Here is a 288358-nt window from a genome sequence, read left to right on the forward strand (position 1 = left end):
GGATCCAGTCTAGTGCGCATGACGATCTGTTGTCACAGAAAGCTGATTTACTACAATCAGGTACTCACAACCTAGTCCACACAAGGCTTGGTCTCTCAGCTCTGGTGTAGGACCCCACAGCAACGGGTCCCTGTAGCCCTTGTTCCAGCACCACACAAGCCCTTTCAATGACTCCCCAGGCTCTTAGTTGTGGACACAGAAAACCTAGTGACAGGCTCTGTCTCTTCTGGTGTAGTGCACAGACCCCAGAAGCAAGTCTGCACTCTGTGGTTTCCGCAATAGACTCCCAGACTTCTAGTGACTTGCCCAGGAAAAGTCTTGTCCTCTCCTCCTCTGTGTGCAGGAAATGTAGGTATTGAAGTCCACAGCTCCATAGCCTCCACTGCACAGCACTCCTTTAAAGACCACATGACTTCCAGCCTCCTGCTGATTGGTCCACAGCCACTGCTATGAGGAGGGGGGGGGATGTTACCCAGAGCCTATATATTTTGTTTACTTTTAAACATATTTGAATGTGATAAATAAGTGCTAATACTCCTCCTTAACCACTTCAGCCCCGGAAGGATTTACCCCTTTCCTGACCAGAGGACTTTTTACAATTTGTCACTGCGCTGCTTTAACTGGTAATTGCGCTGTCATACAATGCTGTGCCCAAACAAAATTTGCGTCCTTTTTTCCCCACAAACAGAGCTTTCTTTTGGTGGTATTTGATCACCTCTGCGGGTTTTATTTTTTGCAATATAAACAAAAAAAGACTGAAAATTTAGGGAAAAAAAATGCTATTTCTTACTTTTTACTATAAAAAAAATTACAATAATCTCAATTATACTCAAACATTTAGGCCAAAAAGCATTCAGCCACATGTCTCGGGTAAAAAAAATAAAATAAAATAAGCGTATATTTATTGGTTTGCGCAAAAGTTATAGCGTCTACAAACTAGGGTGCATTTTCTGGAATTTACGCAGCTTTTAGTTTATGACTACCTAATTTCTTGAGGTGCTAAAAAGGCAGGGCAATACAACGCCCCCCCCCCCCCCCCCCCCCCATCACCCCATTTTGAAAAGTAGAATTTGCTGAGAGGCTTGTTGAGCACATTGAATATATTCTTTTTTTGTCACTTTTTCAAGACTGACAAGTGGGACTTTTTGGCAGTCTAGCCGCATACAGGACCCTGAAAACCAAGCACCGCCGGCTTTAATCTAATGCCACATACACACGAGTGGACTTTTTGACCGGACTGGTCCGACGGACCGAATTCGGCGGACAATCCGACCATGTGTGGGCTCCTTCGGACCTGCAGCGGACTTTTTCGGTTGAAAATCTGACGGACTTTAGATTTGGAACATGTTTCAAATTTGTCCAATGGACTCGAGTCTGGTCGAAAAATCCGCTCGTCTGTATGCTAGTCCGACGGACGAAAACCGTTGCTAGGGCAGCTATTGGCTACTGGCTATCAACTTCCTTATTTTAGTACCGTCGTACATCATCACGTACGAATCCATCGGACTTTGGTGTGATCGTGTGTAGGCAAGTCCATTCGTTAGAAAATCCGTCGGAAGTCCGTCAAAAGTCTGTCATAAAGACTGTCGGACCTTTGTTGCCGAAAAGTCCGCCCATGTGTACAGGGCATAAGGGTGTAAATTCTTGATTTCACTCCTCACTACCTATCACAGTTTTGGAGGCCATGAAATGCCCACATAGCACAACCCCCCCCACTCCAAATGACCCCATTTTGGAAAGTAGACACCCCAAGCTATTTGCTGAGAGGCGTGTTGAGTTCATGGAATATTTGATATTTTGCCACATGTTTTGGGAAAATTACAATACATTTTTTTTTCCACAAAGTTACATACATAATTACATAGTTAATCAGGTTGAAAAAAGACATCTAGTTCAACCATAAAAATAAATAAATAAATAATAATATCATACAATCCCATATATACAATCCTATACCCACAGTTGATCCAGAGGAAGGCGAAAAACCCCAGCAAAGCATGATCTAATTTGCAGGGGAAAAAATTCCTTCCTGATCCCAGAGAGGCAATTGGATTTTCCCTGGATCAACTTTACCTATAAATGTTAGTGCCCAGTTATATTATGTACATTTAGTAAAGAATCCAGGCCTTTCTTAAAGCAATCTACTGAGCTGGCCAGAACCACCTCTGAAGGGAGCCTATTCCACATTTTCACAGCTCTTACTGTGAAGAGACCTTTCCGTATTTGGAGATGAAATCTCTTTTCCTCTAGGCCTAAAGAGTGCCCCCTTGTCCTCTGTGTTGACCGTAAAGTGAATAACTCAACACCAAGTTCACTATATGGACCACTTGTATATTTGTACATGTTGATCATATCCTCCTCTTCTCAAGAGAGAATAAATTTAGTTCCTCTAATATTTCCTCACAGCTGAGCTCCTCCATGCCTCTTATCAGTTTGGTTACCCTTCTCTGCACTTTCTCCAGTTCCCCGAAATCTGGTGCCCAAAACTGAACTGCATATTACAGATGAGTTCTTACTGATGATTTGTACAAGGGCAAAATGATATCTCTCTCTCTGGAGTCCATACCTCTCTTAATACAAGAAAGGACTTTACTCCCTTTGTAAACTGCAGCTTGGCATTGCATGTTATTATTAAACTTATGATCTACCAAAACCCCTAGATCCTTCTCCACTATGGATTCCCCCAGTTGTACTCCCCCTAGTATGTATGATGCATGCATATTCTTAGCCCCCAAGTGCATAACTTTACATGTATCAACATTAAACCTCATCTGCCACATAGTCGCCCAATTAGACAGTGCATTGAGGTCGACTTGTAAATTGGAGACATCTGCATAGCTTAGTGTCATCTGCAAAGACTGACATGGTACATTTAATCCCAGACCCTATATCCAGGGCAGCCATCAGAAATTTTGGGGCCCTTATAAAGCTTTAGGACTGGGCCCCCCCGGGCCTGACCACCAACATTCCCCAGGGTCCACCCACTGGTCGTCCCGCCAAATCCGCTGTGAATGGAGAAGAATACAATTTACAGCTTACCAATACTTAGATGTGGTTGTTGCAGTAGTTTTTTTTTTTGGCTTTTTATTTTCTGTTTTCCCCTGGTGATCTGGTCAGTAATACAACTCCTGTATTAGAGTGCCCCCCACTCTGGATGAAGGAGCAACAGAGACACCTTTGGGCAGCAGTCTGAGGGGCAGGGAGTTGGGGGGTGTTAGATGTACTAGCAGATTTAGGTAACCTAAACAAATTGTAGCCATTCTCCAGCTCACACGTTATAATCCGTTACAGCAAATATTTTTTCCTTTTGGGATAAATGGAAACTGATCATTGTAAGCATGTCTGCCAGTGTTAAATGGTTTGTCTCCAAGACAGCTCAGTCTATTGAAAAACAACGACTTACTAGCAGGATCACCAGGTGAAAATAAAAGAAAGAAAACCTAAAAAAGATAATGAATGCAGCCACTGCATTTAATATTTGGTAAGCTGCAATATAATAAATGTTTGCTTTCGGGTTTAATACCACTTTAAGTGGATTAAGTTATTAAAGTAATTCTGATATACATCACATCTATGGGTAGATGATGGGAGTTAAACAGACTGGAGTAAAGCTATTTCCAGTGCTGGCAGGGAGGGGGGGGGGGCAGGGAGAGAGAGGGGAGCAGGGAGAGGGGGTTCAGGGAGAGAGCGAAGGGAGAGAGAAGGAGGGGGGAGAGGAGGGGGGAGAGAAGGAGGGGGAGGGAGAGAAGGAGGGGGAGAGAGCAAGGGGGAGAGAGCGAGGGGGGAGAGGAGGGGGAGGGAGAGAGCAAGGGGGGGAGGGGGCTGAGAGAAGTAGGGGAGAGAGAGGAAGGGGGAGAGAGAAAGGGGGGAGAGAGGAAGGGGGAGAGCGAACGAAGAAGGGGGGAGAGAGAAGAAGGGGGGGAAGAAGGGGGGAAAGGGGTCAGGGAGAGAGCGAGGGGGGGAGAAGGAGGGGGGAGGGAGAGAACGAGGGGGGATAGAAGGAGGGTCTGGTCACAGTGCTCACTTACTTGAATGGTCCCTGGGGGCTCCCAGTGACTTCTCTCAATGGCTGTCGGGCTGTCGGCTCCTCAATCTTCCCATCCCCACATCCCCTTCACCGACACAGCAGCACACAGACAGGGAGAGAGGGGCAAGAGAAGGGATGTGTGTGAAGCTCAGGCATGCTGGAGGGGACGGAGAAATGTGGGGATCCTCTCCTTCCAGGACAACCACACCTCTTGTCTCTGCACACTGAGCCCAGGGATCGTCAGGAGGACGGAGAGGCTCGGCAGCAATCAAAGGAGGGGGAGGAGAGGAGCAAGTGGATTGAACCATGGGTTCACTTTTTCTGGGGGGGGGTTTGAACTAATTTCTGCGCCCCCTCAAGTGCACCAAGTTAGGAGCCAGTGCAGCGGGCGGCACCAACGAGAGTCAGGACTAGTGTAGGGGGAGGAAAAGAGCAAAGGGGAGGTGCCAACTTGGAGCCCAACGTCCTGAAGGACCGGGCCCCTCAGGACGCTCGGGCCCCTTACACTTGTATGGGCTGTACCCCCCTGATGGTGGCCCTGCCTACATCATTTATAAAGGTATTAAAAAGTAAGGTTCCCACTCCCAGTACTGAACCTTGGGGTACACCTTAGACCATTCAGAATCATTAACCACTACTCTCTGAATTAGGTTTTTTAGCCAGTTTTCTATCCATTTACAAACTGATATTTCCAAGCCTGTTCACTTTACCTTACACATTAGCCGTGTGTGGGGAACTGTATCGAACACTTGCAAAATCCAAGTATATCATGTCCACAGCCACCCCTCTGTCCAAGGTTTTACTTACCTCCTCATAAAAAGAAATCAGATTTGTTTCACAACTTCTGTCTTTCATGAATGCATGCTGTCTGTTGCTTAAAATATTTTTTTCCAGCAAGAACTCATCTATGTGGTCTTTTATTAAACTCTCCAGTAACTTCCCGACTATAGAAGTTAAACTAACAGGTCTATAGTTACTTGGTAAAGACTTTGTTCCCTTTTTAAATATAGGTACCACATTGACCCTATGCCAATCCAGTGGTACTATTCCTGTCATTGAGTCCCTAAAAATGAGATACAATGGCTTTGAAATGACAGAACTCAATTCTTTTAGGATCCGTGGGTGGATGCCACCTGGTCCAGGTGCTTTATCCACCTTTATTCTGTCTAAATATTTCTGGACCATATCACTTTTGAGCCATTGTGAATCATTTGGGTCTGTGTCACTACCACCCCCATTATGGACATGAGCTCCCCCATGCTCCTTTGTATACACAAAACTGAAGAATGTATTTAATAAATTTGCCTTCTCTTTGTCCCCAGTCACCCACTCTAGATTATTTTGTAAAGGACCTACATGCTCAGACCTGACCTTTTTACTATTAATATATTTGAAGAATTTTTTGGTGTTTGTCTTACTATCTTTAGCAACCTGTCGTTCGTTTTGAATTTTTGCGTCCTTAATTTCCTTTTTACATATTTTGTTATATTCTTTGTAACATTTAAACGACAATAGTGTTCCTTCATTTTTATATTTTTTAAAAGCTCTTTTCTTGTTTGTAGCTTTTTTAACTTTGGCAGTGAGCCACATAGGTTTTGTTTTTAGCCTTTTAAACTTATTGCCCATGGGAATATACTTTGCAGTGAGTACAGTCTTTTTCGAAGAATTCCCAATTCTGTTCTGTGTCCATTGATGCCAATATTCCCTCCCAGTCTAAGAACTGGAGAGCAGCCCTCATCCTTGGAGAATCTGCTCTCCTAAAGTTAAGTGTTTTTATTTCCTGTATATGTTTTTTGCTTACAGCTAACATCAAATGTTATGGTCACTGCTACCCAGATGTTCCTTTATATGAACATTAGTAATAAGCTCTGGATGGTTTGAGATTACCAGGTCCAACAGAGCATCATTCCTAGTTGGGGCCTCTATAAACTGGACCATAAAATTGTCCTGTTTATAAAGGTTTATAAATGTTTGCCCTTTAACTGTTCCAGCAGTGCCATTACTCCAGTTAATTTCCAGGTAGTTAAAATCCCCCATTATTATCAGCGTCCCAGCCCTTGCAGCCCTTTCCATCTGTGCAAGGAGCTGAGTCTCCACCTCCTCATTAACATTGGGTGGTCTATAACAAACTCCAATGATTAACTTTGAACTACGCACATCTATATGCAGTTCCACCTATAAAGCTTCAGCCACATCATACTCTCCGTCACTAAATGATATATTGCTCAAACATGCCATGGGAATATGTGAAATTGCACCCCAAAATACATTCTGCTGCTTCTCCCGAGTACAGGGATACTACATGTGTGTGACTTTTTGGCAGTCTAGCTGCATACAGGACCCCGAAAACCAAGCACCGCCTTCTGGCTTTCTAATGGGGCGTACACACGGTCGGACTTCTCGACCGGACTTGTCCGACAGACGACTTTTGAAGGACTTCCGACTGACTTCCGACTGACTTTTTATCGAACGGACTTGCCTACACACGAGTCTGACAGATTCGTACGTGATGATGTACTCCGGACTAAAATAAGGAAGTTGATAGCCAGTAGCCAATAGCTGACCTAGCGTCAGTTTTTGTCCGTCAGACTAGCATACAGACGAGCGGATTTCTGGGTCCGGCGGAGTTACGACGTAAAGATTTGAAGCATGTTCCAAATCTAAAGTCCATCAGATTTGCATCTGGAAAAGTCCGCTGGAGGTCCGGTGAAGCCCACACACAATCGGATTGTCCGCCGGATTGGGTCCGTCGGCATCCGTCAAACAAGTCCGGTCGAAAAGTCAGACCGTGTGTACGCTGCAAAAGGGCGTAAATTCTTGATTTCACTCCTCACTACCTATCACAGTTTCGGAGGCCATGAAATGCCCAGATAGCACAACCCCCCCGCCCAAATGAGCCCATTTTGGAAAGTAGATACCCCAAGCTATTTGCTGAGAGGCATGTTGAGTATTTTGCAGATCTTGCGTTTTGTCACAAAGTTTTGAAAATTGAAAAAAATATATATATATTTTCCTTTTCTTTCTTCATTTTCCAAAACAAATGAGAGCTGCAAAATACTCACCATGTCTCTCAGCAAATAGCTTGGGGTGTCTACTTTCCAAAATGGAAAAAGTCTTTTGGGGGGGGGAATTATGCTATCTATGCATTTCATGGCCTCCAAAACTGTGATAGGTAGTGAGGAGTGAAACCAAAAATTTACCCCATTAGAAAGCCTGAAGGCAGTGCTTGGTTTTCGGGGTCCTGTACCCAGCTAGACTGCCAAAAAGTCTGGATTTACAGAGGAGGTCTACTGCTAAAATGACTGCCCTTGATCTGACATTCGCGGTGATACCTCACATGCATGGTGCAATTGCTGTTTACATACGGCGCGAGACCGACTCTTGCGTTCGCCTTTGCGCGCAAGCCCGGGGGGGGACAGGGATGCCTCTTTTTTTTTCATTATTATTTATTTTGCTTTTTTATTTTATTTTTACACTGTTCCTTTCATTTTTTTTTTTAAATCATTTTTATTGTTATCACAGAGAATGTAAATATCCCTTATGATAGCAATAGGTAGTGACAGGTACTCTTTTTAAAAAAAAATTGGGGTCTTTTAGACTCTAGATCTCCCTTCTGCCCTCAAAGCATCTGACCATACCAAGATCAGTGTGATAAGATGCTTTCCCAATTTTCCAATGGCGCTGTTTATATCCCGCGAAACCGAAGTCGTAGCTTTTCTTAGGCCATAGAGATGATTAGAGCAGTTCTGATATTCGATCAGCTCTAAAGTCAGCTGGCGGAAACACCAGCTGCATTATCAGGTTCAAGACGACAGAGGGTGTGGGGGGGGGGGGGGCGTTCCCTCCCACTGCTTGTAAATGCAGTCTAGTGGCTAGCCAATAGGATTGCTTTTACATGAAAAGAATGATACCAAGATGATACCTAAACCTGCAGGCATCATTCTGGTATAACCACTCAAAGTCCAGCAACATACCAGTATGTTGCTGGTCCTTGTTGGGCATATATTGTAATGTTCTTTTTTTTCATGCAGCCTGTTGGCTGAACGAAAAAAAGATATTGATCGGTGGGTATTCCCACCATTAGAATACCACCCTGTATCCACCCACTTCTAATGATGGGCATACATGCACCGGTTTTTTTTTTATTAACTGTGGTGGTGAAATCACTTCCTACAGCGCTGGAGTCACTTATTTACATATCGTGAGAGCAAACGCTGTTGCTGTCAAGATTAATAAATCAGTGCTGCAACTGAATGGCATACCTGACAAAAAAATGGTTAACAATAAAACACAGTAAACAGTAAAGTATAAAAGAATTACATACCTGAAAAGCAAACATAATAAAACATAGTAATAAAACATTGCAGTTAAGCATAAAATACAGTAAAAAAAGAGCAGAACTAAAGAGAGTCACACTAGAGAGAGAGAGAACAAAAAAACAACAACTATTTTTGGCTTTTTTATTTTATATATATATATTTTTTTTTGTGGAGGGGGGGGGGTTTATACTTTTATTTGTAACTGTGACTGTTCAGTTCCATGTTTGGGTCTCTTAAAATGCGATGGCATCTTTGGAGACCCTGTGAAAGTGTGTCCTAGTCTGTGCAGTGCTGTACTCTACACTAATACTCCACTAGTGTGTGTTAGCGCTCAAAACATTCACCGATGCAAAGAGAAGGTTGGCCAGGACAGGAGGGACAATAATAGTGCGTTTCACACCTATATCCGCATTTCCTATGACATTTTCTTTAGGGTGATCGTTGGGTAGGGGTACCAGGGAGGACATACGGAAAATGCCTCTCATGCAGCAGGCTTACTGCATTTGCGTTGGGAAGGTTGGGGACAGCACCATCTGGAAACAGAAGGGCTGTGACAATCTCTTCTTGGAATTTAAGGAAGGCTCCAGTTCGTGCTGACGCTTTATATAGCGCATAAGCGTTCAGCAGAGCCAATTGGAATAAGTATACAGACACTTTTTTGTACCAGCGTCTAAGCCTTATGGGCAATTAAGTACGGCGCCATCAACTGGTCATTGAGATCCACCCCTCCCATATTAAGGTTGTATTTGTGGACACAGAGGGGTTTCTCCACAACACCAATCTCCATTTGAATTTGGACCGTCCTGTCTGCGTGAAGGGAAAGACAGAACAAAAACATTCCGATTATCCCTCCACTTCACTGTGAGCAAATTATTACTTCTCAAGCAGGCTCTCTCCCCCAGCCTAAGATGGGAATCTACAAGCCACTGGGGTAAGCACCGGTGATTAGATCGCACAGTGCCACATGCGCCAATTCAATGATCAAACAAGTGACTAAAAAAGTGGAACGCTCGTGTAATAATTGTCCACGTACAAGTGGTACCCTTTTCCAAATAAGGGTGACACCAAGTCCCACACAATGTTACCAGCGCTCCCTATGTAGTCTGGGCAGTTCTCCGGCTCCTCGTGACTATCTTTTCCCTCGTAAACAATAAAACTATATGTATAGCCTGTGGCCCTGTCACGGAGCTTATACATCTTGAACCCATATCTGGCACGCTTGCTGGGAAGATACTGTTTGAAAGACAAGCGGCCAGAAAATGTAATCAGGGACTCATCGATGCAGACAACTTGATCAGGAGGAAACAAGTCTGCAAACTGTTGGTTGGTGGTTTACGAGGGGACAAATTTTGTGGAGCCAATCGTATTCAGGGCCACCCTGAGGACGACAGAGTTCATTGTCATTAAAATGCATGAACCGCAAAATCTGTTCGTATCTAGCCCTGGCAATGGAGGCAGAGAACACGAGCATATGATGAATTGGGTCAGTGGACCAATATGACCGCAACTCACTCTTTTTAGTTATGCCCATGAGAAGGAATAGGCCCAGGAAGGTCTTAAATTCGGAAACCGTAATAGGTTTCCAATCTCTGGCAAGGGTCAAATGGGTATGCGGCGATGAATTGACCAGCATACAAATTGCTTTGGTCCACAATAGATCTATAGAGATCTTCCGTCAAAAACAGCAAATAAAAATCAACTGACGTAAAATTAACTGTTTCCACCTGAATTCCGAGTTGGCCAGTGAATGGGGGAAGTACAGGTGCTGCAGAAGTAGTGGTCTCCCAATTAGGATTGGCAAATGCAGCAGGAAGGGTACTATGGGCTCGATGGGCCTGTGTTTGTCTTCTTAGTGGCTGCGGGACTCTACTTGTGCTAGCCACTGCACCATCTTGAACTGCACTTATGGGACTCGCCACGTAATCACGTGATACTGCGGTGCTGGTTTGACTAAGGCCAGGGTGTACTAGGCCGCTGGTGCTTGCCAGTTCACCAGAAGGCCGAGCGGCACTAGTACTGGCTTTCTGCTCCATACGAGAGCCCTGCGGTTCTGGCACCTCACAACAACAGCAGAAGAAGGGGGTCGGGTATGCCTGACCTTGGCAGGGACCACTACTCTGTCATCAGAGCTCTCTGTCAGGGTGCCGCTGCTGTCTACGGGTTTGAATACTGAGCCTGAATCTGACAGATGGGTGACTTCCTCTTCACTCTCATCTGTCATGCTCAGAAACACATAGGCCACTTCACTAGTGTACCTTCGATTGGACATTGTGGCCTCTAAATTTACTGGTACAACTAGTGAGAATCACAGGCAAAAAAAGCACCTGACTGTCAGAGCCTGCTTCAACCGCTACCAAAAAAACTGTTAGCGCTGGCAGGGATCAGGCCTGACTCTGGGAATGCTGCAGTTATGTGTGTTGTGTTTTGTAAGTGACAGTGATCAATTGATACTGCACTTGGGTGGGCTGGGCTGGTCAGAGGGGCTAAACGCAGGTGCTAGCAGGTATCTGGGCTGATCCCGCTAACGCTGCAATTTTGGGAGTCCTAAACTACTGGGGATGCTAGTATAGATCTGATCAGATCAAAGAAATTGATCCGTTCAGACACTATACTACTAAGGGAGGTGTATGGTGCGTGCATGGGTGTTAGCGCTACTGGCACTAATCTGAGGCTGCCTGGGGCTGATCCTAACTGATGTTAAAACCTAACTGATGTCACCCGCTGGGCAATCAGGGGTTAAACCTTTATTGGGTAATATACGACGGGTGCCCTGACGCTATAAAAAACAAAACTAACTAACCAGCGTCGCCCTAACACTAATACGGTGATCACTGGTGACATGGGGTGAAAGGGTTAATTAGGGGGCAATCAGGGGGTTAAAACCTTTATTAGATAGTATATGGGGGTACCTGACGTTATAAAAACCTGACGGTGAAACAAATCAACAAACTGGCTAACTAGCGTCACCCGTGACACCAATATGGCAATCAGAAAAAAGATCTATTAGTGACACTGGTGACAGGGGGCGAAAGGTTTAACTGGGGGGCAATCAAGGGGTTAAACCTTTATTAGGGGGGTACCCTAGACCTACTACTAATTGTCCTGACACTGATTAGATTTACAAAGGATACCAATGCAGTGATCAGTGAAAAATCTGACAACTGCAATTGGTGACACTGGGACAGGGAGTGAAGGGGTTAACGGGGGGGGGGGGCGATCGGGGGGTGACTAGTGTACCTACGTGTACTGGTGTCAACAAACATTTAGATGTCCTCTCTCCTCTCTCGAACCAAAAGGAATTCCAGAGAGGGAGATGACATCATTTGCCCTGCCTGTGTTTACACTTACAGGCAGAGGAAGCATTTTTATTCGCCAAAACCAATCAGCAGGTCCAGGCCAGAAATCATTGGCCTGGACCTGAGGACTGATCGGTTCTGTAACTAATCCGACCGCCACAGGCACGGAGCTAGGGATGTACGGGTACCTCCATTTGCGCGCCTATGCCATTCTGCCGACGTATATCGGCGTGCGGCAGTGGCAAGTGGTTAAAGTTTATGTAGCAAGTTGTAACACAGCACAATATACTATACTACTTTTATTGTCTTGGTACTGTGTTTCTTTCCCTGGGGTGCCATTTGGGTTTCCCTGGGGTTCCACGTCCATGAGACCCAGTTTGCCCTTGATCAGCGCTGGATGAGACAACTATATGATCCAGGGGGACTCTGTGGTGATGGGGGACTCTGACTCTGTAATAGGGGGAGCTTGTTGTGGTGGGGGAACTCTGATGTGCAGAGAGAACTTTGATGTTAGGGGGACTCTGGCATGTAAGGATACCTCTGATGTAATGACGGGATTATTATACTGGTGGGGGCTTTTGATGTGAAGGGGCACTGATTTGAAGGTGGTCTTCTGATGTAAATTTAACTTCATCAAGATGGTTGTATGCATCGTCCCAGGCACAGGTTTACCACTTATAAATAAAACTGAAGTTTTTTACATTTCCCACTGTTCTTTCTTGGGATTTTGCATGATTTGAAAGTATGCTGTAACTGAAAAAAAGGTTGAAAGGCATTGGGGGAGATTTACTAAAACTGGAGCATGCAAAATCTGGTGCAGCTCTGCATAGAAACCAATTAGCTTCCAGGTTTTATTGTCAAAGCTGAATTGAACAAGCTGAATTTAGAAGCCAATTGGCTACCATGCACAGCTGCACCAGATTCTGAGTGCTCCAGTTTTAGTAAACCCCCCTCCCTCATTGTCTTAGTACATAGCTGCTACACAAGCTACAGTGTAAAAAGTTAGCAGACAATTTTAGCAAAAAAGCAAACTGATGACAGTGTCTGTCATAAAAGAGCAAAAGAAACACTTTGTTCACTTAATTTGCTATCCTGCATCACATCCAATTAGATTGACTTGTATGTGTTTTATCAAATAAATAAAATTATGGATTAGTGCTAGGCAGTTAGCCACATATGTGGTAATACAGGTGAAAAGAATGTGACAGATTTGATCAGAGCAGCATACTACGGCTGAAAATAGGATATCTAAATTAGAAGCGTAGTCTGGGTGATGCAGAACAGCCTGAATACAATGTGGAATGAGGCATGCCTCTCTACTCTTCCATTTTTAGATTCCATATTCACAGATTCAATTGCTCAAAAGAATGACGCTGTGAGCAAAGAAAACACAGTTGATTGTTTTATGTCAGTTCTTTTTAAACGCAGGAGATAACAGTGCAATGATAATAGATGTTTTAGACACAACTTTAGCTAGTAATTACAGGAAGCCCATCTTGTAACTAAGCAGATGAGAATGGTTTAATTCGACTTTTAAATATCCTAGTAACCAATGACTGCATCTGCTCTACCTGTTTTTTTTTTTTTTTTACCCTCTCTCTCTCCTGCATGCAGTGCAGTCATTGTACAATTTAAAAAAAGTTAATATTCAAATTTATTGAGCTGTGAATTAGGTTTGTGGTGTCATTAATTATAGGCTACATTCTTTGAAAGCTTCCACAGAATGCACTCAGTGACCTTTTTGTCTGGACAGTTTGAGAAGCTATTGAGGATTTTATTATGATTGTTTTACCTCCTTCAGACAGGTTAGTATATCTACTGCAACCATGTCTTTTAAAATTGAAAGAACAAAATATATAAGGAAAAATATAATGACGATACTTCTTAAATTATCATAAATATTTATTACTGATGACTCAGCAACCTGTTTGGCTACATGCTCCCTCCCCATTAGGTATAATTGTGGGAACTCATCGGAAAGATCACGTTAGGTGTGCTGACCCAGGAACTCAAGCACAGAGATTTTCCAAATGGTATAAAAAACTATTCAGCATCTACTAAGTAATGAGATACTAGTATTGAGTTGGGCTGACCATTTAAAGTAAATTTTCCTTGTCAAAAGAAGTTTATTGAGTATACAATGTTATAAAGATACATAAATATACATAAAGTAAGTTTACAAGGATCTATAAAGTAAGCTCATTGTTTTACAGTAGGGTTTATATAGGTAAATATCATGAAATTTCAAATATTTAACATTGGGTTCACGTAAACCTAAATTAAAGATATATATCATTTCCTTAGTTACTTTTGTAGGTATTTAAATGATTTATACCTACTATACATATTGTTTACAAGTAGAGTGTATATAGGTCAAATAAGTTCTGATAATGAGCTTTAATCGTAAGGTGGAGAAAAGGAAAGAGAAAGAAGAAAAAGGGTTGAAAGGTAGAGGTATGGTCCACAAGGTTGTCCCGCTCGTCAGTTTATTATTCTTTTTAGTTCTCTTTGAAGCCTTAGAATGGGTGTCTCTGTAAGTCATTTAATCTGTTACCATGGCAACAGGACAGAGTCATTGAAATTTGACAGGAACTGTTGTTTTACCCAAGGATGCCAAAGTTTTTCAAATTTTGGAATTTGATTTTGATCGATGGCTACCATCTTAGCATGGGACATTGTATTATTCATTCTGTGAATTGTTTCTGCTAGTACCAATGTAGGAGATTTCCATGCCTTGGCCACTGTTTGTTTTGCAGCCGTTATTAGTTGGATCATAAGTTTGAATTGAGAGAGTGTTAACCATTCCGGTTTTAGATTAAGTAAAGTTAAATATGGATCTGGTTGTATTATTTTTTTAAATATTTTAGATGCAATCACGAAGACTTCCTTCCAGAAGGTTTGGATTACTGGGCACGTCCACCATATGTGTAAATATGTGCCTATTTCTGGGCATCCTCGAAAACAAAGAGTTGAGGTATTAGGTGAATATTTTGCCACTCTAGCGGGTACAAGGTACCAGCGAGTTAGGACTTTATAATTTGTCTCTAGTGCCAAGATGTTGGGTGAAGATGACTTAGATGTGAGCCATATATTAGACCAGTCCGTGTCTTCTAAAGTTCGTCCCAGGTCCTCCTCCCACCTCTGAACGTAAGAGGGTCTATTAAGATTTGCTACTCCATATAATTGATTATAAAGTGATGAAATTGTACCTTTAGCAAATGGATCTTTTGTACAGATTGATTCAAAAATGGATAATTGGGATAATGGTGTATCCCCCTTTAGGAATGGTGTATAGAAATTTTTGATTTGGAGATATCTAAATATCTCAGAGTTTGGTAGATCATATTTTTCTCTAAGCGATGGGAATGAAAGGAATGATTTAGATGCTATGAAGTCATTTAGTGTCTGAATGCCTGATGTTGTCCAAGCTTTAAAAGAATTTGGGTAGATCCATGCCGGATAAAAGGCCGGATTTCTGATAAAAGAAAGGAGAGGATTGTGTGGAGATTGTAACTGATATTTGGTTTTTAGTTTATCCCAGAGAGATAAGAAGTGTTTAGTTATGGGATTATGAATTTTAAAGCGGTCTTTAGGATCAAGCCATAATAAATTTGATATTAATAGAGGGTCATTTTCTGAAGCCTCTATAAATACCCATAATGGGATTTCCTGTTTTGCATGGTATTTGGACAGACTGGCCAAATGTGCTGCTCTGTAGTAGTTAGTAAAATTAGGGTATCCCAGGCCTCCTTTATTTTTGGGAAGATGTAGTGTGTGTATAGGTATACGTGGTTTAGAAGACCCCCATATAAACGAAGTTGCTCTTTTTTGTACTATTCTCAAAAAATAGGAAGGAATTGGAATAGGGAGGACTCTGAATAGATAAAGCAATTTGGGTAGAATAGTCATTTTGATTGCATTAATCTTCCCTATCCAGGATAAAGGAAGTTGCGACCATTGTTTTATTAGATTTGTGATCTGTCTTAATACAGGAGGATAATTGGTTGAGAATAAGTCAGAATGAGATGCTGTTAAATGAATTCCAAGATATGGGATTGATTTTTCTGCCCATGTGAATGGGAGTGCAGCCCTAGCCGGGATCAATTCCATGTTTGTGAGTGAAATACTAAGCACTAGGCATTTCTTAGGATTAATCATAAGGCCGGATAGGGCTGCAAATCCATCAAGAGCTGGTATTAAGTTAGGACCAGAGACCTGTGGTGATGATAGAAAAAGTAATATATCGTCTGCAAATATACATAATTTGTGTGTAATACCTCCTACTTCAATGCCAGTTATAGTTTGGTTTGTTCTGATGTATTGGGCCATGGGTTCGAGTATAAGGGCAAATAATAAGGGAGATAATGGGCAACCCTGTCGGGTACCTCTTTCGATATTAAAGGCTTCAGATTTGTATCCAGCATATTTTATATAGGCTTTGGGTTTATTATATAATGCTTTGATCCATGTTAAAAAGTGGGGTCCAAAACCCCATTTTTGTAATGAATATTGCATATATTGCCAGGATACTGTGTCAAATGCCCTCTTAATATCGAGAGATAGAAAACATAAAGGGATTTTCCGTTTTTTAGCAATATGTGCCAATAACACTGCCCTGCGTATATTATCGCCTGCCTGTCTATTTGGCATGAAGCCTACTTGATCTCTATGTATTAATTTTCCTATAATGCTATTGAGGCGTTTTGCTATTATTTTTGCTAATAATTTAATATCGAGGTTTAACAGAGAGATAGGCCGATAATTCACACAGGAAGTATCATCAGAAAGGGGTTTTGGGATCATACAAACAATTGCCATTAGTGTTTCTTGCCGAAAAGAATGTCCATCTAGAAGTTTGTTAAAAGTTTCAGTGAGAATGGGAGAGAGTATTTCTGAGAATGTTTTATAGTATAAAGCCGAGTAGCCGTCTGGGCCTGGTCTTTTGTTAAGTTTTAGGTCTTTTATGGCGTTAGCAACTTCATCTATAGTTATAGGCTCATCCAAACTGCTTTTTTGATTCTGAGATAACTCAGGTAAGGTTATTTTTGAGAAGAAGGATTCAGCTTCTGTAGGATTAAATTCATTGTTTGTCTTGTATAAAGTTGCGAGATGTGAGTGAAATTTATGGACTATTTTAACTGGATTACAAGTGTAAACATTTTTTGATAATTTCAAACGTATTGGTTTGAAAGATTTGTTAGTTGAATTTAATGCCCGAGCCAAATATGTACCTGGTTTGTTTGTATTCATGTAGAAATTGTGTTTGGAGCGTTTGAGGGATTTATCAACTGACTCAGTGAGAAATAGATCGTATTCCAATCTAGATTTTTCCAGATGAGATTTTGTACTCTGAGATGGATTATCTTGAAATGATATGTAGGCTGCATTAAAATTGAGTTCTAGTTTTTTTGCTAGATTTTTGCGTTCCCGTTTAAATAGTGCCATTTGTCTTTGTATTGTACCACGCAAGACAGGCTTATGAGCTTCCCACAGTGTTATTGGGGAGATGTCTGTTGTATTATTAATTGATATGTATTCCTTTAAAGCTTGTTCAATGGCCATCTGATGTAGTGGGTGTTTGAGCATTATGTCCGGTAAATACCACGTTGGGTCATGCGCTTTTGGTATGGCTGAGGCTATAGTAGTGTATACTGCATTATGGTCAGACCACGGAATCGGAATTATATCTGATGCAATAATTTCTGGTATCATTCCTATTGTTAGAAAAATATGATCTATTCTGGTGAAGGTTTGATGAGGGTGCGAGAAATAAGTGAATTTCTTTTTCATTGGGTTACTTTCTCTCCATGAATCTACTAGATTGTATTTGGAAAGAAGTTGAGAAAAAGGTAATCTAGAGGTTATTTTGGATGGTGTAAAAGGTGATTTATCTAGAAATGGGAGGAGGACCTGGTTTGAATCCCCACACATTATCACTGTTCCTATTTTGTGTGTATTAATCACTTGTAATATATGTGAGAGGAATGGTGTAGGTTGTTTGTTAGGAGCGTAGTAGGAAATCACCGTGATTGCTGTATCCATTATATAACCCATGAGTATCAGGTATCTACCTTCTGGGTCTTTAATTTCTGATGATAAGGTGAATGGTGTGGATCGGTGAAATGCAATTAGAGTTCCCCTTTGCTTGGTACAGGCAGAAGCCGTGTAAATTTGTTGATAAAAAGGAGAAATATATTTTGGAGTAGAATCTTTGGTGAAGTGTGTTTCTTGGAGGCATACTATGTGAGCCTTCTTGTTATGGAAAGTACGGAAGGCTTTGGTCCTTTTTTGAGGGACATTTATTCCCTGAACATTCAGGGAAAGTATATTCAGTGGTGCCATGGCAATAGATCAAATAGTTTTGACTTACTTTTTGTTATGCAGAGCTGACTGCGCAGATCAACCTGTGTGGACTGAAGAGATGAATAGATAGAAAAGAAACCAGTGAATTCTGGAGTAAAGAGTAAACAAAAAACATATGAGATTAGATGATACATTGTATAAATTATTTTTTGCAAGTAATCACAATTTACCCGTGAAAGAGAATAAATATCTCTCTCAGGGGAATAAGTGCCTTCATCACACTCCCACATAATATGGTTGGGAGAATGAGGAGGGCTAATGGGGGTACACGGATCTTCCGCTTACAGGAGAGAAGTGCTATGTCAAAAGACATCAAAATGATGTTTCATTAATTGGAGTGCAGAATATAGTTTTTGTTGAAATGATTTATTCCAGGGTGGTTGTATATGGTTAGTCTTGCCCTAGGCTAAATAATTCAGTTAGAAAGGTACTGTTAATAACTTTGGTATTGATGAAGATAGTTTGAATTATTTTGGGATTTTAACCCTTTTAGAGTAAACAATTACATATTTTATTCATATGTAACTGTTTAGATATGTTAACTCATAAAATTGAGGTTGTATTGCTTCAGATTAGAATAAACAAAAACATAATTCTAGGAACTAGTTAGGTAATAATATATTTGTTTTAAGAAAAGAAAGAAAAAGCTTCCATTACTTCTGGATTATTGAACATATTTGTCCTAAAAAGTAATAAATCTATTGTTATTACCTGATAATATATAACTGAACAAGAATTTCCTTATTTCACTTATATATTCTAAGGCTATATGAATCAGAAGTAATAAGAAATATAACTGGAATGTAACATGATCCCACACAGTGTGTGACTATCAGTTACATTCAGTTATAAATATAGGTTTTTTATAGAGAACCATCTCTTAGTATAATAAATGAAGAGATATCAGGAATTAGGATGTCAGTCCATTGAATCTTCTTGGTCCATGGATGATGTGGCATAACGGCCTCTTTTGTGAGAATGATGATTCCCATTTTGTTCTGAAATTTTCTGGGTGCTGCCTGAAGGTGAAGATGACGCCATTCTTCTGCATGTGGGAGTGTTGCTGCTTGTGGGTTCTGTCAGATTTAATTTTAAAAGGGTTTGTTGTAGTTCATCTGCTGATCTGCTTCTGTAAATTGTACCTTGGTAGTTAAATCTGACTGAAAAGGGGAAGCCCCATTGATACGTAATGTTGTGGCGTTGCAGTTCCATTAGTTGGGGTTTCATGGATCGTCTTTTAGTAATAGTAAGTTGGGATAGGTCAGCAAAAATTTGATAATTGTGTCCTTGAAAATTAAGTTCTTTTTTTTCTCTTGCAGCAATTAGTATTTGTTCTTTCGTTCTGTAATAATGAAATTTTGTGATTATATCACGTGGGGGTCCATCTTTCTTTTTGGCTGTGAGGGCTCTGTGTACTCTGTCCAGTTCTAAACGTTCAATAGGGATATCTGGCTTTAGTTCTTGTAATAGAGCAGTAATAGTAGATTGCAGGTCTGTCACAGTTTCAGGTATTCCCCTTATGCGCAAGTTTGAACGTCTGGCTCTATTTTCGTAATCTTCGAGCTTAGTTTGAAGTATTAAATTCTCTTTTTTTAATTGTTCCAATTCTGTTATATTTTCTTGGGTTGTAATTTCAATTTCATCCATTTTTATTTCTAAGGCTGCGGTGCGGTTTCCCAGCTCTCTTATTTCTTTGGTTAGGCTTTTTGTTATTTGGTCTGAGGTTTGTTTTAAAGCCTTATGAAGCATCTTTTCAAATTGTAATAATATTACTGGGGATACTGAGGAGGCTTGTGGAGAAGTTTGTGAGAGGATTTGTTCTGTATCTGACTCAAATGGAGAGTCTTGCTGTGACATTTTTTGTCTGTGAGAGCGCCCTGATGCTGTATATTGTGAGGTGACTGGAGCTGCTTCAGCTGCAGTGAGTGCCTGTGAGCTCTTTGTGAGGTGATTTTTATTTCTGCCACGGTTTCCTCCCAGTACCATATTTCCTGCCCAAACTTTCACAGTTTGTTCCCTGGGGCAAAAATGTTCAAATGGATACCTTTTGAGCCTGCAGGCTCCGCTTTGTCATTCTCTTCTCTCCTCAGCGGTGTGGAGCTCTAACAATGCATGTCTGCTCTGCTAGGCTCCGCCTCCTGCCCCTCCATTTAAAGTAAATTTAATTAAAAGTACTTTTTTTTATTTAGATCAGAGTAGGGGATAGTTAAACCCCCCTGACAATTAGTTTCTTAATCTCTGTCTCTTTTAGGGATTTCTCTCCAATAACAGGAAGTGAGAAGAAATGTCTCCATAGTGACGGAAATCCCTTCTTAGAAAGTTTTCAGCAGAACACGTGTCCTCATTGGATGATTTCCCTCTTTTTCTTTTCTGGAGACAGCTCAACAAATTTGTAATTTTCCTCCACTTTTACTCACCGAGACAAATAAAGATGGTTAATCTCTAGCCCAACCCTTTATCCAAAACTAAGAAATTTTGGGTTTACGTAGATGCACTTTAATAGCTGATGGGTATGAATAAAAGTTATAAGTAAATTGTTCAAATGTACAAGCTTAGATTATAATTATACCTACTTAAAGTAGAACTAAAACCGTCTATCCTTTACAACTGAAAATCAGTCATTAGATGGCTTGACGGTTGGGTTGACAGCTCACATAAGCACACTAGTAACTGTGACAGTTATTATTCAAGACGTGCCTTCAATGTAACTGTTTTGGAAATGGTGAAATCAATGGGTTTAGTTCCACTTTAAGTGGTGTGTAATAGTGAGTATACATCCTGGTGGAAATCTCTAACATTTTACAAAGATCTTGTTATCTCAGTGATAAAAAAAAAATGTTATGTTGCTTTTCCTGCTTTGTGTTTTAGACTAGTTAAAAATTTAATGATGAAATTCATAGTGCACCATATTTGACAATAGCTGTACTCTAATTATTGCATTTGCACAAATTTATGTGGGTTCATTATTTACTGGTTCGTGTCAAATAGACTTGTCAGCAGGGTAATTACACCTTGAAGACCAAGAGGCACAAAGCAATACATATCCATCAACAGTATTAGTCTATTTTACTATTTTAAAATACACCTTATTGCTATGTAAACATGGAAGTATAAAACAAAGTTATCCATTTAGTTAAACGTACCATGAGTCTACCGTTTGTCATAAAGACTGAGAAAGTGTGCGCTCAAAACATTTGTTGTTACAGCAAAGACACCATAAGAGTATCTTATAAGGGTAGAAAACAAGCATAATAAGGAGGCGCATCAGCCTAGTGCATGACTGTAGGACTCTTTAATAATACAATAAAAATACACAAATATGCTATGTAACAACTCTCATCACTCTACCAGATGCGTGTCCATCAGCTAGGGCACAGCTTACACGTTTCAAGGGCTATGCCCTCTTCCTCAGAGCTAACAAAAGCCCCAATACTGCAATCAACATATAGAAAACAACAAAACAGTCTATAAGGCTGTATAGATAAAATCTGGTCAAATATTCACAGTGCACAAAGATCTTCAAACAATTGGGTTCCCCCAGAAGCTTGGCTGAAAAATTACCAATTAGCAACCCACACATGCTGGCTTGTTTCTAGGATGCAAAACTGCTGTTTTTCACTCCTGCAATGCAACGTGGGGGTTGCCAAATGGGAATTTTTCAGGTAAGCATCTGGGGGGACCCAAATGCCTCATTCATATGGGCAATGATGATGTGACATCATCAGCCCACCTCTCTAACAAGCCAACCAGAGGAAGCTTTGTATTCATTGATAGAATACATGCCCCGAGTGACTGAGCGACGCTGCTGTAGACTCTTCTGTATTCCAGGTACGAGACAGGAGCAGCTACATATAGTTTATACTGCACATCCAGGGGCTTCACAGGTTAGTGTGGGACATAGTTCCATAGAACGTTGTAAAGTGTGTGGAAATATGAAGTTTTTCTTTAAGAATAGGAAATAAAATAATTTGAAATGAGACTGTACTGTAAAAAAAGCATTAAAAAGTGTTATAGAACCTAATAGCAAGGAAAAACTCTTTCTAAACAATTGGTCAGTGCAGGGGCGTAACTAGAAATAACAGGGCCCCATAGCAAAATGCTGTATGGGGCCCCCCTGCAAACAGCCCCCCCCCCACAGCTGCCCTAGTGTCAATGCAGCCTGACCTGTGCCCCATACAGCGTGACCTGTGCCCCATACAGCGTGACCTGTGCCCAATGCAGCGTGACCTGTGCCCAATGCAGCATGACCTGTGCCCAATGCAGCGTGACCTGTGCCCCATACAATGTGACCTGTGCCCCATACAGCGTGACCTGTGCCCCATACAGCCTAACCTGTGCCCTATACAGCGTGACTTGTGCCCCATACAGCGTGACCTGTGCCCAATGCAGCATGACCTGTGCCAAGTGCAGCGTGACCTGTGCCCAATGCAGCGTGACCTGTGCCCCATACAGCGTGACCTGTGCCCAATGCAGCATGACCTGTGCCCAGTGCAGCGTGACCTGTGCCCAATGCAGCGTGACCTGTGCCCCATACAGCGTGACCTGTGCCCCATACAGCGTGACCTGTGCCCAATGCAGCATGACCTGTGCCCCATACAACGTGACCTGTGCCCAATGCAGCGTGACCTGTGCCCAATGCAGCGTGACATGTGCCCAATGCAGCGTGACCTGTGCCCCATACAGCGTGACCTGTGCCCAATGCCGTGTGACCTCTGCCCAATGCAGCATGACCTGTGCCCAATACAGCGTTGCCTGTGCCCAATACAGCCTGGTCTGCCTGTGCCCCATACAGCCTCACCTGTGCAGAGGAAGAGGCAAGCCACCCGAATCAGCAGAGAGCGGGATTGCCCACTGTAATAGCTTTCATTTGAATTTCAGTCTTCCCGGGGCTTATCGTCACATAGCCCCACCTCTTGGCCTGACGCCTTTGATGACGTCACACGTCCCGCATTGGATTGGCGTTCTGTCTATCAAAGGCGCCGGGCCAAGAGGTAGAGCTATGTGACGTGAGCCCCGGGAACACTGGAAGTTCTAATGAAAGCTATTACATTGGGCAATTCAGCTCTCAGCTGATCCGGTTGGCTTGTCTCTTCCTCTGCACAGGTGAGGCTGTATGGGGCACAGGCAGACCAGGTTGTATTGGGCACAGGTCACGCTGCATTGGGCACAGGTCACAGCTTGCCTCTTCCTCTCCTCTCTCTTCCCCTGGCTGGGAGACTGTGCCAGCGGTGCTCTCATCCTCACTGGGCCCCACTTGGCTGCAGGCCCCATAGCACTCGCATGGGTCGCTATGGTGGTAGTTACGCCCCTGGGTCAGTGGATTCTAAACACAGCTGGCACTGGGGCCCTGTATCTTTAATTGGAGTGCGCACTCCCAACTGGAAATATTTACAGTCCCAAAGGTTAACCAGGTAAAATTGGGCCTCTTACCACTCCAAATGACACAGCAGCGCCCCTGACAACAGCCCTTCACTTATTGAGTTTACTCTGCAGTTACACCACACTGTTCCCTCTAACTCAGTCGCTGGGAGGCACAATGTGACACTTCGAAAAACTTCTGCAACTGGTACCCATTTTAACAACAACAGTTTAACACATATATTCTCATATATGTATAGCACAGTAACTTTTGTACTCACAGCTACCAACAGCACAGCCTTGAGGCAGAACTCATGGAACAGCAGATCTCTGAAATAGCAGGTCTCTAGAACAGGAGATCTCTGGAGCAACAAGTCTTTGAAATAGCATATCTATACAACAGTAGAGTACAGTCCTTGCCGCCAGCACTGTACAGCAACACCTCTCAATATCTGAGGTAGCCCTGCACACACTGTCCATCTGTACAAATTAGAAAGCAAAAGTCATCCATGTGCTCTCCCCTTAGCATGGGTTCCCTCTCCCTCCTGCCCAAGCCCCAGGCCTACATCCAACAACAGTCCTCTTCAATGCTTGGTCTCCTGCACAATGGGAACCTCTCCCCATGTAATGTTATCTAGAAATATAACCTAGTTTGTGACATATTTTCTAGCAAACATGGTAGCCTAAGGAAATACCTACCAAGGTGTGTTGGGAGACTGGTGCCATGATGGGCAGTAATTGTACATCTGAGGACCTATGCACTGTAGGAATGATCTTTTCTAAATTGTTGCCCTGGGAGTCATAGGTCAGTCTCTCAGGGGGACAGATTTGTTTTTTGTGTGTCTCACTTCTCTAGGCTCATGTGTACTCCTATCCAAGGGTTCTTTGTCAGATTCAAGGGTTGGATGAGAGATTTCTTTCTCCCCTTAATTAGTCAGACAGACGTCTCCTCCTGCTCTAAAGAGCAGCTAACCACCAATGTTATGTGGTGTCTAGCTTGGCAGTGATAAGTACCTATGTGAATGGCTTATCCGTTTCTGTTTTTAATGGATCCATTCTTCTTCTGAACCACCACAATATTAGAAACATCAAGACTTCTAGACTCCTGGTTGATCCCAGTCCTCTTCCGCTCTGCCAGCTGTTTCTTCAGGTCCTCAAAGTTTCCTAATGTAATCTGCGGGGGGGCTCTCTCTAAATGGTTTATCCTCTTGCAAGTGGAAACAACGTTGGATGCTTTTGGCACACCTAACATCATAATCATTCATAAAGAACAGTTGTTGCCACTTCAGGAGTAAGGCTTAGAGCCTGTATTTCCATTCAGGCAAGATCTGAGTATTTGTTGTTGGGTAGAACTGTTCTGCCAGAATCTCACTTTCAGCTACACCCACCAAAACAGATATTAAGATGGAGTTGGTTTGAGTTACCTGGGCCTGTAACATCACAAAGGAGTCAGTGATATTGCGGTGACTGTCTGAGATTCTCCTTCAACCTGTTGTAATGCTCTAGTTGAGACTACTTCAGGAATAATTTCTACTCCAGAGTCCTTCTCTCCCTTCTGATCAGCTTCAAGGACGATTTAGGGGCCTAGCTGTTCCCAGCTCAAATTGACTAAAGCCTAGAGACAAGTCCCCTCTCCCAATTGCAGTACATTTTCAATTATGTCTAGCCTATGCAGCCTTCCCACTCCCTCTGCTGGGGCCTTCTGCTCTCAAACCCAGCATTTGTACACTGACATCAGCATGGGGTGCACATCTTCCGGTGCAGAGTCACTCCCTGAGATGGGGCTTAGGAGTTGCCTCAGCATGTCTGTATTTGTTCCCATGATTCAGGAACTCTTTTTGAACCCAGTAGGGTTGATGACACACAATAGCATGCATATTGAAGATCCCTGGTTGTCCAAGGATTGAGGGATCAAATTCTAGCTTAACTGGAAGATACCTGTCACATGGGAACTTATCAGCTCCAATGCCTCAATCTCTAGATCAGGTGTTTATCATAAAAATTCAAGTTAGACTTACCGGTAACTTGTTTTCCAAGAGTCTCTCAGGACAGCACCTGAGAGAGTGGCTCCAACCACTAGGAAACAGGAAACACCAACTCCACCGAATTTTAAAAAGGAGGCTTCTCCCCACAGCTCATCAGTTGTAGCAGAGTACCTCCGGCCCAAGCTAGAACACATAATCAGAATATGATTAGTCACACCATAAACAATAAAAGGGCGGGTCGTTGCTGTTCTGACCCTTGGAAAACAAGTTATCGGTAAGTCTAACTTGAATTTTCCCTAAACGTCTTTCAGGACAGCACCTGAGAGGATAATCGAGACTTACCAACTAGGGACGGACAACAGCCTGCAGGACCTTTCTGCCAAATGCCTGATCACCGGCTGACAGAAGCTCCAGTCTGTAATGACGGACAAACGTTAGGTAACTTAACCAGGTGGCCTCCTTACAAATTTGATCTGGGGTGGCACCAGCTTTTTCTGCCCATGTAGTGGAAGGATTTGAACAAAAAGTTGGCAGGATGATTTCCTGCTACCTGTTATGAATTGATGCTACTTTTGGCAAAAGCCCTGGATCTGTTTTAAGTACAATCCTGTCTGGGTGAATTAACAAAAAAGGTTCCTTTACTGATAGAGCGTGTAGTTCACTGATTCTTCTTGCGGACATAACCGCAACTAAGAATACTGTTTTGAGAGTTAAATTCCTTAACAAGATTGTCTGTAACGGTTCAAAAGGATCTTTTGTGAAGGCTTGCAAAACTACTGACAGGTCCCATTTAGGAAAATGTTTAATAGGAGCTGGTCTGGACCTAGTAATTCCCTAAAGAATCTTGTAACCAAAGGAACTGAAGAAATTGGCCTTTCTAGGTATACTCCCAGGGCAGCCACATGTCCAATTTAGGAACTTTGTTCCAAAGCGCCTCTGGGTCTTCATTGAATGGGAAGCGTCTTTTATACGCTCTTGGGAAAAAAGTTTTTTCTCTGGATCTGCCCATTCCTTTCTGATGGCTTCAGAAATTTCTCAATGCACAGGGAAAGTGCGACTTTTTGTTTCACTAAGCCCTGTGTACATTCGGTCATGCAGCGATAATTCTTTTTCTTCACCTAAGCCCAATGTTGCATAGACTGCTTTCAACAGACTGTCTACTTCTTAACTGAGGCGATTAAATCGCTGCATGCAGAAGCTTCTTCCTTAACTAAGGAGTCAATGCAAATTTGACACAGAGTCTTCTTCCAACCCTCAGGTAACTTTGTTTTACACGAGGAACATCTCTTTTTGATCGTTGGAACAGAGCTCTTAGCCTGACAAAAAATGACAAAAAAGAACACCAGAGCATCCCAGTGAGTCAAACCTGCCTCCAAATGGCTCACCAGAAGTGAACAGGTAGTACAACAGCCAATTCCCTGTGCCCAAACAGGCCCCAGCCACCAGGGGGAAAAAACAGAAAGAGAGAGAGGTGCCACAGTATACAGGGCAGACCCTCCATACCCTCTTACTTGGACCTTGCTGGTGCATGTGCCACAAGCCACTGCCACTGCTTCCATCATGGTGATGTGTTTGTTGTGGCTTAGAACACCCGTTCCGGAGTCCATCAGCGCCGCTGCGCCGGACCAGAACATAGGCACCAGGACCACTGCTCCCCTCTCCCCCTGTGCAATTTCCAATGGAAATGATGCTGTGCCTGCTCCCTTGTGATGCCCCTTGCCGGATACCTCACTTCCAGCCAGCCGAGTCTCTGTGGAATCTCGTGAACAGCTGCCACTGCCTAGGAGCGGCCCCAGAAACAGTTGAGCTCTCTCTGGGCTAAAGAGGAAGAAGGAGCCCACTTACCAGCTAGCCTTGTTTCGGCGTGGGAGGGGCGGATTCTCTGGAGGCAAAAAAAGGTATGGTGGGGTAGGCAGTCTGGCCTCTCAGGACAGAGGTGTTCCCTTGCCGGAGGAAACACAAAAACTGACAAGCTGTGGGGAGAAGCCTCCTTTTAAAATTTGGTGGAGTTGGTGTTTCCTGTTTCTTCTAGGTGGAGCCACTCTCTCGGGTGCTGTCCTGAAAGACGTTTAGAGAAAGTCTCTTTATATTAAAGTCACTTTTATACTCTAGAGAGCTTTTATATAGATGCTTTAACCTGGACAGGAGTCAATGGAAAGGGCCTACCAGCTTATTGATAAGCTTGCTTGAAGAAGCTGAGGTTACTGATCTAGTGGTCTAGGTTTGAACCCCCAATTTAGTTTGATGTTACATTTGATGACATCCCAACTGGTGTATAAATATAGTCAGTTAGTATGTATTGCTCCCCCATGACAGAAAACCCAAGGCTGAGTGACATAATATTGATACACTAGGTAGGACCCTAAGAAATTATTTAGCCCCCCCACTGGTTTCTTGTAGTTGTAGCAGATTACAGTACCCATCAACTTCTCAGCAGGGAAGTTGTTGCAGGCTTAGCTGGGGTGGTAGGACCCATGTTGTCAGCAAAATCATCATCTCCATTATTTGAGATACTTGAGCTTTCAGGGGATCTTTCTCAGAGTTTAAATCAGCTGCACTAGTCACTCGAACTCCAGTAGTTACACCTGGCACCAGACTCTTCCATTTGTCCTCCAACATGGCTTGCTCTTTCAGCACAATATTATCATCTCAGGGTACCTCAGGCTCCAACTGCCTTTTTAAGTCTTTACCTGGAGCATAATGGGGGCTGAGCACCATTCAAGACATGCTGCCCCCAAACTTTGTCAAGCCCTTCTTTAGTAGAAGCTTGGACAATATCCTTATAGGGTGTCTCATGTAGTCAGACAACTTCTTCCCTTTCCTCTGATAAGTATGTTCAAACTGGTACATAATGTCTGAAAGCCTTTTCTGTCTGCCCAAACAAGTCCTGCAAAATATTTAGGTAGTCATAGTTGGTGCAGTGTTGCTATTTGAGCTTTAAATTCCGTATGGCCTCTAAAGTGGGTTCCCTTAAAGCGGAGCTTCACCCAAAAGGGGAAGTTCCGCTTGTTTGCACCCTCCCCCTTTCCACTGCCACATTTGGCAGTTTTTTGGGGGAAGGGGGAGCAGGTACCTGGTTTTGACAGGTACCTACTCCCACTTTCTGCTCAGATCGCCCCATGAACTAAAGTAAGTTTGGTTCCCCTACTTCCCCCGCAGTCTTCTGGGACACATCCCAGGTCTCAGAAGACTACGGGACTATTCACAAGGTGTATGCACAGTAGGAAACAGGCTGTGAAGCCGCAAGGCTTCACTTTCTGTTTCCATTACTAGAGATGCCGGTGCCTGCACCTGAAGCCAATTGAAGAATCAGCTAGGGTGAGGACACCACAGGATTCCTGGACAGGTAAGTGTACTTTTGTTAAAAGTCAGCAGCTACAGTAGTTGTAATTGCTGACTTTTAATTTTTTTCCTGACGGTGCCTAGAACTCATATGTAATCTTTCTGTAATCTTTGCTTGTTCTGGGTCTCAGGGACCTCCACCTATCCAATTTCTGCATAGTAGACACAGGCTGATTTCCTTAAAAGATTCTCATACTCTGGTAACCACAACCAGTTTAGGAAGGGCTGTTTTTATGGCATTTAGCCACAAAGTTGCCCAGGGCTGTTGCCCAGGGCTGAGATGAACTTAGGCCTATCTGTCAATGTTGTGTATCTCCTCAGGGTTGCTAATTAGAATTCTCAGTTGGACTAGACGGGCTTGAATGTCACTGGTCAACTGTAAGCTAGATACTTGGAAACATGGTTGGAAGCCTCTCCTCCACTCCAAAAGGTGTAAATTCAGGGGGTAGTCTAATCCACTCGGTTATCAGGTGCCAGGACCACCACTGCCTGATGGATTTGTTCTTTCTCCCTGAACACTCGGTTATCAGGTGCCAGGACCACCACTGCCTGATGGATTTGTTCTTTCTCCCTGGAGGAATGTCCATGACTAAAATCAACTGCAAGTGTCCACATTGCTCATTTGGTGGTGGTGACAGTCCATGTTGGTTTCCTAGCTTGTTGATGCTGTCATCATTTTGCTTATGAATCAGAAGATATTGGGAACAAATCCCCACTTGTTAAGCTACCCTTAACCTGGTTGATTTGGTTCTTCTGCTTCCAGAGGCCCCTATGTCCTTATGGGGCAGTACCTGAACTCACTGACAATATATTGTATTATAAATTGTGTTAAACACAGAATTGTAATGAACACAACTCACAAATGCAACCGTACTGTAAAAAAGCACAATTTTTAAGACCAGTAGCACTGCTGAGGGATCCTAACTTATATCAGAGAGTCCAGCACTGGCACCTGGTATCCATGGTTGGAGTACTTCTTGTCCTGGAGACACAACTCTAAAATGAAAAGAAATGTTCCCAAAGTAAGGTGAATTAAAACAGTTGTCATTGGAATATTTGTATCCATTTGGTCATTTATCCTCACCTCCAGCTTTAGTGACAAAAAACTCTGAAATGTTGGGTTCCTCCTGACTTTATGTCTGACAATCTTGCCGGCTGGGACAGTGGATCTAACCCTTCCTTATTGCATTCAAAATAAAAAAAGTCTTGCCTTTAAATACACTTTCATTCTAGCTATATACTGTACATACACAGAATAACTTAAATGAGTCCCCTCTGTTGAGGGGATGATTTACAGTGGGAAAAATAATTATTTGATCCCCTGCTGATTTTGTAAGTTTGCCCACTTACAAAGAAATGAACGGTTTATAATTGTTATCATAGGTGTATTTTGAATGATAGAGACAGAATTTCAACCACAAATCCAGAAAAAAACACACGATACAAATGTTATAAATTGAGTTGCAGCTCACTGAGTAAAATAAGTATCTGTCCACAGAATCTCTTTCTTCCATTAAAACTCACCATTATGGGCAAGACCAAAGAGCTGTCAAAGGACGTCAGGGACAACCTCGTAGACCCGCACAAGGCTCGAATGAGCTACAAGACCATCAGCAAGAAGCTTGGTGAGAAGGAGACAACTATTGGAGTGATTATTTGCAAATGGAAGAAATACAAAAATAACCATCAATCGCCCTCGGTCTGGAGCTCCATGCAAGATTTTGTGATTTTTGCCTCATGGGGTAAGGATGATGAGAAAAGTTAGTGATCAGCCCGAAACTACAAGGGGGAACTTGTGAATGATTTTAAGGCAGTTGGGGAGGGGGGAGTGGGGGGGGAGAGGGGGAGGGAGCTAGGTGGGGCTTTATATGAAACGTATAGTTCTCTTTTGTTTCTAGTTTCTACTCAAGGCAGTTGGGACCACAGTAACCAAACAAGCCATTGGTAACGCAATATGCCGCCATGGATTGAAATCCTGCAGCATCCGCAAGGTCCCCCTCCTCAAGAAGGCACATGTAATGACCCGTCTGAAGTTTGCCAATGAACATCTAAAGGATTAAGAGAAGGATTGGGAGAAGGTGCTGTGGTCAGATGAGACCAAAATTGAGCTCATTGGCATTAAATCTATTCGCCATGTTTGGAGGAAGAAAAATACTGACTATGACCCTAAGAACACCATCTCTACAGTCAGGCACAGAGGTGGAAACATTATGCGTACAGGCCGACTTTACCGCATTGAGAGGCCTTGTATTGTAAAATCTTGGATGAGAACCTTCTTCTCTCAGCCAGAACACTGAAGATGGATCGTGGATAGATCTTCCAGCATGACAATGACCCAAAACATTCTGCCAAGGCAACAAAGGAGTGGCTTAAGAAGAAGCACATTAAGGTCATGGAGTGGCCTAACCAGTCTCCAGACACTAATCCTATAGAAATTTAATGGAGGGAGCTGAAACTTCAAGTTGTCAAGCAACAGCCAAGAAACCTCAAGGATTTAGAAAAGATCTGTAAAGAAGAGTAGACCAAAATCTCTCCTGAGATGTGTGCAAACCTGGTCACCAACTCCAAAAAATGTCTTACCTCTGTGCTTGCCACCAAGTACTAAGTCATGTTTTGCTTGAGGATCAAATACTTATTTTACTCACTGAACTGCAACTCAATTTATAACATTTCAGACAGGTCTGTACATGTGCCTTCTTGAGGAGGGGGACCTTGCGGGTGCTGCAGTATTTCAATCCATGGAGGCATAATGTTACCAATGGCTTGTTTGGTCACTGTGGTCCCAGCTGCCTTGAGATCATTCACAAATTCCTCCTGTGTAGTTCTGGGCTGATCCCTAACTTTTCTTGTGATCATCCTTACCCCATGAGGCGAAATGTTGCATGGAGTTCCAGACCGAGGGTGATTGATGGTTTTTTGTATTTCTTCCATTTGCAAATAATCGCTCCAACAGTTGTCTCCTTCTCACCAAGCTTCTTGCTGATGGTCTTGTAGCCCATTCTCGCCTTGTGTTTTTCCTGGACTCTTGGTTGATTTTCTGTCGCTATCATTTAAAATACACCTACAATAAAAATTATAGACCCTTCATTTTTTTGTAAGTGGGAAAACTTACAAAATCTACAAAGGATCAAATAATTATTTTCCCCACTGTATTTAGCAAATCAGCATTTTCTTCAGCCCCTCCAAGCATACAATTACAATTCATCCATGTACATTGCTTTAAATTTAGTTTGTCAGTTCATACTTATTCATTTTTCAGCTACAGTACTACAGGCAATTTTTTTTTAACAAGAAAACTACTGGCCATTTTTACATGACTGACTGACTTGTTCACTGTGTATCTACTTGGCACGACAAGTGTTTAGCGGTGTACCACATCAGCGATCATTTAAAAAAAAATGCAGAGTAATAATAGCAATCAGACTCCAGCTATCATTTGATTAGTGAAGATTAGATATTGAAACCCATTGCTCTACCATCAGAATTACAGAGGTATAAAATTATGTAAGTTTGTGAATACACAGTTCAATATATTTAGTCTTCTCTTTACCATCTTAGCTTATCATTTCATGGCAATGACAGATGATGACACTCCTGAGAATCGACATTTAATCTGGAAATTAACTGGCAACTAGTTCTAGAGAATGAATGAAGTGTCTTAGTCATAATAGCTGTTCTATTGTATGAATGGCTCGTGAGTGTATATAAGGGTCTGCAAAGAATTCCACATTCACTAACTGGCCAGAGGATTATCTCTCTGTCTGCGAAGCAGTTTCTAAATCTTCACTCACAAGACCCTGGTACCCCACTTTCTTGTAAGTACTGACTTTTATTTATGCAATGCCTGCTTAACAATAGTTGATAAAACAAAAACATGATAGAAGCATTGTGTTGTATACACAAAAATCAATAATACATTATGCATTGACAAAGGCAGTTTAAAGAAGGCATGGGGATTGTTACAAATACAAATATTAGGACATTGATTTACAGTCCACATACCTGGCATATGGATGGTCCAATGAGATAGCAGACAGCCATAGGGTACCCTACAGAATAATATAGCCATAGAATGAAAATAGACATCAAATAGGACTGCATGAAATTATGATTCTAAAGTTATCTACTTAGTGAAATAGTTATATAGTGAAAATGTGTTTGAAAAAAAAAAAAAAATATATATATCTGTAATATCAATTAGTATATCTTTTACCTTTTAGGAAACAGAACAGTAACCCTTAGGATAGTAATAATTACAAAGATACAATTATTTAGATTTTAAAAGCAATACCACCTTTAGCTATTTTCCAAAATGCAGCTGCAGTAAAGATGTTTCTAATTAACAATTGTTAAAAAAGGAGAAAGAAAAAAAATTAATATTGTCTTAATATTGAATATTAAGGATGATCATGGAGGAGGGATCTTCACTGTTTCCTATTACTGCTGTTTATGTTTTGCTATACAACTGTATGTACTTTCCCTTAGAATCGGTTTATGTTTGTGATTGAATTATTTTAGGATAATTTTTACTGTTATCGCAAATTATATTATAAAAGTCTTTAATAACAATTTTCAACAATTTCATGAAGCGTTTCAGTAACGATAGAAATTCCATGTGGGCATTTTCTTCCTGTGGTTTTATGTGGATATCCCTTACAAATGTGCAGATAGAATAAAACAAAACATGATAATGTTCTAAAATACTTGGAACAGATGTCAGAAGGAGCAATGGGAAAGCTCATGCTGTTAAAGAGGAACTCCAGGCAAACAGATAAATATATTGGTGAGCTTCACATTTTGTGGTTTTATTTGCCAAAAGATTTGACATTTTGTTCAACCAGTCTTATAATTTACACAACTGTATCCCGCTGCACAAACAGAAAGGATCACTTACCACTACCTGAAACAGCTTTCTGGATCACCTTTATGCTCTACAGAATTACAAACTCTTTGGCAGCTAAAACTGTAAATATTAGTTTATTTCAGCTGTGTATTAACCATTTGCCTGGAGTCCTGCACTGAATATATGAATTGTTAGGCACAGGTAAGTTTTACTATAGCATTCTTTTTTGTAGTTATACAGTCATGCATGTTTACACAAAATATACCTAAACATGTCAGGATCGAATAATGGAGACTGCCATTGGTACCTTATTTTTAAAGTACGGTATATCTAAACCCATTATAACATTGTAATATACTGCAGCTTATCAGTCCTTAGATGTGGTGTCTATAACTGTTTTATTTTTCAAGGAAAAGAATACTTTAAGCACATACAGAAAATATTTGTTGAACTTGCCAGAAATACAGTGTTCTTGTCACTTCCAGTGAACTGAAAGCACCAACGATGTTTTCTTTCTTCTGTAAACAACTACTCCCCCCAAATCCCATGTAATAGAGATGTGTAGAGGAAGACATGTTTAAAGTCCATCCGGGGTGAGAATCATGGCTTTGTACAATGAGCGAGCATCGCTACCCAGAGACAGTAGGTAGGTTTCTCACAGAATTACTGAGTGAAAAATCCTAATAAATTAAATTTTTACCTTTTGTTTAAGAGCTGCCCAGCTGTCATCCTCATTTTCCCTTCACTACATAGCGAGTAACCGACCGAGAAGCAGAATGCAGCCAGTGAAGTTATAACTGTAGTACTTTCCATTAAATTAATGAACTGATCCTAGGTACTCTTGGGTTAAAGTTAAACTATGGCCAGAAAGTTTAAGGTAGCTTTAGGAATTACATGTTTTACCTTCAACAAATACGGTCTTCTTTTATAATACATATAATACAATGCTGAAGCCACTGCGTAATAAGGGCTCAGTGTTCCTTATTTTCTGTCTGTAAGACCAGTGGATGTTGTGCCCGCTCTTTCCATAGGCCACTGGTTGCATAGCATCCCCTGCTAAGTACCTGTATGAGGAGCCAAAGAGGATGAGGTGGCCTCTTGCACATTCCCCATCCAAACAAATGTAGGAGTTAAGACACATCCTGCAAGGGTGATGGGAGGGCACAAGTGTCTGGGTGCCAGAACTGGTGAGTGGAGCTGAAGGCGCTGGTATCAGATGTGCAGGAATACAGCTGGTATTGCACAAAGGAAACACCAAGTTCAAATTTAAGGGAAGTCAGGTCACAGGTCACGGTTGGTAGCAGATGAACAGTAAAACACACAATTTTAGGCAGAAACAATAACAGGAACAAGTAGAAGTTGGCAATGTGCAGGCAGTGTAGTACCAAGTTAATAGGCAGAATTGTGGTCAGGCCGAGGTGCGTAATTGAAGCCAACAGCAATCATAAGCAGACAGAGGATATCCAAATGTAGGTAAGGTGAAAGATGGGTCAGCAACAAAGGTCTGGCACAAGTTCATAATCAGGAATCACAGAGGTATACAGACAAAGACCATTAAGCATTTAGCCTATAAAGAACTTTTAAAAGTTTTAATAGCCTGCTTGGCACCAATGTCTGTGGTAGACATGCACACATGCTGCTGCACAATCTGTGATGCACATGTGATAATTAGGCACAGAATGCACAGAAACATGTATGCTTATGCATTTGTGCACAAGTCTGATGGCTGGCACAATATTCTTGACATCCCTCTGTAGAAGAATCTGGTCTGTCATACTTTATTCACACCCATAATTCCACCCACAATAGAGTTAATTGACAGCTACAATTCTCATTTCATGTTGGAAATTGTAGTTTGTTCCAATGGCATCATGTATTCATGTCAATTTTTTTTAAAGAAAGGGATTTATTTGTATTAAAAATACATTCAAACCAAAAGAAAACAGCTCAAATATGTTACTGCAAATGCAGCAAAAAACATAGGGGGACACTTACTAAAAATGGAGCACACAGATTCTGGTACAGCTGTCCATAGAAACCAATCAATTCTTCTAGGTTTTATTGTCAAAGCTTAATTGAACAATTTGAAGTTGGAGGATGATTGGTTAACATGCACAGCCATGCACAGCTGCACCAGATTCTGCTTGCTCCCATTTTAGTAAATCCCCTCTATAATGCACTATACTACTGATTTTAAGCTTCTAAAAACTGGCATTTTTTTTCAAATGTTTGCAACATATAGTGTTTAAATAAAATGCTTATTGCCATTATTTAATTGACCAAGATGCCTTTTCCACACTTGATATTTTGGAGCAAAAATAACCAACTCAAAAATTGTATTACCCCCTAACCCTACTCCTTACTCCTTATTGCTTATAAAGCAAAGAGAGAACCAGATTAAAATCCTAGTCATATGGGAACAGACGGGGGGGAGCTATATGGGGGTTCCCCTGTACAAAGTTCTCGAACAAGGAGTGAAAAGCCAATAGTTTCTGAAAACAAAACAGAAACTTTACTCTAGATGGTATTGAAAGCTAAAACACAGGCCCAGGCCCAACTGAAATATGCTTTTCCCTTCCAATGATAGACTTAGTAGCCTTCCTAACCTAAAGCATTGTAGGAATCACAGATTCAGAGATGACCATCTATATATAAACCTAGGCTTTAACAGTTAGTGACTGGTTAGGAGAGCTACCATGAAAAAGGATGGTAGATCAGGCCTTGAGACACAGGATTCTGACAATGTACTAGAGCCCATATAGAATTCACCAAGAGTCTTATCAGGTTGGTATACAACAGGCCGGGGGTATGAGGATCACTGCATTGGCCTCCATCTTAACAAGGAAGAAGTTACAAAGAAGGAAAATGGGTGTGTTGATCCTATGGAATCACTTGAATCACATCTGCTAAATGATCCCTGTACCTGAGACATACCTGTCTATTAGGTAGAATGGCCTCCAGGTGTAACGACTTTCTTGCCACAGTGACATTTCTAGTTCCCCCCTGATGGATGGCATATGCCACTTCCATATTGTTGTCTGACTAAATTCAGATCAGATGACCTTCCAGCTGGATAGCCCCAAATTCAGAGACAGCTGAATTACCCAAAAGTACTACAATGTTGATCAGGAGATAATACTCCTGAAATCACCAATTCCCTTACACAGACAGGGACCCAAGGGCTGTCCCTCAGCCTGATAAGCTGTCATCTATTATAAGAATCTTTCAAAAGATGGGAATGCTGGACTTCTGATTCCAAGGCCAGATTCCACCTGGTCCTTTATGCCAAAGAAATGTATACATTTGTGATATTCTGATAATGTGCAAGTGAAACTAGGCATTAGTTCACTGTCCATGTTTAGTAGTGATGTATGACCAATGTACCAAGTTTATAAGGCACTGTGCTTTTATTGACCCTTACTAACCCATTACACATTTTGTTGCTATGAAGCCTGGAGGACAGATCTTTCTTTCTCCCTGCCTGCAGGAGATTGCCATGTGCGGGATTGCCACCAGTCTCCCTCCCTTGACGATGCTCTAAGCAACAATGGATGTGAACATCATAGGTCAGGTTATAGTTATGTTTGTCTCTCATAGGAACAAACAATTTTCCCTGGGAGCTCCATGTACAATCAGGGTATGACACCCTGATTGTACATGGAGCTCCCAGGGAAAGGTTATGTTTGTCCCTGTGAGATGCCACCAGTGTGTGCGCTGCAGGGAGATCCTGGGACATGGCGAAAGACACGGCATTGGTGGGACAGAGACCATGTTGTGGGACTGGTCAGGCAAATCCTGGGCAATTGGCACCTATAGAATCTACCAGTACTGAGCTGACTGGAGAGACTTCAAGGATTTAAATAATCCAGCTTGGATCTACAAGCAGCTGTTGATAGCAGAAAAATCTTCCAAGCGAATAGAGAACAAAAGTAGAGCTGAAGAAAATATGTCCACTTAGCAGAAAACACTAGAAAAAAAGCTGAGGAATGGTGGTTGTGGACTGGGTTATCTTGTGCTGACCCATGGCTTTTTTGTTGCCAGTGTCCATTTTTCCTATAGGTGTCAGTATAATCCTAACAGTCTAAGAATTCCTGTGTCCCTGAGTGGAGGAGAAAGAAAAATACCTACCTTACTCCCAGGCTTTCAATGGGCTTGCTGAGACGAGGTGACATCAGTGGGTCTTCTTGCACAATTCTGGAAAAACGATGACTCAAATACTGCTGGAGCATGATCCTGCACAGTGCAGTAGCATCCTCCCCTGAGAATTGAGGTCCTGAGTTTTCCCAAGATTCTTCTGTGAGGCCCAGTGATGATATTATTTCAATGTTTTTTTTTTTTTCATAATGCAGTATTTAGTTTTTTTTTTCATTATGCAGTATTTAGTGGACAGGTTGTGGGGACAGCCTTAAATGTGGTCTTCGTTAATAATAATAGAATATATATATATATATATATATATATATATATATATATATATATATATATATATTGTAATCTGGGGTACTTCTGGAATGACCGCCAGCCAGTTTGGTGAAAGCAATACAGTTAATTTATTTGAATCATGGTTAAACAAAAAGACAGCTTAATTCTGCCAAAGTCAATAAACAGTCCAAATCCTCATATCCCAAACTAAACTGTAGGCTTACCACTAGGGATGAGCTTCGAGTCGAACCCATGTTCGACTCGAACATCTCCTGTTCGACCGTTCGTCGAATTGCGAACGATATGGGCCGTTCGTGACAAATTCGAGTGACGCGCCACGGCCCATAATTCACTGCGGCATCGCAGTGCATTGCTGGCTGATGATTGGCCAAGCATGCACTATGACCCGCATGATTGGCCAATCACAGCGGCGTGTGTACAGAGAGCCATAATTGGCCAAAGCCAGGGTGTCTTTGTCCAATTAAGGCTCAGGGGGATTAGTACACACCCAAAACTATATAAGTCTGCCTGCGTGGCGGCCTTGTGTAGTGTGTTGCGGCGGCGGAGAGAGATAGATAGACAGAGAGACAGTGTCATTTGATTTAAGTTAGATAGAGTAGGCAGGTCGGGTCAGTTAGCTGCACTTACAGTCTATTGTGTATATATATGCATCCCAGGTGTTGTATATATATATATATATATATATATATATATATATATATATATACACACTGTATTGAGTTTAGCTAGATCCTGTTCTTCTCTTCCTAATATACTGACAGGCAGGCAGGTGTTTTTACAGTATTTCCAGTTAGTATACTGTGTACCCTACACAGTTGCACCTACAGTATAGCTACCTGAAGCCATGTGCTTGTGTAGGCTCTTGACGTATTTCCAGTTACTGTACTGTGTACCCTGCACAGTTGCACCTACAGTATAGCTACCTGAAACTAGGTTCTTGTGTAGGCTCTTGAAGTATTTCCACATACTGTACTGTGTACATTGCACAGTTGCACCTACAGTATAGCTATCTGAAGCTAGGTGCTTGTGTAGGCTCTTGACGTATTTCCAGTTACTGTACTGTGTACCCTGCACAGTAGCACCTACGGTATAGCTACCTGAAGCCAGGTGCTTGTGTAGGCTCTTGACATATTTCCAGTTACTGTACTGTGTACCCTGCACAGTTGCACCTACAGTATAGCTACCTGAAGCCAGGTGCTTGTGTAGGCTCTTGATGTATTTCCAGTTACTGTACTGTGTACCCTGCACAGTTGCACCTACAGTATAGCTACCTGAAGCCAGGTGCTTGTTTAGGCTCTTGACGTATTTCCAGTTACTGTACTGTGTACCCTGCACAGTTGGACCTACAGTATAGCTACCTGAAGCCAGGTGCTTGTGTAGGCTCTTGACGTATTTCCAGTTACTGTACTGTGTAACATGCACAGTTGCACCTACAGTATAGCTACCTAAAGCCAGGTGCTTGTGTAGGCTCTTGACATATTTCCAGTTACTGTACTGTGTACCCTGCACAGTTGCACCTACAGTATAGATACCTGAAGCCAGGTGCTTGTGTAGGCTCTTGAAGTATTTCCAGTTACTGTACTGTGTACCCTGCACAGTTGCACCTACAGTATAGCTACCTAAAGCCAGGTGCTTATGTAGGCTCTTGACGTATTTCCAGTTACTGTACTGTGTATCTTGCACAGTTGCACCTACAGTATAGCTACCTGAAGCCAGGTGCTTGTGTAGGCCCTAGAAGTATTTCTAGTTACTGTACTGTGTAACCTGCACAGTTGCACCTACAGTATAGCTACCTGAAGCCAGGTGCACGTGTAGGCTCTTGACGTATTTCCAGTTACTATACTGTGTACCCTGCACAGTTGCACCTACAGTATAGCTACCTAAAGCCAGGTGCTTGTGTAGGCTCTTGACATATTTCCAGTTACTGTACTGTGTACCCTGCACAGTTGCACCTACAATATAGCTACCTGAAGCCAGGTGCTTGTGTAGGCTCTTGAAGTATTTCCAGTTACTGTACTGTGTACCCTGCACAGTTGCACCTACAGTATAGCTACCTAAAGCCAGGTGCTTATGTAGGCTCTTGACGTATTTCCAGTTACTGTACTGTGTACCTTGCACAGTTGCACCTACAGTATAGCTACCTGAAGCCAGGTGCTTGTGTAGGCCCTAGAAGTATTTCCAGTTACTGTACTGTGTAACCTGCACAGTTGCACCTACAGTATAGCTACCTGAAGCCAGGTGCTTGTGTAGGCTCTTGACGTATTTCCAGTTACTGTACTGTGTACCCTGCACAGTTGCACCTGCAGTATAGCTGCCTGAAGCCAGGTGCTTGTGTAGGCTCTTGACGTATTTCCAGTTACTGTACTGTGTACCCTGCACAGTTGCACCTACAGTATAGCTACCTGAAGCCAGGTGCTTGTGTAGGCTCTTGATGTATTTCCAGTTACTGTACTGTGTACCCTGCACAGTTGCACCTGCAGTATAGCTGCCTGAAGCCAGGTGCTTGTGTAGGCTCTTGACATATTTCCAGTTACTGTACTGTGTACCCTGCACAGTTGCACCTACAGTATAGCTACCTGAAGCCAGGTGCTTGTGTAGGCTCTTGACGTATTTCCAGTTACTGTACTGTGTACCCTGTACAGTTGCACCTACAGTATAGCTACCTGAAGCCAGGTGCTTGTGTAGGCTCTTGACGTATTTCCAGTTTCTGTACTGTGTACCCTGCACAGTTGCACCTACAGTATAGCTACCTGAAGCCAGGTGCTTGTGTAGGCTCTTGACGTATTTCCAGTTACTGTACTGTGTACCCTGCACAGTTGCACCTACAGTATAGCTACCTGAAGCCAGGTGCTTGTGTAGGCTCTTGACGTATTTCCAGTTACTGTACTGTGTACCCTGCACAGTTGCACCTGCAGTATAGCTACCTGAAGCCAGGTGCTTGTGTAGGCTCTTGACATATTTCCAGTTACTGTACTGTGTACCCTGCACAGTTGCACCTACAGTATAGCTACCTGAAGCCAGGTGCTTGTGTAGGCTCTTGACGTATTTCCAGTTACTGTACTGTGTAACCTGCACAGTTGCACCTACAGTATAGCTACCTGAAGCCAGGTGCTTATGTAGGCTCTTGACATATTTCCAGTTACTGTACTGTGTACCCTGCACAATTGCACCTACAGTATAGCTACCTGAAGCCAGGTGCTTGTGTAGGCTCTTGAAGTATTTCCAGTTACTGTACTGTGTACCTTGCACAGTTGCACCTACAGTATAGCTACCTGAAGCCAGGTGCTTGTGTAGGCTCTTGAAGTAATTCCACCTAAGGCCACAATTTCTGCAGAGTATATAGGGCAGGCCCCTACTTTCAAACATCCAACTTACAAACGACTCCTACTTGCAAACGGAAAGAGACAACAGGAAGTGAGATGAAATCTACCCCTAGGAAGGGAAATTCTCTCCTGTAAGAGTTAATATGGGAAAAACGTTTCTCCTTTCCACTGATGCTTTATCACCAATCCTTTTTTCATTAAAAACCCCAAATTTTCTAAAAACATTTGTCATTGTGACAGAAAGTGAGGTGAAATCTTTTGAAGAGGAGCACAGACAGCAAAACAAATGTCACAGAGGTGATAACCCTTCCCTATGTTTTCCAAAAAGTTTAAAAACAGATTCTACTTAACAACAAATCTACAGTCCCTGTCTTGTTTGCACCGCCTGTATACTGCTGTTCAGAGTATATAGGGCCTGGGGGCCCCACGCCTTTCCTTTTTTTTATTTGGGTGCGGGGTTCCCCTTAATATCCATACAAAATCCAAAGGGCCTGGTAATGGACTGGGGGGGGTACCCATGCCGTTTGTCTCACTGATTTTCATCTATATTGTCGGGACCCGACATTACATTAAAGCCGCAAGCAGTTTTAAATGACTTTTATTCCTTTAAAAATGTCATTTTGTGCAGGGACTGTTCTAAGCACGGGAAACACGCGCCACTTTACACCCCCCAGGTACGATATTTAAAGGAATATTTCACTTTTTTTTTTCACTTTAAGCATCATTAAAATCACTGCTCCCGAAAAAACGGCCGTTTTTTTTGCATTGATACATGTCCCCTGGGGTCCCCAAACCCTTTTTAAGACAATACCATGTAAATTAGCCTTTAAAATTAGCACTTTTGATTTTGAACGTTCGAGTCCCATAGACTTCAATGGGGTTCTAACGTTCGTGCAAATTTTTGGTGCGTTCGCAGGTTCTGGTGCGAACCGAACCGGGGGGTGTTCAGCTCATCCCTAGTCTGGAGACATGCTTGGCCAGTATATCACCTTTACCCTCAGTTTCTTTAGCAAGGCAGTGGTCATCTTGGAGGTGTGTTTGGGGTCATTATCATGTTGGAATACTGCCCTGTGGCCCAGACTGCGAAGTGGGGGGGAATCATGCTCTGCTTCAGTATGTCACATTACATGTGGTATTCATGGTTCCCTCAATGAACTGTAGATTCCCAGTGCCGGCAGCACTCATGCAGACCCAGACCATGACACTCCCACCACCATGCTTGCCTGTAGGCAAGACACACTTGTCTTTGTACTCCTCACCTGGTTGCCGCCACACACGCTTGACACCATCTAAACCAAATAAGTTTATCTTGGTCTCATCAGACCACAGAGCATGGTTCCAGTAATCCAAGTCCTTAGTCTGCTTGTCTACTGCAAACTGTTTGCGGGCTTTCCTGTGCATCATCTTTAGAAGAGGCTTCCTTCTGGGATGACAGCCATGCATACTAATTTGATGCGGTGTGTGGCGTATGGTCTGAGCACTGATAGGCTGACCCCTCACCCCTTCAACCTCTGCACCAATGCTGGCAGGACTCATACGTCTATTTCCCAAAGACAATCTCTGGATATGACGCTGAGCATGTGCACTCAGCTTCTTGGGTCGACCATGGCGAGGCCTGTTCTGAGTGGAACCTGTCCTGTTAAACGGCTGTATGGTCTTGGCCGCCGTGCTGCAGCTCAGTTTCAGGGTCTTGGCAATCTTCCTATAGCCTAAGCAATCTTTATGTAGAGCAACAATTCTTTTTTTCAGATCCTCAGAGAGTTCTTTGCCATGAGGTGCCATGTTGAACTTCCAGTGACCAGTATGAGTGAGAGTGGTAACACCAAATTTAACACACCTGATCCCCATTCATACTTGAGACCTTGTAACACTAACGAGTCACATGACACCGGGGGAGGGAAAATTACTAATTGGGCCCAATTTGGATATTTTCACTTAGGGGTCTACTCACTTTTGTTGCCAGCGGTTTAAACATTAATGGCTGTGTGTTGAGTTATTTTGAGGGGACAGCAAATTTACACTGTTATACAAGCTGTACACTCACTATTTTACATTGTACCAAAGTGTCATTTCACATTGTCATTGTCACATGAAAAGATAGAATAAAATATTTACAAAAATGTGAGGGGTGTACTCACTTTGGTGAGATACTGTATATACAGTAAATGTAAAAAGAAAAACAAATAGCAAATCATGGTACAAACGCGGTTACAAAAACGCAAAAGGCACACCAAAAAGCACTGCAGAAATGCTCAAAAGCAACATGCATAGATTTGAATCGAGCCAAAGATAGTTTCTGACTCTGCAAGACTTTTTTGTAGAGCAGAGGCCAGGGACACAGTAAGGCCTGGTTCACATCTATGCAGGATACAGGTTGCAGCTTGTATATTGCAGGTGCATTTTGCGCTTTTCAATACACATCTTTAAACCATTGAAGTCTATGGAACCAAAAAACAGAAAAAAAAAACCTGGTCGTGACCCCTAGGAAACCATGTTAAATGGACTGTAGTGTGTTTCTGCAAAACTGAAAAAGCACTAAAAAATGCATAGGTGTTAATCCAGCCTAAAGGAATACTGAGGAACTGTAAGGCCTGGTTCACACCTATACATTTTTTTTGTGCATTTTCAGTTTTGCAGAAACACACTACAGTCCATTTAACATGGTTTCCTAGGGGTCACGTTCACATCTGTGCATTTTATGGAAAGGGCCAGGGACTTTTTCCTGTTTTTTGGTTCCATAGACTTTAACCACTTCCCGCCCGTCCTATGGCGGATTGACGTCCGGGAAGTGGTTCTTTTATCCTGACTGGACGCCATATGACGTCCAGCAGGATAACATGCCGCAGCGCGCCCCCGGGGGCGCGCATCGCGGCGATCGGTGGAGCGGTGTGTCAGTCTTACACACCACTACCCCGATCTTGGTAAAGAGCCTCCGGCGGAGGCTCTTTACCACGTGATCAGCCGTGTCCAATCACGCTGTCAATAGGAAGAGCCGTTGATCGGCTCTTCCTCACTCGCGTCTGACAGACGCGAGTAGAGGAGAGCCGATCGGCGGCTCTCCTGGCAGGGGGGGTCTGCGCTGATTGTTTATCAGCGCAGCCCCCCCGCAGATCACCACACTGGACCACCAGGGATCGCCACTAGGACCACCAGGGAAGGAGCAACATGTGGATGGCCAGGTATGTACCCCATGGCCATCCACATGTGCCCAGTGTGCCAAATCTGTGCCAATCAGTGCCCACAAATGGGCACTGATTGGCACCATTATGTTGCAGTGATGCCCAGCAATGCCACCTGTAGTGATTTTGTATATTAATATTATATTGGGTTATTATATTGGGTATAAATTGGCCAACATATTACAACACCACCCTTAGGGGCATCACTGCAAACAAGCAGTGCCATCAGTGCCACCCATCAGTGTCCATTCATGCCACCTGTCAGTGCCCATCCGTGCCCATCAGTGCCCATCTATCAGTGCCCATCCGTGCCCATCTGTACCAACTATCAGTGCCACCCATAAGTAACCATCAATGCCACCTACGAGTGCCCATCAATGCCACCTATGAGTGCCCATCAGTGCCGCCTATAAGTGCCCATCCGTGCCACCTATGAGTGCCCATCAGTGCCGCATACCAGTGCCACCTATCAGTGCCCATCAGTGCCACCTATCAGTGCCCATCAGTGCCGCCTATCAGTGCCCATCATCAGTGCACGTCAGTGCCACCTCATCAGTGCCACCTCATTGGTGCCACCTCATCGGTGCCCATCAGTGCCGCCGTACCAGTGCCCGTCAGTGCAGCCATATCAGTGCCCGTCATTGAAGAAGAAAACGTACTTATTTACAAAAAGTTTTAACAGAAACAAAGAAAAACTAGTTTTTTTTTCAAAATTTTCGGTCTTTTTTTATTTGTTGCGCAGAAAATAAAAACCGCAGAGGTGATCAAATACCACCAAAAGAAAGCTCTATTTGTGGGAACAAAATGATAAAAAATTTGTTTGGGTACAGTGTAGTACGACCGCGCAATTGTCATTCAAATTGCGACAGCGCTGAAAGCTGAAAATTGGCCTGGGCGGGAAGGTGTCTAAGTGCCTGGTATTGAAGTGGTTAATGGATCAAAATTGTGTATTGAAAAATGCAAAATGCACCTGGAATATGTAAACTGCAACCTGTTTAGGTGTGAACCGGGCCTTACACAGTATGTTGGCAAAATACACTCCTTCCTACAGGCTTTAGAAGATTCAGAGGGAATGGGAGGAACTAGAAGGATTGTAGATATAGATTTTTTTATATATACTGTATATATATATATATATCATAGTTGCCAATAGTCCCGATTTTCCCAGGACAATCCCGATTTTGGGACCCTCGTCCCGATCGGAGGCCATCCCAATTCGGGATTTTGCCTTTTTTGCCAAGGGAAATCGGGAATGTTTGCTTTTGCACTACACAATGGTGGGCCTACACAATGCCCACAGCTGGGGCGGTGATAACAGCGGGTAGTTCAGTGTTACAATATATGTTAACCCCTTCACTACAGTACAGGGCAAACATCCGCCCATTTCACAAATCCACCCCCTCGAGCATCGGGAGCGTGTGACAGAATGTAATATTCATTGTACAGGCGCCATGTGTAAACCTCATGATCAGCTGTTCTTCTTCATAGACTTTCGGCGTCTTCTTTGTCCTCCGTATTGTGCAAGCACTGTGCCTGCGCAGTACGGGGCGGACACTATCCGATGGGGGGACACTTGTCATCAGAACACCGGCCGCTCGTGGAGTTCCTTCTGCTCTTGTTCCTGTCTCTCACCAGGCAGCAATCTAACTTTAATGTACAGGAAAGGGGTTAACTATATACAGAAGGGGGCTTAATTATATACAGGAAGGGGGGTTAACTATATACAGGAGGGGGGTTAACAATATACAGGAGGGGGGCTTAATTATATACAGGAAGGGGGGTTAACTATATACAGGAGGGGGGGTTAACTATATACAGGAGGGGGGTTAACGATTTACAGGAGGGGGGGTTAACTATATATATAGGAGGGGGGAGTTAACTATATACAGGAGGGGGGGTTAATTATATACAGGGGAGGGTTAAATATTTACAGGAGGGGGGGTTAACTATATACAGGAGGGGGGGTTAATTATATACAGGAGGGGGGAGTTAACTATTTACAGGAGGGGGGTTAACTATATACAGGAGGGGGGTTAACTATATACAGGAGGAGGGGTTAACTATTTACAGGAGGGGGGAGTTAACTATATACAGGAGGGGGGGTTAACTATATACAGGAGGGGGGTTAACTATACACAGGAGGGGGGGTTAACTATTTATAGGAGGGGGTTAACTATTTACAGGAGGGGGATTAACTATGTACAGGAGGGGGGTTAACTATGTACAGGAGGGGGGGTTAACTATGTACAGGAGGGGGGTTAACTATGTACAGGAGGGAGGGGTTAACTATGTACAGGAGGGGGGTTAACTATGTACAGGGGGGTTAGTATGTACAGAGGGGGACTATGTACAGGGGGGGTAACAATGCACGGGGGTAACTATGCACAGGGGGGTAACTATGTACAGGGGGGTAACTAGGGGGAGAGGGGTAACTATGTACAGGGGGAGGGGGTAACTATGTACAGGGGGGTGACTATGGCTCTGCCTGGGACACTGATGTAAGCACTGAGGCTGGGAACACTGGTGTAAGGACTGACTCTGCTGGGGGTTCCTGATGCAAGGATGGACTCTGCTGGGGGCACCTGATGCATAGGACAGACTCTGCTGGGGACACTTTATGCAAGGACGGACTCTGCTGGGGACACGTGATGCAAGGACCGACTCTGCTGGTGGCAGGCGACGTGGCAGGTGACACGCTCAGGGAAGCCACTGATTCTGCATTATGGTGAGTTGAATGATTTAATTTTATATTACAATGTAATAATAGGAATCAGGGCTTTTTTTCAGGGGGAACTTGGTGGAACTCAGTTCCACCACCTCTGGCTCGGACCCTTTGGTGCCTGCTCATCACAATCACTTGTAAACACAGAAGTCTGGTTTCTGTATTTAGAAAGTGACAGATCTACACTCTGTATGCAATGCAGTCCTGGTATTTAATGGCCCTTTAAGACCCTCCTACTGTTTTCATGAAATTTGACTGAACACACCCACTATTTGATGTGATTTGGAGGGTGTGTGTGTAGGGGGAGGGGTTTTGTGGGGCCGAGGTTAAGTTCCAGCACCTATTGTTTGAGGAAAAAAGCCCTTATAGGAATAACGCACTTCAATCATCCTGACACCATAACAACCATGGTGCCGGGATGATTAAAGCACTAACACCAGGTGCTTGGAGTATCTTTATCTTCTGATTGTTAAACTTTCTAGAATACACATATTTCTATTGTTGTGTAGGATTTGGGGCTGCTGTCCCTCCATCCCCCTCTCCCTTTTTCCCCTCTCCATCCCTCATACATCTCAGACTCTAACCACACCCCCTTTGAGCAATGCCCATTTAAGCCACGCCCACTATTTTGCATAAACCATGCCCACTTTTTACCGCGGTGCAGTTCGCGCGCCGCATTTTTTGTTTTTCCCTATGCCATGCCTGCTGGCAACTATGATATATACACATACACACACACAGGTTTCTCACCTACACATGGTAAGCGACTCCAGGTTTAAAACAAAGTACCTTGTACACCGGCATATACGGCGACTGGGCGTATCAGACGACCCCCTAGTTTTCAAGGTAAAACATAGTTTTTAAGCTATACTCGCCGCATAAGACTACCCCCCTTCTTAATGCACACTTACTGCTTGGCATACTCTTTAATGCATCTTCATTTGCTTTCCAGTCTTGGACCATCTTTTCTTTTACTTCATATTGTCTTGCAGCAGCACAGTTATGTTCCTTGGCAAAGTTTATAACTTTCAGCTTGAAACTTGCTTCATATTTCTTTCTTCTTCCTGGTGGAGCCATGGTGGTGTCTTGTCTAGCAGCTGTTTTGTTTACACCCACTAATCTGTCAGCCCGCTGGATGTGCAGTAATACTGTATGTAGCTTCGGCTACATACAGTATACTGCGCTGAGCAAATCACGGCGAGCGATGTATTCTATTAATGAATATAAAGCCTGCTCGGATTGGCTGTGTCAGAGGTTGCAACATCATCAGCCCGCCTCTCTAAATCAGCCAATCCGAGCAGGCCTGTGTTGCGGCGCTGCCGAATCGCTTTGCAGGCGCTTTGGCAGCGCTGCAGAAGATCCATGCTGAGGGGGAGGCCACTTATTCGTGGCCACCCCCTCGCGATCGCTCCCAACGAATGACAATCTTCCTCTGCCTCTGTAATGTAAACAGCGGCAGAGGAAGTGATGTCATCTCTCCTCGCATCGGTCTTTTCGTTCCGGCGCCAAGGAGAGAAGACATCCAAGTAAGTGCACCAACACTACACTAACAGTAGAACACTCTAGGCACACATTTCACCCCCCAGTCACCCCCCGATCACCCCCCTGTACACCCTGTCACAGTGACACCAATAGCAGTTTTTTTTTTTCTGATTATTGCATTGGTGTCATTTGTGACAGTTATAAGTGGTAGGGCAGTTAGTGGTAGGCTCCTTTAGGTCTAGGGTACCCCCCTAACCCCCCCTAATAAAGTTTTAGTCCCTTGAGCACCCCCGTTGCCAGTGTCACTAAGCGATCGTTTTTCTGATCGCTGTATTAGTGTCACAGGTGACGCTAGTTAGGGAGGTAAGTATTTAGGTTCGCTGTCAGCATTTTATAGCGTCAGGGACCCCCATATACTACCTAATAAAAGGTTTTAACCCCTTGATTGCCCCCTAGTTTACCCTTTCACCAGTGATTACCGTATAACTGTTACGGGCGACGCTGGTTAGTTAGTTTGTTTTTTATAGTTTCAGGGCACCCGCTGTTTATTACCTAATAAAGGTTTAGCCCCCTGATTGCCCGGCGGTGATATAAGTTATGTTTTAGGGTCAGATAGGGTCTGTGTCGCCCCAGGCAGCGTCAGGTTAGTGCCAGTACTACTAACACCCACGCACACAGCATACACCTCCCTTAGTGGTATAGTATCTGAACGGATCAATATCTGATCCAATCAGATCTATACTAGCGTCCCCAGCAGTTTAGGATTCCCATAAACACAGTGTTAGCGGGATCAGCCCAGATACCTGCTAGCACCTCAGTTTTGCCCCTCCACCCAGCCCAGCCCAGCCCAGCCCACCCAAGTGCAGTATCGATCGATCACCGTCACTTACAAAACACTAAACACATAACTGCAGCGTTCGCAGAGTCAGGCCTGATCCCTGCGATCGCTAACAGTTTTTTTGGTAGCGTTTTGATACAGTAGCTAACAGTCAGGAGCTTTTTTACCTGTGAGTCTCACTAGTGTACCACTAAATTTAGAGCCCAAAATGGCAAATCAAAGGTACACTAGTGAAGAGGCCTACACGTTTCTGAGCATGACAGATAGTGAAGAGGAAGTCACTCATCTGTCAGATTCAGGCTCAGAATACGATCCTGTAGAGGACAGCGGCTTCACGACAGATAGCTCTGACGATGGAGTTGTGGTCCCTGCCAAGGTCAGGTGTACCAGACCCCAATCTTCTTCTGTCATTGATATGCAAGAACCGCAGGTCCCTGGTATGGAGTAGAGCAATACTAGCGCCGCTATTCCTTCTGGTGAACTGGCAAGCACCAGTGGCCTAGTACACCCTGGTCGTAGTCAATCCAGCACTGCAGTATCACGTGGTGACGTGGCGAGTCCCATAAGTGCAGTTCAAGCTGGTGAGGTGGCAAGCACAAGTAGTGTCCCGCTGCCACCAAGAAGACGAACACAGGCCCATCGTGCCCATAGTGCCCTTCCTGCTGCATTCGCCAATCCTAATTGGGAACCCACCACTTCTGCAGCACCTGTACTTCCCCCATTCACTGACCAACCCGGCATTCAGGTGGAAACAGCTGATTTTACGTCACTTGATTTTTATTCGCTGTTTTTCACCGAAGATCTCTATAGCTCTATTGTGGACCAAAGCAATTTGTATGCTGGTCAACACATCGCCACTATTCCCCAGTCCTCCCTTGCCAGAGATTGGAGACCAATTACGGTTTCTGAATTTAAGCTCTTTCTGGGCCTTTCCCTCAACATGGGCATAACTAAAAAGAGTGAGTTGCGGTCATATTGGTCCACTGACCCAATTCACCATATGCCCTTGTTCTCTGCCTCCATGACCAGGGCATGATACGAGCAGATCTTGTGGTTCATGCACTTCCATGACAATTAACTCTGTCGTTCTCGTGGAGACCCTGGATACAATCGGCTCTACAAAATTCAGCCCCTCGTAAACCACTTCAACCAATGTTCTGCAGACTTGTTTACTCCCCATCAAGTTGTCTGCGTTGATGAGTCCCTTATTAAGTTTTCTGGCCGCTTGTCATTCAAGCAGTACCTTCCCAGCAAGCATGGCAGGTATGGGATCAAGATGTGTAAGCTCTGTGACAGGGCCAGAGGCTATATGTAGTTTTATGGTTTACGAGGGAAAAGATAGCCACGTAGAGCCGACAAACTGCCCTGACTACATAGGAAGCGCTGGCAAGATTGTGTGGGACTTGGTGTCACCCTTATTCAGAAAGGGGTACCACTTGTACGTGGACAATTATTACACGAGTGTGCCACTTTTTAGTCACTTGTTTGATCAGCAGATTGGAGCATGTGGCACCTTGCGACCTAATCGCCGGGGCTTTCCCCAGCGGCTTGTAGATTCCCGTCTTAGGCTGGGGGAGAGAGCCTGGTTGCAGTGTAATAACTTGCTCGCTATGAAGTGGAGGGATAATAAGAATGTTTTTGTTCTTACCTCCCTTCATGCAGACACGACGGTCCAAATTACTACGGCGACTGGTGTTGTGGAGAAACCCCTCTGTGTCCACGAATATAACCAAAATATGGGAGGGGTGGACCTCAACGACCAGTTGTTGGTACCGTACCTAATTGCCCGTAAGGCCAGACGCTGGTACAAGAAAGTGTCTGTTTATTTATTTCAATTGGCTTTGCTGAACGCTCATGTGCTATACAGAGCTTCAGGATGGACTGGATCCTTCCTTAAATTCCAGGAAGAGATCGTCAGAGCCCTTCTGTAAGCCGACTGCATGAGAGGCATTTTCTTTATGTCCTCCCGAGTACCCCTACCCAACAAGCCCCCCAAAAAAGATGTTGTGTCTGCAGCAAACGCGGATATAGGCATGACACCCGCTATTATTGTCCCTCCTGTCCTGCCAATCCTGGTCTTTGCATTGGTGATTGTTTTGAACACTATGAACACTACCATACACTAGTTGAGTATTAGCGTAGGGTACAGCACTGCACAGACTAGGCACTTTTCTCCCAAGATGCCATCACATTTTACAAAAAAAAAGTGTAAAAAAAAAAACCACAAAAAAATATATAAAATAAAAAAAACAAAAATAGTTGTCGTTTTAGTGTTCTCTCTCTATTCTCTCTCTATTGTTCTGCTCTTTTTTTACTGTATTCTATTCTGCAATGTTTTATTGTTATTATGGTTTATCATGTTTGCTTTATAGGTATGCAATTTTTTTATACTTTACTGTTTACTGTGTTTTATTGTTAACCATTTTTTTGTTTTCAGGTACGCCATTCAGCTGCAGAGTGGATTTATTTATCTTGACAGCAACAGCGTTTGCTCCCACGATACATAAAGTCACGACTCCAGCGCTGTCGAAGGTGATTTCACCACCACAGTTAAAAAAAGAGCATATATGCTGAAGCATGGGGCAGCAGGGGCGGAGGAGCGATTTGCTCCTACCTTTTGCGGGTGGATGCCCCCATGCTTCGGCATATATATATTTTAGGCACAGGTTGCGTTAAAAAATGTTTTATTTTTTACTACGTTTTTTTTTTATTTGCTTTGCAGGTATGGTAAGTCTTACTGTTATACTGCAATGTTACTTTGTTTTATTGTTACCATCATTTGCTTAGCAGGTACGCCATTCAGTTGCCGAAGCATGGGGGCAGCAGGGGCGGAGGAGCGATTTGCTCCTACCTTTTGGGGCGGATGCCACCATGCTTCGGCATATATAAACGGTGTATGTATGCCCATCATTAGAAGTGGGTGGATGAAGGGAGGTATTCTAATGGTGGGCATACCCACCGATCAATCTCTTTTTTTCGTTCAGCCCACAGGCTGCACAATATATGCCCAACAAGGACCAGCAACGTACTGGTATGTTGCTGGACTTTGAATGGTTATACCAAAATGATGCCTGCAGGTTTAGGTATCATCTTGGTATCATTCTTTTTAGCCAGTCGGCTTTCATGTAAAAGCAATCCTAGCGGCTAATTAGCCTCTAGACTGCTTTTGCAAGCAGTGGGAGGGAATGCCCCCCCCCACCGTCTTGGTTGTTTTTCTCTGGCTCTCCTGTCACAACAGGGAACCTGAGAATGCAGCAGGTGATTCGGCCAGCTGACCATAGAGCTGATCAGAGACCAGAATGGCTCCAAACATCTCTATGGCCTAAGAAACCGGAAGCTAGGAGCATTTTATGACTTAGATTTCGCCGAATGTAAACAGCGCCATTGGGAAATTGGAATGGAATGCATTTTATCACACCGATCTTGGTGTGGTCAGATGCTTTGAGGGCAGAGGAGAGATCTAGGGTCTAATAGACTCATTTTTTTTCAAAAAAGAGTACCTGTCACTACTTATTGCTATCATAGGGGATATTTACATTCCCTGAGATAACAATAAAAATGATAAAAAAATAAATAAAAGGAACAGTTTAAAAATAAGATAATAAAGCAAAAAAAAAAAAGCACCCCTGTCCCACCACCCCCGCTCTCGCGCAAAGGTGAATGCAAGCGTCGGTCTGGCATCAAATGTAAGCAGCAATTGCACCATGCATGTGAGGTATCGCCGTGAAGGTCAGATCGAGGGCAGTAATTTTAGCAGTAGACCACCTCTGTATATCTAAAATGGTAGCCAGTAAAGGCTTTTAAAGGCTTTTAAAAATGTATTTAGCTTCTCGCCACTGCACGTTTGTGCGCAATTTTAAAGCATGTCATGTTTGGTATCCATGTACTCGGCAAAGATCATATCTTTTATTTCATCAAACATTTGGGCAATATAGTGTGTTTTAGTGCATTAAAATTTAAAGAAGTGTGTTTTTTCTCCCAAAAATGCATTTGAAAAATCGCTGCGCAAATACTGTGTGAAAAAAACAATGAAACACCCACCATTTTAATCTGTAGGGCATTTGCTTAAAAAAAATATATAATGTTTGGGGGTTCAAAGTAATTTTCTTACAAAAAAAAATCATTTTTTCATGTACCGTAAACAAAAAGTGTCAGAAAGGGCTTTGTCTTAGAAGAGTGGGTGATGTGTGACATAAGCTTCTAAATGTTGTGCATAAAATGCCAGGACAGTTCAACCCCCCCCCCCCATGACCCCATTTTGGAAAGTAGATACCCCAAGCTATTTGCTGAGAGGCATGTCGAGTCCATGGAATATTTTTTATTGCTCAAACATTCCAATGGGAATATGTGAAATTACACCCCAAAATACATTCTGTTGCTCCTCATGAGTACGGGGATACCACGTGTGTGAGACTTTTTGGGAGCCTAGTCGCGTACGGGACCCCGAAAACCAAGCACCGCCTTCAGGCTTTCTAAGGGTGTAAATTGTTGATTTCACTCTTCACTGCCTATCACAGTTTCAGACGCCATGGAATGCCCAGGTGGCACAAAACCCCCCCAAGTGACCCCATTTTGGAAAGTAGACACCCCAAGCTATTTGCTGAGAGGTATAGTGAGTATTTTGCAGACCTCACTTTTTGTCACAAAGTTTTGAAAATTGAAAAAAGAAAAAAAAATACATTTTTCTTGCCTTTCTTCATTTTCAAAAACAATTGAGAGCTGCAAAATACTCACCATGCCTCTCAGCAAATAGCTTGGGGTGTCTACTTTTCAAAATGGGGTCATTTGGGGGGGGGGGGGGGGGTTTGTGCTATCTTGGCATTTTATGGCCTTCGAAACTGTGATAGGTAGTGAGGAGTGAAATAAAAAATGTACGCCCTTAGAAATCCTGAAGGCGGTGATTGGTTTCCGGGGCCCCGTATGCAGCTAGGCTCACAAAAAGTCTCACACATGTGGTATCCCCATACTCAGGAGAAGCAGCAGAATGTATTTTGGGGTGTAATTTCACATATGCCCATGGCATGTTTGAGCAATATATCATTTAGTAACATCTTTGTGCAAAAAAAAAAAAAAAGTGTCACTTTCCCGCAACTTGTGTCAAAATATAAAATATTCAATGGACTCAACATGCCTCTCAGCAAATAACTTGGGGTGTCTACTTTCCAAAACGGGGTAATTTGGGGGGTTTTGTGCCATCTTGGCATTTTATGGCCTTCAAAACTGTGATAGGTAGTGAGGAGTGAAATCAAATATGTACGCCCTTAGAAATACTGAAGGCGGTGCTTGGTTTTCGGGGCCCTGTACGCGGCTAGGCTCCCAAAAAGTCCCACACATGTGGTATCCCCATACTCAGGAGAAGTAGCTAAATGTATTTTGGGGCACAATTTCACATATAACCATGGCATGGGTGAGCAATATATCATTTAGTGACAACTTTTTGTAAATTTTTTTTTATATCATTATTCAATCACTTAATTAATATTTAATGGGCTCAACATGCCTCTCAGAATGCGCTTCAGCTGGGATGCCGACGTGAGGCGTCAGAGCCAGGGGAGGGGCCTGATCGCTGCACCGATGTGAGTGGTGCAGGTGGCTGGGGGACCATCAGCGGCAGGAGAGCGGGGTGAGAGCCCGCAGACGCTCCGAAGGAAAAACAGCCCCCAAACCAAACTAATCTCTATCAGAGTCGGGGAGAGGTACCGGAGTTAAAGCCTGCAGGTGGCGAGTATAAGCAGCAAAGACACAGAGCCGGCTAAAGAAACGGAGCAGACACTATGTTGCTTGCAGGAACCGGATAGATCATCTCAGAGCAAAGCATCGCTCCCTCTGTTGCCTCTCTCCCCTACTCCCCTCTTCACTGAGACACGCCGAGTTGACCTGGATCGCAAAGAGGCAGTGCAAGTGAGCGGCTCTCATTTGCGGATTGCAGACAAGGAACAGATTGGGACATCAAAGAGCCAAACAAGGGATCTGTACGGTGCATATATCAGCTGGAGCAAATGCACTTGGAGCCATAAAGAAGTGTAGACTCCGGAAAGCAGCCCTCTCCAGGTATGCTATTTGCTCCATAATAACAAGAATATAATTGTTATAAGTGTTACAGAACCTTGCAAACTGGACTAAAGATCACATCCTTACATACCCTTACACTTAACAAAGCTACAAGTAAAGCAAAGTAGGAGGGGTGTGATAAATGGTATGGAGAGAGAATGCCCACGTTCAGCGAGCATAAGAGACCTTTAAAAGTAGGTTTAAAAGCTGGGCTCTTCTTTTTTAACCAGGGACGTTTCTGCCGCTGGTGATTGCAACCCCCCTGGTGGGTGAATCCTGCAGTTCCTGTCTGATAAACACTGATAAACACAGCTGGTCTGGTTAAATTAAGTGGAGCAGAGCTGAGCAGCTAAGTCAAGCAATTTAAGCATACCTCTCTATGATGACAATATAGGTCGTTTATAGGATATATGTAAGCCCCTGAGACGCTACGGAGTAGCCACAGTAGACACACCGGCATCACTCAACGGGCTATTATAAACCCTATAGTCTGGAAGAGCACATAACCTAGGGAAATGTTCCATACTTCTCTTGACCTGGAAAAGCAGAGAGGACTTTGAACAGATTAAATGAGACTTTACAGTCAATTAAAATGTCAAACCAGAAACGGGACTGATTATACTATCACTTTAACATATACAGCTGTGGGGAATACTATCCCGCTATAAGAGATTTGAATCTTGAGATTATATTCGTTTTTGACGGTAAAGACAAGCTGTGTCGAGCTCTCACTTAGGGGCGGAGCTTCCTGAACCCCTGTTTGGAACCGCTTGCAACCCTGAGAAACCAACAGAATCAGAATTAAAATTACAAATGAGGAAAATGCAAAGGGACCATCAGGACATGCTATTCAAGCTGGAAGAACAGGAAAATCAAAGCCGACGCCAAGACCTGAGGATTAGATCCCTACTGGAGCAACAGAGAGAAGACCTGGTGTTAAAAATGAAAAAAATCTTCAATCCAATTTTGGACAGAAGGGAAGATGAGGTCCTAAAGATTGGCCGAGTGCATAGGATAAGAAAACCTCCAAACCTGAGACAGGAAATTCCTAGGGACGTAATTATTAAATTTCATTCGCATGAATTCCCCTACAAAGAGACACAAAATCCTAAAAGAACTCCACGGTTACCGTGCAGATGTGGTTTTCTTGCAGGAGACCCACCTAGCGATAGAGTCAAATATTAAACTATACTCGAGAAATTTCCCGACCTGAGTCTACAGTGACTCCCCTATAAAAAGGGCTAAAGGAGTCGCAATAGGGTTTGCAAAGACAATGTAATTTCTCTGTGTTAGACAGAATGACAGACCCAGAGGGATGATTTCTTTTTTTAAAGGGTAACATAGGAGGTAAATTGCTTACTCTTGCAAATGTATACTGCCCTAATAAAAACCTGATTGGTTATTTAAATCAAGTTTTGAACAGGTTGATGAAGTTCAAAACGGAGAAGTAGTACTGGCAGGGGATTTTAATTTCTGCCTGAATCCAGCCCTGGATGAATGAATGAATGAATGATTTGTATAGCGCTTCAAATGCGAACTGAATCGCCTCAAGGCGCTAGATCTGTCCTGTGTTGTCCAGCTTCTTAGAAGAGGAAGGTCTTGAGTTTCTTCCTGCAGGCCTGATGGTTTTCTTCCATACGAATGTGAGTAGGTAGAGCGTTCCATATACGTGGTCCTTGGACTGCGATTGGGTGTGTAGCGCTTTATTTTCTTGCATAGGTATTGAGGAGCGTTTCCTTGTATACATTTGTGGGTGAGGCAGAGGGTCTTGAAAGTGATTCGGTTCTTTACGGTTAGCCAATGTAGCCTCCTCAGGGAAGGGGAGATGGATTCCCAGGGTTTTTTTCCTGTTAACAGTCTTGCCACTGTGTTTTGGATGCGTTGCAAGCGCGCAAGCTGATATTGGGGTAGTCCTATGTAAAGGGAGTTTGCGTAGTCGAGTCTGGAATTGTTGATTGTTCCAACCACTGCTGCTTTGTCCTCTTCTGGGACGAAGGGGATGAGTCTATGTAGCAGGCGGAGGAGATGGTGAGATCCTCTGACTACTGATCCAATTTGTGCATTCATTGACATTTCTGAGTCAAAAATGACTCTGAGACTCTTGGCTTTGGTGCTTGGAGAGATGGTCTGTCCAAAGATGGTGGGCGGTGTCCATGGGGTCTTAGTTTTGGAGTTTTGGTTTGCGTGTAGGAGAAGAAGCTCTGTTTTTGATCCGTTGAGTTTAAGAGAGCTAGTGGTCATCCAGTCGTCTATCAAAGTGAGGCATTTTTCTAGTTGCTGATGATGGTCTTTTTCTCCGGTGATGCGAAGGTAGATTTGGGTATCATCAGCGTATGAGTGGAAGCAGAGGTCTGATTTTCTGATGATTTTGAGGAGTGGGCGGATGTAGATGTTGAAGAGCACTGGTGACAAGGGTGAACCTTGAGGGACTCCACAAGAGATTGCGTGGGTTTCAGAGGTGAAAGCTCCTAGTTTCACTGTCTGAGAGCGATTTCCTAAGAAGTATGCAAACCATTGTAGATCTGAAACTGTGACTCCTGCTACTTCTGTGAGGCGGATGAGTAGAGTATTGTGGTCCACTGTATCGAACACTGCACTGAGGTCCAACAGTACCAGGAGACATGATTCTCCATCATCAGCTGCTTCGAGGGTGTCGTCCCAAATTTTGAGAAGTGCTGTTTCTGTGCCATGGCCTGGGCGGAAGTCTGATTGCAGAGGGTCCAGGAGTTTGTGTGTGTCCAGGTGGTGTTGAAGCTGTTGTACTACTGCTTTCTCGATAATCTTGGAGATGGTGTTGAGGCTTGTTATCGGTCTGCGATAGTTAGGGTCCTTAGGGTCGAGTTTTGGGTTTCTTTAGGAGGGGTTTGACGGTGCCATATTTGAGGGCGATTAGGACAGTCCTTTCTTTGAACGACTGGTTGATGAGGTGTGTTATAGTGGGAGCCAAGATGTCGGAACATTCTTTCAGGAGTTTTGTGGGAATTATGTCGTTTGGTGATGTACTGTCTCTGTGTCATGAACAGGTGTGACCAGATTGTGTGGACTGCAAAGAGGAAACCAAAACGCATGTAAAGTGAAATAAGAATAATGTTTATTTAAGATAAGTGATATAAATAAACAAACACCCCAAATACAAATAGTGCTCAATCAACCAACAGAAACCCACAGACAACAGATAATATATACAGCCAAAGGGAAGTACCGAAATCAAACACGTAAGCCAGGCCAGGGTCATACACAGGGGATCAGCAACTGAACAAGGGCAGGATAGGATAGGGAGATAATGGATGGGATATGGATACAAGGGGATAGGAACACAGGAGGGACAGGATCAGGATTGGATCAGATACAGGCTCAGGAGCAGGCTCAGGTTCAGATACAGATACAGGTTTACAGATACAGGTTACAGGTCAGGACGCAAGGAAGAAAGATACCAAGGCAAGCATGTGAGGGCTTGCCGGGTATTTATAAGGCTGCAGTAATTGACCTCATGTTACACCTGAGCGCAGAGGGTGCTGTCTGCTCCACACTGCCGAAGTACACCCACTGGTGGACACCGGTACTACAGCCCAAGGATGAAACAGTGCCACCAGCAGGTGAATCCTCTTACTACAGGTCAGGATGTTGGAAGACACCCGCTGGTGGACACTGGTACTGCGATCCAAGAGACCGACAGTGACACCAACGGGTGAACCATTTCATGACACTCTGAGGTTTCTGATGATGTTTTTGGTGGTGTCAGTGGTGATTGGGATCAGTGAAAAATTCGGTGATTGTGTGATGATCGTATTGACTTTTTTCTTTTTTGCTTTGGTTGAATGAGATTGGTTGTTTTTTTCTGTTGAATTGTTTTCCAGATGTTGTCGATTTTATCGATAAAAAAATCCGATAATTCATTGCAGAATTCTTGGGTTTCATTTCCTGGGGGCTCTAGGCAGGTAGGGTTCATAGTCTTGGTGACTATTTTGAAGGCTGTTGAGATAGCGTTTGCGAAATGTTCCTTTTTTGCTTTGAAGATTGCTTTGTGATATTTCTCCGTGAGTGCTTTGTAGTTTGTGTGGTTTTCCTTTGTGGAGTTTCTTCCCCAGGCTCTTTCAGCTAGTCTGCGTTCCTGCTTTAATAAAGTAAGAGTGCCATTAAACCATCCAGAGGTTGTTTTGTGGATGTGTGTTCTACGTTTTGGAGCCACTGAGTCCGCTGTTTGTAGTAATGCCTTGTTTAAGGAGTTCAGTGTTTGTTCCGTTGAGTGGTTTAAGTTTAGCATTGCTATTTTGTTTGATAATGTGGTTTTGAAGAGTTCGGAGTGTAGTTTCCTCTGAGATCTTGTCCAGTGTGTTGTGGTTGCCTGTTTCCGTTTTTAGAGGGTGGTGTTGGTAGCAATATTAAATTTGATAGCGTGGTGATCCGTCCATGGTAGCGGTAGATTGTCGAATATGTTGACGTCCATATTTTGTTTGAAGATGAGGTCCAGAATGTGTCCTGAACCATGTGTGGGAGCATTTATCAGTTGCTGAAGACCTAATTCTTTCAGTTGGTTAATGCAGGCGGTGGCGATAGGGTCTTGGGTGGAGTTTGCCCAGAGGTTGAAATCTCCAAGTGCTAAAAAGTTTTTGGTTTTCAGGGTGTGAGTTGACATGAATTCTGTGAAGGCTGTCAGGAGGTTGGTCTTCGGTCCTGGTGGTCTGTAACATAGAAGTATGTGGATAGCGTCTTGGGGTGTTGTTTGTAGATGTAGGGTGAGTGTCTCCATGAAAGGCACTGAGTTCTGTACAGTTGGTTTGGTGAGTGCGAGGTGAGATTTCAAGTTCACTGCTAGGCCTCCTCCTTTTTTTCCTGTTCTGTGCTCCGTTAGGATCCTGTAGTTCTCAGGTACTAATTCGGTTAGGATGGCGTTGCAGTCGGGTGTTAGCCAGCTTTCGGTAATGAAGAGGCAATCTATGTTGTTTTGGGTGATGAAGTCGTGTACTTCCAGTCTGTGCTTGACTGCAGATCTGGCGTTGATCAGAGCGCATGCTAATTGTTGTGGTTGAATTGTTGTCTTCCTATATTTGATGGTTGATTGTAGGTTGGTCCTTAGTAGTTGTTCTTTCTGTAGTATTTTATGAACGGAAGTTGTTAATGTTGAGGTGGTATTTCTTAGCCTGTGGAGAGCTTCCGCTGAGTACTTGAAGTTGCACATGGCGAGAAAATTACTGAAGGTAGGATGATGCGGTGATGATACTGATGTATCGATGGTGAAGTTGCTAAGTAGATGGTGGTCCTGAAGGGTGCCGTTGCTTCTGTTGTTGAGAAGATGATGGTCTGAAGAAGCCGCTGCTTTAGGTGGCGTTGATGACGGTGCAATGGGACTTGGGTGGTGGTGGTGGGGGGGCCACGCAGGCCAACCGCCCTCCTGTTGATCCAGAGGAAGGCGAAAACCCCTAGCTGAGCTGTCCAATTGCTACAGCAGAGGAAAAAATTCCTTCCTGACCCCAGAGGCGATTGGACTGAGTCCCTGGATCAACTGCTAGAGGGCGGGCCCCCTGTACTTACCTGACCCCGGTTGGTCGGTGATGAGTAGAGGGGTAGGGGTCAGACCAAGGAGAGGGCACTAAGGTTGACCTAGGCTACTACTTACTGGTACTGAGCCGCGTCTGGAGGGATCAAGATGAATGCCGCTGCAAGGCCTGAGCCGAGGATTGTCCTGCTCTCAGTATTGCCCTGTGCCCTTGTGGTGAGACGGCGGTGGTATTCGGGGGTGGAAGGGCAACTGCCCGCGGAGAGAGAGGGGTGAGCTGAAGAGGTGGGCTGGAGCTAGGCCGCAGCCACGGTCTGTCCCCCGAGTCTAGCGGCTAGGGACGAGATGACCAGACTGCGGCTGTGGAGGGCGGGGGGCTGGTGGGTCCCTGTAGAGTACTGCTGTGAGGCCTGGGATGGGCTCCGGATGGTCTGTAGGGAGCTACGGCCACAACTGGGAGTACCAAGATGGCTGCCAGACTGGCCCGAGCCGCTGTATGATAGAGTGCTGTGGAGGAGCACTGGAGGGCAGGGGTCTGGGCAGGTAGGGGGACCGGGGTCCCAGTAGGACCCACTGTGGAGTCCAAGGGTGCGCTCCGGGAGGCTGGGAGAGTGCTGCTGCCGCGTCTGGGTGTCCCAAGATGGCCGCCGGACTAGGCCCGAGCCACGGTCTGTCCTAGGTAAGGATCCCTGTTGAGACTACGATCGCGTAGTGGGAGGGGTGAGGGGGTGCGGGTCTGCTGATCAGGTGAAGAGGCGGGAGGAGCGGCAGGCCGGGTCGGTCTGGGGCAGAGTGCTGGCCGGAGCGGTGTGTCCTGGGAGACACTGCGGGCTGGACTGGGCGTCCGGAGGCTGGATACGGTGCGATGAGACTGGGGCCGATACCCGCGTCCGTTCCTTGATGTTGCTGGAGGGTGCTGGGGGACCTGGTCAGTCCCCTGGATCCACTGGGGAGCCTTGGGGGGATCCTGGATCGCCGAATGGCCGGATGGCTGGTGCTTCTCGCACACACGAGTGTACGTCTGCTCTGCTCTGACAACACTAATAGTACGTCCCGGGCACAGGGGATGAGTAAAGTTTTATTAAAAACGATTGGTCGTAAATTGCACCAATGCCAAATTATGGATGTATGGAGAGTACAACCCGTTAAAACGCGGGACTATACTTTCTTCTCCCCTGTGCACGGGATGTACTCAAGAATCGACTATATGATGGCGGACCATAGTCTGTTGAACCTGGTAAGGGAGGCGAACATTGAAATTACCACACTGTCCGATCACGCCCCTATTTCGATGCGGATGAGGATTCCGGGGATCCAAAAACATCCATACACATGGAGATTAAATGAAAACTTATTAAGAGATGAGGTAGTAGTTGGAAAAATACAGGAAGAATTAGACTTCTTTTATAGGATGAATGACAATGGGGAGACATGGTATGTCACTCAATGGGAGGCCCATAAGGCCTACATTAGAGGGGTCCTGCTGTCAATCGGTTCAGGAAAAAAAAAGAGAGAATAAAAAAAAAGGAAAAGCTCATCGAAGAAATACACAAACTCAAACAAAAACACAAACAAAATAGGGGAGAGGATCAGAAATGTATTTTCACCAACTGACGGTAAAGAGAGAGGAACTTAAAGACAGTATGGAACAAGATACTAATAGATCTATGAATGTAGTTACGAGAAATAGGTATTTCTGGGGCAATAAGTCTAGTAAGCAGCCAGGATGTTGAAAAAAAGAAGAGAAGTGAACTTTAGGGTTGTCCCGATACCGATACTAGTATCGGTATCGGCACCGATACCGAGCATTTGCCCAAGTACTTGTACTCGGGCAAATGCTCCCGATGCCTCCCCCGATACCTTGACTGTCAGCTGTGATCGGCGCGTGGAGGAGTTACAAGATTCTCCCCCAGCGGCTTTCACCAGCTTTAGTGACAGACAGCGGTGATCACTCACCGCTGTATGTCACTGCATCCTCCTCCATGCCCCCTCCTTTCCTCTGTCCCTCTCAGCTGTCCCCTCCGTTCTGCTCTTATCTGTCCCTCTCAGCTGTCCCCTCGTTCTGCTCTTATCTGTCCCTCTCAGCTGTCCCCTCCATTCTGCTCTTATCTGTCCCCTCCGTTCTCCCCCTCAGTTCCTCCGTCCTCCCCCTCCTCCTTCCTTTGTGTATGGATAGAGTCAGCTGACTCTGTCCATTCACATAACTGAAACATTGTAATCTTCTGTGATTACGATGTGTCAGTTTATGAATGGAGAGAAGCTGCGGTCTTCTCTCCATTCATTGTCAGTGCAGCTGACGCTGCAGAGAAAGGGACTGGGGAATCTCTATCCTCTGTCTCTTTCTCTGTCTCAAGGGGGAGATATCAGAGGTCTGTTAAGACCCCTGATATCTCACCAAAGCCCCCCAAAAGGGCTGATTAAAAAAAAAAAAAAAAACAATAAAGAATAAAAGAAATATTATTGTAAAAAATAAAAATTGTAAAAAAAAAAAAATAACACACACATCCAACGTTCACCCCCTCCCCCCCCCCCCCAAAAAAAAGCAAGCACTGTTAAAAAAAAAAAAAAAAAAATGAAAAAAAAAACACTGTCACGTGACATTAAAAAAAAAGTATCGGTAATCGGTATCGGCGAGTACTTGAAAAAAAGTATCGGTACTTGTACTCGGTCCTAAAAAAGTGGTATCGGGACAACCCTAGTGAACTTTATTGATAAAATCCAAAACAAAAGGGGGGAATTAATTTATACAGACAAGGGAATAGCGGAAGAGTTTAGGCAGTACTATAAAGCCCTTTACGCAGTGGGAAAGAATGTGCAACAAACTCAAGGACAGGACAGGAAGATAGAAGAATTCTTAGATAAAGCAGGTCTACCCTGTCTGACAGAAACTGATAGAGAAGAAATGGATAGGCCTATATCCGAAGAGGAAATCTATTCTGCATTAAAAGATTCTGCCTTAGGAAAAAGCCCGGGTCCAGACAAAATTCAAAGAGTTCTTAGTTCCAAAACTTTGTCAGTACTGGAATGGCCTAGGCACTAAATGGGATATGGGACGTGAAGCATTGTCGGCATCATTAACATTGTTACTAAAAGAGGGTAAGAACAGAACGCTCTGCTCCAGTTATAGGCCTATTGCCTTACTGAACGCAGACACTAAGTTGTATGCCAAAGTCTTAGCAAAGAGGCTGAAAGATAAAATGACTACTTTGGTCCACCCGGATCAAGTGGGGTTCGTTCCGGGGATGGGAGGGGAGGGACAACAGAGTCAGGGCATTGCTCCTAATGGAATCTATAATTTCTGAAGGGACCCCAGGGCTATTCCTGTCGGTAGATGCTGAGAAAACTTTCGACAGGGTAGTCTGGGGACTCATGATAAAAACTTTGGAAAAATTTGGATTTGGACCACGATGGATCAAATGGGCAAACGTTCTACATAAGTATCCGACCGCTAAGGTGAATGGGACTGCGTCTCGACCATTCACTATGAAAAGTGGAACTAGACAGGGTTGTCCCTTGTCACCCCTCCTATTTGTACTGACTCTGGAACCCCTTTTGGCCTTTATCCAAAATAACCCAGATATTAGTGGGATACACATTGGGACGGAAGAGCATAAGCTAGGGGCATTTGCAGACGATGTACTTTTCTTCATTACCAAACCAAGGATAACGATTCCAAATTTGCTTGAGACTTTGAAAAAATATGGTGAAATCTCAAATTTTAAAAACAATCTCAGCAAATCTGAAATCCTAAATATGAATTCCAATTACCATGGAGAAAGGACATAAAGTACCTAGGAGTCAATCTGACTAACTCCCACAGAAAAATTTATATAAGAAATTACTTACCTATGTTAGACGAGATCAAGAAGGACACAAAAAAAATTTCATCACGCCCTATCTCATGGATAGGGCGTGTTAACGCGGTAAAAATGCTGTTAGCTCCAAAAATTTTGTATAAATTTCAAATGCTACCAATTCCTCTCCCACAGACCTATTTAAGAACTTTAAGAAGTATAATAAATAACTTTGTCTGGAGTGGCAAAAAACCTTGAATAGCATTTACAACATTGAGCAGAGAGAAAAAACAGGGGGGTCTAGGGATTCCAGATTTTAACAAATACTATAATGCAGTGGTATTATCACGGGTGATGGAATGGGTAAGGGAAGATTCTGAGAAGAGATGGGTAAATATTGAAAATAACACGAGCAGCACACAGTTAGGTCACATAATATGGAACCCTCCAACACACAGATTAATAAGTCAAAAAAAAATACTGGTATTAACACGTAACACACTAAGAATATGGGATAAGATCTACGCACTAAACAGTTGGGAACATAACTCACCCTTGATATATTTAAAGGACAATTAATTTTTTTAACCGAGGAAGGTGGGAGGGAATTGGATAAAAAAAAGGTAATGCACAATTGAAAGATATTATTAAGGAGGGTAAAATAATCACCTATCAAGATCTCAAAACACACACAGAATTAATGACGATAGATGCATGGCGGTACCTCCAGCTCACTCAATTTGTCAGAAAACTTCCAAAGCCAGTTAGAGGTGAAGAGAAAAATTATGTTTGAGAGAAAAATGAAAAAACAATATCTCCCGACTTTACAAAATACAGATGCACAGAGAGGGGCTGGAAGTTCCGCCTTACATAGAGAAATGGGAAAATGAACTGGGAGTACACTGTAACAACCATATGTTAGTAAAAATTTGGAAATTGATACACTGTGTCTCAGTCGATTCTAAGATGACTGAGATAAATTATAAATGTCTAGCGAGATGGTATGCGACTCCAGATAAGCTAAGTAAGTTTCAACCGGATCAGTCAGCGGACTGTTGGAGAGGATGTAAGGTACCAGGAACTATGGCTCACATATGGTGGGATTGCCCCATACTGAGGGAATACTGGAAAGGTATCATACAGCTAATAAAAGAAATTACTAATAAAGAGATTCTGGAAGAGCCGTGGGCATGCCTGTTCCACATTACAGCTGAATCAATCAAACAATATAAAACATCTATTGCCCCGATCTTATTAAACGCAGCTCTAAGCCAGATACCAAAAAAATGGCAAGAAAAGGAAGGTCCCAAAATTCGGGACTGGATTTTATGTGTGAATGACATATATAACATAGAGAGTTTGGACGAGAGGGATGTTGAACCAGATGAAGAGTGCGAACGTAAGGATAAATGGGAGAAGTGGCAAGCATTTAAAAAAACGTGGAGATATGTTAAGGGGATTACCAGTTAAGTGTGAGAGGGAGAAGAATAGGAGCCTGAGGGGAAGGAACCTTTGCCTTTATTATTTACTGTGTATTCTTTATCATTTATAAGCGAGGAGAGGGAGGGGGAGGGGTGGGTACGTGCTTAGGGTGGTATAAATGTAGGTTAATATATTGATCTGTTTTCGATTTGTTTTTGGAACATTTGAAGATTTTGTATAAAGATTAAAAAAAAAAAAACATGCCTCTCAGCAATTTCCTTGGGGTGTCTACTTTCCAAAATGGGGTCATTTGGGGGGGGGGGGGGGGTTGTACTGCCCTGCCGTTTTAGCACCTCAAGAAATGACATAGGCAGTCATAAACTAAAAGCTGTGTAAATTCCAGAAAATGTACCCTAGTTTGTAGACGCTATAACTTTTGCGCAAACCAATAAATATACGCTTATTGACATTTTTTTTTACCAAAGACATGTGGCCGAATACATTTTGGTCTAAATGTATGACTAAAATTGAGTTTATTGGAATTTTTCTATAACAAAAAGTAGAAAATATAATTTTTTTTCCAAATTTTCGGTCTTTTTCGTTTATAGCTCAAAAAATAAAAACTGCAGAGGTGATCAAATACCATCAAAAGAAAGCTCTATTTGTGGGAAAAAAAGGATGCAAATTTTGGGTACAGCATTGTATGCCGCGCAAACAGCAGTTAAAGCGACGCAGGCCCAAATTGTAAAAAGTGCTCTGGTCAGGAAGGGGGTAAATCAAGGGGCAAGGTAAAGCAAGGGGGCTGAAGTGGTTAAAAACACCAAAAATGCACTTGAACGCATCTAAAACGCGTTAAAAACAAACATGCAGAAACGCATCCGGAACAGATCTGAAGTGCGTTTTTGCAGTCTGAAACAGCCCATAGACATTTCTGTAAATAATGCATGATCTCAATTTGGCCATGGAAAAATGTGATAGGTGACAGTACCCCAAAAACCAGAAGTTAGCCTGGTATACCCCTATTTTGCTGTATACAATGACTTGCTCTATCATGCAAAGAAAGAAGAAGAGCAAGTTGTGCAGCAACTGATGGTTCCAGAGTCTCTCTCAAGGAGTTAAAAATCAAGAGTGAATTGAGCAGGATTTATTTGTCTGAATATTTACAAAGCAATTGAGGAATATTATAAATCTTTTTGTCACACCTGCATTTTTAAATGCAACTGGGATGTGTCTCCATAATTCAAACAGTTGTTCAATATTCAGGTTTAATACTATAATGATATCTACTTAAAATTGAACCATGCAGAGATGATGCCAGGATTGAAAAAGACCTGGGGCCTCAAACGCTCCAAACACAATTTCTACATGAATACAAACAAACCAGGCACATATTTGGCTCGGGCATTAAATTCAACTAACAAATCTTTCAAACCAATACGTTTGAAATTATCAAAAAATGTTTATACTTGTAATCCAGTTAAAATAGTCCATAAATTTCACTCACATCTCGCAACTTTATACAAGACAAACAATGAATTTAATCCTACAGAGGCTGAATCCTTCTTCTCAAAAATAACCTTACCTGAGGTGTCTCAGAATCAAAAAAGCAGTTTGGATGAGCCTATAACTATAGATGAAGTTGCTAATGCCATAAAAGACCTAAAACTTAACAAAAGACCAGGCCCAGACGGCTACTCGGCTTTATACTATAAAACATTCTCAGAAATACTCTCTCCCATTCTCACTGAAACTTTTAACAAATTTCTAGAAGGACATTCTTTTCGGCAAGAAACACTAATGGCAATTGTTTGTATGATCCCAAAACCCCTTTCTGATGATACTACCTGTGTGAATTATCGGCCTATCTCTCTGTTAAACCTTGATATTAAATTATTAGCAAAAATAATAGCAAAACGCCTCAATAGCATTATAGGAAAATTAATACATAGAGATCAAGTAGGCTTCATGCCAAATAGACAGGCAGGCGATAATATACGCAGGGCAGTGTTATTGGCACATATTGCTAAAAAACGGAAAATCCCTTTATATTTTCTATCTCTTGATATTAAGAGGGCATTTGACACAGTATCCTGGCAATATATGCAATATTCATTACAAAAATGGGGTTTTGGACCCCACTTTTTAACATGGATCAAAGCATTATATAATAAACCCAAAGCCTATATAAAATATGCTGGATACAAATCTGATGCCTTTAATATCGAAAGAGGTACCCGACAGGGTTGCCCATTATCTCCCTTATTATTTGCCCTTATACTCGAACCCATGGCCCAATACATCAGAACAAACCAAACTATAACTGGCATTGAAGTAGGAGGTATTACACACAAATTATGTATATTTGCAGACGATATATATTACTTTTTCTATCATCACCACAGGTCTCTGGTCCTAACTTAATACCAGCTCTTGATGGATTTGCAGCCCTATCCGGCCTTATGATTAATCCTAAGAAATGCCTAGTGCTTAATATTTCGCTCACAAACATGTAATTGATCCCGGCTAGGGCTGCACTCCCATTCACATGGGCAGAAAAATCAATCCCATATCTTGGAATTCATTTAACAGCATCTCATTCTGACCTATTCTCAACCAATTATCCTCCTGTATTAAGACAGATCACAAATCTAATAAAACAATGGTCGCAACTTCCTTTATCCTGGATAGGGAAGATTAATGCAATCAAAATGACTATTCTACCCAAATTGCTTTATCTATTCAGAGTCCTCCCTATTCCAATTCCTTCCTATTTTTTGAGAATAGTACAAAAAAGAGCAACTTCGTTTATATGGGGCTCTTCTAAACCACGTATACCTATACACACACTACATCTTCCCAAAAATAAAGGAGGCCTGGGATACCCTAATTTTACTAACTACTACAGAGCAGCACATTTGGCCAGTCTGTCCAAATACCATGCAAAACAGGAAATCCCATTATGGGTATTTATAGAGACTTCAGAAAATGACCCTCTATTAATATCAAACTTATTATGGCTTGATCCTAAAGACCGCTTTAAAATTCATAATCCCATAACTAAACACTTCTTATCTCTCTGGGATAAACTAAAAACCAAATATCAGTTACAATCTCCACACAATCCTCTCCTTTCTTTTATCAGAAATCCGGCCTTTTATCCGGCATGGATCTACCCAAATTCTTTTAAAGCTTGGACAACATCAGGCATTCAGACACTAAATGACTTCATAGCATCTAAATCATTCCTTTCATTCCCATCGCTTAGAGAAAAATATGATCTACCAAACTCTGAGATATTTAGATATCTCCAAATCAAAAATTTCTATACACCATTCCTAAAGGGGGATACACCATTATCCCAATTATCCATTTTTGAATCAATCTGTACAAAAGATCCATTTGCTAAAGGTACAATTTCATCACTTTATAATCAATTATATGGAGTAGTAAATCTTAATAGACCCTCTTACATTCAGAGGTGGGAGGAGGACCTGGGACGAACTTTAGAAGACACGGACTGGTCTAACATATGGCTCACATCTAAGTCATCTTCACCCAACATCTTAGCACTGGAGACAAATTATAAAGTCCTAACTCGCTGGTACCTTGTACCCGCTAGAGTGGCAAAATATTCACCTAATACCTCAGCTCTTTGTTTTCGAGGATGCCTAGAAATAGGCACACATTTACACATATGGTGGACGTGCCCAGTAATCCAAACCTTCTGGAAGGAAGTCTTCGTGATTGCATCTAAAATATTTAAAAAAATAATACAACCAGATCCATATATAACTTTACTTAATCTAAAACCGGAATGGTTAACACTCTCTCAATTCAAACTTATGATCCAACTAATAACGGCTGCAAAACAAACAGTGGCCAAGGCATGGAAATCTCCTACATTGGTACTAGCAGAAACAATTCACAGAATGAATAATACAATGTCCCATGCTAAGATGGTAGCCATCGATCAAAATCAAATTCCAAAATTTGAAAAACTTTGGCATCCTTGGATAAAACAACAGTTCCTGTCAAATTTCAATGACTCTGTCCTGCTGCCATGGTAGCAGATTAAATGACTTACAGAGACACCCATTCTAAGGCTTCAAAGAGAACTAAAAAGAATAATAAACTGACGAGCGGGACAACCTTGTGGACCATACCTCTGCCTTTCTACCCTTTTTCTTCTTTCTCTTTCCTTTTCTCCACCTTACGATTAAAGCTCATTATCAGAATTTATTTGACCTATATACACTCTACCTGTAAACAATATGTATAGTAGGTATAAATCATTTAAATACCTACAAAAGTAACTAAGGAAATGATATATATCTTTAATTTAGGTTTACGTGAACCCAATGTTTAATATTTGAAATTTCATGATATTTACCTATATAAACCCTACTGTAAAACAATGAGCTTACTTTATAGATCCTTGTAAACTTACTTTATGTATTTTTATAATATTGTATACTCAATAAACTTCTTTTGACAAGGAAAAAGACCTGGGGCACGCCTGCCCATAAGAAAAGAGTGAAAATGAGTGATGGCGCAATGATGGCGTGGATTAAATGAGCATGCTTAAAAGAAAAAAAAAGCACAAACATTTGACTTTATACACTGCACATACTGTATACCAGGGGTGGTGAATTAAAATTCACAGGGTCCGGTCAGATAAATTTTCTTCTAGCGGAGGTCCGAGTGTCATATTGGTGCTATGACTCCACATGATATCCTCCACATCACAGCCTCCAGTGCACGTCACAGGCCCCTCATCTCAAACCCCCCATCACAGACTCCCCATTACAGACTGACCCCCTATCACAGACTGGCTCCCCCATCACAGACTGGCCCCCCATCACAGACTGGCCCCCCATCATAGACTGCCCCCCCATCACAGACTGGCCCCCATCACAGACTGACCCCCCATCACAGACTGGCCCCCCATTACAGACCCCCTTTGATAGTAGAATCCTGTTCTGCACAGCACTCCCCCCTCTCCATGGAGCCCTACCTTATTCACACAAGACGGAAAGCATGGTAGCCCTAGACAATGGGTGGGACTTTTCACATTAAAGGTTAGCAATTGATTGCTGGGACAGCCCTGCTGCGTAGCAACCAATCACCTGCTTTTTACCTTAAAAAGTCCCGCCCTTTGTCCAGAGCGGCTGCACTTCTCATCTTGTGTGAATAAGACAGGCAGTGTGAGGAGGGGGCAGTGCAGCGATCCTATCGAAGGGACAGACCTGTGCGCTGCGCGCCTGCCATGCTCTGAACATAGCAGCACAAGGCAGGCAGGCGAGCCGGCAGCGGGGAGAGGACACACAGGCAATTTGGCGAGGCTGCGGTCTGGGTAATATGGATCCTGGAGCCGGACCGCCATTTAGTGATGCCTGCTGTATACTATAGTCTGTGTATACACCAAATATGTTTCACCACTTCGCTCCGGAAGGATTTACCCACTTCCTGACCAGGCCATTTTTTGCGATACGGCACTGCACCGCTTTAACTGACAATTAGCGGTCATGCGACCTTGTACCCAAACTAAATTGATGTCCTTTTTTTTCCACAAATAGAGCTGTCTTTTGGTGGTATTTGAACACCTCTGCGGTTTTTATTTTTTGCGCTATAAACAAAAAAAAAGTGACAATTTTGAAAAAAAACACAATATTTTTTACTTTTTGCTATAATAAATATCCCCCAAAAAATAAAAATTTCTTCATCTGTTTAGGCCAATATGAATTCTTCTACATATTTTTTGGGGAAAAAAAAATCGCAATAAACGTATATTGATTGGTTTGTGCAAAAGTTATAGTATCTATAAAATAGGGGATATAATTATGGCATTTTTTAATATTAATTTTTTTTTTTACTAGTAATGGCGGTGATCAGCGATTTTTAGCGGGACTGCGACATTGCGGCGGACAGATTGGAAGCTTTTTTAGGACCATTAACATTTATACAGTGATCAGAGCTAAAAATAGCCTCTGATTACTGTATAAATGTCACTGGAAGGGAAGGGGTTAACACTAGGGGGCAATCAAGGGGTTAAGTGTTCCCTAGGGAGGTGTTTCTAACTGTGAGGAGAGTGGACTGACTGGGAGTAGAGAGAGATCGCTGTTCCTGATGACTAGGAACAGCAGATATCTCTCTACTTCCTTGACAGAATGAAGATCTGTCTGTTTACATTGACAGATCCCCGTCCTGGCTCTCTAAAGGAGCGATCGCGGGTCGTCGGTGGACAATGTGGCCACTGGCCATGCGCATCGGCTCCAGCGGTGCGCGCGCGCCCCCCAAAACTCTTGAAGCGGCCGACGTACACGTACGCCAACCTGTGGTGGTATAATGATGGCGGCTGGTCCGCAAGTGGTTAATTACTGTGGCACAAGTGTGGCCTTACAAGACACACATAGACATCAGGACAGAGGAAAATTTTAAAAAAATGAAACCCTTCCTTTACATGTTTTATTGCACACAGAATATAGCTAACACTAGCTGACTGAGCCTGTCTTAAAAAAGGAACTTCAGTATAATAGTTTCCTAGCAGCTGGGAACTGTTGACACAATGAGTAGTTTTTGTTTGGAGTATGTTATGTTGTCAGAATCACATAAAGCCCTGACATACATTGGTGGTCAGTGGGAGAAAGAACACTTCTACACTGGTATCCAGTGGATGAAAGCATGGCCAGTGGGAGGAAGAACGTCCCAACATTGGTCACCGTGAGAGGAAGAAAGCCCTTGCATTACAGTCAGTGCAAAAAAAGAATACCCCTTAGATTTCTGTGAGAAGAAGTAAGATTATTACAAGACTAGTGTTCAGTGGGAATAGGATAGACCAGGCCTTGGTGATCATTGGGAGTAGGAATGCCCTCAAACAAGTGTTTGTTGAAGGAAAATTTTGGATGGTCAGAGTAACTGGTTCTAAAAAGAAGGTTTTAGATTCATGGAGAACTGGGCTGGAGTTTTTGATTAAGTTATTGGATCTACAGCAGGGAAGGACTGTACCTAAATGGGGGTGCAGCTCTGTTGAGGAGCAGATGGTCAGAAGCTTGGAGGAAATCTTAAACTAGTATGTGAATGTATGTGTGTTTGTGCGGGGGGAGGTGGAATCAATAAGGGGGAACCTTTGCAGTGAACAAGTCTCAAAGTGAATATAGAGGTGGGCAAAATGGGGGGGGGTCCTCAAACCAGGTGGCAGAGAAGATCCCGGATCAATGCTAGTAGGTTTGGTAAGTCTAATTGTAATTCAAGAGCGAGCAAGGATAAAATAATATATGCTTATATAAAATTCAAAGGTATGTACAGGAAGCTTAGACGTCTGGTTAATAAAATGGAAGAACGAGAACTTCTGATACTTAAGGAAGTATTTGACATTGTGGGAGTATCAGAAACCTGGTTACACAGCTCACATGACTAGGTTGGCAATATCCAAGGGTACACTCTCTTTCCAAGGAGGATAGGTGGAAGAAGGGCATAGCTGTACCTGTATGTCAAAAGGGATCTGATGGTAATTGTGAGAGATTACTTTACCAAAGGGACTAGGGACAGGGTGGCATCTTTGTGATTGGAGCTTTAAAGGAACATGTCAGGAATCAACACACCGATAACCAGATAAATTTAGCTACACAAGAAAACTGGGACCAGACCATGTACAGTATGTATACTATCTTAAAAGTGAGATTTTTTTTACAGTGAATGAAAGATAATCACACACCAGCAAACAATAAATGAGAATGCATGAGAATCAAAACTAAATGACAAAATACCTAACCAGCAACCAAAAACAAAACTAACAATATGCAATTTATACATAAATGAGATACACACAAGGCAGGGGAAAACTGGAGGAGCAGGGAGCAAGACAGCAGGGTACTGGGTGCAGGGCGGGAACAAGAGCAAGGTCAAGAATAAATGGCAGCAGAGCCAGGAAGCAGCAGAATGGCAACTACAGTACAGGGCAGGAGCAGCCAAAACACTGATACGCCGTGTGCTAGTGGGAAAAGCATTGAACTGTATCTCACAAAAGTGAGTACACCCCTCACATTTTTGTAAATATTTTATTATATATTTTCATGTGACAACTAGGGATGGGCCAAATGGACCCCTGTTCGGTTCGCACTAGAACTTTCGAACACTGCGAACTTTCGGACCCGAATAATAAACCCCATTAAAGTCAATGGGACCCGAATGTCAAAAGTGCCCATTTTGAAGGCTTATATGCAAGTAATTGGGCATACAATGGTTATAGGAGTCCTGCCCTGGGGGACACGTATCAATAAAAAAAAGTTTGTGAAAAACGTAATTTTTAAATGAGCAGTGATTTTTTGATTTTTAAAATGAAAGCCTAATAATGAAAAATTCCTTCCAATATAGTGCCTGGGGGCTCCCCTTAGTCTGCCTGTCAAGTGGCAGATCTGTACCATGTCTAGAATCTACTGCAGCAATAAATGCATTTATAAAGCCAAAAAAATTTACATTTTCTCTGCAAGCTGCCTTTATTTTGCTCAGCAACAGCTGGGGAGCCAGTGTGTATGATGAGGCCACAATGTAGTGCACTGGGAACAAGATTAGAGATTTTACCGTAACCCTATAGAGGTACTCCTGATGAAAGCAAGAATTAGCCTTGCTGTACAAAAATTGCAATGATATGCACCTGTCAAACAGGTGCAGAAAAATTACTCTTTGGATGTCGGGGGCACCTTCCCACCCTAACCCTATAGCGGTGCTCTTGATAAAGGCAAAAAAAATTGCAATGATATGTACCTGTCAAACAGGTGCAGAAAAATTAATCTTATGCCCCGTACACACGGTCGGGTTTTCCGACGGAAAATGTTCGATGGGAGCTTGTTGTCAGAAATTCTGACCATGTGTAGGCTCCATCGGAATTTCCGTCATACAAAATTTGAGATCTGGATCCCAAATTTTCCAACAACAAAATCCGTTGTCGTAAATTCCGATCATGTGTACACAATTCCGACACACAAAGTTCCACGCATGCTCGGAATCAAGCAAAAGAGCCGCACTGGCTATTGAACTTCATTTTTCTCGGCTCGTCATACCTGTTGTACGTCACCGCGTTCTTGGCGATCGGAATTTCTGACAAGATTTGTGTGACCGTGTGTATGCAAGACAAGTTTGAGCTAACATCCGTTGGAAAAAAACATGGATTTTGTTGTCGGAATGTGCGATTGTGTGTACGTGGCATTAGGGTGTCGGGGGAGCCTTCCCACCATAACCCTATATAGGTGCTCTTGATGAAGGTAAAAAAAATTGCAATGATATGCACCTGTCAAACAGGTGCAGAAAAATTGGTCTTAGGGTGTCGGTGGCGCCTTCCCACTATAACCCTATAGAGGTAATCTTGATGAAAGCAAGAATTGGTCTTGCTGTAAAAAATTGCAATGATATGCACCTGTCAAACAGGTGCAGAAAAATGACTCTTTGAGTGTCTGGGGCGCCTTCCCACCGTATCCCTATAGAGGTGCTCTTGATGAAGGCAAAAAAAATTGCAATGATATGCACCTGTAAAACAGGTGCTGAAAAATTGGTCTTTGGGTGTTCATGTGTCCATGAAACCTATACCAAAAACATTATTCTAGATGAAATGATTGAACACCCTCAAAGCTAGGCAGCCTTGAAGTCCTGCAGAGATTCCACATCCCAAAAACACTTAATCAGTGATATTGGCATCAGGGACTTCATAGTTGGTAATCCAGGACTAATTCATTTTTATAAAAGTCAAACGGTCCACGGAGTCCGTGGACAGACGTGTTCTATGATCAGTAACGCTGGATGCAGGGCAGCCCAACAACTCAATAGCATACTGGACAAGTTCTGGCCAGTGGTCTACAGTATTCTCATGACCCAGTAAGTCAGTGGATCGTCAGCTGGAAAGCTCTCCATCTCTGTTTTGGCCCCGAGGTAATCATCCACCATGTGATGCAGACGCTGCCAATGGGATGTGGAAGCTGACAGCCCTGGGCAGCGAGGACTAAAAAGATTCCAAAATGCCTCACTTAGTTTGAGCCTGAAGGAATGATGCGCATGCAGACCATTGCTCCTCCTCTGCTTAACTCCTGCAGACTATTGCTTCCGGGAACTTCCTCATCAATGACCGTGTAAAGATGAGGACATCACCCTTGACCGTGTAAGGGTGATGTTCCCAGAACTCCTCTCCTGCACAAACTTGTACTGTAGCATATCCATTAAACTTGTAGTGTAGCATACTAATTTCCTGTCACATCTTCTTTAAGCAAAAGAACCCACTCTGAATAGTTTCTCATGCTGACTCTGGTTGCTTGCTGCTACTAGGCCAGAGGCCTGCAGTACCTCTCCCCGGAGGCGACGTAGTTTAAAAGCTTGTTCTGAATGGTGGACTACTGTTCCCAGCTAGCCCAGCTTGCAAATCCTGTTCCCTCAGGCCACATCGATTTGACACTACTCCCCACAGCCTCTCCTCTGATCCAGGACTCCTTATCCATGACCGTGCGTGTAATAAGGACTTCGCCTATGACCATGTGAAGGCGAATTCCCCACACAGACTCCCTGGCATGTCTCCACATCCAGCCCTCCACTGTGGTACACTCAACGACCTTTCTCTGCCCTGAGTCCATGATGGAGAACTTAACCGGACCGTACATTCCGACAGCTTCACCTGCCCCTCTGCTCCAGGAATTCCACATCAATGACCGTGTAAAGATGCAGACTTCACCAATGATCGTGTAAAGGTGAAGTTCCCTCACAGTTCTCCCTGGGCCTCCTCCTCTAATCGGTGCACCTCCCCCCCAGATGGGTGTGCCCTCTTGCTGCTGTCTAGTACTCCATTCTCCACTTCTCTCAGCCGACAACTTTCCCCAGTGGCATGTTACCTCAGCTTATATAGGAGGCCCGCCCCCTGCCATTACCAGTTGGGAATTGGTCAGGGCTCCCACATGAGCTGCCTGCCACTCCAGTTCCAGGTCCTGCCCCTCGTCCCTGGAAGCACACCCACTGCTACTCTAACCACTGCCTGCCCCCAGATCAAAACAAACAGGCCTAGCTTAAAGCATAGGCCTGCCTAAATTTGCCTGTGCTGACAGTTTCCCTAGCAATAAATCCTATGCTAGCACCTACCTATTGGTAGAGGGTGCTACAGTGACAATACAGTGCATGCATCCTTAATGATCAGCCATTGCCGTGGGGAAAAAAGCCAAGGTGGCCTGAGCCTGTCGTTGTGCCGTATTCGAACATGTACTCATTGACAGCCCTCTGCTGCATGTATAGCTGCTGCAGCATTGACAAAGTCGAGTTCCACCTGGTGGGCATGTCACAAATCAGGCGGTTTACAGGCAGGTGGATTTACCGCTGAATTTCAGCCAACAGAGCACTGGCTGTGTATGACCGCCTGAAATGGCTTCAGACTCTTCTGGCCAGCTTTAGCACATCTTGCAACCCTGGGTACGTATTTAGGAAATGCTGCACCACCAAATTGAGGACATGTGCCAGGCATGGCACATGTGTCAACTTTCCCTGTCTAAGGGCGGACAGGAGCTTTGAGCCATTATTGCACACCACCATTCCTGGCTCCAGCTGGCATGGTGTGAACCACCTCTGGGCCTGTCCCTGCAGAACTGACTGGGAATAGCCCTTTGAATGCTTAGGGGGTACCTGATGTTCATAGAACAATTCTGCAGAGGAGGGCATGGAGGTGGCGGAGGAGGAGGGGGTAGAGCTCACAGGTCTGGCATCATCACCACCAGCTGTATGGAGACGTGGGGGCACAACAAGCTGCAGCACTGAGTCCTATCCTGCATCCTTTCTAGGTTGCAAGCAGCATTACATAATTTTTAATAAAGGACTTGTCCCCAAGCCGTGTCATGTCATTTTTAACATTTTCACACTTTTTTTTGTAAAATGGTAGGGGTACATTTGTACCCCATTACCATCTCACAAAGGGGGGGAGGCTGGGATCTGGAGGTCCCCTTGTTAAAGGGAGCTTCCAGATTCCGATAAGCCTCCCACCCGCAGACCCCCACAACCACCGGGCAAGAGTTGTAGGGATGAGGCCCTTGTCCCCATCAACATGGGGAAAAGGTGCTTTGGGGGCTAACCCAAAGCACCCTCCCAATGTTGAGGGCATGTGGCGTGGTACAGTTCAGGAGGGGGGGCACTCTTCCACCCCCCCTCTTTTCCTGCAGCCTGCCAGGTTGCATGCTTGGATAAGGGTCTGTGGTGGATTTTTGGGGGGACCCCCACACCAATTTTTTTTAACATTTTATCGTGGGGTTCCCCTTAATATCCATACCAGACCTGAAGGGCCTGGTAATGGACTGTGGAGAATCCCATGCCGTTTTTTTCAATGACTTTTATGTGTATTGCCAGGACCGACAATTCATTATAGCCGTGAGTACTTTTAAATGACTTTTTTTCCTTTAGAGATGTCATTTTGTGCAGGGGCTGTTGTAAACACGGGAAACATGCGCCACTTTACAGGCATACTATAGACACCCCCCAGGTACAAAATTTAAAGGAATATTTCACTTTTATTGTTTTCACTTTAACCACTTGCCGACCGCCTAACGCACATATACGGCGGCAGAATGGCACGGGCAGGCAGAATCACGTACCCGTACGTGATTTGCCTCCCGCGGGCGGGGGGTCCGATCGGACCCCCCCCGGTGCCAGCGGCGGTCGGCATTTGACTGGGAGCGTCGGGAGGCGAGGGGGAGACCATCCGATCGTGGCCCCCCCCTCGCGATCCTCCCCTGCCTGTGTGTAGTTTCACACAGGCAGAGGATGTGATGTCATCTCTCCTCGGCTCGGCAGTTTCCGTTCCAGCGCCGAGGAGAGAAGACATGTAAGTGCACAACACACACACACACAGTAGAACATGCCAGGCATACTTTACACCCTCGATCCCCCCCCCGATCGCCCCCCGATCCCCCCCCAATCACCCCCCCCCCGTCACAAACTGACAGCAAGCAGTGTTTTTTTTTTTTTTCTGATTACTGCATGGTGTCAGTTTGTGACAGTTACAGTGTTAGGGCAGTGAGTATTACCCCCCTTTAGGTCTAGGATACCCCCCTAACCCCCCCTAATAAAGTTTTAACCCCTTGATCACCCCCTGTCACCAGTGTCACTAATCGATCATTTTTCTGATTGCTGTATTAGTGTCGCTGGTGACGCTAGTTAGGGAGGTAAATATTTAGGTTCGCCGTCAGCGTTTTATAGCGACAGGGACCCCCATATACTATCTAATAAATGTTTTAACCCCTTGATTGCCCCCTAGTTAACCCTTTCACCACTGATCACCGTATAACCGTTACGGGTGACGCTGGTTAGTTCGTTTATTTTTTATAGTGTCAGGGCACCCGCCGTTTATTACCGAATAAAGGTTTAGCCCCCTGATCGCCCGGCGGTGATATGCGTCGCCCCAGGCAGCGTCAGATTAGCGCCAGTACCGCTAACACCCACGCACGCACCGTACACCTCCCTTAGTGGTATAGTATCTGAACGGATCAATATCTGATCCGATCAGATCTATACTAGCGTCCCCAGCAGTTTAGGGTTCCCAAACACGCAGTGTTAGCGGGATCAGCCCAGATACCTGCTAGCACCTGCGTTTTGCCCCTCCGCCCGGCCCAGCCCACCCAAGTGCAGTATCGATCGATCACTGTCACTTACAAAACACTAAACGCATAACTGCAGCGTTCGCAGAGTCAGGCCTGATCCCTGCGATCGCTAACAGTTTTCTTGGTAGCGTTTTGGTGAACTGGCAAGCACCAGCCCCAGGCAGCGTCAGGTTAGCGCCAGTACCGCTAACACCCACGCACGCACCGTACACCTCCCTTAGTGGTATAGTATCTGAACGGATCAATATCTGATCCGATCAGATCTATACTAGCGTCCCCAGCAGTTTAGGGTTCCCAAACACGCAGTGTTAGCGGGATCAGCCCAGATACCTGCTAGCACCTGCGTTTTGCCCCTCCGCCCGGCCCAGCCCACCCAAGTGCAGTATCGATCGATCACTGTCACTTACAAAACACTAAACGCATAACTGCAGCGTTCGCAGAGTCAGGCCTGATCCCTGCGATCGCTAACAGTTTTTTTGGTAGCGTTTTGGTGAACTGGCAAGCACCAGCCCCAGGCAGCGTCAGGTTAGCGCCAGTACCGCTAACACCCACGCACGCACCGTACACCTCCTTTAGTGGTATAGTATCTGATCGGATCAATATCTGATCTGATCAGATCTATACTAGCGTCCCCAGCAGTTTAGGGTTCCCACAAACGCAGTGTTAGCGGGATCAGCCCAGATACCTGCTAGCACCTGCGTTTTGCCCCTCCGCCCGGCCCAGCCCAGCCCACCCAAGTGCAGTATCGATCGATCACTGTCACTTACAAAACACTAAACGCATAACTGCAGCGTTCGCAGAGTCAGGCTTGATCCCTGCGATCGCTAACAGTTTTTTTTGTAGCGTTTTGATGAACTAGCAAGCACCAGCGGCCTAGTACACCCCGGTCGTAGTCAAACCAGCACTGCAGTAACACTTGGTGACGTGGCGAGTCCCATAAGTGCAGTTCAAGCTGGTGAGGTGGCAAGCACAAGTAGTGTCCCGCTGCCACCAAGAAGACAAACACAGGCCCGTTGTGCCCATAATGCCCTTCCTGCTGCATTCGCCAATCCTAATTGGGAACCCACCGCTTCTGCAGCGCCCGTGCTTCCCCCATTCACATCCCCAACCAAATGCAGTCGGCTGCATGAGAGGCATTTTCTTTATGTCCTCCCGAGTACCCCTACCCAGCGAACCCCCCCCCAAAAAAAAAGTCGTGTCTGCAGCAAGCGCGGATATAGGCGTGACACCCGCTATTATTGTCCCTCCTGTCCTGACAATCCTGGTCTTTGCATTGGTGAATGTTTTGAACGCTACCATTCACTAGTTGAGTATTAGCGTAGGGTACAGCATTGCACAGACTAGGCACACTTTCACAGGGTCTCCCAAGATGCCATCGCATTTTGAGAGACCCGAACCTGGAACCGGTTACAGTTATAAAAGTTAGTTACAAAAAAAAGTGTAAAAAAAAAAAAAGAAAACACATACAAAAATATAAAATAAAAAAAAAATAGTTGTCGTTTTATTGTTCTCTCTCTCTCTATTCTCTCTCTCTTGTTCTGCTCTTTTTTACTGTATTCTATTCTGCAATGTTTTATTGTTATTATGTTTTATCATGTTTGTTTTTCAGGTATGCAATTTTTTATACCTTACCGTTTACTGTGCTTTATTGTTAACCATTTTTTTGTCTTCAGGTACGCCATTCACGACTTTGAGTGGTTATACCAGAATGATGCCTGCAGGTTTAGGTATCATCTTGGTATCATTCTTTTCAGCCAGCGATCGGCTTTCATGTAAAAGCAATCCTAGCAGCTAATTAGCCTCTAGACTGCTTTTACAAGCAGTGGGAGGGAATGCTTCCCCCCCAACGTCTTCCGTGTTTTTCTCTGGCTCTCCTGTCTCAACAGGGAACCTGAGAATGCAGCCGGTGATTCAGCCAGCTGACCATAGAGCTGATCAGAGACCAGAGTGGCTCCAAACATCTCTATGGCCTAAGAAACCGGAAGCTACGAGCATTTTATGACTTAGATTTCGCCGGATGTAAACAGCGCCATTGGGAAATTGGGAAAGCATTTTATCACACCGATCTTGGTGTGGTCAGATGCTTTGAGGGCAGAGGAGAAATCTAGGGTCTAATAGACCCCAATTTTTGCAAAAAAGAGTACCTGTCACTACCTATTGCTATGATAGGGGATATTTACATTCCCTGAGATAACAATAAAAATGATTTAAAAAAAAAAAAAATGAAAGGAACAGTTTAAAAATAAGATAAAAAAATAATAATAATAAATAAAAAAAAAAAAAAAAAAAAAAAAAAAAAAAAAGCACCCCTGTCCCCCCTGCTCTCGCGCTAAGGCGAACGCAAGCGTTGGTCTGGCGTCAAATGTAAACAGAAATTGCACCATGCATGTGAGGTATCACCGCGAACGTCAGATCGAGGGCAGTAATTTTAGCAGTAGACCTCCTCTGTAAATCTAAAGTGGTAACCTGTAAAGGCTTTTAAAGGCTTTTAAAAATGTATTTAGTTTGTCGCCACTGCACGTTTGTGCGCAATTTTAAAGCATGTCATGTTTGGTATCCATGTACTCGGCCTAAGATCATCTTTTTTATTTCATCAAACATTTGGGCAATATAGTGTGTTTTAGTGCATTAAAATTTAAAAAAGTGTGTTTTTTCCCCAAAAAATGCGTTTGAAAAATCGCTGCGCAAATACTGTGTGAAAAAAAAAATGAAACACCCACCATTTTAATCTGTAGGGCATTTGCTTTAAAAAAATATATAATGTTTGGGGGTTCAAAGTAATTTTCTTGCAAAAAAAAATTATTTTTTTATGTAATCAAAAAGTGTCAGAAAGGGCTTTGTCTTCAAGTGGTTAGAAGAGTGGGTGATGTGTGACATAAGCTTCTAAATGTTGTGCATAAAATGCCAGGACAGTTCAAAACCCCCCCAAATGACCCCATTTTGGAAAGTAGACACCCCAAGCTATTTGCTGAGAGGCATGTCGAGTCCATGGAATATTTTATATTGTGACACAAGTTGCGGGAAAGAGACAATTTTTTTTTTTTTTTTTGCGCAAAGTTGTCACTAAATGATATATTGCTCAAACATGCCATGGGAATATGTGAAATTACACCCCAAAATACATTTTGTTGCTTCTCCTGAGTACGGGGATACCACATGTGTGAGACTTTTTGGGAGCCTAGCCGCGCACGGGACCCCGAAAACCAAGCACCACCTTCAGGCTTTCTAAGGCCGTAAATTTTTGATTTCACTCTTCACTGCCTATCACAGTTTCGGAGGCCATGGAATGCCCAGGTGGCAAAAAAAAACCCCAAATGACCCCATTTTGGAAAGTAGACACCCCAAGCTATTTGATGAGAGGTACAGTGAGTATTTTGCAGACCTCACTTTTTGTCACAAAGTTTTGAAAATTGAAAAAAGAAAAAAAAAATGTTTTTTTCTCGTCTTTCTTTATTTTCAAAAACAAATGAGAGCTGCAAAATACTCACCATGCCTCTCAGCAAATAGCTTGGGGTGTCTACTTTCCAAAATGGGGTCATTTGGGGGGGGTTTGTGCCACCTGGGCATTCCATGGCCTCCGAAACTGTGATAGGTAGTGAGGAGTAAAATCAAAAATGTACGCTCTTAGAAATCCTGAAGGCAGTGATTGGTTTCGGGGCCCCGTAGGCGGCTAGGCTCTCAAAAAGTCCCACACATGTGGTATCCCCGTACTCAGGAGAAGCAGCTAAATGTATTTTGGGGTGCAATTCCACATATGCCCATGGCCTGTGTGAGCAATATATCATTTAGTGACAACTTTGTGCAAAAAAAAAAAAAATTGTCACTTTCCCGCAACTTGTGTCAAAATATAAAACATTCCATGGACTCAACATGCCCCAAAGCAAATAGCTTGGGGTGTCTACTTTCCAAAATGGGGTCATTTGGGGGGGTTTTATGCCATCTGGGCATTTTATGGCCTTCAAAACTGTGATAGGTAGTGAGGAGTAAAATCAAAAATGTACGCCCTTAGAAATCCTGAAGGCAGTGATTGGTTTTCGGGGCCCCGTACGCGGCTAGGCTCCCAAAAAGTCCCACACATGTGGTATCCCCATACTCAGGAGAAGCAGCTAAATGTATTTTGGGGTGCAATTCCACATATGCCCATGGCCTGTGTGAGCAATATATCATTTAGTGACAACTTTTTGTAATTTTTTTTTTTTTTTGTCATTATTCAATCACTTGGGACAAAAAAAATGAATATTCAATGGGCTCAACACGCCTCTCAGCAAATTCCTTGGGGTGTCTACTTTCAATGTCTACTGCCATTTTAGCACCTCAAGAAACGACATAGGCAGTCATAAATTAAAGGCTGTGTAAATTCCAGAAAATGTACCCTAGTTTGTAGGCGCTATAACTTTTGCGCAAACCAATAAATATACACTTATTGACATTTTTTCTACCAAAGACATGTGGCCGAATACATTTTGGCCTAAATGTATGACTAAAATTGAGTTTATTGGATTTTTTTTAGAACAAAAAGTAGAAAATATCATTTTTTTTCAAAATTTTCGGTCTTTTTCCGTGTATAGCGCAAAAAATAAAAACGGCAGAGGTGATCAAATACCATCAAAAGAAAGCTCTATTTGTGGGAAGAAAAGGACGCAAATTTCGTTTGGGTACAGCATTGCATGACCGCGCAATTAGCAGTTAAAGCGACGCAGTGCCGAATTGTAAAAAGTGCTCTGGTCAGGAAGGGGGTAAAACCTTCCGGGGCTGAAGTGGTTAAGCATTATTAAAATCACTGCTCCCAAAAAAATGTCAGTTTTTGAAACTTTTTTTTGCATTGATACATGTCCCCTGGGGCAGTACCCAGGTCCCCAAACACTTTTTATGACAATAACTTGCATATAAGCCTTTAAAATTAGCACTTTTGATTTTTCATGTTAGTGTCCCATAGACTTTAAGTGTGTTCGCGTGTTAAAACAAATTTTTTGCCTGTTCACATGTTCTGCTGCTAACCGAACCTGGGGGTGTTCGGCTCATCCCTACTAGGCACTAACACCCCCTTCCTGCCCAAGCCATTTTTCAGCTTTCAGCGCTGTCGCACTTTGAATGACAATTGCGTGGTCATGCTACACTGTACCCAAACAAATTTTTTATTATTTTATTCACACAAACAGAGCTTTCTTTTGGTGGTATTTAATCACTGCTGAGTTTTTTATTTTTTACAAAAAAAAAAGAAAGACCAAAAATCTTGGAAAACAAAAGGTTTTTTACTTTTTTTCTGTGAGTAAATTTTGTAACTAAGTAATTTTTCGCCTTCACTGATGTGTGCTGATGAGGCGGCACCGATGGGCACTGATAGGCTGAACTGGTGGACATTGATGAGGTGGCACTTATGGGCACTGATGAGGCGGCACTTATGGGCACTGATGAGGTGGCACTGATGTGGAGGCACTAATATGCCGCACTTATGGGCATGGATAGGTGACACTAATATGTGGCACTGATGAGCACTGATAGGTGGCACTGATGGGCACTGTCAGGTGGCACTGATGGGCACTAATAGGCAGCACTGGTGGGCACTGATAGGTGGCACTGGCGGGCACTGATAGGCAGCACTGGTGGGCATGGATAGGCAGCATGGATAGGCAGTACAGATGGGCACTGATGGGCATTGATGGGTGGCACTGATGGGCGACACTGATGGGCATTGATGGACAGCAGTGATGGGCAGCACTGATAGGCAGCACTGATTGTCAGCACTAACTGGCATGGCTAATGGGCTCTGATTTATGGCACTTGTGGGCAGTGGTGGGCACTGATTGCTGCCACTGGTGGGCACTGTATACTGGCATTGGTGGGCACTGTATTGTTACACTTTATTTCTTTATTGTAATCAGGGCACTGATGATCAGTGCCCTGATTACATCCCTAGATGTCCCCCTGTGAGGAGATGCCGCTGATCGTCTCAGAGCATGGCAGGACACCAGAGGCAGGCTTGGCAGAGGATGGCAGGACACCAGAGGCAGGCTTGGCAGAGGACGGCAGGACACCAGAGGCAGGCTTGGTAGAGGACAGCAGGACACCAGAGGCAGGCTTGGCAGAGGATGGCAGGACACCAGAGGCAGGCTTGGCAGAGGACGGCAGGACACCAGAGGCAGGCTAAACCCCATTGGCAAGCTTAGAGGCAGGCTGAACTCCATCAGCAAGTATAAAGGCAGGCTGAACCCCATCGGCAGGCAGCTTGGAAGCAAGTTGGACCCCATCAGCAGGAAGCATGGAGGAGGAATGGACATCATCAACAGACAGCATAGAGGTGAAATGGACACTATCAGCAGGCGGTGCGGCGGAGGAATGGACAAGGAACAAGATCAAGGTCAAGAATAAATGGCAGCAGAGTTAGGCGTCAGCAATACTCGTGCAAATGTTTGGTATGGGCTCCGATACCGATACTAGTATTGGTATTGGTGCAACCCTAATATCAACTTTACAAGAAGGCCTAGATAAAACAGAGAAGTGGGCAGCTACAGTATATGTCAGATGAGGTTTAATAAAGGAAACGTAATACACTTGGAAACTGTAAATATGCATGCATGCTATTCACTAGGGGGAGAAGCTCTAGGAGCATAAAGGATAGAAAAGGATCTGAGGGTTCTAGTAGATCACCGACTCAATAGCATGCAAGCTGCAGTAAGCAAGGCTAGTAGACTTCTATCATGCATTTAGCTAGTAGACTTCTATCATGCATTTAAAAAGATATTTATTTGAGAGATAAAACTTTAATACTACGACTTTATAAAACTCTGGTTCGGCCACATCTTGAGTATGTAGTCCAGTTTTGGTTACCAATCTTCAGGGACGATGTCCCCAAACTGAAAAGTGTCCAGAGAAGGGCAACAAAACTAAAAAGGGGGCTGGAGGACCTCAACTGTGCGGAATGACTACAAAAAATTAACACATTCCCTGGGGAAGAGGCACTTAAAGAATATCTTACCCCAACTTTTCATATTCCTAAAATGTGTCTGTTGTACCGGTTACTTGTGTTAACCAGTTCTCCCCCAGGCTATAGTCAAATTACAGGGCCATATTGCGGGGTGATTTGTCACCAGCTGACGATGACTGATCACTGTACATCCCACTGCTGGTTCAATGACTAATCACAGCAGATCACATGACAATTGTAAACAATGTGAGACTTCCTTTCATGCTTTCCATTGTGTACTGTCATGTCTACCCCAATGCAGGTGGTCAGACACCATAGCTAGCTACTGTGTGCTTCACCTATAGCAGCCCCCTTTCCCTTAAGGCAAGCAGGCCTACCGGTACTTGGTTGCCCCCAGGACTTATACACAATGCTATAGTGCCTGGCCACCGCGCCAGGGCAGATGCGAACAGAGCAAACAAACAGACTACCTGCAGTGAGCAGACAGATAGCAAGGTTCTATGACAGTCCAGGTAAAAGGCAGGCTGAGTTCAGGGAATAGTCCAATATCCGATCCAGGTCATACACAGGGAAATCCAATCTAGCAAAGCCAGTTTCTGTGAGGGAACTTTAAAGGACAGATTTCTCGTGGACAGCCAGACCCGATCCCCAACCTTAATCTGAGGAGCCTGAGAGTTTTTTTGTTGTTCTTTTTGTTTTTTTGGTTTTTTTAGTTAACTTTTTTGTGTGAGTATACAGTTTAGATCTAGGTTTGTCCCAAGCATGTTTGAAGCCACTTAAGCTACTTTCACACTGGGGCAGGCAGGTGTCAGCAGTAAACCGCTGTTATTTTAGCAGCACTTTACCATCGCTATTCGGCCGCTAGCGAAGTGCTTTTAACCCCGGCAAGCGGCCGAAAAAAGGGTTAAAACTGTTTGAAAAGCGCCGCTGCAGTGGTGCTTTCCGGCGGTTTGGCCGCGTTGCCCCATTTGAATTCAATGGGCAGGGGCGCTTTAGGAGCGGTGTATACACCGCTTCTACAGCGCTGCAAAGATGCTGCTTGCAGGACTTTTTTTACTGTCCTGCAAGCGCACCGCACTCGGGCTTTCACACTGGAGACACAGGAGAGGCTCCTTACAGGCACTATGCAGACGCTATTTTTAGCGCTGTTGCGCCTGTAAAGTGCCTCAGTGTGAAAGTAACCTTACTGTTGATTGAAGCAATACTGTGTACAACTCTTCATCCAGATTTATATTCATTTCAATACCCTGATTGAAACACTTTGTAATCTTATCCTGACTATTTCCCTTTTATATATATACTGTATATATTGTATGTATAAAAAGGTTGATAAGTTTGATAATATTCAGTGGTAAATGAATTAAAAAATCAGAAATTCTGGCTTTCATTAGATATCATTATGTAGTTAATGTACACAAGCTGCCATAAATCCTGTCCCCAAGGTTAAAGTAAATGTAAACCCAATCACATGTAAGCTTTTTTATATTAACCACTTCCATACCACACAAATTCCAGCACTCCTCTCCTACATGTAAAAATCATAATTTTTTTGCTAGAAAATTACTCAGAACCCCCAAACATTATATTCCATTTTTTAGCAGACACCCTGAGGAATAAAATGGAGGTCATTGCAACTTTTTTTTTTATGTCACACGGTATTTGCGTAGTAATTTTTCAAACGCGATTTTTTTTGCATGAATTAAAAAAAAACAAAACAGTAAAGTTAACCCAATTTTTTTGTATAATGTGACAGATGATGTTACGCAGTGTAAATAAATACCTCACATGTCACGCTTTAAAATTGCGCACAATTGTGGTATGGCGCCAAACTTCTCCATAGCCGACGCTTGAAATTTTTTTTACAGGTTACATGTTTAGAGTTACAGAGGAGGTCTAGTGCTAGAATTATTGCACTCGCTCTAACGTTCGCGGTGATACCTGACATGTGTGGTTTGAACGTTGTTTACATATGCAGGCGCGACTTAACAATGCGTTCGCTCCTGCGTGTGAGCTCGAGGGGACAGGGCTCTTTAATTTTTTTTATTGATTATTTTATTTATTTATTTATTTTTTTTACATTTTTCTTTTAAAAAATACATTTTTGATCACTTTTATTCCTATTTCAAGGAATGTAAACATCCCTTGTAATAGGAATAGTGAGTGATTGGTCCTCTTTATGGAGAGATGTGGGGTCTGCAAGACCCCACATCTCTCTTCCAGGCTGGAAAACATCAGAGCAAAAAACATAAATGAACGATCTGATGCTTTCCAGCTGAGTAAACGGCTTTGTTTACTTCAGGCGGCCCGAAAGTGATATCATAACGTCGCGCCCGGGCCTCCGAGAGTCAGAGATTGCCGGGGACAATCTGTCCCTTGGTTTCCTTCTCCGGGTCCTGATGGCACAGGAGAACCCCGGAGAAGCCCGGAGGGTGACGGGAGTGGGGGGAGTCCCCTCCCCTCGCCTGTAAGAACGATCAAGCTATGATAGTTCTTGTGGTGTAGGGAATCACTGATGGAAAAAAAACAATACCTGGATGATGCCTGTAGCTGCAGGCATAATTCACATATCACTACTGAAAGCCGAGAACATCATGACTGCCTGCGGTATGGAAGTGGTTAATGTTATTTCAAAAAGTTTCTTTCCAATATTTCTTAATCTTCTGCTTTAATATATTAAGACTATGACATCAACAAAACCCATCATAATATCAAGGACTTTAATTGTACAAAGAAGGAAAGATTTTAGCCCCCAACTCTATATATGTATAAAAAAGGGAAATAGTCATGATTAGACCACAAAGTGTTTCAATCAGGGTATTGAAATTAATATAAATTTGGATGAAGAGTTACACAGTATTGCTTCAAACGTGCTTGGGACAAACCTACATCTATACTGTATATTCACACAAAAACGTTAACTAAAAAAAAAAAAAAAAAAAAGGAACAACAAAAAAACAGTCAAAAAAATAAAAACGCTTTGCAAATCGTCTCCGCTCTCAGGCTCCTCAAATTAAGGTTGGGGATTGGGTCTGGCTGTCCAAGAGAAATCTGTCCCTCAAAGTTCCCTCACAGAAACTGGCTCCTAGGTTTATTGGGCCTTACAAAGTTATTCACCAGGTAAACCCAGTATCCTTTAAATTACAACTTCCTGCCTCCATGAGGATCCCTAATGTTTTCCATGTTTCTCTTCTAAAACCCCTTCAGAGGGATACCATTGTTTCATATCAGCCTCCACTCTGAAGAGTACAGATATCTGTATCCTAAATGGGCCGGTATATAAGAGGAAGAGATCCAGGATAAAGAAACTCAATGGATAGACAAAGCTGTGTGAAGTTTCCTTCGGATCCCTTTGTGGGTGGACTTTCCAAAGTTGTCACCCAAGACAGCCGAGAAGTATATTTCAGTGCTGCACACCTGGGGCTATGGTCGCAAAATTAACCTAGACAGTGTGATCATCCGCATGCCTAACAAGTTGTTCATTCGACACTACATTACCACTAAATACTAAAGGAGAGGCCTTGAAGTTACCGGACCCCCGGTATTACTGGCAAATGATATCGGACTGTGTTTTCCTGACACTATGTAGATTACAGATGTGTGCTTTGTGAAGTTAGGACGCTATGCTGAGAAGCCACTCCACCTTTTGTACAAGAATTGTTGCTAGTGGGGAACACTCCTGTTGGCTGTATTGCTGGAACTGTGCTGGACTGAATGTTGCCAGCAGATACAGGGCGTGCCCACTTGAGTCACGCTGGCTAGTGCTGTGAAGTTGCCAGTGTGCCTCCCTCTGAAAAGTAACCTGTTGATGTGACTTTCAACATGTTTGTTTTTCAACCAATGAGAAAATCTTTTCTCAATTCCTGCCTGTTATGCAGACAGACTGAAATTACCATTGCAAGGGGACCTGTGTTTGGAAGTGCAGTCCCTTGCACCATGGCATGGATGCTTGTTGCCTGATTGCAGCTGTGCCTCCTGTCCCCGGAGTTGTCCCTGAGAAGAGGGAAACTGCTGGGAAATGTTGCTCTACCTCGAGAAAAATAAATTAATATGGAAGGACTTGGAGCTTCAAGAACATTGGGGTGTTTAGTTAGTTAGGTAGAATAAGCTGTGGCAAAAAAGGGTAAATTCTCACCTTACACTTTAAATGATGGACTGTCCAGCGTATCAGGATTATTTCTCATATACTGGCCACCAGGTGGTGTGAGTAGTGCCAGCCTGATTGAGCCCTTATTCACATTATGTGCTTATTTGTTAGTATATGATAAGAAAGTTTCTGTAATATAGTTGTGGAAGGGGATGGCATCTTCGGATGAGCATGGGGCCCACTTTCAATTATATGTGTGTAGTTTAGACATATTATAGGGTGTATTTACATTGCTATGCTGTTTTCGGCTGAGGACAATTCACAACTTCTTAAGATTCACTTATGTATATATTACCCTGTGTCATCGTAGGGATAGGATGCATTTCTCTGCTGTCTGTGCTCTCTCACTGTATCTTCTTATCCATGGAAGACGCAATGGGTGTAGGTGTTCCTGCACCCATTGCGTCTTCCATGGATAAGAAGATTCAGTGATTCAACATGGATAGCAATACTAACCTTTTATGTTCCTCATTACTGTATATATTAGATAGATAGGATATAAGGCTACTGTTTATATGTCCCTTAACTGTTTGGGTGGTACGCCACATGCACAATTGTATATAATGTCTGTTATTTATTTGCCCTTGTGTGAACTGCCACTCGCTCATGTATATGTCATACATGTTTACTGCATGTGGTAAGCCACATGTATTGTATTGTTTGTTATTATTCCTTTCCTGTTTCCCCGCCTATCCCAGTTTTTGCCAGGACATTCGCTCTAAGGCTTGAGGGCTCAAAATATTTTTTCTGCAAACTCTGAGACATAGTTTTCCTAGGCAGGGGGAGGATGTAGCACCCTGATGTTTAGGCACTGTGCATAACCGCTCTAGTGGCATTAATTCATCTCCTGTTCTTATTGGTTGAGGTAAATTTTCGACAAAATGCTTCAACTGGAGGTAGCGCCATTCGTTTATCACCATTAAATCCGTGTTTAGTTGTAACTCAAAAAATTTGTTTATTTTCCCTTTTTTAATGTCTCTTAATTGTGTATTGTCTCTTTTTATCCAATTCCCTCTTGTATTCCTTTTCACCGGTATAAAGTAATCAGTATCTTTCAAAAAAATTAGGAGGGAATTATATTTCCATTTACCTTGTTTATGGACCAAATCCCATATTTTAAATGCATTCCGTGTCATTTCATGTGTATTATCTCCTAATACCCTATATTGTGAGGGGTTCCATATTATATTTAATCGTGCGCCAAACATATTATTTTCTATTTTAACCCATCGTTTTTCACTTTTCTCCCTCGCCCACTCCACCACTCGTGACAACACAACTGCATAATAATATTTTTTAACATCGGGGACCGCTAAACCACCTTGTTTTTTCCCTTGTCTCAGAATGGCAAATGAAATTCTAGTCTTTTATTTTGCCAGATAAATCTCATTATAATATTTTTTAAAACTTGGAGATAATGGGGCGGTAACGCGATGGGCAGCATTTGGAACTTATATGTGATCTTCAGTAGTAAGACCATCCTAACTGTGTTGATTCGCCCGATCCAGGAGAGGGGTCTTAATGATATTTTTTTTATTTTGTTTTTAATTTCCATCTAGTAAGGGAATATAATTTATCTTATATATTTTCTTCAGGAAAGACGCCAGTTTTACTCCTAGGTATTTTAATCCCTCTCTCCTCCATGGAAACTGGAAATCCTTTTGCAGACACTGCTTGTCTTGTTTGCTTACATTTTTGCTTAAGATCTTGGATTTATTGGGATTCATTTTATTTCTCCGTATTGTTTTAATGTTTTAAGTAGATTTGGCATTTTTATCCTAGGATTGGATATGTAGAACAACAAATCGTCGGCGAAAACCGCCAACTTGTGCTCCTCGTCCCCAGTCCTAATGCCTCCTATGTCTCGGTTGGATCGAATCCTTGCAAGGAGGACAATACAAAAAGTAACGGAGAAGGGGGCACCCCTGTCTCGTCCCATTTTTCATTTTGAAGGAGGGGGATAGCTCCTCATTAATTTTTATAGCTGCAGTCGGTTGTTTATATAATACTTTAATCCACTGGATCATTCTAAGGCCCAATCCCATAGAGTCCAATGTTTTTATCATGAGTCCCCAGTCTACCCTGTCGAAGGCTTTTTCAGCATTTATCGACAGGAAAAAACCTGGGGACCTACAATTTTTAATTTTTTGGAGGAGGAGCAATGTTCTCACTACATTATCCCTCCCTGGGATAAACCCAACCTGATCAGGGTGGACTAGATCTTTCATCAAGTCCTTCATCCTTGTTGCCAAAACTTTTGCATATAATTTCGTATCAGTGTTTAACCCCTTCCCGACCGGCGCACGCCGATGTACGTCGGCAGAACGGCACGGCTGGGCAAATGGACTTACAGGTACGTCCATTTGAATTCCCCGCTGTGCCATTGCGTGCGCGCAGCCGGCGGCCGCGCGCACCGGCCGGGAGCTCCGTGAGTCAGGTTGCGCGTCCCGCGGACTCGATCGCCGCGGGGATACCTGCAATCGCATCGCGGAGAGGACAAACGGGGAGATGCTGGTGTAAACAGCATTTCCCCGTTCTGCCTAGTGACAAGTGTCACTGATCACAGCTCCCTGTCATCGGGAGCAGTGATCAGAGTAATGACACTGCTAGCCCATCCCCCTAGAGTTAGTAATCACTCCGCTAGGACATACTTAACCCCTTCCCACCCCCTAGTGGTTAACCCCTTCACTGCCAGTGTAATTTACACAGGATTCAGTGCATTTTTAATTGCACTGATCGCTGTATAAATGACAATGGTCCCAAAAATGTGCCATAACGTCGCAGTCACAATAAAAATCGCTGATCACCGCCATTACTAGTAAAAAAAAAATTATTAATAAAAATGACATAAAACTATCCTCTATTTTGTAAACAATATAACTTTTGCACAAACCAATCAATAAATGCTTATTGCGATTTTTTTTTACCAAAAATATGTAGAAGAATACGATCGGCCTAAACTGAGAAAAAAAAAATGTTTTTATATATATTTTTGGGGGATATTTATTATAGCAACATTTAAAAAATAATGCGTTTTTTTCAAAATTGTAGCTCTTATTTTGTTTATAGCGCAAAAAATAAAAATCGCAGAGGCGATCAAATACCACCAAAAGAAAGCTCTATTTGTGGGAAAAAAAGGACGTCAATTTTGTTTGGGAGACACATCGCACGACCGCGCAATTGTCAGTTAAAGCGACACAGTGCCGAATCGCAAAAAACGCTCTGGTCAGGAAGGGGGTAAAATCTTCCGGGGCTGAAGCAGTTAACAGGGATATTGGTCTGTAGTTTGTACACATTGTTTCATCTTTCCCCTCCTTCAAGTTGACTGTTATTGACGCCGACAGGGCCTCTCTGCTCATTTCATATTCTTCCCCCAGTCCGTTCATGCATTGACAGAGACTTGGTATCAAAATCTCTTTATACTTTTTTAGGTAGAGAGTAGGGAACCCATCAGGTCCAGGGCTTTTACCCGGGGCTGTTTCTTGTAATGTATGTAACGATATGATGTCTCTTTTGTATCGTTAAGCAAGAAATAATTTTCTACCTCCTTTCGGACTGTTTCTGCGTCTTTCTTATCTTGTATTAATGCTTAATTTAATCGCCAATTATAGGGTGGTGTTTGTATTCCTGTTGTTCTCATTTTCATAGTCACTGGGGAGTGATCGGACAGCGTTGATATTTCTATGTTTGATTCAGTTACCAACTCTAATGCATTATGATCTACCATTATGTAGTCGATTCTGGTGTATGTCCCATGTACAGGGGAGTAAAAAGTGTAATCAAGCGTTTTAGGATGCATGATCCTCCATACATCTAGTATCTGATGTTGATACATTTTCTGTTTAATCATTTTTAATGATATATTTATAGTCCCCTGCACACGGGACGTACTATCCATTCCAGGGTCCAAACAAAAAATCAGATCTCCAGCCATTATCACATTACCTTTCTTAAAATTCATCAACTTCCCCATTACTTCTTTCAAATATTTTATTGGGTTCTTATTGGGGGTATAGATGTCTGCCAAAGTACATTCCATTTCTCCTAGGCAACCCCTCAAAAAGAGGTATCTGCCTTCAGGGTCAGTCATCCTTTCCTCCAATTTGAAGCGTACCCCTGCGGCTAATCCAAATGCCACCCCCTTAGCTCTCTTTGTTGATGAGTCGACATAATACCATGTCGGGAAGTCTCTAGAAAATAGTTTAACATTAGTGTCCTGCAGGAGATGAGATTGTATGTCATATACTTAATTATAGTCTTCTATTAATGATTACTGTACTAAATTGAGAGGTATCTCTTCCCCCCGCACCCCCCCTTCACCACCCTCCTCCCGATCTTTCCCTCTCCCCTCCCGCCCCCCCCCCCCACCACCACCACCTTTCCTAGGCCCCCTCTGGCCTCTAAACCATAGATGAATTTGAACTTCATTTCCACCGATGTTTTTTTTTTTTTTGAGGTGTAGCTCTGACCTTGTCCCCTACTCCCACTGCCCCCCTGTCCACACCGGGCACGGAGGGGGATGAGGGCCAGACATACACTGGTGACCCTAAGATTGCCATTCTCGCACCCCCTTGCTCCCCCTCCTCCCCCAAAGGCCGCCCCCCTCCTCCCTCCACCCGCTTTATTTCCCTATTGTTAAGCATTTTCTATTTTCCCTGAGACTTTTAGGGAGAGTTTCTCAGTATCCGTCTTTATATGAAATTTTCTCCCTCCAGCCATCCTGCTATCTCTGGGGCTTGTAAGTCCAATTTATTGCAGAATTCCTGTAAATCTTCTGTGAATCTTAATCTTGCAGATCTGCCATCTTTGTGGCCTATCAGGCATGCTGGGAATCCCTAGTTATACTTGATGTTCAGTGTTCGCATTTGCTCTAAAAGTGGTTTGAGGAGTCGTCGCCTAGCAAGTGTTTCAGGTGCAAGATCTGTAAAAATTTGAAACTCTGTCCCTTCATGTTTTATAGGGGGTCTTCCCCTTATTTTACCCCAAAGTTCTGCTTTTTCTTTGTATTTCCGAAATCTAACTATAATGTCTCTGGGGCGATCTGCTGCTATATTTTTTGGCTTTCTAACCAGATGGATTCTATCAATCTTAAGGCACTCTTCGACCCCTTTGTGCAGCAGAGGGTTAAATATTGAATTCTTATTTTTCCTCAGGTCTTCAGCACTTTCCTCTGGGAGGGCACAAATTCTAAGATTCTGTCTTCTATTTTGATTTTCCTGATCCTCCAATTTGTAAAAAGTTCTCCTCTAGTTTATCTGCGTTATTCTGACTTGCTCTTTTAATTTGCTGATTTTCTGGGCCTGATTGTCTGTCCTCTCCTCCATCTCTTCCACTCGAGTCAACAGCTGCCCCAGGTCTGTTCGTAATGCGGTAATTTCCCCTTTAACCACTTGCCGACCGCCTAACGTATATATACGTCGGCAGAATGGCACGGGCAGGCAGAATCACGTACCTGTACATGATCTGCCTCCCGCGGGCGGGGGGTCCGATCGGACCCCCCCCCGGTGCCAGCGGCGGTCGGCATTTGACTGGGAGCGTCGGGAGGCAAGGGGGAGACCATCCGATCGTGGCCCCCCCCTCGCGATCGCTCCCAGCCAATCGGAATCCTCCCCTGCCTGTGTGTAGTTTCACACAGGCAGAGGATGTGATGTCATCTCTCCTCGGCTCGGCAGTTTCCGTCCAGCGCCGAGGAGAGAAGACATGTAAGTGCACAACACACACACACACACAGTAGAACATGCCAGGCATACTTTACACCCCCGATCCCCCCCCGATCGCCCCCCGATCCCCCCCCAATCACCCCCCCCGTCACAAACTGACAGCAAGCAGTATTTTATTTTTTTTTTTCTGATTACTGCATGGTGTCAGTTTGTGACAGTTACAGTGTTAGGGCAGTGAATATTACCCCCCTTTAGGTCTAGGATACCCCCCTAACCCCCCCTAATAAAGTTTTAACCCCTTGATCACCCCCTGTCACCAGTGTCACTAAGCGATCATTTTTCTGATCGCTGTATTAGTGTCGCTGGTGACGCTAGTTAGTGAGGTAAATATTTAGGTTCGCCGTCAGCGTTTTATAGTGACAGGGACCCCCATATACTACCTAATAAATGTTTTAACCCCTTGATTGCCCCCTAGTTAACCCTTTCACCACTGATCACCGTATAACCGTTACGGGTGACGCTGGTTAGTTCGTTTATTTTTTATAGTGTCAGGGGACCCGCCGTTTATTACCTAATAAAGGTTTAGCCCCCTGATCGCCCGGCGGTGATATGCGTCGCCCCAGGCAGCGTCAGATTAGCGCCAGTACCGCTAACACCCACGCACGCAGCATACGCCTCCCTTAGTGGTATAGTATCTGTACGGATCAATATCTGATCCGATCAGATCTATACTAGTGTCCCCAGCAGTTTAGGGTTCCCAAAAACGCAGTGTTAGCGGGATCAGCCCAGATACCCGCTAGCACCTGCGTTCTTCCCCTCCGCCCGGCCCAGCCCAAGTGCAGTATCGATCGATCACTGTCACTTACAAAACACTAAACGCATAACTGCAGCGTTCGCAGAGTCAGGCCTGATCCCTGCGATCGCTAACAGTTTTCTTGGTAGCGTTTTGGTGAACTGGCAAGCACCAGCCCCAGGCAGCGTCAGGTTAGCGCCAGTACCGCTAACACCCACGCACGCACCGTACATCTCCCTTAGTGGTATAGTATCTGAACGCATCAATATCTGATCCGATCAGATCTATACTAGCGTCCCCAGCAGTTTAGGGTTCCCACAAACGCAGTGTTAGCGGGATCAGCCCAGATACCTGCTAGCACCTGCGTTTTGCCCCTCCGCCCGGCCCAGCCCACCCAAGTGCAATATCGATCGATCACCGACACTTACAAAACACTAAACGCATAACTGCAGCGTTCGCAGAGTCAGGCCTGATCCCTGCGATCGCTAACAGTTTTTTTGGTAGCATTTTGGTGAACTGGCAAGCACCAGCCCCAGGCAGCATCAGGTTAGCGCCAGTACCGCTAACACCCACGCACACACCGTACACCTCCCTTAGTGGTATAGTATCTGATCAGATCAATATCTGATCTGATCAGATCTATACTAGCGTCCCCAGCAGTTTAGGGTTCCCACAAACGCAGTGTTAGCGGGATCAGCCCAGATACCTGCTAGCACCTGCGTTTTGCCCCTCCGCCCGGCCCAGCCCAGCCCAGCCCACCCAAGTGCAGTATCGATCGATCACTGTCACTTACAAAACACTAAACGCATAACTGCAGCGTTCGCAGAGTCAGGCCTGATCCCTGCGATCGCTAACAGTTTTTTTGGTAGCGTTTTGGTGAACTGGCAAGCACCAGCAGCCTAGTACACCCCGGTCGTAGTCAAACCAGCACTGCAGTAACACTTGGTGACGTGGCGAGTCCCATAAGTGCAGTTCAAGCTGGTGAGGTGGCAAGCACAAGTAGTGTCCCGCTGCCACCAAGAAGACAAACACAGGCCCGTCGTGCCCATAGTGCCCTTCCTGCTGCATTCACCAATCCTAATTGGGAATCCACCACTTCTGCAGCGCCCGTACTTCCCCCATTCACATCCCCAACCAAATGCAGTCGGCTGCATGAGAGGCATTTTCTTTATGTCCTCCCGAGTACCCCTACCCAACGAACCCCCCCAAAAAAGATGTCGTGTCTGCAGCAAGCGCGGATATAGGCGTGACACCCTCTATTATTGTCCCTCCTGTCCTGACAATCCTGGTCTTTGCATTGGTGAATGTTTTGAACGCTACCATTCACTAGTTGTGTATTAGCGTAGGGTACAGCACTGCACAGACTAGGCACACTTTCACAGGGTCTCCCAAGATGCCATCGCATTTTGAGAGACCCGAACCTGGAACCGGTTACAGTTATAAAAGTTAGTTACAAAAAAAAGTGTAAAAAAAAAAAAAAAACACAAACAAAAATATAAAATAAAAAAAAAATAGTTGTTGTTTTATTGTTCTCTCTCTCTATTCTCTCTCTATTGTTCTGCTCTTTTTTACTGTATTCTATTCTGCAATGTTTTATTGTTGTTATGTTTTATCATGTTTGCTTTTCAGATATGCAATTTTTTATACCTTACCGTTTACTGTGCTTTATTGTTAACCATTTTTTTGTCTTCAGGTACGCCATTCACGACTTTGAGTGGTTATACCAGAATGATGCCTGCAGGTTTAGGTATCATCTTGGTATCATTCTTTTCAGCCAGCGATTGGCTTTCATGTAAAAGCAATCCTAGCAGCTAATTAGCCTCTAGACTGCTTTTACAAGCAGTGGGAGGGAATGCCCCCCCCCCCAACGTCTTCCGTGTTTTTCTCTGGCTCTCCTGTCTCAACAGGGAACCTGAGAATGCAGCCGGTGATTCAGCCAGCTGACCATAGAGCTGATCAGAGACCAGAGTGGCTCCAAACATCTCTATGGCCTAAGAAACCGGAAGCTACGAGCATTTTATGACTTAGATTTCGCCGGATGTAAACAGCGCCATTGGGAAATTGGGAAAGCATTTTATCACACCGATCTTGGTGTGGTCAGATGCTTTGAGGGCAGAGGAGAAATCTAGGGTCTAATAGACCCCAATTTTTGCAAAAAAGAGTACCTGTCACTACCTATTGCTATGATAGGGGATATTTACATTCCCTGAGATAACAATAAAAATGATTTAAAAAAAAAAAAATGAAAGGAACAGTTTAAAAATAAGATAAAAAAATAATAATAATAAAGAAAAAAAAAAAAAAAAAAAAAAAAGCACCCCTGTCCCCCCTGCTCTCGCGCTAAGGCGAACGCAAGCGTCAGTCTGGCGTCAAATGTAAACAGCAATTGCACCATGCATGTGAGGTATCACCGCGAACGTCAGATCGAGGGCAGTAATTTTAGCAGTAGACCTCCTCTGTAAATCTAAAGTGGTAACCTGTAAAGGCTTTTAAAGGCTTTTAAAAATGTATTTAGTTTGTCGCCACTGCACGTTTGTGCGCAATTGTAAAGCATGTCATGTTTGGTATCCATGTACTCGGCCTAAGATCATCTTTTTTATTTCATCAAACATTTGGGCAATATAGTGTGTTTTAGTGCATTAAAATTTAAAAAAGTGTGTTTTTTCCCCAAAAAATGCGTTTGAAAAATCGCTGCGCAAATACTGTGTGAAAAAAAAAATGAAACACCCACCATTTTAATCTGTAGGGCATTTGCTTTAAAAAAATATATAATGTTTGGGGGTTCAAAGTAATTTTCTTGCAAAAAAAAATTATTTTTTTATGTAATCAAAAAGTGTCAGAAAGGGCTTTGTCTTCAAGTGGTTAGAAGAGTGGGTGATGTGTGACATAAGCTTCTAAATGTTGTGCATAAAATGCCAGGACAGTTCAAAACCCCCCCAAATGACCCCATTTTGGAAAGTAGACACCCCAAGCTATTTGCTGAGAGGCATGTCGAGTCCATGGAATATTTTATATTGTGACACAAGTTGCGGGAAAGAGACAATTTTTTATTTTTTTTATTTTTTTTTGCGCAAAGTTGTCACAAAATGATATATTGCTCAAACATGCCATGGGAATATGTGAAATTACACCCCAAAATAAATTCTGTTGCTTCTCCTGAGTACGGGGATACCACATGTGTGAGACTTTTTGGGAGCCTAGCCGCGTACGGGACCCCGAAAACCAAGCACCGCCTTCAGGCTTTCTAAGGCCGTAAATTTTTGATTTCACTCTTCACTGCCTATCACAGTCTCGGAGGCCATGGAATGCCCAGGTGGCAAAAAACCTCCCCAAATGACCCCATTTTGGAAAGTAGACACCCCAAGCTATTTGATGAGAGGTATAGTGAGTATTTTGCAGACCTCACTTTTTGTCACAAAGTTTTGAAAATTGAAAAAAGAAAAAAAAATGTTTTTTTCTCGTCTTTCTTTATTTTCAAAAACAAATGAGAGCTGCAAAATACTCACCATGCCTCTCAGCAAATAGCTTGGGGTGTCTACTTTCCAAAATGGGGTCATTTGGGGGGGGGGGTTTGTGCCACCTGGGCATTCCATGGCCTCCGAAACTGTGATAGGTAGTGAGGAGTAAAATCAAAAATGTACGCCCTTAGAAATCCTGAAGGCACTGATTGGTTTTCGGGGCCCCGTACGCGGCTAGGCTCCCAAAAAGTCCCACACATGTGGTATCCCCGTACTCAGGAGAAGCAGCTAAATGTATTTTGGGGTGCAATTCCACATATGCCCATGGCCTGTGTGAGCAATATATCATTTAGTGACAACTTTGTGCAAAAAAAAAAAAAAAAAATTTGTCACTTTCCCGCAACTTGTGTCAAAATATAAAACATTCCATGGACTCAACATGCCTCAAAGCAAATAGCTTGGGGTGTCTACTTTCCAAAATGGGGTCATTTGGGGGGGTTTTATGCCATCTGGGCATTTTATGGCCTTCAAAACTGTGATAGGTAGTGAGGAGTAAAATCAAAAATGTACGCCATTAGAAATCCTGAAGGCAGTGATTGGTTTTCGGGGGCCCCGTACGCGGCTAGGCTCCCAAAAAGTCCCACACATGTGGTATCCCCATACTCAGGAGAAGCAGCTAAATGTATTTTGGGGTGCAATTCCACATATGCCCATGGCCTGTGTGAGCAATATATCATTTAGTGACAACTTTTTGTAATTTTTTTTTTTTTTTTTGTCATTATTCAATCACTTGGGACAAAAAAAATGAATATTCAATGGGCTCAACATGCCTCTCAGCAAATTCCTTGGGGTATCTACTTTCCAAAATGGGGTCATTTGTGGGGGTTTTGTACTGCCCTGCCATTTTAGCACCTCAAGAAACGACATAGGCAGTCATAAATTAAAGGCTGTGTAAATTCCAGAAAATGTACCCTAGTTTGTAGGCGCTATAACTTTTGCGCAAACCAATAAATATACACTTATTGACATTTTTTCTACCAAAGACATGTGGCCGAATACATTTTGGCCTAAATGTATGACTAAAATTGAGTTTATTGGATTTTTTTTAGAACAAAAAGTAGAAAATATCATTTTTTTTCAAAATTTTCGGTCTTTTTCCGTGTATAGCGCAAAAAATAAAAACGGCAGAGGTGATCAAATACCATCAAAAGAAAGCTCTATTTGTGGGAAGAAAAGGACGCAAATTTCGTTTGGGTACAGCATTGCATGACCGCGCAATTAGCAGTTAAAGCGACGCAGTGCCGAATTGTAAAAAGTGCTCTGGTCAGGAAGGGGGTAAAACCTTCCGGGGCTGAAGTGGTTAATTACATTTTCTAGTCTCAATAACATCTCTGACATTTCTAATTTAGTTGGAATCTGGGCACCTGCATTCTGTTCTTCCATTTTACTTATTTCTAACTCACTCTCTATACAGGTATCTTCTCCAAAGAGGTCCGGGGTATCTCCGTTCTTTTTAGCGAGTTCCTTTTTCTTATCTTTTTTCGCCTGCTGTTGTTTTCCAGGTCCTGTATTCTGGGGGCTTGACTCTTTTGTCATATATTGTTTGATCGTACTAGTATTTGCTTTTTTCCTTAGGGGTTCTAGGCAGGGCCGTTTTTTAATTGGGCACGCTGGGCAGTTGCCCGGGGGCCCCATTAGCATGGAGGGTCCCACCAAGGGCCGATCCTCAGCTCCAGGGCCACCATCAGGAGGGTACAGCCTATACAACTGACTGTAAGGGGCCCCGACATCCCTAGGGGCCCGAGTGGGAAGCGCTGTTTTGGGTACTTTCCCGCATATCCTCTGTGGACCGGCGCGGCAATGAAGCTCTCTGTGACAGGTGTCAGCTGCTTATCACAGCAGCACACTGTCACCTAGCCGATGGAGCCAGTCTCCTCCATTCTGACCAGGGGCAGACTGAGGGCCCAGAGTAAGTGGATGGGGGGGTACACTGTGGGGGCAGCAGCTTCTAAATACATACACTGTGCCGGCGGTGTATGTATTTAGAACCTCCAAAGCAGCTCTTCTCTCCCTCCGTCTCTTGCACTGTGAGATCTCTGACTCAACCCCCTCCTTCCCCCTTCCTCCAATCACCAGTGCGGTGTGCTGAGGGGCGGAGCTGACTGTAGCTACTGCTGGCCGGTGTTCTGCCATATAGTGTCCTCGTATCAGATAGTGTCCGCCTCGTACTGCGCAGGCGCAGCGCCTGCGCAGTACGGAGGAGCAGGAGATGCCGAAAATGCCCGAAGTTGATCAGCTGACCATCAGCTGTACACGGCGCTCGGGCACCTGTTAGCGATGGCAGTGTAAGAGGGCCCCTCGCGGGCTCGCTTCGCTCGCCACGCTTCGGGCACGGCCTCACTGCGCTCGGCAAATATTTATTCTAACTCTATGTCCACTTGGATAGTAGGGAATGATCCTGGACATAGGGTAAGAATAAATGCGCAGGCGCCGTGTACAGCTGACGATCAGCTGTTGAACTTTGGAGACTTTCGGAGTCTCTTTTGTCCTCCGTACTGCGCCTGCGCAGTACAGGGAGGACACTATATGATAGGGGACTGAATTCGATAAGACACCGGGATGTCTGCTCACACCACAGGGAGGAGGTGAGATCATTTTTTTACTGAGTAAAGTCTCCTTGGAAGAAAAGCTACAAAAGTTTCTGTAGGATTTGTCTTGTAGTTATTGTGATCAGTGATAAGAAGATGAGGAGAATGAAGAGACAGCCTAGTGTGACAGATATCTCCCAAACTGGCACACAGCCCTATCTATATAACATCCCCCAATCACTCTGTACAGATAAAGTGAAGGTCATTTATGACCACTCATGTAACTCTGTGTTTATGTGGTGAGTTTACACTTCTGATGGTACAGATTCAGAGCCTGGATAACACAGGGTTACATGAATTGTCATAAATACATTTCACATTATCTGGACATACATAGAGTGCTAGGGGTTGGATTATATAGATATTTACATCTTATAACAGGAGGATGTTTTCTTCACATACCAATTCTGTATTATGTATTGTTGTATATATTGGTAGATGAGCACAATAGTTCTTTTAAAAATGATAAACATCACTATCTGACCGCATCTCAGCCCCCTACTCCCGCCATCAAAGCTGCCACTGTGCCCACCAAACACAGCCACTGTGCCCATCAAAAGCTGCCACTGTGCCCATAAAACACTGCCACTGTGCCCATCAAACGCAGCCACTGTGCCTATAAAATGCTGCCACTGTGCCCATCAAACGCTGCCACTGTGCCCATCAAACGCAGCCACTGTGCCCATCAAACACAGCCACTGTGCCAAACACAGCCGCTGTGCCCAAACGCAGCCACTGTGGCATCAAAGGCAGCCACTGTGCCATCAAATGCTGCCACTGTGCCCATCAAATGCTGCCACTGTGCCCATCAAACACAGCCATTGTGCCCATCAAATGCAGCCACTGTGCCCATCAAAGCTGCCACTGTGCCCACCAAACACAGCCACTGTGCCCATCAAAGCTGCCATTGTGCCATCAAATGCAGCCACTGTGCCCATCAAACGCAGCCACTGTGCCTATCAAACGCTGCCACTGTGCCCATCAAACACAGCCACTGTGCCCATCAAACGCAGCCACTGTGCTCATCAAATGCTGCCACTGTGCCAATCAAACGCAGCCACTGCGCCCATCAAACGCTGCCACTGTGCCCATCAAATGCAGCCACTGTGCCCATCAAACGTAGACGCTGTGCCATTAAATGCAGCCACTGTGCCCATCAAACGCTGCCACTGTGCCCATCAATCATTTCAATCTGTAATTTCTTGTTTTTCAATTTCTTGCTTTTCAAGGTCGTGTTATATTGTAATGTTTAAACATTGATTTTGTTGGAAGTACCAATAAATATAGCCTTATTGATAATTTGCATTTTTATTCTCGTGCGTGATTGTGTAGACAGGGCCCCAGTGCACTGTATTGCCCAGGGGCCTATAATGCTCTTAAGATGGCCCTGGTTTTAGAGTCACTTCCCTTTGTGGTCCTGCCTTTCATGCTGTTTTTTTTATTCGTAATTTTTTTTTCCCCCAGTTTAGTATCTGTTGTCTCTTCCTATAAGGGTCTTTCCAAAGCGGAATACCACACACAAAGCTGGGTGTACCTGGATTAAGAGAGGCAGTGAATCTGCTAAAAGGCTACGAATACCCACAAGAAATGCATTCAAATTATAGTTTCCCCGTACATGCGAATTGGAATCAAGTCCGTGTGTGTGTGGCTATAACATTGAGTAAAAATCCACTGGTCAGACCCGCAGACAAACTAGTGATCGTACAAAGGGGGTGTAGCACTAACTCTCAGTGGAGCTGCAGGTTTAAAGCGGGCTGTTACCTTCAGTCTCGACACCTCTGTTTTACCGGCACCGGGTCTAGGGTCCCGTTGAGTTTACATCTGGACGATGTAGGTACCAAACACTTGAGTATATTTTCCAATGCTTTATTGAACAAGTAATAGAGGAAGTAGCAGGAAAGAGGCAGAAGGAAAGTTGCAGGGAAGCTCAAATACCTTTCCTTAGTACTCGTTAGAACATTCTTTGGAATTGAACACTTGTAATTGAATGCACTCCCCTCGTGGGACTCAATCTTTGCCCACCTGGATAGGCCTCTCTCACTTGCCTAGCAGCCACTACGTAGCACGAACAAAAGTCTCTGCCACAGACTTGTTTGGAATAAAACCTGTACGATCCTCTGCCACAGGATGTATTGGTTTGCGATGAATGTCAGACACAGTACTTGAACCTTTAAGTCAACCCGGCAGTACTATGCAGTAAGATTACTTCAGGACACGTCCTCCAACCAAGTCACCAGGCCCCTCTCCAGACCAGCACTCTGCATGATCCTTCCATGACGGGTCCTCCCCTGAGATCTCCTCGGTTGTCCAGCTTCTTCACTCAGGATAGACAGCTCAGGACCATTCCTCTGCTGCTGTGGTAGGCCCCAGACAGGCTTCTGGGCCCACCCACATGCCGCAGCGACGTGGGCCTCCGGAACGGAGGACCACGAGGTGGTACTCTTAACGCATACCTGTCAACCAGGAGGGCCAGCAGGTGGCTAAAAAGGAACCCCTTAACATGGCGTCTGTCCCATAAATACCCTCACCCAGAATGCAACTCGGAGGACCACCTCCACCGAGTTGTTTCCGGGACAGAGGAGCACTCATACGCTTCAACGCTTTGCCTTTCCAAGACCAGCCCATGGTGACAACGACACCCACCGGCACAGTGTGGAACTACACGCAACTCAGCCAAGCTGGAACAGAGGCAAATCTAACATTCCCTAACAAGTAACCCACAAGATTCACCTATCAGCGGTAGATTAAAAATCTACCAGCGCTACACACTCCCCCCACTACAATAGACGTTGTCCTCAACGCCTGTAAAGAGAAATAACTCCCAAGCCTGAGAGCAGGTATTTGAGCTTAAAACTTGGATTAGGGCAAAGGAGAAGGAAAGACAGTATAGAGATATATAGTTTTAACATTTATATAACAGTATGTTCACATCCGCAAACAAAATCACATTATGACTGTCACAACCCCACTATCTATCTAGCTGAAAATCCTAACAGCTTAATGGAGGATCCAGTTGGTCCTGAAAAAAAAACAAAGTTAAACACACACTAACTATGTACAATATCCTCAATAACAGTTCTGGAGCAAAGTCTCATTCCAGCAGGAGAATTACACTTTCTTCCTGTATATTTTCTCATTTTAAAGAAACAAACTAAAGAAGCTTTAGAAGTCCATCCCTATTTTTTTAGGTAAATCACATCCTTTCAATAAGGAAATCCGGCTTGCAAAAAGAAGTCCTTGGATTTAGAAACACTGAGATGAACATCAAATCTTGATCACGAAGATCTCTGAACACTGACACTATCTACATACCCCATGGTTCTTTATCCATAATCACCAGTAGAACCGAGGATCTGGCAATGTCAGTTTCTTTCCCAGTTTATCCACTGTAGCAATAAAGTACACAATGTCATCTTTTCCTGGTCTGCAAATGACCACTTTGTCAGCATAGATGTGCCGACCATAGTTCCAGTGTAGGAAACATCCACTGAAGAGTTCATCCATAGCGACAGAATATCCAGTTTTCCGGAAAGGCTTAGGCACAGACAAATAGTCCCAAACAGCTTCACTGTACCAAAGCTCCCGGTTAGCTTCAATCTCTTGCATAATGTCCTGGGTAACATATGGGAACTCCAAACCATATTCCCTGGCCACACGCTTGTTAAGTATTCTCTGTAAACGTGCAAGTTTGGGCAGCGATCTACTTTTCCCCAAACCCGGCGGCACACAAGTGTTCAATGACTTGCTCACCATAGAACTAACGGGTGTCGGCAACAAAGTAGTAACTTTAGGCAATGTCTTTCCGACAGTACTGTGTGGCTCCACACTAGGTGATGTTCTCCCAGAATCCAGGGCTGTCCATTCTGAGAAAGTCAAGGCAGAAGCAACGTCTTCACCCTGAGCCCATAACAGTTCTTGTGACATTGTCTCAAATAATTCATCATCACCGGAGAGATCCGACATGGAATCTATCTCCGAATCTTTCAACTCTTCTGTCGGCAAATATTTACACAAAGTCCCAGATACATTCCCCTGTGAACTCTCACCCGTTCCTGACGTGGACTTCTCCGGTTCAGGCAGTCTCTGGGGTAGGCCTCGACCACGGCCGCGGGAAGCCTTCACATATCCCACCTTCCTCTGGACAGGTACAACAGGGATAGGCGTAGTGGACGCGGAAATCAAGGTAATGTCTGCTGATGAGTCGGTTACCCCAGTATCTCTCTCAGGAACACTTTCGGTGTTCCATTCTTTTTCAGCAGTAGTAGCAGCTTCTACTGTGGTGATACCTGTAGCCCAGTCCATATGATAAGCACGGGGCGACGTGGTAGGTTTCTCCACCACAAACAAATATTCCCCACATTGCGAGCAGCGAACAAAGGGACGGAGATGTATGACCAGTCCTTCACACTTGTGGCAAAGCATGCCCAGTCCGTCAGTACCTCCGACTGTATAAAGAACAAACCTCCCTTGCGGTTTCAAACGAATGCCAGTATCTGTAAGCAAGGTTCCGGTCAGCATAGCACCCGCAGCGGTGCTGGTAGGGAACATCTTAGGCTCCACAGTTGGTTGCATCACCGAAAAAGACATGGCCACACTCTGATCTTCTCAGCACGGTCACGAGGCCTCTCTTCTTCTCTGGCGCCAACACACACACGCGTCCCATGCGGTATCAAGTAGGCTAGGCTCCTCCCACTTGTTCCTCTGATCACACAGCTCCCGGGCTTTCACTAGCACCCGCCACCTACACAGTCAGAAATAAAGTCCTGCAACTTTTAACCTCTTCTTCTCCTGACAAATTGACAAAGTCCAGCTCTCACCATAAACTTCTGGTAAAACACTTCTCCAGGTTGCGAGAAATGATGGCCAACAAATCCCGGACGACGCTCCCACATGTAGCACTAACTCTCAGTGGAGCTGCTGGTTTAAAGCGGGCTGTTACCTTCAGTCTCGACACCTCTGTTTCACCGACACCGGGTCTAGGGTCCCGTTGAGTTTACCTCTGGACAATGTAGGTACCAAACACTTGAATATATTTTCCAATGCTTTATTGACTAAGTAATACAGAAAGTAGCAGGAAAGAGGCAGAAAGAAAGTTGCAGGGAGGCTCAAATACCTTTCCTTAGTATTCTTTAGAACATTCTTTGGAATTGAACACTTGTAATTGAATGCACTCCCCTCATGGGACTTAATCTTTGCCCGCCTGGATAGGCCTCTCTCACTTGCCTAGCAGCCAGTACATAGCACGAACAAAAGTCTCTGCCACAGACTTGTTTGGAATAAAACCCGTACGATCCTCTGGATGTATTGGTTTGCAATGAATGTCAGACACAGTACTTGAACCTTTAAGCCAACCCGGCAGTACTATGCAGTAAGATTACATCAGGACATGTCCTCCAACAGAGTCACCAGGCCCCTCTCCAGGCCAGCACTCTGCATGATCCTTCCATGACGAGTCCTCCTCTGGGATCTCCTCGGTTGTCCAGCTTCTTCATTCAGGATAGACAGCTCAGGACCATTCCTCTGCTGCTGTGGTAGGCCCCAGACAGGCTTCTGGGCCCACCCACACGCCGCGGAACGGAGGACCACGAGGTGGTACTCTTAACGCACACCTGTCGGCCAGGAGGGCCAGCAGGTGGCTGAAAAGGAACCCCTAAACATGGCGTCTGTCCCATAAATACCCTCTCCCAGAATGCAACTCGGAGGACCACCTCCACCGAGTTGTCTCCGGGACAGAGGAGCACTCATACGCTTCAACACGTTGCCTTTCCAAGACCAGCCCATGGTGACAACGACACCCACCGGCACAGTGTGGAACTACACGCAACTCAGCCAAGCTGGAACAGAGGCAAATCTAACTTCACCTAACAAGTAGCCCACAAGATTCACCTATCAGCGGTAGATTAAAAATCTACCAGCATTACAGGGGTATTTAAGCCCGCTAATTTCTGGTGATACCAGGCTTTTTAGTTTTAATCTGATCTTATGATGCCCCTATTTGCACACCAATGGCATACTACAAAATTAGTGTCCACTAAATACTGTCCATGTATCTGGGTACGCACAGGCATATAACAGATTGGTTCATAGAGGAGAGAATATCTTTGTAATCGTCCCAAACACAGATTTATAAACCCAATATATATAGGAAGGTAATAATGTACTGGTTTATGCAGAAATTTTCGTGTACATCCAGTATTATACAGGTAGATACTAGCCTCTACGGATGGATAATGGGCTGTGAGGATATATACAAGTGGATATTTGATGAATAGCAGGTTTGTGCAGGTATATGCCGCTATTACAGCTTTTGCAGATATACACTGTTGTATACAAATAAATGCAGGTATAGACCATGGTGCACTCCAATGCTGTTCAAGATAAGTTCAAAAGCACTTAAATATCTGTTGATATATGCAGGTATGCAGGTTTATGCTGATCTTTACAGGTATATGCAGGTTTCTACTGGTATACACAAGGCTATGTTGCTGCATATAAACGATGTAGGCAACTGCAATCAAGCATCAAGTCCTTGTGGATATATGCTAACATATACACATAAACGCTATAGCCAATTTAAGCACAGTTCAACTTTAGCTCATTTGCAAAAGTACCTTGCTGCTTCTGCTTCCTCTGCTCCATCCTGCTTTTCCACCTGCTACTGATTCCGGGTTGAGCACTCATCCATCCATCCACTGTGTCTCTCATGTGTCCTATCCCTTCAGGGAATCCTCGGTACTGCTATTCCCCATTGTCTCAGGCTGCCGTTTGCCGCTTGTCTAGCTGGACGTTTGTTTAAACTGACGCCGGTCCATGGTCGTTGTCCGCTCCACTGTAGCCCACAGATGGAGGAGAGTGGGTAGGGGGGGTGGGGGCCCCAGGTCTCAGCATCTCAGTCCCCCGACATACCACCAAACCCCGGTGGCCGCCTATCTCGCGGGCTGGTTGTGGGATTGCCGGCGGGGTTTGCAAGGGGGAGCTGGGTCATCATTAATGGAAACACCGCTGCCTCTCACTCAGCGGGTTTACCTGCGCTTCCCCCGGATCTCCTCGTGCATTCCGTCGGCAAATCGGTCAGGCCCCTCCCTCCACACGTCACATTCTCATGTCCTCATCTTCCCGTCAGGCCAACTCTCTAGTCTTTCTGTGTTGGTGTCCCTTGTTAATTTGACATTGTATTTTTGAAATGTACCTGCCTACTCACAAACAAACTGTCCTTTTTGAAGAAAAACACATAGGCAAGTATTTTCATATAAAAAAATCTCCATTTATTCTGGCTCATAACAAAAGAAAAAGGAAGGCAACGCTGGAGAAACTGCTTGAATTTGCGAAGTCTTTGGCCCCCAGGGCACACATCAACTCTTTCAAAATTAAAATTGGTAGCCTGAGAAGTCCATATTTAAGGGAGAACAATCTGGTCCAGGACTCCCAGTGAGCAGGAACAGCAGCAGATGATATATATATGTCCCCAGGGTGTGGTACTACAACAGGCTGTGTCTTCTGTCAGACCAGACTGAACCCCCAGGCCATCACTTTCTTGTCTTCCCTGCAGCCTTCCCTCCATGCTTCCCTGCAGCCTTCCCTGCAGCCTTCCTTGGAGGCTGTGGCTCTGGAGGTGGACTTGTGGCAGGAGGAGGAGGAGGAGGATGGTCGAGCGCACATAAGTGCATGTTCTCACTAATTTGTCCCCTCAAACCCTTCCGAAGGGTGTGAAAAATTAGATTCTCACATGTGAAGCATTTTCCCTCCTCCATTTGCTGCAATTTGGAAGCTACATAGCAGCCATAGGCCTCTTCAGCATCGGGGGGTGTTTTCAGGGCCGCATTAGCCTCCTTTATGAGGCCCAGTGCTGCCTCCTCCATGTTACTCCCCTTCCTGGCCCTTTTTGTTGTAAGGCGGAGGGGAGGCACCTGGGATTGGGTGAGGCTACAGGGCACCTCCTGGCTGACACTTACCCCGCCTCCTCCTGTGTGCCACATTCCAGAGCCTCATCCTGGCTGAGGTCTTCCTGTGTATGCAAAAGGGACATAGTTTTAGTTTTTGGTTCATCAATCACACACAATTTTCAGCTCATGACTGTTGCAAATTGAATGTTAACAAATAGAAAAGACTATCATTCTAAACCCAGCATTTTTCATTCTTGTCACAATCATTTTTGGCCCCTACTGTCTATTGATATGTAAAACACTTTTTGTTAAATCATTAATTTGTTATCAATAATAACATCTAGTTAACAACAATAATTTTCGGACAATAAATATGTTAAAAAATATTATACTTGGCTCCAGCTGGGCTCCTCCACTTCTTCCAGGATGGAAGGCCCGGTTCGGTCCTCAGAAGCCTCAGCTGGGGTTGAGGGAAGGCTGGATGGAAGTGTCTTCCAGAAACCGCATCCTGTTGTAGTACCACAGACTGGGTACATACACATCCTCTGCTGCTGCTCCCGATCTCGAGGAAGCCTGGACCTTATTAAACTCCTTCCTATACATGCTTCTCAAGCTACCAATTTTCTTCTCCACAAACTTGATGTCTGCGTCGGGGACCTGCGTCTTCACAAATTGCAGCAGTTTCTCCAGCGATGGCTTCCTAGCTGGTTTATTGCGATATAAGGGGTTTTTAACTTCCCACAAATTTCTCATATCCCTGTATTTGTCTATGAACTGGCCCATGAATTCAGGCTCTTTGAATTGTTTCATATTTGCTGCAAGACAAAACACAAGACAAAACACTAATATCAGGCTAAACTCTCCTAATCTTATCCCAATATAGGCCTCAATTTCGAATCAGTATAGGCTCCTGATGTCCCAAGTTAAAATGTTACCTTCGTTATAACGTTCTGCGCTTCTGATTCTCCTTCCTCCACACACAGAACGTAGATACGACACACACATGTTAGCTTTATATACACTGCGCATGCTTGAAACTCTGCCCGCGTCGTCCGCCCCTGATGTTCTTTCTAGAATATTCCCCGCCCCTTCTCTTTCGGCGCAGTGGGAGATGAACATGGCGGAGACACAGCAGGTACGTAATAGCAGTAACGAGGAGGAGGAAAGCCCGAAGCCCGAAATGCCCAGATCCCAGAGGAGAAGATTTAAGGCCTCAAATATGGCCTTTGTAGAGATGGTGGAGGTGGTGGACATCTTGAAGAGGGCCGACTATGATAGGAAGTATGGACCTTACCTAAACCCAAATGTGAGAAAGGCCAAGATCATGAATAAAGTTGTGAAGAGCCTGCACAGGAATTTTGGGGTACGACGATCCAAGGAGCAATTGAGGAAACGCTGGTCAGACCTGAAATTGAGGGAGCATGATCAGTACAGAAGTGCTTCTAAAAAGTAAGTAGTTGTCGTGTGTTCTGATTCTTATTATTACTTGCATGCTGCTCCATGTGCTTTTCTTTACTGTTGTACAGTTTAAAATGGCAACTTTCAGGCTCGTGGGCACAGTAATCGTTTGCAGTAAACATCGTTCGTTCGCCAACTAAATACAATGTTTTTGGCAGATACAGGGTTAACTACATTTGGTCATGCTAATTTGTATTAAAAGAAGTTTAGGACATTGTTTTCTAGATGTGTTTGTAACTAGAATGAAATGCAAACTTGATTCAGTGTAATGTAAGGAGAGGACACTCAGCAGCTGTTTACACATCTGGACTCAGACACAAGAACAAACTTTTTAGGGTGTCCCACACAGGTGCTCCAGTGGATACTTGGGGTGTCTCCATGTGTGAAACTTGTCCAAAAAAAGGTAAGTATTCCAGCTTTGTTAAGGGAATAAATCATGTCTTCAGCTTGGAACTCTGCCCAAACAGACAATTGTACCCCACTTCGAAGCAATGTTTCACATTCATATTTCTGTCCACAAATATCGGTCTGCTAAGTATACCTTTTGTTTCATTCTCATAGGGGAGAAAAGACTCGGGACGTCTGAGGACACCAGGGACCCCCCACTTACTAAAGAAGGGGAACTCAGTACACAACCTAAGGATGTGGAGGAAGGAGAGGTGGTTGAAATAGTGACCACAACAGGTGAGTGTCTGAGACCACAGTTTAAAGTAATAGAAGTATGCCTGCATATTTATAATACATGGTGTGTATTTTTCTTTTAGGTGATGTGCATGTTGTGGAAGAACAATCTACTCATTTCAGCACTGACAGTGCACAAAGGCTAATCCAGGACATAATGTTTTGTAGTCGGGATTTAGACTTCATAAAGGAAGAAACCAAGGAGATTGAACAAAGAATGAAGAACATGATTGATGTATTAGGGAGAATCTAAATCCAAAAAATTACACCTTTTTTTTTCATAAAATGTAACTAAAGTTTTAATACAGTTTAAAAGTCAAATTTGGAAGATGCACACAGCGTGTCAACATGTGCTATCTGCCATCAGGGGATATCAATGTACGTGTTTTGCGCTTGCAACCCCTTCCTCGCAACTCTAGTAGGTGGGAGGAAGGGGTTGCACCCCCAAAACATGTCCATTGATCCCCCATGATGGGAGATAGCACATGTTGACATTAGGCATGGGATCAGGAGGGAAATCCCCATTTTGACTCCCAATTTGTGTGCATCTTCTAAATTTGGTTTTTACAGGGGTGACATCACCCCACCTGATGAAGGCAATATCAACACATTTTTAACACTATAATGTCTGATATTGCCTTCAGTTTTTCATTGTTGAACTTTGTAAGTTCCTGAATTGTTTATGTTGTGTACGTTTTGAAACATGCCTGTTTATGTAAAAAAAAAAAAAAAAAAAAATTCAAGGTAAAACTTTATAAAACCAAGATGTAATTTTTTTACCAAAAAAGGTTTTACAACGCATCTGTGCATTACGGAGTAAAAGGTTTTATACTTAACAATGTGTGGCTTCTTCTTTCAATGCTCAGTACCACTTTTTGTATTAAGTTGGTGTTTACGGTGACAATGGGTGTTATTTAAATAATGGAAAAAACACTTGGCACTAGGAGAACCTAGGAGACAGATAAAAGAAACACAAGCAGTAAATCAAATTCAAGATTTTATCATATCAATTTTTTTTTTATTTTGAAAATATTTAAAAATTTGCTGGCGTAGCAATGGCCTCCCTACCCATAAAATATTCAACATATTTTTGACACACTTCACGGGCGATTTGGGGGGGCAAGCCAGGACAGCCAGCTTCCAGGGCTGTCAGTGTTGGTTCATGAAGTCCGGTCTCAGGCCCAACTGAGGCTACACAATTAGGAGCATTTTGCTTTAAAAATTGGTGCAGTATGCAGCATGATAACACAATGTGGTTAAGTTTGTACTCCGCCATATTTATTGCCGTTAGAAATAGGCGGAACCGGCTGGCCATTATCCCAAAGGTATTCTTCATGACTCTTCTGGCTCTGGCCAGCCGGAAATTAAAAACCCTCTTCTCTGGGGTGAGGGTCATCTGGAGGAATGGCCTCATCATGTGATCACCCAGACCAAATGCTTCATCAGTGATAGAAACAAATGGGAGTCCTTCGGCCTTCTCTTCCGCAGGTGGCAATCCCAAGCCACCACTCTGGAGACGTTGGTAGAACTCGTCTGGGCAAAGACACCATCCGACATCTGGCCATTCTTCCCCACGTCCATATATAAAAACCCATATGTCGCCGACACCACTGCAATCAACACAATACTATTGAAACCCTTATAATTAAAATAGTATGACACCGAATGGGGTGGTGGGACGATGTGGACGTGTTTCCCATCGATTGCCCCTCTACAGTTGGGAAAGTCCCAACGCTTGGCAAACTGGGATGCCACAGTCTGCCATTCCTGTGGCATTGAAGGAAACTGTGGAGTCAAACCAGAAAAAATCAAATTAGTACTTTTGCACATAACATTGCAAGCAGATTAGACACAAACATTCTTGGCCAACATCAGTATAAACATTTATTTTAAGGAGTATTTAAAGACCAAAAGCTAAGGTCTACTTATCAGATTCCTCACCCCCTCTGATGGGTCATTGGAAAAAGTTTAGGGGGGGTTCTAAATGAGTTTGGGAGCCAAAAAAAGCCTCTTGCACTCTGCCTGAATTTAAGGACACAAATAATAATAATGTACACATTTTAGGAGGTGTTTAGGGTAAAGCACTACTATGGAGCTGACAAAATACAGTGTTAAGTGACTAGGATAGGTATATATGGGCCCAGGATAGCATGCTGGGGAGGTTAGTGAAGGCAAATATGCATGAAGGACAAAAAAGGAGTATTACAAGCTTACAGCATGCATGGGGACAACGGGGACATTCACAGCATATTACAATCATGGTAATTAGGGAATGATGAAAGAAATACAATACATTAGCATACATTAAATACATAGAATGTGATGTTAAAGGAAAAAACTTACCCTAATATAGTCCTTTTGCAGGACCTGAATGATGGCAGAACAGGTCTCTGGGATAATGATCCCCAGAGCCTGGAGGGAGATGCCTGTAAAGAACTTGAGGTCCTGCAGACTTCTTCCCATCGCCAAGTACCACAACGTGGCGACTAGCCTCTGCTCCGGAGTGATGGCTTGCTGCATGCAGGTGTCCTGCTTCGTAATATAAGGGGACAGCAAAGCCAACAGACGGTGAAAAACGGGGTCCATCATCCTGAGAAATTCCCAAAATCATCAGGATTATTCTTCTGGATCTCACACAGCAAAGACATATGAGAGAATTGGTCACGCTGGAGTAACCAATTCTTGGTCCATGAACTCCTCCCCACTCTGTTCATGGACTGGGCTTGGGTCAAAGCAAGAACCCGAACACCAAGCCCCCGCATAGCATGAACTCTATGACAAGCACGTACCCCCAACATGGCTTCAAAACGATCGGCTGGTCAGAACGAACTAACAGAACGCACTGAAGAACAGCAAGGCCTGTGAAGAGCGAGCTGAAAATCAGAAACAAGCGAACAAGAACGCACTGAAAAACAGATACGAACTGACTACATGCACTGAAAACCATCTACAAACCCACAAGCACAAACTGAACAGCAGTAACGGACTGAAAAGCACGAAAGCTGAAAAGCGCTAATCGTCTCTCACCAAACTTCTACTAACACGAGATTAACAGAAGGAGCCCAAAGGGTGGCGCACTGGCTATTGAACTTCCTTTTTCTAGTCCCGTCGTACATGTTGTACGTCACCGCGTTCTTGACGGTCGAAATTTGGTGTGGCCGTGTGTATGCAAGACAAACTTGAGCGGAATCCCGTCGGAAAAGCCATCATACCTTTTTCCGACCAAAATTCTGATCGCGTGTACGCAGCATAAGTGGTTAAATACACACAGACACACATATATAAGTAGAACTGGATAGACCTGTGTCTTTCTTCAACTTTACCAACTCTGTAGCTATATATGGAAATTTTTTGGCAGATAAGACACACATATTTATGTTAAGCATGTGTGTATTTAGCTGGTTGCCTGGAGCTGAGCTTTGATCACAGAGTAATATATGAAGCATAGCATTTCAATTATCCTTTAATATTAAAGTTTCTTTTTACCAATATAATTAACATCACATTCATTAATCACCAACTGTATTTACATAAAAAACATAATTTATCAATGAAAAATATGAAGAATGTGTTCTAGATACCTTTGATCTTCTGTAAAATAATAATGGAATTTTACTAATTAGATGTATAAGAAAGTAAAAAATGTATGGAACACAATGCAATTAGATCATTAATTACACATTAGCATAACATGCCATGCAGTATGTGACAAAAGAAACTTTTATCTGAATATAAATTTAAGTTTGAAAAGCCTTATAGGCAACAATATATAACGTGTGATATAAAACACTGTAAGGAAATATGAATGTAGAACAGCCTTGGAGAGTTTAACATTAGCAAGGAGAGCAGTGGAACTAGAATAAAAATCAATGATGGTGCATAATTCTGGCAAGGCAGCCATAATATATTAATTTGTACATCTAATGCTAGTTTGGCTGTGCATACAATTTGTTTTGACTACACATTTGATTCATGTTATAAATGTCAATGTTAACTTGTATTTTGGCAATGCTATGGCACTTCAGGTGTTGACTAGCTACCAGTCCTTTTTGATGAGCCCTAATAGGCCAATACGCTGCTATCACAGGGGATGATTTGCATTTAAATCAGGAATAGCCCTACTTAGCTCAAAGACAAATTTGCTTCCATTTCTAGTCAGGGCTGCTATTAGAAATCATGGGCCCCCATACAGCCTACTTGCCAGGGGTAGGAGGTGTGTTGTTAGGAGTATGCTATTTGTATGCACCTGTCACTCCAGCTGCAAGAGCCCACGGATTCTTGCCACTCAAATCTGCTGGATGCAGCTAAATGGCTGAATTAAGGAGGCCTTAAAGCAACACTACGCTCAGGTGTGAATGGGCTGGATCATTAAGTGCAATGGAAATCATGGTGTTGAGTGCTGAAGCACTTTAGGCCCCTTACACACTGCCACATTGTGGTTTCCACACAAGGTTTACATGCGGGTTACCTGTGCTTTCCCATAGACTCCCAAGTCCTGCATTCTGCATCTTTGGTGCGCTTTCAAAAAAACACACAAAAAAACCTTATCTAACAGAAGTCTATGGGAAGCCATGGGTACATGGTGCTGCACCTGTGATGCGCGGAAACTGCAGTGTGAAAGGGCAGTGTGAAAGGGGCCTTAGTGAGGTTTAAAGTCTAACTTCAAAGAACTTGAAAATTATTCCTTGCAACGGAGTTGCACTTTGCTGTGAGAGTCAATTGCTTATTTAACCTAGAGAAGAGTAAAAGTGAACTTACCTGATCTTCTGCTGCCCCACACTCCAGTGGTGGACTGTCTCTTGGTATCATCAAGTCCAACCCAAGCCTATAGACCTTGGGGAGAAGACGCTGCAGAGATTGGTCTAGCAGTGCGGAGGAATTGAAGATCGAATATGTAAATCTACTTTGAGAAGTCCCCACTAGACCTAAATGAGCAATTAACCCTTGCAAGGGATAATTTTCAGGTTTTTCCAGAATTGGGCTTTAAAATCACACTTTAAATCCCTCAGGTGTTATTTTATAAAATCCAAGCCTTACAAAGCCCAGGGGTGATCTGTAGGAGTGACTCTGATAATATAAAAAAAGAAGAAAGCCAAATTAAAATGATGCAAATGAGGGACTGATATGTGTGTGCAAACCAGCAGAGCCCAGCCAGCACTCAGCTCACACTTAGCCCAGCCAGTGCTGGCCCTCCAGCAGGGGGCGCTAAAGAGACACTCAGCCGAGGTTGCAGAAGAAGGATGCAGAGGAACGGACACATCATTGTGGAGTCCAGCAATTTTAAACAAGCTAAATTATCCTGGTGAAGAAGAGCTCCGGGGGAACCATAGCAGTGCCAGCCTCAGCCACAGAGATCCTCCCAGTGAAGTGCAGATTGTGGAAAGGAAGATACCTACCTCAAACATGAGCCCAATTATAATGCAGGTTATGAAGAAGTTGATCCACTCAACCTGAGCTTCCCTTTCTCCCCAGGAGAGTCCCACCTTCTCCAGGACTACTCTGCTCACTTAACCTGCCACTGTCCCCTTTCCTTGATAGCTGGACCCACTGCTAGCAGTAACATAACAGTCCTGTCAGTCTCTGATCGTGCAATAAATGGGGTTGAAGGGAAAGAGAAAGGGACTTTAAATGAACATATGGTCTGGTAAGGCACCATTGTTCCATCCCTCGGGACTTTATATGAAACTGTAGTCTGGTAAGGCTACGAGTTTCCATCCCTGTCATGCATCAAAAGGGGAAACGAGAGGGAAGTGGGACTTTATATGAAACACTTGGTTGCAGCAAGGTAATTAGGTGAAAAGGTAAAAAGTTTTATTAATTGCCATCTAAAATAAACATCAATAGCATTAGATTGCAACAGTAATAACATACATTGATACATGGTATAAATTCATAAAAGCAGTATCATATAGAATGGCAATTAATCATCCTTCCAGAGTTCACCAATATGGTCATAAGTAAAAAACAGTAGTACAACGTAAAACTTGCAAAACCCATGGTCTTGTTGATCTTAAGGAAGATATTGGATGTAAACTTGGTACTGTGGTAATGTTAGTTGGAAGTAAGATGTATGGCAGCTCTACGCGTTTCGTGGCTAGGGGGCCACTCGTCAGGAGCAAGCACAAGATATATCTATGAATAAAGGATGAAGTATTATGATAGGGTAGGTAAGTACGGTAATGGGGTATAAAACCCTCAAATCAATTACCTGTTGATATTTGGTGTAAGTGTGGTTGTGGCGCGAAAGCGGGGTACCAGACCCTCCGGATAAATGCTCCCAACCGGGAGCCGCGGCAGACATATCGTCCAAGATACCCAAATAAGCGTCGGCCAGAGCAGGCACAAGAGGGCAAGGCAACCTAGGGAGGAGATGAAGGGTGTGCCATGGTAAACTGGACAGGAATGGATGAGGGGGAAGGAATTGTGAATAAGGCCTATGGAAAGGCAGTGAAAAAAGTGAAAAACCGGCCAACAAGGGCCTGAGGGTGGGTGTGAAGAGAGATGGGGGAGGTGAGTGATGGTGATGACCACCAATCAAGGGTGAATTGTGCGAATCAGAGGAAAAAAGAAAGGTGAGTGGCAAGGTAAGAAAGGGGAACAAATGTGGCTACCGTGAAGGAGACAGGGAGAAGGGTGATGGGGATGAGTGAATTACCTGGGTGTGGGTGGCTGATTGCAACAGCCATGTGTACAGTCCAGAGGAAGAGCGTGGAGGAAGCCTTGACTACCGGCACCCGCCCTAGGGACGCCCAAATAGGCGCCGGGGCGATGACGTCGCCGACGTCACGCCAGCGCAGCAGGGGGGGGGGCGGGGGAAGACCGGCGGCAGGAGGATTCCAGCAAACGCTCGATCCTCCGCCATCGGAAGTCCCCCAATTCTGCCCGCGAGCGTGGTCACCACAGACATGGGCGGGCCCGCGCTGAGTAAGCGCCGCACGTCCAGTCTGGGATGCGTGACGTTGACGTGCAGTGACGGCACCCGTACCTGTCCAAATACAGGGGGAGGGTCCGTCAGGCACGTCACGGCTCCCGGAAGTGGAGAACCAGCCGGCCAGCAGGCACTCCCGACCAGGTTCACACCATTTCCAAGACTAAACCCAAATTAAAGTCGGTTGATATTGAAGCATGAATAGGCAAAGATAATGAAAATAAAAATTAAAAATTGGGAAGATGTATGCAAAAGGTAGAAATAACTAACGTAAAAAATGTACAAGGATCAGAAGGATTGCACATGGGAAAAGGTTTGCAAAAAGTCTCTGATCGTGGATGCCACTCTGCGCCCTCTCCCACCTCATGAAAGCACTGAAGCACTGTTTATGGAAGCAGGAAGGAAGTGATATCACTCTGCCAGGGACTGAGGCTGTTGGCCAGGACTTTTATTTTAGTATCGGCAACCCAATAACCCTCTAGCTAACTGACCTTACTGCTACATTAGGCACTACAAACACTTCCACATGCTTTTTCTCTCAGGGCCCCTTCTACAGCTCTCCCCTGACCCCCAGGCTAGGTCACTAGGCACTCTGTTTCCTGCAAATCCAGTCCCAGAATGCAGGGTGCTGGCTGGTATTGAAGGGTACAAACACACCACCTCTTCACTACAAGAGTAACCATCACACTACATCAAGTCACAAACTCCCTGGCTGGTTGGCTGCATTAAGCTATGATACATATACGGTTGTCCCTAGCAACAGTTATCTGGCCCACAGTAGAGAGCAAACTACCTGCTGGACTAAAGTGTACTGTATCTACACTAACCTACAGCCCCTTTGTTACAAACCCTGTTCTTTGGATACGCTATTCAATACACCACTTAAGAAGAGACTTCAATAATAACTGAAGAGAGGCATCACTCAGGAACAGTTTTTATCAGGCAGCTTCTTACATTAATTCCTGTACAAGCTACTTTAGTGCCCATAGGGTAATAATACCTGAATAACAGCAGAGAGTCCTTAGTGTTCATTAGAGGCAGAGTCCATTATTGGTAAATAATATACAAGTGTCAAAAAAAGTCCATGTTTGGCAAAGATCCTTAGAAGGCTATCAGTCCATCCTCTGTAGTTAAGAGTCCTCAGGCTTCCAGTCCCTCAGGGAGCCCAGAGTGCCCCCCCCAGGGGCGCCATCCAGCAGCATAACGGTCTACATTTTGACAGTATTTCCAGCAGCTCCCTCTTGCCCTAGATAACTGCCGAGCATACGTGAATATAGAAAAAACATTAACATTTCCGTAGGCACTTGCCTACACGCCATGAAGTTTCTTCTCTGCTTCAGCCTTCTGGGCCCATCTGTTAAACCAATTGGGCTCAGAAAAATGCAATAAATCTACTGAAGCAACTGGGAGACGCAGGGGAAGCATATGAAAAATATGTAATGAAACCTAAAACTGTCCAGACCCCCTATAGGTGGACCGGTGGTGCCCCCTTATCAGCGGCCCTGTTCCTAGTCCCTTGATTTGTGTTTGTTTTCATATACCTGTTAGCAGCCTATGGATCCATTTGCCTTCTTTGATAATAGAGATTAAGATCTGGAGGATCTGTTCTCAGATAACAAAACAAAGTATGATGACTTAGCACATTTGTTTAGAAAACTAGGACATTGTATGGATAAAAAATGTAATGTTAGGTGGGATCAATCCACCTTGGAAAAATACTTGAAAGACAATATGATACCCAGAAAATTAAGGTGGGATATACCCATTAGTGATGGTTTACTGGGAGATGATGATGTGGATGAATGGTATGCTTTCTTTGCTGGTAAAGGGAAAGAGGTTATGGATTTCCTGATCAAAAGGAAACAACGGAAACTTAAAGCACTAGAGGTGCAGATAAAAGAGATTAGGGATAAGATTAATCCATTTAAGGAGACACCAAATTAATGTGTGAGTTGCAGAAAAATATGCAAAAAAAGGATACAGAGAATAGGAATGTGAAGAAAAAGAAATATTGGAGAGATCTTGAAGATTACCAAAAGAAACACGTTTTTCGCTCGCAGTCAACATTAGCCAATAGGAGTATTGTTAACCCCCAAGAGCAGACCACCACTGATAGAAATGGGGGAAATAAAACACCAATACCTCAGAACCAGCAGCATCGCCCACAGTATGATACTAAACAGCCCGTTAAGGGATATCCTCCATATTATCAGGAGGTCAGACAGTCTAATACCCCATATGGGCAACCACCGAGAAGACCTGATTATGAGCAGCAGGAGTACCGAGGATATAATGGGAATGATGACCGATATCAACAATATGGTCCACCACCTGAATATGACAACAGGGGTTATGGGGGATCACAGTATCACAGAAATAACAACAGAGCTCAACCATGTGGAAATCAATATGGAAAGGGCTTTCCACCAAATCGCACACCCTATCGGAGAGGGGGGCAGCAACATGATTATTACAACAATGGTCATCAAAATTATGGCTACCAACAAGGAATACCATATGGTGGAGGCCAACGTCAGCCCCTTAGGGGCTCCCCACAGGGTGATTTTCAGCACTCTAGGCAGTTGCCCCGCCCCTATGATGGTACACAAAGGGGAGGAACTTACTATTCACCCAAACCTCAGCGTGTAAGATATGATAAATCACCGGATCAGTATGAGATACCTGTGTATAATAGTTATCAACCATTGGAGGGGATTGCAGACCATCACAATGATGAGTCTTTTTTAGGGGCAGACAGGGGGGGGGGGGCGTCCGCGATATAAGAAACCTAGAAAGAGGGGGGGAAGAGCTGGATGAAGGGTACAACAAAAAAAGAAAGCTGGAAGATTAGGAGAAGGAATTTACAACTTGAGTGGAGCCACACTATCCAAGGAGGAAATCTTGACCCTGGACAAGGGTATTAAGTTTGCGCCAAAAAAGGGGCTCAATAAATTCGAAACTTATGTTGGATTACAAAAATTTATTAGGAAGCTCAACATTAAAAAATACTATGCCATTAATCCGATAGAAAGGGCGATTACGAACAACAGTTTCACTAATTTGAGGAACAACTCTGTATTCAACCCCCACATAACCAACAATAAATATGTTGACCTATTCAAAAAACTAGTCACGAGTGAACTAGAAAGACTACCTATCAAGAAGGTGTATGAATCCATTGATCTCAGGAAGGGGTTGGAATCATTGGAAGGTAGGACTGATATAGTGATCAGGCCTGCGAATAAAGGGGGGGGGGATTGTTGTCCTATCCCTTGAACAATATAAAGCAGAGATGAACAGGATATTAAATGATGAGGACACTTACCAGCCTCTAAATGCTGATCCCTCTAAATTGTACAAAGAAAGATTAGAACTTATCGTGCAACAGGGTATGGAGAACAAACTTCTCAGTAAACAGGAAGCTAAATATCTGGTTCCCATGGTCAGTAAAATCCCGGTAATATATTACCTTCCTAAAATTCACAAAAATAGCGTTGAACCTCCCGGAAGACCTATAGTAAGTGGGATTGAGTCTTTAACCTTGAGATTGGGAGCATATATCGATCTCCACTGACAACCACTAGTAAGGAAAACGGATGCCTACCTCAAAGATACCAAGCACACTTTACAATTATTAAAGAGATATAACACCAGTGAAAAATTTATCATGGCCACAGGAGATGTAGCCTCGCTATACACCAATATCGATCATGAAGGGGCCCTGGATGCAGTCAAGTGGGCTCTGGAAAAAGAGGATGATTTAACGCGAGAGGACCTACACAAATTTATTTTGAAGTGTTTGGACTTTTGTCTACATCACAACTTCTTCTGGTATGATAATACATTTTATCTGCAAGTACGAGGAGTAGCTATGGGCGCCAAGTTCGCCCCGAGCGTAGCGAACCTCTATATGGCCAAGTGGGAGGTGGAACGAGGTCTGGGTGATGGATTTGGAGATATCCGGTTGTACAAAAGATTTATTGATGATCTCCTGATTATCTGGAGTGGAGATATGGAATCACTGATGGGGTTACTGGAATCAATGAATAATAATGACCGGAGTATCAAGTTAACCTGGGATATTAGTTGGGATCGGATACACTTCCTTGATCTAGAGATATTTAAAACTGTTAGTGGTATTGAAACCAAGTCCTTTTTTAAGGTTACGGATCGGAACTCATATATTCCCACATCAAGTTGTCACCATAGGCCATGGCTTGACAACATTCCCAGAGGCCAATATATGAGGATGCGGAGAAATTGTACGCGTGATGTGGATTTTGAGACCCAATCAGATAGGTTGAGTGCAATGTTCTCTGATAAAGGTTATGGTAATGAATTTCTGCAAAAAGAGAGGGATAAAGTCAGGCATCTGAATAGGGAAGATCTTTTGAGGGATAGAATTGGAACAAGGGATGATAACGATAATGGGAGCACATCTGTCATTTTGGACTACAATCTACAGAGTAAGGAAGTGGAAAAAATCATAAATAAATATTGGGATGTATTAAAACAAGATGTACATCTTAGTAATACACTCCCAAATAAACCTAAAATTGTGTATAAAAGAGCGCCGAGTCTACGTGACAAATTCGTACATAATGTTGTAGAACCGCCCCTTTCCAGACCCAAGATGTTCTGGGATCTAAAAGGATTTAATGGTTGTGGAAGATGTTACAGTTGCATCCTACTAATACTAAAAGGGTTAAGGAATTTCAGCATCCCCACACTAACCACATATACACGATAAGGGATTTTATATCCTGCAATACAGTGGGAGTGGTATATGCGGTCAAATGCCCATGCGATTTTCTTTATATTGGGCGCACCACAAGAGCTTTAAAAGATCATATGGAGGAACATGTGAGGAACATATGGAAAGGTTTCGATAAGCACTACCGCTCGATACATTTTAAAGAGGTGCATAACAAAAGTACAGTCAGGATGCGATTTTGGGGAATAGAGGCACCTAAGAAACATTGGAGAGGTTCAAATTATACTAGGGAGATTAGCAAGCGTGAGTCATTGTGGATACACCAGTTAGGCTCCCTCTTCCCGGGGGGGTTGAATAAAGAATTTGACCTTAGGTGCTTCCTTAGCAATTTTTAACCCTAAGATTGAGCATTCCTGGGGGGTTTTCAGGCCTATTCATTTCCCAGCTTGAATGTTTGATTGATGCGTATCAATCATGTATTTCTAATGTTAAGGATTATATTAATATATAGGATTTGAGCGATTGTTGGTACGTACATGAGGATTGAGCGATAGCCTTTTAATGGTCTTCTATGGTTATCTTTTTATTTCGTAATTTTATCTATTTTATATATTTTTATTAATATTTTCATATTTTATTCATTGTGCACCATACTGTATTAAAACATTGACTCATAATGGGGATATCTATTTACCCCACATGCTTATTCAGATCACTCTGATGAGATGCATTTTAAAATCGCATGGACAGGGGATTCGTGGTATAATAATTTTAGTGTATCAAAATATTGATTCATAATGGGGATATCTGTTTACCCCACACACATATTCAGATCACTCTGATGAAATCGCATGGACAGGGGATTTGCGGTATAATAATTTTAGTTTTGATTTTAATCCTAGATTACTGTTATTCATTATATTTTATATGTAGATATGCATTTACCTGTAGTTTTGAGGTATGCTGTGGTATGCGCTGTGCTGGGTACCGGAGCTCTGTCCTGGAATTACACTTAAAAATTAGTCTCATTCGGCTGCTATTGACAGGTCATAAAATAACACTAGGCAAATTTTTCCCACTTACTATTTTCAGCAGCAGTTAGAGTTAATGTGGTGAGATAGGCTCATTAGTCATAACAGAAGTTGTAGCCTAGCATTAGAGTGTCTGCGATCTATGTCAAAATAGCCACGATTGCCTTATATAATCCTGTAGAACATCCGTCTATTCATATCCCCCTGATGATGACACGTGATCCCTGTGTCGAAGACGCGTAAGGGAGGGGCCAGGACGGAGAGACTGACACGGACTTTACATCAGCGCTGTCCCAGCACAGCATACCGCACCAAACATCCAGTGATTTTGCATAGAAAGCCGTTATAGTATGGTACACTGACGCACCAGTGCCATGTGAGTACCCCGGTGTGGGGAGCGTTTTCTTTTAATAAAAGTATTTTGACTATATTTCACTATATAGTTTCCTTTTTCATTTATATGCATGGAGCCACATTGTTTCCAGCTGGAGGAGTGCAGCAGACACTGAGACTGAGCCCAGGGGTAGCTCCAAAGCGTATTTGGACTCAGGGTAACAGCTGAGTCACACGCTCTGAGGTGAGCACATTAGCTTAAGGGGGTCACGAAGGAGCACTGGAGCATGTTTTGCAGCACTCAGGATATCTTAGGCATGATGTTGGATTGTTGTCATAGCTGAACACCACCTGCACGCATTGTTTTATTATCACTGCTGGACATTATTTGCATGCACTATTTAGAGTGCTAAAGAGAACTTTTTTCATTATTTATTATTTATTAATTTATTCATTTAGACAAGCAGGATACTTTATATTGAGCACTAAGCACTTTTTATGTTGATTAAGATACTATGTATGGTGTAACAAGCACTAATAAGCACTAATTTATGGTGTAACAAGCACTTGTTTTTTCACACCTTGGTTATTTATTCAACATTCATATTTTTTGTATTTAATATTATCGCACTAGTAAGCACAGTGTTGGTTAATATTAATTTTGTTTTTGGGGTCACCCAAGCGCAGCGCATAACTTGTAAATTTATCCTATGCATGTTATATGAAGCGTGATTAGCGCATGCAGCTGGATTTAGTAAAGCAAGGCATAAGATCATTGTGGCTCACAGAATTTTCCAATTTGATTTCTGTTCCTAGTCCCTGTTCCTAGTAATATGAGGAAACATCACCTTTCCAGCTGATGAAATGTATTGGCGTCTGAACTATCTAATGCAGATACCATAGGTACATTTTGTAGCCATGCAGAATTTATAATATATTATATCCTTCAGGCAGTACAGTTTCTGTAGCATAGTTATCGTCAAAAATATCCTCAACTATTTACAAAGGTGGCACTTGCCCCTGGGGCCAGATCCCCAACCTTCTAATCAAGGAAACAAGCCCGGATCTCCATAATTACTGTATACCACAAATCCCCCACTAAACACCCTTTAGACACTTACACAATATACTGTACATCTACACAATAAAAATTAACGCTTGTCTAGCTGCTCTAAAGCAGCCTTTTTCAACTAGGGTGCCCATGCACCCTGGGGTGTCTTTCGGTTTCTTCTGGGGTGCTTTGGCAAAATACCTAAAAATTGCCCAGAAATTGTTTGCAACTAAGTGGGGGGATGAAGCCTGGCTTTTCATTAACAAAGCCAAAGGTTTTCATTGTGTACTATTATAACCTTTTAGCCACTGGGAACACAATAATTAATGATGTCATTGATTAATAAGGAGGATGTTTGAGGCTCTTTGTTTGCCCCTCTCCCTTAGCACTGGGGTCACATTAGCTGAGTGACGGAGTAGAGAAACATTGGAATACTAATCAGTACCAGTGTGCAAAGGTGTGTTTGCTTTGGAAGAATAAATCACCTCTAATATTGGGTGTCCTATGTGTGTAAATGTTGCTGCATTATATAAAACTATTAGTTTAGTTTTTACATTTTAGAAAGGGGTGCAGAATTTTAAAGGATTTCTTGACTGGAAAAGGTTGAGAATTACTGCTCTAAGGGAAACCTATGCTTAACAAAATTTGCAGGCTGCCTTTGTGTGACCTTCTTATGAAAATAACATTTGCCTGAATGTCAGGCTAATCAAAGGTCTTCAGTACCTACTAATTTTCTGACCAAACACAAGTATGTAACAATATGGTCGAGATCCTTCCAGATACTGCCATGTCAGCTGACAGCAGGCAACAGCCAGCTATAAGCTGACTCTGGGTCACAGGAGAGCAAAAGTAAGTGCACTCCTGTGACCCAGAAGAGAAATATGGCCAAAAAAACTTTGACAATACTTCTCTTTGAAAACCCAACTGAACTTTCAGTTTAGGTCCGCTAAATATATTCCAGTTGAAGCAAAAATAAAGGTGTGCAAAGCTGTACAATTGTTTTCTTTAGAAAGCCTTGAAGATAACAGCATGCTGATGGACCCATGTTTGTGTGGAAGCAGTGGGTCTCTCTGCAGAAGTCTGGCATGCCCCTGTGGATACAGAGCTAGAGCATTCCAGCATGAGTTTTGCTGATTGCAGAACTATAGGTCATAGGCTTCATGTACACTGCTGCTGGTAAACGGATGTTTAGGAGCATACAAAAAGAACAGGAAACCAAGATGGTCCCAAAGCAATTCTTCAAAAAGGAAACGGCAGCTGAGTACAAAAATTATGAAAAAGTATTTATTACAAAAATTACACTGTTCAATGACACTGTTCAAAAGTAGAACATACCTCCACCAAAATACCTAAAATTAGATAACGTTGTCTAGAAACTCAGATGGCCACCACATACAGACATTCCCCCCTTCTAAGTATCACTAAATACTTACATAGTTACATAGTTACATAGTAGGTGAGGTTGAAAAAAGACACAAGTCCATCAAGTCCAACCTATGTGTGTGATTATGTGTCAGTATTACATTACATATCCCTGTATATTGCGGTCATTCAGGTGATTATCTAATAGTTTCTTGAAGCTATCAATGCTCCCCGCTGAGACCACCGCCTGTGGAAGGGAATTCCACATCCTTGCCGCTCTTACAGTAAAGAACCCTCTACGTAGTTTAAGGTTAAACCTCTTTTCTTCTAATTGTAATGAGTTGCCACAAGTCTTATTAAACTCTCTTCTGCGAAAAAGTTTTATCCCTATTGTGGGGTCACCAGTACAGTATTTGTAAATTGAAATCATATCCCCTCTCAAGCTTGTACTTGTAAAATCGCTGGCAATAACTATGTTGGTATGGACAATAATAATGTCAATGTATTAGATTTAAGTCAGATGAATGCCACACATGATTTGAGGATCCCATCCTGGAATTTATGAAGCCATTATAATATACCATGATGTAACAAATTGGACTCCAATGGCGTAAAATGGAAAAACAAGGAGAGTTTATAAGTAATGACATGAAAAAGTCACTGGAGATGTAACTTGGAGAGTAAACACAAAGCAATTTTTCACAATTCCTCTGCAGGGGTCATACTACTGGCAGTTACTAAGGCTACTAGGTAACATATGCAGGCCGGTTAGTGTATCACTATGGGGCAGGTGAGTGTGTGTATGAATAAACTTCCCCCAGCTGGGAGTTAGGGAACAATACAGCTCACCGCTCTCCACTCTGCTGATAGCCACCTCTGCCACTGCACATGTATTAAGCCGAAGTCCAAACTGCTGATGACCCAAGGAATAGTCTCCGTCCGTCCATCCAGATCACTGGTACAGAGCTGATAGAGGTCTCTCTAGTTGTTTGTGGGCATACGTCCAGCCCGAACACTCCAGCGGCTCCTTCGGATCTCCCAGGAAGTGCCGAGGGGGATTGTCAGCTGGTGGGAGGACCTGAGTCTGCGCTACAGGGAGTATGATGGCGTCATGTTGACACATTTCACTCATGACCCGAGTTTGTTCAGAGCATTTAGGAGCAGTTGGGCATTTTTTTCAACTGCTCCTGAACTCTCCTCTATGTTATCTTATCAGTACATGTACACAGGGTCATTTATAGTCGTTTCTAGACAGTTGAGTTTAGAGGCTTTTTTTGGAAAGCAAAAAAATGGGTTCAGAAGCTGAGTTTAGAGGCATTTCAAGCGCCAAACGCTTCTAAACATGGCTAAGTGCGGTAACTCACATGTAGACATGTTTCATTTACAGGCGTTTTTCATTTTTGGATATTTAAAAAAAAACATTTTTTTTTTAAATGCTTCTAAGTTCAAATGCGACAAAACGCGGCAACGGGCCCGTAAACACAGCAAAACTGACATTTTAAACGTGGGTTACTATCGGTCAAGTTAAATCGTTCAGGAGAGGTTGTAAAAACGTCCCATGTACATGAAGCCTAACTCAACAGGGGATGTATCATACTTCTTTAGAGAGACCATTCTCTACAACATGCTAGTAAGGGACAGGCTTTTCCAGTCAGGGTGTGGCTGCTTTCCAAAGGCCACACATTTTCCATTTTTATATTTGGACTTTTAAACATTTTCAAAAGATCAGTTTAATTTGCTGTATACTTGTTCCAGGTTTTGAAGGAGTTCTGTCTCAGCAGGTTGGATTCCCCTATCTACTTCTATTGTTTGGATGGGGGAATCTGTACTTTTTTTTCCTTCAGCCCGCTGACTGAACACAAACAAAAAACAATATGTCAATATGTCAATATGGCCAACCTTAAAAGCGGGGGTTCCACCCAAATTTTAAACAATATCTGTATGTATTCTCTTCCTTGCCTAGATGCTGACATGCCGTTTAAAAAAATTTAAATCGCCGTAATTAGTAGTAATTACCTTTTATTTTTCTATTCTTCTTTGCACTTCCTGGTTCTCCTCCCGTGGGAGTAGGCGTGTTTCTAGCCTCTCCCAGACTCCTGGGAGCTAGTCTCAGGCTTCCCAGGATGCCACTGAGCATGTGCGGGAATGAGCGGTGAATTCTGGGAGCACAGCATTCACCACATCCAGGAAATAAATGCTTGTGGGCTTCAAATGCCCACAATGAAGATGGAAACCGCCTGCAGTGAATAATATAAGTTATTCTTTCCGACGAAATCTGACACAGGTGGACATATTACACACAATATGTCAGTATGTAATGCTGAGAAGAAAAGTTTGTGAATGAACTCAAAAAAAAAAAAAAACAATAGATAGGTGGACCCCCGCTTTAAGAGATTTTCTTTCCTGCAAACACAGTGGCTATAACAGCGGCTAGCAATAATTGCATGTAAAATCTTGCAGGCTGTTTGTAACCAAATTGATCAATCATTCAACGTGGATACATTCAGCCTGCCCATACATGGTTCGAAACTTGTCCGGTCCCTGCTGAAACCGACTGAGATTCAAACTGTCTACAGACGGCTTTAGCAACTCGGCAAGCTCAAAACAAATTAGATCAACATAACACCCAAGCTGCTAGCATAACACCCAAGTTACTAGCATTTTTGAGAAGGAGGTCAACAACAGAAGCATATAGGTATATTTTGGAGGCACTAGGTGTGGTGTCAGGGGTGGTGGTGGTGTATTATTAAAATAATTTTGGATGGATACTGCAAAAGCTTTAAATTCCAGCATATCATCCATCAGATTTATAAAAGCATACATTTTTCTGCTTTTTTCTTCTGATATTTCAGAATCAAGAGATGTTCCTGTCATTGAAGTCTCTACAAGTGTTGACCTTCCTTGGAATTTTCTGCTTCAGCTATCTTCTTGCATCAGCGAACAACGAAAAGTAATGGTTTTATCGAGTTTACAAGCCTTTTTTTTAAACATTTTTAGAAGTTAGATGAAATGTTATAATTTCAAAGCTAATGTGTTGGTCAGTACATTTGATCCTAAAGCCTACTGCCAGTCAAAAAATTTTGTTTAGTTTTAGACAGAGTGTGGAAAGGTTAGAACCCCTTTCAGACCTATCGCCACTAGGGAGATTTAGCTTGCTTCCTGTCAAGACGTGATGGGAAATCCCATCACTGTGGAAACACTTTTTTTCAGTAAAATGGATTTAGGTTATAACTTCTGTCACACTGTTATAACTGTCTGTGTCTTACTATCCCAGTGACAACAATTCCCCTTATTTCTTGTTCTGCCATCACAAGGACAGGGAGTATGGTGAAATCCTTTTAACAAAGTCAAAGACAGCAAAAAAAAGACTTAAAAAAGTTATCTAGAACAAAAAAAGAAAACGCAAATCAAGAAAAAAGTTTTGGCTTGAGTTAAGCTATAAGATTACAACATGCGGTAGTTATTTGTATTATGCTGGCCATAGATGCAGCAATACGATCATTTATTAATATATTATAAGTTCAATGAAAGAATCATATCTGTAAATGATTGATTGTAGTAACTACTTGCAAAATGATTCAGGCAAAGCAATACAATTCAACCAAAATCATCTTTTTTCATGTGTGATGATGGATTGTTTTCAAACCAAATGTCTTTATAAACAATATAATTATTTTAAATGACTAATTGATCCTATCTGCTATGTACATGGCCAACATTACAGTCATCTTTGGTAGTGAAGTACATAATTCACACAAATTCATAGACATCATAACTTTAATGCTGAAATTTAGCTAAGAAAATACATTCCCTACAGCTTTAGCCACACCATTTACTTGTAATTCATGATGTGCTGGATCCTGGTGAAAACTTCACTGCAGGGATGCCTGTCCTCTTCCTGTATCTGAACTTCTGACATTGCAGGGGTTTTCATCTTTAGATCTTTAGGCAGAACAGCAGTACAGATGTTCTGACAGAGACACATCTCCTCCTCCCGCCTCCTCCATTGAAAAAAGTTATTTAATCGATTTTCTGCTTTAACACGCTCTGTGTTTGGGGGGGAGAATCCTGTGACAGATCAGATTCTCACTGCATTCGCAGATCGTGTTACAAATAGTGTAATCGGTGCAAGATCTTTTCTCAATGGAGGAGAGGGCAAGAGGGGGCATGTCCCTGTTGAATCATCTGCACTTCTGTTTTGCCTGAAGACCCAAAGCTGTTAATGATGAAGCTCAGAGACAGGAAGAGGACAGGCAACCCTGCACAGGAGATTTCTCCAGGATCTAGCTGTATGGACAACAGGGGACATACTTTATTACAACTAATTACTAATTGATATGATTAAAGTTGTAGGGATTTTTTTTAGCTAAGCTTTAATATCTTTACAGCCTACAATTGTAAGAAGACAAAGCTCTACTACTGGTGGAGCCACTATGTAAATGGAAGATGCCTTTAACTATGCACTAGCCTTCTTTGCAAAGAACAGGAGAGCCAGGTTACCTCTACCAGGAGCATTGCTGCATTGTGTGTTGCCGAACAGGTTCCAATAAAACGGAACAGGCTGGAAGCCTACAGTAGGCAATTAGCCTACATTTCAGCATGGGACCTGAGTTAAGTTTTATATTACTCTAGGCTGTAAATATACATTTGTAGATGATTATCTCCCCTTAATTAGGACCTTACCAGCCTGCTCCTCCTCCGTTCTTCACTACCAATGCTAAAAATAGGAGCATTGCTAGCACAATTGCATCGCTCCCAACTGTCCCTGATTTTTAGGTACTGTCCCTGGTTTTGAACAAAGATCATCTGTCCCTCATTCCTTCTCATTTGCCTCTCATTTTGGACTGATGCATATACCTGTATATAAAATGCACTATTTACCAATCAAAGTGTTTAACAATGCTAAACCTTTTATCCAGTTTCTAAATTGCTGCATTTGTATATTTCAAAAGCCAATATAAAGGAATAGAAGTGGTAAAAAAAATGTATGGGCTTAACTAATATTTTTTTATAATTCTCCTTAAAGTTGGTGTGGTAGGGGGTGTGTTTTATGCCTACACACTTTTGCTAATAGGTGTCCCTCATTCCCATCTCAAAAAGTTGGGAGGTATGCAACTAGGCATGCATTGCCACACTAAGGCTAATTGAAATCTTTATTTGCACTTAGAGAACAAGCGTAAAGTGGCAGGAGAAGCAAAATCATCTTCACTCAATGTTCTTGTACTGGAGAGAAAAGTCATTGAGATGAAAGGGAGTCAGTGATTTTTTTCTGGCTATTTAAAAGTTGTTCATCAAATCTTTTTTAGTTCTGTACATCTTCCAATAAGTGTAATTATTCCAGATTAATAAAAATAAACACAGTGCACTTTCTAAAACCATATACTGTAATAGACTATGAATGCCAGATCATTATGATGTGTGATATACTAAAGGCCATCCAGGACATTTGGTTTTAAAGTGATATTAAAGGCTGAATTATTATTTTTTTAAATAATAACCATGTCATACTTACCTGCTTTGTGCAGTGGTTTTGCACAGACCAGCCCTAATCCTTCTCTTCTCAGATCCTCTGTTGGCGCTCCTGGCCCCTCCCTCCTGCCAAGTGCCCCCACAACAAGCAGCTTGCTATGGGGTTTCCAGAGCCTCTGCTCTGTCTGTCCATTTAGACACAGAGCTCGGCCGGATCTCTCCTGATTGGCTCACTGGCTGTGATTGACAGTAGCTGGAGTCAATGGCTCCCATTGCTGTCCCAGCCAATGAGGTGGAAGAGACCAGGGAGAGCTGCTGCTCTTGTGCATATTGCTGGATCGAGATGTGGCTCAGGTAAGTATAGGGGGGGGGGGGCTGCTGCAGAGGGATTTTTACCTTCATGCATAGAATGCATGAAGGTAAAAAGCCTGGAGTCTTTACAACCACCAAATGCCTGTTTGTATGCTTACATAAACTAAGGTTTGGTGGTTTAAAAAATAACTGTGTCCTTTGAGTTATCTACCCAGTTGGTGTAGTGAGTTCCTTTTATCATGCTAGTAGTGTGTCTAGGCAATTGCATCAGTTCTGATTGATGTACAGGCAAATGGCAGTGTGAGATATCACAAAGTTTTTGTTTAACTTCTGTCTACATTTTGTTTATTATAGAGAAAGATCAGTTGCAGAGACTCAGCTAATGCATGATACAGGAAAGATGATTGAAGAAATAACTCGTCAAAGATGGTTGCAAAGTTTACTGGATACCATTCACAACCCAGGCCGAAGAACGCATTTGGTGCTGAGACAAAATAAGTAAATTAATCAGTAATACACTTGCACCAACTATATGCAATGAAATAAAATGAAAAGTTTTAGAAACTGTATGAAACTTTCAATCAAATGGCCAGATGAGTATATACAGTAATGATCACATGTACTATACATAGTTAAATGCCATTAATTATCAAATGCAAAGTGAACATTCAACTTCCATCAATTATACAGGACAATCATCTTATGACTGAAAGCAATATGTTGGCATATATTGTAAGTCTAAACATATATCTACATTCTGTGACCCTGATTTGGTAATTTTCCCCAAAAATTAAGATATTCTACTTCAGCTATAGCCCAACTTCATTGTACAGTTCAAGTTTCTTAGCTGAATGCTGGTTCACACTAAGAAAATTCAGGAATGTATAACATTTCATCTTCCTGAGTGTGACATACATTTGCTAAGCCTAGTATGGCAAGAGTAACTATAGAATGGCACTACTGGTTAAAATTACTTTTAGAGGGACTGACATAGAAGGTGTAGAACACTGGTGTTCAAATTCAGTTGTCAAGGGGCACCAATAGCGCATGTTTTCCCACTACTGGATAGAAGCAGTGCTGCATAAATTAGTAACCTGCATTGCTAATGTGTTACATTGCTAATTATCTTACCTGTGAGACTGTGAAGAGGACTAAATACAGCCACTCTTGGTGGCCATTGAGAAATGGTGTTGACCACTAGAATAAAAGCTACACTGAACATTGCCCGGTATGACTTAGTAAAAGCTCCCAACAGCCTAGAAACATTCTCAGAGAGGGTTGTTTTTCTGACATGAGTAAGTCATCAGTTCAGGCCCTATCAAATGAATCATAAGACAACACCGTACATCACAATTCCCTTGCTTCAAGAATAATACATTTTACCTTTTATTTTGTAGAGAAAGGTCTGTTGCTGAAGCCCAGCTAATGCACGACAAAGGAAAGACTATTGAAGAAATCACTCGCCAGAGATGGTTACAAGGATTGCTGGGAGCTATTCACAACCCTGGCCGGAGAGAAGCCTCTCTACTGAGGAACTTACGTCGGGAAGTAAATGGAGCAGGCTATGAAGAACATCAAAGGCTTAGCGTCAATAAAAACAACCAGAACCTGCAATACAAAAACCTAAATACTGCACACAGTAAAAAGATATCTGAATAAAAATGCTGGGAATTAAGAGATTAGTTTGTTCAGTGCTACATTTAGACTGAGTCCATGTTTCACCTTCATAAAAGCTGACATTGTGGTAGTGGTTGGGTTGAGACTCACACTGGACTTAGTATAACAAAATCAATTTCACAGTTACATCCACATCAGCTTTTTTTTTGGTAATCTTAGCATAGTTGCCTTTTTTTGTTTTAAGTCAGTGAATTAAAGTACTATAAAAGCACAATTCTGAAAATGGATTAAAAAGATCATATATTATAAAAATTATTTACAGCTTGGGGAATATTGCTTCACATGAAAGGTGCTCACAAACCTATGGGTGTGTTTTAGACTAAAGGCTACTCCCTGGTACATACTTTACAGGAGACCACACATGAGCTATGGTTTATTTCAGTGTTCACATTATTTTACCCATTCCAATAATCATAGGAAGAGTGAACTAAATTACTTGAACATCAGTTACTTTTTCAGCTAGTGAAAACTGCAAGCAGGCCTTTGTGTGAATTTGTTCACAATTCAATAAGGAAACCATGAGAATTACTGGGGAATAATCCATAATAAATTTGGATACAAATTATATACACTGTACTTATGCATACAATTAATTATTTGGCAAGACTAGTAAATGCAACCGAATTTGAACCCTGCAAGCAATCAAATATGAAACGATGCAAAGCACAAGCTAATACCATAATACATTTTTCCCCAGAAGTTCAGGGGAGATGGAAGTCTATGAACTGTGTACACTAGCAAGTCTATTTAGATTAACTTTTGCATTTACTAGAAGACCAGAAGACGAGAAGACCAAGATGCTCATAAGACATGTTCAACAACAGTATGCCAGCACCCCAAGCATCTAATGTTGTCATGCAACTGTAACAATGATGGATCTGTTGCTAAAATTGATTCTCTTTATTTATGAACGTGTTTATTTATGTTGACAGGTGTAAATAAGAATCCAACAGACCACATACCATCTTCCATACCTTCGATGTCTATCACAGGTTTTTCCTGCACCACTACAACTGGAGCTTGTCTCCATACCATAGTTGCTGTAAAGTTGTTTGCATGATGTACATCAGGAACCCTGAGATCTGCACTTCAAACTTTTAAGAATGCACTTTTAAAGGTTCTTGGGTTACAATTTTAAATGATTCTTACAGGTTGGTGTAGGCCACTGAGCAAGTCCCCACTCCGCTTCCTCTCAGATAAGACAGCTTCCCACTTGTTGTTGATGGAACCCTCCATAATATTGTGCCATACTCCTGGCCATAGGCTCGCTCACAACATTCCGAACCGTAGGCCTTAAAATCTGCATAAAATTAATTTTCCGCACTTTACTATAACTTCACAAAGATTTCCGTGACATCTGACATCACATTTGACACACTAGCAGACTTCTTCAGAATGTAGACATTCAGTAGTTGTCATTTTTGTGCAGAACGCTCCTTTACACCTCTTCTCCTTGAGAGCACCATTGATTTGGGATTTCTTCCCTATATACTAAGTCCATTTAGCTTTCATCAAGAGTAAGATTAAGGTGCCTTCTATAGTATACCAGTCTCTTCCCAATATCCCTTTATGGCTCTGCCCAGCCAGCCATGCTCCCCGATAGCATATCTTCCCAAGCTCTCACCACTATATACACATGCTGTGCCACCTTGTTTGGGACTTTAGTCCTGCAAAAGGGCCCTTTGGGTTAGCACTGCAGGAGACTACATCTTGACAGCTCTGGGGTATTTGGCTCCCATACTCATTCTGAGACTGGACCCCATCCACACTGACAGTTATGTGGACACTAACTCCACCCATTACATCAATAGAGGAGAGTTCTCTCTAAAAGGGGCAATAACACCTAATTACAATTTTCTCTTTACCAGACTTTGGGAACAGAGCCATCTAGTGGTAGGCAAGCTAACTGCACCTGCTAAAAAGTGCATTTCATGTTTCTCAATACAGCCTTGTCTTTTTTTGCATTCCATCTTTTTTTTTTTTGTACTGTTAGTAGTGTGCACTTGGTAAAATGATTTCTTCATGTCTACCAAGAGATTTTGCAAAAAATGCTAGAGTAAAGATTTCAAATGCATTACAGTGTATCTAAACCCCAAACCAAAAATGTGATATATTATAGCTCCCCCCTCCTTTAGAAGTGGTGAATGCATTTGTTTTCTTTTTTCTTCCGGCTTGTTTTTCCTTTCATTTCACCTGGTAATCCTGTGATAACACACTTCCTGTAGATCAGCAGAGCTCCCCCTCATTTAATAAGCTCTGGAGTAACTTCACTTGCAAAGTCCTCAGTTTATGTGTCTTTAATAAATACACCCCATTACATGTAGTGAAACATATCTATTTTCTACAGTCATTTTGACAGATTTTTTTGTATATATACAAGCATATTATCCATCGTTTGCTGCAAGCCTCCCAATCACTCCAAACATAATACAATGCACATGCAAATGACAATGCTCTAAACCCTTGTTAGAACATATGTCATATATAGTGAGAAAACTTTACTTAGTCATAATTATTTTTAGAGATATATTTGGCTCAAATATTTGCAAGACAGAATTGGATTATGAATAGACAAGTATTCTTACAAAGGTGTGGAACTTGAGCTGTTTGGCGATGAATGAGATGAATTTTCACAGATGGATACCAGAGTGACACTTTCAAGAACATCAGAGAATGATGACAAAATATACATATCCAAAGATATAGCAATGACTTTGCCAAATATCACAGCAAAATTTACTTTTACGAAGGGTTTTCTCAAAAATGGTTCCTCCAGAGGTTACCTGGGGAAAATAGTATCAAAATTTACACACACGTATATGAGGGTCGTTCAAGTAAAACCGGGATTTTATTTTACAGGTATAAAAAGGGCAGTACTACATGCAGCAGTAAGTGGCAAGTGTGTCCTATTACTGATAGGCGGTGCACATGTCTTGGGCCAGTCCAGAAACTGTTAATCAAGATGGCAGACAACAGTGTTATGCCCCGTACACACGGTCGGACTTTGTTCGGACATTCCGACAACAAAATCCTAGGATTTTTTCCGACGGATGTTGGCTCAAACTTGTCTTGCATACACACGGTCACACAAAGTTGTCGGAAAATCCGATCGTTCTAAACGCGGTGATGTAAAACACGTACGTCGGGACTATAAACGGGGCAGTGGCCAATAGCTTTCATCTCTTTATTTATTCTGAGCATGCGTGGCACTTTGTCATTCGGATTTGTGTACACACGATCGGAATTTCCGACAACGGATTTTGTTGTCGGAAAATTTTATCTCCTGCTCTCCAACTTTGTGTGTCGGAAAATCCGATGGAAAATGTCCGATGGAGCCCACACACGGTCGGAATTTCCGACAACACGCTCCAATCGGACATTTTTCATCGGAAAATGCGACCGTGTGTACGGGGCATTAGTGTGTGCAAGTAACAGCGTGTGGTAATGACGTTTCTTGTGAACAAAGGCGTAAAACCCACGGATATCTACAGAAGACTTCAAGCACAGTACGGTGATGAGATGGTCAGCCACAGTAAAGCCTCGTACACACGATCGGACTTTCCGACGGGAAATGTGTGATGACAGGCTGTTGGCGGAAAATCCGACCGTTTGTACACTACATCGGACAATTGTTGTCGGATTTTCCGTGGACAAATGTTGGCTAGCAGGTTTTAAAATTTTCCGAGGACAAATGTGTGTTGTCGGATTTTCCGAGCGTGTGTACACAAGTCCATCGGACAAAAGTCCAAAGTGCAAACATGTATGCTCGGAAGCAAGGACGAGCTGGAAGCGGTCAGTCTTGAAAACTAGCGTTGGTAATGCAGAATTAACATTCGTGACGTGGCAAATTATGAAATCTAGAAATGCAGCGCACATTCTCTTCTTCTTTAATGGGATAATAATGAAGCTGCTTTGCTGGTGATACTGATGGAGTTATTGCAAACGAATTTTCAAAGGCTTTTTTTTTCTAGTGATGTAAAGAATAATATTATTATGCTTTTTATTTTTTTTATTTGGGCAAGTTACCACAACACCATTATCCTGTAGTCTTTAAGATCAAAGATACAACTATGTTGGTGTCCCTTGTCAATTTTATATTGTATTTTTTTTAAATGTAACAGCCTACTCCCAAAATGTCATTTGAAGTAAAACACATAGCCAAGTATTATTCTACACAATTTTTTTTATTGTGCATTAACCGCTTCAGCCCCGGAAGATTTTAACCCCTTCCTGACCAGAAGCACTTTTTGCGAATCGGCACTGCGTCGCCTTTAACTGACAATTGCACGGTTGTGCGGCATTGCACCCAAACAAAATTGACGTCCCATTTTTCCCACAAATAGAGCTTTCTTTTGGTGGTATTTGATCGCCTCTGCGGTTTTTATTTTTTGTGCTATAAAAAAAAAAGAACGCCAATTTTGAAAAAAACGCAATATTTTTAACTTTTTGCTTTAATATAAATATCCCCCAAAAATATATAAAAAAACATTTTTTTTCCTCAGTTTAGGCTGATATGTATTCTTCTACATATTTTTGGTAAAAAAAAATCGCAATAAGCGCATATCAATTGGTTTGCGCAAAAGTTATAGCATCTACAAAATAGGGGATAGTTTTATGGCTTTTTTATTATTAATATTTTTTTACTAGTAATGACGGCAATCTACAATTTTTATCGGGACTGCGACATTATGGCGGACATGTCAAACAATTTTGACACATTTTTGGAACCATTGGCATTTTTATAGCATCGATTCACTGACGTAACATGGCGCCGATTTGCGCAGCCGAGCTATGTTGCCGCAGTACAACTGCGGCGGCTGGTCGGCAAGCGGTTAAAAAAAGAAAACAAATAAAATTAGACATGCTATCTGCCAATAGAACTTAACCAAAAAGTGCATTCTATGCATCCAAAAATATAGAAAATATACCAAATCAAATCATTATTCAACCAAAAAATAATGTCAAAGCAATAACTCCAAAGCCAATAATCAATAACACGTTATCTCCCCCGATTCCGCAACATGTTTGGTTGAGGAACGGCCGTTCAGAAACGAACTGAAAAGCACGTAATGAAAAGCGCAAACTGAATAGCGCTAAATGAAAAGTGCGAAAAGAAAAGCATGAATCAACACTCACCAAACTTCTACTAACATGAAATTAGCAGAAGGAGCCCAAAGAGTGGCGCTAAAGAGCTGAAAAACCATGTAGTACGTCACTACGTTTGTGATTCTTGGCCAACAATTGTGTGCCGTGTGTATGCAAGACAAGTTTGGGCCAACGCCCTTCGGACAAAAGTCCACGGTTTTGATTGTGTGTAGGAGGCTTTAGACATTTTAATTGTGTAAACGTTTCAAAGATGGCCGTATGAACGTCAGTGACGATCCCAGCCGTGGTGGTTCCCAGCCCACAGCAGTCATTCCTGTGAACATTAAGCGCATGGAACGCCTGATCCTGGATAATCGACACATAACCTATCTTGAAATTGCACAATAGACAAATCTTTTTGAATCTTTCTGATGACGAAGTGAAGCAGACTGTCTTAGGAAGGTTCAGGCATACTGACAAATCTTTCTCTGCCGAAGCCTTCTAGGCATCAGTTAAATGTTGGGATAAGTGTATAAATGTAGTAAGGGAGTATGTCAAAAAATAAATACAGTTTCCACTAAAAAATAAAATTTGTTCTTTTATTATATAAACTCAAAAGTCACAGTTTGACTTGAATGGCCCTTGTTTAACCACTTCACCTCTGGAAGACTTACCCCCCTTCCTGACAAGGCCATTTTTTGCAATTCAGCACTGCGTTACTTTAACTGACAATTGCACAGCTGTGCAATATTGTACCCAAATAAAATGCATGTCTTTTTTTCCCCACAAATAGAGCTTTCTTTGATCACCTCTGTGTTTTTTTGTTGTTTTTTTGCGCTAGAAACAAAGAACAACTGACAATTTTTGAAAATAAAAAATATATTTTTTACTTTCTGCTCTAAAATACATCCAATAAAAAAATAGAAAAAATCAAATTTCTTCATCAATTTAGGCCAATGTGTATTCTGCTACATATTTTTGTTAAAAGAAAATCCCAATAGGCATAAATTGATTGGTTTGTGCAAAAGTTATAGTGTCTACAAACTATAGGATATTTTTATTTATTTATATTTTTGTATTTTTTTTACTAGTAATGGCGGCGATATTGCGGCAGACAAATCGGACACTTAACTGACACTTTTGACACTTTTTTGGAGACCAGTGACACTAATACAGTTGTTCTGCCCTCACAATGTGTTCGAAGTACAAGGGTTGGCAGACAGCTAACAACTTCCCAATAAAGACTGAGGCGGAAGGTATAACAGTTGTAATCTTTACTGAGAATTCGATTTTTTCTTTGTAAAATTGCAAAACACAAATTAAAAAAATATGCATTAGCATTTAACATTACATTACAAAATGCAAATAGTGTCAGTCATGCTATGTTACTGTTATGCCGCGTACACACGGTCGGAATTTCCGACAACAAATATTCGATGCGAGCTTGTTGTCGGAATCTGGTTCTCAAATTTTCTGACAACAAAATCCGTTGTCGGAAATTCCGATCGTGTGTACACAATTCCAACGCACAAAATTCCATGCATGCTCAGAATCAAGCAGAAGGGCCACATTGGCTATTGAACTTCATTTTTCTCAGCTCATCTTACGTGTTGTACGTCACCACGTTCTTGATGTTCAGAATTTCCAACAACATTTGTGCGACCATGTGTATGCAAGACAAGTTTGAGCCAACATCCGTCTGAAATAAATCCAGGATTTTGTTGTCGGAATGTCCGATCGTGTGTACGCGGCATTAAGGTACTAGCTAACAGACAATTAGGCCTAGCTAAAGGAACACCCTGGCAGAAACGACTACCAAACACACACAAAAATTTTGTTGATTAGTAGAACATATACTAATTAATTGAAAACTAATGAAAGCCTACTTACAGACTTATGCTTCCAAGGCCAGTATTAAGATATAGTGGAGCTATTCTCATTCTTCTTCACTGCACTTCACAAGGATTAAGCAGAATTATCTGCTGGACAGGAAGTGGGCGTACTATACTACAGTTCCTGCCAGTAATGGATGCCAATTTAAAGCAACAGCAAGATAAGTAAATATATACTTTATGATGATCAGAACAGAGATCAGTGCTAAAAATATACACTGTCACTGTACTAATGACAGTGGCAGGGAAGGGGTTAACATCAGGGGCAACCAAAGGGTTAAAGGGTTAAATGTGTTCCTAGTTAATGTTTCAGTGTAGTGGGGGAAGTGATTTTACTATGGAAGGCATGGATTAGTGTTTCTGTTTTACAGAAACACAGGATCCATGCCTTCTGTACTGACAGAACGGCAATCTGCCTTGTTTACATAGTGCCAGTGTACCGAACAATCAGCGGGTGCTGGCGGACATTGTTCCGTGGGACCCACTGGTCAGTTCCCGCTGTGTAAAATCACAGCGGGAGAGAGCCAGGCGGTGGCGTGCACTCGCACCTGATATCCGGAAGTGCAGGATCATGTATATATACTAGGGATGAGCTTCGAGTTCGAGTCGAACCCATGTTCGACCGTTCGTCAAATTGCAAACGTTATGGGCCATTCGCGCCAAATTTGAGCGGCGCGTCACGGCCCATAATTCACTGGCTGATGATTGGTCAAGCATGCACTATTACCCGCATGCTTGGTCAATCACAGCGCCGTCTGTACAGAGAGCCGTAATTGGCCAAAGCCAGGGTGGCTTTGGCCAATTATGACTCAGGGGGTTTAGTACACGCCCCCACACTATATAAGGCCATAAGGCCGCCTGTGTGGCAGCCTTGTGTAGTGTGTTGCGGCAGCGGAGAGATAGACAGAGAGACAGTGTCATTTGATTTAAGTTAGATAGAGTAGGCAGGCGAGTTAGCTGCACTAACAGTGTATTGTGTGTATATATGCATCCTAGGTGTTTTTACAGTATTTACAGCTACCTGAAGAAAATTGCTGGTGTTCTTCTGATCCTACTGGTACCACAGGCAGGCAGCTACAGTATTTACAGTTAGTGTAATGCATCCCCTGCACAGTGTGCGCCTAAATCTACCTGAAGAAAATGAGTAGTGTTCTTCTGATCCTATCAGTACCACAGGCAGGTGCAGTATTTACAGTTAGTGTAGTGCGTCCTCTGCACACTGTGCACCTAAAGCTACCTGAAGAAAATTGGTGGTGTTCTTCTGATCCTACTAGTACCACAGGCATGCAGCTGCAGTATGTACAGTTAGTGTAGTGCATCCTCTGCACAGTGTACACCTAAAGCTACTTGAAGACAATTGCTGTTGTTCTGATCCTATTAATACCACAGGCAGACAGCTGCAGTATTTACAGTTAGTGTAGTGCCTCTTCTCCACAGTGTGCACCTAAAGCTACCTGAGGACAATTGCTGTTGTTATGATCCTTTTAATACCACAGGCAGGCAGCTACAGTATTTACAGTTAGTGTACTGTGTCCTCTGCACAGTGTGCACCTAAAGCTACCTGAAGACAATTGCTGTTGTTCTGATCCTATTAATACCACAGGCAGGCAGCTGCAGTATTTACAGTTAGTGTACTGTCTCCTCTGCACACTGTGGACCTAAAGCTACCTGAAGACAATTGCTGTTGTTCTGATCCTATTAATACCACAGGCAGGCAGCTGCAGTATTTACAGTTAGTGTACTGTGTCCTCTGCACAGTGTGCACCTAAAGCTACCTGAAGAAAATTGGTGGTGTTCTTCTGATCCTATTAGTACCACAGGCAGGCAGCTGCAGTATTTACAGTTAGTGTACTGCGTCCTCTGCACAGTGTGCACCTAAAGCTACCTGAAGACAATTGCTGTTGTTCTGATCCTATTAATACCACAGGCAGGCAGCCGCAGTATTTACAGTTAGTGTACTGTGTCCTCTGCACAGTGTGCACCTAAAGCTACCTGAAGAAAATTGGTGGTGTTCTTCTGATCCTATTAGTACCACAGGCAGGCAGCTGCAGTATTTACAGTTAGTGTACTGCATCCTCTGCATAGTGTGCACCTAAAGCTACCTGAAGACAATTGCTGTTGTTCTGATCCTATTAATACCACAGGCAGCTGCAGTATTTACAGTTAGTGTACTGTGTCCTCTGCACAGTGTGCACCTAAAGCTACCTGAAGACAATTGCTGGTGTTCTCATACTAATAATACTACAGGCAGTTGATTCTGCTAGCTGCGGTATCAATATATATATATACATCCCAGCTTTGTGCAGCTACATCTCACTGTAGGCCATTAGTATGTCTGGAAGGCCAACAAGGAGAGGCAGACAGTCACAAGCCAATAAAAGAGGGCAAGCAGGCTCTGTGTCTAGAGGCAACAGTGCTGGTCGTGGAGACGGTGCATCCTCATCAGCACGTGGCCGTGGGACACGCTTGGCCTTTTTTTCGGCAGCTGGCCGTGTTGAGCCGCAACATGCTGAAAGACTTGGTAGAGTGGATAACCAAGCCGTCCTCATCCTCCTCATCCTCTCTTACCCAGGCTCAGGGTACTTTGTCTGGCAAAGCAGCTGCCAAACATGGCCTTTTTCCTCTGCTCATTGGCATCAGTCACTCCTTCCCTAGCCCCACCATATCCTCCTGAGGAGTCCCCCGAACTGTTTGACCACAGTGTTGGGTACATGCTCCAGGAGGATGCCCAGCATTTTGAAGGCTCCAATGATGGTACCCATCTAGAGGAAGGCAGTAACATGAGCCCAGAGAGAGGGGGTGCCCAAGAAGGACAGCAATCTGGCAGTCATGTCCCCCCAGCTGCAGCATACTGCCAGGTTTGTTCCAGTGATGCGGAGGGAGGGGATGATGAGGACACTGACTCCACGTGGGTGCCTGATAGGAGAGGAGGAGGCGCATCTCCAACAAGGCAGGATGCCCTCCAGGGGCCAGCTTAAGGGCAGCACACTGACTGCATCACACCGCAGAGCTCCGCATATGCAGGGCGCTGCTGTCTCTGCACGTTATTCCAAAAGTTCTTTGGCGTGGGCCTTTTTTGAGACGAGTGCATCAGATCCCACCGCTGCTATTTGCAACATATGTCTCAAGCGTATCTGGCGTGGCCAAAACATCACCCGCTTGGGCACCACATGCTTGACCAGACATATGTCGACCTGCCATGCAGTTCGTTGGCAAGCATACCTAAAAGACCCACACCAAAGAACAAAGTGGACATATCCTTGCTCTTCTTTAGCTGGGATCTTCAAACCCACTATACCTTCAGTCTTCTCTGAAACCTGCACTGAGAGGAATGAAGGTGTAGAATTAGGTGTGCCACAGCCAAGTACTTGCGGGCAATCTGCTATCGGTACACTGACGTACGATTTTACCAGGCAAATTTCCCTGCCCCAGCTGCTGCACCGCCGAAAGAAGTTTGCTCCCAGCCATCCACATGCCCAGCGGTTGAATGCTAGCTTGGCTAAATTGCTAGCACTTCAACTGCTGCCTTTTCAGTTGGTAGACTCTGCCCCCTTCCGTGAGTTTGTGAAATGTGCGGTTCCTCAGTGGCAGGTTCCCAAACGCCACTTTTTCTCGCGGAAGGCGATTCCGGCTCTCTACCGGCATGTGGAAGGCAATGTCTTGGCCTCGGTGGACAGGGCAGTCAGCGGTAAGGTGCATATTACCGCTGACTCATGGTCCAGCAGGTATGGACAGGGACGTTACCTATCTTTCACCGCACACTGGGTAACTCTTCTGGCAGCTGGGAAGGATGCAGGACAGGGTGCAGTAGTGTTGGAGGTTGTTCCGCCACCACGCCTCCAAAATTCTACTAGTGGTGATTCTTCCACACCTCTCTCCTCCACCCCCTCCTCTTCTTCTTCCTCCATGGCCTCTTCCTGTGCTGATTTGTCCTCAGAACCAGCGGTGCTCCGTAGGCGTTCAAGGGGCTACACAAGCACGCAGGCAAAAAGATGCCACGCGGTGCTTGAGCTGGTGTGCTTGGGGGACAGGAGCCACACTGGGACAGAGATTCTGTCAGCTCTGCAGGGGCAGGTTCAGGAGTGGTTGACACCACGTCAGCTTAAGCCAGGTATGGTGGTTTGCGACAATGGCACCAACCTCCTCTCTGCCCTCCGACAGGGACAACTGACACATGTGCCCTGTTTGGCTCACGTCCTTAACTTGGTGGGGCAGGGGTTTTTGAGCAGGTACCCGGGCTTACAGGATGTCCTGAGGCAGGACAGGAAAGTCTGTGTGCATTTCCACAGCTCATATAATGCCAGTTCTCGGCTGGCTGACCTCCAAAAGGAATTTAATCTGCCCAAGAACCGCCTAATCGGTGACATGCCCACCAGGTGGAACTCAACGTTGGTCATGCTGCAGCGGCTGCACACGCAGCAGAGGACCATCAATGAGTACCTATGCGACTATGGCACCAGGACAGGGTCAGGGGAGCTTGTTTTTTTTTCCCCATGCCAGTTGGCTATGATCAGGGATGCATGCACTGTCCTGTCACCATTTGAGGAGGCCACGAGGATGGTGAGCAGTGACAGTGCATGCATCAGTGACACTGTACCTCTTGTCCACCTGTTGGAGCACACGCTGCGTGGAATAATGGACAGGGCACTTGAGGCAGAACAGAGGGAGGAAGAGGAGGACTTCCTTACCTCTCAAGGCCCCCTTTATCCAGACAGTGTTCCTGGGTGTCTGCCGATCACACAGGAAGAGGAGGAGGGGGAGGAGGATTGTGTCAGCATGGAGGTGGAGCCTGGCACTCAACATTAGCAGCAGTCTTCAAGGGATCATTTACAGTCCGAAGAAACCCATGGACTTGTACGTGGCTGGGAGGAGGTGGCTGTGGATCATGTCGTCCTTAGTGACCCAGAGGACTCTGGACCGAATGCCTCAGCAAACCTACGCTGCATGGCCTCCCTGATCCTGCAAAGCCTGCGGAAGGATCCTCGTATTCGTGGTATCAAGGGGAGGGATGATTACTGGCTGGCAAACCTTCTTGATCCACGTTACAAGGGTAAGGTTGCGGACCTTATCTTGCCGTTGTAATTGAGCTACTGGCCTGTCCTGCATCCAGCGTTCTTTCGGAACGCACATTCAGTTCTGCTGGAGGCTTTGTAACCAATCACAGGGTGCGCCTGTCCACCAAATCAGTCGATCGGCTGACCTTCAGTCTTGGATCACCAGCTACCAAGAACCTGATGCTGATGTAATCGATTGATTTTTTTTTTATGTGAGATCCCTTCAAGATTGCCTATGCTGATGCTGAGTGACTATCCTGTTATGCTGAGTGACAATCCTCTTCCTCCTCAATTTTCCTGCTGATTGCTTGTACGAACATTTTTGGTTCTGGGCACCGCCACCAGTGGCCAAGGCCCAATTTTTCTGCCCCTGTTTAACATGGGAGTGTAATTACAATTTTTGATGCAATACTTTGCAGCAGGGCTCATTCCTGCACACCAACTATAGTATCTGTGAGGGGTTGCAGTGTTGTGGCACCAGCACCAGTGGCCAAGGCCCAATTTTTTAGCCCCTGTTTAACAGGAGCGTATAATTACAATTTTTGATGTAATACTTTGCAGCAGGGCTCATTCCTGCGCTCCAACTATAGCATTTGTGAGGGGTTGCAGTGTTGTGGCACCAGCACCAGTGCCCAAGGTCCAAATTTTCAGCCCCTGTTTAACAGGGGCATATAATTACAATTTTTGATGCAATACTTTGCAGCAGGGCTCATTCCTGCGCTCCAACTATAGCATCTGTGAGGGGTTGCAGTGTTGTGGCACCAGTGCCTAAGGCCCAATTTTTCTGCCCCTGTTCAACAGGGACATGTAATTACAATTCTTGATCTAATAATACACTCCAAAGACATGCTGGTAGGTTAATTGGATCCTGTCTAAATTGTCCCTAGTATGTATGAATGTGAGTTAGGGACCTTAGATTGTAAGCTCCTTGAGGGTAGGGACTGATGTGAATGTACAATATATATGTAAAGCGCTGCGTAAATTGACGGCGCTATATAAGTACCTGAAATAAATAAATAAAAAATAAAATATTCCACAGCAGGGCCCATTCCTGTGCCCACCAAGAGTAACTGTGAGGGCTTACAGTGTTGTGGCAACATCACCACCAAAGGCCCAATTTTTCTGCCCCTGTTCAACAGGTGCATGTAATTACAATTCTTGATATAATATTTTACAGCAGGGCCCGTTCCAGCGCCCACCAAGAGTAACTGTGAGGACTTACAGTGTTGTGGCACCAGCAACACCAATACCACCAAAAGCCCAATATTCGTACCACTGTTCAACAATGGCATGTAATGACAAATCTTGATCTAATATTTCACAGCACGGCCCGTTCCTGCACCCACCAAGAGTAACTGCGAGGGCTTACAGTGTTGTGGCAACACCAACACCTAAGGCCCCAATTTCTGCAGAGTATATAGGGCAGGCCCCTACTTTCAAACATCCAACTTACAAACGACTCCTACTTGCAAACGGACGGAGACAACAGGAAGTGAGATGAAATCTACCGCTAGGAAAGGAAATTCTCTCCTGTAAGAGTTAATATGGGAAAAATGTGTCTCCTCTTCACTGATGCTTTATCACCAATCCTTGTTTCACTAAAAACCCTAAATATTCAAAAAACATTTGTCATTGGGACAAAAAGTGAGGTGAAATCTTCTGAAGGGGTGCACAGACAGCAAAACAAATGTTACAGGGGTGATAACCCTTCCCTATGTTTTCCAAAAAGCTTAAAAATAGATTTTTTGGCTGGAGCTACACTTTAAAAATGTACCAGTTCAAAATTACAAACAAATTCTACTTAACAACAAACCTACAGTCCCTGTCTTGCACCGCCTGTATACTGCTGTTCAGAGTATATAAGTTGTAAACTGTTCCATAGAGTAGTTACGTTGAGTGACCGAAGACTGAAATGTATCACTCTTGCATCTACCACATACATTATGATAGCAAATATTACACCTCCTACATGAATAGTACCCCTTGCATTGTTGAAAAAAGAGCGTTATTTTGGGGGGGTCTATCACGTTGGGTGCAACTTGCCCCTGTATAGACCATGCTCCCCTAAATATAACACCCACATTTTGGGGAATAACTGGTCCCAAAAATCTGTCACTCTGGAGAACACCCCAATGTTTTTTTTTTTAAATATCTTTAATTTGTCTAGATTGAACAGAATAAGTGGTAAAAAATGACCATCTAAATTTATAATTTGTGGCATTTTTAGGGCGTACTTTCAACAATGAGTCCCTATCAGTCATTGAACTCTGGTGGCTCTCCTTATCCAGATCGATTGATTAATACCCCTTTTCAAGGAACCTATTTTTCAAGATAGTGGACTGGGCAAAAAAAATCCTCTATCCTTGTGCAGTTTCTCCGCAGCCTAAGAAATTGGCTGCGGAGAACTGATTTCAGCCACTGGGAATGGTGACAGCTATCGACCGGAATGTAGCCATTCCGGTCAGTAGGTTTGAAGTAGGTCCTAATTTAAAAGTGCCTATCTACAACCATGATATCTTAATCAAGAAAATGGATGGAGGTAAGGCTAGCCTCATAGATCAGATGTATACCTCTATTGTTCAGGTTGAGATAGGTCATGAAGTCATCAAGGGATTCCCGACTCCCATTCCACAGGAGGAGGATGTCGTCTATATACCTAGCCCACAAGACCAGTTCAGATCTCTTAAGGGCATAGACGACATCCTCCTCCCATTTGGCCATAAATAGGTTAGCCAAACTGGAGGCAAACTTTGCCCCCATGGCACCTCCCCTAATCTGTAAATAAAAATCATTCTGAAACCAAAAATAATTATGTTGGGTGGCAAATCTAAGGAGCTCCATTACGCTGAATCAGAGAAAGAGTGGTATTTTTGGATAAATAATACTCTACGGCATAAAAACCTAAATCATGCAGGATGAGGGTATATAAGGCAGCTACGTCCGCTGTCACTAATAACATACCATCATGATAGTCAACAGACTCAAGCAGTCTGATGGTGTCACTAGTATCTTCCAGATATGAAGGTACCTGCCGAACTAATGGCTGCAGATGAAATTCGACATATTTCCCAATCCTCGATGTTACAGAGTCAATCCCACTGACTATGGGAAGCCAAGGGGAATTGACAGGATCTTTGTGCACCTTCGGAAGATAATATATAGCTGGGATCCTAGGTGCCAAAGGTACAAGAAAACTCCGCTCCTTATCTAAGATGCCCAGAGAAAAACCCTCATTCACCAATTCGGTGAGGGCTCGCTTGAAAATAGTAGTTGGATCAGTATGTATGTGACTATAAGTGTTGGGATCACCAAGGATCTTGCCCATCTCTGCTATATAGTCTTCCTTATTTAAAATGACTATTGCCCCGCCTTTATCAGCGGGACGAATAATCAGATTTTTTTGTTCGCATAATTGTTTTAGCCCTATTTTAATCTTAGGATCTATATACTGTATGTTTTTTTTGGTGGGTAATTGGTCCAAATCTTTTAATAAAAGACTACAAAAAATGCTAATTGAAGGGACCATGGTCCCAGGAGGGTTAAACAGTGAGGGGTTAGAAAGACCCGTATGTACCTGGCCATCATTGGTCGTAGAGATGGTATTGGAGGGGAAGGTAAGAAAATGTCTCTGGATACAGAGTTTCCGGATACATTTTTGGGTGTCTATAAATGTAGAGAATTTGTTGAGTGTTTTCGGAGGAACGTATTTCAGTCCCTTATCCAACACCAACTTTTCCTCTTCAGTCAAAATAACCGAACTCAAATTAAAAATACTGGAACCCGTCAGGTTCTTTTTCTTTTTGCTTTGGATCCTCCATCCATCCGGCCATTACTGTGTAGCCCAGGATGCCTTTTTTTTGCAGACAGAAGACCCTCTTTTTAACCCGGCACTGACTCCTGTGCTTTCTTCTCCCTTGGACGCTACGTGTGTGCAGGTCGACATCTGAGGCAGCAAGCGCTACACTAGTGGGGTGGTGAGTATGGGGGATCCCTCCTTTCTCTGCTGAAGGCTGTAGGGTGTCTTGGTGGTCCGATATCACTACCGGTGTGGGGGGTGTCCTATTGTAGTGGTCACTCTTGGTGTGGGGCTCTCCTTTTTCTCTCTTATGGAGTCTCAGGAGCATGTTTCCCCGCCTGACCCCCTGTCAGAGGCTGCAGGTCCCTCTGGGTCCCAGTCATCCGTTGACGCCCTGTAGTCTTTTGTGTCCCGTGTGGAGGTGGCTCTTGGGTGGCGGACTAGTAGAAAGCGTTCCCTGCCTTCCCCTGCTTCATTTGTCTCGTCAGATCCTGAAACTGATTTGGCTGCCGTGGACGGGGCCCACCCTGCGGGGTCTGCGGCCGCGTTCCTAGATCTCTCAGACAGTGAGGATGATTCCTCGGCCCAGTGGCTGCGCATGAGAAGGCGCTGGTGGATGCACTGATTGCTTCTGTGTGGGAAACTTTAAAGATGGAGGATGCAGCCATGGCTGCGGTGGAGGTGCCTGTCCCTTTTGGCACTCACAAGCCACCTCGCGTGGCAAAAGTGTTCCCTTATCCCTCCTTTTTTGACAAGTTTGTCTATAAAGATTGGGAGCGTCCAAAACGCCCCTTTGTGATCCCAAAGTGTTTCGCTGTGCATTATCCCTTTGAGGAAAGTCTGCTCAAAAAATGTACGTCTCCGCCTATGGTGGATCCCACGATTTCCCGGTTGAACAAAACTACTATGATTCCTGTTGAGGACTCTCTGGCCTTTAAAGACCCGGCTGTTCTCTATTGCGGGTTCGGCACTTCGGCCGATTTTGGCTATTGCTCTGGTGTCGCAAATGCTGACAGAGTGGGTGAAGCTGTTGCACTGTGACCTGGAAGGGGACCAGTTTCCACCTGCCTTCACAGAATTAGCGGACCAACTGGTCCAGGAACTGCAGTTTGTCTGCGATGCCTCTTTGGACGCAGCTCCCTTGCTTTCTAAGCTATCTGTTTCAGCGGTAGAGCTTCAACGGGTATTGTGGCAAGTGTTGGACTGTGGACCAGGCCTCAAAGAAGGCCCTAGCTGATCTTCCTTTTCAATTCGTTAATTCGGGGCCACTCTGGATGATATCATTAAGAATGTCACGGGGGGAAGAATACTTTTTCTTTCACAGTCAAAGAAAGGGAAGGAGCCAAGTCAGAAAGTTTTTTTGTTGCTCAGAGTCCACTGACAAAGGCTTGAAGTCTTTCAGGCCCCCCTCGGGAGGTTCTAAGTGGCCCTGATCGGGCAAACCGAGAGCGGGTTTCCCCAGACCCCCAAATAAGGCTCCTTCGGCATGAAGAGACACTCTCACCCGCAGTCCGGGTGGGGGGACGTCTTTGCTGGTTTCTCTGGACTTCTATGAAGAAGTCGATATGACGAAACATGTCGGAGGCGTGGCTGTACGGCAACCCAGCATCTGTTTATGACGTATGACGCACTGTGATCTGCTGTGTCTGGCTGATACTACCTCATAGCGCTGAGGTTCCAACGAGGGAAGGGGTGAGAGTTTCAGGCTGCATCCCGGGTCCGCCGTGACCACTAGCACATTGTTTTTACCAGTCACAAGAAGTGTCTTGTTCATGCTGAGAAATCCCCGGGCTCCAGGTCCCAAAGTGGACTTTACTAAATAATGAGGAAACTGAAAAGCTATTTTCCTCTCAAACAAGCAAATACCCTGGAGCCCCTCAACCTGCCTGATTGAGAATCCTGGACCCATACACTGGTGGGGTACCACACTGGTTACAAGATCGAGTTCCAGACTTGTCCCCAAGCAGATTTTTTCTGTCCGTTCTGCATCTGTCTCCAGACCGCTTGTTAGCCCTCCGGGGTAAGGTACAAGGCCTGTCACTCCAGGGGGTGTTTGTTCCGGTTCCGGCGTCAAAACATTTCCAGGGCTTTTATTCAAACCTGTTTATGATCCCCAAAAAAGAGGGTATGCTACGTCCGATTCTGGACCTCAAGGCTCTGAACCACTATATGTGGGTGCGGAAGTTCAGAATGGCGTCTATTCGCTCCGTGTTGGCATCTCTTCATCAGGGGGACTTTCTTGGATCATTGGACGGATCGGCTTCAGGGGTTCCCAATACGGATCCAGTCAAACAATGCCACGGCGGTGGCCTATGTCAACCACCATGGACGAACAAGGAATGTGTTAGCCGGCCTGGAAGTAGCTGGCATTCTACGGTGGGCAGAACGTTTTGTCCCGGCCATCTCCGCCATTCACATTCCAGGGGTGGACAACTGGCAGGCGGACTACCTCAGTGGTCAAGTATTGGACCAAGGGGAGTGGTCCCTTCATCAGGAGGTATTTCAATAGATATTCCTATACTGGGGATCTCCAGAGGTAGTTCTGATGGCATCCCGAATCAACAGGAAGGTGCAGAGGTTTGTGGCCAGGTCTCAGGACCCTCTGGCGGATGCCTCAGAAACTCTGGTCTCTCCGTTGGGCCAGTATCGTTTGATCTACGCCTTTCCTCCTCTCAAGCTTCTGCCACGGCTGTTGCGCAGGATTGAGGCCGAAGGAATTCCAGTCATTCTAGTGGCCCCGGACTGGCATCATCGGTCCTGGTATGCCGACCTGGTGCGTCTGGTCGCAGATGCCCCCTGGCGGCTGCCTCTCAGGGAGGATCTGCTATCCCAAGGACCAATCTTCCACCCTGCCTTACCATCGCTGGCTTTAACGGCCTTGCTATTGAAAGCCAGGTTTTGAAGGATAGGTGCTTATTTGCGTTGGTTATTCCGACGCTGCTCAGAGCTAGAAAGTCTTCTTCCAGGAAGGTATATTATAGGACGTGAAAAGCGTACATTTCATGGTGTGAGTCAGTAGGGTTTCACCCACGTTCCTTTTCGGTGGCTTTTCTTCAGAGGGGCGTTGAAAATAATTTGGCCTTGAGTACTGTCAAGGGCCAGGTGTCGGCCTTGGCGGTTTTCTTTCAACGATCCCTGGCTTCGCATTCCCTGGTGCGTACTTTCATTCAGGGAGTGCGACATGTGGTTCCACCGGTGCGATCTGCCTTGCCACCGTGGGACTTGAATCTTGTATTTTCAGTTCTACAGAAGCCATTTGAGGATATTCGAGAAATTCCCCTGTTCACGCTATCACAGAAGGTGGCCTTCTTGGTGGCTATTACTTCTGCTCGCAGGGTGTCAGAGTTGGTGGCGCTATCCTGTTGCACGCCCTACCTGGTGATTCACGAGAACAAGGTGGTGATTCGTCCTTGTCCTTCTTTCCTTCCAAAGGTTGTCTCTGATTTTCTTTTAAATGAAGACATCATTTGTGGCCTTCTCTATGTCCTCGGCCGCAACATCCGAGGGAATTTGCCTTCACACCTTAGATGTGGTACCGGCAGTCAGGGTGTATTTGGCGGCCACTGAGTCTTTTCGAAGGTCAGACTCTCTGTTCGTGATCACGGACGGGCCAAAGAAGGGACTATCTGCTTCCTCAACAACCATCTCTAGATGGATCAGGCAGATGGTGACTCAGGCCTATTCTATTAAGGATCAGGTTCCTCCCTTCCCGGTGAAGGCACACTCGACTCGGGCGCTAAGTGCCTCCCGGGCCTTCGTCATCAGGCGTCAGTAACGCAAGTTTGCAAGGCAGCCACCTGGTCGTTTCTCTGAATTCATTGACAGACACAGCACCTGCCCTTCTATGTAGTTTTTAATACTTCTGATACTGCTTGTTACATAACTGAAGGCCTGTAGCAGAGAGGGGGGTTATATCACCTAAGATTGCCCATGGGCATAGCCAAGTCTTTTGTCTTCCTAGTGTTCTACTCCTGTAGGGAGCGATATAGCCCTATGGTTCTGAACAAAGAAGGCTGTGTCTGTCAATGAACTCAGAGAAACGGATTTTACGGTAAGTCAAAAATCCTATTATTGGTTATGTTTTATAGCAGAAAGTAAAAAAATACAGTTTTTTTTTTCAGAACTTTCGGTCTTTTTTCCGTTTTTATCGCAAAAAATAACAAATCCAGAGGTGATCAAATACAACCAAAATTAAGCTCTATTTGTGTGAAAAAAATGATATAAATCTTGTTTGGGTACAGAGTTGAATCGCCAGTTCAAATAGCAAATAGGCAATGCCAAATAGAAAAAAAAATGGCCTGGTAATGAAGGGGGTAGAATTTTTTGGAGCTGAAGTGGTTAAGAAATCATCCAGAGCTGACATACTGTATAAAGCACACTGTTTTTTGAGGGCTGGTTCACACCACAAAAACGCACTCCAGATCCGTTCCAGAAGCGTTTCTGCATTAGCGTTTTTAATGCGTTTTGTCGCATTTCGGTGCGTTTTTGATGCGTTTCCAGGTGCATTCCAGATGCTTTTTTTCTTCTTTATTTTCCTGTATTTTTTTACTGACTGGGGTCCAGTGCATTTTTTATGTGTTTTCGATGCGTTCTAGTGCATTCCGGTGCACTTTTGATGTTTTACTGCGTTTCAGTAGAGTTAATTAAACTGTTAATTTCTTCTGGAGTTTGAGATGCCCTGGAACTGACTGCACTGGTGTGAACTATGCCATTAGAAACCATATAACCTACTTTACATGCGTTTTTGATGCAGAAAAAAAACACACTGGATTGCATGTGGTGTGAACTGGCCCTGAAATAGAAAAAACACCATAAAAAAAGACCACAACGATATCTGTTCTTCACACAAATAAAAAATTATCTGGCTTTACTTAAGTGAAGGTTAACACAATTACTAAAAATGTCATAAAAACCATAAAAACCAACTACAAGCTCATCCCCCCACCAGCTGTAGATTTTGCTGTTTTGTAATATAATTATCTTTTTTCAAAAATTTAAAGTGGTTGTAAACCCACTTTGAAAAAAAAAACTAACACCTGCAAGACAAAGGCATAATGAGCTAGTATGCATAGTATACTAGCTCAATATGTAATACTCACCTGAGATTGAAGCCCTTGCTGCGGTGCCCGCACATAGCACGGCCGGCGACATCACTCCCGGGGGTTACTTCCGGGTATCCAGCACTGTGATTGGCCCGAGCCCGATGACGTCACTCCCGCGCATACGTGCAGTAACAGCACACTTACTGAAGCAACGGCACATGCATGCCATTCTTCAGTTTGTGTCAGTGCGCATGTGCCGATGACGTCGGCACATGCAAATACAGGGGATATCTCCTAAACCGTGCAGGTTTAGGAGATATCCTGGGTAGCTACAGGTAAGCCTTATTATAGGCTTACCTGTAGCGAAAAGTGGTCTGTAAGGGTTTACATCCACTTTAAGGCTGGTCACATAACACAATGACTTACATTGGAAGCTGCGCTACCCTATACACATAGGTGTGTGCAGCCTATTGCATTAGGGTGTGCACCTCAAAGCTCAAGCACACCTGCGTGTGTGTATGTGTGTGTGTGTAGATATGTATATATGGGGCACACAATTTTAAATAAATAAATGTAAACAAACATTTTAAAATGTATTAAGCCCATGTTCACATTGGGCCGATTTGACATGCAATTTGTCATGTCAAATCGCATGCCAAATCGTAGCCTATTGCCAGCAACGGCAACGTCCGAATCGGTGCAACGCGGACTTTGTGGCGCCCCACCAATTCACAAAAGTAGTTCCTGTACTACTTTTGGCGTCTTTGGGGGAGATTTCAATAGACATCTGTGCATGAACCCGCACAGATGTCTCTCAAATCACCCCAGAATTGAGACTATAATGCTGATTTCAAACCCGCATTCAGAGCTAAAACATAGACGGTGCCAGGGTGTCAGTAGGGGAGTGGATATGTCAGTAGGGTAAAGATTGGTGTCAGTCAGTAGAGCAGTTGATGGTATCAGTAGGGCAGAGGATAGTGTCAGTATTTTTTTTTTTTTAATTTATCATCTTTTTACAATTTTATTTCATTTTTTTCCAATATTACTTTTTATTATTGGTGCATCCAGCAGCAATCACCGCAGGAAATTGCTCGCTGTGCGGACAGCCGCAAATACCTATGGCTCCCGACGACCTGTCATTATAGTAAATAGGGCTGACGGCTGCACCAATTAGCTCAAAGCCGCATCATGAATTATAGGATTCTTGCCACTACAATTCGCAATGGCCTAAATCGCAGGTGTGAATGTAGTCCTATCAGAGCAGTATACATGGAAAGAACAACTGACTCCATCGGATCTAAAAAAAAAAAAAATAGAGATTCTTCTCTTGCTTGCTCCCAAGATGGACTAGGGATAGTGAAAGGAATAAGGAGAGGTTTGGGAGCTCAGACAGGATGGTACAAGGAGGCACAAAAACACAGTAAGAAACAATTTCATGAAAAATAGGCTACAGGGCCATTAAATTGTGGATGGATTATTTTTGGGGATTACCCACTTCAGCTCTCACACCTGTTTACCCCCTTTGGACCAGACCATATTTTCACATTTCCACTATGGGGGTCATTTACTATAGCACCGAAAAATGATCCTGAAGTCCCAGAAAATAGCGCCCAATTAAGACTTCAACTCTCAGAATGCAAATGGAAAACAGCGCTATTGTGCTAAAAAATGCCTGTCAGATCACATATGCGGGAATAGTGGAAGTCAATGGGGCTCGAACCTGCAAAATCCAAAGTTCTCACTGAAGGCTTATATGCGAGTTCTTTGCCATAAAAAGTGTATGGGGGACCTTGGTCCTGCCCCAGGGGACATGTATCAATTGGAAAAAATGTTTTTAAAACGGCCGTTTTTTCAAGAGCAGTGATTTTAACCACTTGCCGATCGCCTCACGCCAATGTACGTCGGCAGAATGGCGTGATCTGCCTCCCGCGGGCTGGGGGTCGGATCGGGATCGGACCCCCCCCCCCCCCGGTGCCCGAGGCGGTCGGCTTGTGTCTGGGAGCGATGAGAGGCGAGGGGGAGACCATCCATTCGTGGCCCCCCCCTCAAGATCGCTCCCAGCCAATCGGATTCTTCCTCTGCTGCTGTATGCTAAACAGCAGCAAAGGAAATTATGTCATCTCTCCTCAGCTCTGTATTTTCCATTCCGGCGCCGAGGAGAGAAGACTTTACTGTGAGTGCACAACACACACACAGTAGAACATGCCATGCACACATTACACCCCCGATCCCCCCCGATCACCCCCCAATCACCCCCCCCCCCCCCCCGTCACACTGACACCAAGCAGTTTTTTTTTTTTTCTGATTACTGTATTGATGTCAGTTTGTGACAGTTAGTGTGGTAGGGCAGTTAGTGTTAGCCCCCTTTAGGTCTAGGGTACCCCCCCCAACCCCCCTAGTAAAGTTTTAACCCTTTGATCACCCCCCGTCGCCAGTGTCACTAAGCGATCATTTTTCTGATTTAGGTTCGCCGTCAGCGTTTTATAGCGACAGGGACCCCCATATACTATCTAATAAAGGTTTTAACCCCTTGATTGCCCCCTAGTTAACCCTTTCACCAGTGATCACCGTATAACCGTTAGGGTGACGCTGGTTAGTTCATTTATTTTTTATAGTGTCAGGACACCTGCCGTTTATTACCGAATAAAGGTTTAGCCCCCTGATCGCCCGGCGGTGATATGCGTCGCCCCAGGCAACATCAGATTAGCGCCAGTACCGCTAACACCCACGCACGCAGCATACGCCTCCCTTAGTGGTATAGTATCTGAACGGATCAATATCTGATCCGATCAGATCTATACTAGCGTCCCCAGCAGTTTAGGGTTCCCAAAAACGCAGTGTTAGCAGGATCAGCCCAGATACCTGCTAGCACCTGCGTTTTGCCCCTCCGCCCGGCCCAGCCCACCCAAGTGCAGTATCGATCGATCACTGTCACTTACAAAACACTAAACGCATAACTGCAGCGTTCGCACAGTCAGGCCTGATCCCTGCGATCGCTAACAGTTTTTTTGGTAGCGTTTTGGTGAACTGGCAAGCACCAGCCCCAGGCAGCATCAGGTTAGCGCTAGTACCGCTAACACCCACGCATGCACCGTACACCTCCTTTAGTGGTATAGTATCTGAACGGATCAATATCTGATCCGATCAGATCTATACTAGCGTCCCCAGCAGTTTAGGGTTCCCAAAAATGCAGTGTTAGCGGGATCAGCCCAGATACCTGCTAGCACCTGCGTTTTGCCCCTCCACCCGGCCCAGCCCAGCCCACCCAAGTGCAGTATCGATCAATCACTGTCACTTACAAAACACTAAACGCATAACTGCAGCGTTCGCAGAGTCAGGCCTGATCCCTGCGATCACTAACAGTTTTTTTGGTAGCGTTTTGATGAACTGGCAAGCACCAGCCTAGGGTGACCACATTTCCAAACTGCCATTCAGGGACAACCGCCCACCCCCAGCCCCCCGGACCCACGCCCCCTCAAAAAAAGATGATTTTTGATACTTTTTAAAATCAAGTCACTTAGTGACAGCGGTGTACTTTGTACTTCAAATGCTGACAGTGTGCCTATAAATTGCTGCTACAGTGCCCCATCAGATGCTGCCAGTGTGCCCATCAATTGTCGCTACTGTGCCCTATCAAATGCTGCCAGTGTGCCAACCAATTGCAGCGACTGTGCCCCATGATCAAATGTTGCCAGTGTGCCCATAAACTGCCACGACTGTGCCCCATGATCAAATGTTGCCAGTGTGCCCATCAATTGCCGCGACTGTGCCCCATGATCAAATGCTGCCAGTGTGCCCATAAATTGCCACGACTGTGCCCCATGATCAAATGTTGCCAGTGTGCCCATAAATTGCAGCGATTGTGCCCCATGATCAAATGCTGCCAGTGTGCCCATAAATTGCCACGACTGTGCCCCATGATCAAATGTTGCCAGTGTGCCCATAAATTGCAGCGACTGTGCCCCATGATCAAATGCTGCCAGTGTGCCCATAAATTGCCGCGACTGTGCCCCATGATCAAATGCTGCCAGTGTGCCCATAAATTGCAGCGACTGTGGCACTGTGCCCCATCAGAAGCTGCCAGTGTCAATTGCTGCTATTTGTCACCTGATCTGCTCCGGTTCCATTTGCTCACCTTTTAATCTGGACTGGTCTCAGTCTGGTCTGGTGGTGTGGTAAGCAGACTTCAGGGCCGGTCTTCTCTTCAATCATTCCCTGGTCCAGGCAGGCAGTCGGGCCGCTCGGGCGGGAGGAGGAGGAGCCTGGAGGAGGTCGGAGATGTCGTGGGCTGCAGCCTGCAATGCACTGCGGGAGGTCGGGACCGGGAACAGCCGAGCCGTGGATCTAAGGCTAGCCAGCACTGGCACTGCAGAATGCCGCCGCCCGCTGACTGCGCCGAGAGGTCACTGGAGGTCGGAGGAGTCAGAAATGACTGATGCTGCCACGGAGGAGAGGTGGTGGGTGGACTCGGAGAGCGCAGTACAGTACTGGGTAAAAGCCTTGTTCCCTTGGCCGGCCGCCTCCCTCTGCTCTGATACTGAGACACTCTGCAAATGTGACGTCACTGGTTGCTACACGCCAGGCGGGGCGGCCCTAGCAACCAGTTGGGCAATCTTTTTTTACAGTGGCAGACAGTCCTTATTTCATTCCGGGACACTGCATTGTCCCTGAATGAAGGTGCCCGGGACACGGGACACAAATATAGATGACGGGATAATCCCGGGCAAACTGGGGACACGTGGTCACCCTACACCAGCCCCAGGCAGCGTCAGGTTAGCGCCAGTAGCGCTAACACCCACGCACACACCGTACACCTCCCTTAGTGGTATAGTATCTGAACGGATCAATATCTGATCCGATCAGATCTATACTAGCGTCCCCAGCAGTTTAGGGTTCCCAAAAACGCAGTGTTAGCGGGATCAGCCCAGATACCTGCTAGCACCTGCGTTTTGCCCCTCCGCCCGGCCCAGCCCAGCCCACCCAAGTGCAGTATCGATCGATCAATGTCACTTACAAAACATTAAACACATAACTGCAGCATTCGCAGAGTCAGGCCTGATCCATGCGATCGCTAACAGGTTTTTTTTGGTAGCGTTTTGGTGAAGTGGCAAGCACCAGCAGCCTAGTACACCCCGATCGTAGTCAAACCAGCACTGCAGTAAAACTTGGTGGCGTGGCATGTCCCATAAATGCAGTTCAAGCTGGCGAGGTGGCAAGCACAAGTAGTGTCCCGCTGCCACCAAGAAGACGAACACAGCCCCGTCGTGCCCATAGTACCCTTCCTGCTGCATTCGCCAATCCTAATTGGCAACCCACCACTTCTGCAGCGCCCGTACTTCCCCCATTCACATCCCCAACCAAATGCAGTCGGCTGCATGAGAGGCATTTTTATGTCCTCCAAAGTACCCCTACCCAACGAACCCCCCCAAAAAAGATGTTGTGTCTGCAGCAAGTGCGGATATAGGCGTGACACCCGCTATTATTGTCCCTCCTGTCCTGACAATCCTAGTCTTTGCATTGGTGAATGTTTTGAATGCTACCATTCACTAGTTGAGTATTAGCGTAGGGTACAGCATTGCACAGACTAGACACACTTTCACAGGGTCTCCCAAGATGCCATCGCAGTTTGAGAGACCCGAACCTGGAACCGGTTACAGTTATAAAAGTTACAGTTACAAAAAAAAGTGTAAAAAAAAAAAAACTCAAAAAAATATATAAAATAAAAAAAATAGTTGGCGTTTTATTGTTCTCTCTCTCTCTCTCTCTATTCTCTCTCTATTGTTCTGCTCTTTTTTACTTATTCTATTCTGCAATGTTTTATTGTTATTATGTTTTATCATGTTTGCTTTTCAGGTATGCAATTTTTTATACTTTACCGTTTACTGTGTTTTATTGTTAACCATTTTTTTTGTCTTCAGGTACGCAATTCAGGACTTTGAGTTTTAGGTATCATCTTGGTATCATTCTTTTCAGCCAGCGGTCGGCTTTCATGTAAAAGCAATCCTAGCGGCTAATTAGCCTCTAGACTGCTTTTACAAGAAGTGGGAGGGAATACCCCCCCACCGTCTTCCGTGTTTTTCTCTGGCTCTCCTGTCTCAACAGGGAACCTGAGAATGCAGCCGGTGATTCAGCCAGCTGACCATAGAGCTGATCAGAGACCAGAGTGGCTCCAAACATCTCTACGGCCTAAGAAACCAGAAGCTACGAGCATTTCATGACTTAGATTTCGCCGGATGTAAACAGCGCCATTGGGAAATTGGGAAAGCATTTTATCACACCGATCTTGGTGTGGTCAGATGCTTTGAGGGCAGAGGAGAGATCTAGGGTCTAATAGACCCCAATTTTTTCAAAAAAGAGTACCTGTCACTACCTATTGCTATCATAGGGGATATTTACATTCCATGAGATAACAATAAAAATGATTAAAAAAAAATGAAAGGAACAGTTTAAAAATAAGATAAAAAAGCAAAAAAATAATAAAGGGAAAAAAAAAAAAAGCACCCCTGTCCCCCCCTGCTCTCGCGCTAAGGCGAACGCAAGCGTCGGTCTGGCGTCAAATGTAAACAGCAATTGCACCATGCATGTGAGGTATCACCGCGAAGGTCAGATCGAGGGCAGTAATTTTAGCAGTAGACCTCCTCTGTAAATCTAAAGTGGTAACCTGTAAAGGCTTTTAAAAATGTATTTATTTTGTTGCCACTGCACGTTTGTGCGCAATTTTAAAGCATGTCATGTTTGGTATCCATGTACTCGGCCTAAGATCATCTTTTTTATTTCATCAAACATTTTTGAGCAATATAGTGTGTTTTAGTGCATTAAAATTTTAAAAAGTGTGTTTTTTCCCCAAAAAATGCGTTTGAAAAATCGCTGCGCAAATACTGTGTGAAAAAAAAATGAAACACCCACCATTTTAATCTGTAGGGAATTTGCTTAAAAAAAATATATAATGTTTGGGGGTTCAAAGTAATTTTCTTGCAAAAAAAAAATAATTTTTTCGTGTAAACAAAAAGGGTCAGAAAGGGCTTTGTCTTCAAGTGGTTAGAAGAGTGGGTGGTGTGTGACATAAGCTTCTAAATGTTGTGCATAAAATGCCAGGACAGTTCAAAACCCCCCCAAATCCCCCCCAAAGTTTTGCTAAGAGGTATAGTGAGTATTTTGCAGACCTCTCTTTTTGTCATAAAGTTTTGAAAATTGAAAAAAGAAAAAAAAAAATGTTTTTCTTGTCTTTCTTCATTTTCAAAAACAAATGAGAGCTGCAAAATACTCACCATGCCTCTCAGCAAATAGCTTGGGGTGTCTACTTTCCAAAATGGGGTCATTTGAGGGGGTTTTGTGCCACCTGGGCATTCCATGGCCTCTGAAACCGTGATAGGCAGTGAAGAGTGAAATCAAAAATTTACACCCTTAGAAATCCTGAAGGCGGTGATTGGTTCCGGTGCCCCGTACGCGGTTAGGCTCCCAAAAAGTCCCACACATGTGGTATCCCCATACTCAGGAGAAGCAGCTAAATGTATTTTGGGGTGCAATTCCACATATGCCCTTGGCCTGTGTGAGCAATATATCATTTAGTGACAACTTTGTGCAAAAAAAAAAAAATGTGTCACTTTCTCGCAACTTGTGTCAAAATATAAAATATTCCATGGACTCAACATGCCTCTCAGCAAATAGCTTGGGGTGTCTACTTTCCGAAATGGGGTCATTGGGGGGGGGGGTTGTGCCATCTGGGCATTTTATGGCCTTCAAAACTGTGATAGGTAGTGAGGAGTGAAATCAAAAATTTACGCCCTTAGAAATCCTGAAGGCGGTGATTGGTTTTCGGGGCCCCGTACGTGGCTAGGCTCCCAAAAAGCCCCACACATGTGGTATCCCCGTACTCAGGAGAAGCAGCTGAATGTATTTTGGGGTGCAATTCCACATATGCTCATGGCCTGTGTGAGCAATATATCATTTAGTGACAACTTTTTGTAATTTTTTTTTTTTTGTCATTATTCAATCACTTGGGACAAAAAAAAATGTAATATTCAATGGGCTCAACACGCCTCTTAGCAATTTCCTTGGGGTGTCTACTTTCCAAAATGGGGTCATTTGGGGGGGGGTTTGTACTGCCCTGCCATTTTAGCACCTCAAGAAATGACATAGGCAGTCATAAACTAAAAGCTGTATAAATTCCAGAAAATGTACCCTAGTTTGTAGATGCTATAACTTTTGCGCAAACCAATAAATATACGCTTATTGACATTTTCTTTACCAAAGACATGTGGCCGAATACATTTTGGCCTAAATGTATGACTAAAATTGAGTTTATTGGATTTTTTTTATAACAAAAAGTAGAAAATATAATTTTTTTTCACAATTTTCGGTCTTTTTCCGTTTATAGCGCAAAAAATAAAAACCGCAGAGGTGATCAAATAACATCAAAAGAAAGCTCTATTTGTGGGAAGAAAAGGACGCAAATTTTGCTTGGGTACAGCATTGCATGACCATGCAATTAGCAGTTGAAGCGACGCAGTGCCAAATTGTAAAAAGTGCTCTGGTCAGGAAGGGGGTAAATCCTTCCGGGGCTGAAGTGGTTAATAATGCTTAAAGTGAAACAATAAAAATTAAATTCCTTTAAATATCGTGCCTGGGGGGTGTCTATAGTATGTCCGTAAAGTAGCGCACCTTTCCCATGTTTATTATTGTACTGCAGCAAAATGAAATTTCTAAAGGAAAACATTTCATTCGAAAATTGCTCGCGGCTGTAATGAATTGCCGCTTCCTGGCAATATAGAGTTAAAATCAAAGAAAAAAACGGCATAGGTTCCCCCTACCGGTCCATATCAGGCCCTTCGAGCCTGGTATGGCTATTAAGGGGAACTCCACGCCAAATTTAAAACAAAAAATTGGCGTAGGGGTCCCCCCCAAAATCCATACCAGACCCTTATCTGAGCACGCAACCTGGCAGGCCACAGGAAAAGAGGAGGGGACAAGAGAGCGGGCCCTCCCCTCCTGAACCGTACCAGGCCACATGCCCTCAACATGGGGAGGGTGCTTTAGGGTCGCCCCAAAAAACACCTTGTCCCCATGTTGATGGGGACAAGGGCCTCATCCCCACAACCCTTAACCAGTGGTTGTGGGGGTCTGCGGGCACGGGGCTTATCAGAATCTGGAAGCCCCCTTTAACAAGGGGACCCCCAGATCCTGCCTCCCCCCTATGTGAATGGGTATCGGGTACATTCACCAAAAAAAGCAGAAAAATTGTGACAAAAGACACGCCTGACTTTACACACACACGAACTTTAATAGCCAGCCCAGTCTTAGTCCATAGGGTTAAAAATTGATTTGGTCCATCCTTTGCAGCTAGAACAGATTCTGGGAAGGCTAGGAAGGCTGTCCATAAGGTTTAGTGTGTCTATAGGAATGTTTTTTGTTTTTTTTTTATAATCTTTATTTACCAAAACTTTTTTTACAATTATTATTATCCAACATTTACAAATCCATTCTTAATCTAACATTATATTTGAATTTCAATCTATTTTCCCATATACACATTACAATCATTTCCGAACCTCTATTTTCCTATAAAAATGTTTTTATTTTTTCCTTATATTAGATCCATATTACTGCCATTCTTACCCTACTTCACATTTGTGCTACCCCCCTACATTCTTTCTCACTCAGCCAACAACACACACCACCCCCACATATACAGAAAAAAAAAGACACAATATAACCATCCCTCACACCCATCTCCCTCGTTCCTTTCTCCTCTGTCTATATTTGGGCTACCACCCTATACAGTGGAGGATTAAGGTGGTCATGGGCCCCTAGGCTACTTTTTGTGTGGCCCCCTCCTAAGCATGCTTTACCAGAAAATAAATTATTTAGTGCCATGTGTAAAAGGGTAGACCTATATTACACGCCTCAAGTGCAACTCTCAGGTCTACAGCCCAAACACATTCAGACATGAGCTTACTATAAACAACAATGCCACAGAAAAAAAGCATTCAAAATACACCTGCAAGCTGGTAACAGATTTTACCTTTCTAAACCGACAGTTAGGCCAAAAACGTCTGCAGCAGCTCCTGTTTAACTGAGGCAAAATCACAACATCCTGACAGAGACCAATCGAAACGCTGTGTAATATTCCAATAAAATAAAAGCCATACAAATACCATAAACAGCAGCACATAAAAGCAAGCAATAATCAACAGCAGAACAATCATACGTTCCAACGGCAGGAAGTGCCAGCATCCATAGGTGCAGCCTGTCCATCGGACACCAATGCAATCCAGGAAACGGATCAGACTCACTCCCAGGATATCCGGCAGCTTTTGCCAACATGCTTGTTCACTAGGTACCTTTGTGAGTACCTTTTTACAGTTTTATTAAACTCCATGTTTTTTACTGCACTTAGAGTGGTGCCTTTGTTTCATTTTCAGAGTGCATATAACACTCACCCTAACATTAAGAGGGAAGTTTCAGAAAAAAAAACTTCTCACAGCCCCCTGCACAGTACACAGCCCCCCTGCACAGTACACAGACCCCTTTCCCTGCACAGTACACAACCCTCTGCACAGTACACAGACCCCCCTGCACAGTACACAGCCCCCTGCACAGTACACAGACCCCCTGCACAGTACACAGACCCCTTTCCCTGCACAGTACACAACCCTCTGCACAGTACACAGACCCCTGCACAGTACACAGACTCCCTGCACAGTAGACAACCCTCTGCACAGTAAACAGACCCCCTGCACATAACACAGCCCCCTTTCCCTGCACAGTACACAGACCCCTTTCCCTGCATCACAATGGATATATGTTGGCATCACAGACATCTGCATAGTATACAGACCCCTTACTATAAAGTTGAGAAAACATCACTGCCAGCCCTTTCTCATACACCGCTCCTCCTGTGTCACTCGTAAATCAAAGCTTCTAAATACCTCAATTAACGCTGTTCTTCGTGACCCGGTCATGTGACTGCTCTCCTCTGCTGTTTCATTGACGGTCACATGACCGCTCTCCTCCTGCAATCAAAGGCTACACTCGGGAAGGAGGTGGAGTGGGAGGATGAGAGCGGCTAGACAGAGCGGCTTTAACTGAGGTATTAAGAGACTTCCACTTACATTGAGAGTGACACACGAGGAGCTGTGCATGAGAAAGGGCTGGCAGTAATGTTTTCTCAACTTCAAAGTATGTTGGCAGTGCTGTCCCAGGGCCAGGAGAGGCGGTACAGCTGGCCTGACACCCCCCCAATGGGTGGCACCGCCTGATCCCCGCCCCCTGTTGGTAAAAAAACATTTATCGGCGTATTCTTATAACACGCAGGCATGGTTTTTATTCTACATATACATAAATATATATAAATTAATAAAAATATCATGGCCAATCGGGGGCCCTTGCACACGTGGGGCCCTAGGCCGCAGCCTAGACCAGCCTGTGCATTAATCCACCCCTGACCCTATACATCTCCCAATAAGGACAGTGATGCTGTAAATTCTTCCCACATTTGCCATGTTGTCATTATTTGTTTCTTTAAACCTTTTTCGATTATCATCCTCTCTTCCAGGGAACGCTTCTCCCTCAGCTCGCACATCCATTCATCTATGGAAGATGCTGTCCTATTCTTCCACTTTCTAGCTATGATAGTTCGTGCTGCTGTTAAAAAGTGTTTTAAGATACCTTTTTCATACTTTTCACCGATCCTGGAATCATTGACAGTACAGATACTAATATATCTGGTTGTATATTTATTCCTGTCACAGCCAGAAATATTTTATATATCTTATTCCACAAAATCTGGACCCCTGGACAAAAATACCATATATGTGACATAGTGCCCTTTGCCCCTCGACATTTCCAACAAATGTCTTCATTCTCTGGATTTATTTTATGCATGTCTACAGGGCATTTATACGATCTGACTAGTAGTTTATAATTTCTTTCTTGATGCCTATTAGAGATCGATATCTTGTGTGTTAATGTGATTGCTTTTTCCCAATTAGCTCTGAGGATATCGATTCCAAGCTCTTCCTCCCGTCTTTTTATATAACTTATCTCCTGCTCCTTATTATTTGAAATTAAATATTTGTATATGTTAGATAAAGTGTGTGTTGGTTTCTGCTCTTGTAAAAATAATATTTCCAATGCTGTCAGTTATCTATCCAGTGTCCCCTCCTTCATGAGCGAGATGATATACTTTTGAAGTTGCCAGCATTGCATCCATTTCATTTAATGTTCCATACCTAGGGCTTCCAACGGAGGGAATCTATTCCCCTCCATTGTCTGTACCACCCTAGTATCATCCCTTCTTTGCCATTTTAAAAAGGTCGTAGCCTCCAATACCGATGGGAATTCTGGATTGCTGAAGAGGGGTGGCATTGGGCCTATATAAGTAGACCCTATCACCCTCCTCACCAATCCGTCCCATACTTTCAGTGTTGATACAATGAGCAACGGCAACTCCCCCCTAGCGAGGCGATTTTCTTTCTTTATCCATGGCAGCGATTTCAATTTTATGGCCACGACCTCCTCCTCTAATTTCACCCACTGTTTACATTTTGCATTGTAAAACCAGTCCACAATCCTAGCCACAAACACTGCTCTAAGATATACCGACAGATGCGGAAGAGCCAGACCTCCGTCCTTTTTTAGCCTAGTTAGTACTTCTCTACTGATTCTAGCTGGCTTACCCGCCCAGATAAAACTCCCAATAGCCTTTCATAGGAGATTCAAGACATTTGTTGAAGGAAATATTGGAATAGTCTGAAAGATGTAGAGTATTTTTGGTAATATATCCATTTTTATAATGTTTATCCTACCCATCCATGAAAAAATCCCCTTGTCATACTGTTGGAGTGTCTTTATTATTTTTTGCATTATTGGGAGATAATTATATTCCTGGAGCTTCTCCAGTTCCCTGGGAATAAATGTTCCGAGATATTTGATTGCATTTTTCTACCATTTAAAAGGGAAAAAAAAATTTAAGGAGTTCCACAGTGTTCATAGGTAGTGTAATATTCAAACCTTTGGATCTATTATAATTCATTTTGAAGTTACTCAATTCAGCAAATCGTTTGAATTCCTTAATCAGGTTAGGTATTGTCACCGTTGGGTTTGTAATATACAATAACAGATCGTCTGCGTATACCGACATTTTATATTCCTCATCTCTCACTTTTATTCCCTGTATATCTATGTTGTTCCGAATCGCTATCATCAAATGTTCCATAGTTAATACATATAGCAACGGAGATAGGGGACATCCCTGTCGGGTTCTATTAGCTATAGTGACTATATCAGATACATCTCCATTTGCGCGTATTCTGGCAGTTGGGCAATGATATAGGACCATTATTTTTTCCCAAAGCAATGGGCCCACTCCCCATTGTTTTAACGTCTCTTCAAAAAACCGCCATCCCACCCTGTCGAAAGCTTTTTCGGCATCGATTGCCAGGAGGCAGGATGGGATGGTGTGTTTCTGGACATATTCTATAAGTGTCAGAGTCTTCATGGTATTATCCCTTGCCTCTCGTCCCTCTATAAACCCCACTTGATCTAAATGGATATATGTTGGCATTTTCGGTGTAGGTCTGTTGGCTATAATCTTTGAGTATATTTGGAGATCAATATTTGTCAACGAAATTCTCCGATAATTTCCGCAATTAGTGTGATCTTTCTGGGGTTTCAGTATGAGTGAAATATATGCCTGCATACCCTGTGGGACAAAAGGTTGAGAGGCAGACACTGAATTAAAGGTCCGCTTCATAATTGGGGTTAATAGTTCTTTAAATGATTTATAGAACCGTGGGGTAAAACCATCTGTGCCGGGACTTTTTCCTATTATTAATGAATCAATTACATTCTGTATTTCAGTTTCTGAAAATTCCTTTTCTAAATGCTCTACCTCTTCTGATGTTAAGGTCGGTATCGCAGTGTCGTTTATATATTTTCGTATATTCTGTTGAAATGTTTCAGGATCTCTCTCTACTAATTGGTTTGGTATATTATATAATCAGGAATAGAAAGTATGAAATGTTTTCAAGATCCCTTTTGGATCGTACACCATATCGCCTGTTTCTGTCTTAACCTTAAGAATAGATGTTGTATTTATTCGTTGGCGTAATGCTCTAGCTAATAGTTTGCCGGGTTTATTTCCCTGTTGATAGTATAGGGTGCGATTTTTATCTCTAATCCGTAGTGTTTGTTCATTTAATAGAGTTTGTAATACGAATCGTTTATCTGTTATCTCCATGAATATCTCCCGTGTTGAATTTTGTTTGTGCTGTTTTTCCAGTTGAGCTATTTCTTGTAAAAGCTGTGCTGATCTATTTCCTTTAGCTTTTTTTAAACTAGCTCCATGTTTTGTAAAGAAACCTCTTATGCAACGTACACACGGTCTGACTTTTCGACCGGACTGGTCCGACGGACTTTCCGACGGACTTTTGACAGACTTCCGCTGGACTTTTTTTACGAACGGACTTGCCTACACACGACCGGACTACGGACGCCCTTGCCTACACACGACCGGACTTTCCGGCGGACCTATTTCCCGACGGAGTTATGGCGGACTTTCCAAATGAACGGACTTGCCCACACACGAACAAGTCCGTTGATTTTGAACGTGACTCGGGTACGACGGGACTAGAAAAGGAAGTCAATCTCGCCGCTTTTATTGGCAAGATTGACACCTTGCGAGCCCCGTCGCAGGGCATACCAGGCCCTTAGGTCTGGTCTGGATTTTACGGGCGTGGCATCCCCCCTAAAATCCATACAGACCCCTATCCGAGCACGCAGCCCGGCCAGTCAGGAAAGGGGGTGGGGATGAGCGAGCACCCCCCCTCCTGAACCGTACCAGGCCACATGCCCTCAACATGGAGGGTTGGGTGCTTTGGGGGAAGCGGGCGCCCTGCGGGCCCCCCCACCTCAAAGCACCTTGTCCCCATGTTGATGAGGACAAGGGCCTCTTCCCGACAACCCTGGCCGTTGGATGTCGGGGTCTGCGGGCAGGGGACTTATCGGAATCCGGGAGCCCCTTTTAATAAGGGACCCCAGATCCCGGCCCCCACCCTATGTGAATGAGTATGGGGTACATCGCACCCCTACCCATTCACCTAGGGAAAAAGTGTCAATAAAAAAAACACACTAGGTTTTTAAAGTAATTTATTAGACAGCTCCGGGGGTCTTCTTCCGACTTCTGGAGTCTCTCTGGCCTCTTCTCCCGATGTCTGGTTCTTCTCCGCTCTCTCCGGCCTCTTCTCCCGATGTTCGGTTCTTCTCCCGGTGTTCGGCCTCTTCTCCCGCTCTCCGGTTCTTCTGCTGGGCTCCTCCGCCATCTTCTGATCTTTTGCCGCTCTTTTGCTAGCGGTGGCCCGGACTTCTGCGTCGTCTTCTTCCCTCTTCTCTTCTTCCGATGTTGACACAATGCTCTCTACCACTGTAATGGTGTGTGAGCGGTGTGCGATGACTTATATAGGCGGTGACCCCGCCCCCTTATAACGTCACAGTCCCGGGGCATGCAGGGACTGTGAGGTCATAAGGGGGCATGGTCAACATCACCCAGTGACCACGCCTCCTTATGACCTCACAGTCCCAGCATGCCCCAGGACTGTGACGTCATAAGGGGGCGAGGCCACCACCTATATAAGTAATTGCGGAGCACACCACACACCATTACAGCTGGAGAGAGCGTCGTGTCAACATCGGAAGAAGAGAAGAGGGGAGAAGACAACGCAGAAGTCCGGGCCACCACTAGCAAAAGAGCAGCAAAAGAGCAGAAGATAGTGGAGGAGCCCGGCAGAAGAACCGGAGAAAAGGCCAGAGAGAGTGGAGAAGAACTGGACATCGGGAGAAGAGGCCGGAGAGACCCCCGAAGTCGGAAGAAGACCCCCGGAGCTGTCTAATAAATTACTTTAAAAACCTGTCTAGTGTGTCTTTTATTGACACTTTTTCCCTAGGTGAATGGGTAGGGGTACAATGTACCCCATACTCATTCACATAGGGTGGGGGGCCGGGATCTGGGGGCCCCCTTATTAAAGGGGGCTCCCGGATTCCGATAAGCCCCCTGCCCGCAGACCCCGACAACCAACGGCCAGGGTTGTCGGGAAGAGGCCCTTGTCCTCATCAACATGGGGACAAGGTGCTTTGGGGGAGGGGGGGCCCACAGGGCCCCCCTCCCCCAAAGCACCCACCCCCCCATGTTGAGGGCATGCGGCCTGGTACGGTTCAGGGGGGGCGCTCGCTCATCCCCACCCCCTTTCCTGACCGGCCGGGCTGCGTGCTCAGATAGGGGCCTGGTATAGATTTTGGGGGGGCCCCACACCGTTTTTTCAGCGTAGGGGGTTCCCCTTAAAATCCAGACCAGACCTAAGGGACATCATCGCCTCCCCCTCGTGCTCGCCGCCTTAGGAAAATTTGTTTTTCCTATTGCAGCGAGCGCGAGATGCAGTACCCTGCCCTTGCGTCGTATCTGGTCCGTAGGACCAGCATACAGACGAACGGGCTTTCCGTTAGGAACTGAGTCCGGCGTAGTTACAACATAAAGATTTGAAGCAGGCTTCAAATCTAAAGTCCGTCGGATTTCTGACCGAAATGGTCCGTCGGAAGTCCGATGCAGACCACGCAAGGTCAGATTGTCCGCCGGATTCAGTCTGTCGGACCAGTCCAGTCGGAAAGTCCGCCCGTGTGTACATGGCATTAGAATACATTTCAATGTTTCCCATTGAATGGGAAGTGATGTACTATCCTTAACATGATCCTGCGTGAAATTCGATATTGCTAACCCGATCTCTGAAATACAGGCCTTATCATATAATAAGTTGTCATTTAATTTCCATGTGTCTCTTGTAGTATTGCCATTTGGCAAATACATCACCAGAAATATAGGGGCGTGGTCTGACCATAGAAAGCTACCTATCTCAGAGGAGGAGGTCGTAGCAACTCCCAACTGATTTATCAGGAAATAGTCCAATCTATGATATCTACCATGAACTTTTGAGTGGAACGTATAATCTTTCTCCAATGGATGAAGGGCCCTCCATATATCAACTTAATGGTATTTATCCAACATATCATTAAATTTCCTTTTATCCCCACTCATCTGGGGCATTGAGAGTGATGTTGTATCCATATCCCGATTAAACACAAAATTAAAGTCTCGCCCTATTATTGTCACACCCTCTGCTCTTTCCATAAGATCTATTAACAGTTGGGTACCTACTTTAATCTGATCCAAGTTAGGTAAATATATATTAATAAGTGTATTTTTTTTTACCATATATAACAAGTTTTAATAGTACAGCCCTACCATCTTGGTTCGTCCAACTTTCTACTACCTGATGGGGTATTAGCTTGTGAATTGCTATAGAGACTCCCCTAGACTTTGAGTAAGCATAAGTATCATGATACCAGGCGGAATAGTGTCTATTTTGTATACTAGGTACGTGGTCTGAGCAAAAATGTGTCTCCTGAAAGAAAACAATGCCAACATTTTGTTTATGGAGAAAATGCAAAACTTGCGATCTTTTTGTTGTTATATTTACACCCCCCCACCACCACCACCACCATTTACCAACTCTACCCTTTCCAAACTCTAAGACTTATTATTCTCTTCAACCCATTTTGGTGCACTATTGTGTGTAGAACCCCTGTACATTATTACTCCATATATATACATCATATACCACCATATTCAACTTCAATCAGTTTTTCCCTTTTCTTTCCCTGTTTCCACTCACTCTTGATGGATATATTGAAAATCCTGTGTTTACAAAGTGTTTAGAGAGGAAAAAAAAGAGGGAGGGAGACCCCTATACCCAATCCACCTCATATTATAGTCAAACCTATGTGCACAGTTAATTCATATTTTTTCACCATATACCACTGCAATCCCTATTTATCATCCTTTTTCTTATTGACATTGTCAAAACCATACTATTATACTTCCAAAAAAAAAAATGTTTTTCCTTTTTTCTTCTCCCTTCCTTCCCTCCCCCTTTTTCCAATCCCCCCCCCCCCCCACACACACACATCCTACTCTTCTACTCTTCCTAAACCATACCTCTATGACTATTTATTCTCATCAACCCTTATGCCGCGTACACACGGTCGGACTTTTCGTCTACAAAAGTCCAACGGACGCTGACGGACTAAAGCTGGCTGGTAATCCGATCGTGTGTGGGCTTCTCCGGACTTTCAACGTACTTTTTTAGCCTCAAATCCGACGGACTTTAGATTTGAAACATGCATCAAATCTTTACGTCGTAACTACGACGGACCCCGAAGTCCGCTCGTCTGTATGCTAGTCCGACGGACAAAAAAACGACGCATGCTCATAAGCAAAAACTAAACGGAAGCACTCGGTCTAGTAAAACTAGTGTTCGTATTGTAGGTAGCACATTCATCACGCTGCAAAATCTGTGATCGTTGAATGCAGCGCATTTTATTTCTTCTTTACGAATGCTCTAAAGAACGAAGGTGTTTTGCTGTTCATAATCAGAGTTCTCCCAAACTGATTTCTGGATTCTTTTTCTCTTTGATCTCATGAATGATGTAGTATGCATTTTAAAAACAATGTTTCCATACTAATAATACTTTTTCCCCTTTTTTTTTTTTTTTAGGTTTGTAAAGTTACCACAAAGAACCCATTATTCTTTTTTTTTTTTTATAGTGATTATTTTTGAGTTTTTAGATAAAGTTAACCCAAAGCACCGTTTTTGGTTATGTAAATTTTTTTATTTTCAAGACTTACCACTTGAACATTATTAACATTAGTAATGTATTTTTGGTGTGTTTTTTCCAAACTCAATGAGATTGTTGTCCCTTGTTAATTTAACATTGTGTGTAAAATCAATGATTTAAAAGAAAACACATAAAGTCTTTTGCTAAACTCAAAAAAGATCCATTTATTCATGGTCAAAATAAAATAAAGAGGAAGTCAACGCTGGAAAAAGTCGGTGTACAAGAAAATTGGGATCTTGCGGAGTCCATATAAGAGGGAGCACAATCTGGTCCAAGAATCCCAGAGATCAACAGCACCAGCAGATGATCTAGATGTCCCCAGACTGTGGTCCTACAACAGCCTGCGTCTTCTGTCAGACCAGACTGAACCCAGGTCATCACTTTCTTCTCTTCCCTGCAGCCTTTCCTCCACGCTGCCCTGCAGCCTTCCCTGTAGCCTTCTTTTGAGGCTGTGGCTCTGGTGTTTCAGTTGTGGCAGGAGGAGGAGGAGGAGGAGGAGGAGGAGGAGGAGGGGGGGCTGCCTCATGTAGTTGGGTGTTTTGTGTTAGCGTGCCCTGCAGCCCCTTATGGATTGTTTCCCCAAATAGGCGCTCACAAATGAGGCGCTGCTCCCAATCCATCTGAAGAAGCCTGCTGGCTAAGTAGCAGCCATAGGATTCTTCCGCTTCGGGGGGGCTCCTTAAAAAACGGGTGGCCTCTTGCATGAGGCGCAGGGATGCGTCCTGTGTGACCATCCCCTTCCTGGCCCTTTTTTTGGGAAGGTGGAGGGGAGGCACTTGGGATTCGGTCAGGCTCCTACTGGGCCCAGCCACCTCACTTGGCCCAGCCACCTCACTGGGAGCAGCCACCTCACTGGGAGCAGCCACCTCCTGCCTGACACTGGGCCCAGCCTCCTCCAGGATGATGGTGAATCCGGCCTCCTCCAGGCTGTCCATGGGCCCGGTCTCCTCCTGCCTGCCACTTTCCCCACATTCCTCCTGGATGGACTCATCCTGTGTATAAAAAAAGGACAATAGTTTGAGTATATTTTTTTGGGTTCATCAATGACACACAGTTTGCTTCTCATGAATAGCAAATTCAATGTGAATACATCTCTTTAATAAAAGAGTCTAATCAGACACCCTAATTATTTCAAGCAGGTGCCAAACATATTTAGCCACTACTGTCAATTGATATGTATACACAATTTTGAGTGCAAAATTATTTTAGACAATTATAACATCCAGTTAACATCATTAATATTAGTACAGTAAATATTTGTTAAAATAATTTACCTGACTCCAGATGGTCATATCTGGTTCATCCAGGATGGAAGACCCAGCTTGCTCCTCATCAGCCTCTGCTGGGGTGGAGGGAAGGGTGGAGGGAAGGGTGGAGGGAAGGGTTGAAAGTGATGGCCTGGCTTCATTCTGGTCATCCAGAAAACGGAGTTGATTGTAGTACCACAGCCTGGGTACATAAACATCATCTGCTGATGCTCCTGATCTCCTTGATTTCTGGATCTTCTTATGCTCCCTCTTATACATGTTCCTCAAGACCCCAATTTTCTTGAGCAATGTCTCCATTGTTGCTTCCGGGATGGTCGCCTGGACAAAGGACAGAAGTCTCTCCAGCGTTGACTTCCTCACATGCTTTGCATAATACTGAGGGTGTTTCACCTCCCACAAATTCCTCATCTCTCGATATTTCGAAATAAAAGCTGTAAGGAACTCTGGATCCTTAAATAGGGGATTCATTATATCTGGAAAAGATGAAGTCACAAGACAAAAAACACTTTTATTATAGGTTTCTGCTAACCCCTCATCATCTTCTCCCTATGTAGGCCTCATCAATCTATCAAGCCATATAGGCCGCTTGCTACAAAGTCATGACCATAAAACCCAAAAAATATATATCTAAAATTACCTTCGTTTTGTAACGTCCTGGTCCACTATCACCTACCACAGAACGTACGTACGACACGTGCGCAAGGCCCCTCTTTACACACTACGCATGTGTGAAACTCCGCCTGCGTCGCCCGCCCCTGACGTTCGAAATTAACTCATGTTCTCCGCCCCCTAATTCGACGCACAGAACGTACGTACGACACGTGCGCAAGGCCCCTCTTTACACACTACGCATGTGTGAAACTCCGCCTGCGTCGCCCGCCCCTGACGTTCGATTTTAACTCATGTTCTCCGCCCATTTTTTGTTACGGCGCGTAGTGGAGTTAAATAATGGCGGAGACACCTGAAATGTTGACGACCTCAGGTAGTGGAGACAGCCCGGAGGCTGGAACGTCAACCAAATCTATGAGGCCTAGATTTAAGGCCTCTAATATGAGTTTTAAAGAGATGGTGGAGATGGTGGCCATTCTTCACAAAGACGACTATGATGGGAAGTATGGGCCGTACGCACGGCCAAATTTGCGCAAGGCCAAAATAATGGCGAAGGTCGTGGACACTTTGCAGGCATCTTTTGGGGTCCAGCGCTCCAGAGATCAACTGAGAAAAAGATGGTCTGACCTGAAACTCAGGGAGCCGGATCAATACCGACGTATCCGGAAAGTTCTTAAAAAAAGTAAGTACTTGTCGTGTTTTTCTCTTGTGTTTATTACCTTGTATACTGCTCCATGTGCTTTTCCTTCCTATACGATTTTTTGTTCATCGTTTTAAACGATCTTTTAATAAACCTCGTTACATATCTATAGATAGATCTATATATATATATATATATATATATATAGATATAGATATAGATATAGATATAGATATAGAGAGAGAGAGAGAGAGAGAGAGAGAAATATATAGAGAGAGAGAAATATAGAGATAGGTAGATAGATAGATATAGAAATGTAAAACATTCTTTTTGAATATTTTAAGTTATCTTTATTTTTTTTCTTTACATTTAGTTAGATATTTAGAGATTTTGTTCCAGATATAGAGAGAGAGAGATCAAAAGATTATTAACTATATTTTGAGATATTGATATCTATCTATCCGATATGTCTTTATAATTTTAAATATTGAGGTAAAATAGGAACTCTACACAAACCACTTCACTACAAATGTTGGAAAATTACTATGTACTAAAATATCTGTGTGCTAAGTAGAATAATAATTTTTTGTTTCACATAGGGGAAAAATCACTCAGCCAACAAGAAGACAGTCCACCCCAAGCCAAACATGATTGGGAAATCAGCCCAAGTCCCACTGAGGATGTGGAGGAAGGAGAGGTGGGCGACATGGGCACCCCACCAGGTGAGTGTCTGACACACCAGCTTACGTTAATCTATGCATGGCTGCCTTTTGTTTAATGTAATTTGTCTACTCTATTTTAGGGGATCTGGTTGTGCTTGATTCAAGCAACAGCACCACCCCCGAGGATGTGGAGGAATTATGCTACATGGGCACCCCACCAGGTCAGTGTCTGAGACAACAGCTTTATTATGGTAAGGTAAACTATGTATGTGTGCATATTTCTAAAGACATTTTTTGGTTTCATTCCACTTTAGGTACAACAAGAAGTGACTATTTCACCTCTGAAAGTGCCCAACGGCTAATTGGTCAAATAATGGCCTGGAATAAAGACATCGATGAAATGCGTAATCGGCTGGATCGTATGCAGCAGGAAATGAAGGACATGATTGATGTTTTGGGTCGAATCTAAATGCCCTTTTTTAAACCCCAAAACATCAATCATGTCCTTCATTTCCTGTTTTGCTGACCCCATTCTGGGCCTTCTCTTTCTTTTTTTGGCTGAACATAAATGGCTGTTTAACCTAATTTAAAAAAGGAGGGCTGTTTCTCGTAAATACCTAAAAAATCCACAAAAAAATAAAACTTGATTTTCTCAAAAACCTCAAAAAAAAAAAAAAATTGATTTTAAAAAACCAAAAAAAATAACAAAACTTGATTTTCAAAAAACCAAAAAAAAATAAAAAAAAATTGATTTTAAAAAATCAAAAAAAATAACAAAACTTGATTTTCCAAAAAAAACAAAAAAAATAAAACTTGATTTTAAAAAAACAAAAAAAATAAAACTTGATTTTAAAAAACCAAAAAAAATAACAAAACTTGATTTTCAAAAAAAAACAAAAAAAGCCTGTTTGCGAAAATCAAAAAGCCAAAAATATTTTTTCGTGGATTAGGTAGAAATATTTAAATATAATTATATTTTTCTACATTATTAAGATATCATTATATTTTTGTCTATGAACATTTTATACTAAATGCAGAACTGAATGCATAACAACCATTAATAAAAACATCTCCTTATAGGAATGAAATAAATGTGTGGTTTGTTATTTCAAGGCTCAGTATCAGTTTGGTTATAATTGTAAAAAAGTTGTTTACAGTGGCAATGGAGCTTATTTAGACATTTAAAATTAAAATACAGTTGGCACTACAACTGCTCGACCATAACCTAGGAGACAGCCCAAAAGAAAGGCAAGCAATAAATATAATGCAAGATTTCCTCAATATTTTTTTTATTGTAAAAAATTATATATCCTGCCCCATTGCAATGGCCCCCCTACCCATAAAATAATTAACATATTGCTGTCTAACTTGACGGGCACTTTGGGGGGCCAAGCCAGTACGGACAGTATCCAGGCCCGTAAGGTTGGCATCTATTTGTCCGGCCTCAGGCCCAACTGTGCCTATATAATTCGGAGAATGTTTGTTTAAAAAGTTGTGCAGAATGCAGCACGATAAAATGATAAAATTAAGTTTGTATTCCGCCAAATTAATGGCTGTTTGAAACAGGCGGAACCGGCTGGCCAGAATTCCAAACGCATTCTCAACCACTCTTCTAGCTCTGGCCAGCCGGTAATTAAAAACCCTCCTCTCCGGGGTGAGGGTTCTTTGGGGGAATGGCCTCATGAGGTGCTTGCTGAGAGCGAAGGCTTCATCGGCAATGAAGACAAAGGGGAGTCCTTCCACGTTATCCGCATCAGGTGGCAATCCCAGGCCACCACTCTGGAGACGCTGGCAGAACTCCGTCTGGGCAAATACTCCTCCATCCGACATCCGGCCATTCTTCCCCACGTCCACATATAAAAAATCATAGTGTGCCGACACCACCGCCATTAAAACAATACTGTGGAACCCCTTATAATTAAAATAGTATGACCCCGAATGGGGTGGTGGCACAATGTGGACATGTTTCCCATCTATAGCCCCTCCACAATTGGGAAAGTCCCAACGGCTGGCAAAATGGGATGCCACAGTCTGCCATTCCTGTGGCGTTGAAGGAAACTGGGGAATCAAACAAGAAAACCAAAATCAATTAATTTGGAAGCTAACATTGCAAGAAAATTAGACAATTAAAAACATTATTCCCCAGCATCAGTATAACATTAAATAATTTAATTCTTCTGGAATAACTAATATGGAAAGGCACACTTATCAGATTGCTCACCCCCTCTGATGGAACATTGATTACATTTTAGGGGGTTGTGAAATCCCTAAAAAAGATTACTTTTAGGACACGCAGGAATTTAGGGACTAAAAAGGCTACAAGACTGCAGTTGTCGCACTCTGCAGGTGCAGTTGCTAACCAGCTTACAGTAAATGAGGTAATGTAAAAAGGCATTCATGTTGCAAGGAGTACACAATCACAGGCAAGGGCAATTAATGAAAACACTTTGAGGCTTGCATATGATTTGATGATGGAAATCAGCAGAGCTTCTGCTCATTTACTAAAGCACTGGAACAAATGCACTTGTAGAGTGCACATGCATTTTGCAAACTGCAACATATATTTGCTTTAGACAAATCAACACCACAGAACATTCAAGCAAATTTTTACGAGGGTGGGGGGGGGGTTGTGAAATCTAGATAATTGCTAATTAGCAGCACACTATTTGGAGTGAGTTTAGGTGGGGGTGGGTGGGGGGGTTGGGAAATCTAGATAATTGCTAATTAGCAGCACACTATTTGGAGTGAGTTTAGGTGGGGGTGGGTGGGGGGGTTGGGAAATCTAGATAATTGCTAATTAGCAGCACACTATTTGGACTGAGTTTAGGTGGGGGTGGGTGGGGGGGTTGGGAAATCAAGATAATTGCTAATTAGCAGCACACTATTTGGACTGAGTTTAGGTGGGGGTGGGTGGGGGGGTTGGGAAATCAAGATAATTGCTAATTAGCAGCACACTATTTGGACTGAGTTTAGGTGGGGGTGGGTGGGGGGGTTGGGAAATCTAGATAATTGCTAATTAGCAGCACACTATTTGGAGTGAGTTTAGGTGGGGGTGGGTGGGGGGTTGGGAAATCTAGATAATTGCTAATTAGCAGCACACTATTTGGACTGAGTTTAGGTGGGGGTGGGTGGGGGGGGTTGGGAAATCAAGATAATTGCTAATTAGCAGCACACTATTTGGACTGAGTTTAGGTGGGGGTGGGTGGGGGGGTTGGGAAATCAAGATAATTGCTAATTAGCAGCACACTATTTGGACTGAGTTTAGGTGGGGGTGGGTGGGGGGGTTGGGAAATCTAGCTAATTGCTAATTATAAGCACACTAAATACACTCAAACAAAATACATTCAAAATGAGTAGACTAGGTGGATATGTTCCCATCACTTCATGCTGGGAAGGTTATTGAAGGAAAATATACATGCATGACAAAAAATAACAGGAAAAAAATCCAGCATGTGTGAGGATAAAAAGGGGACATTCACACTATATTGCAATGATGGTAAGTAGTGTTTGAAGCAAGAAATACATTACATTATCAAAGATTACATAAAAGAACATGTGATGCTAATAAAAGAAAAATATCTTACCTTAATATAGTCCTTCTGCAGGACCTGGATGATGGCAGAACAGGTCTCTGGGATAATGATCCCCAGAGCCTGGGGGGAGATGCCTGTCGAGAACTTAAGGTCCTGCAGGCTTCTCCCTGTGGCCAAATACCGCAAGGTAGCGACCAGCCTCTGCTCCGGAGTGATGGCTTGCCTCATGCAGGTATCCTGCCTGCTGATATAGGGGGTCAGCAAAGCCAACAAACGGTCAAAAACGGGGTCCGTCATCCGGAGAAAGTTCCTGAAATCCTCAGGATTATTCTCACGGATCTCACGGAGCAAAGGCATGTGACAGAACTGGTCACGCTGAAGCAACCAATTCTTGGTCCATGAACTCCTCCTCGCCCTGTTCATGGACTGGTCTTGGGCTGAAGAATAAACTACAGCACCAAGCACATACAATGCACGAGCTCGACGACGAGTACGTACAGGTAACATGGTTTCAAAACGGTCGGCTGGTCAGAACGCACTAAACAGAACGCACTGAAGAACAGCAAGGCCTGTGAAGAACGACCTGAAAATCAGGAACGAGCGGCCAATAAAACAAAGATTTCTCAATGCCAACTGACCAAACGCACTGAAAAGCAGATACAAACCTCACAAGCACAGACTGAACAACAGTTAAAACGAACTGAAAAATACGAGTCTCACAAGCGCGAATCGTCTCTCACCAAACTTCTACTAACACGAGATAAACACGAGATTAGCAGAAGGAGCCCAAAGGGTGTCGTACGGGCTATTGAACTTCCGTTTTATAGTCTCGTCGGACTTGGTGTACGTCACCGCGTACTAGGCTGTCGTACTTTTGTGTGGTCGTGTGTGTGCAAGTCCGTTCGTAAGAAAGTCTGCCGCAAGTCCGCCGAAGGTACGTCGGAAGTATGTCGGACAGGCTGTCGGACTTTTGTAGACGAAAAGTCCGACCGTGTGTACGCGGCATTAGTGATTCAATATTATATACAAAACCATTGTGCATTATTACTCTGTATATATACCACAATATTAAAAAAAAATACAAATAAAAATTTGTGCACAGTTGCTTGCTAATATTTCATCATATCCCATTACCACCTCTGCATGTCATCCTTTTTCTTATTAATTATGTCAAAAACTTTACCTTTATAGGGTTTTGAAGAAAAAAAAAGAAAAAAAATATTTAGCCCCTTAGGGCAAAGTCATTCCCTTTCCCTTTCTGTGTCCTCTCCTCTCCCCCAACCTCCCACCCTCCCCCACAACCCCACCACCACCCTCTCCCACCCTCACATCACCTCCCACCCCCATGTTCTCTCCATCTCCCTCTTATTATGTATCTTATTTTATGTTGCCTTTCCAAAGTCTCCTGATATATTTGTGGCCATAATGGTATGTCCACTGTTGGCAGATGGTTCACAAAGTCAGGGAGATCCCCAATATCCTGAAATGTAAATGTATGTCCATTTTGATAGACTATTAACTGAAAGGGGAATCCCCATCTATATAAGATCTCCTTCTCTCTTAGCGCTTCCAATAAAGGTTTAACTGCCTTCCTCCTAGTCAGCGTATATCTTGACAAATCCTGCAGGAATATAAGCTGAACACCAAAATCAAACACCCTTTGTAAATGTGCTGCTGCCATGATGTTTTCTTTAATGTGAAAAAAATGTATCCTGCATAGTACATCCCTCGGTTTCCCTTGATCTCGCCTTTTGGGGCCTTGCGCTCTATGTGCACGATCAATTTCTAATTCTGCTGTTTTTGGCCGTTTTAATAAAGTATTACATATGCCTTGAAGTATCAACTTCAAATCTTCTGTATCTGCTATTTCTGGTAAACCTCTTACTCTTATATTATTTAGTCTACTTCTTATTTCAAGGTTGTCGGTAGCATTGATTATGTGTTTTAAATATTGATCGTGTTCCTGCTTTTTTTCTTCCAATATTAATGTTTTTTGATCAATCGCTGACATTTTGGATCCTATGATATCGATTTTACTTTGTGCATCAACTAAGGATGTTTTCAGTGCCTGTATCTCAGCTTTGTATGAGGTTTCCAGTCTATAAACATATTTGTCCATATCCTCTCGTGTCGGTAAAGATTTTATACATACTTGCATATCCCAACTGGGGCTTTCTATTGTTCTTTCTAGGTCCGTTATGGAGTGTTGAGTGTTACCCGCAAGGCTGCCATTTGATCTGAACTCTATATTACTATCTGGAGAGGCAGGGTTCGATGCAGCTGTTCCTGTACCTGTGTCCTCTTGAATAGTGTAAACAAATAACCCCGTGCTGCCTGTATACTATTAGCAGCTAACACGGCAAACAGATAATTTGGCTGTAATCAAAAGGAATATATATATATATATATATATATATATATATATATATATGGTGTAGCGCTGAGTTTCTAAATCAAAATTATAACAATAACAATCTGACATCAATATTGATTAAGGGAGTATAAATCACAAATGGTGATACCTAATGAAATTATAACAATAAAATGAATATGACTAGAAGACAAAACATGTGAATGTGTGTCAAAAAAATCATACGTATTGTGAATGAAATATAAGACCTATGAATGTATTTCAATAAGTCTGTATAAAAGATATATAACGTCCACAGTATTTTAGTATGTGTATGAGAAAAACATTGACAATATCAAAACAACGTGCTGATATCCAAATCGGTGAATGAAGACTGGTATCACTAGTGCAACAAACCATCACCAATAAAATTGAAGGCTTACCAGATGGTTTGAACTCAAAAGAACGTACGTTCTATGAGTCAAACAAACTTGTATTGTTAAACGACAGATTGAAGACTTGGGGATCCTCTATGATTGAATCTTGTACCGTCCAGATATTCCTGAAATCTCCATCTCCAAAAGAGGGTAGTTTCATGCAAGATGGTATCAGATTCTCGTCAATAAGGTGGGGATGTTTAGTGATGGGGGAATAGAAGAAGAAGAAGGCCACATAGCATAATTCCGTATGGCAAATACATTTTAATAAAGGTAAAACACTTACATTTATAAAACGATTTCAAGCACTTGTGTACAAATGTGGCGGCAGTGGAGTCCACTGACGCGTTTCGTCTCATTAGACATCATCTGGGGGCTGAAAATAACCTTTAATGTCTGTTTTAGGCGTATACTTGGGTTTAGGGGGGTTTTCACTGTCCCCCCTGTTGATCCCCTTTTTGTTTTTTGTGTATGTGAACTTTTGGGCGGCATTTTGAATACAATGCGTTGAAAGATAGAGAAATATAGCTTTCACTTATAATCTCTACTTTTTAGATTACAGTTATAGATCATCAAATGGCACTTATGAATCTTATCACATAGATTCACCACCTTCAGGTATCCTCTAAGCCATTAATCACTGTGTCTCCAGATCTATTAAAACTTTAAGCCACCAGAGGTCGATAAATATCAGAGCTATTGTCCCATTCAGAAAAAATGAAGATATATACTTTTATCAGCCATTCTTTTTTACCTTATCTCTCGGCAGGGGGTTCTTACTCCCATAGACCTAGGGAGACTGGGAGATATTTCCCGATCGTATCGGGACCCAGCAGCGTTTAAATCCTGCGGGTTTCCCGGAGAAGTATATGGGTGCCGAGTGTCTACACACACGGACCTCGGCGAAACCTTGGCAATGCTCTGTCCCCCTCAGCTCGACTCGTGGGCACTCGGCGGGATTCGGAATCTTTCAGCAGGGCTCGGCCCCAGCTACGATCCCCCAGTGGAGTGCCTCTCGTCTACGCACATGCCGCTCCGGTAATCTCGATTCTAGTCATGTATACCCGCTGATGCTCTCTCCGCTTGGCACAAAGCTCGCACAGGGTTCCCGAGGTGTTATCACACAGCCGTCTCAGTATTAAGCAAAGCTCAGCAGGACTTTCTTTCTCCTCTCACATAACGCTGCAGGTGGCCATCATCTCAGAGAGATCTGCATACCATTGTAGGGGAAGTCCGACAACATCAAATCATTGTAAGTCAGTACAGGTGATCACCTGGGCCAGGAGGAGCAGCTCACAACATGTCCATTCCGGTCAGTCGCCCAACTGTGAAACAAGTCATATATATTTTAATAGAAAGGAGCTCTCATTTATACTTGTATAGTCCTTACTGATTTACATCAGCAGAACAAATGCAGGAAGTGATGTGTGCACATGGGACGGAAGCAAATGTGTGGTGATGCCAAACAAATCAATGAACCCCACCCACACCAAATCTAACTACCATTTCTACCCCACATTGAGTAAGCACAAGTACATATCATACCCTTACCCGGCAAATCAGCAGCACCTCCTCCTTGCTAAAGAGGGACCTCGCCATGTCCACCTAGATGGAGATCCTGACCAGCACAGGAAATTCTGGGTGATTACAATGACTCATTTCCGGGTCAGAGGGTGAAACCACGCTTTTTTGATCGCAGCTGCAAATATTTGATCGCAAATTTTTATTTTAGTTTATTTGCAGATATGCAAATCTGTATTTCTGCATATAATGATATTTGAAGGTAAACTTAAGGGAGTTTGATAAGAAATGGTGTCCCTGGGATAGCAGCAGGTGAATTACAAAGACAAAGGCCCAGTTTGAGCCCTGGTTCACACTGACAGCGGGAGGAAATCGTTCAGCTGAACTCACACAATTTCATTCCTGCATGTCAGTCCCAACTGCGGGGGGCAATATCAGAGACATCTGTGCAGGTTTCTGCACTGATATCAATACAAATACACTCCAAAGTCGCACCAATTAGAACAGTGCAATTGCCACCCATTTGACATGTAAAATCGCACCAATGTGAACCAGAGCTGACACATACAACACTCCCTATCCACCAGCTGAATTCATTACCTGCAATTCTCCACAGCTGTTATATATAAAGATTCCACCTTTATCACTTACTTGCAGGTGTGCTGAAGCCTAGGTTTACATTGGAGCGATTTGTCATGCGATTTGAGAAATCAAATCGCATGACAAGTCGCAGCCTATTGGCAGCAATGGCACTGTTCCAATCGATGCAACACTGCACCGATTTGGCAAAAGTAATTCCTGCACTACTTTTGCCAATTTCAGGTGTGACTTCAATAGACATCTGTGTATGAAGCCATACAGATGTCTATCAAGTAGCACCTAAAATTACACAGACCTTGCTACTTTGAAATTGCGCTACCTCAAGTGAAGTAGCGCAGTTTCAAAGTAGCATCAATGTGAACCAGGGTGAAGAGGCTAGTTGTTTTGGTGCACAAATACATATAGAAAGTAAAAGATATAAAAAGATATTGCACTTCCCCAAAACCACCACCCCCAAAACTAATTGAAAGAAAGAAAAGAGAAGAGAAGAGAAAAAAAATAAACACCACAACAAACAAGCTCAAAAATGTACTTTTATTTTGCCAGCAGAAAGAAAATTATGTACATTCATTTATTAGCTTAAAAAAAATCCACAGGATATATGGTGCTACTTCTTGCAAAACAGTTAGCAATTGGATTTTAAGGGCCCTGCTCATAGGAGCTTACAATCTAAAATTTGTCAAAAACTTATCGTGGACACAGCTTTACTTTCAGTGTATAATGGGCAACACATCACATTTTTATCTGCAAGATTATAGAAACATACTTAACAGTCATTATTCTTACAAAGAGTAGAAGGTCAGCACATGCTCCCAAACCTTGTTTGCATGGTCAGACAGGAACAATAAACACACAACATTGACAGCATGGCCACATAAACCCACTTTTGATGGAAAAAATGCACAAGCAAACAACCCTAGTGGGGTGTTTGTCAATATGCACAATATCATTCCTTCTTTCACCCCCACACAAATCACAACAAAAAACCTGACCTCCTCAGGCCAAACAAACCCCCCCTACTGCAGGCCTTTAAATAAGAGAGGTTGTATTGTTAGCACACTGACATGCCAAAGAGAAGTACACGCCCACCAGTATCTTTCAATCTGTCTCTTCATGTATATCTAAAGTGATTGCACCTGATGAGCAGGAACACATAATAGTATTCACAACTGTGTTAGCCCTTGGCTATGTGCATGAAATCTCCAACTACAGGCCAAAGATCGAAGTCTATTTGCATCCACATAAACAAAGCAACAGTTTTCTAAGCATATGTACCTGTGCAGTGTAAACCCTAAAAATTTAAATGTCCAAGTCTCTGGGCATGATTACTGCTAACAAACATTGGGGGTTATTTACGAAAAGGCAAATCCATAGCTCCCAACTGTCCCTGATTTGGAGGGACTGTCCCTGATTTGAAGCAATGTCCCTCTGTCCCTCATTCCTCCTCATTTGCATTTTGGTCTGATCCATATAGTTGTATATAAAATGCACTTTTTATCTTTCCCGGTGCCAAACCTTACATCCAATTTCTAAATTGCTGTATGTGTAAATGTAAAAGCCAATATAAAGGAATAGTAGTGGTAAAAAAAACACTTGTGGATTTAATTAACCTTTTTTTGGTCAATTCTCCTTTAAGGGTTGTGGCAGGGGGCGTGTCCTATGCCTACATACGTTTGTTAGTAGGTGTCACTCATTCTCATCTCAAAATGTTGGGCAGTATGCAAATCCACTTTGCACTACAAGTACATGCAAGGAAAATAAAAAACAGCATTTTAGTTGGTTTGCACATGATTGGATGATACAATCAGCAGAGCTTCCCCTAAATTCAGATCTACCCTTAGATCTACAGCAACTGCACCTCCAAGTGCACTTTCAGTTCAATTTCAAGTGCACTTGGCACTTGTAGTTTGCACTTGCAGTGCAAAGTGGATTTGCCTTTCATAAATAACCCCCTTTAACATCAGTCCCTGGCTGCAATGGGCTTCCAATCTAAAGTCCAAAATTACCTTTCTTACATTAGACACTATTTCGACAGGAGACAAATAAAATGCCAGCATGTCTTTGGAGAAACCCACACAGGGAGAACATATAAACTTCAACACAAGCATTAGCATGTTGGGGAATTAAACCAGCAACTCCAGTGCTGCTAGACAGAATTGCTACTCTCTTAGTAGAGCAGGGAGCCTCACACATGTTGTCTGCATCTCTGTGGTGTGAACCCAAGTCCATAGCCATGCTCAGTGTCACAAGCAATATACAATATATTGGTCTAAGTATTGGGACGTAGGGTTCAAAATTCATTTGGCCCACCCTTTGCAGCTATAACAGCTTCAGCTCTTCTGGGAAGTCTGTCCACAAGGTTTAGGAGTGTGTCTATGGGAATGTTTGACCATTCTTTCAAGTGCATTTGTGAGGTCAGACACTGATGTTGGATGAGAAGGCCTGGCTTACAGTCTCTGCTCTAATTCATCCCCAAGGTGTTCTGTTGTGTTGAGGTCAGGACTCTGTCCAGGCTATTCAAGTTCATCCACCCCAAACTCACTCATCCGTGTCTTTATGGACCTTGCTTTGTGCACTGGTCCAAATCATTTGGTGAAGGGGGATTATGGTGTTGAGTTGTTTTTCAGGGTTTGGGCTTGGCACCTTAGTTCCAGTGAAGGGAACTCTTAAGGCATCAGCATACCAAGACTTTTTGGACAATTTCAGGCACCCAACTTTGTGGGAACAGTTTGGGGATGGCCCCTTCCTGTTCCAACATGACTGCACAAAGCAAGGTCCATAAAGACATGGATGAGCGAGTTTGGGGTGGAGGAACTTGACTGGCTGCACAGAGTCCTGACCTCAACCTGTTAGAACACCTTTTGGCTGAATTAGTGCAGAGACTGCGAGCCAGACCTTCTCGTCCAACATCAGTGTCTGGCCTCAAAATGCACTTCTGGAAGAATGGTCAAACATTCCCATAGAGTAGACACACTAAACCTTATGGACAGCCTTCCTAGCCTTCCCAGAATCTGTTCTAGCTGCAAAGAGTTGGCCAAGTCAATTTTTAACCCTACGGACTATGACTGGGCTGCCATTAAAGTTCATGTGTGTGTAAAGGCAAGCGTCCCAATACTTGGATAGATTGGATAGTGTATCTGGCAAGAATTACAATGGTGAGGAACCCTCCTACACATACATTCTAAATTTAGTTTTAGGACCTGGGAGATGAGACAACTTCTCTACATAACGCAGCATGTTTGGGATTTGAGCCCATACACTCAGGGATGCTAAGCAGTTCTAACCTCTAAGCCACAGAGCTGACACATGTGAGAACCTCCTAAACATAAATACACATAAAAACTGCATTTCTTTGGACATACAGGTGATGGAATTACATTATACAAGAGTTATTCGTCTTGATTTATTCTGTGATATTTGTTGGTTCTTTGTGGGTGAGTGTATAGTGATATCATTAGTGAAAAGTGTAATTATCCTCAAATTTTTGGGAATTACATTTTGATTTATGATTTTGGTACACTTATCACATTTTTTGGGCTCAAATTATGATTTTTTTGTAAATAATAAAAAGCACAAAAAATTGCGACTCATTTTAAATTTGCATCAGCAATGATATTGTTTGTGGATTGTAAAGACACCTGTGTGAGTTTGGGGTAAAGATTGTTGTGAGATGGAGAGTAACAAGTGAAAGTGACAGAGAGAAATCACTTTTTTCACACAGTTTAAAAGCAGATTATCTTTAAATAATACACCGCATATTTCAGTACAATTGAGACCCCTTTCACACTAGGGCGCTTTGAGTGCACTTTCAAGGGCACTTGCAGTGCAAAATGGATTTACCTTTCATAAATAACCCCCAAAGACTGGGATGCCATTACAGTTCATGTGCGTTTAAAGGCAGGCGTCCCAATATTTAGGCCAATGTATTGTATATTGCTTGTGACACTGAGCATGACTATAGACGTAGGGCTGGTTCACACCACAGAGATGCAGAGAACATGTGTGGGGCTGCCTGGTGGCTAAGTGGGTAGCAGTTCTGTCACAGCAGCACCTGGGATGTTGGTTCAATTCCCCAACATGCTAATGCCATAGTTGCCAACAGTCCCGATTTTCCTGGGACAATCCCGATTTTGGGACCCTCGTCCTGATCGGAGGCTGTCCCAAATCAGGAATGTTTGTTTTTTAATTCTGTAGCAGCTGGCTCCAGCAAAATGGCCGCCGTCACCGCCACTAGATCTTCCCCCTTGTGTTCAGTGAAGAGAGGAAGGGGGCTCGATCCGTGCAGCCAATGAATCGGCTTCTTTAGCTGCATGGATCAGCCCCTCCCCTCTCCAACGAACACACGGCGCCGGTGTCTATCGGCGCCTGCGCAGTACGGAGCGCACACTATCGATGGGGGGACACTTTTTGCCAGAACACCGGCCGCTCCTGGAGTTCCTGCCTGGACGTGTGCTAGGGGGCGTTATGTGCTGGCTTCTCCTCATGGACTGTGGCTCCGCTCGATGGATGTCACAGGGGGGCTGGCCTGAATGTCACGGGGGGCTGGTCTGGATGTCACAGGGGGGGTGTTCTGGGTGTCACGGGGGGGCTGGTCTGGATGTCACAGGGGGGGCTTACCTGAATGTCACAGGGGGGGCCAGTCTGGATGTCACAGGAGGGGGGCTGGTCTGGATGTCACGGGGGGGCTGGTCTGGATGTCACGGGGGGCTGGTCTGGATGTCACAGGGGGGGCTGGCTTGAATGTCACGGGGGGCTGGTCTGGATGTCACGGGGGGGCTGGTCTGGATGTCACAGGGGGGGCTGGTCTGGATGTCACAGGGGGGGCTGGTCTGGATGTCACGGGGGGGGCTGGTTTGGATGTCAAAGGGGGGGCTGGTCTGGATGTCACGGGGGGGCTGGTCTGGATGTCATGGGCGGGCGGTCTGGATGTCACAGGGGGGCGCTGGTCTGGATGTCACGGGGGGCGGTCTGGATGTCACGGGGGGGCCATATAGTCTGGATGTCCCGGGGGCACCAGATGTAAGGAGGACTGATGGGGACACAGATGTAAAGAGGACTCTGCTGATGGGGACTCAGATGCGAGGAAGGCTCCGCTGGGGACTCCTGATCTAAGGGGGGGCTCCGCTGGGGACACCTGATGTAGGGGGGGCTCCGCTGGGGACACCTGATGTAAGGGGGGGCTCCGCTGGGGACATCTGATGTAAGGGGGGCTTCGCTGGGGACACCTGATGTAAGGGGGCTCCGCTGGGGACATCTGATGTAAGGGGGGCTCCGCTGGGGACATCTGATGTAAGGGGGGCTCCGCTGGGGACATCTGATGTAAGGGGGGGCTCCGCTGGGGACATCTGATGTAAGGGGGGGCTCCGCTGGGGACATCTGATGTAAGGGGGGCTCCGCTGGGGGCACCTAATGCAAGGACGGGCTCTGCTGGGGGCACCCGATGCAAGGATGGACTCTGCTGGGACACCTGATGCAACGACGGACTCTGCTGGGACACCTGATACAAGAACGGATGGCTGGTAGCAGGTGACACGCTCAGGGATCCCACTGATTCAACATTATGGTGATTTGAATGATTTCATTTTATATTACAATGTAATAATAGAAATAATGCACTTCAATCATCCTGACACCATAACAACCATGGTACCGGGATGATTGAAGTGTTAACACCAGGTGTTTGGAGTATCTTTATCTGCTAATTGTTAAACTTTCTAAAATACACTTATTTCCATTTTTGTGTAGGATCTGGGCCTGCTGTCCCTTCATCCCTATCCCCCCCTTTCCCTCATTCATCTCAAACTCTAACCACACCCCCTTTGAGCCATGCCCATTTAAGACACGCCCACTATTTCGCGTAAACCACGCCCAAAAAGTGTCCCTAAAATTTTTTTTACAATGTTGGCAACTATGTAATGCTTGTGTTGAAGTTTATATGTTCTCTGTGTATATGTTTCTCACCACAATCCAAAGACATGCTGGCATTTTATTCGTCTCCTGTCGAAATAGTCTCTAATGTAAGAAAGTTAATTTTGGACTTTAATTATGTGTAAGCTAAAATGCTGTTTTTTTATTTTCCTTGTCCCCCTCAGATTTACAGCAACTGCACTTCCAAGTACACTTTCAAGTGCACTTTGCACTTGTAGTGCAAAGTGGATTTGCCTTTCCTAAATAACCCCCAATGTTTGTTAGCAGCAGGGTTTTTTTTCTCAGAGACTAGGTGCAGGAACTCCACTTTCAGAGTCACCCCTTGTCTCCGCCCTCTACCCACCCCGAGTACTGTCCCTTGGTTCCAGCCCCCTACCCACCTCCCAGCACCACCCCTTTTAGAGAATACAGAACTAAGTAACATTTGTGGTGCTAAGTATTTTGTATGGGATTTGTCAATGATAACAAGAAAAGCAGTAAAACAGATCCTCTGCAGGCAGAAACAATAGACCCCCTCATTAACAAAAAAAATCCCCCCCAGCAACAATAGTCTGCGTGCAAAAATATACCCCCCCAGCAAAAACAAATCTCCCCGCAGCCAGCATCAATAGACCCTCCAGCAGCCAGCAACAATAGGCCCCTCCCTAAACAGTAGATCCCTCCTAGCAACAACTGACCTCCCAGCAACAATAGACCTCCCCAGCAACAATTGATCCACTGCAAAAATAGGACCTCTCCCACAACAATGGATTCCCCAGCAGACAGTATCAACAGACCCTGCAGCACTCCCCAACACCCCTTGCCATTACATACATTCAGTCCTGGAGGTGCCGGAACTGCGTTCCCCCACGTTCCCGCTGAAAAAAAGAAAAAAGCCCTGGTTAGCAGTAATCATGCCCAGGGACTTGGACATTTCAAATTTTAGGGTTTACACTGCACGGGTACATATGCTTAGAAAACTGTTGCTTTGTTTATGTGGATGCAAATGGATTTCGATCTTTGGCCTGTAGTTGGAGAGTTGATGCACATAGCCAAGGGCTAACACAGTTGCAAATAGTATTATGTGTTCCTGCTCATCAGGTGCAATCACTTTAGACATACATGAAGAGATAGATTGAAAGATACTGGCGGGCGTGTACTTCTATTGGGTGTGTCAGTGTGCTAACAATACAACCTCTCTTATATAAAGGCCTGCAGTGGGGGGATGTTTGTTTTGCCTGTCAGGATTTTTGTTGTGATTTGTGGGGGAGAAGGAATGATAGTGTGCAAATTGACAAACATCCCACTAGGGTTGTTTGCTTGTGCATTTTTTCCATCAAAAGTGGCTTTATGTGGCCATGCTGTCAATGTTGTGTGTGTATTGTTCCTGTCTGACCATGCAAATTTGGTTTGGGAGCATGTGCTGACCTGTACACGGAAATGCAGCTTCCAGCAGAACATGGTCACCTATGTATGTATGGATTGTGGGGTGGTGGTGGGTTTTATGTTTTGAGTAAGTGCCTTTAATATTATATTGGAATTCTTTGTAAGAATAATGACTGTTAAGTATGTTTCTATAATCTTGCAGATAAAAATGTGATGTGTTGCCCGTTATACACTGAAAGTAAAGCTGTGTCCACTCTCTAAGGTTTAGACAAATTTTATATTGTAAGCTCCTATGAGCAGGGCCCGTAAAATCCAATTGCTAACTGTTTTGCTAAATGTAGCACCATATATCCTATAGATTTTTAGCTAGTAAATGAATGTACATAATTTTTGTTTCTGCTGGCAAAATAAAAGTACATTATTGAGCTTGTTTGTTGTGGTGTTTTTTTTTTTTTTTTTTTTATTTTGTTTTCTTTTCTTTCTTTTAATTCGTTTTGGGATATCTCTTTTTATATCTTATAATTTCTATCTGTATTTGTGCACCAAAAAAACTAGTCTCTTCGCCCTGGTTCACATTGATGCTACTTTTGAGATTGGGCTACTTCACTTGAAGTAGCCCGATTTCAAAGTAGCAAGGTCAGCACGATCTCGGTGCTACTTGATAGACTTCTGTATGGCTTCATACACAGATGTCTATTGAAGTCGCACCTGAAATCAGCAAAAGTAGTGCAGGAACTACTTTTGCAAATCGGTGCGGTGCCGCAAAATCTGTGTCGCATTGATTGGAACAGTGCCATTGCCGCCAATAGGCTGTGGCTTGTCATGCGATTTGATCTCTCAAATTGTATGACAAATCACTCCAATGTAAACCTAGGCTTCAGCACACCTGCAAGTAAGTGATAAAGGTGGAATCTATATCTATAACAGCTGTGGAGAATTGCAGGTAATAAATTCAGCTAGTGAATAGGCAGTGTTTGTATGTGTCGACTCTGGTTCACATTGGTGCGATTTGACATGTCAAATTGGTGGCAATTGCACCGTTCTAATTGGTGCGACTTTGGGATGCGATTTGTATTGATATCAGTGCAAAAACCTGCACAGATGTCTCCAAAATTGCCCCCACAGTCGGGACAGACATGCGGGAATTAAATTGTGTGAGTTCAGCTGAACTATTTCCTCCCGCTGTCAGTGTGAACCAGGGCACAACCTGGACCTTTTGTCTTTGTAATTCACCTGCTGCTATCCCAGGACACCATTTCTTATCAAACTCCCTTTTTACCTTCAAATATCATATGTAGACATACAGATTTGCATAACTGCAAATAAATAAAAATAAAAAATACTAATCGTGGTTGCGATCAAAGGAGCGTGGTTTCACCTTCTGACCCAGAAATGAGTCATTGTGTGCACCCGGAAGTTCCTGTGCTGGTCAGGATCTCCATCTAGGTGGACGTGGCGAGGTCCCTCTTTAGCAAAGAGCAGGTGGGTAAGCTGGGTAAGTGTAGGATATGTACTTGTGCTTACTCAATGTGGGGGTGGATGTGCAAGTTAGATTTGGTGTGGGTGGGGTTCATTGATTTGTTTGGCATCCCCACACATTTGCTTCCGTCCCATATGTGCACACATCACTTCCTGCATTTGTTCTGCTGATGTAAATCAGTAAGGACTATGCAAGTATAAATGAGAGCTCCTTTTATTAAAATATATATGACTTGTTTCACAGTTGGGTGACTTTTCCAGCAGATTTGGACCTCTGAGTTGCATGACAAGTTGTACCCCATGATTCTCAATGATAACCATTCATATCTGTGCTACTTTAATAAAACATACAACATACAACATGCAATAAATAGGTAACCTAAATGTTTAATACATGTAACTTTACAGAATAGCAGACATTACTATGTAATAATCATTCATAACTGCATTTGTTAGCAAAAGAAGGGAAAAAAAATAGGAATACTAATTGCAATATACATCAATAGATGCACACGAGGTAGAGCACATCTCACATAAAAATGTTTCTTTCACATACATGGATCATGGTTACAGTGCAGTGCTATATAATAACTTAGTAGAAATTGGCATTTGCACATATGTGGAATCGCTAATTAGCGCTGATTTTGAATTTACTAACATTTGTTCGCTGCTAATAGCGCTCTCTTTCATTCGCACATTTGCCTGTTGAACTTTTAATTGGCTAAAATGGGCGCTATTATTTGCAATAGTGCCCAGTACTTCCTGGCGCTACAGTAAATGAACCCCACTGTGCATCCGAAAAGTATTCACAGCACTTCACTTTTTCCACATTTTGTTATGTTACAGCCTTATTCAAAAATGGATTAAATTCATTATTTTCCTCAAAATTCCACAAACAATACCCCATAATGACAACGCAAAAGAAGTTTGTTTAAAATCTTTGCAAATTTATTAAATATAAAAAACAAAAAAAATCTCACGTACTGTACATAAGTATCACAATACTTTGCTCAATACTTTGTGGAAGCATATTTGGCACCAATTACAGCCTCAAGTCTTTTTGAGTATGATGCTACAAGCTTGGCACACCTATTTTGGGGCAGTTTCTCCCATTCTTCTTTGAAGGACCTCTCAAGCTCCATCAGGTTGTATGGGGAGCGTCTTTGCACAGCCATTTTCAGATCTCTCCAGAGATGTTCAATCGGGTTCAAGTCTGGGCTCTGGCTGGGCCACTCAAGGACATTCACAGAGTTGTACCATGGCCACTCCTTTGTTATCTTGGCTGTGTGCTTAGGGTCGTTGTCCTGTTAGAAGATAAACATTCGCCCCAGTTTGAGGTCCAGAGCGCTCTGGACCAGGTTTTCATTAAGGAGGTCCCTGTACATTGCTGCAATAATTTTTCCTTTGATACTGTCTAGTCTCCCAGTTCCTGCCGCTGAAAAACATCCCCACAGCATGATGCTGCCACCAAAATGCTTCACTGTAGGGATGGTATTGGCCAGGTGATGAGCGGTACCTGGTTTCCTCCAGACATAATGCTTGCCATTTAGACCAAAGAGTTCAATCTTTGTTTCATCAGACCAGAAAATTTTGTTTCTCACGTTCTGGGAGTCCATCAGGTGCCTTTTGGAAAACTCCAGGCAGGCTGTCGTGTATCTTTTACCGAGGAGTGGCTCCCATCTGGTCACTCTACCATACAGGCCTAATTGGTGAAGTGCTGCAGAGATGGTTGTTCTTCTGGAAGGTTCTCCTCTCTCCACAGAGAAACGCTGGAGCTCTGTCAGTGTGACCATTGTGTTCTAGGTCACCTCCCTGACTAAGGCCCTTATCCTCTGATCACTCAGTATGGCCAAGCGGCCCGCTATTGGAAGAGTGTTAGTGGTTCCAAACTCCTTTCATTTACAGATGGTGGAGGCCACTGTGCTCATTGGGACCTTCAATGCTGTAGAAATAGAAAAAAATGTGTCTGCGCTAGATAAAAAATAACATTTCAATAATAACCATAAGTGCTAAGTGCAAAAAAAAAACAAATACATAAACAGAAGTGCTTAAGCTAACCAATAATAAATCAGAAATAACCATTAGTGCATGAATCTCCAAAGTGCAAAGTGCTATATCAAACACACAATATAAGTGTCCAATCAGGAATGAAAAAAAAAAAATCCTCCTGTAAACCTTTAAAGTTCAAACAGTGTATATCCAAAGATATAAAAGTGCCCAAAATCAGTGTCCATAATCAGTGAAGTTCATACGTCTTGTCCTTCCAAAGGTGCAACACCATAAAACATGCCTTAGTGTCTTCCAGTGACCCCCACAAGCATATACGCTCACCTTCCTGCGTGTGACACAGTAATTAAACTCTGTCAAACACGCTTTGGAGACACTCCTGTGCTCTAATGGAATCAGCTGTGTAGACCTTCAATACTCCCAGTCATGATTATATATGCAAGAAAAAAGAAACTCCATAGCGCAACATTGCATGATAATAAAAGGTATTTTATTGTGAAAAAAACTCTCTCCCCTTGCAGGGGTACTCACATGCTGCGGGTGCGTAAGTGCACCATCCTAGACAAGCATAAGTTAAAACAAGCCGATCTTGCGGTATGGCGTGCGGTGCGGTGTATGCCTCGAACTCTCCCTCTCTCTCTCTGCTGACAGCTCCGTCCAGGCCCCTCCCCTACGCGTGTTCGGCACCGGGATCACGTGCCTTCATCAGGGGGAATTTGATTGGACGGACGCTCTATGGATAATTTATAGTTACAGCGGCCATTTTGCCATAGATCGCGGACAACACTAGTGATAGGCTACAGACGTGACTATGGCGGCCATTTTCCCTTAGACTGCAGACCAAGCTAACCACAGGCTACATTCATCACAGCGGCCATTTCGCCTTAGATCACGGACAACACTAGTGATAGGCTACAGACGTGACTATGGCGGCCATTTTCCCTTAGACTGCAGATCAGGTTAACAACAGGCTACATTCATTATTGGCTGCCAATTGACAGTCTGGCTAAAAGTTGTCCAGGCATTAGAGAGCCTAAATATGCATTTAAAATCCACCAATTAGGTGTTCAATCTTCGCGAAAATAAACTAAATCCAGAACGGAGCAGTTAAGAACAGAGAGCACCGCCGCGCACCTCATACGCATAGACAGCCACAATCATCACAACCATGCTATGAAAACAGAATAACCTGCCTGATAAATTCTATTCAATACACAGATAATCATAGATAAAAATAAAAAAAAAAAAAAAAAAAAAAACACAAATAGCTGTAAATCCCTATGTTAAAATATTTAATAAAATATACAATAAAAAATGTGTTAAAAACCATAATCACTAAAATTGCTGCGGGGGAGTGACCACAACAAAACCCATAATCACTAAAATTGCTTCGGGGGAGTGACCACAACAAAACCCAATAAAACTAATTATATAAAATGAGAGGAATGTGCGGGTGTACAAAACAATTTCATAAGATCAATATGCAATACATGTCCACCTAAGCCCAAAATCAAACCATTAAATAAAAATCATGAAGGGAATAAACACTGCAATAGAGTCTGCCGGCGGAACAAATACTATCAATAATTACTAAGGAAGCATCTTAGATCGAATTCTCTATTCAGTCCCCCAGGCACCAAAGATCCAAGCTGGTATATCCACCAGGATTCCCGTTTACTTATCTCTCTGATGAAATTCGAACCCCTCCAGTGGCGTTTAGGCGCTTCTATCCCCCAGAATTTCATACCAGCTGTACTTTGATTATGCATCCTTTTAAAGTGCACATATAAATTGTGTTTATCAGACCCATTCCGTATGTGTCTCACGTGTTCCTCTATACGGTCTTTCAGAGCCCTGGTGGTACGCCCTACGTAGATCAAATTACATGTGCATTTTAAAGCATAGACCACCCCAACGGTATCACAGGATATAAAATCCCTAATATTGTAAGATACATCATTCCTAGGATTCGAAAACTCTTTTACCCTTCTAGTATTGTCCGGAATCCTAATACAGCTATAGCACCTGCCACAGCTATAGAATCCTTCTAAATCCAAAAACATTTTAGGTTTTGGGGGGGGTGGTTCCACTACATTGTATACCAACCTGTCACGTAGATTAGGAGCTCTTTTAAAAACAATCTTGGGTTTGTCAGGAAGCACATCCTTAAGATGAATATCCTGCTTCAACACGCTCCAATATTTACATATAATCCTCCTTACTTCATGACTCTGTACAGAATAATCAAGAACAATGTTGATGCCCTCATTTTTATCATTATCCGTTACCCTGGTGTTGTCTCTTAATAGGTCCTCCCTACTCATGCGTCCAACTTCACTCTTTTCTCTCTCCAAAAACTCCTTTTGGTACCCCTTCTCCAAGAACATAGCGCTCAACCTATTAGACTGAGCACCATAATCCTCAGCCCTTGTGCAATTCCTTCGCATCCTTGTAAATTGCCCTCTAGGGATATTACTCAACCAAGGTTTGTGATGACAACTTGTAATCGGAATATACGAATTGCGGTCCGTAGTTTTAAAAAAGGATCTGGTGATAATACCCTCATTGGTATTAAAAATTTCCAGATCTAGAAAGTGTATGCATTCTCTACTGACATTCCAAGTGAGAGAAATACTGCGATCATTAACATTCATGGAGTCCAATAACTCCATCAATCCTTCCATATCACCTTTCCAAATAATTAAAAGATCATCAATAAACCTCCTGTATAATAAAATGCTCCCATTATCACCACTTAAAATCTCCTCCTCCTCCCATTTGGCCATATATAGGTTTGCCACGCTGGGGGTGAACTTAGCGCCCATAGCGACACCTTTCTTCTGTAGATATATCTTGTTGTCATACCAAAAAAAATTATGCCGTAAACAAAAGTCCAAACATTTCAAAAGGAAAATCGTGAAACCCTCATCGGCTGAATTTTCTCTATCCAAGGCCCATTTTACAGCCTTTAGGGCGCCCTCATGATCAATATTAGTGTACAATGAGGCTACGTCGCCGGTTGCCATAATCATATTCTCATGTACAGTACACTCACCCAGAAGCTGTAAAGCGTGTTTGGTGTCCTTAAGATAGGCCCTAGTCTTCTTCACTAAGGGCTGCAGATGGACATCTATGTATTCTCCCAATCTAGAGGTCAGAGATTCAATACCACTCACTATCGGTCTACCGGGTGGATTTAAACTATCTTTGTGGATCTTGGGTAAGTAGTATATTACAGGCAACCTGCTGACCATAGGGACTAAATATTTGGCTTCCTGTTTGTTCAAATAACCTTCTTCAATTCCATATTTGATAATGCATTCCAATGTGTTCTTACAAGGTTTGGAGGGGTTACCATTGAGTAGCTGATAAGTGTCCGTGTCGTTCAATATTCTTCCCATCTCATCTTTATACTGTTGTAATGAAAGAACAACGACCCCCCCCCCCCCTTTGTCCGCTGGTCTAACAACTATGTCCTTTCTTTTCCCCAATAAGTCCATTCCTCTCTTCAAGTCTTTGTGTTCATACATCTTCCTAACCGGTAACTGCTCCAGTTCTGTGGTAACCAATTTCTTGAATAAATCAACATATTTGTTGTTAGATATATAGGGGTTGAACACAGAGTTGTTTCTTAAGCTGGTAAATCTATGGTTCGTAATGGTCCTTTCAACAGGATTAAGGGCATAATACTTTTTAATATTGAGTTTTCTAACCAACTTTTGTACACCAACGTAAGTGTCAAACTTATTAAGACCTTTTTTCGGGGCATATTTAATTCCATTATCTAAAACCAATATTTCCTCTCTTGATAATTCTACTCCGCTCAAATTATAAATTCCCTGCCCTAATCTTCCCGCCTTCTTTTTCTGTTGTATTCTTCGTCCAGCTCTCCCTCCTCTCTTCCTGGGTTTCGTGTTTCTCGGGTGGGCCCTCCCCTCCCCTGGTCCCCCCTAAAAAAGATTCATCCAGAAAGTGCTCATTATCACCCAAAGGTTGAAAACTGTTAGTTACGGGTACTCCATATTGATCTTGTTGAGGCTTTTCATACCTAACCCTTTGTGGTTTAGGTGAATAATAAGCTCCACCCCTTCGTGTATCTTCTCTCGAATTAGGGGGATATCCCCTAAAAGGAGGCTGATAAGGTGGGTTACCCCTGTACGGTATAGGGTTTCCTCTATAGGGTGTACTTTGTTGATACCCATAATTCCTATGCTGACGGTATGGAGTGCCGTGTTGGTATCCATACTGCCTCTGATAGCCATATGAGTTCTGCTGTCCACCTCTGTACTGGGGGGGAGGGTTTGAAGGATAACTCCTATCATAATGATCTCCTTCATACTGGGCTCTGTTACCATTATCTTGATAGGTGGAAGCCCCATAACCCCAATTCCCCTGATTGGGTGGCGGGCCATTTCTCCCCTCGTGCTTGGCCGCCTTTGTTGATTATACTGAGACCTCTTAGGAAGTTGGCGGTAAGGCGTGTGGGGTAATGCATCATCCTGACGTTGCGGAGGATACCCACTATTAAATTGTTTGTTATTCTGCTGTTGTGAATAAAGCTGACCCTGTGATTGTGATACTGCCATATCCCCATTCATGGCTGTCCCTGTCTGTGGTTGGGAGTTAGCTGCGGTATTGGACGCCAGTGTAGATTGCCAACGAAAGACCTGTTTGTTTTGGTAGTCCTCGAAATCCCTCTGGTACTTTTTCTTCTTTACATTCTTATTTTCAGTGTCCTTCTTCTGCATATTCCTATGCAGCTCCCCCATAAGTCTAGTGTATTCAGGATTATTGATAAAGGGGTTAAAGTTTGTCTCTAATATCCTTAATTTGATTCTCTAAGAGATTTAATTTCCGCTGTTTTCTTTTCATAAGGAACTCCATAATCTCCCTTCCTTTACCTGCAAAGAATGTGTACCACTCTTCTACATCATCATCTCCTAGCAAACCATCATTGATGGGAACATCCCACCGTAGCTTCCTAGGAACCATACCATCCTTTAAATACTTTCTCATGGTGGACTGATCCCACCATATATTACTCTTTTTATCCATACAATGTCCTAATTTCCTAAAAAGCTGCGTAATATCATTCTCCTTAGCACTAGCGGTAGAGAAGAGATCCTCCAGATCGATCTCTCTATTCTCAAAAAAGGCAAAAGGATCCATCTGGCTACTAACAAGAATATGAAATGAGAAAACCAGAAATATTAAACAAGCCTTGCGAGCCACATACGGGTTAATGCCTAAACATAACAGAATATAATGTATATAAAATATAAAATCAATCCTGAGTGGAGACCAGCTGCAAACACTTAATCACGTTCCATAATCGTGTGAGTGGCGCATAGAAAAAAATGTGTCTGCGCTAGATAAAAAATAACATTTCAATAATAACCATAAGTGCTAAGTGCAAAAAAATAAACAAATACATAAACAGAAGTGCTTAAGCTAACCAATAATAAATCAGAAATAACCATTAGTGCATGAATCTCCAAAGTGCAAAGTGCTATATCAAACACACAATATAAGTGTCCAATCAGGAATGAAAAAAAAAAAAAAAAATTTTAAAAATCCTCCTGTAAACCTTTAAAGTTCAAACAGTGTATATCCAAAGATATAAAAGTGCCCAAAATCAGTGTCCATAATCAGTGAAGTTAATACGTCTTGTCCTTCCAAAGGTGCAACACCATAAAACATGCCTTAGTGTCTTCCAGTGACCCCCACAAGCATATACGCTCACCTTCCTGCGTGTGACACAGTAATTAAACTCTGTCAAACACGCTTTGGAGACACTCCTGTGCTCTAATGGAATCAGCTGTGTAGACCTTCAATACTCCCAGTCATGATTATATATGCAAGAAAAAAGAAACTCCATAGCGCAACATTGCATGATAATAAAAGGTATTTTATTGTGAAAAAAACTCTCTCCCCTTGCAGGGGTACTCACATGCTGCGGGTGCGTAAGTGCACCATCCTAGACAAGCATAAGTTAAAACAAGCCGATCTTGCGGTATGGCGTGCGGTGCGGTGTATGCCTCGAACTCTCCCTCTCTCTCTCTGCTGACAGCTCCGTCCAGGCCCCTCCCCTACGCGTGTTCGGCACCGGGATCACGTGCCTTCATCAGGGGGAATTTGATTGGACGGACGCTCTATGGATAATTTATAGTTACAGCGGCCAGAGGAGGAGGAGATTTTAAGTGGTGATAATGGGAGCATTTTATTATACAGGAGGTTTATTGATGATCTTTTAATTATTTGGAAAGGTGATATGGAAGGATTGATGGAGTTATTGGACTCCATGAATGTTAATGATCGCAGTATTTCTCTCACTTGGAATGTCAGTAGAGAATGCATACACTTTCTAGATCTGGAAATTTTTAATACCAATGAGGGTATTATCACCAGATCCTTTTTTAAAACTACGGACCGCAATTCGTATATTCCGATTACAAGTTGTCATCACAAACCTTGGTTGAGTAATATCCCTAGAGGGCAATTTACAAGGATGCGAAGGAATTGCACAAGGGCTGAGGATTATGGTGCTCAGTCTGATAGGTTGAGCGCTATGTTCTTGGAGAAGGGGTACCAAAAGGAGTTTTTGGAGAGAGAAAAGAGTGAAGTTGGACGCATGAGTAGGGAGGACCTATTAAGAGACAACACCAGGGTAACGGATAATGATAAAAATGAGGGCATCAACGTTGTTCTTGATTATTCTGTACAGAGTCATGAAGTAAGGAGGATTATATGTAAATATTGGAGCGTGTTGAAGCAGGATATTCATCTTAAGGATGTGCTTCCTGACAAACCCAAGATTGTTTTTAAAAGAGCTCCTAATCTACGTGACAGGTTGGTACACAATGTAGTGGAACCACCCCCCCCAAAACCTAAAATGTTTTTGGATTTAGAAGGATTCTATAGCTGTGGCAGGTGCTATAGCTGTATTAGGATTCCGGACAATACTAGAAGGGTAAAAGAGTTTTCGAATCCTAGGAATGATGTATCTTACAATATTAGGGATTTTATATCCTGCGATACCGTTGGGGTGGTCTATGCTTTAAAATGCCCATGTAATTTGATCTACGTAGGGCGTACCACCAGGGCTCTGAAAGACCGTATAGAGGAACACGTGAGACACATACGGAATGGGTCTGATAAACACAATTTATATGTGCACTTTAAAAGGATGCATAATCAAAGTACAGCTGGTATGAAATTCTGGGGGATAGAAGCGCCTAAACGCCACTGGAGGGGTTCGAATTTCATCAGAGAGATAAGTAAACGGGAATCCTGGTGGATATACCAGCTTGGATCTTTGGTGCCTGGGGGACTGAATAGAGAATTCGATCTAAGATGCTTCCTTAGTAATTATTGATAGTATTTGTTCCGCCGGCAGACTCTATTGCAGTGTTTATTCCCTTCATGATTTTTATTTAATGGTTTGATTTTGGGCTTAGGTGGACATGTATTGCATATTGATCTTATGAAATTGTTTTGTACACCCGCACATTCCTCTCATTTTATATAATTAGTTTTATTGGGTTTTGTTGTGGTCACTCCCCCGCAGCAATTTTAGTGATTATGGGTTTTGTTGTGGTCACTACCCCGCAGCAATTTTAGTGATTATGGTTTTTAACACATTTTTTATTGTATATTTTATTAAATATTTTAACATAGGGATTTACAGCTATTTGTGTTTTTTTTTTTTTTTTTTTTTATCTATGATTATCTGTGTATTGAATAGAATTTATCAGGCAGGTTATTCTGTTTTCATAGCATGGTTGTGATGATTGTGGCTGTCTATGCGTATGAGGTGCGCGGCGGTGCTCTCTGTGCTTAACTGCTCCGTTCTGGATTTAGTTTATTTTCGCGAAGGTTGAACACCTAATTGGTGGATTTTAAATGCATATTTAGGCTCTCTAATGCCTGGACAACGTTTAGCCAAACTGTCAATTGTATGATTCGATTGGCAGCCAATAATGAATGTAGCCTGTTGTTAACCTGATCTGCAGTCTAAGGGAAAATGGCCGCCATAGTCACGTCTGTAGCCTATCACTAGTGTTGTCCGTGATCTAAGGCAAAATGGCCGCTGTGATGAATGTAGCCTGTGGTTAGCTTGGTCTGCAGTCTAAGGGAAAATGGCCGCCATAGTCACGTCTGTAGCCTATCACTAGTGTTGTCCGCGATCTATGGCAAAATGGCCGCTGTAACTATAAATTATCCATAGAGCGTCCGTCCAATCAAATTCCCCCTGATGAAGGCACGTGATCCCGGTGCCGAACACGCGTAGGGGAGGGGCCGGGACGGAGCTGTCAGCAGAGAGAGAGAGGGAGAGTTCGAGGCATACACCGCACCGCACGCCATACCGCAAGATCGGCTTGTTTTAACTTATGCTTGTCTAGGATGGTGCACTTACGCACCCGCAGCATGTGAGTACCCCTGCAAGGGGAGAGAGTTTTTTTCACAATAAAATACCTTTTATTATCATGCAATGTTGCGCTATGGAGTTTCTTTTTTCTTGCATATATAATCATGACTGGGAGTATTGAAGGTCTACACAGCTGATTCCATTAGAGCACAGGAGTGTCTCCAAAGCGTGTTTGACAGAGTTTAATTACTGTGTCACACGCAGGAAGGTGAGCGTATATGCTTGTGGGGGTCACTGGAAGACACTAAGGCATGTTATATGGTGTTGCACCTTTGGAAGGACAAGACGTATGAACTTCACTGATTATGGACACTGATTTTGGGCACTTTTATATCTTTGGATATACACTGTTTGAACTTTAAAGGTTTACAGGAGGATTTTTTAAATTTTTTTTTTTTTTTTTCATTCCTGATTGGACACTTATATTGTGTGTTTGATATAGCACTTTGCACTTTGGAGATTCATGCACTAATGGTTATTTATGATTTATTATTGGTTAGCTTAAGCACTTCTGTTTATGTATTTGTTTATTTTTTTGCACTTACCCCTAATGGTTATTATTGAAATGTTATTTTTTATCTAGCGCAGACACATTTTTTTCTATGCGCCACTCACACGATTATGGAACGTGATTAAGTGTTTGCAGCTGGTCTCTACTCAGGATTGATTTTATATTTTATATACATTATATTCTGTTATGTTTAGGCATTAACCCGTATGTGGCTCGCAAGGCTTGTTTAATAATGCTGTAGAAATGTTTCTGTACCCTTCCCCAGATCTGTGCCTCGATACAATCCTGTCTCGGAGGTCTACAGACAATTCCTTGGACTTTCTTGGCTTGGTTTGTGCTCTGACATGCACTGTTAACTGTGGAACCTTAAATAGACTAGTGTGTGCTCAATTTTGAGTGTCATGGCAAAGGCTGTAAATACTTATATACATGTGATTGTTTTCGTCTTTTATTTTGAATACATTTGCAAAGATTTCACACAAACATCTTTCACGTTATCATTATGGGGTATTGTTTGTAGAATTTTGAGGAAAAAAATTAGTTTAATCCATTTTGGAACAAGGCTGTAACATAAGGTGAAGCACTGTGAATACTTTCCAGATGCACTGTACAGGCAAGGGCAGCTGAAGTAAAGGGGAAGACTGTCTACCGTAGCTACTCCAGCAAAAAAAAAAAAACTTACGGAGAGGCAAAGGATAAATAATAAAAAATACTTGCACTCAAGAGAGTAACAAGGAAACATGCAGATAAGAGGATAGAAAGCCATGGATAGACAGGAAATATAGCCTCCAGGATACAGTATCCGGTTCCTGCAGCCCTACAGAAGAAACACTGTGACAAGCAAACCAACACTACCTGTCATACGTGTTTCAGTGCATAAAAGCATGAAGGACTTGCTACTGCATGAATGACAGGGCGGTCACCACAAGTCTTGAAAAATACAGACACATACTGTAGCTTAACTGGGGAGACTGAAAGGATTATATCCAACCTATCTATGACTTAAGCCAGACATACATGGATCACAATTTGGATGGTTCAGAAGAGACCAGCCAATTTACAATCCATGTATGCAGACTGTGGTTTTACAGAAGTTGATCTGCTAGCCTGTCCAATAAATACCACTCGATTAGCGCCTCTGGCTATAGCCGGAAATGCTGATCAGTGTATTCTGATGGCAGGAAAGTGTTCAAGCTGTCAGAACGCAACAGATCAGTGGGAGTGATTCCCCCATCCATGTCAAGTGTACGGATGGGGGAATCGGGTCAGTTGTAATAGCAACTCTCTCCTGTAGCCTCCAATGCAGCCGACCAGACACAGATCAGTCTGCTCGGCTGCTTCCCTGGTCATTAATGGCCAGGGCTGCAAACAGCTAAAACAGGAAGTGACGAAAACCTTGTCACTTCCTGTTTCTGACATCACACAGTGGGAGGAACAACATCTGTTCCTCTCATAATGTGCCCAGAGCTGAATACCACTGGTTGCATCCTTACTAGGCTCCCTGATCGCATGGGAGAGCCTGGTAAAGGCGGAGGAGGGGGGTGGTACCTCCTTTAGCCACTCAGATTACTTTTATTTTGTGCACAATCGCCGGCCCTAAAAGATGATATCACGATTATTGCTGCAGCTGCAGTGAAGACCGAGATATCACCCTTTCCGTCTGAGGGGGTTTATAAAGGTACGGTGGATGGAAAGTGGTTAAATTGTGACAGCGGGTGCAGGGAGAAGATCCTCTGCCCCCTGTCATAGCGAGGGATCAGAGGTACTCAGACGGGCGCTCTTTGATAACATGTCACATCCTAAATACAGATGTAATATGGAATATGTTACCAAAGGTGAACCTATCCTTTAAGTGTGGAAAAAAATGCAGAGTACTGTAATTTTTAAAACACACATGAAAGCACCGTAATAGGGTAAACTAGGCACATTGAAATTCATTCATTTTCATATGCATTTGTACTGTGTTTAAAAACGTGTTTGACTACATCTGATATAAAGGGACCCTGAAGCACATCAAAAATTCACAAAAATGTAGATGCACAAGTGTGAACCTAACCTGACATTTATTACACCATAATAGCACCAACTCCAGATCACACAGTGCCGCTTCCCCAAACTTCCTGTTGGGATTACTAGATCACAAGAGGCAGCACAGTCCCTAGCAGCTGTCCATCTATTAGCCTGGGGGGTGGTGAAAAGCTTGCCTTCCTGGGCTTTGTACCTGTGTGTTTGTGGGGAAGTAAAATGATCACCGCCACACCATCAATATCTGGTAAATTATTATTCACCACCATAAAAGCAAGAGATGTTTTGGGGCTTCAGGGGACCCCTTTCTCGAGCAGGTAGTGACCACTGAAGCCCTAAAATGTTGCTTGCTTTTATGGAAGCAAATAGATTTACTTGATATTGATTGGGTGCTGTGATCACTGATGGTGCCATCCATCAGTTCAGCACAGCACCCCCCTATGGTCTGTGGCTGTAAGCAGTGTCCTTGTGTGGACGCATACAGCGTACATTCTCCTACTGGGAGAATTTATGATTTCTTGGCCATTTTTCAGAGAATGTGAATGATAACACAAAAACTTTTCTTTCACTCATGGTTAGTGTTTGGCTGAAGCCATTTATTATCAATCAACTGTGTTTACTCTTTTTAAATCATAATGACAACAGAAACTATCCAACCCTGATCAAAAGTTTACATACCCCAGTTCTTAGTAATGTGTATTGCCCTCTTCAACGTCAATGACAGCTTGAAGTCTTTTGTGGTATTTGTGGATGAGGCTCTTTATCTTCTCAGATGGTAAAGCTGCCCATTCCTCTTGGCAAAAAGGCTCCAGTTCCTGTAAATTCTTGGGGTGTCTGGCATTAACTGCACGTTTGAGATATCCCCAGAGTGGCTCAATGATATTGAGATCAGGAGACTGAGATGGCCACTCCAGAACCTTCACTTTATACTACTGTAGCCAATGACAGGTCTACTTGGCCTTGTGTTTTGGATCATTGTCATGTTGGAATGTTCAAGTACATCCCATGCAAAGCTTCCTGGCTGATGAATGCAAATGTTACTCCAGTATTTATTGATAACATACTGCATCCATCTTGCCATCAATTTTGACCAAATTTCCTGTGCCTTTGCAGCTCACATATCCCCAAAACATCAGCGATCCACCTCCGTGTTTCACGGTGGGAATGAGTGTATTTTTCATTATAGGCCTTGTTGACTGCTCTCCAAATATAGCGTTTATGGTTGTGGCCAAAAAGCTACATTTTGGTCTTATCACTCCAAATGACTTTGTGCCAGAAGGTTTGAGGCTTGTCTTTGTCCTGTTTGGTGTATTGTAAGTGGGATACTTTGTGGCATTTGCATAGTAATGGCTTTCTTCTGGTGACTCCACCATGCAGCCCATCTTTCTTCAAGTGCCTCCTTAATGTGCATCTTAAAACAGCCATACCACATGTTTTCAGAGAATCCTGTATTTCACCTGAAGTTATTTGTGGGTTTTTCTTTGCATCCCGAATAATTTTCCTGGCAGTTGTGGCTGAAATTTTAGTTGGTCTACCTGACAGTGGTTTGGTTTCAACAGAACCCTCATTTTCCACTTATTGAGTTTGAACACTGCTGTTTGGCATTCTCAATTCCTTGGATATCTTTTTATATCCCTTTCCTGTTTTATACAGTTCAACTACCTTTTCCTGCAGATACTTTGACAATTCTTTTGCTTTCCCCATGACTCGGAATCCAGAAACGTCAGTGCAGCACTGGATGAAAGATGCAGGGGTCTGTCAGGAGTCCAGAAACTCATTGACCTTTTATACACACACTAATTACAAGCAAACAGTTCGTAGGGGAGGATGGTTACCATTAATAGGCATTCAAACCCCTTTGTGTCAACTTGTGTGCATGTTATCAGGCCAAAATCACCAGGGTATGTAAACTTTTGATCAGGGTCATTTGGGTAGTTTCTGTTTGCATTATGATTTAAAAAGAGTAAACAGTTGATTGATAATAAATGGCTTCAGCCAAAGAAAAGTTTTTGTGCTATCATTCATATTCTCTGAAAAATGGCCAAGAAATCATAAATTCTGCCAGGGTATGTAAACTTATGAGCACATCTGTACAACTTTATAAATGCAGCAAAGTCCCGGGCCCCTTTAGGCCTAGGCCCCTTTCACACTAACGCAACTTCAAAGTTGCACAATTTTACCGCACTTTTGCGGACGTGATTTTGCCGCGATTTCAGGGAATGTCTGTGTAACTCACATCAAAGTTGGACCAAAGTAGTACAGGGACCACTTTGAAGTCTGTGCGACTTGAAGTCGCACAGATATGAATGGTACTCATTGGAAATCATGGGGTACGACTTGACATGCGACTTTGCAGTCCCATGTCACAGGAAAAGTCGCACAAGTGTGAAAGGGGCCTTAAGGACAAGTGACATCCTTCTGAGTAGAGTGGGTTACAAGGCATGGTGGGTGTAATGCAAGACAACAAGAGCTGTGGGAGAGAGGGTTAGGGCCTGGACACCCTTAGGTAGATGCAATGTTAATTGGCAGACTCCGAGACTTCTATAGGCAGACAGCTTTACAGGTAAGGGCCTCCAGTCGGACACCACTTCTGTATAGGTAGGACACTGCCTCCTATGGCAACAGTCTTGTAAGCCTCGGTTCACACTGGGACGACTTGTCAGGCGACCTAAGTCGCCTGACAAGTAGCGTCCCGTTCAGTACAATGGAACCGTTCTAATCGGAGCGACGCAAGTCGCTCCGACTTAGAAAAAGGTTCCTGTACGACTTTGGGGGCTACTTGCATAGACTTCTATAAAGAAGTCGTTTTGCAAGTCGCCCCGGCAGTCGTGTGCAGGTCGCCTCGGTGAGGCGACCTGCAAGTCGTGCCGCCTCTGGTGTGAACCGAGGCTGAAAGTTACTAACGGTAATTGTATCCAACTATTTGCAACACGATTAGTTCTCAATTTACTCCACAATCACTCACTGTGGGTCTTCACTCAACAAGCTCGCAGTCTCTTTAACTAAACTTCAGATCCAATAGTCACTGGATCCCCTGAGCTCTTCTACTGTTAGCACTCAGTATCTTCCTCAAGCGTCACCCCTGCTTCCCTGCTGGGTCCCAGGCTTGGCACTCACAGATACTCTTCAAGCTTCACCCCCGCTGACATGCTAGGTCCCTAGCTTGGCACTTGCTGATGCTCCACAAGCGTCACCTCTGCTGTCCCGCTGGGTCCCTGACTTGGCACTTGCTGAAGTTTTCCCACTTCTTCACCGTCCCCAGCTGGTGAGAAGTCTGCTCTGGTACTGGACTCAGCTTACTCACAGTGGTCCCCGGTAACAAGGTGGATGGTCCCATAGTGGTGACAACTTCCCCTCTACCTCCGACCACGACTGGTTCCCCTGCCGGCGGAACAGCCACTTCTGGTTGGACTACAAGCCGCAGTCCCAACCCAATGCTGCTCTCTTGATTCTGGATAGGCCTCAGACAGCCTAGCAGCCAGATGTTCTCGGGATAAGCCTCAGGTTTATGGCCTAGCAGCCCGGAGCAACATAACACACGTCCACCCAGACAACCGTCTAGGTGGAACAGAACCCCGATCACCTGACTCCATCCAAATAAATAGGCTTTACCAGCAGGCCAAGGGGCCCAAGAAAATCCTGCCCTGAGACACCACATTCATTCATAATCTGTCCTTGCTATGCCCTTGTCTTATCCAATGTCACCAGTTACCAGGCCACCTAGTGACAGATGAGAGAAGTGCAGCAATTCCAGTATTAGGGGGAAATCAACTGATCTCCTAACAATTGGCCAAAGGCAACTATCGCCTGGCCACTAAATTTGCAAGCAGCCCTGCCTAAACATCAGGGTGCTACATAAATCAGACCAAAATAGGGACAAACGAGGGACAGAGGGCCTTGTGTCAGCGTTTAGGCTGGTGGTGACGGTGTTGGGGATATTTTCTTGGCACACTTTGGGCCCCTTAGTAATAATTGAGCATCATTTAAAGTGTAAGTTCACCTTTGCAGAAAAATCTGTAAGGTGAACTTACACTGGACCGCCTCCTCGCACCCCCAGTCCCGTTGACCTGCATGGTGATGATCTCCCGTTATGAGCCCCGGTATAGCCTCCTCACGGCTCCGAGCTTAGAAATCCCCTCAGCTTTCTTTCTCCTTTTTCCCCACTGAGAGGACGGGCTACGTGGGTTCTGATTGGTCTGCACCGCCCATGTGATGGCGCTGACCAATTAGAATGCTCCTAAACGTCCCCCCTCATGGGGGGACGTTTAGATTAAGCTCCGGGGATTTCTAAGCCCCAGAGCTGTGAGGCAGCTATACTGGCGCTCATAATGGCAGATCGCCGCCATCCAGGTCAATGGGACTCAGGGGCAAGGAGGGGGTCCTGTGTAAGTGCACCTTACAGATTTTTCTTACCCTTTAATTTTAATTAATTGGTGAACTTACCCTTTAATTGCCATGGCCTACCTGAATATTGTTGCTGACCATGTCCATCCCTTTATGACTACAGTGTACTCATCTTCTGATGACAACTTCCAGCAAGATATTACACCATGTCACAAAGCTCAAATCATCTCACCACTGGTTCCTTGAACATGAAAATGAGGTCACTGTACTCCAATGGCCTCCACAGTCACCAGATCTCAATCCAATAGAGTACCTTTGGGATGTGGTGGAACAGGAGATTCACATCATGGATGTGCAGCCAATCAATATGGGCCAAAATCTTTGAGGCATGTTTCCAACACCTTGTTGAAGCTATGCCACAAAGAATTAAGGCAGTTCTGAAGGCAAAAGGGGGTCCAACCCAGTACTAATAAGGTGTATCTAATAAAGTGGCCGGTGAGTGTATATTGTTTTTTAGCAGAAGCCCTGGAGAATAAATGGGGGGTGTTGCATATCTTTATGTGACACAATATTTGTGCAGCAGTTTTTTAAACCAAATTTTTTTTGAAAAAAAAAAATACAATGAATATCAATAATGACTTTTAATGCACAAAACCACAATATAATACCCAATTGTTTGGTAAAACATGAAAGATGATGTTACGCCGAGATAATAGATACCAAACATGTCATGCTTTAAAACTGCGTCTGTGTTTTAGAGTGTTGTAATATACTTCTATTGTATTTTCGAACGACAACTATACTGATCAAACGAAAATTGTACGATCTGGTTTTGTATGAGAACATTTTTCGTGCTCGATCCTTAGGATAATTTTGCATGAATTGTGATTGGCTCTCAAAAGCTGTGTACTAACAATTAGATTATCGTACGATCGCTTGGAAAGTGGTATTTTTTGCACGATTTTCCGATCGTGTGTACAGGTTATGACACGTACCTCCCAACTTTTTGAGATGGGAATGAGGGACACCTATTAGCAAAGGTATGTAGACCTTTGCTAATATATGTCCTTTTTTTAACACTAATATTCCTTTATATTGGCTTTTGATTTTGTAAGGTTGAAAGGTTTAGCACTTTTTGAAAGATAGTTTATTTTATGTACAACTATATGGATCAGACCGAAATGAGGGACAGATGAGGAGGAAAGCGGGACTTTATATGGAATGAAGGACAGTCCCTCAGAATCAGGGACAGTTGGGGGCTATGCAAGTAACACTCAGAGGACCAGCCGACTCCTCAAGAGCTTTCCTCAGAATTTGCCTTTAATTGCAGCCACTATCCTTCCCCACGATAACATGCAATAATAAGCAACCTGCAAAAAAAAAAAAACATTTAACGTGAAGAATTCGTGAACAATAAACTAATGTTATACACATATTGTACATGCAATGCCACCAGAAAACCCTGCGCCATTTTCTTTCACGTCAATCTATCAAAGACAACCTAAAAACACCCATTCCCTCAACAAACATGGCCGCCGCACCTTTCCACGCCCCGTTCTTACCCGCCAGAGAGGGCGCGGCTACGTCGCCTCCCTCTTTTCTCCTGCCTCGCCAGTATTGGTGGATCTCAGTTGACGTCAGAGGTGGGTCGTTAGAGACATAAGTTCTCCTGGGCTAGCGCGAGCCATTTTGTGCCTGGCATACCACAAGCGGGAAGACTTACATACTGGAGTCCAGAGCGAGCTACGGATCCCGGCCCCCATACGAAAGCGGTAAATGACGATGAGGGAAAAAACACCACGTACGTTATGGTCGCACCGTGCTCTCTGTACATTACTCGTATTTGGAATGGCGGGCCTGGTGTAGTATTGTGGGGGATGTATGTATGTGTGTGCGTGGGGACAAAGGCAGGCCGCCATTTTGTTTTCTGTGTGAGCGGGAAGAGATGCGTGTAATGGCTCCTCATTTCCTCCATACTTTACCTCAGGGAATCTTTATCAATGGCCATGAGGCTTTTTTTTTTTTTTTTTTTAAAGATTTTAATGCTTGCCCATGTACTGTATAGTCTTTACCGAAGCTGGAATCATTCGCTATGGAAGCAGCCAGGCAGGCCCTTCCTCTGTATAGTGGGATTGTACAGTGTGTGTGGTCAGCTCTGTGCGCCATGTATGTGGGGGAGGGGATCTTTTGTGCTGAGGTGAATGATGGGTGTGTGTATATGTATGTGTGTGTATATATATTTTTTGTATTTCTTTATTTCCTTTATGATGGCCCAGGACTGCTCTTCATTCATTGCTTCTGTTTGTGTGTTCTCTAAGCTCGTCCTTCATGTGAGGAGGAAGTGTCCTGGGTGTCTCCTCATTCCTTTAGTAGTGGATGTAGACTCTGCCGCCATTATACAGGTTTTAAAGCAATGACTGAAGACCAATCCGGCTATGACCATACACTCTACAATCTGGCCTATGAACCCTACACTATACAATCCCGCCTAAGGCGAGTTTCACACCATTGCGGTTCGGCTGCAGTTCACCCATAGTTTCCATTGGGTCACACTCTTCTTGGCCAATTTTCTAAAAGCGTGGCAAAAATGCAGCATGTGTTTTTGGTGCTCTCTGTGTGTGCTCTATAATAAAGTATATGGAAGACCACAGGTACACCCATGCTGTGGCTAAACAGTGCAAAACCGGCCTGAGGGTCCATTTACACCAAAAACTGCAGATCTACTGTACATTTTTTTAAAAAAATTTTTTTCATGCCTTTGAGCATTAATACGATCATACAGTATTTATAGTGTCTTTATTATACAATATTTATATATAGCGTCTTTAATATACTGTGTGCATATAGTGTCTTTATTATACAGTATTTAGCCTCAACAGCTTGAGACGCTCTTTAAGCGTTTACATGCAGCTGATGCATGATTTTCTGGCCACATTTGTCCAATGAGGTCACTTTTTTCTTTTTTGGGCTTTTATGTACAGTGTAATGTACTAGTGCGTTTTTTTTTTTTGTTTTTTTTGTTTTTTTTGTTTTTTTGCGTTTTCTCACTGTACTGAAATGTGAACTGTGTCCACAGGATAACCTGAATCTTGAACTGTATGTGGTTAGAATGCAGTTAAAAAAAAGCACCCATCTGCATCCGGTGTGGATGGGCATTTAAGGCTGGCCATACACTGTACAATCTTAGATTTTCTATACTGTATCCTATTAGGACATGCCTAAAAAAAAAAAATATATATATATATATATATATATATATATATATATATATATATATATATATATATATATATTTTCTCTCCAGTATTGCGTGACATTGGTTTTTGTGCTTTCCTTTCTGCAGAATTAAAGGATTTTTTTTCTTTTTTTTTTTAATTTTTTCCAACATGTTATACCTGCCTACTCTGCAGTGGTTTTGCACAAAACAGCCCCAATCCTTTTTGGGTCACTCGCCAGCGTTCCTGGCCCCTCCCTCCTGCCTAATGCCCATATAACAGTGATGGGGAACCTTGGCACCCCAGATGTTTTGGAACTACATTTCCCATGATGCTCATGTACTCTGCAGCTTAGTTGAGCATCATGGGAAATGTAGTTCCAAAACATCAGTGCTGCCAAGATTTGCCATCACTGCCCTATAGCAAGCAGCTAGCTATGGGAGCACCCAATGCTGTGTGTCCGTTAAAGAGGAAGTTGGCTTCTATGTTTTGGCTTTACCTATAGGTAGTGTAAATAAATATCTCTGAAGCATGCACCGTTTAGGAGATATTTACTGTACATGCAGCCAGTGACCTCGCTGGCGCATGCGCTCTGAAGGAATGGCCGCTCGCACAATATCTTCGGAGCCCTGTGCCATGACGCGTGCATGCGTGAGAGTGATGTCATTGCAGCTCTGGCCAGTCAAAGCCTGAGTCTGCAAACCTGGGTGAAAATGGATGTATTCTCCAGCGATGGCATTGCTGGAAGGCTTCATTTTGAGGTAAGTCACATAATGTGCTAGTATATGATGCATATTAGCACATTATGCTTTTGCTTTGCAGGTAAGGGAAAAAAGTGCAGTGGTTTACAACCGCTTTAAGGCCCCTTTCACACTGGGGCGGTGGGGGCGTCGGCGGTACAACAGTGCTATTTTTAGCGCTGCTGTACCGTCGTTCTTGCAGCGGTATTCGGCCGCTAGCGGTGCAGTTTTAACCCCCGCTGGCGGCCGAAAAAGGGTTAAAATCCCTCGTACAGCGTGGCTATAGCCACGCTGTCCCATTGATTTCAATGGGCAGGAGCGGTGAATACACCGCTCCTTCACCGCTCCAAAAAAGCGGTTTGCAGGACTTTTTTTACCGTCCTGCCTGCACACCGCTTCAGTGTGAAAGCCCTCGGGCTTTCACACTGAACAAACAGCGGAGGCTGTTTAGGGGCGGTTTGCAGGCGGTATTTTTAGCGCAATACCGCCTGCAAACCGCCCAGTGTGTGAAAGGGGTCTAACACAAGCTTGGTCCCTCCCCCACTCTCTCTCCTCATTGGCACACTGGCTGAGATTGACAGTGGTGAGAGCCAGTGGCTTCCACTGCTTTCTCAGCCATTGAGAAGAGCACCAAAACTAATACAAGTTCCCATCTAAACAATACATTCAGTATATACCCAACTGGGCAGGTCTGCTACATAGTAGATCTAATGGAGATTGTATCAATGTATGTCAGCCTTACACGTGGCCATACACTTCAATCAACTTTTTTTCCCCTCAATCTCTTCCAAATTGATCTATAGCAGACACCTCATTCAGTCAATATGCAGAGAAGTGGGTTCTGCTCAATGGTTCAGGTATGATTATAACTTTACAGTTGTAATTTATCAATCACATCTGTTTCTACAGTGTAATCTCAGAAGGTAATCAAAATAAGTTTGTATTCATGAACAGTGAATCTCCATGCAGCAGGTTGATAAAAAATAATTTGCTAGATTTCTGTCTTGGCTGAATGTAAATCCTTACAATCCACTTTTGACTACAGGTAAGCCCATAATAAGGCTTACCTGTAGCTACCCTGGAAATCTCCTAAACCTGCACAGTTTAGGAGATATCCCCTGTATCTGCATGTGCCGACGTCATCGGCATATGCACACTGAAGCAATTGTACATTCGTGCTGTTGCTTTAGTTAGTGTGCAGTTGCCGGAAGCTTCCGCGTGCATGCGCTGGAGGGATGTCGTCATGGCTCCGGCCAATAAAGGCCCCCGGAGCCCACGATACCAGTAAGTAACTCTGGGAGCGATGTGGCCGGAGCTGTGTACGAGGACTGCTGCAGTGGCTTTGCTCTAAGGTAAGTATTTCATAATGAGCTAGTATGCTATGCCTTTTGTTTGCAGGTGTTTTTTGTGGGTTTACAACCACTTTAATGTGATCCAAGGTAAAACCTTCAGAAGGGAGGTTATGGTTATTCAATTTTTTGCAGTTTTGATCAAATTGAGCATCCAAAAAATAAAGAAAATAAATGAGTTGGTAGTGTGCGAGTCGACTATCTATCAACCACTATGTAGTGCAGGGGTCTTTCTAATTTGTGACAAATTCAATGGATTGTTTAGGTTTGTCATATTACCTAGTTTTTTGGTAAATGGAAAGCTCACCACACATGCACATTACAATCTCCTTTATAACAACTATGTAGTGCCTGGGCCTACCCATTTGGGTGCAAATTGGATTGTTTATATAAATCTTCATAAGGTCGATTTGATAACTCCTGAAGTTGATTGTAACGTGTATATGAGGAACACAAAAGAGATTGTACAATCTTATTCTGTAGTATATGGCCAGTTTTAGATTTACCAGGTCTTATATGAGGAAGTGCCTGTAATGCCCAATCAATGAAGATTGCATAATTTTATGTGGTCAGCTTTAGATCTTTTACTGATAAAGCTTCATGATCCTACCTTTCAAAGCCTGTGGCATGGCTGGCCCCCATGGCACAACAATGCCCTATGGTGATGTAGAGGCTAGCAGATGCTATCATATTGAGAGTTCTGACACCAGGGAAGGCCGGGTGCTACAGCAGCTTCAACAAGAGTCCATTTTAGAGTGTAGTTGTGCTGCACTGGCATGGGGACTTTTTTTTTTTTTTTTTTTTTTTTTTATTCACTGGGAGCCGCAGATGAGGTTTGTTGGGGGATGGGAACCTCTCCCTTATTATGTCAGTTTCCTATGAGGGGGAGGGCAATGGAGAAAATTGCAGGGGTTTTTAGTGGTTAGTCAGATAAGAGGCAGGTCCTTTGCCTTCCATTGTTCTTGTGTGTTCCCATTAGGGCCTCATGCACACTGGACATTATAAGATCGCCAATAGCCCACACACCCACACTCTCAAAAATGCAGATAAACGCCAAATAGCCATGCTTTTATCAGGGTAGGAGTGTTTTTGCAGCTGAAAAACTCCACTTAAAACCCACTAGTTCTGGGGGGGTTCCAACCAGAAAACGCCCCCTGCCAAAAAAAGTAATAACAGCCATGTGTGCATGGACACAGGATAACATGCTGGGAAGTTTACTGGCTGCAGAAAAAAGCAGCTGTACAAAATGTGCTTTTTTTTTTTTTTAAGCACCAGGCCTGTACTTCAGTATGGACCAGGGACTCGCAGTGTAGGAGGCTGAAAGTTGTACCTGAGATGCACTTATTTGGTTGTGTGTTCTGTGGGATTTAATGCAAACTAGAGGCTCACCGAATGGAAATTTTGGTGCCGAATGTTTGCACACTGGTCTGCTGGGCTTCCATTGTGGTGTTAAATCCAGCTTGGTGCATTTTTGGTCAGTTAAAAAAATGCACCTAGTTCAAATGCATTGAAAACGTATCAATGCACACCTTTGTTGTGTTTTTGATGTGGTTTTTGAGTCGCATGACCTATGAAAAACACATGAGGGATTTGCGGTAAAAACGCGGTGCGTTTTTGCTGCCATTTATCGGCACCTTTTTTCTTAGCGAACGAATGCCGATAACCCTATTTTAGGACTATGCCTTTAATGCAGAATGCATATTCTGTGCTGTAAGTGCTATTTCCTAAACAAGGCAGACTAACAGAGCCATCCCTGCTGGGAGAACAGTGATTATTTCTGGTGGCTATAGCTGCTGGCAATATTCTCATGCCAAAAATCTGACGTTCTGCTTGTACCCAAATTGATCGTTGGATTGACTTTGGTACATTCAGCCTACCCATACATGGTTCAAATGTCGGCCAGTCCCTGCTGAACTGGCCATGATTCAAACAATCTGTGGCTGACTTTACGTTTCCTCCTGGAGGTTGCTTGGGTTTCCTAGAAAAATTAGCAAATTCTGCGCCTCGGATAAGTAGCCACTGGCAGCAATGATCTTTTTTACCTATTTGCAAGGGGACTCTTCCCACTGACCATTACACTAATAAACTGTAATCTGTAGATCTAGTAATTAGCAGGTGTTCCCTGAACCTGAAACGTTGTTTTAAGGCTTCCTCTGTTAGAAAAGTTGAGGCTGATCTAGATTTTTTTATTAACCAGCTAAGCAGTGCATATTAGTAAAATAGCCACTTAATGAAAGGGATTTTTACTTAAAGAAACCTGATGCGACGGGGCCGTTGTGGTTTTTTTTTATTTTTGAGGAATCTTTTTTTGTGTTTTTTTTTTTTTTCTTGCTCTGGCCCCTGAGACTAGAAGTTCTGACAATCCTTACAATAGTTAGTGGGTGTGGCCTAATGAGGAATATGACATTTGGGGGTCTGTTGCACTAATTTATAAATATACTGTAAAGGCATTTTTTGTGCATAACACATCTTTATGTATTGTCTTCTTGCTAATGAAACTCAATTTTTGACTAATGATATGTACTGAACACAAGCAAAATAGTTTTTTTTATGGTAGCCTTAAAGGATCACTAAAGCTAATATATATATATATATATATATATATATATATATATATATATATATATATATATATATATATATATATATATATATATATATATATATATATATATATATATATATATATATATATATATATATATATATATATATATTATATTATTCTCTATCATGTTATACTTCCACTGTGCAGCTCGTTTTGCACAGAGTAGCCCCAAACCTGGTCTTCTGGGGTCCCTTGGCAGCTGTCTCGGCTCCCCTCGCAAGGGCAATACCTTCATGCGAGCTCCCTCCCTTTCGGGCGCACTCCCATGATACAGCCGGCGGCCATAGCCCCTCACTGTATCACTCGGCCCTGCGCCGCATCATTGGATGTGATTGACAGCAGCGTGAGCCAATGGCTGTGCTGCTTTCAATCCATCCACTCTAGCCAATCAATGGCCAGGCTGAGCGGCGAAGAGTATGTCGTGAGCGAGCGTGGGACTTTCGAGGGGTCAGGCAAAAGAGGGGGGGGGGGGGTGATATTGTCGGATGTTTTTTCACCTTAATGCATAGAATGCATTAAGGTGAGAGAACTTTTACCTTTACAACCCCTTTAACCCAAGGAAATTGGACTAAAAAAAAAAAATGAAAATCTGTGGTTTAGGTTAGGGACACATTAGAGCTGCACGTTTCTGGATAAAATGAGAATCACAATTTTTTTTTTTTTTTCTCTTAGAATAAAGATCACGGTTCTCCGAGTAACAATTTTTCACATTTATACCAAAAAAAAAAATTGGGCAAATTTTACTGTTTGTTTTTAATTCATTGAAGCATATTTTTTTTCCCACTGCTGTAATGTCGGATATCACATGTGATTTACACCTAACTGCTGGGTAAATCGCATGCGATGTCTGTGCTTTGCTAATTCAGCCATACAAACTGTATGGCTAAATTTACATCGCACTCAAACCAAACTCGTGCAGGACCCTTCCTTTTTTTTTTTTTTTGCCGCTCCAGAAGCGGATCGCATGGGTGTTCACACACCCATGCAATCTGATTCCTGTCCCAATTGAAAGTTTGCATAGTGCAGTGTGAACCGCCAGCGAGAGGCATGCGATGCAGGAACACCCGTACTGGATTCACAGGGTTCCTGCATCGCTGCAGTGTGAACTGAGCCTAAGTGCTTAAACTGACCTCAATTACAGACCAACGTTCATTACTTTGATCTAAAAGAACCAAGAGATACATTGCTTCTCTTTATTGCTGTTGATAAACATTTGCCCACTAAGCTTTGGGGGGGGGTGCTTTTTTTTTTTTTTTTTTTGCTGTAAAATTGTGAGGGAAGTTGGCTCGCAATAACTATTTTTTAACGATTAATCGTGTAACACTAAAACTCAGCCCAGTGGCTTTACTCAGCAATTTTCTCGAATTGAGAGAGATATAGATCTCTTAATTTTTTTTTATCATCTTACTGATTTACTGAAACGTCATTTTCTGTGTATGCCTTAGGACTGAAATCCAAAACATGGTAATAACCATATTTGTCTTTGTTACAGCCATGCACCGTGACTCTTGTCCGCTAGACTGCAAAGTCTATGTAGGAAATCTTGGAAACAATGGAAATAAAACGGAACTTGAGCGGGCTTTTGGCTACTATGGACCTCTTCGTAGCGTGTGGGTTGCCAGGAATCCCCCTGGCTTTGCATTCGTAGAATTTGAAGATCCTAGAGATGCAGCAGATGCGGTTAGAGAGCTTGATGGACGGTAATTTCCTTCACTTGCTTTTCAAAATAGTTCTCTGATATGCATTTGTAGTAATGCTCTTGGTTGCACATATCCACAATGTGTTTTAGATGTAGGTTTCCCACCCCCAAAATGAACACTGTTGCTGACTAAGGTATAAGAATAGGACATGTAAGAGATATAGAGAATATATACTCTCGAAGTATTCCTCTAGTAAAACTATACAATTTTTATGTTTTTGGGCTTTTTGACCTGCTTGGTATCAAATAACTAGAGGGAAAGTGAAGCTAAGCGTTACTCTCTATCTTGTTACCGCAGGGAAACCACCTTGGGTGGTCAGAATGTTTAGGTTTGCTAATATGCGCTTGCTGGGTGGATGGGTTTAGCTTGGTCAAACTACCAACCCTTCTACCTTCTGGAAATACATTAGAGCATGTAGGTATTCTGGGTATTTGATATGCAGGTACATTTTGGGGGTGCCTGTGATGTGCTAAAATAAAATTTTAAGGAGAGAGCACAGGTCTGCTTGGGTAAGTTTTAAACATTCATACTTAACCGCATGTGTTTGTTTTTCTCAGGACAATGTGTGGATGTCGCGTTAGGGTTGAATTATCGAATGGTGAAAAACGAAGCCGGAATCGTGGTCCTCCGCCATCTTGGAACAGGAGGCCTAGGGATGATTACCGTAGGAGGAGTCCTCCTCCAAGACGCAGGTATTATACCAAACTTTGTTACTTAGTGTATAATAAAGATGTATTTTAACTTTGTAAGAGCAAGCCCTACCATCTCTTCAGAAATGGTTTCTTTTAATGGTGTGTTTGTGTTTAAATACTGCAATCCATTCAGAGTGCTGTGCCAGTTACCCATGCCTTAAGCTTGCTTACATTTAATTGTTTCCCTCCCTTTGCTTTACCTAGGCATCATTTGTCACTTCTGAAATGACCTATGACTAGGTGAAACAAATTTTGCTTAAGTAAACCAAAATCCTCTGGATTTACCTTATTTTTAATTGTACTATAGATACACAGGTGTTTGTGCAATAGTGCACATCTTTTTACATAAACATTGTCAAAACTATCATTTGCTCACTGTAATGTTTTCTACATTACACATCTTTTTAATTCTTTGTACCGGTTTTGGTTTGCAAAATCTTTATTTGTAATGAAAACCTCCCTGGTTTTGTTTCGTGTACTTCATAAGTGCCACTGTGTGGGTAATATAGTGCATTTGGTCTCTGCAGAGAGCACAGTTGGAAGGTTTCTCTCCTTCACCATATTGCACATGGGTACATGCCTTGTTGCAATCCCCATATTCAGGCTGGGCTGTGTAGTAGATCTGCAATGATCAGTATGCATCATAGGAGCTTTAACATGAGTCACTGGGTTGACTGCAGGGAGGAGAGATACCGTTCTCTGATCTTTTGATGAATGTTCTCTTTAGAAATCAAAACGTAGCTGGTCTTATGCAGCTCTTTGTGATCTGTGTAGAGGAATCCTCTGTTTATGGAGACATTTAACAAAACCAGTTTTTTTTTTTTTTTTTTTTTTTTTTTTTTTTTTTGCGGGAAGGGGGACGGTTTGCTGCTTGCTTTATAGTCTATGAATGTAAAGGCACACATGGGCCTATTTATAAAGAGGCAAAGTCAAAACTTCACCTTATTTTATATGGAAAAAGAAATTGCCATTATTTCACAGCTTTACATTGCCATACAATTGATTTGAAATCCACTCCTGTTGGAGATCAGCCTGTCCATAAAGCAAAGCTTTGAAATTTTTATTTTATATATCACCCTTGCAGTTTGTCTCTCACCTTCCAAATCAGATTTTTTTTTTTTTTTTTGTGTTCGATAATTAAGACACTTGTGAAATATGGCATAGATGGGGTGATCTATACAAAATGTATTTATATACAATTTGTTTATAAATGGGCCCTTAATTGAAAAGCTTTGCTAGATTCTGTTGGGTAAACATTTTATCAGGAGATGAGCAGCACACTTCAGTGTTTTTACTATTTTATCCCCCTTCATGCTGCAAATATATATATTTCAGGGCCCCTTCACATTGGTGTCACAGTAAAAAATAGGTTACTGCTGTGAATGTTGCCACTCAGTAGGACTTACCATTTTTATTTAGATTGGCACCCTTATGCTGTATCCTTTTCAGTGCACCTGTTGTAAAGCACATCACAACACACATGGCATGCGCTGAATTGTTGAAGCTGCAGGTGCGTTAAGGTATACTGCCAGCATTTTTCAGAATTAATGAGGTTGCTTTGGTGCAGGCTACCGTAACACACAAAAATGCATTGCTTTATGCATCATGTGAATGGGCCCTTAATGCACTAGGATGACCAGTTGTCATAAGTGTAATTTTAAAGTGCAAATTAGTGTGCAGCTTTTGTCTTTATCAGGTCCAGCTATGGATTTCATGCTTGCTTATGTCAGACTCATCTTTTTTTTTTTTTTAATACTTTGTAGTTTTTAAAATTAATAGTTGCAAGATACAGTTTAAGTATACCCCATCAGTTAAAAGTAGGTAGTTATACTGATGGTTTGTTTTTGTTTGTTTTTTTGTTTGTATTTCTTTTGTGTGTACTTTTGGTCCATCTAATAAAAATGAAACCCGTTACAGAGTCACCATCATGTCTCTTCTCACCACCCTCTGGGTCTACATTAGCCAGTCAACTAGCCCTTTCAGCGTCATGTGACCAGCGCGCCCCATTCAGCTTGGCTGGTGTCGTATCACATGACCCAGGCATGGCCAGTCATCAGGTTGCACCGCCCTTTGGTTCCCGAGCATGCTGTCCACTCAGCCTTCCTACTCTCCAACCTTAACCAAAACTCGGCAGCAGCCCACCTTCAGCGCCCACACATTACCGGCCAATCTGCACAGCTGTTAACTTTGACAAAATGTCTTCACAACAACTGCAGCACCAGCCTACGGCTAACCAAAAAAAGCAGGAAAAACCACATCATCCCCCTTCGCAAACCATCTAAATTCAACGCAACACCTGGCAAAACTTATCTACAAATGCTACTTGGCCACCTGTCCGGCATCTTCGCCATTTCTAGCTTGTTGAAACCCCAAAAACTAGTAAGTTTTTTCCTGCTTATACAGAGTTTTCTGCTGGTTTAAGTTAGACTTTAAGCAGCTTTTGTAAGAGGTAATTTTTTTTTTCTACTTTGCTCAATCTAAGGCTGGCTGTGCATAAACTTGAAGGTAAATTGCTAAAAAAAATTTGGAGCTTTTAAGGGTGATAGACTAATCTTTTTATCATTGAAACTGGGCCAGTGTATGAGCTGTACATGATTGCTGTCCCAGCTCTAGGTTTTGTAAGTTATCTATCATCTTTAAATGTTTGATATTCATTACTAACCCACCATTCAATTTAGCTAACAAATTTTGAGACTGTAATAGGTTGCTGAATGTTCCCTAAATCAGATGTGCTATATTTATTTTTTCCAAATTTCCCTAATTTTGCAAGTGCATACTGCGTGCACATTTTGATTCTACTAAGACCACCGGGTTTGCATGATTGGAGGATTTTTTTAAAAAAATTTTTCCAAGCCAGTCTGGGTTCACAAGTGGTGTTCAGATTAAACAGTTCACAGCTAGCAGGCTGACGAGTATGAGTCCCTTAGTGGAAGTTTATTTGACGACTATTTAATTTTCCATTTTCAGTTTCTCTTCCCAACCTTCTAGGTGGTAGCGATGGTTTATATTTGTACGTAGGTATAAATTGCTTTGGTCTTCACTGAGCGGATTTAGGTATTCCTATGTTCCGCATCAAGGACTAAACTTAATTTTGTTTTTTGTTTTTTTCTTTTGCACTAGATCTCCAAGGAGGAGGAGCTTTTCCCGTAGCCGTAGTAGGTAAGGTTCTTATCTTGTATTAGTGTGCATATAATGCAATAAACTAAAGGTGGCTTTTTTTTTTTTTTTTTTATAGCTCGAAGGGGCTAAGAACTGACAGCCAGCGCTAAGGCTGAGAACTGAGTGAACAATCACCGCTGATTGTTCGTTTCTCAGAGCTCCTTGAGCAGAGAGCTGGTGTCATTGGCTCTGTTATGGTGTAGCATAGGTTTTTTGTGTCTTTACTACAACAAATGGCCCTTTTTGGTTGCCAACTGTCTATAGGTCAACCACAAGCAATTATGCATCTTGTAAGCAAGTGAGCTGAGCATACATGGTTAACATATGGGGGAGGGGGGATGTATAGAGATGGATAATTTTATTTTTTATATCTAGACAGATATTGCTTAGATTCAGGATTATTTTGTTTTAATGCCTTATAATATTCATTACATATCAATGGATCACTATGTAGTGGTTTTAATCAAGCAACTTTTTAAATAAGACAGAATGCCTTTCTTTAAACCTGGTACACATGGGCTGAATATTGACTGGTCAACAGCAACCAGCCAACGTTTGGCCCATGTACACCAGCTTGTCTGAAAGAAGCCGGCCGAATGGGCATGCTGGAAACCAGCTTTAATTGGCACTGCGGTGTGTTCTGGCGGGGTGCCAGTCCCCCTGTCAACATTATAGCTCAATAGGGAGATTGCTTTACATCGGCTCGTTGGTACAGCAGACTACCGCGGAGCTATTTTAGTTTGATTTTTCCCCTCTCCATTCAGCCCCCTGGTTTTAACAAAAAAAAAAAACAGTGTACTAGGCTTAACCTTTCGGTCCAGCTGGTTTGTGTGATAAGATGCATAAACAGAAGATAACTGATGTTGGAAACATCAGCAGAAAAAAGTATGCCAATATAAACTTCAGTAGAAGGCAGGTAGCACACGCTCCACATCCCTTGTGGGGTTGTTTGTTTATAACACACAAAAAACGACAATTTTGAAGAAAAAACACGTTATTTTCTGCTATAAAACCCTCCCAATAAATTTTTTGAAAGATCTAATTTCTTCATCCATTTAGGCCAATTTGTATTCTGCTACCTATTTTTGGTTAAAAAAAAAAACCCTTTTAAGTATATATTGATTGGTTTGCGCAAAAGTTATAGCGTCTACAAAATATGGGAGATTTATGGCTTATTTTACTACTAGTAAAACTTTTTTTGGGGGGGGGGGGGGGGGGGAGACCAGTGCTAAAAATATGCATTCTACTAATGGCACTGGCAGGGAAGGGGTTAACATCAGGGGCAATCAATGGGTTAAATGTGTTACCTCACTGTGTTCTAACTGTAAGGGGGGGGGGGCTGCCTGGAACACAGATCTGTCTTCCTGCATAGCAGAAAGACAGGATCTGTGCCATCCCCTGTCTGAACAGAGATCTGCTTTGTTTACTATGGCAGATCCCTGTTCTGTCACTGCGAAGAACGATCGCTGGCTGACATTGAGTCCGCCAGACCCACTGACTGGCTCTCCCGCTGGCCAATGAGCACTCACGTCCACAGATTGCCATGTACAAGCTTGACATTATTATTTTTTAACCTATGGCTGTTTGTGCAGCCGAGTCAACATACTGCAGTATAACTGCGGTGGCTGTTCAGCAAGCGGTTAAAGGGGGTTGATCACAATTGGAAATGGTGTTTAATGTGTGTTGCTGTGCAGGACCATTTTCGGTTGATGTGGAATGGATCACACGGGTAGTAAAATACTGTGTGCAGCATATGTAGGATCTTTCCTTGGTGTGTTGGTTGAAATACACTATTTTTCTGCATTCTGGAATTCAACTAAATGCACGGCAACCTGAACTTATGAACAAGCCCATGTATTATCAGACCTTTTACATTGAGAATGTTGATTGTTGGTCCCAAAATTAACTGGATTTAATGAATGTGAGTGATGTTTCTAAAATGTTAGTTTTTCAGTTTCATGTAATCGTGTGGTTTTTTTTTTCCCCTCCAGGTCCCTTTCTAGAGATCGTAGAAGAGAGAGATCTTTGTCCAGAGAAAGGAACCACAAACCATCACGTTCATTTTCTAGATCAAGAAGGTAATTTGTAGTGATATTGTGAAGTGCACAAACCTCAAAGTGAAGATTACAGACTGCACGATACTAAGACCCCCTTTCACACTGAAGGTGTTATTCAGGCATTTTAGTGCTGAAAATAGCACCTGTAAAACGCCTCCCGTGTCTCCCCAGTGTGAAAGCCAGAGTGCTTTCACACTGGGGCAGTGCACTTGCAGGACGTTGGGGAAAAGTCCTGCAAGCAGCATCTTTTGGGGCAGTTTGGGAACAGTGTGTACGCCGCTCTCAAAAGACACTGCAGCACGGGAGCCTTTAAACCCATATTCGGCGAATAGCGAGGGTTAAAAGCTAAAACGACGGCACTACAGTATTAAAGGGATCTTATTATATTTTGAAGGTACTCGAAGCATCTGTAATTTGTCAACAGTTAGCATATTGAGATGCACCCTGCTTTGCCTTGTGGCATGTGCTGAGACTTTAAAAAAAAAAAAAAACCCACAATTGTTTTAAGTAGCATTTATTCTCGGTCTGTTTCTTGTAGTGACAGCTATGTTTCCATTTTAAACGGAAATATTTTTATTATGTTGCAATGAAAACTTTTATTCTTGTGGTAATTTTTTTTTTTTTCCCTTTTTCACAGCCGTTCCAGGTCAAACGAAAGAAAATAACATGGCTGCCTTCAACTGTGTACAGATGATGGAAAGATTTTTTGTTTTTTGACATGCTTTTTAAACTTTTTTTTTATTAGGTGTTCACATTGTATGTCTTGTAACAAGTGATGGAAAATGTGGTTCTATTATGTTTCCAGACAGAAAAACTGGCAAATAAACCTAACTTTATACTGTATGTTACAATTCAGTTTTTGTTGCCCAAACCCTGATATTTGTTATACATCTTTATTTCTATTTGAAATGTACCATACCCACACATTGTAATACATAACATAAAGCGTTCTTCTTTTCTGCAAGCTACATTGGTTTCTAGAGGGTACAACTCTTGCATTGTTACTTGAGTAATCCATGCAACTGGTCTGAGGCATGTCCTGTACTAAAGCCTGATAAATTGAAGTGATGTAAAATGTGCTGGAGCTTTACTGTAAGCATACTGAAATGTAACATGTTACATTGTGACTGAGTGAATTGGGTATGGCATTCTATCATTGGCAGTCTCAGGATCACTTTTTGCATGTAGTCGCTATCCAAATGCAGGCTCTTATACAAGATTGCACTAGGACACTATGCTATAAATGGGTGTGGATCACTTTCAAGACTACATGGCCACTAGATGCTTGACTATATAGAATGTGATTTAATGTTTGGCCAAAAGCACTGAGCAGCTTTGGACTACCAATCCAGAGGAATTACAAATCTGGGTCTTGCACCCAATTTCTCTAACCCTTAAATATGGACAATAGTCTATGCGGGCACAATGTGAAGATCTTGGTACTTAATAGTATGTTTTTTTTTTTTTTGTTTTTTTTTTTTTAAATTTCGGCTGTAAATCTATGTGCTTTAGTAATTTTTCTTTCAGTAGAAGTGGAAGGCTTTATTGCACCTTGCATTTGTTTGTGTGCTGTAAAGATTACAAGCAACATAAAGTAAATGTATTGTAACATTGTTGATGTACAGATTCCAGGCTCCCTCCCCCACCTTAATCTATTAACCCCTGTGACTTGATTTTTTTTTTTTCTTTTTTTGGGATTAAAGTTTGGTTAAAATACTGTATACAATGTTTGGTTAATATAAGGTTTCAGTATATCTCTGAATTAATTATTTTGTCGAGGGAGGTGTTCAACAGGGTGGTCCCCCACTTTTTATTTTACAAAAGGTTTTTAAATGACTGCCTAAAAAAATCTAAAGCATACAAGCTCGTTATAGCCTCCTGTCCTAAAACGATAGGTGTTCCCTGTGTGGGAAGCCTACCAATGATGGAGATGAGGGGAAAGGTACTAGCCCATGTTGTGTTTTTTAAATGAACCCATGTCGGCCAACCCCTGGGTTTTTTTATTTTAGAGCCAGGGTGCAGGAGTCAAATTGTGACCTGCCATTTTTTTTTTTTTTTTTTTTTTTTTTTTTTTTTTTTTTTTTATTTACAGTTTTAAATGCCGCATTAAAGAGTGGGCGGCCTCCTGCATTAACCAGTAAACATGTTTTAAGGTGGGGGCAGTCGATGTGGCCATCAGCTCAAAGCGGGGTTCCCTGCTGAATGTGTTTTAAAAAAAAAAAAAAAAAAACACTTGAGGGGGACAAGGGCCTCTGCCGCACAACCCAGGCCTGTGGTTGTGGGGGGGCTTGCTGGGATCTGGAATCCCCCTTTAAAAAAAAGGGGGGGGGGGCCCCAGCTACTCTCTATGGGAATGAGTAACTTTACTCATTTTTACCAGGAGTGTAGCGTAAAAAAAAACAGGAGGCAGTTTTTTTGACAAGTCCTTTTATTGAAAAAGCACATATGTCCCCCCAATGCAGGACCATCATATGCGATTCCCGCCCATCAAAAAAACTCTCCTGATGAAGGCCCATGCCAGTTCTTAAATGAAGAAATGGTGCCACCTGGTGAAGTCACCAGGTGGCCCCGCCCTGTGACATCACTGACCATGGCACCACCTTATTTAAGAACTGGGGGATGTGAGCCTTCGTGGGGAAGGGTTGCCAGATTCAGATGAGCCCCCTGCCTGCAGTCCCTAGCAACCACTGGTTGGGGGGGGGGGGTACTCACGCTCACTTATTTCCTCTCCCCTGCTGGGCTGAATGCTTGCAAAGGGGTCTGGTATGGGTTTTAAAGGCAACCTCGTGCTTCAAAAAAATAAAATCTTTCATTGCCAGCAATTCTTTTTACATTCATCTGTCAGGTGCTCTGCTGACAGTTTCTGACTCATGGGGTTGTAAAGGTTGATGTTTTCACCTAAATGCATTAAGGTGAGAAAACACCTGGTAGTCACTGAGCCCCCTGTTTGACTTACCTGAAACCCCCTTCATTTAGTCGGCGGGGAGGAGCTGCTGAGGAACCTCAGAAGAGCAGGTTCGGGGCCACTCTGCAAAATGATCTGCACAGTAGAGGTACAGTAAGTATATGTTCTTTTTTTTTGTTTTTTTTACAATACCCTTACCAATCACTTTAAGGACACAGTGGCCACCCACTCCTTAATGTGGTGCTTCACCCCAAATTTTTTATTTTTTTTGGGGGGGAAGCGGGTACCTGTCCCCACTTTGGTAGACCTCACTATATGGGAAGGTCCCCCAGAAGTTTGGCCCTTCCCCAACTGCTGGCCCATTCATTTGTGCAGTAGGAAACAGACTGAAAGCTGCAAGGATTCCCTTGGAAGGAATGGTGGCAGGTTCAGCACCCAGGATCCGATTGAAAAATCGCCTGAGGTACTGACATCGCAGGATCCCTGGACAGGCAAGTGTCCCGATATTAGAAGTCGGCAGCTACAGTATTTGTGGCTGCTGACTTTTAATATTTATCTTTGTGGGAGGGATGGAAATAACCAGTACACACTCTAAATACTGCTGACCTCAATGGCGATTTAATTATTTACTTCATTCCTTGTGAATTGAGTTTAACGCCAGTTCATGTGGTATTTACCGAGTATAGTGAATTAACAGTTTCAAGATCGCATGCGGTATTTAGGGAAAATGTGTCTGGACACTTGCATATCGCATGTGAGATGCTTTTGTGAATGGAGCCCATAGCTTGTCTGATGTGGGGGTGTAATGAAAGATACAAATGAGGGCAGGGGATAAAAAAAGGGCAGAGTTGCTCCTCCTGATACTACACACAGCTGCGGCCTGATTCTTTTATAAACACAACCTCAATCTGCAGTGTGCAGCTGGGCTGCCTTTTTTAATCTGAGTGCCTTTCAGGACAACCTTGGTGCGAGTGTAGCTCCGCCTTCTTCACAGGCAACACATGCAGCCTTTAAATCCCTCTTCCACCATCAGTTATTGTGTTTCCTCTGCCATGGCGGAAGCATGTGCCTGGAACCAGGGAGCTGTGCTCTCTCCAAGGTTGGAGTTTTAGGCTTACCGCTGTCTTTTTAGCTTCAGTGACCATCCCAGGGGTGGGGGGGGTGTCCTGGAGTCCCTGGTCTCTCCAGCTCAAGGAAGTTTAGGGCATGCAAGAGGTGTGCTGTCTGAGTGCATGGATTCCGCTTCGTTTGACTCTGGTGGCCAGGCAGGGGTTGCTGCCAGTCAGTGGCGTTTCCTGCGTTCGGGGTCCTGGCTGTCGGGTGATGTCATGTCTGGTGATGCGGCTTCCTGTGGGGGCCTGGCACTTGTGGTTCCAAGCGCCTGGAATGCAGAGACCAGGGTGTGGGTACATAGACCGGGGCTTCCGGCCGTCACTGGTGACGCGGGGACTGGGAAACTTTAAAAACCTGATGTTTTCTTGGGTCTTTCCCCTGGACAAGCGTCTACGACGGACGTGAGTTCTTGGGGCTGGGGAGCCCACATGGACAGTCAGACTTCTCAGGGGGTCTGGTCTAAGTCGGAAGCTCAAAAATCCACAAACTGGCGGGAACTGAAGGCAATTTTTCTTGGTCTCCTAGCCTTTCAACATGTAGTAAGGGGCCATCATGTTCAGGTTCTGTCAGACAATACAACTGCAGTAGCCTACATACTGAAACAAGGGGGAACCAGGAGCAAAAGGCTCCTAGAGTTGGCCAGTCAATTACTTACCTGGGCGAAACAGAACGTGGCCTCATCAGCAGTCTACCTGAAAGGTTCTCAGAATCTACTAGCAGATCTTCTAAGCAGAAGGAGGCTGGTGGAAGCGGAATGGAGCCCGAACCAAGAAGTTTTCTTGATGGTCTCCAAAGCTTTGGGGGCAACCTCAAATAGATCTGTTTGCCAACCAACAGAACTCAAAAGTACGCAAAATCTTCTCTCCCCTGAGAAGATCAAGCAGTAGGCATAGATGCCTTCGCCCATCCGTGGCATTACCAGCTGTGCTATGCTTTTCCCCCCTTTCCTCTGATACCACTGGTCCTAAGGAAATTCGGAGAGGAAAAGACCAATCTGATCCTGGTCACTCCCCTCTGGCCAAAGGCCTTGGTTCGCGGCTCTATTAAATCTGGCCACGGAACCTCAATGGAAGCTACCATCCAGAAAAGATCTAACGCAGGGGTCCGTGAACCATCCAGAAGCGGACTATCTTCAGCCACCAGCTTGGTTTCTGAGGAAGACCTCTTGAAGGCAAAGGGACTATCTGATAAAGTAGTAAAGACCCTTCTTTCAAGTATAAAAGATGTCACTCGGGCCATATACATGAAGGTCTGGAAAAAATTTAACTCCTGGTGTGTTTCTAAAGGCCTCCAGGTTAAAAGTTCAGTATCTGTTCTTGAATTTCTCCATGAGGGAATGGAGAAGGGACTGGCAGCCAGCACCCTGAAGACCCAGGTGGTGGCTTTATCTGTTTATTTTGAAAGAACTTTATCCAAAGAAGTTTTAATTTCAAGGTTTTTCAGGGCACTCGCACGAAATAGGCCAGTATCGCTTAAAGATTTTCCCAGTTGCGATTTGTCTATTGTTTTGCAGGGTCTCTCGGGAGCTCAGTTTGAACCCTTACAAGAAGCATCCTTGGAGAATTTGGTTCACAAAACAATTTTTCTGGTGGCCATCACCTCTGCAAGAAGAATCAGTGAGCTCCAGGCTCTGGCAGTTACAGAACCTTTCCAGAAAGTTTTTGCAGACAGAGTAGTCCTTCAAACAGACCCAGCGTTTCTTCCAAAGGTTTCTTCAACCATTTGCCGGTCACAAGAAATAATCCTGCCCACTTTTTCTTCAACTCCGACCAATCCAGGAGAAGATGCTTTTTACACTGGATGTGAGGAGATGTTTGTTACACTTTCTTACAGTAACCAAAGAGTTCAGAAGATCAAATGCTCACTTTGTGGTTTTCTCAGGCTCACACAAGGGAGAGAAAGCTTCCAAAAGTACGCTGGGCAGATGGCTTAGATTGGCAATCACAGGCCTACAAAGCCAATGGAGAAATACCCCCTTCAGGTATTGCTGCTCATTCCACAAGATCTAAGGCAGTTTCCTGGGCTGAAAGGGCCGGTGCTACGCCTGAACAAATTTGCAAGGCTGCTACTTGATCCAACTATTCGACTTTTCTCCGACACTATCGGTTGGATTTACTGTCCACTGCAGATCAAGCCTTCGGCAGGAAGGTACTGCGGGCAGTAGTCCCACCCTAGGGTAAGTTTCTCAGTTATCCTCTTCAAGGTTGTCCTGAAAGGTGATTTGAGAAAGGCATAGTTAGAATTGCCTGTAACGGTATTTCTAAGAGCCTTTCAGGACAATCATCATGGTTGTTTGGTGGTTTTCTGTGCTTTGTTTTCCAGTTTGTCGGAGACCACAATAACTGAGGCTATGGTGGAAGAGGAGGGATTTAAAGACTGCATATGTTTCCTGTGAAGAAGGCGGAGCTACGCTCTCTCCAAGGTTGTCCTGAAAGGCTCTTATAAATACTATCACCGGTAAGTCTAACTATGCCTTTCACCGGTTATAACTGCAACAGCCAGCTACACACTGCAGCTTGAGGGTGTACGTCCCACTAGATCAGCTCTCCTCAACCCTGCTTCAATGTTGGTTGCAGGCAAGCCAAGAGAGGTTGGTTGGAATTGAGGCAGCAGGGAATGGAATGGTGATAAAGAGCCAGCCAATGCTCCCTTCTGTGTAGCTAGCTGCAAGCGCTGGCCAGCTTTGCTGATGTGTGTGAGGTGTCCCAGGCTTTCCTTGCGTGTCATAATAAATTCTGCTGCATGCCGGGGGTTGCTGACCCTTGAGGTAGACGGTCAATTTTGAGTTAAAAACAATTAATGCTCCACATAAAATAACTAGTTGTAAATACAACACAATGTCAATTGTCTCGCTTAAATAGCAGTTCCACAGTTATTGCTTTCTCAACATGTTTTGCTGACATTGGCTTCCTCAAGAGTAGTGTTGCTGATCAAACGGTATGCCATCAATACAAAAAAAAAAAAATCCAACCTGACCACTTAAAGTGTAGTTTCCTCTGTTGTAACAAGGATTTACCTGCATTTAGAACCAGGGCAGTATCACATGGCTATAGGAGACTCTGAAAGACTTAACTAAAGAATCTGTTATTAAGAGAACTCTAGGGGACGCTAAACTGCTTTATGTCATCCAGCCCAATATATACAGTGGCCTTGAGAAAAAAAAAAAAAGAGTATATGTACCCCTTAAAATTTTCCATATTTTGTCATGTTACAATCAAAGATGGAACTGTATTTTATGTGATAGACCAACACAAAGTGGCACATAATTGTGAAGTGGAAGGAAAAATATAAATGGTCAATACTTTGTAGAACCACCTTTTGCTGCAAGTCTTTTGGGGTATGTCTCTACCAGCTTTGCACATCTGGAGTGACGTTTTTGCCTATTCTTCTTTTCAAAATAGCTCAAGCTCTGTCAGATTGGATGGAGGGTGTCCCTGAACAGCAATTTTCAAGTCTTGCTACAGAGTCTCAATTGGATTTAGGTCTGGACTTTGGCTGGGTTATTCTAACACATGAATATGCTTTGATCTAAACCAGGGGTAGGCAACCTTAGTGCTCCAGCTGTGGATTAGGCAAGATCGGTGCTAACAATGATGCAGTCTACTGTACAGATATAGACAATACATGTCAGAATACAAAAAATAAATAGTATTGAATATCCCTGTCATCTTTCAAACTAGAAGCTTAGAATGATGGAAGATAAACTAGGAAAAATCACTCGGTCTGCGGCAGGGCACCGATCTTGCCTAATCTGGGGATCTATCACCTGTTTCAGGTGCCCCCTCCCCACTCTAGAGTTCTTCCTCTTCTCATCTTTTCCTGCCCTCCTGTCCTCGGTCTCTGTGGAGCTGTGGCTGATCGATCTCTTTCTATTGGATGCTGGGGATGCCCTGGAAAGTGTATTGTCAACACAAGTGGTCAGTATTTGCATATACATGTCAGTCTAATAAATGTTGTACTACAGTGGGGAAGGAAAGTATTCAGACCCCCTTAATTTTTTCACTTTTTGTTATATTGCAGCCATTTGCTAAAATCATTTAAGTTCATTTTTTTTCCTCATCAATGTACACACAGCACCCCATATTGACAGAAAAACATAGAATTGTTGACGTTTTTGCAGATTTATTAAAAAAGAAAAACTGAAATATCACATGGTCCTAAGTATTCAGACCCTTTGCTGTGACACTCATATTTAACTCAGGTGCTGTCCATTTCTTCTGATCATCCTTGAGATGGTTCTACACCTTCATTTGAGTCCAGCTGTGTTTGATTATACTTATTGGACTTGATTAGGAAAGCCATACACCTGTCTATATAAGACCTTACAGCTCACAGTGCATGTCAGAGCAAATGAGAATCATGAGATCAAAGGAGCTGCCTGAAGAGCTCAGAGACAGAATTGTGGCAAGGCACAGATCTGGCCAAGGTTACAAAAAAATTCTGCTGCACTTAAGGTTCCTAAGAGCACAGTGGCCTCCATAATCCTTAAATGGAAGACGTTTGGGATGACCAGAACCCTTCCTAGAGCTGGCCATCCGGCCAAACTGAGCTATCAGGGGAGAAGAGCCTTGGTGAGAGAGGTAAAGAAAATCCCAAAGATCACTGTGGCTGAGCTCCAGAGATGCAGTCGGGAAATGGGAGAAAGTTGTAGAGAGTCAACCATCGCTGCAGCTTTCCACCAGTCGGGGCTTTATGGCAGTGGCACGACGGAAGCCTCTCCTCAGTGCAAGACACATGAAAGCCCACATGGAGTTTGCTAAAAAACACCTGAAGGACTCCAAGATGGTGAGAAATAATATTCTCTGGTCTGATGAGACCAAGATAGAACTTTTTGGCCTTAATTCTAAGCGGTATGTGTGGAGAAAACCAGGCACTGCTCATCACCTGTCCAATACAGTCCCAACAGTGAAGCATGGTGGTGGCAACATCATGCTGTGGGGGTGTTTTCAGCTGCAGGGACAGGACGACTGGTTGCAATCGAGGGAAAGATGAATGCGGCCAAGTACAGGGATATCTTGGATGAAAACCTTCTCCAGAGTGCTCAGGACCTCAGACTGGGCCGAAAGTTTACCTTCCAACAAGACAATGACCCTAAGCAAACAGCTAAAATAACGAAGGAGTGGCTTCACAACAATTCTGTGACTGTTCTTGAATGGCCCAGCCAGAGCCCTGACTTAAACCCAATTGAGCATTTCTGGAGAGACCTAAAAATGGCTGTCCACCAACGTTTACCATCCAACCTGACAGAACTGGAGAGGATCTGCAAGGAGGAATGGCAGAGGATCCCCAAATCCCGGTGTGAAAAACTTGTTGCATCTTTCCCAAAAAGACTCATGGCTGTATTAGATCAAAAGGGTGCTTCTACTAAATACTGAGCAAAGGGTCTGAATACTTAGGACCATGTGATTTCAGTTTTTCTTTTTTAATAAATCTGCAAAAATGTCAACAATTCTGTGGTTTTTTTGTCAATATGGGGTGCTGTGTGTACATTAATGAGGAAAAGAAATGAACTTAAATTATTTTAGCAAATAGCTGCAATATAACAAAGAGTGAAAAATTTAAGGGGGGGTCTGAATACTTTCTGTCCCCAGTGTATATATTACATCACTTGAGCCATGCTATGCATGTTCTCTACTTACCGCATATGCCTATGAATATGCCTTTTTTCTGTTTGTTTATTCCTGTTCTGTTTTACAACTTTTTAGATGTAAAAATTCATTGTGACCAAATCCGCTACCCCTGAAGAAGAGGTCTACCTACTATACCTCGAAACGTCAGGTCATATATCTATTGTTGTGAATCAATTTTCTCAATAGAATTGGTAGTTGCCCTATGTTTACAATTTTCCTTCATCTATGTGCATCCATTTTAATTTATGCATAATTATTTTTTTTTATGTTATAACCAGGAGTGCTTTATTGTAGACATTAATATTTAAAATATCATATGTACAGAATTCGTTGTTACAAAAAGTACAATTTTCACAGTTTTGTCAGCATTTCACACAAAGCATACATCGTAAACCATTGTCAAGAAGAGAAGAAGAATATAAACTATAAAACATTATTAATTGCAATACAATCATAGTTCTCTGTTCAGGGGGTATATTACCTGAGTAATAGAGGGAGGAGAATACAGGAAAGAGGGCAGGGAAAGGGAGGAACCAGCAAGGAATACGACCTTGAGGGGGGGGAGGCAGCGGAGACCAAAAACACCAGAAGAAAGCAGGGGTCAGTCAGCACATCCACCACTCCACTGACATTGTCCCACCGCCTAAATCGACGTCCATGATGACCAAACTTTGTCAAATTTCCATGGGCATCCACGGTTGATGTACGTCAACTTATACAGCGGAAGAGCAGCATTTACTTTGTTTTCCCATGTAGCTACATCCGGGGGGACAGAAGAGGTCCATTTACATAATATTTCTTTCTTAGCATAGAAGAGCAAATATGAAATTAGCAATTTGCTGTGATGTGATCGCTGATCATCATCGTGTATACCCAGTAAGGCTAATTCAGGCCTCACAGGGACATTCAGCTCAAGGCGGACATTTAAGTGGTTAAATACTTCCGCCCAGAAGTTTGACAGCATAGGGCAGTCCCAGAACATGTGCAGGTATGAGCCCGGATGTGTCAAACATCTGGGACACTGTGGGTCTCTATCAGGATATATTCTAGACATACGTACCGGGGTGAAATAAACCCTGTGCAGAAATTTGGTCTGTATAAGTTTATCTCCTGCAGCTATAACTAGCTTGGGGCTCTGCTCAAGACTATCCTCCCAGTCTTCCCACTCTAACGATGGAATATCAGCCTTCCATTGTTCCCAGAGTCTATCCATTTTGACGCTATCAATTGGAAGTAAAATACCATAAAGAGCCGAAAGTGGCTTTTTCAGGTCTTCACAAGACAATAAATTCTCTACGGGATCCAATTGCAGAGTAGGCTGCGTTTGGAATTGGGCCCTGGCCGCATGCCTCAACTGAACATAGCGAAAGAACATCCACCCAGGCAACTCATATTTCCTAGCTAGTTGCGAAAATGACATCAGTGTACCCATAGGCATAATATCCCTTAAAGTCTTAATGCCGAATCTCGCCCAAACCTGAGGGTCTGGTATTGTCCTGAAATGAGGCAGATTAGGGTTTCCCCAAAGAGGCTGTACCGGTGACCACTGACCCGCTATGAGGAACCTACATCTAGCCGCAATCCAGACCCTTATCGTCACCCTAGTTGGGGCAGGGAGATCGTTATAAGCTCCCACTCCTCTATATGCCAGGTTTTGCAGTTCCTGCAGTGAGCCTAGCCAGGCTGCCTCTACACAAACTGCAGCGTTACATTTACTTGCCGCAAACCACCAGTATACAGTAACCAACATAGCTGCCCAATAATAAACCCTAAATTCCGGGAGGGCCAATCCCCCCAGGTGTGTCGGTGCACGCAGTGTGGTCTTTGCCAGTCTTGGTATAGAACCATTCCATATAAAAGAGGTGATGCATTTGTCAATTTCTTGGAAGAAAACCTGTGGTATCCAAATTGGACTATTCCGGAAAAAATAATTGAACTTAGGTAGAATGACCATTTTGAGAATATTTATACGGCCTAATAAGTTCAATGGAAGTCCGGACCAAGACTGGCATTTTTCCCGTAGGAGTTTAAGCAATGGGAGCAGGTTCAAAGCATAGTATTGGCCGACTTCTCTAGAAACCTTGACCCCAAGATACTTGAATTCTCTTACCCATTGTAGTGGTGTGTGATTGTGTGGGCCTTGGGGCTGCTTATCCAGGGAAAAGAGGACCGATTTGTTCCAATTGATACGGATGCCTGATAATGCACCAAATCTATCAAATAACACCAGTGCGGCAGACAACGATGGTCCAGAGTCATTTAGATAGAGTAGAGCATCATCCGCATATAGGGATATTTTCTCTTCCAGGTTGCCAACCCGAATTCCCTTAATCTCCTGTGACTCACGAATTAAAATTGCTAAGGGTTCCAGGGCCAGGGCAAATAGACTAGGGGACAGGGGGCAACCTTGGCGGGTGCCCCTTTGTAGTGAAAACGAGTCTGACAATCGGTCGTTAGTACGTACCCTTGCTTTGGGAGCTCTGTAGAGTAGCTGCAACCAGCGTATAAAATTGGGGCCAAACCCAAAGTGTTGTAACACCCCCCACAGATACAACCACTCTACAGAGTCAAACGCCTTTTCGGCGTCTAGGGAGGCGATCACCCGAGATCCCGCTGTAACATGATCGAACGACAGGTTTAAGAAAAGGCGTCTAAGATTTATGTCGGTACCTTTCCCCGGCATAAACCCTGTTTGGTCAACATGGACCAGGGTGGAGATTACCGACGACAAACGGTTAGCTAAAATCTTTGCTAGGATTTTTGCATCAACGTTGAGTAGAGATATTGGTCTGAAGGATGCACATTCCTGTGAGTCCTTGCTAGGTTTGGGTATTAGAACTATAATAGCTTCCTCCACAGACTCTGGGAGAGCGCCTGTCTCCACCAGGCCAGAGAAGAGGGATTTCATCTTGGGGGCGAGCACTTCAGCATGTTGTGAATAAAACTCTGTGGGAAGGCCATCTGTACCCGGAGTTTTCCCGGACTGCAAACTGCCTATTGCAGTCTGGACCTCTTCCAGAGAAAAATCCCCCTCTAATAAATTCCTATGTTCCTCTGATAGGGACGTGAAAGGGATTGCATCCAGATATTCCTGTAGTTCTAATGGCGTGAACTGAGCTCTTGAGGTATACACCTCCCTGAAGAACTGCAGGAATTCAGCATTTATTTCCTCTGGAGAGGAAAGTAGCTGCCCAGTGGCATTCTGGATACCAGCTATATGAGTGAAAGCTGACTGATTTTTGGTTAGCCAAGCTAACAGACGCCCATTTATATTTCCATGTTCAAATATTTTTTGCTTTGTGAACAGCATAGATTTTTTAGTCTGCTCAACGTTATGTAGGGAGAGTTCACGTAGGGTGTTCTGCCATATATAATAGTTGTTATCACTTGGGGATTGAATATAATCTGACTCACATCTAGCGGCCTTCTCCTCTAAAGTCTCCTGAATCTTGGAAGCCTCTTTCTGCAGGAACGATATACGGGCAATATATTCCCCCCTAATCTTAGATTTAAATGCGTCCCATAACACATTAGCATTAGCAGATTCCCCATTTTCAGTCCAATAGTTACAGATAGTTTCCATCATTGTTTCCTGGACTGTATCGTCTGTAGCCCAGAATCTGACGCCACAATTTAAGCCCCGGAGATTTAATTAGTGAGATTTTAAGGCAGACAGAGGCATGGTCTGAAATGCCACAAGGCAAATGTTCCACTGCCCCTACCCAACTCAATGCCCCAGGTGATGCATATACAAGGTCTATTCGTGAGAGTGCCCGATATGAGGCTGAGTGACAAGTGTACTCTCTCCTATTTGGGTGAAAGTGACGCCACACATCAGTAAGGGAAAACGTGTCAGCCCATCCCCCCAGGGCCAATGTAGTGCGGGTCACCATGTGTAGTCTGTCCAGATCCTGTGATGGAACCATATTAAAGTCGCCGAAAATAAAAAATTCTGGTACATTAAATCCCATTACCAGTTGCATGATGTCATTTAGCAACTGTGCCTCAGCCGGAGGTGGAAGATATAGGCCTACCAGCACCATTCTTCTATCATAGAGTGAGGCATTAATAATAACATATCTGCCCCCCGGGTCAGTCTTAACATCCAAAATCTGAGGTAGGGACCTGCGGACCAAAATGCTTACACCCCTTGCATAGTTTGAGTAGGTAGAATGATGATGAGCTCCCACCCATGCCCTCCGGAGTCCCAAAACACGCCTGCCTATCAAGTGGGTCTCCTGAAGTATACAAACGTGTGGATTGTACCTTTGCAGATATTTAAAGACCAACGTCCTTTTTGTGGCTGAATTTAAGCCCCGGACATTCCAGGAGATAATAGATAGTTCAGCCATCCCCTCTTCTATTCAATTGTGCAAGCAGCATCCGCATGTCCCACCCTCCCCCCAACCAACCCCCAAGATACAAACATTCTTTCAATCTCACTATCCCCCTTAGGCCCAAGGAGGTTTTGCATAAATTGTTTACGTGCATATAATGTATGTGTGCATCAGTAACATTCCAACTACAATCGAGCCACTCCTTAACAGAACTTACAAACTTAGCAACTTTAACAGTCTGCAACAGCAGATATTCCCCCCCCCTCCCCACATCCCCCTCCAGAACCGAGGATGTTTCATACCCTGAACCCCCAACATCTTACTTAAAAGAGGGCGAGCACTTGTAGCGTGGAGTGTTACCTGACAAGGCAACAGAGTTGCTGGGTCATATTGCATAGCTTATCTCCTGGGAAACCCAGGGGCACATATCTTAGTTACAGAACAATCTTCATAAAATAATACAATTTTTAACCATTAACATATAAGTATAGTTCGGGCACAGTAAGGTATGCCAACTCGATAGTCACAGGTACACCTGTCGTCAATAGCAACAACAGGACTAAAATCCACAATGTGCTTCCTGGTACAGCCAACCTACAGGTTGTCACATGATCCATTACTGGAATCAGATTGATTTAGTTCCTGGAGTACCACCAGTCCATGTTTAATGACCCAGTTCATGCTCAGGGATAGGATTAATTAACTGCGTCTGCACATTGCTTGGCATTTGGCTTGTAAAAGGGGTGTCTCCATTGCATTCCCCTATGGGACATGTTGCATGTAAAAGGATCAGAGCTAAAGACATATGTAGAGCCAAGTTACACTGAGCACGTATCCCATCAATTTAACGAAAAACAATCAGGACGTGTCCAAATCCCAAAGGAGAAAAAATAAAAACAAAAAAGAGGAAGGAAAAAAAAATGCAGAAGTGTAATATCTTGCGTGAGCATGTGTCAAGTGTGCTTGGAAATTATGCTTGGCTGAGCAGGGACAAGGGTCACAGTCACACGGCAGCATCACAAGGTACATTCACCAATTGCCACCTATCCATTTCTGTTGTCCAAGTTTTTTTGCTCAAGGACAGGGTTAATGAGCTGCGTCTGTGCATTCACTGGCATTCAACTTGTAAGGGAATGTCCCCACTGCTTTCCCCTGCACAGCACATTTCACAAGAAGCTTCCAGTTTTGTAAACTTTGTATGTCCGGGAAGTACTGAGCTCCGATCCTCATCCATTTAAAGACACAACGATTAGGCAGCATCAAAAACCAACTGGAAAAAAAATAAAAGTAAAAACAGCTGCCACAGGTGCATTTTAACTTGAGCATAAGGCAGATGATCTTGAAAGTTATTCCTAGCGGTGTGGGAGCAAAGATTCCAGCCACGCGGCAGCATCACGAGGCGCGGTAAAGAATTTAACTGTTTCACCATCCTGCACCCTCAGCTTGGCAGGGAACAGGATACTATATTTGATATTTCGCGCCCGTAGCCCCACTTTGATCTGGTCAAAGGACCTACGCAATTTTTGAGTTTCAAGTGAGAAATCGGGAAAGAACATCAAGGTGGCATTCTGATATTTTAACTCACCCGCTGTGCGAGCTGCACGGAGTATCTCGTCCCGATCCCGAAAATTAAGGAGCCGAAAGATTAAAGTGCGTGGGTTAGATCCTGGTGGTCCCAGGACTGGAGGAATCCTATGAGCGCGTTCTACCGTGAAGTATGGCGAAAGCTGCGCCGCCGGCAGTAGTTCTCTTAGTATCTCTTCCACAAAGATCGTGGGATTTTTCCCCTCCGCACCCTCCGGCATGCCTACGAGGCGGAGGTTATTCCTCCTGTTCCTATTCTCTGCATCGTCGACCTTATATTCCAGCACTTTGACCTTTGTTTGCAGGGTTCGGATCGATGCTGTGTGCTCTGCGACCGTGTCTTCGTCAGCCCCACACGCTGCTCCGCTTCCGACACCCGAGCACGGAGTTTGTCAAAGTCCTGAGGCTAACATCAAGTCGGATGAGGCTAACATCAAGTTGTACAGCCTCAATTTTGTTAGTCAGGGCAGATTGGCATGAGGCTATTGCGGCCATTACCTCCTGAAAGCCAAGTGGCTGTACATCCGACTGCTCCTCCATATCCGTCTGGGACGCCATGTTCCTTGCTCATCCAGGGGAGGCTTGCACGTGGGGAATCACTTGCTGGGCTGTTACCTCCTCGCCCGGCGGAAAACGGAGCTTCTTCCCCCTGTGCCTTGTTTTGTATGGCATCCGGAGCTGGTCTATCTGCTTTGTGGTGAGAAAAACAGCCAGGAGACAGGATAGAAAGACGGATCTCCAGCAGAGCTCTAAAACCTGCTTCCTCTCAGATCGCCATCTTGGCCACGCCATGCATAATTATTAGGTCACGGTGATCTTTTTTAACCTTTTTCTAATAAATATCATATATTTTAATATTTTCCTCAACTTTTGTATTTCCATTGTGAGTAACCCTTTTCAAAAGTCCCATTAGAGGAGCTACACTCCTTGCGATTGTTTTTTTATTTTGGGGTAATGTGCAGTGTTTTTCCTCCACACATATCGTTTTGCTTTTAGGCCAAAAGGTCAGTTTTGTTCTCATCTGACCAGAGCACCTTCTTCCACGTTTGCTGTGTCCCTCACATGGCTTCTCGCAAAATGGATTTCTTATGGCTTTCCTTCAACAATAGCTTTCTTCTTGCCAATCTTCCATAAAGGCCAGATTTGTGGAGTGCACGACTAATAGTTGTCCTGTGGACAGATTCTTCCACCTGAGCTGTGGATTTCTGCAGCTCCTCCAGAGTTACCAGGGGCTTCTCGGCTGCTTCTATGATTATGCTCTCCTTGCCCTGTCTGTCAGTCTAGGTGAACGGACATGTTTTGGTAGGTTTGTAGTTGTGCCATACTCTTTCCATTTTCAGATGATGGATTGAACAGTGCTCCGTGAGATGTTCAAAGTTTGGGATATTTTTTCTTTCTTTATAACCTAACCCGGCTTTTAAACTTCTCCACAACTTTATCCCTGACCTGCCTGGTGTGTTCCTTGGCCTTCATGAATCTGTTCACTAAGGTTATCTAACAAACCTCTGAGGGCTTCACAGAACAGCCATATTTATACTGAGATTACATTACACACAGTTGGACTCTAGATGACTTCTGAATGCAATGCACGCCACACTTTTCAGATATTTATTTGTAAAAAAATTTGAAAAAAACATTTATCATTTTCCTTTAACTTTACAATTATGTGCCACTTTGTGTTGGTCTATCACATAAAATCCCAATAAAATACATTTACGTTTTTGGTTGGAACATTTCAAGGGGTATGAATACTCTTTCAAGGCACTGTAGATGCTGGCAAATTAACTGCTGTAGTGACACAAGCAGCTTGATCAGTAACCAATGAAACATGTCACTTTCTGACATGTTTCGTCCAATTCACTTTATCAAGGATCCTTTGATAAAGGCGATTGGACGAAACATGTCAGGAAGTGCCCTTTCCTCCATCTTGGAAATTGGAAGTTTGTAACTTTTTGCCCATGTAAGCAATACTGGCCTAAATAATCGATTTTTAGTGGAATTTTCTGCACTATTTTGCTTTTCCTCTTCCTGCATGTCCTTATGCTACCTACCATGAGGAAGTGCTCTGCCTGAAAATCCCAGATATCATGAGTAAATCCACCTAATTCTGTGTCTTAGGGGGGCAAGTCTGGTAAGGTGTTTTGAGCGTGGGAGAAGGATCACATTGATGTGAGGGAAAGTTGGTTTTGCACAAATTTGAGCACTAATGTGCGCAGAAAGACATATAATTATTTTTCTGAGGATATTACAATATTGTTTTGTATAAAAAGTTTTGTTTGAGGAGCCTGGCAAGATTTAGAGGGGCACCACGCTATTGTGGATTCATGTGCAATTGGAAAATTGTGTTTTTGGTAAAGATACATATGATAGGGGAACGGAGAATGCACACAGGGAGGCGATGTTAAATGTCATATCACGTACACCTGTGAGCATATTTTGAGAGAATACTTTCTATGTGATTTGAGGGCGCTACACTATATGATTTTTTTCTTATTTTGTGAACATGTGTGAGGATGTATGAAGAAGACACAAAGACAGTTCGGAATATAAAAGCTTTAATAGGCCAGTTTATTTGTATTGGGGTCGATGAATGTGGGACCTGGGATATTGAACATACTTGTTGAATAGAGGAGTTTTTGGCCATATAGCACTGGATGGTGTTGACTAAATTTGGCTTTGCAGGGACCATGACCCCGGAAGGTAACAACCCCTTTGTAAACTGGGGTAGGCCTAAGGTGGGGATATGGACAGTCTGTACAAGAACAGCCAATGTTTGCAGTAGCTGCCTGAGGTTAGCAAATAATCATTTGGTGTAATGAGACAGCCAAACCTAATATTGGTAAATATTCACACAACCGAACCAGGGGGAGTACCTGCTAGTTTATGTAGATGGCGAACAATAGGACCCAAGGTATGCACAGGAGGCCCCTAGAGTCACTCCAAAATTCAGGAAGGGGTGGCTTATGGAAGGGAAAGGCTTGGGACAGAAAAAAGGAAAAAAATTGGTTGCCATATCATTCTGTCCCTTAGGTCAGGAAAGAGACTGTCCATTCACGCAGAGGTCTGAAAGCCAGTTACCTCGAGCAGTATGTAGAGGCATTACAGCAATAGATTTAAACATTTATAACGTAGAAAAGACAAACAGCAAAGAAAACATAAGCGTGCTCATGTGGCACAGGACATCTGAGCAACATAGCTAGGTCTCACTACTTTACTCACCCCTTGTCCATCCTTCAATGGGCCAGCCAGATTTCAAACCCTCTGTCTTCTGCTGCGTGGTTTCTGCTACTCAGGTTGAGTACTCAGCTGAGGAGATTCCCCAAAGATTCCAGTCAGGGAAGTCCACCGCAGGCAAATGTAGAGTAGTCAAGAAGGTTTGCAAATCATCCAGAGGGAAGTTGTAACACATTCACTGGTTGCTATTTTCTGAAGGGGAAACCCCACCTGTAAGTGGCACCTCCCTTATGCAAGACATCCGGTAGGGGGCGTACTTCCCAACGTATCGCCAGTGTGCAATGGAATAGGTCAGAAAAGAAAAAAGTTTTGCTTTATCAAATTGCAAGTTGGGCCTCCTCCACATACCCTGCAAAATGGCCTCTTTATCCTGGAAATGTAATCATTTACAGATTAGGCCTTTTGGTTTGTCTGCATTCATGATCATCAGAGCTCTGTGGGAACAATCAATTTCCAGGGAGTGCTGTAGAGGGCTATCCAAGACTATTAAAGACATCAGAGTCGAAATCGGCTTTGGTAACCCACTAGTTATATTTTTCCTGCGGCTTCTATTTTCAGAATCGTCCAATTGGGAAGAACCACCAGATATTCAAACCGTTAATGGGCAGGCTTAATTTACCAGGTTGATTGATCAATCAACTTGGGTACAACCAGCCTGCCAGATTATAGCTAGCAGCTCCTATAGGCACAGCTTCTGTTGCCCCCCGCCACTGGAGAAGACAACACTGTGTTGATGGGGGAATCGAGTGAATTGTCTTTCCTGCAACTCCTGTGGAGGGGGAGAGCAGAGCATCCATGAATAGCAAAATCGGTCTACTCTCATAAGGAGGTCTTTCAAGGTTTTATGTGCCCTATTAACCAGTTCTGGACCAGCCACTGCAGTTATACTGCGGCAGGCTGGCTCGGCTGGGCGAAGCGTCGTAACTATATGTCGGGCGCAAGGCCGCGATGATCGGATTTGCTTCAGAACTGATCAGTCTCCGGGCCCAAGCCAATGATTTCTGGCCTGGACCTGGTGATCGGTTCTAGCGAATGAAATCCCTCCCCTGCCTGTAAGTGTAAACACAGGCAGGGGAAGTGATGTAATCTTCCCTCGTGGAACTCTTTTCCGTTCCAGAGAGAGGACATCTCAAAGTAAGTTGCACCAACACTACATTGACACAGTACACATATGTCACCTCCCGATCGCCCCCACAGTTAACCCCTTCACTCCCTGTCACAGTGTCACACAGTGCAGTGTTCATATTTTTCTTTGATCACTGTACTGGTGTAATTTGTAGGGATGAGCCGAACACCCCCCCGGGTTCAGTTCGCAGCAGAACATGCGAACATGCAAAAAGTTCATTCGAACACGCGAACACCGATAAAGTCTGGGACACAGACGTGAAGAAACAAAAGTGCTAATTTTAAAGGTTTATATGCAAGTTATTGCCATAAAAAGTGTTTGGGGACCCAGGTCCTGCCCCAGGGGACATGTATCAATGCAGAAAAAAGTTTTAAAAACAGCCGTTTTTTCGGGAGCAGTGATTTTATTAATGCTTAAAGTGAAACAATAAAAATGAAATATTCCTTTAAATATCATGCCTGGGGGGGTGTATATAGTGTGCCTGTAAAGTGGCGCAGTTTTCCCGTGTTTAGAACAATACCACAGCAAAATTACATTTCTAAAGGAAAAAAAGTCATTTAAAACTGCTTACGACTGTAATGTAATGTCGGGTCCTGGCAATATACATGAAAATCATTGAGAAAAACAGCATGGGTGTTTCCCCTCCCCCCCTCCAGGCCATTACTAGGCCCTTTGGGTCTGTTATGGATATTAAGGGGAACCCTGCACCTGAATTTAAAAAAAAAATGGCGTGGGGGGCCCCTAGGCACTATATACTCTGACCAGAAGTATACATACTATACGGCCTGCCCTATATATTCTGCAGAAAATTGGGCCTTTGGTGGTGGTGGTGGTGCCACAACACTGTAAGCCCTCACAGTTACCGTTGTTGGGTGCAGGAAAGGGCCCTGCTATGAAATATTATACCAAGAATTGTAATTACATGCCCCTGTTAAACGGGCAGAAAAATTGGGCCTTTGGTGGATGTACTGCCAAATTCTCTGAAACGCCTTTGGAGACAGCTTATGGTAGAGAAATGAACATTCAATTCAAGGGCAACAGCTCTGGTGGACATTCCTGCAGTCAGCATGCCAATTGCAGACTTCCTCAAAACTTGTGACATCTGTGGCATTGTGCTGTGTGAAAACTGCTTTTATTGTGGCCAGCCTAAGCCACACCTGTGCAATAATCATGCTATCTAATCAGCATCTGGATATGCCACACCTGTGAGGTGGATGGATTATCTCGGCAAAGGAGAAGTGCTCACTAACACAGATTTAGACAGATTTGTGAACAATATTTGAGAGAAATAGGCCTTTTGTGTACATAGAAAAAGTCATAGATCTTTGAGTTCAGCTTATGATAAATAGGGGCAAACACAAAAGTGTTGCGTTTATAATTGTGCTCAGTGTATAATCTGTCAATGATGCAGCACAAAGGCTATCTGCTTTGTATAATATCAGAATCCTCCCATTAACAGCTTGATCAAAAAAAATCTTACAACAGACAACTGTTCAGTTTTGCCATGATCTTTTGTCTCAATTGCCAGGTTAGAAAAAGGAGTGTCTTTGAAGCTCGCTGCTAGGTCTTCTTTAATTAAGGAAACCATAACTGCTAAGTTCATTTTGAATACATGGATGTAAATACTGAACATTTTTTGGTCCATAAAGTTTCTTTTCTACAGTGCAATTTTTTTAGCATTTAAGTACAAGATCTCTCCCACGTTTCCATGATTTAGACCATCAGAGTTGTAGCAATGCTCTCTTTGTGCGATTTAGTTTCTTGCTGTTAAAAGAAAGACTTCAGCAATTGTCGTAATATAATGGCGGTTTTCTTCCACCTCTCTGGCATGTGCTTTACTTAGGCCTTTCGTAATCGATGTATCTTTTTCTTTGTTTCTTTTGAAATCCTGCCAGCTCAACACAGAATTATTTGTGGGAAATATACTTTTTATGTTGTGACATCCCCTTTTTATTTTCCATTGCATTTTTCCAGTTGGAGAAACCAACATTAACAGTACTTTTTAAATTTCTCCATGAGTATACTTGGATTCTGCATTAAAAGCAGTGTAGCGAGATCCCGGGTCCCCAGAGGCCTAGTGGTGACCTCCAGAGTCAGGGACAGCCGACATCCTGTGTAGAGTGGGTTACAAGGCATGGTGGGTATAATGTAAGATAGATTCATGAGTGCCAGACACTTCTTGAATGCAAAGAGATTTATTGTCTCTTAAACAGAACAGTGGGATAGAGGGTTAGGGCCGGGACACACTTTAGTAGTTGCAATGTTAATTTAGCAGATTTTGAGACTTCTATAGGTAGACAGCCCTGCAGGGAAAGGCATACAGCCAGACACCACATCTGCATGAGTAGGACCGCTGTCTCCTATGGCAACAATCTTGAACAGTTTCCAACAAAGGTTGTAATGAGCTTATTCACTTCCTCTACAATCTCCTATTGTAGATCTTCACTCAACTGAGCTCCCAGTCTTTCACTAGACTTGCTGATCCACTGCCACTGGATCCCCTGAGCTCTTCCAATTGTCTCCTTCAGTATCTTCCTCAAGCGTCACCCCTGCGTCCCTGCTGGGTTCCTAGCTTGGCACTCACAGATACTTCTTCAAGTGTCACTCACTAGCTTGCTTGGTCCCTGGCTTGGCATACAATATTGCTCTGCAAGCATCTCCTCCACTGGCTGGGTCCCTGGCTTGACATCTGAAGTTTTCCAATTCTTCACCGTCCCTGGTTGGTGAGAATACTGCTCTGGTACTTAATTCAGCTACTTACAGTGGTTCCTGGTGGTAAGGTGGATGGCCCCTTATTGGTGACAGCTTCCTCTCTATCTCTAGCCAAGAAAAGTTCTCCGGCCGGCAGAACCGTCACTTCTGGTGGGACTGCAAGCCGCAATCCCAACCCTACGCTGCTCTCTTGCTTCTGGATAGGCCCTCAGACAGCCTAGCAGCCAGATGTCTCTGGGATAGGCCTCAGGCTCTGGCCTAGCAGCCCGGGGCAGCACAACACACGTCCACCCTGACAGCCATCCAGGTGGCACAGAACCCTGATCACCTGACCTCACCCAAGTAAATATTATTATTATTATTATTATTGTTATACAGGATTTATATAGCGCCGACAGTTTACGCAGTGCTTTACAACATAAGGGCAGACAGTACAATTACAATACAATTCAATACAGGAGGAATGAGAGAGCCCTGCTCATTAGAGCTTACAATCTAGGAGGGAGGGTCAAGTTATACAAAAGGGTAATAGCTGTGGGGGATGAGCTAATGGAGAAAATAGTGCAGTTGTTAGATGGAGGCAGGATAGGCTTCTCTGAAGAAGAAAGTTTTCAGGGATCGCCTAAAAGTGGATACATTTGGAGACAGTCTGACAGATTGGGGTAGGGAATTCCAGAGGATGGGCGAGGCTCGGGAGAAGTCCTGGAGGCGGATATGGGAGGAGGTGATGAGGGAGCTAGAGAGCAGGAGGTCTTGGGAGGAACGGAGAGGGCGATTAGGTTAGTATTTTGAGACTAGGCTAGTGATGTAGCCGGGGGCAGAGTTGTGGATGGCTTTGTAACTTATTGTTAGAAGAAAATGTTCAGATGGATGGTGCAAGAGCGGAAGTGCCACTTATTTAAAGAACCCCACTTCTTTGGAAGAACCCCCTGTATGTGTTCCCCCGTAAAGAAGGCCTTTTTTTTATACTGTGTTGGGTGTGGATAGAATCTGGCAATTAATCAATCAGGAGGTGATATTAGGCACACAGCTAACAGAGCAAAACTTTCACACCACAATCAAACTGCAAGGGTACTAAAAGGCCAAAATTGTAAAGATAAGGGAACCCATATTTTAGGTAAGACTTAATAGCTAAATAAACATTGAAATAATGTGAGCATGGCTACAGATGGTGTTGAAACAGTGGTGACAAGCAGATTTACCAAATATGCATGTGAGCAGTCAGTCAATGTTCAGTTTAAGGTATATGAAAGTATAAACGCAGATTACCAAATATGCATGTGAGCAGTCAGTCAATGTTCAGTTTAAGGTATATGGAAGTATAAACGCAGATTACCTGTGAAGAGAGAAGAAAATGTTCAGATGGATGGTGCAAGAGCGGAAGTGCCACTTATTTAAAGAACCCCACTTCTTTGGAAGAACCCCCTGTATGTACAGCCCCTGTATGTGTTCCCCGTAAAGAAGGCCTTGTTTTTATACTGTGTTGGGTGTGGATAGAATCTGGCAATTAATCAATCAGGAGGTGATATTAGACACACAGCTAGCGGAGCAAAACTTTCACACCACAATCTAACTGCAAGGGGACTAAAAGGCCAAATTTGTAAAGATAAGGGAACCCATAATTTAGGTAAGACTTAATAGCTAAATAAACATTGAAATAATGTGAGCATGGCTACAGATGGAGTTGAAACAGTGGTGACAAGCAGATTGCATGTGAGCAGTCAGTCAATGTTCAGTTTAAAGTATATGGAAGTATAAACGCAGATTACCAAATATGCATGTGAGCAGTCAGTCAGTGTTCAGTTTAAGGTATATAGAAGTATTGGGTGGCACAGTGGTGTAGTGGATAGCACTTTCGCCTAAGTAAGAAGGGTCGCTGGTTCAAATCCCAACCACGACACTACCTGCCTGGAGTTTGCATGTTCTCCCTGTGCCTGCGTGGGTTTCCCCCGGGTACTCCGGTTTCCTCCCACACTCCAAAGACATTCTGGTAGGTTAATTGGATCCTGTCTAAATTGTCCCTAGTATGCATAAATGTGAGTTAGGGACCTTAGATTGTAAGCTCCTTGAGGGTAGGGACTGATGTGAATGTACAATGTATATGTAAAGCGCTGTGTAAATTGACGGATATAAGTACCTGAAATAAAAATAAAATAAATAAATGCAGATTACCAAATATGCATGTGAGCAGTCAGTCAATGTTCAGTTTAAGGTATATGGAAGTATAAACACAGATTACCTGTGAAGAGAGAAGAAAATGTTCAGATGGATGGTGCAAGAGCGGAAGTGCCACTCATTTGAAGAACCCCACTTCTAACCCCACTTGCCACTCATTTGAAGAACCCCACTTCTTTGGAAGAACCCCCTGTATGTGCAGCCCCCCTAAATAGGCTCTTCCAGCAGGCCAAGGGACCCAAGAAAGTCCCTGCCCATTGGCTGAGACACCCCATTCATTCCTAATCTGTCCTTGCAATGCCCTTGTCTTATCTAATGCCACCAGATTCCATCTGGAGACAAAAGAGAGAAGTGCAGCAATTCCAGAATTAGGGCCTCCTATCAATTTGCCAGGGCAACTATAACTTGGCAAATAAATTTAAGAGAGCAACCCTGCCTAAACATCAGGGTGCTACATCAGTACACTGCTTCCTGTGAAATTTACTGAGGTCAAAAAGAACGAAAGCTCGCTCTAAATTTTGTCAGTGGGTATTTTTTAGTATTGGTTGTTTTGGCCCTTCAGTAGGACACTGATGTCACAGGGCCCTGGTGGCTTTCTTTTGTTGCCACCAGTTCTATGTACCAACTTCTGACCATAATCACAGGATTTAGGGAATTTGCTATGAGCACTGTATTAATGTGAGCTTGTTGATGGCAAACTTGATTCATCAAACTGTGGTAATAGCTCAGGGTCCTTCTCATCTTCTTCAGCAAGATAAAAAACACTTTCTGGGAAATCAGTCTCCACATATTCAATCTCTAAGTCCAGCAGCTTAGAATGCTGACTTTTGTCCTGATGCTGCTTTTTCACCTTTTGCAGGTTCTAAAATACAAAACAAAAAGGAAAGGGCTATAGAGTTGCCACTTTTTCTTTGCGGCAGATGACTGGTGGCATCTTTTATGGGGGCATCTTTTATGTGCAAATGGTGCCTACCTGTCACAGGTCCCCTAAAAAATGCCACAGGTCATCTGCCACGTTTCACTAAACAAGTCCCCCCCCCCCCTCCTGTTTGCCCCCATGCACCTTGTGTCAAAATGTTTTATTACACAACGAAATCCAGAATGTTTGTTTATTGTATGGATTCTGACCAAATACTTTTGGGTGAGGAGCACCCCACTCCCTCATTAAGTACCTCTCATTAGTGTCCACTTGTGTCATGGGTGGAGACCTCAAGATTCTCCCATTTAGAAGAGTGTATTGCTCTCATGGTTCAGAGAAGCAGGATCTCCCAATCTATGGATCATGTAGGACCCACTAATCATGGGGTACTTTGTCGCAGTAAGTGGGCTTAGCACCATATAGCAATATGGTGTGACCAAATCCCCATATTTTTTGATAATGTTTTTTTGAAAATGTTTAGGTGTTTTAAACTAGCCTTGCTGGAGGTAAATGTCTTTTTTGCATGTGTGCGCTGTAATATCCCCCCCCCCCCCCCCCCCTTACACACACAACAAACCTAGCAAAATTGTTCAACATGACAGGGCAGTAGGAAGCCGGCCACATCTTTGTCTCAGCACAGAGGAGATCTATTAAGTCCATGTTCACACTTGCCTGATTTTACACATTTTGGCTGATACACAGCATGATTACTAGTTGTTTATATGGGGTCCCTTAACACTGTGCGATTCTCTTCACATCAAAGAAACAAAAAAAATTAAATGGGCAAATAAAACATAAATGTGCAGGCGCACAATGTGAACCTTGCCTAGGTGTGCACACAGGGGGCCAGCATATAACATAGTTACCAACTGTCCCGGATTTCCCGGGACATTCCCGGGACTTGGACTCCATTCCCGAATTTGTGGTGTCCCGGGAAATGTCCCGAGAAATCTGGTTCTTCAAGATTTTCGCCACCGCTGCCACCGCCGCCACCGCCGCTAGAGGTCCGCGGCCAGCGGAGACATTGTCTCTGCCGGCCGCCATCTTAAAGAAGTTCAGGAAGACGGCTGGGGGGGGCTACACGGAGCTCCTGCATTGCCGCCCACCCTCCGCCCCGCTCCGCTTCGCCCCGCCTACCCCCCGCCCCGCTGTCAGTCTGCTATGGAAAGGGGCGGGGGTTCTAGCCATGCGGCCGGTGTTGTGCCGAGAATGGTTTCCCCGTCGAAATCTGTTCCCCCTGTCTCTCGGCTGAGATCGGAACTCCGCCTCTCCAGCCCTCTGCACTGCCGCTCCTCCCACTCTCCCCGGACACACTAGGACACCTCTGAGGTGGGGGGACGCACCGCACCGGTGTGGGAATCTGATGTAAGGGGGGCTCCACTGGGGACACCTGATGTAAGGGGGGCTCCACTGGGGACACCTTATGTAAGAGGGGCTCCACTGGGGACACCTAATGTGAGGGGGGGCTCCACTGGGGACACCTGTGAGGGGGGGCTCCACTGGGGACACCTAATGTGAGGGGGGGCTCTACTGGGGACACCTAATGTGAGGGGGGCTCCGCCGGGGACTCCTGATGTGAGGGGGGGCTCCACTGGGGACACCTGATGTGAGGGGGGCTCTGCCGGGGACACCTGATGTGAGGGGGGCTCTGCCGGGGACACCTGATGTGAGGGGGGCTCTGCCGGGGACACCTGATATGAGAGGGGGCTCCACCGGGGACACCTGATGTGAGGGGGGCTCCACCGGGGACTCCTGATGTGAGGGGGGCTCCACTGGGGACACCTGATGTGAGGGGGGCTCTGCCGGGGACACCTGATGTGAGGGGGGCTCTGCCGGGGACACCTGATGTGAGGGGGGCTCTGCCGGGGACACCTTATGTAAGGGGGGGCTCTGCCGGGGACACCTGATGTGAGAGGGGGCTCCGCCGGGGACACCTGATGTGAGGGGGGCTCCCCCGGGGACTCCTGATGTGAGGGGGGCTCCGCCAGGGACTCCTGGTGTGAGGGGGGGCTCCGCTGGGGACATCTGATGTAAGAGGGGCTCCGCTGGGGGCACCTGATGCAAGGACGGACTCTGCTGGGACACCTGATGCAAGGACGGACTCTGCTGGGACATCTGACGCAAGGACAGACGGCTGGTGGCAGGCAACGTGGCTAGTGACACGCTCAGGGATTCCACTGATTCTGCATTATGGTGAGTTGAATGATTTCATTTTATATTACAATGTAATAATAGAAATAATGCACTTCAATCATCCTGACACCATAACAACCATGGTGCCAGGATGATTGAAGTGCTAACACCAGGTGTTTGGAGTATCTTTATCTGCTGATTGTTTCTAGAATACACATTTTTATTGTGTAGGATCTGGGGCTGCTGTCCCGTCATTTCCCTCTCCCCCTCTCCCGCTTTCCCTCTCCACCCCTCATTCATCTCAAACTCTAACCACACCCTCTTGAGCCACGCCCATTTAAGCCACGCCCACTATGTCACGTAAACCACACCCATTTTTCGCAGCGGCTCGCTTTGCACGCCGCACTTGAATATTTTTCCTAAGCCACGCCTACAAACTAATGCCCCGCCCCCTAATTATTGTACGGCTCCACCTACAGCCACAAAAGTGCCCCACATTTTTTTTTTACAATGTTGGCAACTATGATATAACGGTCTGATTCCAAATGGTAAGAAGGATATTAGAACAAGATCAAAGTTCAGTATACAGCAACCAGCCAGAATGTAACAATCATAAATCATTACAATAAAGTATTTCATAGTCACAGCTCCACCCCCCAGAGAAGAGCCACAATACATTCAGGGCCTGTTCACACTAGAATGTGGTGCTGGAAACCCGTGTTTAGTGTCGGTTCCCTGCAATGCATTTCAAACATAGTGCCCTTGCGATCTGCAGCAGGTGTCAGTGCAAGGTTAGCGACACCCGAAATGCAGGTCACAAATGCAGTGTACCATGAGATCTGGTTGCAGTGCGTTTCTAAAAGTATGGCATGCACTTTTTTTGGTGCGGTGTTGTGCGATTTCAGCCCATGTAAATTGCACAGGAACCGCCCCCCCAGCACAGTGACGTGGACCCTGTGGAGGGTCAGTATTAGAAGTCCCAGGAGAAGCAGTAACTTACCGGCCAGCCTCATCATCATCTAGACCTGCCCAGCTTTCACTGCAAGCTCACTCAGGCTGGCTGCACCCCCGCTGTCCTGGTCTAGAGGGTCCGGCAAGGTGCAGGGAAAGCTGCCATGAGGGTATCCCCTAGCCAGGGGTGTTGGTGGATCAACAGTGGGCAGAACTTCTCTCAGCTAGCTGCGGTCTGGGTGAACATGGGCTGCTCCGTGCACTCCAACTCCCCCTCATCTTCAATGCAAGCACAGAATAGAGGTGTGCAGTACCCCAGTCCTCCAGACTGTGGGGGAGGGGGGTGGACGGGGCGCTGTGCCGGCACTGGAGATCAGCCACTACTGGAGAGCACTGAGAGTTATTGTCAGCCCGTCCACATGGGGAGAGCCCTGTGTCAGCCTAAATTATTGGGTGGGGGCAAGAAATGTTCCCCCTTGCTCCCCTGTAGCGACGCAACTGTGATCCATATTCCTTTAGACAACACACTGGCTCTGTTGAGGCACTGGTGTACCAGGATACTGGCACTGGCACTGGAGATCAGCCACTACTGGAGAGCACTGAGAGTTATTGTCAGCCCGTCCACATGGGGAGAGCCCTGTGTCAGCCTAAATTATTGGGTGGGGGCAAGAAATCTTCCCCCTTGCTCCCCTGTAGCGACGCCACTGTGATCCATATTCCTTTAGACAACACACTGGCTCTGTTGAGGCACTGGTGTACCAGGATACCAGTCTGTCTTCACTGCAGTCAGGGACACTGGCTCTATTTACACTGGCACTGGTATGGCAGTGATCAGGACACTGGTTTGTTGACACTGCTGTTGCTAGCAATTAGGTACACTGTTCCTGGCAGCACTGGTGACACTGGAACAGGTGACAAGTGGCTGGCTGCAATGTATTCACACTACACTGTTGGGCAGTGATCAGGGATACTGTAAGCAGGCTGGCACTGTGTTTTGCATGTGTAAATGCTGTGGATGACAGTACCCCTGGAATGGTTTTCTCTCCTTTCACAGACAATCTCTGTTTGAGGAGAAAGAGCGATGGCTGCACCATGCAGCATTTGTTTACATTATGTAATTGCTGTGATTGGAAATAGCGATCATATGGTACAGAACCGATTCCATTGGTCCTGTACCCAGTCATGCGATTCACTGTGTCCGAAGGACGCAGCGGTCACCAGTCCCACTGGTGCACAATCTAGGGGCTGCGCATGAGATGCAGATGTGGAGAATGTATGGTGGGTATGTCTACCCATTGGAAAAGCTCCTATCCAGCCGTATGTAAATGGGCAGGATGGGAGGCAGTTAAAGGGTTTGTGTATTTTCATTGTTGCCCTCCAAATCGCATTAAAAGACCCTCTTGCTGCTGTGCGATATATAAAACAAAAAATGTATGCATTGGAACATATCCTCCATGGCAGTGCCCATCTTTCCTCACTTTTTTTGACAATAGTTTGCCTGTTAGCCATAAAAATGACCACAAATTACTAACAAGATTTGCCTCTCATAGATTCCAATTGGGTTGGATGTTAAAGTTGGGTTCTGGGGGCGTGGCTTGTACGGCAAAGTGAGAGGACTCTCAGGCAGGAGCTCTCCTATCCCATCTGGACATATTCCATCCTGTAGCGGGTAAAATCCTTCCTCAGCCGGCTTGTTAGCCCATATTCTTTCTCCTGCACACCCTGGAATCCGGCGAAGAATCCTAGTGGGGCCAGCGCTTCTCCCGATACAGTGCCGACTGAATCAGCAATTAATCAGACATCTGCTTGTTCTCCTGCCTGGGAAAAAGATGCAGCCACGTGGATTCTCCCTGATGGCACAGCGAGTAACATCCCTGTCTCTGATATTGAGTCTTGTAAGGCAGCCACTCCAACACAGAACTCTGAACCTACATTGTCAGATATCCTAATGGCAGTCATCTGATGTAAATCTCTCTCACTAGCCTAAATCAGGGGTTTGATAGCATGCAAGAAGATATATCCCTCATCAGACAAGATCTGAGAAATTTTAGGGAAAGGGTTTCTGCTGCAGGGGATAAAATAAGCTCTATAGAGAATACTGTACAGCCCCTTCTGCAATCCTCCAAGACCATGTCTCAAAAGATTTCAGCACATTTAGCTCAGCTGGAGGATTTTGAAAATCGACTCTGCCGCAACAGCGTGTGTATAATGGGTCTGCCTGAATGATCTGAGGGGAAGTCCCCTGTGGACTTCATCAAACGTTGTCTCAAAGAAATGTTTGGAGCAGACAGCTTTACTCACCTCACTGCTGTAGAGAGAGCTCACAGGGTCCCAGTTAGACCACCTCCCGCTGGTGCTCCCCCTAGACCCTTCCTAATGAGGCTGTTAAACTACAAGGATTGGGAAATCATCTTGCAGAAAGTCAGACAATGTCCTGATATTGCAATGGAGGGCTCCAAGGTTTTCTTCTTCACAGAGGTGCAGCATCAAAGAGCTAAATATGCAGATGTGAATCAGTGGCTGCATGAATTGGAGCTCACTTATGGGATCAGAGGGTGAAAACTGATGTACAAATGTAATGATAATAAATAAATACAAACAGACTATAAACTTGGATAAAAATGGCCGTGGTCCTTTATTATTGGCATAATAATAAATACCAATTAGCTTACTAAAATCATACCAAAACAATAATAGTTCAGCCATCAAAGCTCGAACTATATTCAAGCAATTAATACCAAATAGTTCAGCCATTAAAGCTCGAACTATATATATATATATATCTATAACGTTAATATACCAATACCCCTTACAGCAGAAGGGACCAGCCACATAACAAGAACCACGACATAGGGAGGGAGGGATGCTTCTTCTTGAAGTTCTGCCGTTGGTCTGACGACCGTTAAAACATCTTCTTTCTTCTTATTGGTTCTTCTAGTCACCAGACCCTTTTTAGAAACTTCCAGAATTTATAAATAAAGTTTATTGATAACAGTTAAATGATCAATATATTAAATTACAATAACTGCTATTTGTTTCAGTCCCTGTTCCCATAGGCAGGGGTCGCTAATGAGCTTCTCCTGCCTTTCATTCCACTTTATATCCTGTCAGGCTGTAAGTGGTTGCTTACGGCAATACTCATTTATTTGAGATACCTGCTGCTGCCTCCCTCTGGTTGGATAGCCTTGAGCAACCCAGCCGTTCATCTGCGCCAGCTTGATTACCTCCTGTTTCTTATTTCTTAAGCACCCATGAAGAAAGTTTGCCTTCTACAGAAGTTATGTAGAGCTTTGCCTGGTTTTGAAGGTTTATCCTGTTTACTAGTAGTGCTATATTACTTTCAGTTGCAACCACTTGGGAAGATGACATACCCTGATGAAGTCACATGACGTGACATAACACATAGGGCATCCTGGACCGTAAATGATTTCGGAAACCTACATGTTGCTTATGCTTTGATACAAGGCATATTTAACATTGATTTGATTGTAAGAGTTACTATTTTTAATAAATGGGAGGTCACTGTCAGGGCTGGGCTCAGCCCTTCCTTCTGAGAGCTATGTGTTGAGCTGTCAGTTAATTGCCAAAGATTATTCCTTCCACAGTGACTCACCTGGTCTTCATTTCCTGCTCGTCAGCTAGAGCTGCTGGTTATATAAACTCCTTGGATCAGATCTTCTGTGCCTTTGTCTTGGCCAACATATCTGGACTCTCTCTGCTGTGTTTTCCTGTGAAAGACTTTTGCTTGCCTGACTTCCCTTCTGTTCCTGATCCTGTTTGCCGTACCCGACTTTGCTGATCTCTGGACTCCTGTTTCTCTGGCTTATTCTGACTACCCGTCCCAGTTACCGAACTGTGGCTATGTTTTGACTATGTTTGCTCTGTTTATACCATTATACAATTTTATTAACCGGTTCCTGACCAGCGCACGCCGATGTACGTCGGCAGAATGGCACGGCTGGGCAAATAGACTTACAGGTACGTCCATTTGAATTCCCTGCCATGCCATTGCGTGCATGCCGGCCCGGAAGCTCCATGAGTCGGGTCGCGGGTCCCGCGGACTCGATCGCCGCGGGGATACCCGCGATCGCCTCACAGAGAGGACGAACGGGGAGATGCTGTTTACATCAGTGTCACTGGATCTCTGCTCCCTGTCATCGGAGCAGAGATCAGTGACATCACACACACAGCCCATCCCCCTACAGTTAGAATCACTCCCCTAGGACATACTCAACCCCTCCCCGCCCCCTAGTGGTTAACCCCTTCACCGCCAGTGTCATTTACACAGTAATCAGTGCATTTTTAATCGCACTGATCACTGTATAAATGACAATGGTCCCAAAAATGTGTCAAAAATGTCTGACATGTCCGCCATAACGTCGCAGTCACAATAAAAAAAATCGCTGATCGCCACCATTACTAGTAAAAAAAAAAAAAAAATGAATATTAAAAATGCCATAAAACTATCCCCTATTTAGTACATAGTTACATAGTTACATAGTAGGTGAGGTTGAAAAAAGTCCATCAAGTCCAACCTATGTGTGCGCAAACCAATCAATAAACGCTTATTGCGATTTTTTTTTTTACCAAAAATATGTAGAAGATTGGCCTAAACTGAGGAAAAAATTTTTTTTTTATATATTTTTGGGGGATATTTATTATAGCAAAATGTAAAAAATAATGCATTTTTTTCAAAATTGTCGCTCTTATTTTGTTTATAGCGCAAAAAATAAAAATCACAGAGGTGATCAAATACCACCAAAAGAAAGCTCTATTTGTGGGAAAAAAAGGACGTCAATTTTGTTTGGGAGCCACGTCGCACGACTGCGCAATTGTCAGTTAAAGCGACGCAGTGCCGAATCGCAAAAAACGCTCTAGTCAGGAAGGGGGTAAAATCTTCCGGGGCTGAAGCGGTTAAAAAGTGTGAGTTTTACTGCACTTCTGTCTCAGTCTGATTCACGGTTCCTGACAGTAGGCAAAGGCCATAAATTCAGAAGTTGCTGGCAATCCACTTATTGGTAATATTTTTTCCAGATTGGATGAGCAGGACCACTGCATAGATCAGCTTGCCATAGTGTTACGGACACTCCCGAGTCGCACTGCTCATCTGGATCCTCCCACTGAGGCTGTCCTGGTACAATCTGTGTTGTGGGCTGTCCCTGCTGATCCTCCAGTATCTGTGCAGGCCCCCTTCTCGAATATTACCGCTATAAGGGGTATGTCTGGTTCTGCTACGCTTCCCCAGCGATTTGGGGCAATACAGTTCAATGCAGAGGGTTTCTCAAACAGGTTGGGATATACTTTGAGATGCTGCCCCAGGAGTTTCCCACGAATAGAAGCAAAGTAGGCTTTGTGATTTCTTTGCTTTCTGAGATAGCCTTGGCCTGGGCAAACACTCTATGTAAGATGCAAAACCCTGTTGTCCTGAGTTACCCTGAGTTTGTGGCTTCCTTTAACAGGGTATTGGACGTTCCCGCATGCTCCACCTCTGCTGCCAAGAACCTCATGTCCATTAGAGTACGAGAACTGTTGCCGATTACGCTGTTGAATTCCGTGCTCTGGCAGCAGAGGTTGCTTGGAACAATGAGGCCTTTGTGGCTGCTTTTTCTTATGGTCTCTTGGATAACATCAAAGATGAGATAGCAGTCCAAGACATACCCACTGAGCTGAAGAAGTTGATCACGTTTGCTGTTCTCATTGACTCCAGACTCCAAGAGAGATCTTCCTTTAAGGAGTGCTTGTGGAAGCCTCATGTACGCTCCCTCACCTCCCATACCTCCTGGTACCCAGTCTGCCAGGGAAGTAGAACCCATGCAATTGGGCTTCACACGTCTCGCTGCAGATGAAAGGGCCTAGGGAGAGGATAGGGAGAGATTGGATAGGATAGGGAGAGATTGTGCCTTTATTGTGGCCAGGCAGGTCACTTCCTGAAGTCTTGTCCTACCCGTCTGGGAGAACGCTTGCACCTGAGGTCCTGTAGGGGACAGACCTTAGGTGGCATTGTTTCGTCCCCACTTATCCAGAAGGATAAGCCCCAGGTTCCGGTGACCCTTTCTTTGTCTGAGTCGTCCATCGAGATACAGGCTCTAATCGACTCTGGGGCTGCAGGCCTGTTCATTGATGGTACCTTTGTGTCTAAGCACTCGATTCCACTGCAGCTTCGTCCCACTCCACTTGCTGTTGAGGCTATTGATGGGAGACTTCTACAGCCTGCCCATTTTAACTCATAAGACTGCTCCATTGACCATGGCTGTAGGGGTTCTTCACCATGAGATAATCCAATTCCAAGCAATTTCCTCACCTCATTTCCCAGTTGTTATTGGTTATCCTTGGTTACAGCAGCACAACCCCTCTTTTGATTGGCTTTGTGCTGAGGTTCTTTCCTGGTCGCCACAATGCAGGAAGACATGCTTTCAGAAAGTGGCTAAGGTCTTGTGCACCTCTTCACTCTTCTCCCTGCTGAAGGAATACTGCAAATTTAGTGATGTCTTTGACAAAGGTCAAGCCAGTAGTTTGCCTCCACATCGATCATATGATTGTGCAATTGTCCTTCAACCTGGTGCTATACCCCCTGGTGGCCAGGTTTACCCTTTGTCTGTCTCGGAGGACAAAGCCATGGAGGAGTATGTTGCCAACGCACTTTCTCAAAGGTTTAATTCGTAAATCCTCGTCTCCTGCTGGTGCTGGTTTCTTCTTTGTGAAAAAGAAGAGTAGTGAACTGAGACCTTGTATTGATTATAGGGGTCTAAATCTCTTCATGATTAGGAATGCTTACCCGATCCCATTGATTACAGAGTTATTTGACCGCCTCAAGGGGGCAACGGTTTTCACAAAGCTTGATTTGAGAGGGGCATACAATCTTGTGAGGATCAAAGGGGGGCAACGAATGGAAAACTGCGTTTAATACCATATTTGGCCAATATGAATGCCTTGTAATACAGTTTGGTCTTTGCACCGCTCCGGCAGTTTTCCAGGAATTTATCAACAATGACCACAACGTGTGGTGGTTTATCTCGACGATATCCTCATATTTTCCAATTCCATAGAGAACCACCACACAGATGTCTGTCGTATGCTGAGAGATAATAACCTGTATTGTAAATTGGAGAAGTGCGAGTTTCATCGCGAACAGGTTAAATTCCTGTAAAACAAAGGATTCGCCCTGGGACTTTAAATGAAGTGGGTACCGTTTCCGCCAGTAAACATAACAGTAGTAAATACAGTATATGGTTTATTCAAGTAAAATTGTTTACATGCATAGATAACACCAACAGTTGCCAAAAAAGATATATAAACAAGAAATATTGGTACATGGATGTAATAGCAGTTATAGTACATGGGCATCATACTACCCGACTAGTTTCGCGAGATCCAGCTCACTCTTCAGGGGTGGATGTGTGTAACATTGTACCTAAGATAAAAAAGTATATAGTTGGCAAAATGGCACAGTATTAGTTATAAAGGCACAGGGTAGGAGGGGTTAATGGGTCCCCATACTCACCATTGATCTTGACCATGGCTACAGGTGTGCGGCTCCAAGATAGCGGCAGCAGGTGCCTCACCAGGGAGCTGAGGGGGCGAAGTCAGATGGGACCCCACCAGGGGCCAAACGGCGAGCAGGCATGGCATAGGTGTAGTGATGGAGACCTCGTTAGTTCATAAAGAGTGTAGGCTGTAAACATAAGTATGTTTGTCAGGCATCTAAAGTAGTAAAGTAGAATCAATAAGTATTAGCATAAAGATATATATGCATGAAATGAGAGGCCTGGACCCAAAGATGGTAGGGAACATGGAGATGGTAAGAAACATAGGATAACAGAGGGATACTAACAGGTGAAAAGATAGAAAAGAAAAAGAAGTGAAAGAGGTGGACTGTGATTGTGTAATAGTAGGGTAGTGATGTATCCCTAGAAACCTCGTTAGTCCACAAAGAGTATAGGCTATAAACATGAGTATGTTTGTCAGGCATCTAAAGTAGTAAAGTAAAATCAATGAGTATTGGCATACAGATATGTATATATGTAAAAGGCCTGGGCCAAGGATGGTAGGGACATGGAGATGGTGGAAAACATAGGATAGCAGAGGCATACTAACAAGTGATAAGATGAAAAGGACAGAGAGGAAATATGGGTGGATTGTGATAGTGTAGTGAGATATATGATATCAAAAATAAACAAAAATAAGTGCGCAAAAAATAAATAAATAAAAAATAAATAAAAATGAATAAATAAAATAAAGCTATGTATGAGGTATGCAAGTATGCCTAAATGTAATAAGTATCAAAAGGTGAAAATGGTAAATACCTGAGTGTGGTGAATATCTTGAATATAAGAGTAATGAGACACAGCAGGCAACCTCCACAGCTGTGTGTGTCCTCAATGAAGAGTGAAATTGAAATGCAAGCCATGCCTGACCTCCAATTTAACCCCGGAAGAGCCCAGGAGGCTCCGTCCTCAACACCATGTGTGGATGGCTGACATTTGAGCACAGGAGGCACCCACTGTCATAGGGAGGCACGCAAATGCGGACACATCCCCCAACCATCAGATGATATAGTGCGTCCAGCTGCGCTGACGTCCGCAAAATCGTAGACGCCACACCTTCGGAGCCTGAACATGGTGCTGATGTGTAGGTGTCCCCATCCGCCCGAAAGCAGATGGGGACAGCAGGAGACACGGAAAAGCCTCCCTTTGTACACATCGCAGCCCCCAATGCGAGACAAAAAATGCCAACGCCAACCAAAAAAATCGCACAACAAGGAGCCAGGGTATAAAACAATACTGGGATAAAAAATGTGTTGGAGGATGAGTAGCTAGTATAGCATCAAAGTTTAGAAGTTGTTTATACATGTATATACTGGCGGGGGGGTGACAACAGACCAGGTTAAATTCCTGGGTTATGTCATTTCCACTGCTGGTTTTTCGACGGACCCAGAAAAACTTTCGGCAGTTCTACAGTGGCCCTGACTCGTGGGTTTACGTCCTTTGCAACGCTTTCTTGGCTTTGCCAATTATTATCGGAAGTTTAATCGTAACTTCTCATCTCTGGTCAAACCCCTGACTGATATGGCCAGAAAGGACGGTAACCCACAGAATTGGTCTCCGGAACCAATAATGCCTTTGAGAGTCTCAAGCCTGCCCTTGTTTCTGCTCCTGTGTTGGTACATCTTGATCCTACGGTACTTTTCATCCTTGAGGTTGATGCTTCTGAGACTGGAGTTGGTGCCCTGCTGTCTTAACGTCCTACCTCTGGGAGCACTATGCATCCTTGTGGCTACTTTTCCAAGAAATTTTCTCCTGCGGAATGCAATTATGAGATTGGGGACAGAGAGCTGTTAGCGATCATTTTAGCCCTTAAAGAATGGAGGCATCTCCTTGAAGGTACCACTGTGTTGGTTCTTATTCTGACTGACTATAAGAATCTCACTTTCTTGTCTGAGGCTAAACGTCTCTCTCCCAGAAGGACAAGATGGGCTCTTTTCTTGTCAAGCTTCAATTACATAGTTTCATTCTTACCCGGTACTAAGAATGTAAGGGCTGATGCATTGTCGCAACAGTTTTCCTCCGCTTCCAAGATGGAGTCGTTTCCTGTGATTCCTCCCGATCATATTCTGGCTATGGTTCGTACCAGTGTATAACAAAACAAACTGGCGTTGAAGTGAATACTAACAAAAGTGACAATAAAATGAAAACTGTTGCAGCTGCTGCAGGAAAAGTGCTAAAACTTCAACATGTGATATATACGAATATATGCGGCGCTAGAAACTACATAATAAATTGATAATAATACACTCGATGTGTGTCTGTGAATGAACACAATAAAAACAATGATGGCACCCTCAAGATGTGCCTGTAAATAAACGTAATAAAGAAATGAAATTAACAAAAAATAAATGGCAAGATAACAGTGTAACAGAACCACGTGATGAAAAGTGATATGATGTGAGTAAAAAAAGTCCTAAATAGGGTATATGGATTGCCTTTAGGGAGACCTTACTCATCAAACAATGGTAAACCCTCAGCTTTAACAATTTGAGAGGGCAAACACACACAGTCACCTGGAATGTTGCAGTTTCAGGGGATGAATCGGATAGATGCTGAAATATGCAAGTCAGATGGATGCTTGGAGGTAAGAAGAATATCGTATTCCATCAAAAAAACAAAGAGAAGATAACATGGTGAAGTACCGCTGGAAAAACTAAAAGGCGTGCATTACAGCGCTACTTACAAACTGTGAAGCACAAACAGGCATTCAGAATAGACTTCTGCGATCGTCGCTCAGCGTGCGTTCCACAGAGGCAGGAAATTTCCCTATTTAGGACTTTTTTTACTCACATCATATCACTTTTCATCACGCGGTACTGTTACACTGTTATCTTGCCATTTATTTTTTGTTAATTTCATGTGTTTATTGCGTTTATTTATAGGCACACATTGAGGGTGCCATCACTGTTTTTATTACGGTTCGTACTATTCTCACTTCACCTCTGGGTGACAGAATTGTTGCCGATCAGATCCATTCTCCTCCTGAGAAGCCTTGTGACCGATGTTTTGTCCCTGAGAGTCTCCGCACTGGCGTGCTCCAGACTTACCATTCTCCCAAGGCTGCTGGCCACCCAGGGAAGAATCAACTCATTTGGGCTATTTCCCAACAATTCTGGTGGCCTAGTATACACGCTGATGTAGCCGCCTTCGTAGCTGCTTGTTCCTTATGTGCTCAGAGTAAGACACCACGACACCTTCCAGTGGGCCTCCTTCAATCCATACCTAATGGAGAGAGGCCTTGGACCAACCTGTCTATGGATTTAATTGTGGAGTTACCCAACTCGCAGGGCAACACAGTTATCCTTGTGGTTGACCGGTTCTCGAAAATGTCAAATTGCATTCCACTCAAGAAGTTGCCCACATCCAAAGAACTGGCTTCCATTTTTGCTCGGGAGATCTTACGCTTACATGGGCTACCCAAGGTTATTGTCTCGGACATCGGTAGTTAGTTTGTCCAGGTTTTGGCAAGACTTTTGTGCACAGTTGGGAATTCAGCTTTCCTTCTCCTCTGCCTATCACCCACATTCCAATGGGGCCGCAGAACGAGCCAACCAGTCCTTGGAGCAGTTTTTACTTTGCTACATTTCTGACCGCCATAACAAATGATCAGACCTCTTACCTTGGGCAGAGTTTGCTCACAATAGTGCGGTCAATACCGCTTCCAGATTGTCTCCATTCATAGCGAATTATGGTTTCCAACCATTCATGTTGCCTGGCTTATTTGTTCCTCAGAGCATTCCTGCATTGAAGGAGCATCTCTGTGGTGTTCGTTCCACCTGGGTTCAGGTCCAAGAGTCCTTGCGACGTGCCAATGATAGGTACAAACTCCATACTGACTCCATACCTGCGCCTTCCTACCAAGTTGGGGACAGGGTCTGGCTGTCATCTCGCAACCTCCGACTCCATGTACCCTCATTAAAACTGGCACCGCGGTTTATTGGGCCTTTCCACATTCTCCGTAGGATCAACCCAGTGGCTTACGTGTTATGCCCTTTACACATGGTCGGAAAAAGTGTGATCGGATTGTGTTGTCGGAAATTTCGATTGTGTGTGGGCTCCATCGCACTTTTTCCGTCGGAATTCCGATTGTGTGTACACAAATCCGACGCACAAAGTGCCACGCATGCTCAGAATAAATTAAGAGAAGAAAGCTATTGGCTACTGCCCCGTTTATAGTCCCGACATACGTGTTTTACGTCACCACGTTCAGACCAATCGGATTTTCCGATAATTTTGTGCAACCGTGTGTATGCAAGACAAGTTTGAGCCAACATCAGTCGGAAAAAATCCATGGATTTTGTTGTCGGAATATCCGATCAATGTCTGATCGTGTGTACAGGGCATTAGACCTTCCTTCTAATATGCTTATTTCAAATGTATTTAATGTCTACTTATTAAAACCTTTGGTATGCAACCGCTTTACCACCTCGGTACCACGTCCTCACCCAGGTTGAGAACCATGAGGAGTATGAGATACAATCTATCATTGATTCCCGTAGGTTCGGTGGGTGCATACAATACCTAGTTCATTGGAAAGGGTATGGTCCGGAGGAACACTCTTGGGTCTCAGCCTCAGACGTACATGCTCCTATCCTCATTCGTGCTTTCCATAGACGTTTTCCCCTCAAACCTGGTGGTCCTTAGGGATGGGCGAACGGTTCGGCTCGAGCATAAGTTCGGGCTGAACTTTGGTTGTTCGGATGTTCTGCGAACACCGAACAATATGCGGTGTTTGGGGCAAATTCAGTGCTCATTTAAAAGGCTTATATGCAAGTTATTGCCATAAAAAGTGTTTGGGGACCTGGGTCCTGCCCCAGGGGACATGTATCAATACATTTTTTTTTAAAAACTGCCTTTTTTTCGGGAGCAGTGATTTTTTTAATGCTTAAAGTGAAACAATAAAAATGAAATATTCTTTTAAATATCGTGCCAGGGGGGGGGGGGGGGGGTCTATGGTATGCCTGTAACGTGGCGCATTTTTCCCGTGTTTAGAACAGTACCACAGCAAAATGACATTTCTAAAGGAAAAATTGTCATTTAAAACTCATTGCGGCTATAATGAATTGTCGGGTCTCAGCAATATAGATAAAACTCATTGAAAAAAAGAGCATCGGACCCCCCAGGTCTATTACCAAGCCCTTTGGGTCTGGTATGAATATTAAGGGGAACCCCGAACCGAAATTTTAAAAAATTGTGTGGGGGGGTCCCCCTAAAATCCATACCATGCTCTTCAGGTCTGGTATGGATTTTAAGGGGAACCCTGTGGTTTTTAAAAAATGGCATAGGGGTCCCCCCAAAATCCATACCAGATCCTTATCCGAGCACGCAACCTGGCAGGCGGCAGGAAAAGAGGGGGGGCGAGAGAGCACCCCCCTCCTGAATCGTACCAGGCCACATGCCCTCAACATGGGGAGGGTGCTTTGGGGTCCCCATGTTGATGGGGACAAGGGCCTCATCCCCACAACCCTTGTCCGGTGGTTGTGGGGGTCTGCGGGTGGGGGGCTTAGCAAAATCCGGAAGCCCCCTTTAACAAGGGGACCCCCAGATCCCGGCCTCCCCCCCCCTGTGTGTAATGGTAACGGGGTAATTTGTACCCCTACCATTTTACAAAAAAAGTGTCAAAATGTTCAAAACAACAAAACACAGCTTGGGACAAGTCCTTTATTAAAAAATAAAAAAATAAAAATGTCCCACGATGTCCATTCATCTTCTTCTATCACGCTGCGACCACGACCGAAAAAGAAAAAAAATCCGTGACCGACCTGCCTCCATGGGAGGCTCCCACCATCTGACACGTCTTCGTTTGTGACAGCTCTTATATAACTGAGGGCGGGACCGCCCTGTGACGTAACCGGGTGACCCCGCCCCCCTCTGACGCACTGGGATTTCCCCATGGCTTCCCCGTGGCGTCAGAGGGGGCGGGGCAACCCGGTTATGTAAATTTGTAATTTTGTAAATCTGTAAAATTGCCAAAGGTTTTTCCTTTCCTGCTCATCATCTAGAGCTGCTTGTTATATAAACTCCTTGGATCAGATCTTCTGTGCATTTTGCCTTGGTCAACATTTCCGGGCTCTCTCTGCTGTGTTTTCCTGTGAAAGACATTTGCTTGTCTGACTTCCCTTCTGGTTCCTGATCCTGTTTGCTGCCGACTTTGCTGATCTCTGGACTCCTGTTTCTCTAGCTTCTAACCCGTCCCGGTTACCGAACTCTGGCTATGTTTTGACTACGTTTGCTCTGTTTATACCATTTTCTTAAATAGTGTCATTTTTACTGCACTTCTGTCTCAGTCTGATTCACGGTTCCTGACAGTCACTTTGTTTCATCCTAAACATATGAATAAGCACAGTGGACCACTACCAAGGATCACCTATACATATCTGGCAGATCTGGAACCAGGCTAAGATCAGTGGAACATCGTCCTAAGCATAGGTGTACGCAGCCCATGCATTAGGGTGTGCACCCCAAAGGTCAAACACACTTGCCTTTCTCTGCAGCCTCAGCTGCACGGGACAGTGCATGAACGGCAAGTGCTGTGTGCTGAGCAGCTTCCTGTTCATTCACAAACTGAAGCATAGTAAACACAGTTTACTATTCTTCAGCTATGAATGGACACAGTGAGCGAGTGTGTTCACTGTTTTCATTTAGAAAAGGAAGGTGCCTATAAATTATATATTTACAAGCTTCTTCCCCCACTCTCCATGCTGAAACATCTTCTGCAGCAGCCAGGGGGAGAGGAGAGGAGGGAAGCCAGCAGCACTGCAGGTTAGGGGGGCCAACATGGGGCGAAGCCTGGGCAGTAGGGGAAATTTGCACTGCACGTGGGGATTAGGGTGTGCTCTGGCACACCCCCTGAGCACGCCTATGGTCCTAAGTATGGAATTGTAATCTAAAGGCCTATTTGATTACTCAATAAGGTGAGAGTTCTGGGAGCACAGAGGTGTCAGAAGGAGGTGGAAGCACAATTTGTTGATGCACATATATACTGTTAGAGTTTGCACAACACCAGTCTAAATATACTGGACATTTACTAGCTACCATAGTGAAGGCCCAAAAACCGCTAGCCTATGTGGCTGAATTGAGTACCCCCACTAACGAGGTAGTATGTACCACATTAGACATTTCCTTTGTATTTAGTGACTTCTTTTATGCATTGTACAGTAGCAAGGTGTCCTATCAAGAGACTGACCTATTGCAGTTTCTTGATGCCCTAAAACTTCCCACCCTGTCGACAGCAGATCGAGAATGTTTAGATTTACCCCTTAAATTAGAGGAATTGAAAGCTGCGGCTGCTGACCAGCCAAATAATAAGGCCCCGGGTGCCTATGGCTTACCAGAGGAGGTCTACAAAACATAAGGGGGGAGGGGTGTGTTATTACCAGAACTACTGAAAGTGTATAAAAGCATTTGAGACAGGGTCCCTTCCACCATCCATTAATGAAGCTATCATTATAGACATACATAAAGTGATTGTAAAGGATCGTTTTTAAAAATAAATAAGAAACATGTCATACTTACCTCCACTGTGCAGCTCGTTTTGTACAGAGTGGCCCCGAACATCCTCTTCTGGGGTCCCCTGGCGGCTCTCGCGGCTCCTCGCCGCATCAGATAACCCCCTAGGAGAAGCGCTCTCCCAAGGGGGTTACCTTGCAGGCGCGCTCCCAAGTCCAGCATTTGCATCCACAGACACGAATGCAGGACTCGCCCCCGCCCCCTGCATCATTGGATTTGATTGACAGCAGCGGGAGCCAATGACTGCGCTGCTATCAATCTATCCAATCAAGAGCCAGGACCCCATGGAGAGAGGAAGGGGCTGAGGTAAGTAAAACAGGGAGGCTGGGGGGGCCAGTGACTGCCAGGTGTTTTTTCACCTTAATGTATCCTATAAAACACGAGGGTTTACAACCCCTTTAAGCCAGGTCCAATCCAGAATCTTAGGGACTGATTTCTTTGTTAAGCTCCTGGCAAAGTTAAAGTTATGGCTCTCGAAGTGTATTGCTAAAATTGTACACCCCGAGAGAGAGAGAGAGAGAGAGAGAGAGAGAGAGAGAGAGAGAGAGAGAGAGAGAGAGAGAGAGACACGGCTGCTCTAGTGTGTTAACGTTTATTCAATTAAATTCATACATTTAAAAACATTGCACTCACAAAGATGATTTCTCGCAATTACACCAACAAGTGTGTATGCCTCCTCTCCCGGCCTGTGGGGGTGACTGGGCTCCAAGAGCCAATGAGCGGTAATGGTCTTGGCTGCAGCGTCCCGCTGAATGGTATAGGGAGCCGCACATGCGCACGGACCAGCCGGCTCTGCATTACGTCAATCACGGCCGCGATAGGGAGGGATTACAGGTGTCTCCTCAGACGAGCGGGCGGGCGCTTGATATGACAACATGTTTCGGAAGTGCAGCCTCCTTCTTCAGGTCACGCCTTTCCTCTCAATTTACCCTCATTATATGTAGAACCCGAAGCCCTTCCCTTAGACAATTAATAGGAGGAAATAGGTCGGAAGTATGGAGTTCACATAACTTGATTACTGGAGAGGAGGGGAAAAAGGCAGAAACTTATCAAAACGACCCTACAATACATTATTCTTTACAAATCATTTTAAAATGAATAAAAACTATTAAAAACAATCACATTACTGCCACAAATTATAAACTATAAAGATCACAATCATAATTGCAGTAATACCAGCGATATTAATATAATTCACATCAAGAACAAACACATCCATTTACATTTAAAAAAGAGAGAACCATTATAATTTTTATGATGTTTATGGTATTTAGCATTCATCTATAGTCAACTGTAATGCCCCGTACACACGGTCGGACATTGATTGGACATTCCGACAACAAAATCCATGGATTTTTTCGACGGATGTTGGCTCAAACTTGTTTTGCATACACACGGTCGCACAAAGTTGTCGGAATTTCCAAACACCAAGAACGCGGTCATGTACACCACGTACGACGAGACTATAAAAGGGCAGTTCAGTACGAAGCTCGCCACCCTTTGAGCTCCTTTTGCTAATCTCGTGTTAGTAAAAGTTTGTTGAGAGACGATTCGCGCTTTTTCAGACTCATGGTTTTCAGATTGTATTTCTGTTGTTCAGTTTGTGCTTGTGGGTTTGTATCTGTTCTTCCGCTGCTTGCAGCGAGTTCCCATTGACTTGTCATTGTGTTCTTGTGTTACTGATTTTCAGGTCGCTCTTCACAGGCCTTGCTGTTCTTCAGTGCGTTCTGTTACCCCTTTCTGAGCAGCTGACCGTTTTCTAGCCATGTTGCGTGTACGTACTCATCGTAGAGTTTGTGCTGTGCCGGGGCTTGGTGTTGAGGTTCTTACTTTGACACAAGCCCAGTCCATGAACAGGGTGGGGAGGAGTTCATGGACCAAGAATTGGTTGCTCCAGCGTGACCAATTCTGTCACATGCCTTTGCTCCGTGAGAATAATCCTGATGATTTCAGGAACTTTCTCCGGATGACATACCCCGTATTTCACTATTTGTTGGCTTTGCTGACCCCCTATATCAGCAGGCAGGATACCTGCATGTGGCAAGCCATCATTGCGGAACAGAGGTTAGTCGCCACCCTACGGTACTTGGCGACGGGGAGAACGTTACGTTCTCTACAGGCATCTCCCCCCAGGCTCTGGGGATCATTATCCCGAGAGACCTGTTCTGCCATCATCCAGGTCCTGCAGAAGGAGTATATTAACAGTAAGATTTTTATCCTTTAACCACTTCAGCCCCGGAAGGATTTACCCCCTTCCTGACCAGAGCACTTTTTACAATTTGGCACTGCGTCGCTTTAACTGCTAATTGCGCGGTCATGCAATGCTGTACCCAAACGAAATTTGCGTCCTTTTCTTCCCACAAATAGAGCTTTCTTTTGATGGTATTTGATCACCTCTGCCGTTTTTATTTTTTGCACTATAAACGGAAAAAGACCGAAAATTTTGAAAAAAAATGATATTTTCTACTTTTTGTTATTAAAAAAATCCAATAAACTTAATTTTAGTCATACGCAAAAATGTCAATAAGCGTATATTTATTGGTTTGCGCAAAAGTTATAGCGTCTACAAACTAGGGTACATTTTCTGGAATTTACACAGCTTTTAGTTTATGACTGCCTATGTCATTTCTTGAGGTGCTAAAATGGCAGGGCAGTACAACCCCCCCCAAATGACCCCATTTTGGAAAGTAGACACCCCAAGGAAATTGCTGAGAGGCATGTTGAGCCCATTGAATATTTATTTTTTTTGTCCCAAGTGATTGAATAATGACAAAAAAAAAAAAAAAATTTACAAAAAGTTGTCACTAAATTATATATTGCTCACACAAGCCATGGGAATATGTGGAATTACACCCCAAAATACATTCTGCTGCTTCTCCTGAGTACGGGGATACCACATGTTTAGGACTTTTTGGGAGCCTAGCTGCGTACGGGCCCCGAAAACCAAGCACCGCCTTCAGGATTTCTAAGGGCGTAAATTTTTGATTTCACTCCTCACTACCTATCACAGTTTTGAAGGCCATAAAATGCCAAGATGGCACAAAACCCCCCCAAATGACCCCATTTTGGAAAGTAGACACCCCAAGCTATTTGCTGAGAGGCATGTTGAGTCCATGGAATATTTTATATTTTGCCACAAGTTGCAGGAAAATGACAAACTTTTATTTTTTTGCACAAAGTTGTCACTAAATGATATATTGCTCACACAGGCCATGGGCATATGTGGAATTACACCCCAAAATACATTCTGCTGCTTCTCCTGAGTACAGGGATACCACATGTGTGGGACTTTTTGGGAGCCTAGCTTCATACAGGGCCCCGAAATCCAATCACCGCCTTCAGGATTTCTAAGGGCGTAAATTTTTTATTTTACTCCTCACTACCTATCACAGTTTCGAAGGCCATAAAATGCCAAGATAGCACAAAACCCCCCAAAATGACCCCATTTTGGAAAGTAGACACCCCAAGCTATTTGCTGAGAGGCATGGTGAGTATTTTGCAGGTCTCATTTGTTTTTGAAAATGAAGAAAGACAAGAAAAATGTATTTTTTTTTTCTTTTTTCAATTTTCAAAAGTTTGTGACAAAAAGTGAGGTCTGCAAAATACTCACTATACCTCTCAGCAAATAGCTTGGGGTGTCTATTTTCCAAAATGGGGTAATTTGGGGGGGGGGGGGTTGTACCATCTGGGCATTCCATGGCCTCCGAAACTGTGATAGGCAGTGAAGAGTGAAATCAAAAATTTACGCCCTTAGAAAGCCTCAAGGCAGTGCTTGGTTTTCGGGGTCCCATACGCGGCTAGGCTCCCAAAAAGTCCTAAACATTTGGTATCCCCGTACTCAAGAGAAGCAACAGAATGTATTTTGGGGTGTAATTTCACATATCCCCATGGCATGTTTGAGCAATATATCATTTAGTGACAACTTTGTGCAAAAAAAAAAAAAAAAGTGTCTTTTTCCCGCAACTTGTGTCACAATATAAAATATTCCATGGACTCGACATGCCTCTCAGCAAATAGCTTGGGGTGTCTACTTTCCAAAATGGGGTCATTTGGGGGAGTTTTGAACTGTCCTGGCATTTTATGCACAACATTTAGAAGCTTATGTCACACATCACCCACTCTTCTAACCACTTGAAGACAAAGCCCTTTCTGACACTTTTTGTTTACATGAAAATTTTTTTTTTTTTTTTTGCAAGAAAATTACTTTGAACCCCCAAACATTATATATTTTTTTAAAGCAAATGCCCTACAGATTAAAATGGTGGGTGTTTCATTCTTTTTTTCACACAGTATTTGCGCAGCGATTTTTTAAACGCATTTTTTTTGGAAAAAACACACTTTTTAAAATTTTAATGCACTAAAACACACTATATTGCCCAAATGTTTGATGTAATAAAAAAGATGATCTTAGGCCGAGTACATGGATACCAAACATGACATGCTTTAAAATTGCGCACAAACGTGCAGTGGCGACAAACTAGATACATTTTTAAAAGCCTTTAAAAGCCTTTATAGGTTACCACTTTAGATTTACAGAGGAGGACTACTGCTAAAATTACTGCCATCGATCTGACCTTCGCGGTGATACCTCACATGCATGGTGCAATTGCTGTTTACATTTGACGCCAGACCGACGCTTGCGTTCACCTTTGCGCGAGAGCAGGGGGGGACAGGGGTGCTTTTTTTTTTTTCTTTTTTTCTCTTTATTATTTTTTTGCTTTTTTATCTTATTTTTAAACTGGTCCTTTCATTTTTATTTTTTTTAATCATTTTTATTGTTATCTCAGGGAATGTAAATATCCCCTATGATAGCAATAGGTAGTGACAGGTACTCTTTTTTGAAAAATTGGGGTCTATTAGACCCTAGATCTCTCCTCTGCCCTCAAAGCATCTGACCACACCAAGATCGGTGTGATAAAATGCTTTCCCAATTTCCCAATGGCGCTGTTTAAATCCGGCAAAATCTAAGTCATGAAATGCTCGTAGCTTCCGGTTTCTTAGGCCATAGAGGTGTTTGGAGCCATTCTGGCCTCTGATCAGCTCTATGGTCAGCTGGCTGAATCACCGGCTGCATTCTCAGGTTCCCTGTTGGGACAGGAGAGCCAGAGAAAAACATGAAAGACGGTGGGGGGGGGGGTCATTCCCTCCCACTGCTTGTAAAAGCAGTCTAGAGGCTAATTAGCCGCTAGGATTGCTTTTACATGAAAGCTGACCGCTGGCTGAAAAGAATGATACCAAGATGATACCTAAACCTGCAGGCATCATTCTGGTATAACCACTCAAAGTCCAGCAACATACCAGTACGTTGCTGGTCCTTGTTGGGCATATATTGTAAACTTTTTTTTCATGCAGCCTGTGGGCTGAACGAAAAAAAGATATTGATCGGTGGGTATGCCCACCATTGGAATACCTCCCTTCATCCACCCACTTCTAATGATGGGAATACATGCACCGTTTATATATGCCGAAGCATGGGGGCATCCTCCCGCAAAAGGCAGGAGCAAATCGCTCCTCCACCCACTGCTGCCCCCACGCTTCGGCATATATGCTGAAGTATGTAACTGTGGTGGTGAAATCACCTCCGACAGCGCTGGAGTCACGGCTTTATGTATCGTGGGAGCAAACGCTGTTGCTGTCAAGATAAATAAATCCGCGCTGCAACTGAATGGCGTACCTGCTAAGCAAATGATGGTTAACAAAAAACATATAACAGTATAACAGTAATACTTACCATACCTGCAAAGCAAATACAAAAAAAACATAGTAAAAAATAAAACATTTAACGCAACCTGTGCCTACCTAAAATATATATATGCCGAAGCATGGGGGCATCCTCCCACAAAAGGCAGTAGAAGTATGTAACTGTGGTGGTGAAATCACCTCCGACAGCGCTGGAGTCACGGCTTTATGTATCGTGGGAGCAAACGCTGTTGCTGTCAAGATAAATAAATCCACGCTGCAGCTGAATGGCGTACCTGAAAACAAAAAAATGGTTAAAACACAGTAAACTATAAAAAAATTACATACCTGAAAAGCAAACATGATAAAACATAACAATACAACATTGCAGAATAGAATACAGTAAAAAAGAGCAGAACAACAGAGAGAAAATAGAGAGAGAGAGAGAGAACAATAAAATGACAACTATTTTTGGTTTTTTTATTTTATATTTTTTTGTGTATTTTTTTTTTTAACTTTTTTTTACATTCTTTTTTATAACTGTAACTTTTAAAACTGTAACGGTTCCAGGTTTGGGTCTCTCAAAATGTGATGGCATCTTGGGAGACCCTGTGAAAGTGTGTTCTAGTCTGTGCAATGCTGTACCCTACACTAAAACTCAACTAGTGTATGGTAGCGCTCAAAACATTCACCAATGCAAAGACCAGGATTGCCAGGACAGGAGGGACAATAATACCGGGTGTCATGCCTAAATCCGCGCTTTCTGCAGACACGACATTTTCTTTGGGGGGCTCGTTGGGTAGGGGTACTCTGGAGGACATAAGGAAAATGCCTCTCATGCACCCGGCTTACTGCATTTGGTTGGGGAAGGTGAGGTGGAGCACTGTCTGGATACAGAAGGGCTCTGACGATCTCTTCCTGGAATTTAAGGAAGGATCCAGTCCGTCCTGAAGCTCTGTATAGCACATGAGCGGTCAGCAAAGCCAATTGAAATAAGTATACAGACACTTTTTTGTACCAGCGTCTGGCGTTACGGGCAATTAGGTACGGCGCCAACAACTGGTCGTTGAGGTCCACCCCTCCCATATTTTGGTTATATTCGTGGACACAGAGGGGTTTCTCCACAACACCAGTCGCCGTAGTAATTTGGACCGTCATGTCTGCATGAAGGGAGGTAAGAACGAAAACATTCTTATTGTCCCTCCACTTCATAGCGAGCAAATTATTACACTGCAAGCAGGCTCTCTCCCCCAGCCTAAGACAGGAATCTACAAGCCGCTGGGGAAAGCCCCGGCGATTAGGTTGCATGGTGCCACATGCTCCAATTTGATGATCAAAAAGGTGACTAAAAAGTGGCACGCTCGTGTAATAATTGTCCACATATAAATGGTACCCCTTTCCGAATAAGGGTGACACCAAGTCCCACACTATCTTGCCAGCGCTTCCTATGTAGTCAGGGCAGTTTGTCGGCTCTACGTGACTATCTTTTCCCTCGTAAACCATAAAACTACATGTATAGCCTATGGCCCTGTCACAGAGCTTATACATCTTGACCTCGTATCTGGCACGCTTGCTGGGAAGGTACTGTTTGAATGACAAGCGGCCAGAAAATTTAATCAGGGACTCATCAACGCAGACAATTTGATTGGGAGTAAACAAGTCTGCAAAACGTTGGTTGAAGTGGTTTACGAGGGGCCGAATTTTGTAGAGCCGATCGTATTCAGGGTCTTCACGAGGACGACAGAGTTCATTGTCATTGAAGTGCATGAAGCGCAAAATCTGCTCGTATCGTGCCCTGGCCATGGAAGCAGAGAACACGGGCATATGGTAAATTGGGTCAGTGGACCAATATGACCGCAACTCACTCTTTTTATTTATGCCCATGTTGAGGGAAAGGCCCAGAAAGAGCTTAAATTCGGAAACCTTAATTGGTTTCCAATCTCTGGCAAGGGAGGACTGGGGATTAGCGGCGATGTGTTGACCAGCGTATAAATTGCTTTGGTCCACAATAGATCTATAGAGATCTTCGGTGAAAAACAGTGAATAAAAATCCAGTGGAGTAAAATCAACTGTTTCCACCTGAATTCCGGTTGGCCAGTGAATGGGGGCAGTACGTGGTGAAGTGGTGGGTACCCAATTCAGATTAGCGAATGCAGCAGGAAGGGCACTATGGGCACGACGGGCCTGTGTTCGTCTTCTTGGTGGCAGCGGGACACTACTAGTGCTTGCCACCTCACCAGCTTGAACTGCACTTATGGGACTCGCCACGTCACCACGTGATACTGCAGTGCTGGATGTACGACCAGGGTGTACTAGGCCGCTGGTGCTTGCCAGTTCACCAGAAGGAATAGCGGCGCTAGTACTTCTCTGCTCCATACGAGGGACCTGCGGTTCTTGCACTTCAAGGACAGAAGAAGAAGATTGGGGTCTGGTACGCCTGACCTTAGCAGGGACCACAACTCCGTCGTCAGAGCTATCTGTCATGGAGCCGCTGTCCTCTACAGGATCGTATTCTGAGCCTGAATCTGACAGATGAGTGACTTCCTCTTCACTATCTGTCATGCTCAGAAACTTGTAGGCCTCTTCATTAGTGTACCTTCAATTTGCCATTTTGGGCTCTAAATTTAGGGGTACACTAGTGAGACTCACAGGCAAAAAAGCTCCTGACTGTCAGCGACTGATTCAAAACGCTACCAAAAAACTGTTAGCGATCGCAGGGATCAGGCCTGACTCTGCGAACGCTGCAGTTATGTGTGCTTAGTGTTTTGTAAGTGACAGTTATCGATCGATACTGCACTTGGGTGGGCTGGGCTGGGCCGAGGGGCAAAACGCAGGTGCTAGCAGGTATCTGGGCTGATCCCGCTAACACTGTGTTTTTTGGGGGGACCCTAAACTGCTGGGGAGTATAGATCTGATCGGATCAGATATCGATCCGTTCAGATACTATAGCACTAAGGGAGGTGTATGCTGCGTATGTGGGTGTTAGCGGTACTGGCGCTAACCTGACGCTGCCTGGGGCGACGCAGACCTTATCTGACCCTAAAAACGTAACTTATATCACCGCCGGGCGATCAGGGGGTTAAACCTTTATAAGGTAATAAACGACGGGTGCCCTAAAACTATAATAAACTATAATAAACTATAATAAACAAACCAACTAACCAGCGTCACCCGTAACAATTATATGGTGATCACTGGTGAAAGGGTTAACTAGGGGGCAATCAAGGGGTTAAAACCTTTAGTAGGTAGTATATAGGGGTCCCTGTCACTATAAAACACTGACGGCGAACCTATATACTTACCTCCCTAACTAGCGGCACCTGTGTCACTAATACAGCGATCAGAAAAATGATCGCTTAATGACACTGGCAACGGGGGGTGATCACGGGGTTAAAACTTTATTGGGGGGGTTAGGGGGTACCCTAGACCTAAAGGGCGGTACCCCAGACCTAAAGGGGGCTAACCCTAACTGCCCTAACACTTATAACTGTCACAAACTGACACCAATGCAATAATCAGAAAAAAACAAACTGCTTTTGGTGTCAGTGTGACAGGGGGTACAGGGGGGTGATCAGGGGGTGACTGGGGGGTGACTGGGGGGTGACAAGTGTGCCTGCGTGTTCTACTGTTAGTGTAGTGTTGGTGCAAACTTACTTGGATGTCTTCTCTCCTCGGCGCCGGAACGAAAAGACCGGCTCGAGGAGAGTGACATCACTTCCTCTGCTTCTGTTTACATTCACAGAAGCCGAGGAAGCCCGTCATTGGCCAGGAGCGATCGCGAGGGGGGACCCACGAATGAGTGGCCTCCCCCTCACCTTTGATCGCCCCTGACCTGAATCCGACCGCCGCAGGCACCGGGGGGGGACCCCCCACCCGCGGGCAGGCCAGCACGTACCTGTAAGTCCTTTTGCCTGCCCGTGCCATTCTGCCGACGTACATCGTCGTGCGGCGGTCGGCAACTGGTTAACATCACATTTTATTGTATTTATTTCCTCATTCCCTAATTACCATGATTGTAATATGCTGTGAATGTCCCCTTTCTCCTCATGCATGCTGGATTTTTAGTTAATTTTTTTTGTCCTTCATACCTATTTGCCTTCACTAGCCTCCCCAGCATGCTCTCCTGGGCCTATATTCACCTCGTGTAGTCACTTAATGTATTTTGTCTGCTCCATTGTAGTGATTTACCCCAAACACCCCCTAAAATGTTGAAAAATGTGATGTGTGCTTTAAATTATGGCAGAATGCCAGAGGCTATTTTTTTGGGTCCCAAAATCATTAGGAACCCTCCCTCCCTCCAACTGCTAAGTCATCTGATACCAATCCTCTATCTGCTGACTTTGCCACACCCATACACACTATACCCACCTCTTTTGTGGTCAGATTTATGGATGAATTCCCCAAAGCATGTAGTGCAAGGGCCTGCTTGAATACTTTCAAATGGTACTGTTGAAAGTTTTTGGATCTTATTCTTATCTTGATAGGTAATAGCAGAATGTAAAAATGTGCTAAAATGTGTATAGTGTGTGTATTTATCTCTTTGTATTATGACACTTCTTACCTGTCCATTGGGCTGCCAATAGTGTAAAGTAAGGAGGAGCTGGCCAAAGTAATACACATTATTTAGGCATTCATCTCTCAATGAAGTGGAAAGGGTTACCTGTCCAAAACATCCCCCCCCCATACATTTTTTAAATGGCCCATGAGAGGGGGGGGATCTGATAGGTGGACCTTATACCTTTGTCTTTAAATACTCCCTAAAATAAATGTTATACTGATGTTGGCCAAGAATGTTTGTGTCTAATCTGCTTTCCATGTTTATGTGCAAAATGAATATTTTTTTTTCTTGTTTGACGCCACAGTTTCCTTCCAACCCACAGGAATGGCAGACTGTGGCCTCCCACTTTGCCCAGTGGTGGGAGACATTCCTAACTGTGGAGGGGCAATTGATGGGAAACATGTCCACATCGTCCCACCACCCAACTCGGGGTCATACTATTACAACTACAAGGGGTTCAATAGCATTGTGATGTTGGCGGTGGTGTCGACTACTTACGAGTTCCTGTATGTGGACGTGGGGAAGAATGGCCGGATGTCAGATGGTGGAGTCATCGCCCACACGGAGTTCTACAGGCGTCTCCAGAATGGCAGCTTGGGCTTGTCACCTCCAGAAGACAATGCAGAAGGCCTACCATTCGTCTTCGTTGCGGATGAAGCATTTGCGCTGGGGGACCATCTTATGCGGCCATTCCTTATGAGGACCCTAACCCCGGACTAGAGAGTTTTTAAATTACCGGCTGGCCAGAGCCAGAAGAGTGGTGGAGAATACGTTTGGAATAATGGCCAGCCGGTTCTGCCTATTTCTTACACCGATACACATGGCGGAGTATAAACTTAATCACATCATCCTGGCTTGCTGTGTTCTCCACAACTTTTTAAGGAGAAATTCTGTGAACTATGCTGGCTCAGTTGGGCCTGAAGCCAGAATTATTAATCTCAATGAACCAACCCTGATAGCGCTTGAAGCTGGCCGTCCTGGCTTGCCCCCCCTGAGTGCCCGTGCGGTCCGTATAAGATACATGGAATACTTTGCAGGTAGGGGGGCCATCGATATGCCAGACAATGTCTGAGACGTTTTTTAAGTAAAATAATTTTTGAAACTGAACAAATATTTGCTTACATTTACTGCTTGTCTTTCTTTTAGCTGACCATGACAGAAATTTGGGGAGTCCTGAAAATGGCGTGATTGTGTAAAATTAAAAAGCACTGTTGGACGTTATTTACTAAAGGCAAAGACACTTTGCACTACAAGTGCACATGAGACTGCACTGAAACTGCACTTGTAGTGCAAAGTGGATTTGCCCTTAGGAAATAACCCCCATTGTCACTGAAAACACCAATTTTACCACAAAAAAAGTTTATGAGCATTGAAAGAAGAAGCCACACATTGTTGATTATCAATCTTTTTAATCAAAGCACAATCACATGTGCATTTATAAAATGTTTTTAAAACAAAACAACATGTTTGTTGTATAACAAATTTTTTGGTCACATTAATAAAAGTAGAAATGTCCTTTTAAGGTAAAACAGGCATGTTTCAAACCAGCAAGAAATACACAAATCTGGAACTTACAAAGTTCAACTTTTGTAGAAATTGAAGGCAATATCAGACATGAGTATTTATAAACTGTGTTTGATATTGCGTTCAGCAGATGGGGTGAAGTCACCCCTGGAAAAGCCAAATTTTGAAGATGCACACAAATTGCCGAATGTCAACATGTGCTAGCTGCCATCATGGGGGATCAAGGGACGTGTTTTGTGGGTGCAACCCCTTCCTCTCAGCTACTTTATTATTGAGGAAGGGGTTGCACCCCCAAATGCATACATTGATCTCCCGTGATGGCAGATAGCACATGTTGACACACTGTGTGCATCTTCAAAATTTGGCTTTTCCAGAATATGTCAAAAAATGTGAAAAATATTTGCTTGAAAAAAAGCATAAATAATTAGGGATTTCAAGGGGTTTTAAACTCTCCCTAAAACATCAATGATGTTCTTCATTTTGTTTTGAACTTGATGTTTTCCAAGTCCCTAAAGGCCGAACGAACAATGTATCCTACGAACGAATAATGTGTCCATGACCATGAAAGTTGCCATTTTAAACTGTACAACAGTAATAAAGAAAAGCACATGGAGCAGTACGAACGTAATAAAAATAAAGAATAGGAACACAGGACAACTACTTACTTTTTTGCAGCACTCTCCTGATCCTTCTATACTGATCGTGCTCCCTTATTTGAGGTCCGATCACCTCTTCATGAATTGATCCTTGGATCGTCGTACCCCAAAATTCCGGTGCAGACTCTTCATAACTTTCGCCATGATCTTGGGCTTTCTGACATTGGGTTTGGGGTAAGGTCCATACTTCTCGTCATAGTCTGCCCTCTTCAGTATGTCCACCATCTCCACCACCTCTACAAAGGACATATTCGATGCCTTAAATCGTCTCCTCCGGGATCCTGACGTTTCTGGCTCCGGGCTTTCCTCCTCCTCGTTGGTGTAATTATCTGACACATGCTCTTTCTCCGCCATGTGCTCTTCCCCCACTGCGCTGAACGAGAAGGGGCAGGGAATAGACTAGAAAGAACGTCGGGGCGGGCGGAGTTTCATGCATGCGCAGTGTATATAAAGCGTAACGCGTGCATCCTATGTACGATCTGTGAGCGGAGGAAGGAGTATTGGATGCGCCGATCGTGATAACGAAGGTAACATTTAAACTTGGGCCTATACTGCTTAGAAATTGAGGCCTATATTGGGACAAGATTAGGAGACTTTAGCCTGACATTAGGGTTTGTCTTGTGTTGTGTCTTGCAGAAAAAATGGATATATTGAAGGATCCGGACTTTATCACCATATTCATTGATATGTTCAGGGAGCTGCCCTGTCTGTGGCGGGTAAACCACCCACATTATAAAAATCAAACAAAGAGGAAGGCAGTGCTGGATCAATTGCTGGAAATTGTGAAGCCGGTGATCCCCACGGCAGACATCACCTATTTGAAGATCCTAATTGGTGGCATGAGGAGCACTTATCTAAGGGAGCACAAGAAGGTCCAGGATTCACAGAGATCAGCAGCTGCAGATGACATTTATGTCCCCAGGCTGTGGTACTACTGAACCCAGGCCAGCACTCTCCACTCTTCCTTCAAGGCTTCCTTCCACCCCAGCTGAGGCTTCTGACGTCCAACCTGGGCCTTCCAGGCAGCAACATGTAAAGGAGCCCAGGTATAGCATTCTTCTAAATATTTCTGGTTGTCAAATTAATGATGTTAAATCTATGTTAGTTTGGTTTACTAATTTCTGATTGTGAATGATGAACCAAAAACTAAAACGATGTCCCTTTTTCATACACAGGAAAGTCTCAGCCAGGAGGTGGCCGGGCCCAGTAGCCTGCCCGATACCCAGGCCCCTCCCCTCAGCCTTCAAAGAAAAAGTGGCCTAACCTGGAGGAGGCAGCAATTGGCCTATTTTGGAAGGCTACTGAGGCCCCCAGAACACCCCACAGTGTTGAAGAGGATTTTGCTGACCTAACAGCATGCAAAATTCAGCAAATGGAGGAGGGCCAACGCCTCTTATGTGAGTTTCTCATTTTAGAAGCACTAAATAAGGGGTTGAGGGGCCAACTCACATGCCAAAGCCACATTTGTGAGCTCACCCATGGTCCTCCTCCTCCTCCTCCAGCTCCTCCTCCTCCTCCAGGTCCTACTCCTCCTCTTGCCACACCTCCAACACCAGAGCCACAGCCGGGAAGGAAGCGTGTAAGGAAGACCAGAGAGTGATGGCCCTGGGTTCAGTCCGGTCTGACAAAAGATGCAGGCTCTTGTATGACCACAGCCTGGGGACATACATGTCATCTTCTGCTGTTCATGATCTCTTGGACTTCCAGACCAGATTGTACTCTCTTATATATGGACTCCTCAGGCCACCAATTTTGCTGTAAAATAATTGATGTCTGCCCTGGGGGCCAAAGGCTTTGCCAATTTCTGCAGTTTATCCTGCGTTGCCTCCCTCTTTGTTTGGTTATGAGCCCTTAATAAAGGAATTTTTGTTTGTGTTTGTGTTTTCATTCAAAAAGGACAGTTTGTGAGGAGGCAGGTACATTTCAAAAATACAATGTCAAATTAACAAGAGACACCAACACCAAGCAACCTCCTTGAGATTAATAAATAATACAAGATAATAATGGTGTTGTGGTAACTTGACACACAAAACACACCCCAAAATATTCTGGAGTTAAAAAAAAAGAGAAATAAAACACAAGATCAGGCTTTACAAAAATCCAAAAAAAAAAAAATGTAATCTAAAAACATCCAAAAAAATATTATTTTTTCGGGAGATGTGACAAATAAAAATATTATTATATTGATGAAATCACGGTAGATAATAAAGAAAGAAGTTTGTGAGAAGTCTGTGTGAATATAAGCAGCAAAACAACTTTATTCTAGCATTATAAAGAAGAAGAGAGTGCGCTGCATTAAACAATTTAAAACATTGCAGTGTGACGAAAGTGCTATATCCATTCCGAACGGTAATTTTACCAGACCGAGCAGTTCCGTCTCGGAATTTATTCTGAGCATGCATGGCACTTTGTGCGTCGGAATTGTCCACACATGGTCGGAATTGACGCGATCGGATTTTGTTGTTGGAAAAATTTATAGCCTGCTCTCACTGTGTGTCAGAAATTCCGATGGAAAAAGTCAGATGGAGCCAACACACGGTCGGAATTTCCGACAACAAGCTCCGATCGTACATTTTCCGTCGAAAAATCCGACCGTGTGTACAGGGCATTATAGTGATTTTAATATATAGTTTAAATATAATTTAAATGTAATTTATTTTAATTTGATTTAATTTATTTTGTTTTAATCTGATTTTACCAAAAATACAAATAAAACAAATAAAAATGGAGATAAACCAAAATTAAAATTACAAAATACAATTAATATCGCATTACATTACAAATCTGTTCAATTATAATATGAAGTTTGGCAATTAATTTAAATTAAAA

The 288358-nt window shown here is 43.6% G+C and overlaps 2 protein-coding genes across 4 annotated transcripts; both read left to right on the forward strand.

Moving 5' to 3' along the window:
- Positions 1–32403: 32403 nt before the first annotated feature.
- Positions 32404–137196, forward strand: PTH (parathyroid hormone). Its single transcript, XM_073617979.1, has 4 exons — positions 32404–32505; positions 131816–131913; positions 135099–135242; positions 136142–137196. The coding sequence occupies exons 2-4, from the start codon at positions 131825–131827 to the stop codon at positions 136401–136403; spliced, it is 495 nt and encodes a 164-aa protein (XP_073474080.1). The 5' UTR covers positions 32404–32505; positions 131816–131824; the 3' UTR covers positions 136404–137196.
- Positions 137197–215329: 78133 nt separating this feature from the next.
- On the forward strand, positions 215330–230083 carry SRSF3 (serine and arginine rich splicing factor 3). Of its 3 annotated transcripts, none has more exons than XR_012241684.1 (6): positions 215330–215521; positions 223125–223332; positions 223890–224024; positions 225942–226403; positions 227145–227183; positions 229175–229261. XR_012241684.1 is itself a non-coding variant. In XM_073615655.1 (6 exons), the coding sequence occupies exons 1-6, from the start codon at positions 215497–215499 to the stop codon at positions 229903–229905; spliced, it is 522 nt and encodes a 173-aa protein (XP_073471756.1). In that variant the 5' UTR covers positions 215334–215496; the 3' UTR covers positions 229906–230083. The 3 variants fall into 3 exon arrangements, 2 of the variants coding, with proteins under 2 accessions (XP_073471756.1, XP_073471757.1); XM_073615655.1 differs by lacking the exon at positions 225942–226403 and adding an exon at positions 229878–230083 and having other exon boundaries at positions 215334–215521; XM_073615656.1 differs by lacking the exon at positions 225942–226403 and adding an exon at positions 229878–230083 and having other exon boundaries at positions 215334–215492.
- Positions 230084–288358: the final 58275 nt, after the last annotated feature.

The sequence above is a fragment of the Aquarana catesbeiana genome, linkage group LG02 (genome assembly GCF_042186555.1).
Source record: "Aquarana catesbeiana isolate 2022-GZ linkage group LG02, ASM4218655v1, whole genome shotgun sequence".
NCBI lineage: Eukaryota > Metazoa > Chordata > Amphibia > Anura > Ranidae > Aquarana > Aquarana catesbeiana.

Bases quoted from the DNA above. Each gene is read 5' to 3' on its own strand.
- SRSF3 (XM_073615655.1), top strand. From the start codon at position 215,497: ATGACGATGAGGGAAAAAACACCAC. The intron at 215,522-223,124 runs GTACGTTATGGT...TCTTTGTTACAG, and splicing joins GATGAGGGAAAAAACACCAC to CCATGCACCGTGACTCTTGT. The intron at 227,184-229,174 runs GTAAGGTTCTTA...TTTCCCCTCCAG, and splicing joins TTTTCCCGTAGCCGTAGTAG to GTCCCTTTCTAGAGATCGTA.
- PTH (XM_073617979.1), top strand. From the start codon at position 131,825: ATGTTCCTGTCATTGAAGTCTCTACAAGTGTTGACCTTCCTTGGAATT. The intron at 131,914-135,098 runs GTAATGGTTTTA...TGTTTATTATAG, and splicing joins GCATCAGCGAACAACGAAAA to AGAAAGATCAGTTGCAGAGA. The intron at 135,243-136,141 runs GTAAATTAATCA...TTTATTTTGTAG, and splicing joins TTGGTGCTGAGACAAAATAA to AGAAAGGTCTGTTGCTGAAG.